We start from the raw sequence: 205,707 nt of genomic DNA, 5'->3' as shown, positions 1-205,707 counted from the left end.
TAAATGGAAGAAAGGTAAAGGAAGAGAAAAAGATACTGAAAAATATATATACACAAGGTCTTACGATATAGCCCAGACTGGCCTTGAACTTGTGGCAACCTCCTGGCTCAGCCTCCCGAGTGCTGGGATTGCAGGTGTGCGCCATCACACTGGGCTTCCAAAATGTTTTTTTCTAATTTTTTTTTTTTTTTACATTTTATTTAAGGAGAAAAAAGAAAAAAACAAAAGGGGTACAAGTTATACAGAATTTCAGAAAAAATAAACAGTAGGAAATCACTAGTTAATAGATTACATGTTGTCATCTTAGTTCTAATTGTTTTTAATGGAGGAGAATATAGGAAAGAAAAATGACAGCCAGGCATGGCGGTGCATACTTGTAATCCAACACTTAGGAGGCTGAGGCAGGAGGATTGCTGTGAGTTCAAGGTCAGCCTGAACAACATAGCAAGATCCCATTTCAAAAGAAAGAAAGAAAGAGGTAAACAGGAAAGACTGAAGGGTCAGTAAAAACCGCCAAGTGCCGGGATAAGCAAGAAGAAAGGAGATCGCATTGGAGAGGCATAAGCTCCATAAAATAGGTGACATCACCAACTGAGAGCAGAAAGGTCATCTGAAGGACGTAGGGGTGTGGAGACACAAGATGTCACCTACAAGAGAACAACATGTTCCACAAAGAAGGACAGAAAGCTGTGTGTGGGTGCCCCGAGGACCTCCGTGGTCAGATGGCCAGGGTCACCCAAGGGCACACTGTCCTGTGTGCTCCACAGCCAAGGAGAAGACGACGCAGGCAGGAGACCGCGGGATGTGGCTTGGGGTCCAAGGTCCCCCACACAGAGTACCCAGGAGGGAAGAGATGCTAAGCCGCCCATAGCTGAAGTCGTGCTTGTGGAACCTGCTAAAGGAAAACCAGAAGAAAGAAGAGAAGCAGCTGGAGCCCGTGACTTTGGGGGAGAGGTGGGTGCGGGTTGAGAGAAGACAGTTCAGAGCTGCACTGGAAGTGCCTGTCCTCCCACGCCACGCGACACAGGCTGAAGGCACAGCCTTTCCCGGGTGGCTGAAGTGGGCAGAGAATGGCTGCGAAGCCCTCGGAGCTGAGAAAGTTGAGGAGCAGAAGCCTAAACTGGGTGCATCTCCCAGCACCCTGCGGGGCCCGAGGCCTGAGTCGGTGCCAGGAAGAATGTGGCCAACACAAAGGCCGGGCTGGGGAGGAAGAGGCTGGCCATGGTGGGGGGACGGCGGAGAGCGACCACCTCACCCCTTGCCCCTTCTTCCTGCCTCATCATCGGGGGAAGCGGGGCGTGCGGTCCGAGCCAGCGAGGGGCTCTCAGAGTCGGGAGGACTGAGCCTGTGAGGTGCCCCAGGACACTCGCAGACAAAGACTGGAGGAGGCGTCTTGGGGCACACAGGATGAGCAGGAGGCTTTTTTTCCTGGGAATGGAGCTGTCTCTAAGGAAGCTGCCAGATGCAAACCCCAGGGTCTCTGCAGAAGCAGAGGCTGAGGCTCCCCCAGCTCCTGGCACCCCCTCTCCACACAGACAGCTGCAGGTCCCTCTCTCTGCTCTGATCTCACCCTCGGAATGCAGACTCAAAGATCCAGGGCCCGAGTGACAGCTTAAGACTCTGTCTAATGGGTTTGGACCTGATGCATCCACGATGGGGCGCTGGGTCCCCCTTCAGCTGGGAACCTGCCTCCCCGCTCCCCAGGTCCTCCCACCCTGCAGGCCTGTCAGCTCTGCCGAAGTGCATCCAAGTTTGTCTGCTCCCCCGAACCCCCTGTTCTCCTCAGCATGACTCTTGTCCTGCACAGAACTGAGCCGTCCCCTCCTCACATGCCCTGCACACTGCCCCTGCCCCTCTGCGCCCTCTCTCTTTCTGCTGGGGCCTCCTGAGCTTTCTATTTTTCCCTCCTGTCTGCTTTTGCCACTGCCGGTCCCTGTGCCTGAAATGCTTTGTTCCCCATCTCCTCCTCCCCTCCTTCCTGCCATCCAGGTCTTGACCCCAGTTCCCCTTGGTCTCTTGGAGACAACTAGACTGATTGCCATGCCATGTTGGACAGCAGTTCCCTGCCGCTCCCCGAATCACCCCATCTTATTTCCTCAAGCCGCTGCCTGCCGCCCTGCCGCCTGCCAGGAGCCCGGCACGTGGTGGGCCTCACTCGGTACTCATTACTCGGTACTCGGTACTCAGTACATTCGGAGTGGGAAGAGGGAGGGACAGCGAGGTGAAGCAGTGGGAAGGTCAACAGCAGGGTGTAACAGCTTACATTTCGGGTCTGATTCAAGTTTGGGGTTAGGAATGGGGTCAGTGGGTTTCCGGATTAACCCCACACAGGTGTCGAGTATATGCTGTGTTGGGGATTTGTGGATTGGCTGTGTTTAGATTTGAGATTGGGGTTCCCGTTGGGGTTGAATTTGAGCCGTGTTTGGGGTTGAGGTTACATCTGGATCTCATGTGGGCCTCGGTCGGGGCTGCAGGGATTTCACTGGTTTCTCCACGGAGACCTCCGCGGGGACCGCTGTCTCCCTGCGTTGGGGCACAAGACTCCAGCCAGCAGCCTCCCACCGGGAAAGCCCCTGCGGACTGCCAGCCTCCGAGAAAGAAACCGAACCTCACACAACCTCTGAAACTGAGATTGAAACCAAGATTGCTCATCACAGGGAGCCTCCTCCAGCGCCCTGCACACTCCCGTGACAGCAGCCCCAGCAGCCCCAGAGCCCAGCAGCTGTGCCCTTACTTCCGCTGGCATCCACCCATCTCCCCAGAGCTCTTGCCTTTCCCTTTTTGTCCCCCGATGTCCCAGGCTTCCTCTCTGACCTCAGCGCCAGCTCCCTGGTCTCTGTCTCAGCGTTGTTGCAACACTGTTTTACCCCGTAGAACGGCTTTGCTGGGGTCGGTCAGTCCACCTGCTGGCATGATCAGAGAGGAAGAAAGGAACAACAGAAATAAAGCCCCAGGGAAGAGGAGCACAGGGGTCAAAAGGGACATAGCCATAATGAGGATAGAAAGACTAACCAGCAGCGCACACCTGTGATCTGAGCACACGGGAGGCTGAGCAGGAAGATCCCCACGAGTTCAAGGCCAGCCTGAGCTACATGGCGAGACTCTGCCCCACCCCGTCCCACCCCACCTAGGAAAATATCCAAATGGAGTAATTTGAAAGAGGCCTTCTTGCATCACATCCGGACAGCCACAGAGACTCACAGACTTCGCCTAGAAACGCTCTGCTCTGTACGGCCTGCTGCCTCCGTGTGTGAGCCCTGTATGAGGCCCTGCGTCCCCCGGCTGGTCATTACAACCCCCTCCTGCCCGGTCTCCTGGCTGCGCTTCCCCCAGCTCCTACCTCATTTTCTAACAGCCCCACCTGAGTGGTTCCTCTCTCATGGAATTCATTTTCTTTTCCTTTTTTTCTCCCCACAGTGATGGAGGAGGAGGAACTCAGGGCCTCCCGCAAAGGACGCGCTGGGCCCAGGCCCTACATTCCAGCCCTCCCTCAGCTTTTGGCGGCTTTGCCATCATGTTTAAGTGAGATTCGCACTCTGTTCTTACCCCTCTGTTGCCCTCTCACTGTCCTCGGAGCCGGCCTCTGCTCCCACCCTATGGACCTGCTGCACACCGGTGCCCAGGTCCGCTCCTCCCCACCTCGGCCTGTGCAGTGCTCCTCCTTCCACCTGTGGCCACGCCAAGCCTCCCTGCCTCTGGGAAGGCCAGGCCAGCTTCAGTGGCTTCCCAGTAGGCGCCACCAGCCCATGGTCAAGCACCTGTCACATTCTGTTTTCCCTGAGCTGCCCGAGATCAGAGAACCATCTTGTGCATCTGCCTCCCTCAGCTCTGTGCACGGGGTGCTTGGTGTTGTTTGTGGAATTGAGAGAAAGCTTCGAGGCGGGATGAGACCTGCGGGGCCTCAGACAGCTCTCCGAGGAGCAGCCCCAGGGCACGCAGAACCTTGGACTAAAGGACCTTGGACTAAAGAACGTGGACCCGGGCCTGGAGGGTCACTGGATGCGCTCCATGTACCAGGGCGCCGTGTTCCTGCTCACGAAGGGAGACCAGCTGTCCACCCAAACAGCCCCTCGGGAGCCGCTTCCACACCAAGGTCTCTCTGAGCCTCTCCTGCCCGCCTCTCGCCCCTTTTTCTCTCCAAAACAAGCAATCGGAACTAGAATTCCTCTTCCCAAAGACACAGCATGCAAACTACAACAGAGCGACACTGAGTGTACCTCCCACCCTGCCATGTCACAGCTGGCCATGAAGAAACCCCCATCTGCCTAGTCTGAGTGGGTGGAAGAGCCTCTGTCCAGAGGCATCCCGCGCCACACCCAGACAGGAGAAATGCCCAGGAGAGGCGAGAAGAAGCTGAATTTTCCCTGCTAAGTCCACGTTGCAGACCCTTGCTGCCTGGTCACCTTGCTACACACCAGGTCATCGTTAGGCCCCGGGGTCTTTAGCCTGCTTTGTCTTGCTCGCTTGTTCTGAAACAGTCTCAATATCTAGCCTAGGCTGGCCTCAAACTTGTGGTCTTCCTGTCTTAGCCTCCCACGTGCTGGGATTTCAGACATGCACCACCAAGCCTGGCTTGGGTTTTCCTTTCTGAAATCCCCTCTGTTACATAAAAGCTTGATTAAATAAATCTGTATGCTTTTCTGTGGTTAACCTGCCCTTGTAGGACTGTGGGCATGCGACTCATGAGGGGTGAGGGGAACCATCCAGCCCTACAGCGTGAAAAGAGCTAATAGCTAAGAGTAGCAAAAGATGACAGGCAGACTTAGCAGAACTCAAATTAAGGAGAAAAGAGGATGAGGAGCCTGTGCACACGCGTCAGGGCCCCAAGGCCCGCAGGAACCTTGTGGCTGAGAACACAGCCCAGGGGGGAGGGCCAGACTTAGGTTCTGTCACCACCAGGCCCAGCCCCTCTACCGCCCTCCGTGAAACCGAGATAGCACAAGGGTATTATCTGAAGTAGCCGGCTGATAGTGTGGTATCTCCATCTTACAAAAAGTGAATAAAATCATGTTTACAAACTTTGCTTTTTTAAAACCTGTAACTTAAAAGTGAAAACCAATTTACGTACAAGACTGTTCATATCTCAAATATGGTGGCACACACTTGTGATCCCGGCACTCGGGAGGCTGAGGCAGGAGGATCACTTCAAACTCAGGGCCAGGCTGGGCTACGAAAGTGAATTCAAGGCCAGCCTGAATTCATAGTGAAAGTCTGTCTCAAAAAGACAAAAAGAAAGAAAGTTCATATCAATGTTTTTCATAAGCCAAATATTGAAAACCAAATGCCTATCATCAATACAAGAGAGCACCGAAGCATACTGATAGAAGAGAACATTATATTGCAATAAAAAGTTTCCCGACGCAGCCAACCATGGGGATGAATCACACAAATATGAGATTGATCAAAACAGTTAAACACAACCGAGTATATTCTGTCTGATTTCACTTAAATGAAACTGAAAAGCAGGAAGAGCTAACCCTTGTTGATAGAAGCTAGGCCATAGGTGGCTGCCGTGGAGGTGTGGACCGAGAGAGGCCCCCAGGAAACCCACTGGAGACCCGAAAGTGTGTGGAACTGGGTAACCACGCAGGGCCATGTAGAGATAACCATTTCCCCCAGCCACACACCCCGGCGGTGGGCACCTCAGTGACACTGTGTCGCACTGACTTTTCTCACTGCTGAGACAAAACACCTGACACCCAAAGTCAAGGGGAAAAGGTTTATTTAGCGCATTTTGCAGAGGTTTCGGCCCAGAATCATCTGGCTCCGAGGCAGGGAGGCGTGGCAGACAGGCACCTAAGGGGAGAAACGCTTCACCGCAGGCAGAGAAGGTGACAAAACAAGCAAGAGAGGAAGCTTGACTGTGTCCTTCTGCCCCTTCCATCCTGTCCCGGCTGCCCAGGGTGGGCCACCCACAGCCTCAGTCCCAGCGCCGGTGGGCCCAGCTCTGCACCGACTCAATCCCTGCATCACACACACTAGATCCAGCCGCCTCTGAAGAGGCCCCACCTATGACCGCATGAGGCTTCGGGGGACATCGAGACACAAGCCACAACACACATCAATAAAGGAGAAACATCTGGGGGCGCAGCTCAGTGGTGAGGTGTGCGCGTAACATGTGCAAGGCCCTGGCTCAATCCCCAGCAGCCGTGAGGTCGGAGGGGAGAGAAAGATGGTCCCGCGTGACTTTATTTTTATTTGTGTGATGTTGAGGACTGAACCCAGGGCCTCACACTTCCCAGGCAGGAGTGCAGCCGTGCAGCTTCCCCTCCAGCCCCTGGGGGAGTGTGTAGGCTCCGCAAAGGCAACTTCAAGGAGAGGCAGGGGCTGGCTGCTCCGCCCTGGGTCACTGCTCCAGCCCTCCTGTGTGGAATCCTGCAGCCTCCATCATGGGGAACTCTGGGGATGTGGGGTTCTGGCGGTCTGATCTGGTGGGTCATGGAGTGGACGCCATCCTTCAGGGATGGAATGAAACCTCTGTGTGCAGGAGTCACTCTGGAGAAGGGACACGCCACGCCAGGACAGCTTGCAGAGTCTGCAAGGACTGTGGCTGTGAAGCCCCGCCAGGGGCTATGAAGCGAGCTTCTTGATCTGAACACACCAGGATGAGCACAGCTTCAGCCATCTGGGACGGGCCGGGGATTGAGAGAAGGAACTGGGCAGACAGCAGCCTGCAACCCGCCAGGCGCGCAGAGGCGTTCTGCATGAGGGCTCTTCGGGGAACCGCACTCCCAGGCCGCGCAGTCCAGTGGCTGCCCCTGTGACTCCCAGAATTGCCTGTCCCTTCCCTGGAAGCCGCAGGCCTGACCTCACTCCCTGGCTGTCCTGGCCCACGGTTCCCCGACCCCACTCGCTTTCCCAGAACTCAGTTGCTGAGGCCCCGGCCTGCGGTTCTCTCCTAGGCCTCAGCCTTTCCTGCTTCGGCTGAACGGCAGCATCTTCTAAGCCCTGGGGGCTTCCCCAGGCCCCAGCCCGACCTAGAACCCGCCCGCCGCCTGCCACGCTGTCACTGCCGCTTCCTCTATAAAGGGACCTGAGCGTCCCTGTGGGCCCAGGGGCCCCGCACAGCAGGTGAGACTCTCCCGCCTGTCTCCCGGCGCTGGCACCTCTGTGCCACTCTGCGGCGTCCTGCCCCTCCGCCGGCCCGGCCGCCTGCCTCCGGCTGGGCCCAGGTGGGTTTGCTTTGGTTTGCTCCCGGCTGGACGGCCTCATCCGTCAGGCTGGGTCTCTCTGCCGCTGGCCACAGTCTGTGACCCTGCGCCATCCTCTCTGCTCCCTTCCTGGCTCTTCTCCTCCCGCCCACCCCTCACCTCGGTGTCGCTGCTGCTGTCTCGCTTGGCCCCTTCTCAGCTGTCGTGGCTGCACACCGCAGGCGGGTGGGAGGCCCGTCTTCCGCCGTGCGCCCCGCCCCGCTCACGTACTCTCCCTGCAGGCTCTCCCCATGTCATCACCTGGAGGCCTCTACCTCCCGAGGGTGCCTGGTGCCCCCCTCCTCTTCCTCCTGGGGCTGCTGCTGGCTCTGCAGTGGCCTGGGGCCCAGGTGAGGCAGCCGGACAGTGGGGGCTGCAGGGGTGGCCCAGCCGACCCGGCCCCTGGAGACTTCTCAACTCTCTCCTCCCCAGGGACTCCCCGGTGTCAGCCTGGCACCCTCAGCTGTCCAGACTGCCCGGAGACATTTGGGCTATGGCTCCCTCAAACCTGCTGCTCACCTCATCGGTAAATGTCCCAACTCTCCCCCTGTCCCCACCCGGGGACCCAAGTGTGCGCCCTTCCCAATGGCTCCTACCCCAGAGACAGGGACCGCCGCCTCCACCCTATTCTACCATCCCCTAGGAACTCAGCTGTCCAGGGCTGCTTCCTGGGAGTGGAGACCTCTGACCCTGACCCTTGACCCCACCCCACCTTCACCCTGTGGCTCTTCCTAGGAGACCCCAGATCGAAGAACTGGCTGCGCTGGAGAGCGAACTCGGACCAGGGCTTCCTCCTCAATGGCTTCTCTTTGAGCAACAATTCCCTCCTGGTCCCCGCCAGTGGCCTGTACTTTGTCTACTCGCAGGTGGTTTTCTCAGGGCACAGCTACTCGCCCAAACCGCTCTACCTGAGCCACGAGGTCCACGTCTTGACCTCCAGGTACTCCTTCCAACTGCCCCTGCTCAGCGCCCACAAGAACGTGGACCCGGGCCTGGAGGGTCACTGGATGCGCTCCATGTACCAGGGCGCCGTGTTCCTGCTCACGAAGGGAGACCAGCTGTCCACCCAAACAGAAGGCATCCCCTACCTCTTCGTCAGCCCCAGCAGCGTCTTCTTTGGGGCCTTTGCTCTGTAGAACTTGGAAAAATCCAAAAAGGGGAATCATTTTGGGTTTCAGGGCCCTCTCACCACTTTGCCCCATGCTGACCACTCCACACTGACCGCCTCTTCTTTGCCCACCTCAGCGGCCTCAAGTCTCCCCACCCAAGTCCCCTGGAGCTTTGACAGAGGAGCTCCAGCCCCACCCCTCAACACCTGGAGCCCTGAGCACCTCAGGCCTACAGGGCCTGGAGCTGCTGGGGAGCGGGGCAGGCCCCAGACACTGAGGCAGGCAGGAGGACTATTTATGAAGGGGACTTTAAGTTATTTATTTATGGAGCAGTGAGAGGGGCCTCAGAGACAGCACTTGAGAAGGCTGGCAGTGCCTAGAGAGCTGGGGTGGGTCTGGGCAGCTGAGGGGCTCTGGTGGCCTCCATCTCCCTGACACCCATGAGGAACCACCTACACCCTGGATGGAGCCCAATAAACCTTTCCTCTGAAATGCTGTCCACTTGTGTCTGTCTGGGGCGGGAGAGAATTTGCTGGATCTCTCGGGGAATAGGGCTGCAGGAAGACCAGGGGAGAAGGGGCCCGGCAGCCTGACTGCTGCAGGGGGACAGGGAGGCAAAGGGAAAATGGGGCTGGAACCCAGGCAGTGGGGGGCTGAGGCCTCTGGGAGGCTGTGAGTAGGGGGCTCCCGGGCAGTGCATCCCCATGGAGGAGCAGTATGAGGAGCCTCTGGAACCACTGGGTTTGGGACACAGAGGACAGCCGAGGATGTGTGGCCACGGAACAGGCCTCAACCCTTCATGAAAAAGCAGGCCCTCAGGGTTCCTTGGAAGCCAGACTGAAAGCAGCAGCTCGAGACCTGGGTCAGAATGAAAGGAGAAGGTGGCCCGTGGGGTCTGTGGATTCCCAGGGCTGATTTCACTCCCTCTGGGGCTGCCCCAGGCTTGTCCCCCACCCCTGGCCTTCTGGACTCCTGGTGTGTACAGCCAGTCTCAGCTGTCCCATGCCCAGCTCCTTCCCTAGGGACTCACCCTGTGGTATCCCCCTCAGAGACTCCACTTTCTGTTTTGTTTTTGGCTTTTTTGACACAGGGTTTCACTATGTAACCAAGAGTGGCTTGGAACACTCAAGGATCCTCCTGTCTCAGCCTCCCAAGTGTTTAGTGTCATGACTGGCTAAGACTCCCTTCCCATGCTACCTTTTGTCCTCCTGTGAATCCCTTGTGGAAATCAGAGGGAAACAGGTCTCCCAAACCAACAAACAACATGAGTGGCAGGAGGAACTGGGGTCCCACTGCTAGCACCCTACAATTACAGTGGCAACTGCCCAAGAAACTCCTCAGCATCCGGGCGAGGAGGTCAGGAGGATCCTGGATGCCTGGGTCTCCCCAACTTTCCAAACCCCCGCCCCCGTGTGGAGGAGAAACCGAGACAGAAGGTGCAGGACCCACGACCGCTTCCTGCTGATGAGCTCACGGGTTTCTCCACGGAGGAAGTTTTCCACTGGTTGAATGAGAGCTTCTCCCCGCCCTCCTCTGGCCGTGAGCTATAAAGGCAGCTGTCCCACAGCAGCCAGCAGAAGTTCCCTCCGAGAGGACACCAGGGACCAGCCGGGAGGGCAAGAAGCACCTCAGGGCCTGGAAATAAGCCCAGACAATCCAGACAGGCAGGTTTGGTCCCTCTCACACACACCACCCCAGACTCCAGAGGTCCCTCTGCAGAAGACGCCATGAGCACAGAAAGCATGATCCGGGACGTGGAGCTCGCAGAGGAGCAGCTCCCCAAGAAGGCAGGGGGCCCCCAGGGCTCCAGGCGGTGCTGGTGCCTCAGCCTCTTCTCCTTCCTGCTGGTGGCAGGGGCCACCACGCTCTTCTGCCTGCTGCACTTTGGGGTGATCGGCCCCCAGCGGGAAGAGGTGAGTCCCTGGCCCCCCGCGCTCTGACCTGGGGAGAAGGACAGTGAGGAGGGAGGGTCAGCCGAAGATGAGGAGACAGAAAGAGGTGTGGGGAGGTGGGGAAGAGAGAGGCAGGTGCGGTAGCCAACGCGCTGTCTGCATACCCAGTGAATGAATGGAGGAGTAAGAAGATAAACCCATCGAGAGATGCGGGAGAGATACAGCATGTGGCAGAGGGATGGGGAAGAAATAAACGATAAAGATGGCCAGACAGAGATGTGGGAGATAGAGATAAAGGGAGCTCAGGGGAACACAGATAAGAGAGGGCAAGAAAGGCTGCCGGCCCACTCAGAGCACTTCTGGGTTGTTAGTGAGAGAGACGCTGAATACACAGGTGCGCGGATGAATCAGTGGATGAATGGAGAGAGAACAGGGCCCGAGAGCTCAGGCGGGGAAAGCAGCTTCCATGATGCTAACAACTTTCTCCTTCTCCCCAGCAGTTCTCCAGTGGCCCCCCCTTCAGACCCCTGGCCCAGACGCTCACACTCAGTAAGTTTCTCCAGCATCTCTCTCCTGTTTCTGGGTGGGACTGGCATGGCTGGTTCTGGCATGGAAGCAGCGGGGGAAATTTAAAGAGTTTTGGGTTTCAGGGAAGAAGCCATGGAAGTCCAAGCAGACATTTTCTGGGATGTTCAAGGATCTCAACTTTTTCTCTCCTCTCTTCTCCACAGGATCAGCTTCTCAAAACGATAATGACAAGCCGGTGGCTCATGTTGTGGGTAAGTTGTCTGAGCAGGGGCTTTGGGACACAGAGGGAGAGGATGTGGGGCTGCTCTGGGCCGAGAGCTGATGGGCCTTGGAGATGGCGTGAGGGATGTGTGGGGAGGGGAGAGGAAAGGGGGTGCTTCAGGGCTGCAACTAAATGGGATGTGGGAAGACAGAAGAAACCGGAACTGGAAGTGGTGGGCAGGACTTGAGGGCCAGGATGTGGATAGGAACCAGCAGGGTCACACTGACTCACTTCTCCCTCCCCCAGCAAACCAGCAAGCAGAGGAGGAGCTGCAGTGGCTCAGCAAGCGTGCTAACGCCCTCCTGGCCAATGGCATGGGCCTGAGCGACAACCAGCTGGTGGTGCCTTCGGATGGGCTGTACCTCATCTACTCCCAGGTCCTCTTCAAGGGCCAAGGCTGCCCCTCCTACCTGCTTCTCACCCATACCGTCAGCCGCTTGGCCGTCTCCTACCCGGAAAAGGTCAACCTTCTCTCTGCCATCAAGAGTCCCTGCCAGAAGGAGACCCCAGAAGGGGCTGAGCGCAAGCCCTGGTATGAACCCATCTACCTGGGAGGCGTCTTCCAGCTGCAGAAGGGTGACCGGCTCAGCGCTGAGGTCAACCTGCCTCAGTACCTTGACTTTGCCGATTCCGGGCAGATCTACTTTGGGGTCATTGCCCTGTGAGAAGGACGGACGTCTCTCCATCCCTTCTCCTTCCCCCACCAGTTCCTTGTGCCACTCAGTCCTTCCGGTTGGGTCCCCTCACCTTCTCCTGGTTCAGAAAGGGAATTAGGGGTCAAGGCCAAAACCTGAGCTTAAAACTTGAAACAATACCATTGCTCAGGAACTCAGGGTGCAGGGATGCCTGGTGTAGACCGTGGGGTGCTCACTAACCACGTCAAGAACTAACTGGGCTTCCAGAACTCACTGGGGCTCACAGTTTGGATCCCTGAATTCAACTTGGTGCATCTGGAATGTGAGGATCAGGAAGGTTCTCAACACCCCCTGGGAAGACCTCACCTAGAACTTGACCAGTGAACCGCAGGCCTTCCTCTCTTCAAATGCTTCCAGAACCTTCCCTGAGCTATAGAGCCCAACCCTCCCTCCCCACAGGGCCAAGCCCCTCTATTTATGGTTGCATTTGTATTTATTATTTATTTATTATTTATTTATTTACTGATGATTGTATTTATTTGGAAGGTTAGAGTGTCCAGGGCCCATCAGAGGAACAGTCCGGGGTCAGACATGTTTTCTGTGAAAACAGAATGAAATGCAGACTGTTCCCACCTGGCCTCTCGGCCTCTGAACCTTCTTTTGCTTTTTAAAAAACATACTATTTATCTAATCCAGTATCTTAATAATCTGATTTGGTGACCAACTGTCGCTGCATCGCTGAAACTCTGCTCCCCAGGGGAGTTGTCTGTAATCGTCCTACTGGTCAGTGGCGAGAAATAAAGACTGCTTAGAAAAGAAACATGTTCTCTTGCATGGACTTCATCTGTACCTGCCTCTCCCTGGGGGTGGCCAGCCACACACTGAAGACCTCTGTGGGCTTTAGATCTCTGGCTTCCGGGTGATGCTCTGGCTAGGCAGGCCCTCATTCTGCTGGAGCCCAGGGGTCCCGTCTATCACAGTCCACCAGGAAACAGGAGCCAGACCTAATTACCTTTCCCTCAGGGCCTGGGAAGTTCCCACTCTGGGAATTCCAAATCCCTGCTGGGAAAGTACTGCTATTGTGCCTTGAGAGCGCCGGGAGGAACCACATTCTCAGGTGCCTGAATCAGAGCCAAGGAACTTCCAGAGACTCAGGTGTCTGGGCTCAGATCCCTGGATCCCAGCCCACCCCGCCCAGCCCCGTCGGAACTATGCAGCTGAACCAGTCAACCTCAACTGCCAAGGGAGGCAAGATGCCCACCACACAGGGGCCTGGGTGAAGAGGAGCCCAGGCTCCATCAGAGTCCAGCTTGGTGCCTGTTAGGTGCTCAGTGAATTCTGTCTACTTCCTTATCCTGCAGCCAGCTGGCTCTCTCCCATCCTCTCCGGGTAAACATCAAGAGACAAACAAAAATTTAAAAACACCAAGAATAGGAGTTGGGGGTTTAGCTCAGTGGAAGAGCATTTAACATACAGAACACCCTGGGTTCCATCCCGCAGCACTGCAAAAACAAAACCCAAAAAACCTCAAGGGGTAAGATGTGGGTGAATGACCCAGTTATTATCTTGATGTCTTGATTGTTTTAGAGTTGGATAAGGGGAGAGATATGAGCTAGGAGACTGGAAAGAGAAAAGCATCCTTGATAAAGAAAAAATTACTAAAAGGCAAATGCAAAGCCCTGGGGTTAATCCTCAGCAGCACGTACACACACACACACACACACACACACACACCCCACAGCCCCATGGTTCTGGGGTACTTGATAGAACATCATAAAGACTTTATTCCAGGTGATGCTCACTGGCACAGGGACAACGCAGTTGGGAACTGAGACTGGGCTCTTAGGGAACTGATAGTCAAGGAAGGGTGGGGGTCAGGTGATGGAAATGACTAAGAGGAGAGAAGAAACAGGGGTGAGGGGACCCTGGCTAAGACAGGGCGCTTGCTGAGACATCAGGGGTGATCAGCCGCCACCTGGTGCAGGGTGTAAGCTGAGGAAGTACACCTGACATTGGAGGTGATGGGATTTCAAGGGAGGGGTCTTTGTAGAATTGACTTCTCAGGCTTGTTTGCTAAAACTCGATTTTACAAGGAAGTGCACAGATAGAAACAGAAGACCCAGAAGCCCAGCTAAGGTTTGGTCAAGCAGAAATTCACTGCAACCCGCCTACCCCACGGGACAGATCCTCTGGACACAAAGTCAAAGAGGAGACCCTGGGCTGCTGGTGCACACCTGTCACCCCAGCAGTTAGGAGGACAAGAGGGTCACCAAGACAAAAGAAAGAAACAGGCAAGACAAACACGGAGCCAGAAAGGAGCCCCAAAGAAAGGAAGCCCCAGGCAGCATGGTGGCTCAGGCCTGTAATCCCAACACTAGGGAACTGGAGGCTGACGTGGGAGGATCATTGCAAGTACAAGACCAGCCTGGGCTACACAAAGTGAGCTCAAGGCCAGCCTGAACTGCATAGTGAGACCCTGTCTCAAAAGACAAAAAAAGGGGCTGGGGATTTAGCTCAGTGGCCTAAGCACCCGCCTTGCAAGCAGGGGATCGTGAGTTTGATCCCCGGTACAGATAAAAAGGAAAAAGAAAGAAAAAGAAGTCCTATGGGGCACAGAAGTCAAACTTCTCTGTGTGGTGGGTTGCCGGGCAGGGGAAAACCAACCGTGTGGTATGCTGCCAAGATGGGGTGACCCATTGCGGTGACCTAGATAGGGCCTCAGGTCCCCCTCTGCTTCCTCCAGCCTGGGCTGAAAGTGGGTCATAGTGTGGGGCAAGTCCTGCCACTCACAGTTGCCTGCTCTGTGGAAGGAGGCCGGTGAGCAGGAATGCAGGGTGAGGACTTTCCATCCCTCCACCCCTGCGGCCTGTTTCCCCCACCCTGCCTGTGTCTGCAGAGCCCACACGCTGCCATCTCCTCCAGTGCCCCTCTAAACCCTGCGAGGATTCCAAGAGAGCTGCCTGTGGTTAGGGGTACCACTCTCAGGCATCAGCCAGGGGACAGTTGCTGGACCAGCCAGCACCACACTGGAGGCTCCACTGTGCCAATCTGAGCTTCGACTTCCCTAGGATGACCCAGCTAGCTAGCGGCGGGACAGGACTGGGGGAGAGGGGAGGTGCAGATCTGGAGGTGGGGACTGTGGCCCCGAGGCGCCTCGGGCCAGATTTGCAAGGGAGGGCTGAGCCGGGCAACCACCACCTCTGGGAGCAGAGGCTTTTGAGGGTCACCAATGCCTTCGTGCACCAGGAACAAATAGGAGACCACCGAACTAGAGCCAAGCACGCCCCAGGAGGCCAGTCTTTATTCTCATGAGGCTCGGGAGCAACTTCCAGACTGCGCCCCGCGGCTCCCACTGCTCAGGCTCGCAGCGCCTCAGCCCAGCATCACGGCCCCGAAGAAGGTCTTGCCGCGCCGATAGTCCACCAGGTCCGGGTGGCTGATGTTCACGTACACCCTCTCGCCGCGCCGCAGCCGCACCAGCCCGCCGAAGCCCACGCTCGTGAACCAGAGCGGCGCGGCTGCGCGCCCCGCCGCCGGCCTCACGGTCTCGGCGCCCTCCAGCAGCGGTTCGGCCGCGCCAGGCCCGTAGGCGCCGCCCGCGCGCAGCAGCGCCGAGCGCAGCGTGAGCGGCAGCCCCGGGCCGGGCGGGCCGGCGGGGAGCGCGCGGCCGCGGAAGCCCACGTGGCAGTAGAGGAAGTAGAGCCCGTCCCGCGGCAGCGCCAGCCCGCGCGCGCCCGAGAACTGCGCGCCGCTGCGCAGGAACGCCTCCTCCTTGTGCGCCTCCCAGCCGAGCCCGCGCCCCTGCGTCCAGGCGCCTGCGGAGACAGCGGGAGGGGCTCAGGCGCGGCCGGGGCGCCCCCTGGGGGCGAGGGGCAGGGAGGGAGCGCTCGTCTAGGGCTGCGGCTGGGGGAGCCCTGGGTTTCGGGGTCTGGGGATCTCGCCGTGGGCTGCAGGCCCGGCCTCTGGCCTGCAAATGCGAATCCCGTCTGCCCAGGGTTATTACCTATGAGGTGGGCAGCCGGGAGCACGGGGCTGGAGTCTGCGTCCGGCGCCTCCTCCTGCCGCTCCTGGAACCCTGCAGCCCGAGAAGAGTTCGTGCGTGGGGGAGGGCAGCCACCCACGAGTGCGCCCTGCCCCTCCCGGGACGGAGTCCAGGATTGGGGAGCCTGGATTTCTGCAGGCGGAGGGTATGGGGTTGCAGCGGGAGCTGGGGTCGCTGGGAGGACGGAGAGCAGACGGGGCGACGTCGTTCTTACCCAGTCCTCTCTGGGCCTGTGCTCCTGGGCCAGGGGTCTCCGTTACCTGCTGGGAGGAGGGAGGGTCACTGCTCCCAGAGCTCAGCTTCAGCTGATGCCACTCCCGCCCCTCCCAGCGCGGACCTAAGCCCCGGGCTCGGCGGTGAGACACATCTCCCTGGAAGGGCGCGCAAACGAAGCAAGAGACAGAGGCTGGTGTCAGGGAAGAGCAGACAGCCAGCCGGGAAGCGGGTTGGAAGCACCGGGACACCGCGGGGAGACTGACGTTCCTTCCACCGGGTACAGCCCGCCAGCTGAGCCAGGGAGACTGAAGGCACAGGAATCAGGAGCGTTGCCGGGACCCGGCCCTCGGGGCCCGCTGCAGCCACTCACCGGTCCTCCCTGTTCCTGCGGCACCAAGGCCAGCACTGCCAGGACGGTGACGGGCACCGCCAGCAGCAGGGTCACCAGCGCTGTGGCTCCTGCTACCGCCAGCAGGAGGCAGCCCCTCCCCCGGGGCCTCCGGTCCCGGCCCTGCAGCCCCAGGTCCCCCATGCAGACTCTGAAGCAGGGCCAGGGTGAGGGGCTTTCATACCTCAGGGTTGGGGCCACCTCCTCCCCGTAGACCCACACACCTGGGTGGGACTTTCCGCACCCCCTTCCTGCACCCTTCACCCGGCTTCCTGTTTACCCAGAGCTAGGTTCGGGCAGCTGGATGCCTGGGTTCTCTGAACCGGGGAAGCAGTTGGGGTAGAGGCACATGTGCAGGGTAGGAGCTGGAGGGGCCTTACAGGCCCGCAGTCAGTGGGCAGTGAGACAGGCCAAGGCAGTTTGCAGACGGCTGGGCAGTGGGACTGGCTGTGTGTGTTTGTTCGTTTTTGTTTGTTGCCTTTTTGAGACAGAGTCTCAATGTACAGTTAGGGCTGGCTTTGGGCTTGCTTTTTAGCCCAGGCTGGTCTCAAACTTGCACCGACCCTCCTGCCTCTGCCTCAGCCTCCAGAGTGCTGGAAATACAGGAGTGGGCCACCACACCCGGCTTGAGGCTGGCTGTTTCCGATGATAGGGCTCCGATGTGGGCTTCTTCTGTGGTGACTAGGGGCGTGGTGACATAGCCCTGAGGTTAAGGGCCCATGTAGGAGGACTACAGCTGGGGTCTTGAGGGAGAGGCCCCGTGTCAGCACTCTTAGCAGCCTCTTCCCTTTTCCTAGCTCATCTCAGAGCCCTGAGGGAAAAGGCAGAGTAGCTGAGGAAGGAGGGAAGCGGGGAGCTCTTGCTGCAGAGCCTGGAGGCACAGCCCACCCTCAGAGAGCCTCAGCCTAGGAGCCCATCTATGGGTCAGTGTTTGCTGAGTGCCTAGGAGCAGCAGAACAAAGAATGACTAAGCAAAACAACACATCGAGCATCAAATGAACATTAGAGGTAGGCAGCGTGGGAGGACTGCGCTACGGGCCCAGGCACGTGCAGGTGGTCCCAGACCCCCCTTCCTGGCGACCACTCTGGGTAGTAATGATAATAACACAGCTAACAGGCAAATAGCACGGGACACGTGATGAGCACTGATCAATATACTTCCTCTGTAATAATCATCTTAATCCTGACAAAAGTCCTAGGAGGAAACTGAGGCACAGAGGCATAAAGAACTCTGGGGCTCAGGCTTGGTGTTCCGGAGGCTGAGGTGGGAACTCCCTGGAGCTCAGGCATCAGAGCCTGGGTGACAACATAGCCAGATTAGAAACAGAGCTGAAGAGAAGAAATCCTGGGTGGCGGGAGATAGGTTAGTGGTGCAGCCCAGTACACGTGCTGTTCTGGCTTGGATCCCCTAGAAACTTGAGTACTAACTTCAGATGTGTGCATTTTACACTATGTAAATTTTTGTCTTCCTTAGGCAAAAAAGGAGAAATGGAAAAGCAAATACTGAACTCCAGGCAATGATTAATGTGTTAAGGGTTTAGAGAGGGCTTGTCACAAATGTTTGCAGTTTTGAAAGATAAAACATGACAAGCTGGGTGTGGCGGCCCATGCCTGTAATCCCAGAACTCAGGAGTTGAGGTGAAAAGATGCCTCTAGTTTGAGGTCAGCCTGAACTACATAATGAGATCTTGTCTCAAAAAACGCCCATGGGCTGGAGATTTAGCTCAAATAGCATAAGCACCCGCCTTGCAAGCACATGGTTGTGAGTTCGATCCCCAGTACCAAAAAAAATTGGCCCCCCAAAATTAAAACTAATAAATACATATGATAAATCAAATATAGAAGAATATTAATTATAGAATCTAGATAGTAGGGGCCAGGGATATGGTTCATCAGCACGGCACCTGTCTGGCAAATGTTGAGGTCATGAATTCAATTCCTGGTACCAAAAGAATCTAGGTAGTAGGGATCCATTTGGTGTACAATTTCCAATTTTTCTCTAAGTTGGAGTGGAACTTTTTAATAATAAAATTAAAAATGATCACACATTTAAATATTGTTTGTGGGCGGAACACTGAAGATGGGGTGGGAAGTGGCAGAAAAATCTGGAATTCAGAAAACACACCCAGATGCCTGTGGACCAAGGTGAGGCTCCTCCTCACCCTTCATCCAGGTGAGCTGCTTGGCTCTGTCTTTCCCCCGACCCCACCCAGCACCCCGCTCCCTCTGCCACACAGGGCCACTGTGAGGCTCCCCCCCCATCTTTCCGCAGAGCCTTGGCTCTGTGATGTCCCCCTGGTCCCGAGCCCCCCACTGTGCCTCTCTGGCAGGATGACCTCTGGGAGTCCACAGCTCTGCTGCAAAGCCCACTCAGCATCACCGTGGTGTCTTTCATGTACCATCAGGGCCTGGGGTGGAGCTTCCTCCCCTGCTTATTAAGTGGCCAGCAGACCACCCACCGGGGGGACTCATAGCTCAGGGCCTCAAAGGGAAGCTGTTGGAACTCCAGCCTCTCGGGGTCCAGGAGGTAAGGACTGGAGAGGTGGCTGCACTGCTGTCCCAGGGGCTCTGGCCAGCTGAGTGTGCCCCACTGCAGGCTGCAGCTCTATGTTATGAGAGTGAGCAGGGCTGCTGGTGGGGAAACCTTAAAGAGGGGAGGCTCGCAGGAGGGAGGCACAGTGTGGGTAAGGGGCACTGGAGGAATCCCCTGTCCTGCCTGTAAGTTTCTGCTCCCCAAGAAATGAAAACACATCCATTTCTGGGTGGTCGTAGAAGTGCACACCTGTCATTGCAGCACTCTGGAGGCTGAGGCAGGAGGATCTGAGTCCAAGCCCGGCCCAGGCTCCATAGCCAGTTTAAGGCCAGCCTAGACTATAAAGGAAAAGAAAACCCCTTAATGTTAGCCATTGTTGATTTCCTATTATCTTGTTTGGAAGTTCTGTACCACTTTCACTGTTTTGTTTTTATTGTTTTATGGTTTTATTTTGTGAGGTTTTATTCTCTAAAATAAAAACTAAAAAAAAAAAGTAGGGAATCCACTCCTGTCCCCTCCGCCCCCGCGGCCTCTGTAGTTCTGCCCTCCAGCTTCTGCTTCCTCTCACGCCCCGGCGTCCCTCTCAACCCAGGAGTCTCTGTCTCAGGTTGCTGTCAGGGACCTAGTGCTGGGGGAGATCAGCGGCCCCCACTTTGCCCTCAAACAGGAACCCGTGGTTGGAGGCAGGAAATGCCTGAGAGGAAGTCCCCAGCCCCAGGCTCCCCACGCCCCACTTCTCCCCATCTGTCAAGTGGGGAGCCTATGCTCCCGGCCTGTAGCTGAGGAGCACTGGACACTGTCCTAGTACCCCCCCAGGTCCCCAGGCCCAGTCCCCAACTCCTCCTCCTGCTGTGACCCTCTCACTGTGGCGCCCAGAACTACCCAGGGCCGGAGAGGCCTCTCCTGACTGCCCAGCCGGCTGGGGGAAGCGTCTGGCCTTGAGCCCCAACCCTGCCACTTCCGGCTGGATATTCTCATGAAAGTCTGGCCTCCAGGCTTGACCCCCCTTCTGGGAAATGGGCCCCATGGTGTCCTACACCATCTGGGTTGGTGACGACAAGCGCCCAGCGCGGGGTTAGCACAGAGGTGAGGCCCCTCCGCTGGGCAGGACAGCCACAGAGGCCCCACAGACAAGGAACTTGTGCATGTGACTACCTCCGGCCACCAGGCTGAGCACAAGGGGCTGGGTGAGGAGAGGTGACCTCCAGGCTGGCTCAGTCCCACCTAAGGTCAGCTTGCGATGGGCAGTGAGTATTGTTTGCTGTGTAAGTACAGCCCAGCCTTCTGCACAGGGGCCACCGGGTGGCCAGGACCCCGGGGAGAGGTGGGGTGTGGTCAAGGGCAGGGCTCCCAGGAGCCCGGGGGAGGCCCGCGTGGACCGCTGTCCTGGAGAGGGGCCTGTGTGTGAGGGATGTGCGACTCTGGGCAGTGAGGTGCAAAGTGAGGACAAGAACTCCCTGAAGACTCTACTTTTCTGCCTCTGCCATCCCATTGTTGAGGAAGGGAACGAGATGCCCACAACCAACCTGGAGGATGGGGAGCCTGAAGGGGGGGCTAACACCCCCCCCACGAGATCCCCTCTAACACCATCTTTCCACAGCTTACTGCGAAGCTTTCTGTATAGGGGGCCTGGCACTGGGGGGGCTCCTGCTCCTGCTCCTCCTCATCCTGGCCATCTGCCTGTGCCGGCTGAAGCAGAGAGGTGAGCCATAGCCCGTCAACTGTCACCTGTCACCTGTCACCACAGCTTGCCAGCCACACCTGGCCAGCGCGGTCCGTAATCCCATGACGGGGACAGTGGGAGGTGGCCCCAGGCCCTGTCCCAACCGCTCAGGGGGGGAAGGGAGCACAAGTGGCCAGGCCTGGCTGTGGGCAGCTGGGGGCTGGTTGGCCAGCGTTGACCCAGGCACTGATCCAGCTGCTTCTTCCCTTGCAGTGAGGAAGCTGGAGAGCAGCGGGGTGAGTCTCAGCAAGTGTGGGTGCCCGGGGGCTGGGGACTCTGGGGCTGAGAGGAGGGGACAGAAGGTGGGGGCCCGGGCATCAGGGACAAAACGACAGGGAGAAGGAGAGGATAAGAGAATGAGGAGAAAGATGAGAGACAAGTCGTTGAAAAATGAGCGGAAATGAGACAGAAACAAAAGAAGAGTAAGACAGTAAGAGTGGGAGGGAATAAAAGATTGGAGTTCGGGCCAGCCTGAACTAAATAGCGAGCCCTTGTCGCAGAGACAAAAAAAAAAAAAAGTGGGAGGACAAAGTGAGAGGCGAGAGAGGAGCTTTAGAGGAAGAGAAGAGGCGCTGTGGCACTCATACCGGAAATCCTGGTACTCCTGGAGGCTGAGGCAGGAGGGTGGGAAGCCATAGTCAGATCCTGGCTCAGAATAAAAACTGGGGAAGTGGCCAAGGACCAAGTACGGAGCCCATTGTGCAGACCAAAGGAACAGCCTCCAGAACAAAGTGTGGGCCCTGGGGGGCTGGCAGCCCGGGCACCTGGGGCGGGCGGCACAGGGCCCTCCTGCCAGTGCCTCTGCTGACTCGCAGGAGCAGGAGCTGCACTATGCCTCCCTGAGGCACCTGTCGCAGGCGGCCTGCAGCGGGGGCGGCAGTCACAGGGACGCCGAGAAGGAGGACGCCAGCACCGACTATGCCTGCATTGCTGAGAAAAGGCCCACCTGAGCGCCGGGATGCCCCTCGACCCTGGGTGGTCAGGGTCGCCCCGGGCTCCCCAGTAAAGACCGAGATCTTGCCACCTCCCGCGTCTGTCAGGTCCCTGTCTATTCTAAGTGAACCCACAAAACCTGAGCGTCGCCGTGTCCCACCCGCACTGAGGCCGGGCAGGGACTTCCTGTGGGGAGAGGGGTGTTTGGGACCAGGCTCCCCATGTCCTTTGCTACCTTCGGGAGCAGGTAGGCGACAGGCAGAGCAATCAGAGCTGGTCATCTGCCTCTCAGCTGGCCTCCACCTCCTGGGTCTGGGGGAGCAGGGAGCGGCCGAGCTCCAGGGTGGTGGCCTGAGGGGCCGGCGCCTGATTGCCACCACTGCCTCCTGGGACCTCTGCAGCTCAGGCCCGGCAGAAGGGAGAGTTAAGAGCTGAGGGAAGCCGGGCGTGGTGGCACACATCTGTAATCCCACCATTTGGGAGGCTGAGGTAGACAGGAGGATCCTTGCAAGTTCAGCCTGGGCGACAAAGTGAGTGAGCTCGAGGTCTGCCTGAGCTGCATAGCGAGACCCTGTCTGAAAAAAAAGACCAAAAAAAAGAGCTAGGGGAAGCACACTTGTGATCCTAGCACTCAGGAGGCTGAGACAGGAGGCTCACAGCTGCCCAGTGAGCTCCAGACCAACCTGAACTCTACAGTAGTCCCTGTCTCAAAAAAACCCAACGAACTGAGCTGGGGAACTGGAGAGTAAACAACATTGGAGACTCGAGCAGGAGGTAGCGCTGGGGCAGGATTTACTGGGGTGTCTTGAAGAGGACAGAGTGGCGGGGGCTGGGGTCACTTTTCAAAGGTGGGAGCGGAGGCACGGCGGTGCAGCTGTGTCCCCGGGAGCCGCGGCGACAGCGGCAGCGGCCTGGAGGGAAGGACCACACAGGAGGCTCAGCGTGCCCGCTCTCTCCCCTCCCCTTCCCTCCCCTCCTCTCCCCTCCCCTCCCCTCCAGGGCGCCCCTCCCCTCCCCTCCAGGGCGCTCCCCCCTCCCCCCCTCCAGGGCGCCCCGCCCCTCCCCTTCCCTTCCCCTCCCCTTCCCTCCCCTTCCCTCCCCTCCCCTTCCCTCCAGGGCGCTCCGCCCCTCCCCTCCAGGGCGACCCGCCCCTCCCTCCCCTCCCCTCCCCTCCCCTCCCCTCCAGGGCGCTCCGCCCCTCCCCCCCTCCAGGGCGTCCCGCCCCTCTCTCTTCCCTCCCCTCCCCTCCAGGGCGCTCCGCCCCTCCCCTCCCCTCCAGGGCGCTCCGCCCCGCCCCGCCCCGCCGTCCTCACCTCCACTCGGGAAGCACAGGGCGCTGCCCGCGGCCACGGCCAGGAAGCAGCCGGCGAAGAGCGCGGCGCGCAGCAGGAGCGCGGGGGCCGGGGCGCGGGGCCCCGCAGGAACAGGGGTCCCGGGGTGGCGGTCACGGCCCCCCAGCACCTGGCCGCCGCCTACCCGCAGCCGGGTCCCGTTGCCCGTCCCCGCGCCCAGCCCCAGCACCTCCACCCTGCACACGTAGACGCCGGAGTCCGGGCGCCGGGCCTCGCGGATGCGCAGCTCGGCCTGGTGCTCGCCGAGGAAGCGCGCGGAGGCCAGGGGAGCCAGGCGGCCCTGGAACCCGGGGGTCCCGTTCTTCACCTCGTTTCCCGGGGCCACCGTGTCTCGGTACCACGTGACGAAGCCGATGGCCGGCCTGGTTTGGCTGGCGTTGAAGGAGCAGGGCAGGAGGGCAGGGGCGCCCTCGCGCGCGTGGACCTCGGCGACCTGGTACACCGGGAGGTCACAGGATGCTGTGGGCAGAGAGCAGAGCCTCGGGGACCTGCTGGCTACTCCTGGGAGAAAAGACCTCCGGGGCACAGAGGGACAGGCACTGTTGTTGTGTTTTGTTTCTTTTTGACACAGGGTCTGTGTCTTCCAGGCCCCCCTTGAGCTCGCTATGCAGCCCAGGCTGGCCTCAAACTCATGGCAGGAGGCAGTTCTCCTGCCTCAGCCTACCCAGTGCTGGGATTACAGGCCGGCACCACCACACTTGGCCAGGACGAGTACTTTGGGTGGCTCATTAAACCCTTTCCTCTACCGACTGAATTTCTTAACATTGCTAATTAAATCATTTTTCAAATTCCTTCCCACCCCGACTCCCACCCTCACCCTGTCCCACCCCTCCCCAGCTGCCTGCACTAGTGATGTCTCTGAGGTTTGTCCAACCCCTGGCCTTGAAGCGCACAAGCGGAGGTGGCTGCCTAGCTAACAGGTCCTGTTGTTAGATGGTTCTAGCTAATATTTCAGAACGACAGTCTGTTACCATCCTTGCTACTTAACTGTCTTCTCTTAGAACATCAACTGAATTCTCAGGTGAAGACATACCTGCGGCTGGTTGAGATCTGTTTAACGTATCCATATTGATGAATTAAAGCAATTATTAAATTTTCTACTGAGAGCCAGGCACAGTAGCACTTGTCTGTAGTCCCAGCACTTGGGAGGCTGAGTCAGGAGGATTATTGCAAGTTCGAAGCCAGCTTGAGCTATCAGTGAGTTTAAGGGCAACTTGAACTACATAGACCCTGTCTCCAAAATAAACAAACAATCTCTAATTAGGAATTTTACCAGTCATTCTATTTCTGTGATTTTTTTTTTTATTGGTACCAGGGATCGAACTCAACGACCGCCTGCTTCAAGGCAGGTGCTCATGCCGCTGAGCTAAATCCCCAGCCTATTTCTGCGATTTTCAAACTCAAGTACCTATGAGAATTACCCAGAATTACATGAAGTATCTGGCTTTTTGTTGGTTTTGTTCTTTTGAGCTGCAGGACTACATCTGTGCAGTGTGCAACAGGCCTGGATGGTCCCAGGGTGTGCTGGGGTTCTGGGAATCCCTCCAATCCCCCTTTCTGGTATTCCTGAAGCTGGGTCAGAAGCCCACAGTTTGAGAAGTCCTGCGTTTACAAATTCACCTAAGATCCCTCAATTAATTAAAATTGGCTTCACTAAAAAAAGTTATCTCGGGGCTGGAGGTTTAGCTCAGCGGCATAAGCACCTGCCTTGGAAGCAGGCAGTCGTGAGTTCGATCCCCGGTACCGATAAAAACGAAAAAGCCAAAAAAAAAAAAAAAAAAAAAAAAGTTATCTCAGACTTAGAGTTCCCAAATTGCTAATTATATATCTAGATTCTAGCTAATCAGCCTAGCTTTTTTTTTTTTTTTTTCTTTTGGCTGTACTGGGACAATCTAGGGCCTTCGCAGTAAGCAGTGTCTCAGTCCTTTACTTTTATTTTATAAGACAAGTAGCTAAATAGGGCTCAAATTTGGATCCTCCTGTCTCAGCCTTCCAGAGTAATAGGATTGCTGGGCATGGTGGTGCACACCTGTAACCCTAGCACTCAGGAGCCTGAGGCCGAAGGATCCATGCGACTTTGAGGCCAGCCTGGGCTACAAAGTGAGTTCAAGGCCAGGCTGGACTGTGTAGTAAGACCCTGTCTCAAAAAGAAAAGCCCCAAAAAGAGTGTTGGAGTTACAGCCGTGGACACCACACCCAGCAAGACCTCTTTTTTGAGGCAGGGTTTCACTGTGCAGTAAGCTGGCCTTGAACTCACATGGATCCTCCTGTCTCAGCCTCCTGAGTATCAAGACTTCTTAAACATCAAATTAATGCCCTTAAAAAAGATCTGCCAAAGACCTGGTCCCTTCTTTAAACTCCATCTTTCCTTGCAGCCCTTTTCCTAGTCCTTTCTGTTCTGTCTTACGGGTAAGGGCACTGGGGTGACCTGGCGGGACTGTGAACCGGAACCTTCCACCTTCCCCGGTGTTACGGGGGCGAGGAGCTCACCGCTGCCTGGCAGTGCTCAGCCCCCAGAGCCTGCTTCCTGGCGTTCCGTTCAGGGCCAGCCCTCCCTGCACCCCCTCCCCTCAGCACCCTGGGCAAACCCTGTCACCTGGATGGACCGAGATGAAGAGGAGCAGCTGCAGCCAGGCCATGTCGGAAGGTGCTGCCGAGGGGACCTGGGTGACGCTGGAGACAGGAAGCAGTGGCCTGGCAGGGGAGGGCTGTGGGGGGCCACCTTGTCTATTGGGCAGCATTATTGGCCAAAATGATATTGAAACCACGTCCCCATTCAGCTATGCTGGTGTGTAAACTGAAGGACGGTCTGAGCGACAGAAACTCCAGCTGCATGTGGTGAGGAGAGGAGGAGGGCTACTGTCCCCAGCAGGGGCGGGCAGCAGCTTCCCGGGAGAGCCCGGACCCTGTGTCCCTGGACAAGCACCTGGGTTGCCTGGGGCCTTGGGCATCGGGCTCCTCGCTCCCCAGGGAGAGAGGATGCTGCTGGTGGAGAGACCAGGGGCTCTGTGACCCGGGACAGCTGGGGTGTAGACCTTAGGGCAGTGGTGCCAGCCCGAGCAGGGGACGGGGAGAGCTGGTGGGCAGATACTACCAGGATGTGGTTCTGCCAGCTTCCGAGGTTCAAGAAGAGCAGTGCTTTGCCCAGAAGGAGCCGAGATGCAGGCCCAGCGCCTCCTCCCCTCCCCTGCTCGGCCCTGCCCAGGGCCCCTGCTCCCCAGCCTGAAGGGCAGTGGATGCTGGAAGTGTTTGCATTGAGACTCCAGTGGTTTAGCAGAGGGCTGAGCGAGGTGCTGGAGGAGTTTGGCCTTCCTTAAGATGCCGATCTCCATGATGGGAATTCACTCCTGGGAGCTCTGCTTTCTCCGGCCCTCCTGCACGGCTAACCCAGAAACCCACTCACTTAGTACCTTTTTTTCTTCTTTTTTTTTGAGACAGGGTCTCTCTATGCAGTTCTGACTGGTCTGGAGCTCACTTTGTAGCCCAGGCTGGTTTCAAACTTGTAAGGATCCTCCTGCCTCAACCTCCCGAGGGCTGGGATTACAGGCCTGCGCCACCACGCCCAGCCTTACTGGTACATTTTAGAGATACATAATGATTGCGTTCATCATGAAGAATCTGTACCTGTATATGATATAACTTGATTCTTTTTTCCCTTCAACCGCCCTCTTTCCCATATACAAAAGCTTTGTTTCCATGTTTTCCTTCTTTTCTCATTTTCTTAACTTTTCCTTTCTTTCTGGGCTCCCTCTGCCTCTCTTGTTCCTCTCCCCATTTGAATATTTTCTTCCTATTTCACAATACTTATTTACATTTTGGTCCTTATTTACACTTTTGGTTCCTCACACCACAGAAAGAGTTTGGTATTTACTCACAGGCACCCCATTTATTTCACTTAAGACTGTGATCTCAAGGTGCATCCATTACCTAGAAATACCCCAAGTTTATCCTTCTCTACAACACAGTAGTACTCCATTACTGTAGTTAGGGGTTTTAAGGAGAACAATTACATACAGGACACATAATTTATAGTATTATTTATAACGGTCACCCAAGAGGTCAAGAACAAAGAAAGAAGGAAATCTGTCCACACTCTACAGACCTAGAAAATCTAGCTGAGGGCCTGGATCCCATGGCAATAACCTGCACGAGTTCACCTGAAAACCTAGAGACCACGATAATGACCCACGCAAGTCCATTTCATGGATCTGTACTGGGATGGTCCAAAGGTCAGCCGCGGAAGCTAGAAAGTCTGTGACAGTGGAGTGAAGGATCTGTGCCAGCAGATTGAGGGTTCTACAGTGGAACCAAGAAGTGATGCTCAAATTAAGGACCAGGGATCCCCCAGAAAGCACCACAGCCATCCCCAGAGACAACAAGGTCCCGAGCTCCTCTGACAATGAGAACAGCCACGGTCATATCAAGAAGCCAGCATGACAAGCTACACATTTCCCCTCTGGAGCCAGGAAGTGATGCTCAATGTAAGGACCAGAACTCCCCCAAAGTGAGCTGCCCTTAGCGACAAGGTCCTGACCTTCTCTGATGATAACAGCTGAGTGCATATCGGGGAGCCAGCATGACCAGCTCCTCCAGGAGAACCAACAACTCCCAGGAGAGTCCACAGGAGAACCCGCGGTGCTGCTGCTTCCTCTCCAGGTCTCCTTCTTATGCTAGAAATGGTCCTCAGGTGGGCCCTCCACGCTCAGCGCCACGCTGGCTCAGTTCAGCTGGTATTAAATTGACCACCAGTTACCGTTACCGACCCACTACATCCACTGTATAAAAAAACACACACACCTTGGGACTGGGGATTTAGCTCAGCGGTATAAGCACCTGCCTTGCAAGCAGGCAGTCATGAGTTTGATCCCTGGTACCAGTAAAAAGGAAAAAGACAAAAAAAAAAAAAGCACACCTCCTCCTTATCCATTCACCAGTTATGAGGACCCGAGCTGTCCCCAAGAACTGGCTACTCTACCACACTGTGCTGCTGTAGACAGCGTGTGCCTGTATGCAGACCCGCTGCTTATCTTACGCACCCTTGAACAGCATCTATTGAGAACTGCAGAGCGCCCATCTGTATATTTTGCAGATGTAAAGCCATCACACTACCCATAACTCCAGGGTTGCACAGAGATAGTGCAAGAACACGCCGCACATCCACGTACGTATCACACAGCCCCTAGAAAAGCAGCAGGACCTGGGACAAGGGCTCACCCTCGCCACAAGCTTTCTGCTGGCTCCTTTCAAATCAGTGCAGATGTTTTTCTTTGCTCCTGTTTCCAGCTTTACGTGTTTTGCAATACGTGCACAGCCTGTCCACGTCCCACCACTGCTGTACTGGCTCTAAGCTTTCTTTTGGAGGAGCAGTGATCTCCGGGTGAAGAACACTGGCCTGGCCCGGTGGTGGGCATGCACTCAAGAGGCTGAGGCAGGATCACCTTGAGGGTCTGAGGCCAGCTGAGGATTTAGCTCAGTGGCATAAGGGCCTGCCTGGTAAGTGCAAGGTTGTGAATTCAATCCGCAGTACCAAAAAAGAAAACAAAAAAGAAAAGCAGCAAGCTGGCTTGGAGCCATGCCGGCTTCAAAGGCCAGGTCTCTCACAAAGTAATAATTTAACTTCCCTTGGTCACCCAGACACACTCAGGTCACCGGGCTAGGGAGAAGGGATTCCCTGCTTGTCTCCCAGCGGAGGGGGCGGAGCAGAGGAGCCAGGGTGGTGCGAGGCTGCCCTCTGCCGGTCACGGAGCGTGCGGGCACTCGGATTCGGAGATCCTCTGCTCCTGCGGGTTCTGGGCCAGGGTGGCCAGGCCTTGCGCTTGAACTCGCGCCCCCGCAGAGCTAGGGTCCCTCTCTCCCAGCCTCTCTTCGCCAGCCAAGGCTGCCCGGCACAGGAATGCGTGGGGTCTGAGGATGGTGCTTGGGCTGCTTCCTTTAGTCCATCTCGAATGAGTCCTAGAGCAAGTGTGGATTGAAGGAACCTCCCCATTCAGTACCTCTGAGACCTCCTGGGAGCTTTATCCTGCAGGACAGGGGCACCTGGGGGACCACCTCAATGGGCAAGAGGTGGGATTTTTAAAAGAAACTCTTCCCACATGCTCAAGAAGATAGGTGGCAAATAGAAATGTTCCTAGCCAGGCCTGGTGATGCACGCCTGTAACCCCAGAGCCCCAGGATGCTGAGGCAGGAGGGATGCAAGTTCTAGCCCAGCCTGGTCAATTTAGCAATTTAGCAAGACCCTGTCTCAAAACCAAAAAAGGGGGGGAGCTGGGGATTTAGCTCAGCAGCATAAGTGCTTGCCTTGTAAGCAGGCAGTCATGAATTCAATCCCCGGCACCGATAAAAAGGAAAAAGACAAAACAAACAAACAAAAAAAACAAAAACAAAAAAAGGGCCGAGGGCATAGTTGTGTGCAAGGAACTGGGGGAGAGAGACCGGGAAGTAGTCTCGCTCTGGGGCTGCAGAGTTTCTTGGGCAGCCAGCAGTGGGCCAGCTAGCAGTGGTCGGGGTGAGACATGGGTGGCTTCTCCTCTCCTCAGTTCATGATGCTTCTTCTCTGAGGTTTGAGGTTCACAGTTCCTGACCCCACCGCCGGCCTCAGGGCTAGCCTTGCTTCCTCACCCCGTCTGGTGAGGGGCGCCCCAGACCCAAGGTCTTCTTTAGTGTTGTATTTTGAGACATTCTGCTAATTGCTAAATTGCCCAGGTGAAGTTCAAACTTGTGACTCTCCCGTTACTCCCGAGTCACTGAGATTATGGGACATCCTAACCTACCTGGCTGACCTCAGTGACATTTTGAACACTGAGATGTAAGTGTGTGCAGTAGAAGGGCAGCCCACTCAGGTCCCCTTCTGTCTCTCTCAGACAGAAGCTTTCTTTTTCTCAATAAATATACTTGGATCTTAAAAAATAACTATATAGGGGCTGGGGATTTAGCTCAGCGGCATAAGTGCCTGCCTTGCAAGCAGGCGGTCGTGAGTTCGATCCCTGGTACCTATGAAAAACAAAAAAGACAAAAAAAAAAAAATAACTATATATAGTAAAATACACAGATCTTAAGCCTACTGTTGGATGACACTTGGTAAATACATATGCTCCCCAATACATGTTCCTATGTGATGATACTACACTTCCACACCCCAGAAAGTCCTACACGGTCATACTGGTCAATCCCTCCTCCCTAGGGCTGGAGAAACAGCTCAGTGCCTGCCTGGCAGGCATGAGGTCATGAGTTTAATTCCCAGTACAAAGAAAGAAAGAAAAGAAAAAAAGAAAGAAAGAAAAGAAATCGCTCTCTCCTACCAGAAGTGACCATTGATTTATATTTCTATAAGTGTTCAGCTCCAGGGCCAGGGATTTAGCTCAGTGGCATAAGCACATGCCTAGAAAGTGCAAGGTTGTGAGTTCAATCCCAGGTACAAAAACATTAAAAAAAAAAGAATTCCACTCGGCATGATGGTGCATGCCTGTAATTACAGCACCAGGAAGGCTGAGGCAGGCAGGTCACTGCAAGTTCAAGGTCAGCCTGAAAGACTGAAAGACCTTGTCTCAAAAAAAAGAAAAAATAAAATTCAAACTGGGCATGGTTCATGTCTGTAATCTCAGCATTCAGAAGACTGAGGCAAGAGGATCCCCCCAAATCAAGCCCAGCCTGGGCTACATAATGAGTTGGAGGTGCATTTAAGCAACACAGAAATCTGTCTCAAGAAATAAAAAAGAAGCCAGGCGTGGTGATGCACACCTGTAATCCCAGCACTCCAGAGGCTGAGGCAGGAGGATCCTTGTGAGATTGAGACTTGTCTGGGCTACACAGTGTGCACAGGGTCAGCGTGAGCTACACAGTGAGACCCTGCTTCAAAAAGACAGAAAAAAAAAGGAAGAAAAAGTGTAGTTTTGAACTTCGTATCAGTGGAATTATATAGTATATACTTTCTTTCTTTTTAAGGTACTAGGGGTCGGACCTCAGGAGTACTAAACTACATCCTTAATCCTTTTTATCTTGAGTTAAATTCCTCAGGATGGGCTTGGACTTGTGACCTTCCTGTCTCAGCCTCCTGGGTAACTGAGATTACAGGTATGTGCTACCACATTCCTCAGCATGGACTCGTATTTCTTTTTTTTTTTAAAGCCAGTCAAATTTAGCAGTGGGGCGGGGTGGTATACCAACTTTAGTGACACTAATGTTAATAAGTTCTGATAACCCACTGCCATCGGACCAGCCCATGGACTCATATTTCTGCCCTCTCATTTGGCTTAAAGCCTATGGAAGTTGTCCATGTTTTTACAGCTATCAGGGATTTGCTTCTCTTTATTGCTGACTGGTTCTTTATATAAATGTGATTTGCGGGGCTGCCCTAAGCCTGGCCCCTTCTGGCCCCAGCACAGCGTCCACAGATGCTGCAGGCCGGATGGGGAAAGTCGGTCCTCAGGGAGCCCAGCTCCCAGCCTCAAAGGCTTGGTGGCCTTAGCCACCTCTGTTCCCTCCAGGACCCAGGCTGGGCTCCCAGGAAAGGAGAGTCCTGAGAAGATTCCATCGATATACTGAGGACGAAGGTGCCCCCGTGATGAACGTGGGTGGTGATCGGTCCCTCCCCAGAGCCTGGCAGGGACCAGAACGAGCAGTGGGTGCCTGCACTGTGAGGGAAGCGGTCAACCCTTACAAGGATGCGCTCCAGGGGCTGTGTGCTCCAGGGCCAACCACAGGGGACACAGGAACAGCAGCCACGGTGAATAAGGAGATGGGCAGAGAATTTCTGAAGAACTTATAATGGTTGTTCAAGAAATGAAAAATTGCCTGCCAGTGGAGAGCCACAGCAACGCAAGTACCTCGGACGCTGTTGCCCTGCCCTTCCCTGTGGACAGGCAGACAGCGAACTTTTCTAGCTCTCGGTGGCAGTGCAGACCTCTGACACACGTGATGGACGGAGTTCACACGTGACCAAGGGGCCGCCAGACACTTCCTGCAGCACAGGGACCTTTCTGACGGTGTTTTCCTTTCTACCCAGGAAAGTCTGTGCATGTTTCCTGTTTATTTTTTATTTTTATTTTAAAGGGAATAAAATCAAGCAAAATGAAACAGAATAAAGCCAATCTAAACACAACAGTGAAAGAGATACAGGACTTCAAAACAAAATAATAAGAAATCAATAATGGCTACCATAATATATCCTGTTATCTTTGAAATAGCTGCTCATGCCATCAGATACAATAAAATTAAACACAACAAAACAGAATAAAACCCAACCAAACCAAACAATGAAGACAACACAGGACTTTAAACAAGATAGTAGAGAATTAACAAGGAGCTCCCCCATAGAAGCTCTATTGCACATTGTCATCCTCTACATAGATGCTCAGACTACCAGCTTTAAGCCAGCAAAGTCAATCAAACACTGACCACCACAAGCTTTAGGCTGTTTTTTTGTTTTCTTTTTAGTTCAGTGGCTGTCATCTCGGCCTGTGCTTCTCCGGGCCAGCCAGCTGCCTGGGGATGGAGGGCAGCTCTTCTCATCTCCCGGAAGGATGTCTTGGAGGCCTCTCTCTTTGCCTACCTGTGTGGCCCTCAAGATGGGAGGTGTTTGTTCCACACACACTGCCCAAGCTCAGCTTGCTTTCTGGAATGACTGGGCCCAGGGTGCATCCCAATGGAAACGTGAGTGAGGTCCCCTTTCTGCAGGATCCATGGAGGAGAGGCAGAACAGGGAAAACGTGACCCCCCCCCATCTTGGATCACCCCCTATTTGATTCATGCTCACAGCTCTGCCTACCCAGAACTGGATCTTCTAGCACTGGTTGAAAAGATTCATTCTGGTGGGGCTGGGGATTTAGCTCAGTGGCATAAGCGCCTGCCTTGCAAGCAGGCAGTCGTGAGTTTGATCCCCGGTACCCATAAAAAAGAAAAAAGACAAAAAGACAAAAAAAAAAAAAGATTCACTCTGGTTATGAAGCTCCTTGAATCCAGGGGTCAAAGAATTTTTACCACAACACAAACCCTGGGCTGTGTTTCTCTTCAAGCAGGTGAAAGAGCCTACTGGGTTACCTACCATGCCTGTTTTTACAGGTACGTTTTTACAGGTATCAGTGATTTGCTTCTCTTTATTGCTGACTGGTTCTTTATATAAATGTGATTTATATAAAGTAGGTGAAGGGCTCTGCGGGGTTACCTACCATGGGATCCAATCAGAATGTCAACCCTAACACTTGCAACCAGGAAGTCACCCTCTGACAGCTGCCATACACCAAGAGGTCTTGAAATACTCGGTATCTCCCCGCTGTGAACACTCACTGTTAGATGCTGTGCTCAGAATGGAGACCTCGGCTCACCAGTCTAGTTGGTCCAGCTTCATAAACCCCTATGAAGATGTTTTGTTACCAAAATAAAACGATTAACAATAATGACAAAGACATAATAGAATTACAAGAACAAATTCAGCTGGGCATGGTGGCTCACGCCTGTAATCTCAGCACTCTGGAGGCTGAGGCAGGAGGATCACTGTGAGTTCTGCAGCCTCTGGAAGCAGTGGTGGCCACTCAGCTGAGGCCCGCAATGATGGTCAGCAGTCTTGGGGTGGACAGCGGAAGGAGACCAGACTTAGCCCGGGGCTGGAGGATACCTGAGCGGATGCCTGAGTGAGTCCTGACAACTCACAGTGACCCAGGGGGCCAAAGACTGAGAGAGGCTGGAGAGCACGGGTAGCTGCATTGTTCTCAGTGGGTAGGAGGAGCTGGCCAAGGCGCAATCTCAGGTTCCAGACCAGAGAATCGCTGGAGAAACGCACATCTGAGAGGTGAGAGCGGGCAAGCCGACCTCAGAGGCCACCGGAAGCACATTCGGATTAGGAGCCGGGACCTGGGCCTCCACCATCCCCATGGGTGTCCTGCAGGAATCCGGCTGCGGTCACAGATGTCTCTCAGTAAATGAGCTGCACTCACTGGGCTGCACCCCACTTGGTGCCCCCCACAACATAAGAAAATGAGAATCGGTTTCCTCACCTGGGAAACGTGTTGTTCACCAGAAGTCCAGAAACGTAGTTTTCCAGGACGTTTGTTTTTGGGGGCTTTTTCTTGTGGTGTGTGTGGTACTGGGAATCAAACTCAGGACCTCATGTTTGCCTCCCAGGCTGGCACTGCCCTGCTGAGCTGTCTCCCGGCCCAAACCCTTTGTTCTTGTGGATGCTTTTCATTTTCACCTTTCATTGAAACCCCCCCACCCCCCAGCCAAAGTCGGTCCTTGAAAATCGGCCAACACAAAAGTCCCGTTCTTTGGAGAATTTCACCCCTGGCGGGGCACAGGAAAGCCACACCCATGTGGCTCACAGCAGGGAAACAGAAGCAAGCCAAGGTTACAGCAGCCTTGTAGTTTTCTTATGACTTGCAACAAACTAACCTATTTTTCCCTTTTTTTTTTGCTTTGTTTTAGGAAAATACTTCTCTTTTTAGTTTTGTTGTTGTTTTTTGAGACAGGTTCTTGCTGTGTATTTCAGGCTGACTTTGAACTCACTATGAATCCCAGGCTAGCCTCAAACGTTCAGAGATCCTCCTGCCTCAGCCCCCAGAGTGCTGGGATTACAGGTGTGCACCACCATACTTGGTTTTCCTTTGAAGTTTTATAGATTTTTAATAAGTAAATATATCAGAAAAAGCCGGATGTGGTGCTGCACTCCTGTAATCCCAGCACTCAGGAGGCTGAGGCAGGAGGATCATTTTCAAGTTCGAGACCAGCCTGGGCTACAAAGTGAGCCCAAGGCCAGCCTGAAATACACAGCAAGAACCTGTCTCAAAAAGTCAAAAGAAAAAAAATATATACATATATACATACATATATATGGCAGGCCTGAGATAGCTCAGTGGCACAAGTACTTGCCTGGCAAGTGCCTACCTGGCAAGCATAAGGTCCCAAGTTCAATTTACACTACCAAAAATAAATAAATAAATGAAATCTTCTAATTAGGAAAATAGAACTTACAATGACTGCTGGAGCCTGATTCTCCTGTCCTCTATCTCAAATCTCTTTCTAGTGTAATGGCTTTCTAGATTCTATCTTATGGGCTCCAAATTATTTTCAATTGCTGCCTTTGATCATTCCTGAAATTTTCTAATTTTAAGCAATTCCATGCAAACATTCCTATTGTATGAATAGAAACTCTCATATTCTTCTCCATTCTGAGAGCTTAGTAACTTTTCTTTTTTATTTATTTATTTTTGAGACCGTCTTGCTATGCAGTTCAGGCTGGACTTGAGTTCACTTTGTAGCCCATTCTGGTCTCAAACTTGTAACAATCCTTTCGAGTGCTGGGATTACAGGTCTGTGCCACCATACCTGGCTGAGCTCAATGATTTTTGAGGCCTTCTTTATCTGTTGGTCAAGTCCTATTATAGTTTTCCTCTGGTGAAAAATCAAAAGAAAATTAATCAGCCTGTGTATCTTCTTCCGATGATCTTGTATAATAGTAAGGTTTTTAGTTTCTTCCTTTTTTTTTTTTTGGTACTGGGGATCAAACTCACGACCTAGCGCACTTATGCTGCTGGCCTAAATCCCCGGCAGGTTTTTAGTTTCTGTAAACCGAAAATGACGTCTGGGCTATCAGGGTCATCTTGCATTCATGCATGTGTATTTCCAATATTACTTTCTTTAGTGATATAAAACCTTCTTTCCTGTTGTTTCTGAATATGTTTTATCTAAAATTGCTTGTTCCTTTGCCTTAGTACACATTTTATGGAGTGTATTTAATGCTAGGCTTGACTTGAAGTTGTGCTAGCTGTGAACAGATCTTTAAATCCACCTGAGGTCCCGTCTTTTGGAAGCAAGCGAGACACTGCACTGGAGGCCACTTAGGTTGCAGGGCGAAAGGGGGTCCACAGCGGCCTCCCCCGACCAAAACTTTTTGTATTACTGACCATAGAAATTAGAAATCAAAGTGTACAGCACAGGCCTCACTGTTTACATAAATGTCATCCCCCAAGCTTGATTTCCTTGGATCAGAGGTCAAGATTAACCAAAACTAAGATGCTGCACGATGGGGCAGCTTCCTTATAACTCCCAAGGTGAATTTAATCCAGAATGAAACTGTTCCAGTTGCATTTATGTCAATTTGGTTTTGATGGTTATTTTTATTGAGTTTTGTTTTTGGTGCTGGGGATTGAACTCATAACCTCATGCTTGCCAGGCGGGCACTTGTGCTACTGAGCTAAATCTCTAGCCCTGCATATCTTTTAAAAGTAAAAACAAACAAACAAAATGTACATGTAAACTTGAAACATTGTAATCATATTTGTTGCTGTTTATCCACTGACTTCATGTGAACACTGGGAAACTGCAGCCCACAGCAGCACCATCTCCCCCCTCACTGTCCTCCACACCAGTCTATCACCTTTACCTGTCTTGTATGTCTTTGTTTTTATTGTCTCTCTTCCCCAATTAGCCTTATCATGAAGACAAGGGTATTTACTTGTTTGTTTCATCAGGCCTAGCAGCATTCCTGGCATACAGTAAGTATTCAAGAAATGTTTGTGTCTGTTGGCCAGACATAGTGATGCATGCCTGTAATCCAAGCACTCTGAGAGGCTGAGGCAGGAGGATCCCAAGTTTGAATGCAGCTTGGGCAATGTAGCGATTTAGTGAGACCCTGGTAATCAATGAACAGTGAGGTTTCTGTGGCTGCAGCTCAGTGTGAAAACCCTGGGTTCAACCTCTAATACGGAGAGAGGGAGAGGGAGAGGGAGAAGGAGAGGGAAAGGGCGAGCGAGAGAAGATGAGAATTTGCTGCCCAAACAGGAGCACAGAGAAGTGGCTCCCCCAGGCCTTGAGCTGGGAGCCAGGTTGTTGCACCGTGCAGGGCAGGGCATCTGCTGTAAAAGGAAGTTGGGAAGTTAAGAGTCCACCCCAGTGTCCCCCACCATCTGGGTCAGGCAGAGGGGAGCAGAAGTGAAAGCTCTGAGCTGCAGACAGAGAAAGGGTCTGCGTGGGTTGGGGTGTCGCAGGCAGGAGCCCAGAAGGAGAATGGCACAGAGCCAGGGTGGCCACGGGGTTAAGGCAGTGCCTGGACAAGGCACTGGTCAGGCTGAACCCTTGCGGACCAGTGCACAGAGGGCACACTTGCACCACACACACACACACACACACACACACACACACACACACGCACACACACAGAGTCTGCCTCACTGCTGTCTCATCGCTGCCAATTCTTTCAAAGAATCTCCTTCAATTCTTTAGCTGGGCGTGGTGGTGCACACCTGTAATCCCAGTACTCAGGAGGCTGAGGCAGGAGGGTTGGAAGAGTTCCAGGCCTAGGTTACATAGTGAGTTCAAACCCAGCCTGTAGTACACATGGAGACCTTGTCTCAAAAAAAAAAAAAAAAAAAAAAAAAAAGAACTTCCTTAAACCCTCAAATTCCTGAGCTCTGCTGATTTTACTAAAGATTTCAGAGGAGATAAGATGAGAGGGTGACCTTGTCCTTCCTAAAGGAAACAAATTACAGTCCTGCTTTGGACATCTGCATAACCTGACCCTCAGGCACCAGGCAATGGGGCTTCCCTCCCTCTGCAGGCCCTGAACCTGGAGCTGCCACCCAGTGCAATCTTCTCCCATCTACAGGAAGCGGGAAGTTCAGCCAGCCCTGGCAGCTGCCTCCTGATCCTGGTAACCACACTCATGAAACCTGGTGGTGCGAAAGGCTTCGTTGTCACCAGAGCCTCAGGAGATGTTCACAGGCTGCTTCCTGATCCATTCAAATAAAGGCACAGACTCTCGCGGCCTGTCATTTCCCATGTACACGTGAGACTCATTAAGAGGAATTGCAAGGAGCCAGGTGCAGTGACACATGCCTACAGTACCATCTACTCCGGAGGCTGAGGCAGGAGGATCCCTGGAGCCTGGGCATCCGAGGCCAGCCTGGGAAACAGTGAGACCTCACCTCCTCCAGATCTCATGCCCCGCCCTCCCTCCTGGGGTGCTGGTGTCAGCATAAGCTGAGAGGAAGTGAGGCCTGAGGCAGAGGGCGGGAATGCAGGGAAGGGGAAGTTTGGAGGGAGGTCTCGGAGGAGCCGGGCTGGCTGGGGGAAGCAGCACAGCTGCAACACCTGAGACCTGGTCTCTTCCTATGCTCACCAGCGTGTCCTGAGCTATGAGCCAAACCAGGGATTTCCAGGGTAGGGAAATGAAGGAGATGAGGGCCTGGGGAGCCAGTGGGGCAGCTGAGGGTCCAGAGGGCAGGCGGGAGCCCAGGGCTGGGCGTGGGGCCGAGGTGAGGTGAGGGCTGACCGGACTCTGCCTCAGGAGGGAAAGCCTTTGGACTGCTGAAGGCCCAGCAGGAAGAGAGGCTGGAGGAGATCAACAAGGTAACAGGAGGGGTGCAGGTGCACAGCCTGGGCGCGGGGTGTCCAGCTGGGCAGCAGGGCCACCCTGGCTCGTACCTTTCCCAACAGCAATTCCTGGATGATCCCAAATATAGCACCGACGAGGATCTGCCCTCCAAACTGGAAGCCTACAAGAGTGAGGGGGAGTCCAGGGTGGAGGGGGGCTCGGGTGGGGACATGGACCTGGAGATGCAGATGGGTTTCTGTGCGCGGAGGGGAGCCAGGAGCTGCCTTTGCCTCCCCCTCCTGTCCCTGGCTGCCCCCCAGCAACCCCCACTCCCACTTCCCTCCACTTCAGTGGGGGCCCCAAACCCCAGCCCCACTTCCTCTGTGGCCCCTTCTTGTCTTCCTACAACTTCGCCCCGCTTGGCCACCTCTTCCTCTGTCCCCGTCCTCAGGGACGGCCCACCCTAACTCTGCTGCTCTCCCCTGGCTCAGAGAAATACATGGAGTTCGACCTGAATGGAAACGGAGACATCGGTGAGGATGAAGGGGTGATGGGGAGTATGTGGGCCTGGTCTCCCTGCTGCTCCAGAATGTGGGGGTGAGTCAGGATAGACAGGCTCTCCCTTTCTCCCCACTGTCTCCTGACTGCAGATATCATGTCCCTGAAGAGAATGCTGGAGAAGCTTGGGGTCCCCAAGACCCACCTAGAGCTAAAAAAATTAATTGGAGAGGTGTCCGGTGGCTCTGGGGAGACATTCAGCTACCCTGACTTTCTCAGAATGATGCTGGGCAAGAGATCTGCCATCCTAAAAATGTGAGCTCAGCCCCCAACTCCCCAACATTCATCTGGGGACCCGGGGTTCTGGGGACAGGCTCAGCCTCTGTGCACTGCTCAGAACCTGCACCTGCTTCCGTCACAGGACTCTCCCCAAATGCTGGCCTCCTCCTCATTCCCACCCGTGACTTGCTTCCCTCACAGCTAACACCCCCCCCCCCCCCCCCGTGCTTCCCTCTTGGGACTCTGCAGCCTAAGACGGGTCCCCTGGGGCTGTGTCTCTTCTAGGATCCTGATGTATGAGGAGAAAGCAAGAGAACAGGAGAAGCCAACGGGTCCCCCAGCCAAGAAAGCTATCTCTGAGTTGCCCTAATGGCAGCGTGGCGTGTGTGGGCACGTGCATGTGTGAGGGGGCAGACATGATGTGTGCATGGTGGGTCAAAGGGATTTTCATGACCCCCAACATAGAAAAAGACAAAATCATGAGCCAGAGTCAAACTAAATTAAATAAATTATCTTTCCCTTCCAAGTCATGTCAATGTGGTTTTATTTGAAGGATATTTTTCTTCTGGGTTGGGGACAAGGTAAAGCCAAAAAGATCTGCGATAATAAATCATGGATCCACAATTCCCTGTGTCTACTGCAGACAGTTTCATACGCTAAGGTGGATTCTACAACTATAACACAACACTGACCTCAAGAAATCAGCGTAGAATCTTTGAGTTTGTTTTTGGTGATACTAGGGATCGAACCTACGGTGTGTGTACCAAGCTTCATTCCTAGCCCTTTTTAGTTTTTTTTTTTTTTTTTTTTTTGTATCAAACTAATGACTGCACGCTTACAAGGCAGACCCTTATGCCTCTGAGCTAAATCCCCAGTCCTTTATTTTCTATTTTAAGATAGGGTCTTGCTAAATTCTTTTTTTTTTTCCTTTTTATTGGTACCAGGGATCGAACTCACGACTGCCTGCTTGCAAGGCAGGCACTTATGCCGCTGAGCTAAACCTCCAGCCCCATCCCCTGCTAAATTCTTATATCACAGAATTAGAGGATTATAGGTGGACACCACCAAACCCAGCTAGGTAAGAAATTTTTCTTTTATTAGCATATTACCCAGAGCTTTTTTTTTTTTTTTTTTTTTTTTTTTTTTTTTTTTTGAGATAGTTTTACTATGCAGTTCAGCTGGTCTTGAGCTCACTTTGGTACTGGGGATAGAACTCATGACATGCTTACCAGGTAGATGCTTGTGTAGCTGAGCTAAACCCCTGGCCCTTGAAGTCACTTTGTAGCCCAGGCTTCCTGAAACACAACTCCTCCTGTCTCAACCTCCCTCAGGCCTGGCCTCCCAGTAGCTTGTTAAGGAGTAAAGATTACTTTGAACCAACAGTCTTTACCACAAAGAGATTTGTGGTTTTAACAAATCACTCATTCTGAATCTTTTTTCTTTCTTCCTTTGTTTTTCTTGGTGCTAGAGATCCAACTTAGAATCCTGTGTATGTTAGGCAAGTACTCTACTACTAAGTTACACCCCTAGCCCTTCCCTGAAGCTTTTATCTAAAAAAAAAGTTCGACTGACTGGATCAAAGAACTGGAATCCACTAGAAGGCCTGGTAATTCAAGAATTAAAAAAAAGCTTGGTGGGGCTGGGGATTTAGCTCAGCAGCATAAGCGCCTGCCTTGCAAGCAGCAGTCATGAGTTCGATCCCCGGTACCAATAAAAAGGAAAAAGACCAAAAAAAAAAAAAAAGCTTGGTGTGGTGGCACATGCCTGTAATCCCAGCACTCAGGAAGCTGAGGCAGAAAGATTCCTGTGAGTTTGAAGCCAGCATGGGGTACATGGTAAGGCCAAGGTCAACCTAAAGTACAGAGCAAGACCTTGCCTCCCCCCATAAATAAATAAACCAAAAGATAACAAATGAGTAAAATAGTTGTTGAATGGTGTCAACAGGTAGTGGATCTCATATTACCAGATGGGCTCTGAGGAGGTTTCCAAAGGAGGGGATAGAAACTGATTCACTGCACCCACAGAACGTTTGATAAAATCTTGTCACAGAAAAAATGTTTTTTAGGTTGCACAGGCAGAGGGCACAGAAAAGATTTATTTATCGGAAAGATGGTTCAAAGGGGGTTGGGAGTGAAATGCATTCGGGCCAGAGGTGCACAGCCCAGTCTGCAAACTGGGACTTGGGGTATGCACGCCTGCTGTTGGTCAGGTCACTCATTTGGGGGCCACTGGAGTGCAAATCGTTTAGACAGGTGGGAAGCTGAAACCTGCTGCCCACTCCTCTGCAGCCTCTTTTGAGGCTGGTCTGTGGCAGGAAGAGATATTTACAGGTGCAAAGCACTTGCCCAGAGCCCAGTTTACAAGTGTTACAAGCGGTGCTGGGGATTGAGACCAAGGTTTTCACACTGAGCTCCATTTCATGGCTCTCTCTCCCCATGGTTTTGTGTGTGTGTGTGTGTGTGTGTGTGTGTGTGTGTGTGTGTCTGGTCTTGCTATGTAATTCAAGCTGGCCTCAAACTCTGCACTTCTGCCTCAGCCTTCTGCGTGCTGGGATTACAGGCGTTTGCCACTCTCCTCCCCATTTTCATATTTGAGGCACTTCTTGCTAACTCACTAAATTGCTCAGGTTGGACTCAAACTTGCAATCCTCCTGCCTTAACCTACCAGAGTGCAGGAGTTACAGGTTTCACCATTGTATCTGTTTGTTTTGCCCACCTTTCTTTCTTTCAATTAATTGTTTAGATTTTTGGGGGGACACGGTCTCATTATGTAGTTCAGACTGGCCTTGAACCCACTCATTGGACCTCCTCCCTCAGCCTCTCAAATGCTAGGAATACAGGTGTGGTGTGTCACCATACCCTGTATTTATTATGTCGTTAATACCTGTACCTAGATACAGATACACAAGACAGATTTTTGTGTGGAGTGTTTTCCCGGGAGGGTGACAGGCTTGACAAACTTATGCATCCTACAACTGCAGTTTTTCTTAAAAGTACAATTTTAGGGGCTGGGGATTTAGCTCAGCGGCATAAGCGCCTGCTTTGCAAGCAGGCAGTCGTGAGTTCGATCCCTGGTACCGATAAAAACGAAAAAGACAAAAAAAAAAAAAGTACAATTTTAAAATTATGAACTTGTCCCTTTCTATCCATCTTTCTTATAACTCATGTAGAGCAGAAGGTTTTACAGTCAAGTAGCAAAGAGACAAAGAGGAGAAAATAGTACTACTGCCCTCTGTAACACGAAATCCGTTGGTGAGAGAATACAAATTACCAATAACCGCAAATGTAAAAACCTACCCATAAAAATTACAGGTTATAAAATTAAATGTCCGTCTAGGCACTGGTTGCCGGTATGTTGATGAAGAGATCATTCCTAGCCTATCTATCTTTGTTCAAATGATTTGCATATATTATGCAAATAAGAGCTACCCAAAGAACGTCTGTGTTTCTCTAGACCCTCGGATTGGTCTCTCTATTCACTTCATTTGTATGACGCGATTTAATAAATGAAAGACCCCGCCTCTCCAGTGCCTTCACCTCTAGCGAAAGGACGCGTGAGCAAGGGATCTTCCTGAGTCTAGATAAACTCTACCCTCCGCCTGCTGAGGCCAGCCGTGGCCCCGGTCCCCTCTGTCCCTGCTGAAAGCACCGCGAACCTCGCGTCTTTCTCTTCCACTTTCGGCATTCCTACGTCTCTCCACTACCTTCTTCCCACGGACGCTCGACGCACGCCCCGCCTCTTTCTCCCACCATTCTCGTGTAAATTGTGCGCCCATCTGCTCGGCCAACCGGCGTCGCATTCCCTCCCTCATTACACGTTTCAACGGCCGACGCCAGGGGCTCTGCCTCTCAACCAATCAGCGTCTTATCATCTGTAACTCCTTCCTCTTTATGCAAATAACCTCTGAAAGCTCCGCACACTTTTTTTTTAAATAAGGACAGCCCTGGAGGTAAAGGGTAGGCTAGAGAGGGCCCCGCCCTTTATGTAAACCAGGGGGCGTGTCCAGCCGCAGAGGGAGGCGGGAGTGGGGGGGCACTCCCGGGGGCGGCAGTTGCCCGGATGGGCCGTTAGTCGGAGCCTAGCCGCGGAGTGAGCGAGGGAGACGGGAGGAGCCGAACCCGGCGCCATCCGCCGCCATCCGCCCCCGCCCCACCGCCATCCCGCCCCGGGGAGCCACTAAGCCCCGGTCCCGGACCCCCGCGCACCCGGCCAGGTGAGTCTGGGCGAACTGAGTGCTGACGCCCTTTTCCGGCGTTGGAGCGGCGGTGGCGGCGGTGACGGCAGTGACGACGGTGGCGGCGGCGGCGGCGGCGGCGGCGGCGGCGGCGGGCCGGGGGGAGGAGAAGCTGCCATTAGCCGCCGCCATTTTGTCCTCCTGCTGCCGGCCTGCCCGCCCCTCCCCCTCCGGTACCCCTGCTCCGGGCCCCGCACTTCCAGCCCCTCGCTCGGGCCCCGCACTTGTCGGGACCTCCCGCTTCCCGGGCCTCCGGGAGCGACCGCGCTTCTCGCTCTGTGACGCCCCAGCCCCGGCGGCGCCCCGGCCCAGGTGCCGCCTGCCGGCCCCTTCCCTGCGCCCCGGGGCGGCCGCGCCCGCCGGCCCTCCCTCCAGGCGCCTCTGCATCCGCCGGACCCGCGCCGCGGCCTCCCTCCCGGCCCCTCCGCGCCGGTCACTGCCGCGAACCTTGCTTTATCCCGCATCTTCGCCTCCACGTTCTTCCGGAGCTTCGCCGCCTTTCATCGTTCCTGTGCGCCCTGTGCCTTTCTCCCCCAGCCCCTCTTTTCTTCCTGGGTCTCGACGTTGCCTCCTTCCTTCCTTTCGTCTCGCATCGTTTTCCAACCATTCTTGTTTCCACACGTTTGTTTCCTGTCTGCTTTTGTGGTCTCATTTTAGTGGATTTATTCCACGGTGCTTTTCTCTTTTCCTTGGTGTATTTGTTTTCATAGATTGGTCTCCTTGAGCATCTACAAAGCAAGCCCCATCCCCTCATCGCGCGTCTGTCATAAAGTTCCGTCTCCCTGGTTTTGGCTTTCATCCTGGACCCGTCTGCTGCTTGCTTCTCCCCATGTCCCGTCCCTTTTTTTCCCACACTGTTTCCACCCACAAATGAATGCCTGGTCATTGTGGCGTGGACTGAGGATGGAGTTCGGCCTGCTTGGGGAGCAGGGCCTGTTAGGCAGAAGAGTGATTGCGGGTGGACGTGTCTAATGACCGAAAAATGGAAGTTGGTAGCTGGCCCGTGGTTACAGGCTGTCTCCAGGTACTCCTTAATGCTTTGTTTTCATAGTTCTGTGTAGGTAAACCGGAGCCCACTGTTTGGAGACAGGATTATTCTTAGGAGCCAAGATGGAGGCAAATTTAGGAAAAGATGGAGTACTCCAAAGACTCGGAGTTCTGTAGCTCTTGTTGTTTCTGGAGGCTTTCTGTGACACCAGCTCCCAGTGTGGCAGAGAAAGCTCATAAAATCCCTAAACTCCCAGCATACCTTCCTGCAAAACTCCCCAGATGGGACTTCAGGCTGCTGGGAAGGGAACCTGGGCCCATGGCGCAGGGCCCAGGGGCGTGATTAAGGAGCTGGTGTAATCAGTTGGTCTTGTGTGATGGAGTTGTGTGCCTCTCTGGTTTTCTCTGGGGCTTCTACTTGCTTGTCCAGTTTTATTGTAGGTCTCTCATTATTTTTGTGGAGGGAAGATTGTTACTTTCAGGAACAACGAAGAAGCTGTTACCCTTTCTACACTGGCACAGATGCCAGAGCATTTACACTGGGAGGAAAGCAGGTTTTTACTTGATTTTTCTTTATGAGAGGTGATGAGAGAAAGGGAAGATGGCACATGGGTGCTGATAGGATCACAATTGCTTACACAGGCTGGGGGAAGGACACCTAAGGGCCACACATGCAGGCCCTAGGAGAATGAAAGGGAGCGTGTAGGCTCCTGTCCTGGCGTGCAATGCCCGAGATGCCCGTTGTCTGCCCCACAGGCTCCGGCTCGTTTCGGGGGAGGTGCCTGCAGGACCCAACATACTCAATGAGCTTCCAGCGCAATGTCCGATCGCTCGGGGCCGACTGCCAAGGGGAAGGATGGAAAGAAGTATTCTTCACTCAACCTGTTTGATACGTATAAGGGCAAGTCCTTAGAGATCCAGAAACCCACTGGTGAGGCCCCTGCAAAGATGCTTCCAATAGTTGGTGTAGGCATAGCTGGGATGTACCCTTCAGAGTTCTTTGGAGAGGGACACAGCTATAATGGAAGTACCAAAAGACCAGAGAGGCACCTAGAGACCCCTCATGTTTACTTGTAGGATCCCCAGCAGCTGTTGGGGTCTGGGGCAACATCACTGACCCTCCTACAAAGATGTGTCTTTGATTCTTTGTCTTTACACACATAAGAGTTGGAGGCAGAAAAGTTGTGGATTTGGAGACATCTGGGGCCAGCTTGCTCCCCGCAGGCTCAAGATCAACCATCGCACATAAAAGCAGTGAACATAACACGTGTGCATGTCTATCTCAGCCTTTGCAGTAGGGGCTTCTAGAACTGTTCCTGAAGGGAAGGATGGCTCCTAAAAATTTGGAGTCATGGGTAATAGGACATGGCGGATGGGTAGTTGGGGCAGGGGTGAGAAGCACCTTTTGACCCTCTTCCACCTCTCTGCAGTTGCCCCTCGCCATGGCCTGCAGAGTCTCGGGAAAGTTGCCATTGCTCGGCGTATGCCACCCCCAGCCAACCTTCCAAGCCTGAAAGCCGAGAACAAAGGCAATGACCCCAACGTCTCACTAGTCCCAAAAGACGGAACAGGATGGGCAAGCAAACAGGAGCAGTCCGACCCCAAGAGGTAGACCAAGGCTGGGGAGCCCCAGCCATCCGAACTTTTACTGTGCACTGCAGGGTAAATGAAGGCTTGGTCTGGGCCAGGCCCTGAGCCTCAGTATCAAGGTAGAGATAAAGGAGGGGCGTGCTTTGTACTTCCTGCAGACTTCCTGTTAGATGACCAATAAATGGTACCTTTAACTTGCCTTGAAATGGAGGGAGAGTGCAAAGAAACGCAGTTGAAGTTTTGTCTTACATTAGTAGCGCTGTGGGCCTAGGGTCGGCCATTTGCGCTGCCAGCTGGAGCCCCAGGGCGGGGGGCAAAGGTGCTCTGGGGTGTAATGTTCCCTACTGCTGCTTCCTCAGTTCCGATGCCTCAGCTGCTCAGCCGCCGGAATCGCAGCCACTGCCGGCTTCACAGACGCCTGCCTCCAGCCAACCGAAACGCCCCCCGACAGCTCCCGAGGTACTGGGCGAGCTGGAGGGGCTGGGGCAGAGCAGCTTGGGCCTCTCCTGCCCGTGGCACCATTTGTTTTCTCTCCGCTTCCCTTTGGGCCTCTCCTGCCCGTGGCACCATTTGTTTTCTCTCCGCTTCCCCAGAACGCACCTTCGGTTCCAAGCGGGGTAAAGTCCTGGGCACAGGCCAGCGGCACGCATGGAGCACACGGAGATGGTGAGCAAGCACTGGCGGGGCCTCCTGAAGCCCTGGGGCTGCGTGGGCAGTGTCCCTGCACCACCCTTTTCCCACTTGGGCCCACCGCGGGCTGCAAGTCGGGGCAGGGCCTTCAGTCTGGCTGTGGTCTGATGGGTGTCCTCCTCTCAACAGGTGGAAGGGCATCAAACCTACTGTCGCGATTCTCTCGCGAGGAATTTCCGACCCTGCAGGCGGCTGGCGACCAGGACAAGGCTGCCAAGGAAAGGGAGTCTGCCGAGCAGTTGTCTGGGCCCGGACCAAGCCTCCGCCCCCAAAGTGAGCGGCCAGCTGCTTGGACACTGCGGTCCCTCCTCAGAGCCCCTGCCTGTTACTGTGCCCGAGTCCTTACTCTCTCTTCTCCTCTCTCCCTGTTCCAAACAGACTCTACAACCTGGAGGGATGGAGGCGGGCGTGGCCCTGATGAGCTGGAGGGCCAGGACTCCAAACTTCATCATGGTCACGATCCCCGGGGGGCGCTGCAGCCCTCGGGCCCGCCCCAGTTCCCTCCTTATCGCGGGATGATGCCGCCCTTCGTGAGTCGGGGTTGCCGGAAGCTGGCGTGGGCAGCAGACTTAGTGTCTGGGGGCACCTTTAGGAAGTAGGCAGCTGTGAAGCAGGCAGAGGGTGGGAGGGCGACATTGCCATAACGGGTGAGCGCTGGTGGGCTGTACGGCCACCTTGGTGAACAGCTTCTGTCGGGCCCTTTTGCAGATGTATCCCCCGTATCTCCCGTTCCCTCCACCCTACGGACCCCAGGGGCCTTACAGATACCCCACTCCAGATGGGCCCAGGTAAGCCATCCAGTTCTGGGCCTGTGCTCAGAGGCAGGAGAAGCCTGTTGGGGGAGGAAGCGGTCTTCCATCGAGGAGGCTGAGTTATGGATGTGGTGGAACAACTTGCTGTCTTCTTTCTCTTTGTCCCTTCTCCACACATAGCCGTTTCCCCCGTGTGGCAGGTCCTCGGGGTGCAGGGCCACCAGTGCGCCTTGTGGAGCCTGTGGGTCGGCCTTCCATTCTGAAAGAGGATAATCTCAAAGAGTTTGACCAGCTGGACCAGGAGAACGATGACGGCTGGGCAGGTGGGTGGGTGCTAGGGCTCAGGCGGTTGTGTCTTGAAAGTCAGAGTTGAGGAATGAAAGTAGGAAGACGTGGGAGACATGGGAGGAAACCAAGCCTTGCAGGACAGGACCAAGCCCAGGTGACAGGCACAGCGGACCTGGCCCCTGACCCGTGTGGGGCTGGGGGCGGCACTGGTAGAAGCAGGACTGCGGACAGTGGCATCTGAGGCCAGGCGTGGGAAGTGTGGCTGCAGCTCCTGTCTCCCGCTCAGGGGCCCACGAGGAGGTGGACTACACTGAGAAGCTCAAGTTCAGCGATGAGGAGGACGGGCGAGACTCCGAGGAGGAGGGCGCTGAGGGCCGGTGAGGGCTGGGGCAGCCAGCGCCCGCCTGGTGAGGGGCCGAGGGGCTCCGGGGGGCTGAATCAGTTTCTGTTACCCCACTGGCAGCAAGGACGCCCAGCCAGCCGCCGGTGAGGAGCAGCCCCCTGAGGCCGATGGCAGGAAGGGTGCTTCCCCGGGCAGCGAGCCGCCGCCGCCTCCCAAGGTGGCCTGGGCTGAGGCTTCGCGGTCGCCAGACGCCGACCCGGGGCCTCCTGCGCCCAAGCCTCCCCCGCCGCCTCCGCCACCGCCGCCGCACCGGGGCCCCGCCGGGAACTGGGGCCCACCTGGAGACTACCCAGTGAGTGTCCTCGAGGGGGAGCAGGGCCCAGTCGGGGGAGGAAGCTGGAGGGCCGGTATGTCCAGGGCGGGCTGCTCACATATGTGGAACACTTGGGAATGACCTTGGTATTTTGGGGAGCATGGGAGAAAAATCTGGGTGCTGATGAAGAATAAGAAGACCTGGGGTCCCAGAGGGGAGAGAGAATGGAGAAATAGATGAGGGGGATGACTATGCCTCCACCCAGAGACCGTCATCTCTGGGTCCTGTCCCTGTGGCCCATAGCTTGAGACAGGTCACGCTGTGCATGAGTGGTAGGAGGCACAGGGACTCATGCGCCTGGCCCGCCGGGTCTGCCCTTGACAGGATCGCGGGGGTCCGCCCTGCAAGCCTCCTGCCCCCGAGGACGAGGATGAGGCCTGGCGCCAGCGGCGGAAACAATCCTCCTCGGAGATCTCCCTGGCTGTGGAGCGCGCGCGGCGACGACGCGAGGAGGAGGAGCGGCGCATGCAGGAGGAGCGCCGGGCGGCCTGTGCTGAGAAGCTCAAGCGTTTGGATGAGAAGTTTGGGGCCCCCGACAAGCGACTCAAAGCAGAGCCAGTGGCCCCCCCTGCTGCTGTTGCTGCTGCTGCTGCTGCTACTGTCCCACCTGTGCTACCTGCGGTCCCCAAGGAGCTCCCTGCACCAGCCCCAGTACCAGCTGCAGCCCCAGAGAAAGAACTTGAGGAGCCAGCACAGGCGCCCCATGTCCAGTCCACTCCCAGTCCAGGGGCGGCTCCTTCTTCTGCTCTGGCAAGTGGTGGTGGCACTGCCAGTAGCACCAGCAGTGGCAGCTTTGAAGCCAGCCCAGGTAGGGGAGGATAGCACTGCTCGCTGTCAGAGTTCTGCGGGGTGTGCAGGTGCAGGGTGGCAAGGGTGAGGATAAATGCAGCCGAAGGGACTGTGTGTTTTGTTTGTTTGAGACAGGGTCTCCCTATGTAGTTCAAGTTGGCCTGGACTCATTTTATAGCCCAGGATGGCCTCAAATTATGATGAGGCTCCTGCCTCAGCCTCCCGAGTGCTGGGACTACAGGCGTGGCCCACCACGCCTGGCTGAAGGCACTTACTTGAGCTTGGTAGACTCTTGGTGGACTCTTGGGGGTAGAGAAAAGGATCCCATCATGTTATATGGGTTCTGAGAGAGAGAGGCAAGGTTCTGAAACTACTAAGTAGTCTGTGGTGGCGCAGGCCTGTAATCCCAGCATTCTGAGAGGCTGAGGCGGGGGAATCACTAGTTCAAGCCCAGCCTGGGCAATTTAGCAAGACCCTGTCTGAAAAATAAAAGGGGCAGAGGTGATAGCTGCTTGTGACGGCTCTGGGTTCCATCTCTAGTGTCTTGCGTTGGGGGAGACACTTCTGCAGCCTGAGAGTGGACCAAGAATAAGAAGGTTTTGCCTAGGGCTGGGGATTTAGCTCAGCGGCATAAGCGCCTGCCTTGCAAGCAGGCAGTCGTGAGTTCGATCCCTGGTACCAATAAAAACGAAAAAGACGCCCCCCCCCCAAAAAAAAAAGGTTTTGCTTTGGGAGTTTGCTGGTGACATGGTGCCAGCACCTGCAGTGCGCTCTCAAGGTTGTGGGGTGTGAATGTGGCTCTTAGGGGAGGTTAGTACAGCAGGAGCAGCTGGCGCCAGTCTCTGAGAATGAGTTTCAGGAGAGGGCTGAGTCTGGGGTGCTCCAGGCTGTTTTGGTAGACTGGGTTATTGCTTCTGAATGCAGTGGAACCCCAGCTGCCTTCAAAAGAAGGGCCCGAATCTCCCGAAGAGGTTCCTCCGCCTTCCACACCCCCGATCCCAAAAGTGGAACCCAAGAGTGATGGAGTGGGCGCTGCTCGGCCACCCCCCAGCCAGGGCTTGGGCTATCCCAAGTACCAGAAGTCACTGCCACCTCGCTTCCAGCGGCAGCAGCAGGTGAGAGTGGTGTGATTTCCTCACCCCTGCTGCACCCTGTCCCTAGACCGTCTCCTCTGCTTCGGGACTCCCACCCAGTGCAGGCAGGATGTGCAAGGGCAGCTGGGCTTGAGCTGCTCAAGCTCTCCGGGCCTGTGCAGGAGCAGCTCCTGAAGCAGCAGCAGCAGCAGTGGCAACAGCACCAGCAGGGCTCCACGCCGCCTGCTCCAGTGCCGCCGTCGCCACCACAGCCTGTGACCCTGGGGGCTGCGCCACCCCCTCCCAAGGCCCTGTACCCCGGGGCTCTGGGCCGGCCCCCACCCATGACACCGATGAACTTTGACCCCCGCTGGATGATGATTCCGCCTTACGTGGACCCCCGGCTGCTCCAGGGCCGGCCGCCTCTGGACTTCTACCCACCTGGTGTGCACCCCTCTGGTGAGTGGCTGTGCCGTGGCCCTGAAGGCGAGGGTCTTGAGTTGTGCTTGAGGCTGGACTTGGTGAGAAAGTATACGGTGTCCCTCAGTGGGCTCGGGCTCCCTCCCTCATCCTGGGAGAGCCAAGTGGGTGACCTGTTCCATAAGAGCAGATGAGGGCGAGACCTCTGGGGACCAAGGCCTGGGGGAGCCCCAGACTGGAAAGAGTACTGCTGTCGGGCTGCACACCGGGCCCAGGAAGGACTGTCCTCGCTGTTCTCCTCAGGCCTGGTTCCCCGAGAGCGCTCAGATAGTGGGGGCTCCAGCTCAGAGCCGTTTGAGCGCCACGCACCACCTCTCCTGCGGGAACGGGGAACGCCCCCCATGGATCCAAAGTTGGCGTGGGTGGGGGACGTGTTCGCCAACCCCTCTGCAGACCCGCGCCCGCTCACCTCGCCACTGCGCCAGGCGGCGGACGAAGATGACAAGGGGCTGCGGTGAGGCCGGCGGCGGGGTCCCCGGGTGGCGGGGCGGTGGCGAGGCTGCCACCTGGCCCTGTCATCCGGGCCGCTCACCCACATTCTATTTGTCTCTGTCTTCAGGAGCGAGACACCTCCTGTGCCTCCCCCACCGCCCTACCTGGCTGGTTACCCTGGCTTTCCGGAGAACGGAGCCCCCGGGCCTCCGCTGTCCCGATTCCCTCTGGAGGAGCCCACTCCCCCGGTGCCCCGGCCACTCCCCTGGCCTGCGGGCAGTGAAGAGGTTGCCAAGATACAAGCCCCGCCGCCTAAGAAGGAGCCCCCCAAGGAGGAGACTGTGCCCCTGCAGCCTCCAGTGGGGCCAGAAGCGGGCCGCAAGCCCACCCGGGCTGTGGGGGCCCAGGGCCCCCCACCGGTGCGCAGAGAGAGCCGCACTGAGACGCGCTGGGGCCCTCGGCCGGGCAGCAGTCGCCGCGGGATCCCCCCAGAGGAGCTGGGCGCCCCTCCCCGCCGGGCTGGGCCCATCAAGAAGCCGCCGCCACTGGCCACGAAAGTTGAAGAGCTGCCCGCTAAGCCGCCGGAGGGAGATGAGCCCCCCAAGGGCCCGAAGCCAGAGCTGCTCAAGACGACCAAGGGGAAGATGGGGCCCAAGGAGACTCCACCCGGAGGGCACCTGTCCCCTGCGCCACGGCTCCGCAGGGACTACTCCTACGAGAGAGTGGGGCCTCCCTCCTGCCGGGGCCGCGGCCGGGGGGAGTACTTCGCCCGAGGAAGGGGCTTCCGGGGGACCTACGGGGGCCGGGGGCGGGGGGCCCGCAGCCGAGAGTTCCGCAGCTACCGAGAGTTCCGCGGGGATGATGGGCGCGGAGGCGGGGCAGGGCCCCCGAGCCACCCCTCTGCCCCCCGCGGCCGCACTACCAGTGAGACCCGAAGTGAGGGCTCCGAGTACGAGGAGATCCCCAAGCGGCGGCGGCAGCGGGGCTCGGAGACGGGCAGTGAGACCCATGAGAGCGACCTGGCGCCCTCCGACAAGGAGGCGCCCCCCAGGGAGGGTGCAACGGCCCCAGCACTGCCCCTTGGCCCTGTGCTGGGCGTGCCCCCTTCACCGGCCCCGGCCCGCTTCCCTGCGGCCCGAGGCGGCCGGGTCTTCACCCCCAGAGGGGTGCCATCCCGCCGGGGCCGGGGTGGAGGGCGGCCACCTGCCGTGTGCCCAGGCTGGAGTCCTCCAGGCAAGTCGCTGGTCCCAAAGAAGCTGCCCACAGGCCCCTTGCCCCCGAGTAAGGAGCCCGGAAAGGAGAAGCTACTCTCAGGGCCACTGTCGCCTGGGGCACGCGGAGCCGGTGGCCTGGAGGATGGGGAGCGGCCTCGCCGGCGGCGGCACGGCCGGGCACAGCAGCAGGACAAGCCACCTCGCTTCCGCAGGTTGAAGCAGGAGCGCGAGAGCGCAGCCCGGGCACCTGAGGGCAAGACCCCTGTCCCATCTCTGCCACCACCCATGCCTGGGTCCGAGGAACCCTCGGCCACTGTCCCGGTGCCACCACCACCCCGCCGGGCAGCCGCCAAGTCCCCAGATCTGTCCAACCAGAACTCTGACCAAGCCAACGAGGAGTGGGAGACCGCGTCGGAGAGCAGCGACTTTGCTAGCGAGCGCCGGGGTGACAAGGAGGCGCCTCCGCCTACACTTCTGACCCCAAAGGCTCTAGGGCCCCCCACGGGTGGTGCAGGTACCCCTGGGGGTGGCCTGGCCACCACAGCCCGTGGAGACCTCAGCCAGCGAGCCAAGGACCTGAGCAAGCGCAGCTTCTCCAGTCAGAGGCCAGGCATGGATCGGCAGAACCGGCGCCCAGGCCCCGGGGGCAAGGCTGGCGGAGGAGGCGGCGGCGGTGGTCCTGGGGGAAGGACAGGGCCAGGCAGAGGGGACAAGAGGAGCTGGCCTTCGCCCAAGAACCGGAGGTGGGTAGGACCCGAGGTTGGCGCGGGCTCCCTGATTGGCTCTGGGGACTCGTGAAGGGAGGGGAGGGAAGCGATGCGGGGCAGCTCGGAAGAGTGGGACAGCCTTGTGTCCGCTCGCACCGACACCGTCCTGTGCCCCACAGCCGCCCTCCAGAGGAGCGCCCCCCAGGGCTGCCCCTGCCTGCCCCACCACCCAGCAGCTCTGCTGTCTTCCGCCTGGACCAGGTTATCCACAGCAACCCTGCTGGCATCCAGCAGGCTCTGGCCCAGCTGAGCACCCGCCAGGGGAGTGTGACGGCCCCTGGGGGCCATGCAAGGCCCAAGTCTGGGCCACCTCAGGCTCCACCAGGCTCGGTCCCCCGCCCCCCAACCCGATTCGAGCCCCCAAGGCCCAGTGTTGGTGGCTCCGGTCCAGGTGAGCCAGGGTGGCAGGGTTCTGCCTTGGGCTCACACTGCAGGGCAGAGGGGCTGCAGTCCCAGGAAAGGGGCAACTGATCACGCTCTTCCTCCCAGAGCCCCGCCTTGAAGAGCCAGCGCCAGGGCCCGTGGTGAGGGAGGCCAGCGGGGCTGCCCAGGACTGTGCTGGGACGAACATCTTTTCCCTCAAGCGGCGGGAGCGGGAGCCGACACAGGAGGTGAGGGCTGGGGCTGCCCACCCGGCGCGCGCTCCCTCGTGGCCTGAGGTCATGCTGCACCCTGGCTCCCCTTTTCATCCCCACTCCCTCACCTTTAGGAGCCTCTGCCTGCTGCTCACAGCACTGCGTTCTTGGGCTCCAAGTCGGAGGCCCCTGGCTCTCAGGGGGACTCAAGAGACACTAGCACTGAGGCCCTGACGCCCCACCTCTGGGACCGGTTACACACTGGTGAGTGCCCGAGGAGGCAGAGTGGGGGACCCCAGAGGCTGCAAGGGCCGGGTTTCAGCGTCCTTTCCTGTCCTGTCGGGGCTTCCAGCCACCAGCCGGAAGAGTTACCGACCTGGCTCAGTGGAGCCCTGGATGGAGCCTCTGGGTCCATTCGAGGACGTGGCCAGCACGGAGGTGAGGGGCAGGGTTGGGGCTGTGCTCTCTTGTCTGCCTGTGCATGCACGTGGCCATGACACTGGGGCGTGCTGTACCCCAGCCTAACCCGATCTCTTTCTCCTCAGATGAGTCAGTCTGACAGTGGGGTGGACCTGAGTGGGGATTCCCAGGTGTCATCAGGTCCCTGCAGCCAGAGAAGCTCCCCTGATGGAGGACTCAAGGGGCCAGCAGAGGGACCCCCCAAGCGGCCCGGAGGCCCCTCACCCCTGAGTGCGGTGCCTGGTGAGGGGCCGCCCGGCACTGAACCCCCAGAGCCGCCTAGGAGACAAGCAGCCACCCCTCGCGATGCGGATCGGAAGGTGAGATGCAGGGGCTGTCCCGGGGCGACTGTGCTGATGTCCTGGGCCGTTGTGTTCTGGGCTCCCTGACCCAGGAACTCTTCCCGTCCACTGTGCTACTCCCCAACTCAGGAGCCGCCCCGGGAGCAGCCTCTGCTGCCCGACCCCATAGGCACAGAGCGGTCGCAGCGAGCAGAGAGGGGCCCGGAGACGGGCTCCGTGCGGCCATCGCATCGCCCGGGTCCTCCAGTTGCGCTGGGCCCAGGGGACAAGGTCAGTGCGCCCAGGCCCGGGTGGGGGGGGGTGGAGGGGCTGTGGTGGCGCATTGAGGTGGCCTTAGCCCTGCCTGGCGTCACAGGACTCAGACCTGCGCCTGTCGGTGGGAGACGGCGGGAAAGCCGAGAAGGCGCTGGCGGCGGCCGTCACTGTCCCCATCCCCATCCCCGAGGTAGGCGCGGGCCGGAGGTGTGCCTGGCCCCCAGGCAGGGGCCCAGCAGACCCTGTCTGGAGCAGCCCTCTCCCACAGGCCGGGCCGCCGCCGGCGCCTCGGGACTGGGAGCTGCGCCCTGGCGGGCCCGCCTCTGCCGAGCCACAGGCCAGGAGCTTGGCGTCCGGGGGCCCAGAGCCCAGCGCCTCGGGCCAGCGCCTGCACCCCGAGGTCTTGTATGGCAGCCCCGGGCCACCCGGCCCTCAGGTGGGCCCCGCTCGCCGTCCCCAGCTGCCCGAGCCGTGCGGCCCGGCCACGTCCCCTCGTCCCAGTTGGGGTGGGTGGCGAGTTCCGGAGCGGAGCCCGGAGCTCTTCCCATCCCTCTGCAGGTGTCCGGGGGAGCCGCGGACTCCCAGGTACACCCTGGCAACGTGAGCTTCCGCCCCGGCACGCCCTCGCTGCACCCCTACAGGTGAGACCCCGGCCCGCCCGGGAGGGGAGGCGCAGACCGCGAGCGAGCGAGCCAGGACGAAGGCCAGCCGCTGAGCCCTGTGCCCCATGTCCCCTAGGTCCCAGCCCCTCTACCTGCCCCCAGGCCTGGCCCCACCCTCCGCGCTGCTCTCCGGGGTGGCACTCAAGGGCCAGTTCCTGGAGTTCTCAGCGCTGCAGGCCACGGAGCTGGGGAAGTTGCCGGCCGGCGTCCTCTACCCGCCGCCTTCCTTCCTCTACTCGCCCGCCTTCTGCCCCAGCCCCCTGCCGGACCCGCCCCTGCTGCAGGTGAGCGCCGGCCTGCTGGGGTGGGCCTGCCTCCAGGGGAGGTGGCCTATTTGCTCCGTCCCCCAACAGGTGCGCCAGGACCTGCCGTCCCCCTCGGATTTTTACTCTGCTCCATTGCAGCCTGGTGGACAGAGCGGCTTCCTTCCTCCAGGGCCCCCTGCCCAGCAGGTACCTGTGCCCTCCTGTCCCTGTTTCCAGCTCTCTGGCGCCCCCTCCCGCCCCAGCGCCGCTCTCCATCCCCTCGCAGATGCTGCTGCCCATGGTGGACTCGCAGCTGCCTGTGGTGAACTTCGGCTCCCTGCCGCCCGCGCCACCGCCCGCGCCGCCCCCACTCTCGCTGTTGCCCGTGGGCCCCGCTCTGCAGCCACCCAGCCTCGCCGTGCGGCCCCCGCCCACCCCCGCTGCTCGGGTGCTGCCTTCACCTGCCAGGCCCTTCCCCCCCAGCTTGGGACGTGCCGAGGTGAGGGTGAGCGTGAGCCTGGGCGGACTGGGGCGCCACGGGCAGGGGTGCCGGGCTCCATGAGTGCGGGGGGTGCTCAGAGCCTGTCTTCCTTCAGCTGCACCCGGTGGAACTAAAGCCGTTCCAGGACTACAGGAAGCTGGGCAGCGGCCTCGGATCCGGGGGGTCCGGGTCTTCTCGAACTCCAGCTGCTGCAAGGTGAGCTGCCTGGAGCCCAGGCTGCGCCGCCCCTCAGCAGCTGGCCGGCCTCAGCGGCCCTAAGCAGCTCTCTTCCCCAGGGCCTTCCCTAGCCTCAGCTCGCGCCTCAAGGCCCCACCTTCCACCTACAGCGGTGTCTTCCGCACCCAGCGCATCGACCTCTATCAGCAGGTGAGGGGACGCCCCGAGGGCCCCACCGAGTCGGAGCCGCTTCCCACCTCTGACCTCCCGCACACGTGCCCGCCCTGCAGGCTTCCCCACCAGATGCCCTGTGCTGGATGCCGAAGCCTTGGGAGCGCACGGGCCCGCCACCTCGCGAGGGCCCTTCCCGCAGGGCCGAGGAGCCTGGGTCCCGAGGGGACCAGGAGCCTGGGTTGCCCCCACCCCGCTGAGGGAGCTCCTCGGCCTGCCCCCGCCCCCGGGGCTTGTATATAGACTATAAATATATAAGGGGGAGAGGGGTGGGCGGGGAGGGCTTGTGAGGCTGGAGCCTCGCTTCCCCTCCCCCCCTTCCTGTCCCCTATCCCTGGGGCCGTTTGTTAAAAAAAGAGTAATAAAATAATTTAAAAAAACATTTCCACCATCAGTGTAATGTGTTGGAACGCAGTTTCAATGAGAATGAGACCGCCTGCTCCTCGACATGAACTTCCTCACCTCAAACCTTGGCCAGGTGTGTGGCATGCTCCTGTAAGCCTAGTACAGGAGGATCATTGTAAGTTCGAGACCAGCCTAGGTTACAAAGTGAGCCCAAAGCCAGCACTAGACCCTGTCCCAGCAAGAAAAAAAAAAGCCATCTGGGGCTTTAGGCTGCGACCTGGGCTGAACGGGCTACACAGACCTTCACTACAGAAGGCCCTGCAGCACGGCAGGGCGTGCGTGGCCTTCTGACACTGTGCGTGTTCAGGGGGTGAAGGAACAGCAGACACGAGGCAGTGTCAGGTCATGTTTTGGTGGTTAGCAGCTGTCCTCAAGGTCTGAGCACGTCCCTGGGGCTCGTCACTGCCTCCTAGCTGTAGCCCCAGCATTCCCCGGGGCTTTGTGGCCTGAGTGAACCAATGTAAGTGTGTGCTGCCAAGATAGCTGGTTTACAGCTGTCAGCTGGGTGGTGTTTCCTAGCACTCGGGAAGAACCCTCTATCGGAGCTGCGTGGAAATCAGCCACAGGAAAACAGGCTTGCGCTATGCCTTGCACTGGGCGACACTGAGTGGTCTTATCCTGCTGGCTCTGGCTGGCTCACTGGAGGGAGAATTTTAAAACAAGTTCCCCCACAAGCAAGGGCTCAAGACTAAGACAAGCTGGAGCCAAAAGGAGCCAGAAAAATCCGACTTTTATTTCTTAAATACTGTGAAGTGGGGGCGGTCCCCGTGAGGAAGGGCCACGGCACTAGGGGTCTTCCGCAAAGGCCCGGTGGGCATTGGGGAAGCGCTGGGGGCTGTAGTTGGGGTCTTCCTGCAGCCGTTTCTGGATGTCAGACCGGAGCTAGAGGAGGCAAGCAGGTGGGGGGCACCAGTCAGCGTGAGCCCATCCCTTGGGAGCCAGCGCTTCCCCACCAGGGACAGTGAGGCCACTGAGCAACAGCCCACTGCGCCTCCCTCCGAGGACGGGAGGGACCCTAGCCCAACCCCTCCCGCGGGACCATCCCTACTCTGCTTCCAGGTGGGGGCAGCACCTGCTGCCTGTAGCTCTCCTGAACCTCTGGTGCCTCCAGGTCCCGGCTCAGGCTCTCGGGGCTCGTCAGGGGCCGAGCTCCGGCTGCCTTAGCTGCCCGGCTCACGGCCTCTGAGAGAAGCAGCTGGGGGCCCTCACCCTGCATCGTCTGGGGGACAAGGGTTTGGGAGGGAAAAGAGGATAGACGTCAGATCCAGTGCCACCACCCAGCTCACCCTTTTCCACCAGTCAACCCCTGAGTCTACCCCAGTGGAAAGGACCCAGCACAAACGGCCTCCTAACCGGCTCCAGCGTCTTGCTCTTCCGGACAAGGAGGACCAAGTGGGCTGGGCTGGGCTGGGCTGCGCCGCGGTGGGCAGGGCCCATAACCCACAGGAGGAGCCCACCTTCGAGCGGGCCCTCACCACTTGGGATTAGGCAGCTGGTGAGGGACCAGGACAGGACTACAGCACACAGTAAGGCCAAGTGCAAGTCCAGGTCCCCAAGAGGCGTCCTCAGCGAGGGAATCCCTAGGCAGAGCTCCCCCGCTGCAGCTGACCCACAGCGCACCGGCGCTGGGCAGGCACGGCTCCTGCGGGCCGCGGCCAACGCACCTTGCGTCTCTTGGCAGGCATACCGCTGAGGTAGGCGTCACTCAGGGGCGGCTGCGGTTTCACCTTCCGCTGGCTCTGAATGTCCTGCTGGATAATAGGGACCCATTCCTGAAGAGGAAAAGATCACAAAGTAATTCCCACAGCCTGCAGACCCCTGGCTCCCCGGCCCACTGCCTGCCACATACTGGGGGAACTGCAGCCGCCCAAGGCTCTGTCTCCGCGGGTGCTGCATCCTGGTCATCACGGGAACCCCCCTCTGGAGCAGGGGGTGGCCCTCTGGACATGGCCTCTTCCGCTGTGGTTCCGGGGGCTGGGGACGCGTTCTCCCGCTGCAGGCCACAGGCAGTGAGAGGACTCAGATTCCAGACTGCCCAGCCTCCGGGCCTCCTTCCCCAGCCCTGCTCGCCACCTTATCTGGCCCTCGGTACCTGAGGCTCAGGGGCTGTGCGCTCTGCTCCCTGCACCTCCATGGGCTCCTCGGACAGTGGCTGTGAAATTGGATAAAGGACCAAACAGAAGCCCTCTTGGATCTCTTCAGCTCCCTGCAAGGCCCTCCCCCGGGCCATCAGAGGTCCATTACCTGGGGAGGGTCACCAACCCGGCGGACGTATCTGAGGATGGCATCAGGCCCCACAGGCATGTGCTCCAGGACCACCTGAAGCCGTAGTCCCATCATGGTGGTCAGCCAGCTCACCAAGGAGGGGTTCACCCCACGAGACATACGGCGCTGGGGGCGGGAAGCAGACTTGCAATCAAACTCTCGAGCAGCTTTTGCGCTCTACCAGCTCCCGCACAACAGGTCGGGTTTAAAAGGGAATGAAACCCGCAGGAGACGGAAGGACACAGGGTAAGGACCTGGGCGGGGGCAGCGCTTACAATTCGGCCGTTGATGACAGCCGCCAGCTCCATCTGCTGTCCCCCCAAGCAGTGCAGGTTCAGGGCCAGGCATTCAAACAAGCCCTGGTTGCACAACTCCAACAAGCGGGCTCCAAACCCACTGTCTGTGGGAGACAAAGGGGGAATGCTGGCGCCCAGCAGCACCCACACCCCCTGCCCACATGCCCTGCCGGCGCCCCTGACCTGTACAGTGCAGCACGTGCGCAGCGATGCTGTTAAACTGTTCCTGGAGAAATTCGAGGTTTGTTCGGATGATATCTACACCTGGCTGAACCTGTACCAAAGACTAGACAAGACAACGAAGATCGCCGAGTCAGGAGCCCAGAGAAGTGAGAGACAGAGGAAGATGAGCTGCCGGGGAACGAAGCCGCCCTGCTCAGCCCAGCAGCGGGGACCGGAGTTGTACTCACAAAGCTCTCCCGCACGTACTCTTCCAGCCCGGCAATCAGGGTGTGGGTTGCCATCTGCGGGGAAAGATCACTGGTCTATTTCCAAGCCTCAGCCCTCCAGGCTCCCCTTCTCCCCCAGGGACTCCAGGACTCGGGGGGCCGTCTGTAGGACAGCAGGTGGGATAGCAGAGCTCTGGGCCCCAGGCCTTCGCGTACCCGGATGTTACCAGGGGTGGGCTCCTGGCCACCCAGGTAGTGCTGGTGAAAGAAGGACCGAAGCTGGGGCTGGAGCCGCTGCAGCGGCTGGAAGTGCCCGTGGAGCAGCATCACCACATCCACCATGGAGAAATTCTGACACAGGAGAGAGAGCAGGGCCCCAAAGAACCCTGGTGATGGGGACAGACGTTAGTAACCGCCTTCTCCACCTGGCCTGCCCACCCGTACCCCAGTCCATTGGCCTCATCCCCCCGCGCCCACAGCCCGAGCAGAGGCTCCCTGGCTGCCCCCAGCACGCTCCTTTTGCTTACCAAGGGCTCCGTCAGCTCCAGGCTCGAAGATGTTGCTGGAGCCACTGAGGCGCTGGATGAAGGCAGCGATGCTCTCACTGCTGCCGGCCCGCGCGCCCAGGGAGCCCAGGAGGGAGCTCAGCACGCCCTGCACCACGGAGGTGAAGAACTCCGGCGGCAGGCTTTCGGGACCCAGGCCTCCAGGGCTCCCTGTGCCTCCGGAAGGGGACCCTGGGGGCGGCGCGGTCTGCTGCTCTGGGGCAGGCGGTGGTGGTGGCGGCGGCGGAGGGGGCGGAGGGGCTGTCTGTGTTGCCTGCCAGAAAGAGCAAGAGTAAACCACAGAAAGTAAAACAGGGACAAGGACATAAAAATGGCATTAGCAGGACACAAAGCAAGCACGGGGTCCAGGAAATGGAGTAAGTCCCACGCTGGCCTTTGCTCCTCAGGTGGGACACTTATGGACAGATGCCAGCACCAGAGAGACGGAGCGCAGTCAGGCAGAGCGCAGGGCCAGCTCCTCAGCCCTCTCTTCCAGCCTCGTCGGCCTCATCCCCCAGTCAGGGGCCCTCACTCAACACAGTGCTGGGAATGTCAGCCAGAGCGACAGACACAAAAAAGAAAGAAAAGGTGAAATGATAGGAAAGTAGTTAAATTATCATTATTTGCAGATGACATGATACTCCAAAAAAATAAAATACCTACGAAGTAACCTAACAAAGGATATAAAAGACTTCTATGTTGAAAAACCACAGTACTCTGAAGAGGAGCTTGAAGAGGATGTCAGAAAATGGAAAAATATCCCTTGTTCTTGGGTAGGAAGAGCCAACCTAGTGAAAACGGCCATACTCCCAAAACTGTTATACACATTTAATGCAACTTCAATCAAAACTCCAGTAGCATATCTCAAGAATTAGAGAAAAGTAACCAAAAAATTCACCCGGAACCACAAGAGAGCTAGAATAACAAAGATAATTCTGGGCAACAAAGACAAGACACAACTCCTGACATGAAATTATACTGTAAAGCTACTGTGATAAAAACAGCATGGTACCTAGGGGTGGGGGTGGGACAGACCCAAAGATCAGTGGAACAGATTGGAAGATGGAGAAACAACTTCAGACACTCTCAGGCACCTAATCTTTGAAAAACGTATCAAACTTTTTCACTGGAAGACAGATCTTTATAATAAACAGTGCTGGAAAACTCAACTTTGTACATATCAAAGATTACCTGTATCTTTCACCATGCACTAAACTAAATTCGAAATGGATTAAAGACCTAAATATTAAAACAGAAACATTAAAAACATCGGTAGAGGCAAAGACTTTATGAGTAAAACCTCAATTGCAGAGGAACCATCACAAAGAATCAAAAACTGGGATCTCATCTTACTAAAAAGTTTTTTCTACAGCAAGAGAAACCACCAGCAGAAAAAATGTTTCTGTGGGAAAAACACTGTGGGAAAAAATGTTTGCCAGCTGTCTGGCACCACTGTGGGGAAAAAATGTTTGCCAGCTGTCTCAGACAAAAGATTATTACTGATAATATATAAAAAACTAAAAAAAAAAAAAAAAATCAGACCTCCCAACTTTAAACACGCAACCCAAAAACTGGCATCTGAGATAAATACACACTTCTCAGACAAAAAAGTACGAACAGCAAATACATGAAAAAATGTTCAACATCACTGGTCACTTGAGAGATCCAAATTAAAACAACACTGAGATTCCATCTCATTTAGAAAGAATGGCGGTCACCAAGACATCAACCATTGTGGTAAAAAAGGATCCTTTGGGCCTGGGGATTTAGCTGAGCGGCATAAATGCCTGCCTTGCAAGTGCGGAGTCAAGAGTTTGATCCTGATAGCTCAGGGGACCCCAGGAATGGCTCCACTGCTTCGGCCAGTGCCGGCACCACGAACACGGCTACCACAGCTGGCCCTGCTCCTGGGGGTCCTGCCCAGCCTCCACCCCCGCAGCCCTCCACGGCTGATCTTCAGTTAAAAAAAAAAAAAAATGATAAAAAAAAAGGATCCTTCTCCACTGCTGGTGGGCGTGTAGACTGGTGCAACCACTGTGGAAATCCATGTGGTAATTCCTCCAAAAACTAGGATTAGAGGTCTCATTTGACCCAGCTATTCTCCTCCTGGGTATCTTCCCAGAAGAATTAAAAACAGCATATCACAGCAATAGATGTCATGTTTATAGCAGCATAATTTGTAATAGCTAAACCTTGGAAACCATCCAAATGCCTATCAACCAAGGAATGGATAAAGAAGATGTGTTCTTTTTCTACAACACAGTACTACTCAGCCATAAACAAGGACAAACTGGAGTCTTTTATAGGTAAATGAGTACAACTCAGGACCATACTCATAAATAAGCCAGACACACGTGTGTAAACATTGTACTGCTTCCCTCACGTAAGACACTGAAGGTGTAAATAAAATCCAAAATGTATAGAAGATACTGTAGAATTGGAAGAAGCTTCAAGAGGACAGACAAATTGGGATGGGGAGTGGAGAAAAGGAAGGGGAAAAAATACATAATTATATATATTTAAATAGATACTGAAAAGATAGCTAAGATAGTTTATGACACTATTTTTTCTTCATTGAAAGGAAACATTTGCACTAATACTGTTTGGATAATGAAATGCCCGTTTTGTGTTCTGGGTAATGAATTTAAAGATAACAATATACAATGCATTAACCTTTGTTACTCTTCTATTACCTTGTTTTGAAATTTTATCTTTTCTTCTCTTTAAGACAACAACAACAACAATAAAAAAACATAAGAGGGTTTCACAATCAATGAATTCCTTTCCCCTGACAATGTCCATCATGGCTACAGATGAAGTATCCCCGCTTGGCCGAGCTGGGGGCAGAACAGTAGGGTGACAGGCAAGCCAGCCACTGACCTGCAGGAAATCAGTCATGCCCTGAAGAAAGGCCGGGACACCAGGCATTGCCAGGGTGATGGTAGGAGAAGCCAGGCCAGGCCCGCCAGCCCCGCCAGCCCCTGAGCCTGCAGGCCCCAGCAGGTTCCCCAGGAGCTGGGAGAACTGAACATCAGCCGTGGAGGGCTGCGGGGGTGGAGGCTGGGCAGGACCCCCAGGAGCAGGGCCAGCTGTGGTAGCCGTGTTCGTGGTGCCGGCACTGGCCGAAGCAGTGGCAGGTGCTGGAGGTGGAGCCATTCCTGGGGTCCCCTGAGCTATCAGGAACAAGGGGAGAAAAGTGAAATTTTGAGGAAAACCAGACACTACAGCAGCCCCACTCCGACCGTTCTGGCTGAAAAGCATATCACTAGGGCAAACAGAACCAGGAAGGCCCAGGGAGCAGACTGGGAGGGAGCGTCAGGCCCGAGAGTCACGCAAGCCTCCCCATCAGAGACTCACCAACAAGGACTGGCTGCATAAGAAGCTGTCCCACAAGGCCGCTCACCATCTGGGCCAGCGAGGCATTAGAACCCAGCCCGGCACCCTGCTGCAGGGCAAGAGGGGAGGTTCAGTCCTGCCCCTGGCAGGCACCGCCTCGGGTTGTCTCTCAGGACCCTTTCCCGCCACATGCCTCCACCCTTCTCACCAGAGCCCCGGAGACTGCAGGGCCCCCGGGATGGGAAGGTCGAGCTTGTGGAGGGGTCGGCCGGGCAATCACCACCCGTGTTGGAGCTGTTGGGAAGCCTGGCACTTGCTGTCCTGTGGGAAGCAGATGACAGAGACCAGACAGGGCTGAGGGCTGGGCTCTTGCCAACCAGCCGACAGTACCCGCCACCATGGTCTATGCCCCACCTCCCCAGCTTCCCCTTTCGTGTTATTACCTGCGGCCGCGGAGGCAACAGCTGCCACCATGGCCTGATGAGTGATCTGGTGGGCGACGGCGTGCATGAACTCAGGGGGCAGGGAGGGCAGCTGGATGAGGGTGGAGCCTGGGGGGCGGGTCTGATGTAGCCTTGAACCTGGACCCCTGCATCCCGCCCCTCAGCCCTACCCCTTCTCTAGCCAGAGCGCAGCCTGCTCTGATGCCCTCACTCTTACCCAGGCTCTGGCCATGACCAGGGGGTCCTAGGGGGCCAGTGGGAGCACTCGGGACACCACCGGGCTGTGTGGCAGAATCTGGGCAGGGAAACACAGAGACGGTGACCCTGAGACCGAAGGCCAAGGCCGTCTGACAAGAGGAAGTGCGCATGCGCTCTCCAAGGACAAAGCAGCCCCTGCCCAGCCCAACACCCCACACCACATCCCTGGCCCGCAGCCACACTTCTGGCTGCTCACCTTGGATGTTCATGTGCATCATGACCACGGGCTCCACACTCTGGTGGGAAATCCGGATGACCCTCGGGTGGCTGGTGGCTGGTGGGGGAGTTGGCCCTGCAGGGGGCGCCCCCTCAGTTGAAGACTCAACAGTGGCAGAAGATGGAGCCAAGGAGGAGGCCTGGCCAGGACCAGGAGGAGGTGCCTCTGAACTGGGAGTTGGGGGGGGCCGGGTCCCGTTTCCCGTCATGGTCACAGTGGTCCCCACGTTGATCTGGAGGAGAAACACCGGCAGAAGTGAGAAGTCACAGAAGCCTAAAGCATGGCATCACACAACTCACTTCTGAAGTCTCCCCCATCCCTCGGTGCCACCCATTCTGAGTCTCAAAGCTGCTGCCCCCTTGAGCCCCTTAGAGCCCCCCCATCCCTTCCCCACAGACCGCCACAGCACCTGAATAGGAATGGCCGCCTGCTGGAGCACCATGGGGGTTGTGTAGTGCGACATGGGCCGGACCACATGCAAGTGGCGTGGGGGAGCACAGGCTAGGTTGCAGCGCAGGTCGGACAGTGCCACGAAGGTGTTGCCCAGCAGCCGAAGGCTCTCCCCCACCAAGTTGATCAGCCTCTGGTCCTCCTCCCGGCCCTCGTGCTGCAGGCCAGAGCACAGCTGAAGGCTCAGTGGGCGCACAGCCCACCCCAGCCTCGGTCCTCAGCTAAGGCTTCTGCACAGACTGGAGCCGGATAGGTGAATCTATGTCACTTGCAAGGACCCTTTCCTCGGGCCAGGGATTTAGCTCAGCGGCATAAGCACCCGTCTTGCAAGCATGAGGTCCTAAGTTCGATCCCAGGTACCAAAAAAAAAGTCTTTTCTCCCTAAAGCAGCGTGCTTGGCAACGCATACACTACAGTCCCCATTGAAGGCTTGTTAGGTCACCATCTAGGAATCTCTCCTAAAAACACCCACTTGGGATGCAGGGTACAAGGGCTGCAAGGACACTGGGTTCTGAAAGACTACCTTGCTTGGAAGGAGGAAAGGTCCCTCAGCCAAGGGGACTCTGTCGCAGCAGCATCTAAGGGAGCATCGAAGGGTTACCTAAACTTGCTTTATTCTTACAGTATTTGTTTGGTACCAGGAATCACACTCAGGACCCTGCCCTTGCCAGGCAGGTGCTTGTGCCCGTGAACTACATCCCTCTGGTGCTGTTCTGATAATGAGGGGGGAGGGCAGGGAAGGGGAGAGAAATGGCAGGCAGGGCTCACATTGTTGTTGTAGTCGGTAGTGGCGGCTGCGCCTAGAACCTCATAGTAGCGCTGCAGGAAGGGCTGGAGACGGCTCTCCAGCCGCTGCAGCTCCTGCAGGACCTCGACATACTCCGCAGGGGATGGATGGCTGTGGACAATCCCGGAAAGTGACCAGGCTGTCCCGAGCCCCGGCCTCACAGTCAGCAGGGCCCGTACCTGTCTCCCCCAGCCCAGCCCAACCCAACCCTTCCTAGGCTAGCATTTTCTGGCCTTTCTTCCTCACCATGGGGAGGCCAGGAAAAGAAATTAACCATCCCCACCTTCCTCGCCACAGACAGCGCCATGCCAGCGAGCGGCAGGACACTAACTGAAAGGAAATGGGGCCATGCGGGCTCTGACTGGGCTGGGAGGGGGCAGGCACTGCTGCCCGGCACAGGTCTCGCAGCTACTCCAGAGGCCTCTGAGCGCCACTGGCACAGCCTGCAGGGGCCCCGAGCAGCGCCTCTGCTCTCCTGGGACCGCTCCTAGTCTTCAGACTACTCAGCAACACCCAGGCCCAAAGGTTCCCGCCGAGGCTCACTTGGGTGCATTCGTCTCCGGAGCAGCTGCTGGCCCTGCTGGCGCTGGTGCTGGTGCTGGCCCCGAGGGTGCGAGCTCGGGGCCCTGGGCTGGAGCACGCTCCTCCACTTCCTCCGCCTCCATGGGCTCCCGGGGCGCTGCTTGGCTTTCAACTGCTTCTGAGGTTTGCGAGCTCAAGGCTCCCGGCTCTGGGGCCATGGCCGGTGCCTGAGGGGGCGGCTGACTGGGCTGTGCTTGGGGTGCCCCTCGACACTGAAGGTGGGGAGAGCCGGGACATCAGACAAACAGTGAGGGTGCTGTAAGGGGTTACTCGGGCCAATGGCACCCCTGCTACACTCCCTATGGCCAACCCCCTAGCCATCATACACAACCAGCTCAAGAAACACAATTAATGACCATGGTATCTGTAAAGAAATTAACAATGGAAAGTAGGGTCTGGGATTTCCTGACCGCCACAGAGAGGGAAAACCACAAGGCTGCAGCAGAACACAAACTAATGAAGTCAGGGCAGCCCAATGTCAAAATATCAGAGTCACAAAACTGACATCAGGGGACGCTTTGTTCACTGGAGGGACGGATGCCACGGGAGTTATCTGACAAGTCCAAAACAAACTCCCCAGAGCAGGAACCAAAAGGACTGGCAAGGACAACAGAGCTCACAAAGATACTTTTCCTGACCAAAGGAACAATTACAGATAAGAGGCCAGATCAGGAAGGCAGGCCTTGTGGGAGCAGCCCAACAGGCCCTCCCCGCAGGCTGCGGAGCGGGGGAGGAGCGGGGGAAGAGACGCACACTGCACTTGTCCACTCACCTCCATTCGGCACAACAAGGTCTGTATGTCCCTGATCATGTGCTGGGCCATCACCAGCCGAACCCGAGGCTCACTCTGCGGTAAGAGAGCAGTCATTAGGGCAGCAGTCAGATCAAACCATGAGCACCACCCGCCACTAAACCAGGTTCTGGGCGTCTCCTCAGCCGGGCCCACCCCGCCTCATGGCCTCCTTCTCCCAGATCCCCTTCCCTGACCTTCCCAGGCCCTGCAATACCTGAATCGGGGCCTGTTCCATGTTGATGTGAACATCCACAGCAGAGCCGTCACTCTGGGGAAAGGGTAAGGGAAGTTGCTCTGGGAGAAGTTGAAGACTAAGGCCTGCACACCTCCAACTCATTCTCTGGAGCCTAGCCTCGTTCCTCAACGTGTCAGGGCCAGACCAGAGGCCTCCACACCCAAGCAAAAAGCTGAGATATCTGTCTCCTGAATGCCTGCTCCTACCACAATGAAAACTAACCTTCCCCCAAAACCCTCCTGTGTGGAACACAAGCTTACAGGAAGATTGAAGGTTCCAACCATGACATAGCTGTTCGCATTCCGGTCATGAACAGAGGCCCCAGGTCCCCGAGTTCCAGGCAGGGGTCCCCCACCATGGGTGGTTGAGGCAGACCCTGTCCCAGAAGATGCTCCAGAAGGGAGCTGAGTTTGAGGAGGAGCCCGTTCCACCAGGTGGATCACCTTTCCCCCAACATCTGCAAAATAAAAGATACACACCAAAACATTGTGTCAGCAGGTAAACCCATGCCTCAGTTCGGCCCGAAGCCCTGAACTGCCTCCCCCACCCCTTACTGTATTCTTGGAGCTTCTTATCATCCTGCAGAACTCGCCCCTGATAGATAAGCCGTTGTTTCTCAGAGGGAATGCTGACAGAGGCAGCAATGTGCTCCTTAAACTCTTTGACATTCATCTGCAAGAATACACAGAAATCAGAGAAGAAAAAGGGAAGAACTTAAGGGAATAACTGACTTGAGGTGAACAGTAAAAACCACTAGAGTAGCCAGCCATGGTGGCATGCTCCTGTAATGCCACCACCTGGGAGGCTGAGACAGGAGGACTGCTGCAGTTCAGGCCAGCCTGGGCTACACAGTGAGTCCAAGGGCACTTGAACTCAAAAAACACACCAATAAAACCACATCACACATTCATTCCCAATTTGTTTTGACTGTGTGGCAATTAAGGTGCAAAGCCCTGAGCCAAGATCCCATGTCAAAATACAAACAATAAACTTAACAAAGCTCAGACTACAGACTCAGAAGAAAATAACAAGGATGAGAAGACAGCCAGTCAGGTACAGTGCTTTGTGCTTCTTTTTTCATCACTCTGAAAAACTCAAGCAGGAGGATCAAAAGTTCAAGCCCAGCCTAAGCAACTTAATGAGACTTTGGCTCAAAAAATAAAGGGCTTGGGATGCAGCTCAGTACCAAGAACCCGAGTTCAAAGCCTAGCACCCCATCATAAAAAAACAAAAAGCCAATTGACATTCCTTGTCTCCTCCTTTGCTTGGCTCCCAAAGGAATGTTTTTAAGAGATATCAGTGACTCCTTCCCAAACACAAAATACTAGTTTATCCCCTGTAATCTCAAAGATAAAAACAAAGGAAAGGACAGAGTGAGGAACCAAGTTAAGGAAGACTAAGAAGGTAAGAAGGGAGCAAAGGGCTGGAGACCTAGCTTAGTGGCAGAGCATTTGCCACGCAAGCACAAAGCTCTGGATTCCACCCCCAACAACATAAAAAAAGGAAGAAGAAAAAATTTTCCCTAGACAAATAATCCTTGAAGAGTATGAGTGATTTACAAAAATCTGTATGATTTTTTTTTTGGTTTGCTTGTATTTTGAGACAGGGTCTTGCTCTGTAGTTTAGGCTGGTTTTGAACCTAACTGTGCAATCCAGGCTGGCCTCGAACTCAGTAATCCACCTGCCACAGCCTCTTAAGTGCTGAGGCTACAGGTGTGTGCTACTACACGCAACAATTCTCTTAAATATGTTTAGGAAACTAAAGATCCATCAGCTCATGATTTGTCTCTAAGAACTACAAGGGAAAAAAACACAGATAACTGTGCTTACACCGTTAAACTCGAGATAATTATTAATTATTGTACCATGGGTACTAATAATCCTACTTGATAGTTTCCTAGCACTGCAATATAGGTTCTGACTTCTATATTTTATAAACAAACAATACAACTGTAATCAAGCTGTCTATAAAAGACATTTGAGATTCCTGAGTTGTTTCCCTTCCCAAAGGCTGGAGTCCATCCACAATAACAGGACACGGAATCCTACTTTCTCTGTACTTCCTTCTGCACTGAGTTCTATTAAGCTGAAGAAAGGCATAATAAAATCTGCCTTATTCATCAATAACTGTACCTTCTCACACAACGAATAACATCAGTGTATGTCCTATCTATAATGAGAACAAGGGAATCAATGAAAATAAAATCTGAAAATCAAGATCTTCTCTCAGTCTAAAGGAGGCAGAGGAAGAGCTAAGGTATCTTCAAAAATACTGGGGTCTCACCTGGGCCCCTACGATAAAGGTCCGAGTCTGAGAGTCCAGGGTCTTCACCAGTACCTCCAGGGTGTCAGGCTCCTCCATAGCGGCGCTAGGACTATCACTGGGCTCCATGGCCAACAGCTCCCTAAGGAAAAGCGAACCGTGGGAGACCTGATGTAACCCGTAACAGATTTTATACACCCGGAAGCCTCCCTGGCCTGAATCTCCGCCCAAATACCTAAAAAGTTTCTTCTACTCAAGCACACATACTCACACCCACCCCCATCTTCCTTCTGATTCCGGGGTACAGGGAGAGAAACACAAAGGGCAGGGGATCGACGACACAGGAGTTGAAGGACGGAAGGTGGGAGGGGCTCCACAATGCCAATCATAATAAGAGAGGACCAGTTGGGCTAGGAATCAGGAAAGAACGCACGAGACCACGACCAGTGTCATCACCGGTCGCCATAGGGCAAGGGCCCCAGAGATAGACAAATCCTGGGGCTACGCGACAGCCGGGGTCGGCGGAGAAAGTGGTTTCGCGCACGCGCGCCACGCCCATCGAACCCGCCTAAATCACTACACGCCCAAGACTCACGCGGGGCTGGAGCGGCTAGCGGACTGTCGCCCTCGTCAGCCTTCCTTCGGTGTTCCAGCAGAGCGGCACAACCAACACGCGGCCCAGCACACATTTACACACATACACACCCCACTGCCCTGCGGCTCCACCCCCGCTGACCCACCATACCGTCACTTCCGGTCTTCCCCAACCAGCTACCGATAGCCACTTCCGTTTCCCCGATCGTATTTGGAGCTCTCTAGGCGGTACTTCCGGCTCCCCCCAGGCTCCGAAGATTTACTTTCGAAGGACACGATGAGAAAGTCCGCGGCCCAAAACAGTGAATTCCTGGGGGAGAGACGGGCAGGGGCCGGCCTAGATGGGAGGGAGCCGAGCACCCTGATGAGGAGCCGCCGCCGCGTCGCCCGGCGGACCTTATTGCGCTTGCGTGAGTCTCAGGACGCATGCGTACACACTAAAGCACCGCCCCATGTCCCCATTGGCTCTGTGCACTCGCCTGTGCGGCGCGCAGGAGCGATAAGTGCAGGTGGCTACTCTAAATGCCTAAAGAAAATAAACCAATACCGTGAGAGACTACGCCTGCCTCCAGAGAGACCGCGGACGATCGTGTGAGCTTTGACCTTCAGACCGAGGCCTCTCCCTCGTTAATCTACGTTAACGGTTTGGCAGGCAGAGCCTTCCATGTGGCACTGTCCTGGCCACCTAAAGCCCTCGAGCGCCCCCCGGCGTCGCCGCGCGCAGCCCCACACTCCGGAAGTCAGCCGACCGCGGCCAGTTGGAGGAGGCTCGAGGGCTTCGTGAGCTAAATATGTCACGGCTTTTGAGGAATTTCAGCAAGCAGCGAGGCGGTTGCCGGCTAGGAGGCTGAGGCAGGAGGATCGCGAGTTCAAACCTAAGTTGAGCGACTTTGTTAAACTCTATTTGAAAAATTAGATCACGGCTGGGAGTGTAGCACATTTCAAAGGCTTGGTACGGAAAAAGGGGCTGAGGGGGAGAAGCCTCAGAATCTGCAGGAGAAGTCTGAAGACCTTGACACGAGACTTGAAGAACCCACCGAAGGGATTTCGGAGGGCTGGACGATTTCATCCTTTCTGCTCGCTCCCCTGCCTTATGTTTATACCAAGGTGTCAGTGTTAAGAGTTGCAGTAGACACCTGTGCAGTGAGCACTTACTTTGTACCAGGCCATTGAGTTTAAAGCCGGCGGGCCTTGGTGGCAAACACCTGTGATCTCAACACTTGGGAGACTGAGGCAGGAGGATTGCTGCAAGTTCCAGGTCAGCCTGAACTACAAGGTGAGACTATCTCAAGACACTAGTCATGGCCCGGCGTGGTGGCTCATGCCTGTAATCCCAGCACGTGGGAGGCTGAGGTGGGAGGATAGTTGCGAGTTCGAGACGAGCCTGGGTGAGCTCAAGGCCAGCCTGAACTGCATAGCGAGACCCTATCTCAAAAAACAAAAAAACACTAGTCATCATTATCGTCATCATCATAATCGTAATACACTGAGCCTTCCACCAACTAGACCTACAACCTTTGGATTAAACTCTTCTTCTTTACTACCCCAAAATTGTTGAACTTAATTATTGTTAAAAAAAAAAAAGTCAAGGGCTGGTGTGTTAGCTTAGTGGTAGTGATTACCTACCGTGGACAACGTCTGGGCTTCCATCCCCAGCACCAGAAATAAACAAATATTTGAACATTGCCCCCAAAATAAAATAGTATGCTGATATCATGACCCAGCCTTTGTTTTAATTAAATCACAAACTGATAGCAAGTCTTCTCTCTCAGGACAAATCTTTGTGTGTGGCAGCTGATGATTTATAAATAATCTATTAAGGGAGACTCATGGCATTAACTTTCCCATCCACTTGGCACTGCCTCTAGACAAGTCTTCCCATCATTAAGAATTTATTCCTCTCCCCAAACCGTAGTAAGTGCTTTGCAAACATTGCTATTAATTATGGCATTATGCCATTTGCAGCTTTATCCTGAGTGCATCCTCTGAGGTTGATGATTTGCCCATTTTACAGACAAGGAATGCAGAGATTGGTGAATTCTGCCTAACACCAGTCTGTCCTCTTTAATCATTAGATTATGTACCCTCTGTTGTTTATTTGACAGGGTCTCATCACGTAGTTTAGGCTGGCCTTGCACTTGCAGTGACCCTCCTGCCTCAGCCTACACAGTACTGAGACGCACTAAGCTCAGCTGTCCCTTTCTAAGTAATACATGGGCAAATGCGCTCACTGGTGTGTCATCAAGCTGCTCCCAGGTAGGTACATAGTTTCCCAATTATAGTAACACAAACTTTAGAAAAGTCCACCATGCCCCTAACTGGTTCATACCTGTTTTGAAACAGGTTATCAGGGCAGGCAAGGTGGCACATGCCTGTAATCCCAGCACTAGAAGGCTGGGGCAAAAGGACTGCCACAGATTCAAGGCCAGCCTGGGCTAACAGTGATACCATGTCTCACAAAAAAAGGCGGGGTATGGACTATATTACAGTGATTTGTGTACACACCTAGTTTCCCCTCTGCTGGCTTCTTCAAGGTCAGGTACTGTGTCTTAGTCGTTTTCCCATCTGCAGGGATTATCCATTTTCTGGCAAACAGCTGGGATCCAAAACAGTTTAAGTGAATGAATGAATCAAAGACCTAATTCAGCCACTTTTTCCAACACTACCCAACACAGCAGGTCTCAGCTCGGACCCGGGTTCAAAGATCCCAGACTTCACTCACAGGGTTCAGCTCTCTGTATAACTCCCCAGATACCGGGGGGTGGGGGTGGGGGGTGGGTACTGTGAAGGGGACCATCCAGAAGAGGGAGAAGAGGGCCCCAGCATGGCAGGTAATCCAGGCCTGAGCTAGAAAACAAGGCTGAAGTTACTCATTAGCAGGTGGAAGGGTCAAGGGTCGAGGCAAGGGGGCTGGAGGCACAGTGGACTGAGCGCGGCAGGAGAAGCAGCGGTACCATCAGAGCACCAGCTCTGCCAACCCCAAGATGTTCCACCAAATCTGGGCTGCTCTGCTGTACCTCTGCGGCATTCTCCTCAACTCTGTCTACCAGTGCCCTGAGCACCCTCCGATCACAGCTCTGGGGGTGGATGAGAAAGAGGTACAGGCTAAGGATCAGGGAGTGGGCACCCCAGACCCACCAGGAGCCGTGCTGGGAAAGGGAGGAGTGAGTGTGGATGCTGAATTGAAGGAAAAAGGCCCGTGCCGTGGTTATCAGGATGGGAATGTGGCCGAACTGGGGCAATGCGGTGTTATCCAAGTGGGCTTGGCATGGACGAGGGGAAAAGTCGGCTCAGGAGTCCTTGTCGTGGAACCGAGCCCGTGGGCTGGGAGGGCGCAGCTCCTCTGCTCCAGGTCTCGCCCGCTGCTGCAGTGCTGCCGTTGGCTGGAGCCTTTGGTGCACCCACCGAGGCCCTCTTCTGCTTCCTTCCTCAATCCAGTTCCCGGAGCCACACCTGGGCCAGTGGTACTTCATCGCAGGGGCAGCACCCACCAAAGAGGAGCTGGCCACCTTTGAGTCTGTGGACAACATCATCTTTAACATGGCTGCAGGCTCCGCCCCAACCCAGCTCCAGCTCAGCGCCACCATCCGCACGTGAGTGCTGGGGGCACCGGTGCCCAAAGCCCGGGCCCTCGTTCTCAGTCCACTGTGGTCAGTATCTCTGCCAGTTGCCCTGTCCCTTAGGAGCTGGGAACCAGGCATGCGCTGGGTGCAGGGAAGGACTACGATGAAGCGAGGTGGGAGCTGTGTCATTGTGGTGACACTCAGTCCTCTTTCCTGGCCCCTGCCACCGCAGGAAAAATGGGTTCTGTGTACCCCGGAAATGGATCTACCACTTGACCAAAGGGAGCACAGATCTCAGCACCGAAGGTTGGGTTCCAGCAGCTCTCACTCTTCCCAGCCCCCTCACCAACTCAACTCGCACCTCTGTCCTCACGGACCTTCCCCTACTCGGTGCACCCTGACAGGTCGCCCTGACATGAGGACCGAGCTGTTCGCCAGCTCATGCCCCCGTGGTATCATGCTGAAAGAGACAGGCCAGGGCTACCAGCGCTTCCTCCTCTACAGTGAGTAGATGCAGGGCAGGCAGTGCAGAGGACCAGTGTAGATGGGGCCATTTCTCTGGGCCCTCTGCTGTCCTCCATGAAGACCCCCAGGGTGTGGTGCTGAGAAATGGGCTCTGCCCAGCCTGGCTGCCCTTGCCCTTCCAGATCGTTCCCCATACCCTCCGGAGAAGTGTGTGGAGGAATTCCGGTCCCTGACCTCCTGCCTGGACTCCAGAGCCTTCTTACTGATTCCCAGGAATCAAGGTGAGGGGTTAAAGTTTCCCAGGAGACCCGGTCCCACCAGGCATTGGGCAGGTGCCGGATGGGAGGCTCATGTGATCCAACCAGAGCCAGCCCGAGTACATGGCCCAGGTGACATCATCAGAGCAGCCGAGGGGACGTTGCTACTTCTTGCAGGCCACGATGACATCAGAGGAACCCAGCTGAAAGCCGTGATATCACCCAACGGGACAAGGGCAGGCTATGGGCTCCTCAAAAGATAGGCTTCTGAGTCTGACCGGGACAGCACCCCCTTCCCACCAGCCTTGCCTTGGTCTTAGGCTGCTAGAGCCTCTTCTCTTTCCTTCCCCTCCCCTCACAGAGGCCTGTGAGCTGCCCAGCGACCGACCTGGAACCTGAGCTGTGGCTTGAAGGAGATACAGGGCAGCCGAGCTGCCCAGGGGAGGAAACCCAGAGCCCCCTCACAGATAATAAAGATGACCTCCCATCCTTGCCCTGCTTCCTGGTTTCATTTCACCACTCTGCCCAGCCCCTCCACCGTCTGACCTCTGCTGGACGGCATCAGGAAGGACACTGGTGGGACAATGCTCACATTGTAGTGGTGTATTTAGGGATTAGTGTGACACAGGTATTTATTGCTGGGTGAGCAAACCCCTGACCCCTCGTGGAGTCTCCAAGCTCCATCCCCCTGCCTGTCCGGCCCTCTGAGCTGCCCTCCACGGTACTGCCCACACCATCCCACTCATGACCCCAGTGAGCCCCAATCTTCCCTGCAGGCATCCTGCTCCGTGGGTCCAGTGCAGACTCTATCCCCCAGCCTCACACCCTGACTTCGAGCAAAGCCCCCACTCCTGCCTAGGTGGCCCAGGTTCTGGGACCCCCCACCCCCCAGGGACACCGCGGGCTCCCAGCTACTTTCTCCCTGCAGAGCTTTCGGTCCTGCTTCTCTCTGGAAAGGACCCTCTGTTCTCTATGCTCCACCATCACACTTTTTTTTTTTTGGCTTTTTAAAAAGAGGTGAAGGAAAAAACTATAGGTGGAAGAAATATAAAAGCAAAGGGTAACAACAGCTGGTGAATCCAGGGCGATGTCCCACCATCCACAGTCAGGGTGCTGACAGCTCTGTTCCCTCCTGTGGAGGAAGAGGCCCTGTGCGGTGCTCCTTGGGGCTGCTTCCCCGTCCCTGAGGTCCCTGTGCTCAAGACGCACCATTCCTCCTAAAGGCCACACTAGCTTCTTCCCTCCTTGCCCCCACTATGGCCCCAGCCCCTTCCCTGGCTCTCCTCTCTGCTCCTGGCCCTCACTCCGGAGCCCCTCGCCGTCCCAGTCAGTGGCAGCTTCACCCGCACCAGGCTCCCGGAGGCTGACAGCCAGCACCAGGGCCTGCAGGAGGCCGAAGAGGCAGGCGAAGTGCAGGGGGTGGGCGGTCAGTAGACTCAGCACGGCGTGGAGCCCGTGCAGGGCAGCCAGGAAGGACAGCAACCCGTGCAGCCAGAGGCCCAGAGGCCCCCGGAGCCCCAGTGCGTCCAAGGCCAGGCGCAGGGGCCGGGAACACACAGCCAGCAGGGCTGAGGCCAGCAACTCCAGCAGGTGCAGCGTCAGGTTGGTGGAGATCTGCAGACGCTCCTCGGGGTCCCCTGGGGGAGCCCCTGGTTCCCCTCGCAGCCAGCCCAGCAGCTTCTGGCGTCGGCCAGGTTTCTCCACTGAGGCCTCTGGCCCAAGGACACCCAGTCCCCCTTCAGGGGCAGCAGTGGGTCTCGTGGTGCCCCCTGAGTCCACAGGGTCCCGTCCAGGTGTTGGACTGGCTCCTCTGGCTTCCAGTAGCCCGGACTCTTGAGTGCCCCCCGGAGTATGGTCCCATTTGGGGGAATCCACTCTCCTGCTCCCGGACTGCTCAACTTGGGGCTCCCTGCTTGGCTGCGGAGCGGCCCTGGAGCTCCTCAGTGTCCCCGAGTCCTTAGTCTTGGGAGTTCCCACATCTCCCATGGATTCTGGGGCACTGTCCCAGTCGCTGCCCGAATTCTCAGGGGAGCTATCCACCCATCTGGGTTCGGGGGCAGGCGCGGCAGGCCGTGTTGCTTTCCGGCGGCCCCACGGGCGAGGGAGCCAGCCACCAAGCCGTCGCAGGAACATTGCTGGGGTGTGCGAGGAGCGCCCCCAGGTTCAGGACCACTTTTGGACCCTTCACGGGCCCCCTTTGGAAGGCAGACTCTGCTCAGGTTTACAACAGGTAATTGGTGATGCCGCCTACTCCGAATTCATAAAGGGCCCCCCATTTCCCCGGACGGTCATGCAGCGTCCAGCGTGGCTTAGCTTCTTTTCAGTTCGGGGTAAAAAAGAAACGCCACCCGCAGACTTCAGTCTCAGGGCCTCACCAGGCCTGGGTCACCCCCACAGAATCCTCTAATTCCGGATTTCTTTCCCAGCGGGCAGCACCCCAAGTTTCACTCACCAAGGCCACGCCCCAAGGTGCCCCAGAAACCGGTGCGGAGGAGGTGCTCCATCAAGGAGGTCGCTAGGCGGCCGGGGTCCTTCGCTCCTCCTGGAGCCAAGGAGCCCTACACCGCCGCCCCCGGCAGCTCACGGAACAGGAAGTCTCTGCGGAGACGGATGAAGGAGTCCAGCTCTCCCTAGCCTGTGGCGTACCTCTTTCGATTTAGGGGCAACGATTCCCACAACGTGGCCCACCCCCGCGGCCGTGAAGGCGCAGCAAATAAGCCGCGTCCTCAAGGTCAAGACGGAGATGTCCTTAGAGATCCCAGCCTCCGAGCGCAGCACGGGCCGACGCGCCCGGGCGTTCTGCTTCTCCGCTCCACCGCCACAGACCCAGCGCTGCGGCCCGGCCTCGCGGAGGCGCCCGGAGCCGCCGAGCCCGGAAGCAGCTGCATCGGCGGGAGGGGAGGGGCGGAGCCGCAGCTGGGGCGGGGCCTGCTGAGCGCCCGCCCCCTTCCGTGGAGCCTATGGGGTAGCGCCTGGGCCGAGTCTTCTGCATCTGTGTCCCACCCCCACCCCTCCCAGGGACCCCGCGGCCTCTCTAACCCCGCCTTCCCCTGTCCTGGGGTCTCTGCACATCCCCCTTCACTGCTCGCCTGTGACTTCAAGGCAGGCCTTATAGAAAGGAAAATGATGCTACAAGCCGGGGACCCAGCAGCGATGCTTTGCCCACCCGTCAGGGCCCGGGCTCTACGAGCTCCTCCTGGGCCCGGCACCCGGCTGAGCGCGGCCAGCAACGGGGCATAGGGTTGAGGCTTGTGGGCCTGCAGGATGTTTCCCTGCCCGCAGGCGCTTCAGTAGTGAAATGAAGAATTTGGACTTAGCCAGAGGAGGACTGAGTTCGAGGCCAACCTGAACTACACAGACCCTGTCTCAAAACGAAAAGTAAAGCTTGGACTGGAAGTATATGAGTTATGACCCAAACCTAAGCAGCACCTAGGATAGTTAACTTTAGGCCTTCTCGTGGTAGGGGCTTTCCTTGACTATCCCTAAGAGCATGCATCAAAATACTCGTTTTAATTTTTTTTAGTATATGTGCTCTGAAGCGAGCACTCTGTTTTGTATTTGTTTTGTTTTTGTTTTTTGAGATAGAGTCTCACTATGTGAGGCTGGCCTTTAATTTACTATACAACCCTGGCCAACCTCACAGTGATCCCCCTGCTTCAGCCTCCCAAAGGTCAGGATTACAGGCATGTGCCACCATACCAGGCTTGATTTCTTGAGAATAGCCATTCTTTCTGGAGTGAGATGGAACTTCAGCATTAATTTGCATTTCTTGATGCCCAGTGATGGTGAACATTTTTTCATGTGCTTATTTGCTGTTCCTACATCTGAAAAGTGTGTATCCATTTCAGATGGTCATTTTTGGACTGGGTCTTTAAATTTGGGAGGCTTTTTTTGTTTTGTTTTGTTTTGTTTTGTTTTTGTATTTTTGAAGCAGGGTCTCTCTATGCAGTTCAGGCTGGCCTTGGGCTCACTTTGTAGCCCCAGGCTGGTCTCCAACTTGCAACTTTCTCCTGCCTCAGCCTCCTGAGTGCTGGGATTACAGGTGTGAGCCACCACATGCGGGTATTTTTTTTGAATTGTTTTTTTAAGTGTTTCACATATTTAATGCAATTCCCACATGCTATTAACAGAACCTCACAGAAGGAGAGAAAACCTCCTCCTCCTTCTTCTTCTTTCTCTTCTCCTTCTTCTTTTTTGTACCGGAGATCAAACTCATGACCTTGCACTTGCCAGGCCAGTGCTTATGCCACTAAGCTAACTCTCCGGCTTGAATTCTTTATATATTCTAGATAGTTGTGCTTTGAGGAAGAGCTGGCAAAAAAATTTTCCCACTGTCTGGGTTATCTCTTCATTCTGCTGGCTTCTCTTGCTATGCAAAAGCTTTTTAATAAGATGAGATTCCAGCTCTGTGTTGAGTCTGATTTCCTGTGCAATCAGGGTTTTGTTCAGAAAGTCTCTCCCCACACCAGCGTCTTCACCAGTTTTACCTCATCGATCTTCCAGCAGATTTAATATTTCTGTCTTAATATTTAAATCTTTGATCCATTTCAATTTTAGTTTAGTGCATGGTAAAAGATACAGGTATACTTTTTTGTTGTTGTTGTTGTTTTGTTTTTCCTTTTTATCGGTCCCGGGGATCGAACTCACGACTGCCCGCTTGCAAGGCAGGAGTTTATGCCGCTGAGCTAAATCCCCAGCCCCCGATACAGGTATACTTTTAATCTTCAGCTGTAGAAAGCCATTTTCTTTCTTCCAGTGAAGTTGTTTGGCTCCTTTGTCAGGGATAAGGTGGCTGCCGGCCTTGGTGGTACATGTTTGTAATCCCACCAGTTGGAAAGCTGAGGCAGAACTGCTGTGAGTTCGAGACCAGCCTGGACTATGTAACAGGACCCTCTCAAAAAAAATAAAAATATGGGGTTAGGGATTTAGCTTAGTGGCATAAGCACCTGTGTGGCAAGCACGAGGTTGCAAGTTGGATCCCTAGTACAAAAAAATAAAAAATAAAAACAAACAAAAAAGATAAGGTGGCTGAGTGTGTTTGGAGGTGTTTCTGAATCTTCTGTTCCACTGATCCTCTGGTCCATTTTTTGGCAGCCAGACTAGCCTTACAAAAGATGCTAAGGGAATTTCTATATCCAGAACAAGAAAAGGGCTGGGGATTTAACTCAGTGGCATACGCACCTGCCTCGCAAGCATGAGGTTGTGAGTTTGATCCCTGGTACAAGAAGAAGAAGGAGAAGGCGAAGAAGAGGAGGAAAAGAGATAATTACTCTCATGAAATTATAAATGTGTTAGAAGAGTAGACACATGAAATAGAAAAGAATTAATATTACCAATACATGAAACATCAAATCATCAAGATGAACAAAAGAAAATAAAAAAGCAAAGAATATTCAAAATGTTCTGCCATGGGGCATGCCACCTTGGAGCCAGCTAATCATGGACTGAAAACTCTACAAACTGTGAGCTAAATAAACCATTCCTTCCTTAATTCTGGGCATTGGGTATTTTGTCTCAGCAACAGAAGTAACCAGCACAGTCACCATATTGATCAAAAGATCAGCTCAACAAGAAGATATAACAACTGCAAATCTATGTGCTTCTAATCTTGGAGAACCCAATTTTATTTAAAAGCCCACTATTAGACCTAAACGGAGAGACAGACTCCCCCAGTAATCATGGAGGATTTGAACATCCCTTTTGGTTTGCATAGATCATCCAAATAAAAAGTCAACCAAGAAACATCAAAGTCACGTGCAGTGACCTATGTCTATAGTCCTAGCACTTTTCAAAGCGGAGGCAGGAGGATAGAAAATTCAAAGCCAGCCTGGACAACTTAGTGAGACCCTGTCTGAAAATAAAAAATTAAAAAAGACTGGTGATGTAACTCAGTGCAAAGACCTTGGATTCATTCCCAGTACTACAAAATAAATAAATAAATTAAGAAGTTAAAACTTAACTGTAAAACAGGCATGATAGTGCATGCCTGTAATCCCAGAACTCGGGAAGCTAAGGCAGAGGAGGATCATTGCAAATTTGAGACCGTCCTGGGCAACACAGTAAGCTCAAGAGCAGCCTGAACTACATAGCGAGACCATGTCTCAAAAAAGACCATAAATAAATAAAGTTTAGCTGTAGTACACATCATATAGTTTTAAACAGACATTTACAGAATATTCCATCCAACAGCTGTGGAATATACATTTTTTACATTAACATGATTTCTCTAGAACAGATCAAATAGTAGGCCATAAAACAAGTCTCAACAAATATAAAAAATTGGAATCACATCCTCTATTTTCTTTTTTTAAACATGCCCTATTTTCTAATCACAGTATAATAAAGCTAGAAGTCAATAAAAATAAAAATTTCAATTACACAGATGAAACTCAGAGACCAAACAACTTTGAATGAAAATGGATTTTGAAGAAATCAGCAAAATTTTTAAACATGGTAACAGAACATACCAAAACTTAGGGATATAGATTTTTAGTACTAACCTGGAAGTTTATAGCAATAAGTATTTTTTTGCTTTTTTTTTTGGAGGGAGTACCAGGAATCAAACTCAGGTGCTTATGCCACTGAGCTATATCCCTGGCCCTTTTTGGTCTTTTTGAGACAGGGTCTCACTATGCAGTTCAGGTTAGCCTTAAGTTCATTTTGTAACCCAGGCTGGTCTTGAACCTGCAACTGTCCTCCTGCCTCAGCCTTCCAAGTACCTTCCCAAGGGCTAACAGGCGTGTGCCATCATGCCTGGCTCAGCATACCTGGCTTAGCAGTAAGTATTGTATTGGTTACTTTTCTCTCATTGCTGAGACAAAAATACCCAACACCCAAAGTCAAAGAGGAAAAGGTTTATTTAGTTTACAGTGTGTAGAAATTTCAGCCCATAGTTGGCTGGCTCCAAGGTTGGGTGAGACAGGCATCATAGAGGGGGAAACAGTTCACGGTGGGCAGAAGGTAGCAAAGTAAGTAGGGGACCTCAACAGTGTCTTTTTGCCCCTTTTATCTTATCTAGGCTACCTTGGGTGGGTGGCACTCTCCCCATTAATCCTACTGCCCTTGAGCCTAGCCCTGTACTATGAATCAGTCACACACTCTAGATCCGGCAACCTCTGAAAAAGTCCCACCTATGACCATACAAAGCCTTTGGCCAGACATTTAAACACAGGCCATGACAAGTACCCACATGAAAAAGTAACAAATGGAAACCTAAAGCAAATAAGTGAATAATCAAATAAACAACCTAATGATATAGTTCAGTGACTTAGAAAAGCAAGAGCAAACCAAAACCAAAATTAGCAGAAATTAGAGCGTATAAAGATTTAAATCCTAAATATCCCTCAAATTCTCATTTGCTCATTTGGAGGGCCTCTAGAAGTTGACTGGCTCATGTGGAACTATGCTCATCACATTAATACGTTGATGAGCTCACAGAACACGCTATTAAGAGGTGGAGGCCGGGTGGAAGTGGATCACTGGGAGCCTTTGCGTTTCTCACTCTCTGCTCTTTCTGTTCCTGGCCTCATCAAGAAGTAATGAGGGAGCCGCCTCCCTCTGCTGTGCCCTTTTGCCATATTTCTGTCTTGGAGACAGGTGGCCATGGATTGAAACTTCTGTTTTCTCTCTCTTTTTTTTTTTTTTGTCTTTTTTCCTTTTATCGGTACCAGGGATCGAACTCATGACTGCCTGCTTGCAAGGCAGGCGCTTATTCCGCTGAGCTAAATACCCAGCCCCAAGATTGAAACTTCTGAAACTGTGGTCCAAAATAAATTACAATAGAGATCATGTATATCTCTCATATACGACAATATCAGGTAGCACACACCTCTGTGAGACACGTTATCTCAGACTGACATCTTCAACATTATGGATCCACATTAGTCCTGTACTAAGCACCTGCTACATGTAATACTTTAAGAAGTTTATTTGTATTTCTCAGATCTGCTGTGTCCTCCAAAGGGCTCTCTGTGTGTGTGTGTGTGTGTGTGTCAGGGTCTCATTCAGGATGACCTTGAACTGTAGTACAGGCTGGCCTCAAATTCATGGGAATCCACCTACCTCAGCCTCAGCCTCCCAAGTGCTGAGATTATAGGTTCTTGTTCTGAATATAAGATATAAAAATTCTCACACCTGGGGAGAATTGAATTTCTGTATCTTCTGGGTTCAGCTTTGGTAATTCATATGTACCTAGGAGTCTGTCCGTTTCTTCTGTGTGTTTTCCTTATTATTAGAATACAGGTTCTTGAATTAGGTATTGATGATCTTCTGGATAGCTTCAGGATCTGATTTCATCCTTTTGTTTGTGCGAGCTTTTTGTTTTGTTTTTTTGTCTTTTTGAGACAGGGTTTTGCTATACAGTTCTGGCTGGATTTGAGCTCATTTTGTAGCCCAGGCTGGTCTCAAACTCCCAAGGATCCTCCTGCCTCAGCCTCCCAGGTGTTGTGATTACAGGCTTGTGCCACCATGCCCGGTTTGTTTTTTGTTTTTTTGAAGCAAGGTCTTGGTTTGAAGTTCAGGATGGATTTGAACTCACTTTGTAGGCCAGGCTGGCTTCAAACCTGCAGAGATTCTCTTGCCTCAGCCTCCTGAGAGCTGGGACTACAGGTGTGTGCTTCCCCTCCCCCCTACCTTTCATCTTTTTTTCTTACTTGCATGGATTTGAATTTCCTTTTACTGATAAGGTTGGCTAATGGTTTGTAATTTAGTATTATTTATTTATTTATTTTGGTACCACGGATTGAACTCACAACCTCACACTTGCCAGGCCAGCACTTATGCTGCTGGGCTAAACCCCCAGCCCTCTCTTTTGATATTTATAATTTCCTCCCTCATATAAGCTTTGGACTTCACTTGCTTTTCTCTTTCTGTAAGTTTGAGGTTCACCATTAGGTTGTTTGAGCTCACTCTGTTCTTTGATATGGGAATTCACTGCTATAAATTTCTCTCATAGGACTATTTTCATTTCATAAACCCCAGAATGTTACATTGGTGTTATCATTTAATTGTAGAAACTAATTTCTTAATTTCACCTGTTGTTCAGGAGGGTAGTTTAATTTCCCTGTGTTTATGAAGTTCTTGTTTCTTTTGCCATTTTTCCCAATTTTACTGCACTATGGTCTGACAATAATCATGGGATAATTTCAATTCCTCTGCATTTACTTAAGCATGTTCTATGACATAGTACGTGGCCTCTTTTAGAGAGTATAACATGTGCAGCTGAAAAGAACGTGTATCTTAATGTGGGGAAGAAAACTTAGTAGATATCTTCTATTTGTTCAAAAGCCTGGTTATTTGTTGACTTTTTGCCTAGTTGATCTATTTGACAGCAGGATATTAAGGTCTCCCATTACAATTGTACCAGTATTTGATTTTTCATATCCATTAATATTTACTTTATACAGTTGGATGTGGTGGCATTTCGTGCATATATAATTCTCTTCCTCTTAAATTATTCCCTTTACAAGGACGTAGCAACCTTCTTTGGTCTATGAATTTTTAATTAAATGTATTTCTTATCTGCAGCATATTATTGGATCTTGCTTCTTGAGCCATTTTTTTTTTCTTTTTCTTTTTTATCAGCACTGGGGATCGAACTCACCACCACACACTTGCAAGGCAGGCGCTTATGCTGCTGAGCTAAATCCCCAGTCCCCCCTTTTTTTTTTTTTTTTTTTTTTTTGTCTTTTTGAAACAGGGTCTCTCTATGCAGTTCAGGCTGGCCTTGAGCTCACTTTGTAGCCAGGCTGGTCTTGAACTCACAATGAGCCTCCTGCCTCAGCCTCCCGAGTGCTGGGATAACAGGCATGAGCCACCATGCCTGGCTCAAAGTAATGCTTCTATTCTGCCAGTCTGTTTCTTTTTTTCTTTTTTCTTTTTTTTGTCTTTTTCCTTTTTATAGGTACCAGGGATCCAACTTACGACCGCCTGCTTGCATGGCAGGCACTTATGCCGCTGAGCTAAATCCCCAGCCCCCAGTCTGTTTCTTTTGATTGGTGAATTGAGATCTTTGATGGCCATAGCCCATATGCGTTGATTTACTCTTGTCACATTGTTTACCTGTTGATGGGGCTGAGGGTTTAGCTCAGCGGCATAAGCGCCTGCCTTGCAAGCAGGCAGTCGTGAGTTCGATCCCTGGTACTGATAAAAAAGAAAAAGACAAAAAAAACAAAACAAAACATTGTTTACCTGTTGTTGATTCCCTTTCCCCCGTCCCCTTGTTTAATTGCTTCCCTTGCCTGTGGATTCATTCTGTTGGGTTTCATGGAGTTTTAGTCCTAGGTATTTTTCTATTTTTTTTTTTTTTTTCTTTTTTGTCTTTTTCCTTTTTATCGGTACCGGGGATCGAACTCACGACTGCCTGCTTGCAAGGCGGGCGCTTATGCCGCTGAGCTAAATCTCCAGCCCCTAGGTATTTTTCTAGAATGTTCACCACCATATTTCAGAGTGCTAGTTTGATGGTAATGAATTTCTTCAGGTGTTCTTTGTCATGGAAGTATCTTATTTCTCTGCCAATTTTGAAAGACAGTTTTGCGGGATACAACAATCTGGGTTGGAAGTTTTTCTTTGAAATGCTTAACTCCAAGCTTTTCTTGACTTGAGGATTTGCATTGAGAAGTTGACTGTGATTATGGCCTGACTTTCCTTTATAGATGATTTGTTTTTCTCTAACAGCTTTTCATATTTTTTTTTTTGTCTTTTTCGTTTTTATCAGTACCAGGGATCCAACTCATGACTGCCTGCTTGCAAGGCAGGTGCTTATGCCGCTGAGCTAAATCCCCAGCCCCTAACAGCGTTTCATATTTTGTTCTTGTGTTGAGTTTCGGAATCTTGACTATTATATTTCTTGGAATAATTTTTTTTAAAAAATCATGGCTAGAGTTCTATATGCTACACTTATCTGTATGTCAAATTCTCTTTTCACGCTTGGGAAGTTTTCTGCCATTAATTCTGTGAACAGCTTTTTTTTATGTCCTTGTTATATCTTGCTTTTTCATTTATGCTGATCAATCTTTTTTTTTTTTTTTAATTTTAGTACTGAGGATCCAACAAAATGACCTTGCACTTGCCAGGCAAGTGCTTATACCACTGAACTAAATCCCCAGCGCCCTACTCTGATCAATCTTGTTATTCTTCTTTGCATTATCTAGCAGCTCTTGGGTTGATTTTTCGTGATCCCTTGCTATTTTTAAGTAATCTTTCTTTTCTTTTCTTTTCTTTTTTTGGTACTGGGGATTGCCTCACAACCTTAGGCTTGCCAAGCAGGCGCTTAAGCTGCTGAGCTAAATCCCCAGCCCTAGTAATCTTTTTTTTCATGATCACTAACCATAACCCTGTCTCCTATACCTGATACTCTGTCCCTACATTGGTTGATTCTGCTACATATACTTTTGATGAAATTTTTAATCTCCTGGATATCTGTATGAATCTTTTTAATGGATTTCATTTCTTTGCTATGTTGGATGGTCATGGTTTCCATCATTTTCCTAAGCTCAATTTTTTTTTTATTTGCATCTTCTCTAGAGTCACTAGCCATGTCTTTCTTTTTTCTTTTATCGGTACTGGGGATTGAACTCACGACCTCCTGCTTGCAAGGCAGGTGCTTATGCCGCTGAGCTAAATCCCCAGCCTCTATGTCTTTCATTATAGTCACCATCTCTGTAGTTTCCTGACAAATTATTTGATTTGATTTTTCTCTAGAGTCTCATTCATCTGCCACATTACTTCTGCTATTACTTCAGAGAGCCCAGGTGGGAGTGGCTTTTGAATTGTTCTATCTCATTGCCCCCCTGGGTTTTCTGGTGAGCTGAAGTCTGGGTTGCATCTAGCTTAAGTGCCTTCTTGTTTTCTATGTTCTTTAGCTTAATTCCTGGATTGATGCTTGTAAATTGCTTATGGTGAGTAGCTTTACAGTTAGTATTGAGAACCCTAAGGAGATAACTATTTTCAGAGGTATCTTCTAGGTGTAGTTGGCTTTTGGGTTTTGATTCTGTTGCAAGATCCTACTTCCTCAATATACTGGGGATGAGAAACAGCTGCCAATTTGCCAGCTTGCCCCTGGTTCTCTGGCACTGGCCCATAGTATTATGACCCTTAAGCAATCTCAATCCTGACATGCCAGGAAAAACTGATCAGAACAACTGTAACACCTTGGCTAACGCAGTACAATCACTAATAACATCAGAATTAAACACAGCCTAGAAAATGACAAATCATGGTAACTATTAATTTTTCACCTTTAATTGTATAAACTATATTTACGGATATATAATGAGATTTAAAAACAAATCAGAAAATTATATACAATATATAAGCCTCAACATGGTAATTTTACCCTCAAAGGAGAAAATTTAAAAGGTGTTGACAGAAAAACAGAGAAATAGAAAAGGAAGATATGATGAGACTGGAGGGCAAAGTAAGATTATTCGAATTTTGGGAAGCTCGTCAAAAAGCCAGGAGGGAAAGAGAGAAAGAAAGAAAAAACTAGAAACAATGTTTACACTCCTATGAAAACAAGAACAAACAATTGAGAAAACAAGGAAAAGAACAAAAATAGGAGAAAAAGCCAGGGATTTAGCTCAGTGGTGTAAGTACCTGCCTGGCAAGCATTTGGTCATGAGTTCAATCCCTGGTACCAAAAAAAAAAAAATCCACTTCAGGTGATGTCTCCGCTGTTACTAGCAGGCAGTGCGGGCAAACAGAGCCTAGATGCATAATTAACCCCAGCAAGTCAGCCATAAATCTATGGCAGGGTAGTGCATAATCCCAGCAAGCCTCCATCCTTAGTCCCACTGAAGTTCAGGGTGGTTTCTGGCCATGAGGCTAGAACCTGTTTGCGCGCCAATTTGAATTCAGTTCTGCCTCATCCTGACACTGGGAGCTGCTAGATGGAGCCAGCCTGCAGCTGCTAAACTCTAAGCTCAGTTGGGCCTCTCCAGGTGGCTACCTGCCAGCCGTCCTTGGTAACTCACCAGCCCTGTGGTCTGCTGCTTCCAAGGCTCCATTCCACTGGCGTTTCTCGGGGAAGGCCTCTGGGTGGGTCTGCAGGTTCTAGCTGCCTTTCAGTGAGTCACTGGAGGTGCCACCTCCTTCTGAGAGGTCTCTCTTCTCTGTCCCTGTGGGCTCCAAGTCTTCCTTCAGAGCCTTGTTGTGTCCCAGGGGCCCCCTGCTTCCTCTTCTGCTTCTCATGCTGTATTCAGCATCTGGATGCTGCATTATAACATTTGGTATCATGACTCCCCCTAACTGTGTGCTCCTTCAGTGCTTTGTTATTTTAAATGCACGAGGGGTCAAATACAGCACTGAGCTAATATCCCAGCCATTTTGAGACAGGGTCTTGCTAAATTCCTCCGCTGGGCTCAAATTTGTAATCCTCCTACCTCAGCCTCCCAGAGTGCTGAGATTACAGGTATGTGCCACCACGCCCTGCTACCATTTCTGAAATCAGTGACAGGAGTGGTCAGAGGGCCCTCCTGGTAGAGGTGTAAATTCCTGGTGAAGGGATCTGAAAAAGGTGGGGCACTCCCAGAACAGTTCAGGACCGGCAGGAAGTTACCATGCCACTGCAGAGGATGCCTCTTCCAGCTCAAGTGAGATGCACATGCGTCCCCAGGCTTCTGTTAGGCTTTCTCACACCAGCTTCCAAAAAAGTAAATAAGCCATAAGGGAGGGAAAAGGTTGATTTATTTCTCAACTGTCAGCAGCTCTCTCCCAAGACCAGAAACCACTGATTAAAACCTGAAGGTTTGGCACCCAGGTAGATCCCAGGAAGTAGAAATCGAAGTGCTCATGTCAGAAGTCCAAGTTCAGACCCTAGTAGCAGACCAGAGTCAAACTGCACTGAGTCAGAACTCCAGGTTCATGTATATCCTGAGGTCCCGCTCCCAGGCCCGACCCTTTTCCTCCTGCCTTCTGTTCTGCTTTCGGCTCAGTGTGGCCACCCGAAGGGCTCTCTCCTTCCCAGACACAGCCCGGGGATCCCGGGCAGGGAAGTGTGTGACTCGAGGCTGGGGTGCCGGTCTGTAGCCCAGTCCTTCCTGGTCCCTCTTGAGGACAGTGGGGATAGGGCTGGCACGGCCTTCACCTCGAGGCCCCAGCCCCATTCCTGGCTCCCAGCCTCCCTTGAGCAGCAGCCTGAAACCGGGGCTGGATGTGGCTACCCCAAGGGGACCCCTGGGGGGCCGGGGACCCCTGGCTAGTGACAGCAGGTGGGCAGTAGATGTGCAGTGGTTGGAATCTTCAAAGCAGGCATTGCAGGTCTCACAGTACTGGGGGATGGAGGAGAGAGCCCTGCGGAGAACAAAGAAAAGCGCTGACGACAGAGAAGGGAAAGGGAGACCTGAGGCCTCAAAAGAGGCTGGCAGTGCGGACGCAGAAGATGCCAGCTTTTCTGCTGAAGAACCAACTGCCTTTCCCCACTCGGCACCACCATTTTGGGTTTTGTTTCGGTGCTGCTGATCTAACCCAAGGCCTCTTGCGTGCCAGGTAAGCCCTTTACTGCTGAGCTACACTCCCAGCCCTTTCTACTTAGCCATAAGGGGCTCAGAAGGAAATGGGGGAAAAAAAGAGTTGGTAACCAAACCTCACAAGCTCGTGGACAAGGGTGGAATAATGACTTCAGCTGTTCTAATACTTAAATATACTGACCAACCTCGATTGATGTGTTTTGAAATTTTTTTTTCCTTTTTGAAGTAAAATAGATTTGGGAAGAAAAAAAATAGAATACCTGACAAATGGCAATATTTTCATAAATATTAACATTGTTTAAAAAAATTAAGAAAGATACATATTTATCCATTAAATCCTAACTAGCCTGTAAGAAAGATGCCTATTGCTCCCATTTCTCAGAAAAGGAAACTGAGACATAGACATAGGTTTCCAAGTTAGTGCAATCAGGAGTTAAATTCTAGAAGCTCACATCCACAGCCACTCCACTCCACTACTTTAACATGGGAAATGAAGAGATCCCTACAGATGCTCTGGGGCTGTCTCTGGTGTGGGCAGCCAGGAAACCTAGAACATGGGTATGGACTAACGCTCTCCTTACCGGTTCCCTGGGTGCCTGGTCTCTCCATGGCTCTCCCTGATCATGCGGGCCACCTCAGGGAAGGCTGCTTCTTCAGCCAGCTGAGCAGCATCCTTGCCACCCAACTCGCAGACCCCCACCCAGGCAGCCCCTCGGTCCAGAAGATAGCGTACAGCAGCTTCCTGGCCCGCTCGGGCAGCACACATCAGGGGGGTCCACCAGAAAGCGTCCCGAGCATTGATATTCCCTCCAGCTCCCTCTGCCTCGCGGGGCTCCAGCAGCCTTCGAAGTTCTGTCATGTTCCCCTCCTGGGCTGCCTTCAGTATCCGCTGGGTGATCTTGTGCTCGTCTACGAAGGAGCTCCCCTGCCCACGTCTTCCCGATGCTCCTGCTTCTGGTGTTGCTTCCCTCACCACTCTTCTTTTCTTCCTCCTTCTCTCCTGGGCAGGCTTTGGCTGGGCTCTCTGGGGTTCAGCGGCAATGGTCTCATCTGCAATCAGGGCCTCATAGAAAGCCCGGGCTGCTGCCCCATCCAGGGTGGGCTCTGGCTCCTTAGGCTGCGGCTGTTGCTGCCCATCCTTCCAGAGGTCACTGGGGTCAGTAGCTGGGGTGAACGAGATGAGTGATGGCCTGGACATGGCTTTGGAGGAACTGGGAAAATGAAGACTAGGTAAGAGTAGGTAAGATAAGGATGAGACAAGTAATCCTAGCCACCCCTACCATGGCCTCTGTGATGACACTGCTACCTCTAGGGACCTCCTGGAACGAGGACAATTAGAATAAAATACATCCTCCTGCCCAAAACTGACCCCACAACTAAGACCTGTGGACCTTATGTAAAAATACATAACCTTTGAACAGACCCTGCCCCTTAGTAGAAGTTAATAAAGAAAATTCTGTGAAGAGCTAGGAATGTAGCTCTATGGTAGAATGCTTGCCTAGCATGTGAGGGTCCTAGATTCCACCTCCAGAACCACGAGAGAGGAAAAAAGGAAAAAAATAAAAATAAAAGAAAAACACTAACTCCACGAGACAGCTGTCTGTAAGTCCTGCTTTGCACCCCACTAACCCTTGACAACAAATGCCAGCCTCTCTCTCTGAACACAATTATGATACATACCATTAAGTAACATCAGTCCAGCCCTTTAGATCTTCCCTGATCCTACTTCGGAGGTCTCTTTCCAAACAAAAACAGACGTGACATTTCTCCGGAAGATTTCGGGAAAAGGCTCCTCCTATCTGCATCCTCTTGCGGCTTCCATCCCGCAAAATCGCACTACTCCAATCTAAAGAGTTGACACAATGCATCACGTGGCCCAAAGACACGTGGCAACAACAACAAAACCGCTCCCAAGGTTCGACTTCCCGCCCCTTTCCAAGTATGCAAGCAAAGCATCGCGAGCCCTGGCAGCGCGAGGCCCAGGGACGCATCGGTTGGGGTCCGGCTTTTACAGAACGCCCCACAATGCCCTTCGCTGCCCTCTATTTGGCACCCCCGCCCCACACTGGTTTTCTGAGGCTGAGAGACCATTCTCCGGGATAAGAAAGGCCTGAGGAGGCTGCGGGAAAGCTGGAGAATGCCAAAGAGCTGTGAAATGAAATAACGTCCCAGTGTCCCGCACCATTACGACCGGGGCTCGAAGAACACACTTAGAGCCCGCAGCAAAACACTCCAAGCCCTAAGAGGAAATGGAGAAATGCAAAGAGATGTTGAACAGCAGAATGGCTGGAGACCCTTCAGGTTAGCGCACTGGACCAGTCTTCCTACCACTCAGCTCTGCTAAGCCCAAGCGCATCCGATCCAAGTCCCTCAACACGGAGCCCAGCGCACCTCCCGTCTCAAGCCAGATGCTGGGTGGGACAGGGTACCAGTCGGAGGTTCTAAGCGAGGCTGACAGGCGAGTGGGTCGATCCGAAATGGGATCAGCCCCCTTGGGCGGCAGTGCTGCACCACGTCTGCACCTAAAGGGAACCGTGTGAGAGGAACATCTGGGAGGGGTTCCGCCGGCTCGCTCCCCACTCCCACCCTCACTCTGCCCCTAAATCTTATAAATTCGCGAATATATTTCCCAGATTCCCTGGCCCAAATCCCCCTTTGACTTCCGCTTCCGGTGGTACCTTGCTGCATCCCGCCCCCAGGGGCGGGGTCTTCCTCAGGGTCCTTGCGACGCCAGAGTCGTGCGCGATTTCTGCTGGGATTCGTAGTTCACGTTTCCCTTGTCTTGCTAGTCTCGCATCCTACTCGGGACCTCACCTCCCGGCGTCCACCGAGGCGTCCGGATGCCGGCGCCTGCGCACTGCTCTCTTCCCCCCGCCCTCCCCAATTTCCATCCCCCCCCCTCTTCGCCTGCCGCCGTCGGGTCCGCGGCCTGCGCTTGAGCGGTCCGCGGCGTTCCTTAGGAGCAGCAGCTCCCCTCCCCCACCCCGCCCCGGTTCCCGTCCCGCAGGTGAGTCTGAGGTCGTAGCTGTGCGGAGTTCCCTGTCTCTAGGTGCGGCACATGGGGATCTCCGCGCCTCGATGTGAGGGCGAAGAAGGAAGTGACCCGGTCTGGCACCTAGGGAAGAAGGGTAGCTGAGGGGCGGAGGCGGGATGTGGAGTCTCGGGTGAAGGGGACCTGACGGCCGCGCCGAGCCAGTGAGAAACGAAGGGCCCGGCTCTTGCTCGGAGGGATAAACTTCGGGACCCCGGGGAAGGGCGCCGGGGCCAGGCAGTCGGTCACCCGCGGAGGTAGGAGGCAGACGGCCCTGCTGGGGCTGCCGCCGAGGGGACCGCGGCCCGGCTCGCACGAGCGCCGGGCGGTGTGAGAGCCAGCGGGTCGCTACCAGGCGGCTTCTCGCCGGTGCTAGAAGTTCAGAGAACTTCCCAGCTCGCAGGAGACGGGCCGAGGGGAGTAAGGGAGGTTGCAGAGGGGTGCCCCAGAGCCTGCGATTCTGTAAGAATGGGCGGCCCCAAATTCTTTCGTGCTAGGAAGCAAGGTGTGGGAGGAGGGAGGATCCCGAAGACAGGGAGAGCCTAGGCTTTACTTGCGCTCTTGTTTTTCCAGCCGAGGTGAAGATGAGTAGCTCCGAAGAGGTGTCCTGGATTTCCTGGTTCTGTGGACTCCGTGGCAATGAATTCTTCTGTGAGGTGAGTTGTCTTAGTCCTCCCTACAGGGCTTCTCCAGATATTCCCTGGGCTAACGTCCCCCGAGGTGTTCAGCTCCCGCACACTTGTCTTACATGTAGGGGCACCCCTTCCTGTGCAGGAAAGATCCTATCAGTAACTCCCCAGTAACCTGCGGTAATGAGGTGAGACTGGGGCCCAGGTGTCCCAGCTCTGCCACCTTGCAGCAGTATGACATTGGACTGGCCAACCTGTACCTTTTCTGTTGCTAGAGTAATATTGGTAGAGCGATTTCCAGTAGGTACTAGGAGAATTGAAACGCTGTTAAAGTGTTTACTAAGGTGCGAAGCTGTGTGTTAACGTAAGGGATTCTACTGCCTGCAGAGACCAAGCTGTTCAGCCCGTTGTCCTCAGAAAGCCAGCTGTCCCTAAGGAGAGGGTAAAACTGGTTCCTAGATACAAGGTGCAGAAGCAGAGAGGGTGATTTTGAAAGGGATGTGTTGTAACTGCCTATTGTTAGAAGAGAAAGACTGAAGGTTTTATGGGAGAGAGTGTGTGTGAGCTTGGAGGAGAGATTCAAATACTTCTGTAGAGTTGAGAATGGGAAACCGGAATAGTTGAAGTTTGTTAAGGACGAGACATCAGAGCACGGTGCCTCGCCAAAGTGGGGATCCTTGTATGTATTAACCTCTTGAATTCTGTGTCCTGGCAGGTGGATGAAGACTACATCCAAGATAAATTTAATCTTACGGGGCTTAATGAGCAGGTGCCTCACTACCGGCAAGCTCTAGACATGATCTTGGACCTGGAGCCTGGTGAGGCATCTTTGGGGTTCAGTATATGGTGGTGCACGTATTTTTCCTCTCTTCCAATTCCCTGTTCATATGCTTACCGATTTTATTTTTATTTTTTGTATTGGAGATTGAACCCATAGCCATTGCAGTATATACCACCACACCCAGGATTTGAATTTTTAAATTTACTTTTGATTTTCCAGCTCCCATCACCCAGGATCCCCTGCTTTATTTTGATCCTCTGCTTGACTCTTGCCCAGTAAACCTGCAACTCAGTTCTGTTCATAATACCACTTCCCTCAAGGGCCCTGTTTACCACCCCTTTCTCTGGCCTTGCAATTTCCAGTCTAGATGTCTAGGTGTTGACGTCTTTGCGCCTCTGTGTTGAAGGAGGGATTGGGAGGCAGAGGAGAGAGCAGAGGCTGAGGGGTGTGGAGAGAAGACAGAGCTGCATTGAGTTGGTAGAAGGGCCAGTCCCAGATTTCTGGGTCAGATACCCCAGCAATGAATAGGGTGAAGTTCCGAGGTGGGTACTTAGCAAACTTAACCAGCGAGTTGCCCTGGGCCATGGGTGGGGTGCCTAGGAAAGCTGAAAAACAAGAGGTTGCATTTGGCCGGCCTGTGTTTCAGATGAAGAGCTGGAAGACAACCCTAACCAGAGCGACCTGATCGAGCAGGCAGCTGAAATGCTTTATGGATTGATCCACGCTCGCTACATCCTCACTAACCGTGGCATCGCCCAGATGGTGAGGCCTCTGCTCCCACTTGATTCCTTCTGGGGCAGTCAGGGAAGCGGAGTTTCCTGCAGTGAGAAGTTGTGCTTCGTTCCTGTCCAGGAGTCTAGCTGAGAAGAGGGGAAGAAGCTCAGGGCTGGGGCCTGGCAACTGCATCCTCGCTGGGGTCGTGCTGAGCGGGTGTTTTCAGGGAGGAGATGAGATCGGGAAGAGTGGTTGTGGAAACACAAGGCTGGCTCTGGTGTTGTGTAGCCCACTGAACAGAAAGCGAGGCAGTGGAGGGGTTTGAGGGCTTGTGTGGGCCAGAGTCAGAGATGGCAGCCACAGCCTTGTGGGCTGGGCTGGGCTGAGCTGAGGAGAGGAGCTGCTTTCTCCCACCCACCGCCCACCCCTTGCACTGTGTTCACCTCAGTTGGAAAAGTACCAGCAGGGAGACTTCGGCTACTGTCCCCGTGTGTACTGTGAGAACCAGCCAATGCTTCCCATCGGTGAGTGATGAAGACAGAGGTGGGCACTGCGCAGCAGTCCTCTGAGGAGCGGGGTCTCCACAAGGCAGTGCCTGAGTCCCAGGGGTGGTTGGGCAGAGCTAGAGGAACGCGTCCTACAGGTTCTGCTGTCTCCCAGGCCTTTCGGACATCCCAGGCGAGGCCATGGTGAAGCTCTACTGCCCCAAGTGCATGGATGTGTACACACCCAAGTCATCAAGGCACCACCACACAGATGGCGCCTACTTTGGCACCGGTTTCCCCCACATGCTCTTCATGGTGCATCCCGAGTACCGGCCCAAGCGACCTGCCAACCAGTTTGTGCCCAGGTGGGGAGCAGTAACAGAATCTCCAGAAGTTGGAGGAAAGGCCCAGGCAGGATTCCCAGGAGGGAGAGGACAGGAGAGGACAGCTCCTCCCAGGGTCAGGCCTTTGCTGGGGATGCACTCAGCAACAAAGGCGCCTGCCTGGCAAGCACAGGGTCCCGAGTTTGATTCCTGCTACCAAAAAAAAAAAAAAAAAAAAAGGCAGCTCTTCCTGTTGAGCAACTGTGGGAAGTTGTTTAATTGACTGTGCCTCAGTTTCTGTGCCCATAAAGCAGGTGGTGCTGGTACACACCTGCAGTGTCTTTATCAGCTTGCCTTGTTTAGAATCACGTGAAATAGCATTTACTCCTACTGTCACAGGTGATCAGCCTTTGCCAGATCCCAGGGCCTGGTTAAACATGGTTTCTCTTCCTGGCATGTTATTTTTATTCTGTACTAGTGAACGAAGGTTCTGCTTTATCCTGAAACAAGTAGTGATGAGTATCTCCTAGAATTTCAGTCCTGTTGTTTTCTTCTTTTGTTTTGTTTTGTCTTTTTTGTTTTTATTGGTACCAGGGATCGAATTCACGACTGCCTGCTTGCAAGGCAGGCGCTTATGCCGCTGAGCTAAATCCCCAGCCCCTTTTATTTGTTTTTGTGTGTGTTTATTGCTGGCCATTGAACCCATGGCCTCGTGCTATGTCCTTAGCTCCCTGTCTTCCTTTCTGTGGTTTGTTTTGTTTGGGGACAGGGTCTCACTGTTACGCAGGCTAAGCTCAGAGTCTTGGGCTCCAGGAAGTCTCCTGCCTCAGCTTCCCTGATAACTGGGGCTAGAGGTGCACACCACCACACCTAGCCTGGAATTTAAGCTTTTTGGGTTTTTTTGTTTTTGTTTTTGTTTGGGGGGGGTTGGTACTGAGGATCTAACTCATGACCTCGTGCTTGCCAGATAGGCGCTTATGCCACTGAGCTAAATCCCTGGTTGGAGTTTGAGTTTTAACGGATGCATAAGATACATTTCCAAATACGAGCAGATGAATTTGAAGTCCACTTTCCATAATAAGCATTGAGGCTGAGGATTTAGCTCAGCAGCATAAGTGCCTGCCTTACAAGTGTGTGGTCATGAGTTTGATCCCTGGTACCGATAAAAAAAAAAGACAAAAATAAAACTACATTTATACCATAATAAGCATTGGGGAAGGCCCGGGTGGAGCTGGGGGGCTAGCAGCAGGGCCAGGACGGGATTCACCCTGCTCTCTGTCCGACCTCTGTCCTGGCCCAGGCTCTACGGTTTCAAGATCCATCCGATGGCTTACCAGCTGCAGCTGCAGGCTGCCAGCAACTTCAAGAGCCCAGTCAAGACGATTCGCTGAGTCCTGCCCTCACTCTGATGCCACTGTTCCTTTGCTGCCACCCTTTGGGGACCCCTCTCTGGTTTTTAGTTTAAATTAAAGGAGTCATTATTGTGGTAGGAGTATGAAATAAAATGGAAGAAAAGGCCACGAGCTAGTCGGCTGGTGCTTGTGGTTGGGGAGGGAAGGTGGTGGTGTGCCGACCTCAGGGCCCTGCCCACCCTTCCTGGGCTGGAAGCCAGCGCAGGTGGGTGCTGTGGATCTGGGTGATGTCTGCAGTGCAGAGCAGAATTCCTACTGGATGTAGGAAGGTCAAGAGGAAAGAAGGTTGGAGACTACAGAACTGTGGCTGTCTATTGCAGCAGGCTTCATCAGTGACACTTACAGTTTTTTTTTTTAGATCTTCCTGTAGTGCAGGCTGGCCTTGAACTCACAGTGATCCTCTTGCCTCAACCTGGCTTTCAATTTAGATTTTAAAAGGAATGCCGGGCATGGTGGTGCATGCCCCTAATCCCAGCACTGGGGAAGCTGAGGCAGGAGGGTCACTGAGTTCAAGGCCGCCTACACTACATGAGGAGGCAGTGTCTCCAAAAAAAAAAAAAAAAAAATGTGTGTGTACAGATGAATGGAGTCCTGGAATAAAGAGCTGCGAGGGTGCAGGGAGGCTAGCGGTGCCTGTGCAACCCCCACTGGGAAAGCAGTGCTCACCTCTAAGGAGGGGACCCGTCCCTGGCCAAGCACAATGGGAACTGCAATTGTGGGGGGAGGGCAGCAGGTGGTGCTAGAGACAACCAGCCCCTGCCCTGAAAGAGAAAGGGGTTCAGGGGGCCTGCAGGAGGGGTAGACACGTGGGTCCCCCTGTCTGGGCCACTGCTCCCACGCTCAGGAACCAGCCCTTGTGGGCGAGCACACCATGTCCCTCCTGCCAGCATAATGACTTCCTCCTCCGGCCAGGGTGCTACCCCAGGCAGAATATAGCCCGCTCCTCCAGCAGCTGCTGTGAGACCACCTGCCGCTCGGGCTCAGGAGCCGTTCCAGAAGGCAGGGCTCCCTGAACCCCGTGATGGAGGGCTCCATGCTGGTCGACCTGCTGGTCCTGGTGGGCTTCGCACTGGGAAAGGGTAAGTGGGCCCCGGGCTGGGAAGGTGAGGTTGTGGCTGGGGCCCTGGGTGCTTGGGCTTCCCACGGCATCTGGGACTGGAGTGAGCCTCTGCTGCCATCCCTCCTCTCCTGTGTGCCCCAGTTCCTGATCCGGAAGTCCGGACCTGCCACTTCTGCCTCTTGGAAGACCCTTTGGTGGGGTGCATTTCTGGCTCGGAGAAGTGCACCATCAGCAGCCCGGCCCCGTGCATGGTGATCTCCATCTTTCATGGTGCGTCGGGCCTGAGGGGACAGGGCTGCTGGGAGCCTGGGTGACAGGAAGAGGACAGCAGAACCTTGAAGGTGGGGTGGGAGTGGAGGCCCTGAGCACATTTTCCCAGCCCCCTCTGAAGATGCCTAGAAGTGGGATCTAGGTAAGGGCTGGGGAGTCTCAGCACAGAAGATCTGGGTTTGGGGACCCTGGTGACCGTCACTAGGGCTCTTGCTGCCCTTTTTGCTCTAGATGTCAAGGTCCGCTTCAACATCCGAGGCTGTGGACAGGTCAACTCCTACCGCTGCCAAGAAAAACGCAACACCTACTTCTCACACTACTGGTACCAGGCCCAGTGTTGTCAGTACGATTACTGCAACTCCTGGGCCAGCCCCCAGCTGCAGAGCGCCCTGCCCGAGCCCTCTGCGAGGCCTCCCGCGCTGCCCCTGTCCCGCACCCAGGCCCGCCGCTTCTACCAGGCCCTAAACCTCTCCTTGCCCCTGCCCAGCCTCAGTGCTGGGAAGAAGTCCAGAAAACCGGCCACCCCGGGCCCCCTGCCCCTGGCGCTGGGCTTGTCTGTTGCCAACCTGCGCCGCCTGTACTTGTTCTTCAACAGCTCCGGAGTTCTGATTCTTCCCAGGGCCAGGACCTGAAGCCTTCCTGTCCCACTTGCACACACAGCGTCCTGCAGGACTCCACTCTGTGCTCCCGTGCACTCTGGGCATCCCTTTGGCACTTCAGCGCCCTGTGGCGTAGGTCTCACCCCTGTCCTGTGCTGCTCTTTCTGCCTCCTAGAAAAACTCAAGTGTGGCTTCGGCCCAGGCCCACGGAGAAAGGCACAGTGGTTCCCATCATCTGAGGGCCCTGCACCCCCACACCAACCACCTGCTCTGACCACTCCGGCCTGGCACTGCCCTCTTATGCCTGTCTCTAAGACTCAGTACCACACTGCCTTTCAGCAGGGAGGATGGCTCGGCCTCCACTGACCCCTCTGCCATCCCGGTCTCCTGCTCTGGCCTCTTGTCACAGTCTTTGGCCTCGGTGGCCTCTTGCACCTCACTAAGCCCTTCTGCACCTGCCAAAAGGGAATAGAGGGGCTGTCGGGGTTTGTTGTGTCCCCAGTGCCCTCCACAATAAACCAGGACCAGGGTACCTCCATGTCGCATCCTTTGTGGGTCGGGTTCCGAGTGGCAGACGTGACAGGTTGAAGAGTTAACTGAATGTGGGAGCCAAGCAGGATTGCAGGGCAGTGCCCACTCTCCCTGGCATTAGGGCTCCCTCACATCCTTGCACACCTCTGCTCAGCCGAAGATCAAAGCACAGGGTTTCAACTCCAGCCACGAAAGGCCTGCAAAACCTAGAGTGTTAAACCCAGTTGATGCCAGGGCTTTTCACTGGAAGAGAAAATTTCCCTCCAGGTAGATTTGAGCCCAGTGCCGAGGGACCTGGGCTTCAGCTGGTCCGTGGTGGTTTCTGAGGATCCTGATAGCCAGGAACTCCTTTGTGGATGTCCAGATGAGAGGGCACTGGAGGGACTGCAGCAGCCAGATCTTCACTTGAATATTTTTGAACAGTTACCAGCATAGAGGAAGCAGTGATGGATTCAGGTCAACCTCTTGTATGCACTCAACAAACGACATAATGCTCTGAGCCAGGCCTTGTGTTAAGCCCCAGGACTCCCAGGTGAGATCTGCCTTTCCAGTACTGCAGCCGAGTGCCAGGACTGGAATCTTCTGAAGGACAGTGCCAGTGTGGCCCAGACCCAGCTTTCCTGACACTTGGGTTAGTCTGTCACTTTGGTCACCTACCCCCGAAGGATGTCACCCCTTAGAATTGAGGGAATGTAATTATCCATGCACATGAGCTTTAGTTAGGCGCACTGGTGCATGCCTGTAGTCCAGGGTATTGGCTTACTGGTCACTGGGACACTACCTGACAGTTAACACTAACAGGGGATTCAGTGGGATTCGTGGCCCGTGGGAGGTAGAGCCAGGAAACAGCACCAGCCAGGAAGTGGCCAGGGGCCATGTGCAGTAGACAGGGTCACACCTCTACCAGCTGCCCAGAAGTGTCCAAAACTGCTCCACCAGCCCTCCGACACTACCCTAACTGTTACAGCCACTACTCGGGAGGTAGAGGCAGGAGGATCACAATTGAGGCCAGCCTGGGCAACACAGACTTAACAAGATGCTGTCTCAAGAAAGAGCTGAGGGAGCCGGGCGGGTGGCGCTCACCTGTCATCCCAGCGCTCAGGAGGCTGAGGCAGGAGGATTGTGGCGAGTTCAAGACCAGCCTGGCAAAGTGAGCTCAAGGCCAGCCTGAACTGCATAGAAAGAACCTGTCTCAAAAGACAAAAATAAAAAAGCTAGCTGAGAGGCTGGGGATTTAGTGCAGCAGCTCAAACTATGTGCCTGGTAAATGCAAGGTCATGAGTTTGATCCCTGGTACCAAAAAAAAGGGCGGGGGGACTGAGAATGGAATTCAGCGGTAAAGCACTTATCTAGCATGCAGTGTGGATGAGGCCCTGGCTTCAGTCATCGGTAGTGCCAGGTGTGTGTGAGCGTGCTTGTGTGTTTGTACACCTTGGAGATAAATGTACCCAGGCGTGACACACACTTAACCGATAATGGTTTGCAGATTACCACATCTACCTCTCAACAAGCTGTGTGGGGCAAAGACACCAATGTTAATTTGTAGATCATGAGCTTTAGGAGGTTGGAAATGGGACAAAATGAAGAACAAACTCTGCCCCCCACCGTCTGGACCCATCTTTCTCTATGACCTCTGTTTTCAGTACAACACAGAAAAAAACAGGTGCAGGGACATACACCTCTAGCCAGTGCTCTGCAGGCCGAGGTGGAGATCACGAGCTCAGTAGTTCATGACCGGCCTGAGCAGCAAAGCAAAAAAAAAAAAAAAGGAAAAGAGAGCACTGTGCAGTAGTCCACACCTGTGAGCCCATCAGTCTGGGAGGCTGAGACAGGAGCATTCCAAGTCTGAGCCCAGCCGGGTGACTTGGTGACTTAGTAAGACCCTGTCTCAAAGGCAGGGGCAGAAAGAAGAGAGCCATGTCGGGCTCCCACAGGTGTGGCAGTGCAGCTGGCAGAGAGCCTTAGGCTGAGGGGTGCCCTCCAGTCACCACCCACGCGGTCTGGCTCAGGGTGGCTCAGGGTGCCTCTCACCTCTGAACCCTTCCAGTTCCTCCTCTTTTTGCACTAGTGCTGAAGCAGAGGCAGGGACCTGGGGCAGAAGCAGAGCTGGCAGCCCCCTCCTGTCCCTGTGGTCAGCAGGTGGCGGGCACTCTCACCTCCTGCAGCCTCCACCTGCCAGAAAAGAGACGAACTGGACGCTTAGCAGATGGGTTTATTTCAGAGGAGACCTGGGGACTTGAGCAAGAGGGGTAGCCTGGGGCAGCATGGGTGTAGGGGTCCAGGCACTTGCAGGTGCCATCAGGAGTGCGGCAGGGAGCGTGGTGTGCACCCCAGAGCCCCTAATGAAGGTAGGTCTCTCGGTTGTGGGGGTCGTTGCAGAAATTCACGAAGCAGCACTGAGAAAACACCCAGAAGCCGGCCACAGGGGCAGGCCGTGTGTGCGTGCAGTCCTGCATCCGCTCCCGGCCACGGCAGTCACTCAGCATGATGTCAGAGCCGCTGGCTGGGGGCACAGCACAATGACAGAAGGTCCCCTACAAGGTCCCTGGGAGTCACCCCTCCCTCCACAGAGATGTACCCCTGCAAGCCGCACCTGCCCCTGCCCAGAGCCACAGAACAGACTGGGAATCGGGTGGCAGTGGGGAGTCCAGTGCACCCTGATGAGGGACTCAGAATTTTCCCAGAAGCAGGAGGGAAAGAGCCATGGAGAACTCGTCCACACCTGGGGGCTGCGTTGGGGGTACATAAGCACTTGGGGGTGAGGAGGAGAGAACCAGGTAGCAAAAAGCTGAGGCAGTGCAGGAGAGGCGAACTGCATACGGCAAGTGGCTGTCACTGGTTTTCTAGACCCTGCTGGTCTGTGGTTACAGTCAGGGCAGACCCTGGCGCCCTGTCCCAAGCAGTCACACGTAAGGCTGTTCCCTGCTGCCTGGCTCCAGGTGGCTAAATACTAGGACCTGACCAGGGGGGCTGGTGGCGGGGTGGCTCAGTGGGCTCAGTCAAGGCTGGCCTCAGAGCAAGGAAGCTGCTTACAAACACACAGAGAAGGGGACTCTCTCTCTCCTCGGGGACCAAGGGTGCCACTGTCTAGGAGGACAGGTGAAAAAGAGTACACACTGTGTATGTTTTGCTAACTTAACAGAGATGAGGAAGGAGAGAATGGGTCCCTCTCCCATGAGGAGAGCAGCCCAGCCTGGCATGGAGACCTAGGAGAAGGCAGAAAAACCCTCAGGGCAGAGGGTGTTGGGCAAGAGGAGGCTGGGGCCAAAGTCAGTGAACAAGGCCATTAAGGTTCAGGGAGAACAAGGCAGGACTCGGAAAGGTGATACTGAAGTATCAGAAGGGTGACACCAGCGGTGCCACAACTCTGCTGATGCTGAGGAGCTGGCACCTGAGGGAGGGCCAGGCTGTGGGAGTCCCCAGGACCCCGGAGGGTGGAAGCCGGGCAGCTGTGGGCCAGCAGGGAAGCGGGGACAGGAAGTGGCTCTGCAGGAGAGACGGGAAGCCTCTCCGGGCCGTGGGCCTGGGACATGGGTGCACCTGAGGCAGTTAAGAGCGGCTGCCTAGGCTCTCTCTGGCCAGGGCTGGGGCGGCAGCAGGCTATGCAGGTAGCATTTTTCCATTTGTTCCCCAGGACTCCGCACTCGCTGGGCACTTGCTGGGCAAGCGCTGCACCAGAGCCCCCAGCTTACCATTCCGTATGTGCACAGTGATGCAGCTGCTGCCCTCCGGCACAAGGCAGATGTCAGACCCTAGCAGGCAGCCCAGCTCCTTGGTCTCAAAGAGACAGCGATAGCAGCGCAGGTATTTGGGGAGTGGAGGTGGCTGAGGGTTGGGGACAACGAGCTTGCCTAGAACACAAAGAGGCAAACACCCTAAGCCCTGCCTGATTCCCACCTATCACTCCCTCCCTGCCTCCAAAAATCCAGACCAGGACCCCAAGCCGGGCTTAATGCATCAGAAGCTTCAGTCCTCACTGAAAGCTCCCAGAGATGAGAAACATTAATTCACCCCTCTGTCTTCAGTGAGTGCTGCAAGAGCTAACAGCACCCTGCACTCGCCCACTCTGAATTCACAGGGAAGGCTGAAGTAGCCGCTCCTCTGTGACTTGGTTTCTGAGTCCTGCACCTTGGATGCTCTTGTGGGCATTCCTGCTTGGGCTCTTGCTTCTTTGTTACTTTGGGCCAGCCGGACCCATTAGTAGCCCAGCCTGTCCTTATGCCATCCTCCTGCCTCAGCTTCCAGACAGCTGGGATTTCTGGCCTGCACCACCGTGCCCAGCTCGGCCCTGTGTTCTTAATCCACAATGCTCCAAAGTGAGAGCAAGAGTGATCACAGGTCAGAGACCATCTCTGTGTCCCTGCAGACTGGAGAACTCAAGCAGACCATACCACTGCTTTTATCTTGATGATGCCTTCACCACCCAGGGGCCCAGCCCACAATAAAGTTTGCCCACCAAAGCGCCCATTCTCTGCTTCTTTCCCCAGTTATATGGGTATCCACCCCATCTACATATCAATGAGTCCCAGACCCAGCAGAGCAGAGCTAACCCTAAAAGGAAACACTTGGGCCCTGGATTTGCTCAGCAGCTCAAACATTTGCCTGTTAAGTGCAAGGTTGCGAGTTCCATCTCAGATACCAAAAATAAATAAAAAAGAAAACCCTTGGAATCTTGTTTCTCTGTAGAAGGTGAGGTTATCAGGCTGGGCTCAGCCTCATTCTACTCTGGAGGCTCTGTTCTGTCACCCTGAGTGTCGCCCCCCCCCCCCAGCTTTCTGTGTTGTCTTCAGCTCTAGAGAGAATCCCTTGGGTGTCTCAATGCAAGTCACAGCTGTGGAACAGGACAGCTCTGGAGTGTCACTAGAACTCTTCCCCAGGGTGACACTTAATCCTGAGTGGTCCTCAAGTCCTCCGGACAAATGGGCCCATCCCGTGGTTCCTGCTGAGCTGAGCCCTTGGTAGGCAGGTTTCTCCAAGCAGCAGGCCGGAAACCCCCCAGGGCTCTGTAGCTACTCACCAACCATGAGATTCACCATCACCAGTACAGTCAAGAGCATCTTGTACAGGGCTTGAGAGGCACTGCGCGGCCCAGAAGCCCTGGACAGAGGCTCACTGCTCATCCTGCCTTGATGTCCGTCGTAGTCCGTAGCCTCCAACCCGAGTTTATATTAGTGGTGAGAGGCTGGCCAAGAGGAAGAAGACTGGCAACATGTTTGGGTGGAAATCAGTGCCAGAACCACTGCAAGGTCAGCACATCCCCACCCACAGCCAGGGCCCTCACTTCCTGGCTCTGGGCAGAGACCCAGCAACAGGAATAGGAGGAGGAAATTTCTTTCATATCCATTCAGCAAAGATTACTGAGTCACTGCATCAGGTGTCGGAGGTCCCACTATACAAAGCCCCTCATCTCACAGGGCACAGTTAGCAAACAAGGTCAATAGGCAAGGTGTGGGGCAGAGTGCATCTGGGAACACAGGCCCAGAGGATTTTTTTTTTTTTTTTTTTGAGACAGGGTCTTGTACAGTTCAAGTTCACTGTGTAGCCCAGACTGGCCTCAAACTCCAGGGATCCTCCTGTCGCAGCCTCCTGAGTCCTGGGATTACAGGCATGTGCCACCACATCCTGCTAGGAATTTCAATAGAGTAATAAGATCTGGCTTTTGAAAAAGACTGGCATTGTTGAACATTGGAGAATAAAACGTTTAACAGTACAGGCCATAAACTAGGAGTGGTGCTGTTGCTGCACCTGTAATCTCAGCATTCTGGGATGCTGAAGCAGACTTGAGCTCAGCCTGTGCAATTTAGTGACACAGGGGAGGGCCTATATTTTAAAAAAGAGAGAGAGAGAAAAAACAAACAAACAAACAAACAAACAAACAAACAGAAAAGCGGACTGGTAATATAGCTCAGGGCCCCAGTCCAGTCCTTCGAGGAGGTGGGAGTGGGCAGCGTGCTGTTCCTGAATCCGGGCGCAGGATGGCGGCCAGGGCTCCCAGCAGAGGCGGGGACTCCAGGCGGTGAAAAAAGCCGAGCTAGTTTAGAAAACCACAGACCAATGAGGCCAGACTGCACGTGGGTCAGGGGAGGCGCGGTCCTGGACAGGGAGGGCCCAGTGGTGGTCGTTCTCCGACAGGGGAAGCTCGGACCTGGATCTGGGCGGCCTCGGGGCCCGATCTCCTGTAAGAGCTCCGCCTTCTGCGCTCCGCTGAGCGCGCCTAGGAGCTGGGGCGGCCGCGCGTGGGAACCCGGGCCCCGGCACCCCGCTCATCCCGGGGTCTCTGCCTCGCGCCCGCGGGGTCCCCATCTCGCTGGCTCCGACACGGGACGTGAGTCTCAGGGCTTTGCTTCAGGTACGTGGGCCTCGGCATCCCGCTCCAGTTCCCCGTGAAAGCTGTACGATCTCGGGGTGTCGATCCTGGCACAACACTGGGGAGGAGAACAGGGCCTAGAAACTCGTGCCGTCTTGGAACCTCAAAGGAGACGCAGGGGGACTGGGGATTTAGCTCAGCGGCATAAGCGCCTGCCTTGCAAGCAGGCAGTCGTGAGTTGGATCCCCGGTACTGATAAAAACGGGGGGGGAGGGCCGAGGGAGGCGGGACGAGAAGGAGGCGGGGCAAGAGAGTGGAGGGAGGGCGGGGCTAACAGGAGGACGATGTGAATCAAGGGGGCAAGGATATAGGCGGGGCTAAAAGGAGGCGGTGTGGAGGAGGGTGGGCGGAGCAAATGGAGGGGCTGGTAGAGCGGGGAGATGGTGGAGAAGTGGGGCGAGGGCAGGCAGGATAAGAGAGAGGGGAGGGAGAGCGGGGCTAAGAGGAGGCGGAGAGAGGGGAGGTGAATCGAGGGGAGGCGGAGAGAGGCGGAGCAAATAGGGGCATGGCCACCGGGGGCGGGGCTATGATGGGGAGGCGGAGCGAGGGAAGGCGGGGCAAGAGCGGCGATGGAGGGCGGGGCTAAGAGGCAGGGCGTGACAAGGAAGGAGAGGCGGAGCCGAACAGGGGTGGGGCTAGAGGAGGCGGGGCGAGGGACCGGGGGTCTGCAGACTCAACGCACCAGTGCGGGCAAAATGTTAGGAGTCTGAGGCTGCACCCTCGCGCACCCTCGGGAGCCCTCCCTCGAATCTGAGAGCTGAGGACCAGGGCCGGGCTGAGGCTGGGCTCCCGCGGGGGTTGCCCTGACAGGTGCTGCGGGACTCGCCTTCGGTTACTGCGCCTGGAGCCAGAACCTGGCTGGAGGGAAGACCTTGGGGGACTGGAGTTGGCCTTCGCGGAGGGCGTGGCCTCTCGTCATTAACCCCGCCCTTTTAAGGTCCCCGCAGTCCGCCGGTAGAGCGAGGCCTGTGCGCGCTAGCGCGTATCCCTGGATATAGTTTCCGTGAAGGCTTTCCTGCGATTAGGCCGGTGCCATAGTCGCCATAGTGACATTGGCAGTGGACTGCATCAGCACCGAGTGCCCCCTCTCTGACAAAGGCTGCCTGGAATAAACATCCCTATGAAACTAAGGAGACAGAGCCTGCTGTCCGAAGACCACATCTGTGGGACTAGGCTGAGGGAAACTGAGGGGCGCGACCCGAGTTATGTTGGGTACAATCTGGAGAGGGACTGAGCAGAGGGTCTTCAGTCTGAATGTGATGAATGACTGGGTTCCCCATCGTGGCACACACCTGTAATCCCAGCGCTCTGGGAGGCTGAGACAGGAAGATTGCAAATGCAAGCCCATCCTGAGCAACTGAGCAATTTAGTGAGACCCTATTAAAAACAAAAAAACCCACGAAGGTTGGGACTGTAGCTTAGCTCTGTCCCCAAGACCTAGGCCATCTCCTCCTGAGCCCTTACTGGTGACAGCTGTACGGGACGCCTCTGGGCCTCTGGGCTTGCACCTCACCCTGGAAGCCTGGGTCCCTGAGACAAGGCGGGATGAGGTGTGATTCTGGCCAGGTTTCCTGCCAGGCTCTAAACTCCTTTCTCCACGCTTTTTCCCTTGCCCTGGTGGGCCCAGCTGCTCAGGTACCCGGGCTTCCCACAGTGGTGGGGTGTCCCCTTCAAGGGACGTCCAGGAAAGCTGGACTCTGCCATGCAGGGCAAGAGAGCGTGCTGCCCCCTGCTGGATCTTCAGGCAAAGGCTGCAGCCGTGAGCTGCCCAGAGAGAAATTGGAAGCAGCAGAGGCCTGCATCAGGCCACCCCTGTCCTACCGGGGTGTCCCAGGGGGAAATGGCAGTAGGGGAAGTCTGTGGAGTCCCTAGGAACTGTGTCAAGAAATGGGGAGCCCTTATCTTTTGGGAGCACACTCTGTATTTGCACTTGAGGTTCCTTTAGCTGAACAAAGTGGTTCCCAGATGAACTGTCACGTGGGACTGGGTGGCCAAGGACCACAGCCGTCCAGCTGACCCCACAGCTGTGCAAGCCCCACTCCCCATTCTGTCGACTCTGTGGGACAGGACATGCGGTGTCAGTGACAGCTTTCCAAGTGTTGGTAATGGGGGAGCATTCCAGAGCTGGGGTAGCTCCTCCTGACCCCAGATTTTAGTGTTCACATCAGCTGGTGAGTCTGTCCCCTTCCTGAGGGATTCTCTATACCAGTGGCAGCAAACCTGTGGCACACGTTTTTCTTCTAAGACAAAATGTTCACGTATGAATTGTTTTTTCTAGACTAAAATCTTAGTACTTAGGTTTAATTATAGTCAAACCTTGTAATAAATAAAGGAGCTTGGGGTTGCAGTTTGGGCACTTGACTCTAAAAGGCTCAGCCTGTGCTTCCCCTTAAGGAGGTGCTGAGAAATGAGGTGGAACTTAGACAGGTCCTGCACTGACTCAGGAACCAGCCAGGCTCTAAGTCCTCATGACATTGCCATCCCTGTTAAGCATCTTTTTAAAATTGTTTTTGAAATAGGGCCTTGCTGTATAGATCAGGCTGGTCTAGAACTCAAAGCAATCCTCCTCCCTCAGCCTCAAATGCTGGGATTACAGGCGTGTGCCTCAGTGCTCAGCATCCCTGTCCAGCATCTTGTGCAGAGCACCTCGACCCTTGGGAGGTAAACTTGGGACTATCTCACCTGGAAAAAGTTTCCCTGGAAGACAGTCCAGCCACAAACGGAGGGGTGGGATGCAGACATGTTTTGACCCACAAGGTGCGAGGGTTAGAAATAGAAGTTATAGAAGCAGCTTCCTCAGCCTAGGAATTTTCCACCCGCAGAGCTGTTGGAAAGGCACAGCAAGGCCCTAAGAGGACAAGAGTCTCTGGGCCACCCCAGCCCTTGCCCCTCCCCATGGCAGGCCCTGTGTTTGTTAAATGCTGAAAGGATGCGAGATTTGGTGGCTGTGCTGCACAAGATGCAGGGAGTGGGCATCTCATCTCCAGGGGCATAGCAAGCGCTGAGCATGGAAATCAGGGAACACTGTGAGGGGTGCTGTAGGTTGGCCTCAGAAACCAGCAGAGGAGGTGAGGAGGTGAATGGGATCCTGAGAAGCACTTTATAAACAAAGCTAAAGAGTTGTAAAAAAAAAACAAAAAAAAAACAAACAAAAAAAAAAAACGAGTTGTGAGCAAGACAGGGCACCTGGGCTGGGGTGGCACAGGAAGAGCTGTGGAGGGGACCAGGCCGAGTGCCAGCCCCAGGCATCGGGGTCCAGGGCCAGGGCACAGAGGCGAGAGGGCAAAGCCACCACCTGCAGTTGGTTTCCCAAAGCCAGGTCCTCTGGGGACCCCCACTGTCCTCACTACCAGCCCCTCGGTCCCTGGGCCCTCAGGGGGGTCATGCGACTAGACAGACAGTAGAAAAAATACCTTTTTATTAATTATTAGGAAGAATGCATTCACTTAATGCAGGGTGTGTGGTGAGGGAGCACGTGCACAGGGAGCAGTGGCGGGGATGTGGCCCCCACTGTCACACACAATCAATGTGAGCAGCGACACACACATCACAAACCGAGGCCCTTCGAGGCCCCTCCCGTCCTCCTTCCAGACAGGTCCGTTGTGGACCCTAGAGGCGCCAGGGCATCTGGAAGTGCTGCGCTGGAAGTGGAGTGCAGTGTGTGGCCTCAAAGTTGTGCAGATGCTTCCGGGCCTGAGAAGAGAGTGGAGCCGGCGGGCACACGCTTGGTGGGGAGCAGGGGTCCTGGACCCCTCCTCACCTCCACCCTGGGAGCCCCATGTGTAAGGATTCCTGTCTCATCCTGTTCGTCCACAGTAACCCGCTCACCAGAAACAAAGCCAACTGCTGGCGTCCCTCAGCCTTCATGTCTTCCCCTGCGGACAAAGAGGACGCTGAGCTGAGCCCGGTGGCGCACCCTGCTGGCTCCCTGCCCACCCGGGCCTGGCCCCTTACCCACACTCCAGGGGAAGTCGGGTCCATGCTCTGCCTGGTAGGAGCGCAGCACGGACACACACCAGTCCTCCTCCACCTCCCAGCGGCTGTAGATGGAGGCTGCGAGGGGACAGAGACACCAGTGTCAACGACAGGGAGAGCTGGCCTTGCTGGGCCGAGCCTCCAGGAGCCCTCACCTTCCTCCAGCTGGGAGGAGGCCTCCAGCCACTGCCGAACCACACGGAGGCCCTCCTCGGCCATCACTCTGGGGTACCTGCAGGAGCCAGACGGCTGCAGATCAGGTTGGATTCGGGCCACCCCAGGAGGGAAGGCCCCCAAGTTCCTCCCTCCCAGCTGGCTCCACACTGTGCTCTTTCTGCATCTGATACTCACCGGAACTGCAGGAGCTTCAGCAGGAGGTCGTTGCCTCGGTTGGACATGATGTCTTCGGGGACCCTGAGGAGACAGGATTGTTCTGTAGTGGCAGTGGCTGGGGGCAGTGGTGGCTGGGACAGCTTCCCAGACATTGCTGGGCTGCAGGGGGCCAAGGACCCACTCACGTGGTGGTGATGATCTCATCCTTGGTTCTCCGGATCAGCAGCACTGGGCCCTGGTACCTTAAGGACAGTGGGAAGAGCTCCGCGGGAGCAGGTGGCAGGTGACAAGTAGCTGGCCCCATCCCACCATAGCATCCTTACCCCCAGCTCCCCAGAGGAATGCCCCACCTCTGGCTGAAGGTCGGGCCCTGAGGGGAACCGGGGCTCCCAGGCCTGGAAGGGGCCAAGCAGGGTCACTAGGGGAACGTGGGCAGGGGCCGGGGGCTGGTTTTCCTTGCACAGCTGTGTGGATGAGGTGGGTGCAGAGCTGAGGTGCTGGACTCCTCAAGCCTCACCTGCACAGCTGCTCTGCGTTGTTTAGATTCAGATGCTGCCTCACTGTCCTGGTCACCAGGGCCCCTAGAGGGAGACAGAGATGAAGGCGTGGCACCGGAAAGTGCCTGCTCCCATCCCCAGGGAGACCCCTGCCCCGATGCACTCACTCCAGCTGTCAGGCATGACCTTCAAGGCCAAGGGGACCAGGTCATCGAAGGAAGCATCCAGGACCACCGCACTGATGTCCGGGTAGCACATGGCTGCCCATGTGGCTGGTACCAGGACAAGAGGACGAGGACTGAGGGGCCCGGCCACCCCATCGTCCCTGCATCTCCTCAGCCCTGCTTCTCAGCCAGGCTAGAGACATCAGGAGTGCAGGGGAGACTAAGGCAGAGACATCCCCTTTCCCATCTCCCCACCCAAGCATGGCTCTACTTCTGATGACCAGGCTGCAGGGACAGAGCTCCCTCCACCCCCCCACCCCCCCGCCACTTCCCCAGTCTCTGCCTGACTTCCGACCCCAGGGTGGTCCCCACCTCTCCTGGAGAGGGGCACAAATGTCTGCAGTGGAGGGGGGGGCAGGTGGTACCCGTGAAGCCGCCGATGGACCAGGCGTAGACGATAATGTCCTGAGGCTGGAAGCCCAGGCGGTGGATGGCGAACTGGACCACCACGTCCATGGCATTGGCCTCGTTCTGTGGGAAGGGCACACCCTGCAGGAGGAAGGGCGAAGCTGGCTCATTTGCCACCTATGGTCTCCGACCATCCCTGGCCACCACCTGCAGCACGTGGACGGGCCGAGGTGTTCACAGAGCCCAGCCTCTCCCCACCACACCTGCTCCTTTAGATCCCTCAGCACCTGGGCCCCGGGCTGGCCTTGGAAAGATGCACCCCATTTCCTCCATCCAGTGGCTGACCGGAGTGAGACAGAAAAAGAAAAGGGACACCAGACAGGCTCTCACCGTGCTTCCTGCGAAGCCTGGATGGTTCCAGCCCAGGACTGAGTAGCCAGCTGTCACATAGGAGAAAAAGGGACTGAGACCCGGTGGCCCGAGTCTCCCTCTGTCCCTGGGGGAAAGGATGGCAGAAAAGCCCTCCAGTGCAGGCGTCCCGGATCAGGGAGACAGCAGAGACAGGTGTGTGACTGTGTGGGGGCAGGACAGGACAAGCATGTGGTGAGCCAAGGAACAAGGCAGGGGAGGGGTGTCAGGGTGGACTTTCCCCAGGGAGCAGAGACCCAGCCTCACCCAGAGGGAGAGGTCAGGCCCCAGGTCACCATAGCCTGGAAGCAGAATTCTGTCCCAGGGCTGGACCATGGGCCTACCTTCCAGGGGCGTGGAGACGCAGCCCACCTCGTAGAAGCCTGCGTTCCCCTCACAGCAGATCACCTGTGGAGGAGGCGGGAGAGGGCTGGGGGGCAGTCGCCCAGGTTGGGGGGCAGCCCGAGAAGAGTGGAGCAGGGCAGAGGAAAGGGCAGATCTGTTCCCTCTGAGGGACAGCAATATCCCACAGGATCCACGGACAAAAGGGAAGACTGCAAGTGCCTGGCACACTGGGCGCCCTTGGAGGAGGACGCCCAAGATGAGCTGCTTCAGTGCCTGGCGCAGCGGCCACGTCTCCCCGGAAGCCTCCAGGTGGAGACTCACAGGGGCCGTAGAGCTTCCAATTTTGGTGCTGGGGCCGCATGCAGGGCTCGTGCTGGCTGAGCTGTGCTCTGGCCCTTGCTTGTGTTGACAGCGTGGAGTCTGTTGTGTTTCTGCTGTGCGCCATGCTGACTGCTCCCCCTCCCTCGCTGGGCTCTAATCTATGGTGATGCAGACTCCAGTTCTCTGGTGCCCCAGTAAAAACTGCCCCGGCAGTAAGCAGAGCTGACCCTGGGACCCAGGCCTAGATTCCTGGCCCTGTGCTCTTTTCAGGGCCACTTCATGGAGGGGAGACTCCCTATGTGCCTCAGCTCCATCTTCTGTACGGTGGGCTGGCAGGCCAGTCAGACCTGCTCAGGGATTTTGAGTACGCATCTCAGTCGTGCATCCGAGCAGGCGCTATTAGGGTTGTTATGTTTCGGTTCCTGAATGGCAGCTCCTGCTTCATCTATTTGCCTGTCTTCCTACAGAAACAATGCGGGGTGGAGCTGGGGGGTGAGATTACTCCTTGCCAAGGTGCCACTGAAAAACTGTTGGCAGACTGGGGCCCCAGAACCCCACGAGCCTTCCCATACTCTGTGGGTCCCTTGGATCCTCTTACCAGTTTCTGTCCCTGGGGCTCAGCTGTCCCCCGCCGGTCCACAAACATAGTGTCAATCTCGTTGCCATCACAGGCCAGCAGCTTTGCCCGGCGCCCATTACACTGAGTGGGGAGATGGAGAGCAGCGGGCTGTGAGGGGCCAAGTTCCTTCTGGAGTCAGAGGCCAGCGGGGTGGGCACGGGGCAGCGCTTACCTCCTCCACCAGCCGGGCCTGGCCCTGCAGCAGCACTGGCATGAGGGCCTTCTGGAGTAGGTACACGGAGCCAGGGTACAGCATCCGGCGCCCCAGCGTGTGTGCCACCAAGTAGCTGGGGGGAACACAGGGCAGTGAGCACCCAGCCCTGGGGTAGCCCAGGGCCCATTTGCACCCTAGGCCAACAGTCTGGGGCTTGCATCACCCTTATCTTTCTAGCTTCCCTGCCCTCTTCTAAGACTTAATGAAATAATATATTACCAGGCTAATGAAGATACAAATTTTGTGTTGTGGCCCCGAAACACACAAATAGATGTCCTTCAGCTTACAATGGGGTTAGATCCCCATACGACCACTGAAAGCTGAAAATATGGAACGCTGAAAATGTACATAATGGGCCGAGAAAATAGCTCCATGGCACAAGTGCCTGCCTGGTGAGTACAATGTCCTGAGTTCAAGTCCAGTACCAAGAAAAGAAAATGCATTTACCGCACGTAACACAACATGCACCATAGCTCAGCCACCCAGGACGCTGGGGTACTGTTTACCCCCGACCACGTGGCTGCAGGGCAGCTACGGTTCCCTTCTGCCCAGCCTCTCTGAGAGCATTGTGGTTTATGTCCTCTGGGAACCAAGACTTCAAACTGAAGCCTGGTATAGTGGCACACAATTGTGACCCCAGTACTTAGGGAGACTATGGCAGGAAGGTCACAAAAAGCAGAGTCCCACCTAAGCAACTTAGCAAGACCTGGTCTCAAAATTAAAGAAGAGGAAAAAACCCCAGAACTTAAAAAACTAAATGGATGGGGCTGGGGATTTAGCTCAGGGGCATAAGCACCTACCTGGCAAGTGTGAGGTCATGAGTTCGATCCCTAATACCGATTAAAAAAAAAAAAACCTAAATGGACTAGTGATACGGCTCAGTGATAGATCACCCTTAGATTGTTCTCCAGTATTGGCCCTAAAAAAACCCAAAATATAAGTGTGGCTGGGCATGGGAGAGGCCTCTAGTCTGCTACCTCACAGGCTGAGGAAGGAGGGTCCCTGAAGCCCAGGGTTTGGGGACAGCCTAGGCCACACAGCCATACCTCATCTCAAAAGGACAAAAACTAAAACAACACATTGTGCTAACACCCCGTCACCAATGTGATGATATTTGAGAATGGGGGGTGTCCTCTGGGAGGCAATGAGCTTTAATATCCTTATAACAGAGGCTTCATGGGTGTGGTGGCGCATGATATAACCCCAGCACGTGAAGGGCTGAGGCAGGAGGACCGCTGCAAGTCAGAGGCCAGTGAGTTCAACAGCAGCCCGAACTACACAGCAAGACCCTCCTGTCTCAATAAATAGTAAAGTAAGATAAAATGAAATAAGCTCCAGAGAGCCCTGAGGATACAGCAAGAAGATGCCTCCTAGGAACCAGGAAATGGGACCTTGTCACATACGCCGGTGCTCATGGACTCTGCAGCCACCAGAACCCGGAAATACAATTTCTGTTGTTTGTAAGTTAAAAAGCAAAACAAAGCCACCCAAGGCAAAATAAAACAGAACCCCCTCTAGGTGGGGCAGCACGCCAATAATCAATCCCAGGACTCAGGAGGCTGAGGCAGGGAGATCATGAATTTGACATCAGCCACAGATACATAATGAGTGCAAGGCCAGCTGGGCTACACAGTGAGACCCTGTGTCAAAAAGATCAAACAAAACCCCCCCAAAATTCGGGGCTGGGGATTTAGCTCAGCGGTATAAGCGCTTGCCTTGCAAGCCAGGCAGTCTTGAGTTCGATCCCCAGTACTGATAAAAAGGAAAAAGACAGAAAAAAAAAAAAAAACCCAAAATTCAAAGCATGCCACCAAGGTAAGCTGCGGACCGTACATACGTGATTCTGAGATTCTCACAAAATAATACATCTTATGCACAATAAGTAAAAGCAAAGTCATCACCAAACATGATTCTGTTTACACAGAAACACAACTTTCTAAAAGCCCCATGCAGGACAAGGTGGGTAGCTCAACAGCAAAGCTCCTGCCAAGAGTGTGTGAGATCTTGGATTCAACCCTCAGCAATGCCTACAAAGTCTCCAAATAAGTAACATTTTTAAAAATAATCCTTTTAATATACAGGTAATTGCAAGATTCCCTAGTGGGCCAAGACCCATAGTTTGAAACAAACTGTGGCAAGCTCTGTGGGGGCAGGAACCTCGCTGCACGGCTCTGCCCACTGGACGCCTCAGGGCGGGGCACAGGGCAGGGCTTAGGAGCCACCCAGGTGAGGGCAGTGAACTGCAGGTGTCATCCTGTGAGACCATTCGACACTGCCATCAACCTCGGAGGAGGACCTGTCCCCCAAACACCACCTGGCCCTGCCTGGTACCCCTGCCGCACCCCCCAATCTGGCTTTCCTCTCAGACTCAAAAGCACTGTCCACACCGCCGGGCTATCCCGGAGGCTGCTATCCCGGACAGCTCCAGGGTCTGTTCACTCAGGATGGGAGCTCACTGTCCCCACTTCCAACACCCCCCCTCAGAACTCAGGTTCACCTGACTCCGCCGTGCCCTTGGGCACTCGGGGCAGCTGGAAACCCTTCAGAAATGCCCCCCAGAAGGCAGGCTGCTGGCAGAGACAGGGAAGCAGGGAGCAGCGGGCCAGAGGGGGTCAGAGCTCCGGCAGGCTCCCTTGTCCCCTCCCCACCCCGCAGGCCCCCCCTCTCGGGCAGCCCTGCCTTAGCATCTGGGCTTCTCATTCACTGCCTGTCTGGTGAGCCCAGGCCTCCAAGCCTCCTCCTCACACATCGGCGTGGGCAGGGTGACACACAGTAGCCCAGGACTCGGCTGAGAGTGACGGCTGTCTCAGGATGGAGCCCCCAGTCCGGGCCTTCGCCATCCCCTGCACCCGCCATTGTGATTTCCCACCTGGTGATCTGGCAGGGCAGCTTCTTCACCCGGCTGAGGAAGGTGTCCGCTGTTCCCCGGTGCAGGGGCTCGGGGCGAAGCAGGGCCACACCGCGGCGGGAGGGGCCGCCCCGGGACTCCTTCCTGAGGACAGCAGGAGGACCGGGCCGGGTCAGGAGGACAGGACAGGCTGGCGGCCGGGGAGGAGGGGACGGGGCAGCAGGGCCAGGGCCTCACCGGCTGCTGGGCTCCTCCCAGTGGAAGTCCACCGGCCAGCTCCTGAAGTCGAAGTTGTAGTTGGCCAGCTGCCTCTGTGGTCAGGACAAGGAAGAGAGATCTCAGGGAGGTCTGGGGGCCCCCGATGCGCCAGGGGTCTTGGCTGAGCACTCTGAGGTGACCACAGCCATCAGCCCCAGCCCCTCTCCCACAGGAAACCGGAAGATGGAGCCATGTAGGAGGGCGGCCACGCCGGCTGCTCATGCTCCTCGCCGACCTGATGCTTTCCTGGTTCCCAGAGCAAAGTAAAGTCCCATGGCTGCAAGACAGGGAAGGTGGTCGAAGCCACAGGGCACCCTGTACTTGGGGCTCCTGCCGAGGGAAGCCCTGATGGCCCCATCCTCGCAACCCCTCCTGCCCTCGGCATCACCTGGCTGGCCTTATCTGCACTTCCAGTCACTGCGGCTTGGTCCACACAGCCCAGCCTCACACCCTGCCACCTCCTCCCCCAGCCCCAGAACTCCCAGCTCGCCATTTGGAGGGTTGCTTTGTTTCTTTCTGGCACAGAAATTTTTTTAACATTTTCAAAAATAACTTGACTAAAAGAGAGCAAGAAGAAAATTATACAAATATGGAAATGACAAATCCAAATGAAGAAGAAAAGCCAGTTTCAGCTGGGCTTCATTTGGACCTGCTCTTGCCTCTAGACCAGGCCACTTCTAGGCTCTGGGGTGGTGCATGGGTCACTTGACCTCTTTTTGCCTATATCCTCAGATGCACAAGTGGGAGTAATTATGCCACCTCGCACGCTGGCAGCGAGGGCTAGAAAGGGTACATGTGACACACACACACCTCTGACAGCGGCGCAGCACTGGCAGCATTAAATTACACAGCTCCATAATGGTGGTGTGGAGCAACACTTAATGTGAGGATGGTGGCCACGGCTGTTGGAAGCCAGAAACCCTCTCATGACAGGAGGAAGCTCTATGGGGCACCACAGCCCTTTCTCAACGATAATCATACTCCAGCATCCCCTGCGGGGCTGGCCCCACTGCAAGGACAGCGTGCCCTGGCTTTGCATGGCGCCACGCTGCGTGCCCTCACAGAAATGGGCTGTGCTAGCTAGTGACATGTTTGGTGCACACAGTCAAAATAAACAGAACCGAGCTGCTGTGACAAAAGAAGACCTGTCTAACAGACACGTTCAAATAGTGCCTGTAGATGGAAGCTGGAGGCAGGGAAGGCTGCACTAGCAGAATATCCCACTGGAAGTGGCAAGGAGGACAGGCCATCGATGGAGGGGCAAAGGGGGACAGCAGCAGGCAGCCAGAGACCCGGAGTGGCAGGTGGCAAAGCCGAGCTTCCTCCTGCAGAGGCCAGGGCCCGGCGCTCGGGGCAGCTGAGGAAGCTGCTGGGGGCTCGGTCTGGCGCCTTTCCTGGAACCCCTCACCTTGTTTTCTGCAGACTGGTTCCGATGTGTGGCTTCCAAGATGCTGATGAACTGTCGGTACTGGGGGTTGGTCCAGCGGCCAATGCCTGGCAGAGAGAGGACAGGAAGCAGCATCAGGGACCCTGGCAAGCAGGGTGTTTCAGGGAAACAGCGAGATGGGCAGGAATGCTGTGGAGGAGGAACAGGACAAAAGCGCCCGGGGCCTGTGCTGTGGAAACGGATTTTCCCTGCCCTCCGCAACTGATGACCGGCTGCAGGTTCTTCTCCTTAGTTTCTCCAATCTGTTTCTCCCTAGACTAGCAAGCTCCCACCTCCCAGATGGCTCACCCCGCGTGTTAACACGCGGCCACGCCGCCCGCTGCTACCTCGGGCTCCGTGCTCTCCCCGCCAGGCTTCTGCGGCGCTTCTGTCTGGAGGCTCTCACCCTGCCCTCTGGCTTCGCAGCTCCTGCCCTCACTGGCTAGCTTTGCCACTGCAGCCAAGCACCCTCTATCCTCCTCCCCGTCAACTACTCAGCAGGGTGCCGGCCCCTCAAAGGTCTGTCTGCCTCTGCTTCCTGGGCGCATTATTGTTTCTTTGTTAGTTTGTTTGTGTGTTTACTGAGACAAGGTCTTGCCATGTAGTCTAGGCTGGCCTCAAACTCCCGGCGATCTTCCTCCCGCAGCCTTCCAAGTGCTGGGATGATAGGTATGCACCACCGCACTTGGCCTTGGGGCCATTCTTACTCTCGTCCAATTCCTAAACTTCCTCTCCTGCCTTTATCCTTCCCTCTCTGAAATGCAGACATTCTCTGCATTGCCTGCTCTCTCTGCATCCACTTTCCTTCCCTGCAGAGAAGCCTCCGACCCTAACCTCTCTCCGCCCGGACCTGGCAGGCATGTGCCGGCCGGCAGGCCAGTCCTACCCAAGAGAGACAGGAAATGAGGGCCAGCCCTGCCTCAGGGAGCTGGCCTTCCGCCAGGTGTGAGAGGGACTGAGGAAAGAAAGAAACCAAGGAAACATCAGACAGAAGTCTTGCAGCAAAGACAGTGAAGCCAGGACAAACCAGAACTCTCAGAACCATCAAGGGCAGCACCCCCCAACAGGACGGTAACAAGCCAGTAAAGCACACTGCAGGATGCCCTGTGCGGACCAGTGCCACTTATGCCGAAAATGTAAAATGCACACATAACACTACTAATTTCTAAGTTTTGTGTGTGTGTGTGTGTGTGTGTGTGTGTGTGTGTGTGTGTGTGGTACCATGCATTGAACCCAAGGGCTTCACACTGAACTACTTCTGTAGCCCTTTTTCTTTTGAGACAGTCTTGTTAAATTGCCAAGGCTGAGCTTGGACTCACTGTAATCCTCCTGTCTCAGCCTCCCAAGTCCTGGGATTACAGGCCTGGCAAGAAATATGGACCTCAATAAAACCTCTCCATATGACAACAGTTATTTCTGGTGAAAGACAAGGAGCAGGGGGACTCCAATGGTGTTGCTGACTCAAAATGCTTTAGTAATTCTACAGACAAATGTCACCTGAAGTAGGACCACAGGGGTTTAGCTCAGTGGCACAAGTGCCTGCCTGAAGCAGTACCACAAAATATGAGCAGTTCAGTTCTTTTTGATTGACTTCTTTTTTTTTTTTTTTGTACTGGGGATCAAACTCATGACCTCATACTTGCCAGGCAGGTACTTGTGCCCCTGAGCTAAATCCCCAGCCCTTGTTTACTTTTTGAGACAAAGTCTCGCTCTATAATTCAGGCTCATCTTAAACTCATTCTGTAGCCCAGTGTGACCTCAGACTCAAGATAATCTCCTGCCTCAGCCTCCCCAGTGCAGCAATTATAGACACACACACACACACACACCACTATGACTGACCTAAGCTATTTTTTTTTAATTGTGAGACAGAACATATGCATATAAAACACACATTATGATTTGTTTTAAAATGCAAAGCAGGGCTGGGAATTTAGCTCAGCGGCATAAGCACCTGCCTTGCAAGCGTGTGGTCATGAGTTTGATCCCTGGTTCCGATAAAAAAAAAAAAATGCAAAGCAAGGTGGAAGTGTGGTGCATACCTGCAATCCCAGTACTCTGGGAGGCTAAGACAGGAGGATCGCAAATTCCAGCCTAGCTTGGGCTACTCAGTGACTTGATAAGACTCTGTTTCAAAATCAATAAAAAGGGCTGGGGATGTAGCTCAGTACAAAGGTCCTGGGCTCAATCTCCAGTACCACAAAGGGGAAAGAAAGCAACAGTAACACTTGTGTGACTGTGAGCCAGGTCAAGACAGAAAACAAAGTCAACTCCTGAGCTGCACTTGTCTACCATGCATGTGGTCACTCGCCTGGCTTTCCTGATCACCGTGCTGTGGCTCTCTTTCAGGTCTTAGCCTACGTCCCTTCTGAACTGGATGGAAGGGCAAACTCACTGCATACCTCATTTGTGGCCAGCTTCCTCCACCCAACATTACCTGTGTGGGACTCATTTGCACTAAGGGTAGTTACAGTTTCCTCATTAGCATTACTGTACACTGTTCTGTCTGTAGCTATTAAAAGTCTTCCTGGTTTAGGATTACTACAAACAATGTGGTATGTAATATGCTTCTACATATATATCATTTATTCATGCACAGAAATTTCTGCCCTGTGTGTATGTAGAAGGGAATGGGTGTGTGTATGGTACAGGGTATATTCATCTTTTCTAGAAAACAGCAAACTCCCAATTCCTCACAGTGAATGTAATATTATGTACTAATAAATAGGAAATTTAAAAAAGAAAATAGCAAACTTTTCTGTTAACTGTTTTTTCACACTTACGTCCTAAGCCCCTTACGGACCATCATGCCTTAGACCATTCTCAATTATTCCCCCTCGTGGCTTAGCCTCCAGCTATATTTGTAGAAAGTACTGGACATCTACCCAGGGACAGGTGGATCCAAACTGGCTTCCTTTCACCTACCTCGGAGGCAGGCAACGCCTGCCAGCAGCAGCAGCAATGTCCCCGCATAGTGAGAAAATGGCACCACCTTGGACAAACTCAAGTAACCTGGGAGAGAGAGGGCTGGTGTGAGACGCCCTCCGCAGCCATCCACTCTTCTCCCGACTTCAGCCCAGCCTCCACCCTACCCGGCTCCTCAGCAAAGCGATATCTTCAGCGGGAAAAGGAAGCCAAGCCATCCTCAGGGGCGGGCCTCCTCTTCTCTTCAGGGGTCCACTCATCTGCCAACAACCTGCCCACTCCCTGCCCCACCTCCTTCCAAACCACACTGACCTTTCCTGTACAGGTAGAAGAAGGCGAAGGGAGAGGAGTAATAAGAGATGGACCAGAAGACTGAAGCCTGCAGCAGAGACACAGGGATAGGCAATCAATACACACACACGTGCACACATGCACGCACTCACACACGTGCACACATATGTGTACAAACACATACACATGCACGCACACAAGCCCAGGTCTGCCCCCACAGGCCTATTCTCTGCACAGGGAGAATGACCCAAAGAATAGCAAATCAAGCCCCTATTCTGTGTGTGCCACCGTGCACACAGTGGGCACTCAGTATTTGTTGAAATGTGTTGTGTCAGAGCATAATGGAGGCCAGAAGAACTACATACGGGTTCTGTTGTATTCCTCCAATCGCCCCTAGACATAATTTCATCACATTTTCAAGGCCAGCTTCTCTGTCTACTCAAGTTAATCAAGCCTTTTCAATTGACCCTGCTCAGGACAGCCCCGTCCTGGTCCCCAAGAGATGCGCAAACGTCACCATAGGAACCCTGCCAGAGAGAGCAGCTGTCTCTGCAGCCAAAGAGGTTAGTTGCCAGGGAGGACAGGTCACTGGGGACTGCAGGCCTGAGCACCTGCAGATGGCCCCAGGGTAAACATGTTTTCCTTGGGGCTCAGACTGCCCCAGAGAAAGCCAAGCTACATACCAATGGGGAGCACCAAGGGTGCACACTTGGGAGTGTGTCAGTGTGTACTGTGTCAGATAAGTCTGTACAGAGCCCTGAGCATGCCCACTCCCAGGGACTCTATCTTGTCCCTGGTTCAAGAGGGCAGCTGGGGCTGAAAAGATGCAGAGAGTCGCAGATGCCAGGGCAGACGTACCAGTGCCAGGATGCTGTCTGCATGTTTCTCCAGGGCACGGGGCTGATAATACGTATCCTGCAAAAAATAGATGGTCCCGTTAAGGACCCTACCTGATGACAGGTCCCTCCCTTTCCCTTCGGGAAGCTCTGATATGGGTCCCCTGGTTGGCACCTACCTCCTTGGCTATTTTTCCACCCCTGGCCTTCACACCCTGAGCCTATTTCCCACCCCTGACCAGAAGAACAAACACAAGGGCTGAACTCGGAAGCAAAAATTAGGCGACTTTTGCTCCTTTTCCAGTGAGTATGTACAGAAGGGCAGCGGGGTGGCAGGTGACACTTCTAAGAGACAAGAGCAACCGAAGTAAAAGCAGGTTGATTAAGAAAGAGAATGCGGCCAGGGGTGGGTGGTTGAGAGATCAGGAAACATATTAGAGATTACCAATACAAAGGGAGGAAATATTCAGGGGAACAGCCTGCCACAAGCAGCAGCGTCAGTCAGACGCAAGGGCTCTGGGATCTCCCTCCAGGCTGGGTTTGAGGGTCAGGAAAAGACGATACATGATAGGTAGAAGTCATTTTGAAATTCAAGGCCAGTTACAGGGAAGTTAAGCAGGGCCAGGGAAGGCCCCGAGAGCTACAGAGGAAGAAGACCCTGGGCGCCAGGACGGCGAGGCCCGTCAGCTCCCGCGCCGCGCAGGGTCCCCGCGGGGCTTCGGACTCCACTGAGACCGGCGCGAACCACGACAGCCGGGGTGGGGGTCGGGGGAGCAGTCATGGACTGGCAGTCGGAATGAGAAAGCGGGGATCCAACAGGGCTAAAGAGAGGAGGCAACCGGCCCACGGGCATGACTTGAACCCACGAAGCACAAACGGCGCAGAGTTTTTGGACAACTAGCTTGACAAGCAGACGCCCCCGATTTCCTATAATGGGCACTTCTGGCGAGCAAAGGCCGGCAGACGTCTGGACCGTACCATGTACTCGACCGGGGGGGGAACTTGACTCACCCAGGAGCTGGAAGGGGGATTACTGACTGAAGTTGGAGTCCCGGGGACGCTGGACGGGGCCCTTTCTGAGTCCCTCTCCCGGTAGATTTTGTAGAGCCGGGGACCTAGGACACAGCTCAGCAGCTTCGCCATGGCCCCGGCTCGGGCCGCTGCTCTCCTAGCAGCAGGTCCCCCCGCTGGCCCCGCCTTTGCCTGCCTCTGAGGAGCTGCGTGCCCTTAACGTCAGCACGTACGGGTTCCGCCTCGCGCGGCGTGGAGACATCTTTAGCGCTCCTTGCGAAAGTCTTGGCTCGGTGGGACCTACGAGTACAGCAATGGCCAGAAATTATTTGGAGACGTTTGATGCGGGAAGTTAGGCTGTTGTCAGGGCTATTTTTAAAAAAGTTTCCCTATCCTTTACTTTCGAGCGATAGTAGAAAGATTAGGAGTACTTAACAAGAGCTAGAGAAAATGCAAGATACCGAGAAATAAATGTAATAAAAGAAATGCGTCACAGGGCGTGGTGGCATATGCATTAATCTCAGCACTGGAGAGGCTGAGGCAGAAGGATCGCTGCAAGTTCAAGACCAGCCTGGGGTACAAAGTGAGCTCAAGGCCAGCCTGAACTGCATAGGGAGGCCCTGTCTCAAAGGACAAAAAACAAACAACTCCAGCTTTTTAATGAAGAAAACTATTAAAAGATACTATTAAAGATTATTGGAATAGGTAAATGAAAGCTTGAATAAATGGAGAGCTACATCATGGGGAACAGCGTAGGAAAAGAGCATTGCTAAGATGTATAGAACACTTGTTAAAAGAAAATGACAGGCCAGGCCAGGCAACACTGATACAGAAGAAATGTCACTTCTAACCTACTAGGTGTCAGATGTACCCCGTTTGCGCCCCCACCCCCATTATCAAGGAATCAGTTCCAAAGGACAAAGGAGGTTAAGGGTAGGAAAGTTTCGTTAAGAGAGACAGGAGGGCCCCCCAAAGTGAGCTGACATAGAAGCCACTTTCCAAGTAAGTTTTATAGAGCAGAATCATGAGGTGAGGACAGCATGAGTCAAACTATAATCAACCTATAAGATTATAACTACTGCTCTTAGCCAATGCTGATCCAGTAAGGACGGGAGGCACACAGCAAAGTACATGATGAACGTCGTTAACCGTCGCCTGTCTGTAATTTCTAGCACAGAACAAACACAGTTTTGGAAGGGATGGGTCCAGGTATCCTGGTCACCCACCTGGATGTCTGATGCCTGTCTGGACCTACCGGACCAAGTGTGGTAGTTACAGGATAATTCTCAGGCTTCCGTCTGTCCCTTTGGGAGGCCTGCAGACCTGGCCATTGCACCTTCATCTCAACGCATCTCATCTTCAGGGCGCCTTCAGCGAGTTTCAATGTGTTCTTCTCACCTTCCGCACTGACTCTCTCAAAGGGCCATCCTTGGCGGACTCTCATTAATTTCCATCTAACTTAGCTATCCACAGTAACATGTACCAGCAATTCCAGCTTGGAAGGCTGAGGCAAGAGAATTTCTTTAAGTTCAAGGCCAGCCTGGGCTACATCACGAGCTGACTTCAGGGCTAGCCAGAACTATGTACCAAGACCCTGTTAGTTACACCACTGATTTCTCTGGGTTCACCGAAGAGAATGATTTGTACTGGTATTGTTCAGACAATGAAGGCAGATGCCTTATGCTCTAGGTGAATGATTTGGGGATGACAATGCGCAACATACTTACCCTTGGGATTACCCTTGTTGCCCCTGATTGATGTGCTTTGAAACTTTGTTCTCCTTCTCCTTCTCTGTCTCCTTCTCCTTCTCCTTCTCCTTCTCCTTCTCCTTCTTCTCCTTCTTCTTCTTCTTGTCCTTCTCCTCCTCCTCCTTCTTTTCTTTCTTCTTTCTTTTTATCCTTGAATAAAATGGATTTGAAAAAAAACCCTGTTGTAACACACACACATGCACACGCTGTGCCTATGGCGCAGAGGTTTTGTGACTGAAACGTTTGTAGGAAGAGAATATTGGGGACTGAATCTAGGGACACTGCCGCTGCTCCCCTCGCCCTTTCTATTTCATAAATCGAGCCAAGGTCTTCCTTGTTACTAAGGCTGGCTTGGAACCTGGGACCCTTTTGCCTCCTCATCCCAAGTAGCTGAAATCAAGTAGCTGTGCCTAAAAACCCGCACCACCATGGCCAGCAGGTACTATTCTATGCCTTTTTAAAATTCTGCAAGGCTCAACTCTGTATAATTGTTTTGTTTTGCTTTGTTTTTGTCCTTTTGAAACAGGATGGCACTATGCAGTTCACCCTGGCCTTGAGCTCACTTCGTAGCCAAACTGGGCTCAAACTCCCAATGATCCTCCTGCCTCAGCCTCCTGAGTGCTGGGATTACAGGTGTGAGCCACCATGCCCAGTTTAATATTCTTTTTTTTTTTTTTTTTTTTGTGGTACCGGGGATTGAATCATGACCTTGTGCTTGCCAGGCAGGCGTTTATGGCACTGAGCTAAATCCCTAGCCCTTAATATTCTATTTCTTAGCAATACACAGGTTTGTTTTATTTTTCTTTGTTCCTTATGCCTACATAACACATAAACTCAAGTTTTTCATTGAAGTAAACACGTACCTAAGAAAGTGCACCAAACAAATATATCCGGTCACTGGTACCCAGATCAGAACAAACCATGATAATGTCCAGAGGCCCCCCTGGATTTCTGCCAGTTGCTGTCATCTCCAGGGTTAGCCACTGCCTGAACTGCTCATCCCACAGATTAATTTTAGCTGGTAATTTTTATACTTATAGAAAGAATCACACACTGCTTATCCTTTGTGTCTGGCTTCTCTACCTGGCTGCAAGGCACCATGATTGCTTCATTCTCTTTGTTTTCCAGTGTTCCGTGGTATGAATAGATCCATCATCCACGTGTGCCTCAGATAGCCTTTGGCCAAAAATAAAAGTTTGGGAATGTGTACCTCAGTGGTACAGCACTTGCCTTGCATGTGTGATGCCCTGGATTCAACTGCTATTACTGCAAAAATAACTTTTTAAGAAGTAAATAACAGATTAAACACCATTAGATCTAGACTTGAATTCTCCTAGAGAAGAGGGATGATTCTGTGAATAACCCAGGCCTCTAGGCCAATAATTCACCTTGAGTAACAGCTTAATACACTCCTCAGGATCTGAAGAGGTCTAGAGTGTGCCAGGCAATCCTGTCACTCCAGACCATTTTTGGGCCACTGACTGTGTGTACGGTATTGTGCATGAAGATGCAGCTCCTGGGCTCATGCCGACCTCTCCTAGGGGTGGAAGCAACCAGAGAACGTCTTCCAGACCCATGGGAGGTGCAGGGGTCTCTTCCACGCAGGAGCAGCCAGGACCTGGTCCTTTCCCAGCCCCTGGAGCAGAAAGGTGGATACTTCCCCTCAAGCGACATGCAAGTGGGTGTTATCTTCCCCAGGATTCTCAAGCCGCCCCAGCCCTGGCAGTGTGGGCCTTTATCTGGGCTCTGTTTCCTCCCTGAGAACACCAGGTCTTGGAGCAAGAGAATGCGACGAATGCGACGAGCTCTCCCCATGGCCGTCTTGTTCAGCTTCCTTCTGTTTCTGTGTGGCCACTGCCGGGCTGCTGTAGGTAAGGAGCGGGAGGTGGGAGAATCTTCAGCCACCTGCAAGGTTGGGGAGGGAGCCTGGTCTTCTTCTTTAGGGGCCTAGAGCAAGGATCCGATTCAAGGGGACAGACTTAACCCATCTGACCTCTCCGTGCCTCTAGTAATGGGGAAGACCCAGAGGCACTTAGGATCAGGATTGTGTACAGTTTCCTGTAGAAAATAAAAACAAGGGGGGGGGCTGGGGATTTAGCTCAGCGGCATAAGCACCTGCCTTGCAAGCAGGCAGTCATGAGTTCGATCCCTGGTACCGATAAAAAGGAAAAAGAAAAAAGAAAAGAAAAGAAAAGAAAAACAAGGGAGTAAATACATAGACACTGGGGCCTTCGACCACTATGTCAGCCTTTACCCTGGTGCACTTAGATCCTCTCACTGGCTGGAGAAGAGGGAAGGAAAATGTTTACACACTCCTTTCCTCTTTCTTTTGTAGCTGTCACTTGAAAAATGTGCTCACTAGCCAAGCCCGAGCCCCAGCTGGGGGACCCCAGAGGAGTAGGAAGCCGGAGTTAGAGGTCAAGTAGGGGTTTTCAATGCGATGGGGGTCTCTGGCCTCATACTGCCATCTCCTTACAGACAACATCCAAGCCATCTACGTGGCCTTAGGGGAAGCCATGGAGCTGCCGTGTCCCTTACCACACATCCTACATGGGGACGAATTCCTGTCTTGGTTCCACAGCTCTGCAGCGGGCACCTCCACTACCCGAGTCCAAGTAACCAACATCCCACACTTTGGGCAAACCAGAAGGGAATCCAGACTCAAACTCCTGGGAAACTATTCTTTGTGGCTGCAAGAGTCCAAGGATGGAGACGCCGGCCGGTACTGGTGCACGGTGCAGGGTCAGCACGTCGAGTACCAGAACTGGAGGGTGTACGATGTCTCTGTGTTCAAAGGTGAGTGGGGTGGAAGTCAGGGACTGTGGGGCTGGGGAAGCCCAGGCATAGCTCCAAAGGGTTCCTTTGTCCCGCAGGATCCCAGTTCTCCGCAAGAGCTCTGGATGGGTCTTCCTGCTCTGTCCTCCTGTGCTCCGTGGTCCCTGCCACGCGTCTGGACTCTGTGGCCTGGCTGGAGGGGAAGGGGCCTGTGAGAGGGCACGCTCAGCCCTTCTGGAGTGATGGGGCCGCGCTGCTCTTGGTCTGTCCTGGGGAGGGGCACCCTGAGCCCAGAGGCCGTAGACCACGAGTCATCCGCTGCCTCTTGCCTCAAGACAAAAGCCTCAGCTTCAGCCTGCCAGGTAAACTGAGGAAGGAGACAAGGAGGAAAGGAGGCGAGAGAATATAAACCAAGCGAGCCTGGGAGTAATTCCTGGAGGAGCAGACTGCTGCGTATGCTGACTGAGTCTGTAGCAAAACGGGGTTGGTTAAGCCAGTTTTCAGATGAAACAGACCAGCAGTCAAGAATACTTTAGTGAAATACATCATTGTTCATAAACAGGGCAATCTGTGATTTTTGTGGAATATCTCATAGCAGAGAGGAAGAACATAAAAATGGTTGCTGAAGGAGTTGTTTGAACCAAGGATATATACACTGGTGTTACTTGGGCCCGTGGAGTGTGAAGGCAGAAGGAAATGTATGGATAGAATTGTTCTGCAGGGCTTTTTTTGTTTGTTTTGTTTTGTTTTTTAGACACAGCCTTGCTATGCTGGTCTTGAACTCACTTTGTAGCCCAGGCTGGTCTCAAATTTGCAAGGATCCTTCTGCCTCAGCCTCCCAAATGCTGAGATTACAGGTGTGTGCACCACCACATCTGACTTGTTCCGAAGTTTAAAGGAAAAAGAAAAAACCATGATAGTACCAGAATGGAGGGGCATGTCTGTATCCCAGCACTTAGGAGGCTGAGGCAAAAAGATCACAAATTTGAGCCTGGCATAGGTAATTTAGCAAGACTTTGTCTCAAAATAAAAAATAAAATGGCTGAGGATGAAGCTAAGTGTGAAGGCCCTGGGTTCAATCTCCAGTAGGAAAAAAAGCTGTACACCAGAAGACATGCTTATGGGGCCCACACTAACCCTCCTACAGACAGTGCAGAGGACCAAACTCAGGCCAGAGGAAGGGCAGGCGGGGTATTGCCCTCTACATCCTCCCCACTGAAGTGCCTGGCACCTGAGAGACCAAGCAGCGCTTAGAGCAGGAGTGAATGGAGGAATAAACATGTGGGAACCACTTTATTTTTTCTGCAAAAGCGAATTACAGCCGTGGCCGAGCAGCTGTGGCCGAGCTGTGCTCTGGAGTTAGCTGTCCTTCTGCGGCAGGACCGCACCACCCTTCTCTCCTGATGTTGGTGTAGGAGGTTGGGGGGTGGGGGGATCCTGGAAAGCATCAAAGGCGGGTAGTAGATATTGGGGGGCAGGGAAGCACATGAAGTCTTCTGCAGCAAGGGCCTCCTAGACTGGTGAAGCTTCTCTCTGGGGTACAGGGTCAGCCCCCTTCTGCCTCCTTGGTGCCCCTGTCTTGCTCTTATTACAGCCCCCACAGATCCACCTCCCACCCTCTGTGCCCCTCCTGCCCGCTGGGATGTGCCCCGGATCCTGATGCTGCTGCTCACGGTGGGCCAGGGATTCACCATCCTGACCCTCAGCATCGTGCTCTGGAGGCGGAGGGCCCAGGGGGGCCAGGGCCCAGGTGAGCCCCTCTCACCGCTTGCCCCTGCCTTGTCCTCCCTGAGGGAGGGGTGGTGAGGAGCCCAGCTCTGCCTCCTCTGCTAACTTCTCTTCTCCCCAGACACCTCAGTCCCTCCATTCAAACCCGAAATCCAGGTCTATGAGAACATCCACTTGGCCTGCCTCTGGTAAGGAACAAAAGAGACAGAGGCTTAAATCCCAGAGGGCCCGGGGATGGGAGAGCAGATGCTGGTGCTGGATAGTGGGTGGGGGCCTGGTTCCCGAGAAGGCGGGGGAGCTTTCCTTAATCTGATTCTCTGTTTTGCAAACCCACAGCCCACCTGCCCACAAGACCAGATGATCTTGGCGACATCTGCTGCTGGGAAGTGTGACCTGCTGGTTCCCGGCCATCTGGCACATAGAGGACTCAGGAGGGGAGGGGCTTTCTGTCCAGCTGGCCTTGCCAGCCACCAAGCTGTATGGGGGATGGGAGGGGAGCTAAAGGAAAGGAGTTGCATTGTTCCATGTTGTCACAAAAAAGTGTGGTCTCCTGTCTTGAAGTGGCCAGTGGAGGGCTGAGCATGAAGAACTGTGAAATTGAGGGGAACCTGGGCTAGTTGTTGGAGTAAGAAAGGATGGGGTGGGCAGCAAAGAGACAAATAAACCCAGATATTTGGTTTATTTTGTTTTGTTTTGTTTTGTTTTTTGTGTTTTGGGTACCGGGAATTGAACTCAGGACCTTGTACTTGCCAGGCAGACCTTATGCCACTGAACTGTATCCCTGGCCCTAATCCAGATATTTGGACAATAGAAAGTAACAATCACACGGAGACCTAAGGACACATGGGGGAAACTGAGGAACAAGCAAGGGAAGAAGCTGAAGTCAGAGGAAGGAGATGGACAGAGACTGAGAACAACAGAAGCACGCTCCAGAAAACTGCAGGACAGAGAAAATGAGAGGCGAGCAGGCCGCCTCCACACTAAGTCAGAGCTTCCTCTGCTGAAGGGGAGAAGCCTGGAGGAACCAGCAGTCTAATCAGCCCCCAGACTTCCTCAGACGGAGGCAGAGGGACCCAAGTCAGAATGCGGGCACTTGTACTGCCCCCACCCTGACACCTTCCTTATCCGGGGCACACATGCTTCCCTGCAGTGTTCCCTCGTGGTATCCAGGGCATGAGCAGCCTATGGTCCCCAAGTCCTGGGGCACCCCCACCCCGTGCCCAGAGGTCACGCTGTTCTCTGTGTCCACAGAGGCTGCCCCATTGTGCTCTCTGGTGAGCTGTGTGGAGCCCCAGCCAAGTCCAGGCCAGTGGGGTGGAGAAGGACCTCGGTGTTCCCAATGCGGCCACCTCCACTCTCAGGGAGAAGTGAGCTGGGCTCCGGTCACAGCCTTATCGCAGGCAGCTCTGCCAGGCAGCCATCAGAGTCTTGGCTCTAGCTTGGGCCTCGCTGAAGAAGAGCTTTCTCGGAAATCTCGCCTGAAGCTTATGCAGTGGCATAAGCTAAGACATTGGCATGAATGATACAGCTGGAAAAATGAGGGGGTACACGCTTCTGGTGCCAGTGGTTCAGCCCAACCCACCAAGCAACTGTAGCTCATTCTCAGAGAGCACATTTGCACATACATGTGCACACTCACATACACATGAACACACATATATATACTACGGTGTCACCAGGCTCCCAGATGGCCCTTTTATTAAATCTACTTTTTATAGCTCCCAAGCTGAGTCCCTCCTTCCTGAGTTCCCAGTTTACCAAGTTACATCTTTCCCAGCCAGAATCTCCTCGTCACAATTCCTAGTGCCCCTTCTACCCTCTTGCCAGTGACCCACACCCTCATCAAAGTGGCTACCTTGCCAGGGACCCAGGACTGAGATAGGACACCAGTACCAGGCAACTAGAAAAGACAGAGAGAGGGTTCCTTTGGGGGCTGGTTCTGGGCAGATACCCGCTGAGGCCTGAGCAGTGCCCACAGGACTCTGCAGGGCTGTTGGGCCCAGGAGTCTGAAGTCTTCATACAAAATCAGGTTCTTGGGAAAATCTCATGTGTCTGTGCCGGGGTCGCAGGCCCTGCCTCGAGGGCTGCAGAGACACGTGAGGCTAGCGGAGGAGGCGGCCACCCCAGGTGAAGCTGGTCACCAGGAGGACCAGGGTGGCAAGCAGAAGGCTGGGGAGCTGCTGGGTTGCGGTGGCCATGTTGCACAAGTCCTGTTCACAGCACTGATGGCGCAGCATGTAGGAGTGAGACCAGTAGGTGGCATTGCCGGGCAGAGGGCACTGGACCCTTGGGAGGCAGCCTTTCCGCTCGATGACCTCATTCTGGTCTGTGGGACAAAGGAGGAATGTGAGGCAGCACGCAGAGATGGACAGACATGGGGCCAGCTGGAGAGTGGCCATCGGGTCAGTGTCCTACCTGAGGTGCCGATGCTGATGCCACAAGCCTCGTCACCCTGACACTCCACGGGAACAGGGTTGCAGGGCTTGGCAAAGCTGCAGGTGTAACAGCGGAGCCGAGCGGGGGCAGGTGGGATGGTGAGGCCTGTGGGACAACAGGAATCACGGCAAGAGGAGGGGAGAGGCGCAGGCCACATGGACAGAGACTAGGGAAGCCGAGAAACAGAGGCAGAGGGAGTCGGAACCAGGCAGGGGACGTCAAAGAAACAGGCAGAGGCGAGAGCCAAACAGGGCGTGAGAGCAGCAGACAGACAGGAGCAGAAGCCAAAAGAACCTGAGACAAGCAGTGAGAGACAGAAACAGCGACCAGGGAGGGGAGGGGAGGGAAGGGAAGGGAAGGGAGGGAAGGGAGGGAAGGGAGGGAAGGGAGGGAAGGGAGAAGGTGATGGTGCCAGATGCAGATGACAAAACAGGCATTGACTTTGAGGGGCCCAGCGCAGAAGGCAGAAGCTCTAGGGGAGATAAGAGGAAGATGGGGGGGGGGGGGCTCAAAGACACAGAGACAGTGGATCTCCGGTGGAGCTAGCCAGTCCTCAGAGTCCCCACTCTCCACCTGGCCTGGCCACCTGGCTCCCGGGCCCGTCCAGCCCTATAGCTCCTCTGGCCAGGCCCATTCCCCATCCGCCCTTACCCAGGGCCCCACAGAAGAACAGCAGGCACAGGACGGCGGCACTGCAGGCACCCATGGCAGGATGGCTACTGCCGGGAGCCTGGGGAATTTGAGCTGCACCCTGAGCCCAGCCCAGCCAGATCCTCTGAGCGCATCTGAGCATGACAGGAGAGAACGGCACACAAACACACCTAGGGAGAGAATCTGGGGGTGGATCAATGCCAGAACTCATCTCACTCTCCAGTGTGACTCACAGGGCCGGCCTTCTGCTCCTGCACCCCTCTTTTCCCGTCTCTCACACCCTCCCTGCCCTTCCCTGCAGGGTCTTTTCCCTGTCCAACTCAGCGCTCTGCAGCTCCTGAGCTGCATCTGTTGCCCTGGCTCCTACTCTGCTCCCACTGCCTCCCTCTGGTCTCCAGCTGCTTCCCGCTCTTTGTTTTGTTTTCTCTGACACCCCCCCCCCCCATCGCTCCCAAACAGCGCTGGCCTAAATCTCAAGTCTGGGAGTGTGGCCTTTGAGTGGGGAACCAGCCATCCCAGCAAGCCACCCCCTGGCCCCACCCACAAGGCCCAGCTGTGGAGGGGCCGCCCCCACCCAGCTTCACATCCCTTTGATCCCCCCAAGCCTCAACATTCCTACCCCATAATTATCCTCAGGCTTTACTACCTTGGAGGCCTGGCCGATGGATGTGTTTGCTCTGAGGAAGACTCAGGTAGTAAGGAAGGAGTGGATAGCATTGGGGGCAGGGGGCGTGCAAGGCACAGACTGCAAGACTGGCATTTCAGAGATTGGGGACAAGGCTGGGGATAGCAATGGAGCGCTTGCCTAGCATTGCTGAGGCCCTGGGACCCATTCACAGAATCTCACACACAGAAAGTGCCTGACTTGGAGGAGTCAGACTAGAAAGAGACAGGTGTTCACCTAGCAGCAGATTCTTGTTGTTCGTTTTTTGTTTTGTTGTTGTTGTCTTTTTGAGACAGGGTTTGCTGTGCAGTTCAGGTGGGCCTTGAGCTCATTTTGTAGCCCAGGCTGGTCTCAAACTTGAAATGATCCTCCTGCTTCAGCCTCCCAAGTGCTGGGATTACAGGAGTGTACCAGCAGGTCGGGCTATAACAGCAGTTTTCAAAAGTTCCATCTCAAAGGGCTGGGGATTTAGTTCAGCGGCATAAGCACCTGCCTTGCAAGCAGGCGGTCGTGAGTTCAATCCCTGGTACCAATAAAAAGATTTTAAAAAAACAAAAAAATTTCATCTCAGAATATTCTTTCTTTCTTTCTTTTTTTCCTGCCTTTCTTTTATGTCTTTCTTTTTCTCTCCCTCTCCCTTCAGAAGTGAAGATTGAATCTAGGATGTCACACAAATTAGGCAAGGGCCCAAACATTGAGCTAGACCCTAGTCTTTTTAAATATTTCGTTTTTATTTTATTTATTTATTTATTTATTTATTTATTTATTTACTGGTATCAGGAGTCAAAGTCAGCACCTCATGCTTGCCAGGCAGGTGCTGCACCATTGAGCTAAATCCCCAGCTTTTCATTTTGATTTTGAGGCAAGGTCTTGCTGGACTCTGCAGGCTGGCCTCAGACTCCAGATCCTCTTCGCTCAGCTTCCTGGGTAGCTGAGATGACAGGCCTGCTCCATCACGCCCAGCTCTCTTACCCTCAAAAATTACGGAAGACGATAAAAGGTTTGATAAGTATTTACTATATTAGAAACAAGACCAGGACATTTTAGAAAGGCATTGGTTGATTCCCTTCATAAAAACCATAAACCTATTATATTTCAGTGAAATAGTTCTGTGGAAAATAACTCAGTTCCCAACGACTCAGTGAGAAGAGTGGGCATCGCTTTTCATTTTTGCTAAACTATTTAATTTTAGAGTTAGCGGAAGATGTGGGTTTTCACAGCCACTTCAGTGTGGAGGGACCCATCCTTCTGGCTGAAGTACATAAAGAAAATACAGCTTTCCGCAGATGTGGGCTCGGCAGGAGACACCTCGAGGAGCCTGGCTGAGGTCCCAGGAGCCGGCGGGAGCTCCGGGAGGGTCTGAATCCCCGCGGAGGATGGAGGTGCTGGGCTTCAGGGATGCCAGAGCACCCGGGGGCCCCACCCCGTCCTCACTGGGGCCCCCGCGCCGGCCGGGGGTGAGGGACTCTTTCCAGTCTTTTTATGGGCCCCATAAAGCCCAGGGCTAGGGGGATATAAGGCTGGCCGCGCGGGGCGGCAGGGGGGTGGGCGGGAGGGACAGGCGCAGAGCACCCAGGCGGACGCGATGAGCCCCCGAGGTGGACGCGTGGGCATCTTGCTTTGCGCCCTATTGGGCACTGCCCTGGGTAAGCCGGAGGCCCGTCCCGACCGGAGGCTGATCCACGGCCTCTGAGCACCGGGTCCAGCGAACCCTTTCTCCGCAGGGATCCGCATGCGGTGCTACGACTGCGGAGGCGCAGGCCCGAGTGGCGGCTGCGCGCACAGCGTGATCACCTGCGGCGAGGGCGAGCGCTGCGGCTTCCTGGAGCGCGCCCCGCAGGCCGGCCTGGCGCAGAGCAAGCTGAACCGTGAGTGCGCCCCCTCCCCGTCCGGCCTCCGCGCGCTCCGCGGGCTCCCGGAGCCTGCCAGGCTCGGTCTGGTGCCAGGCAGATGGGCCTCTGTGGCCTTGGCGCAGTTTGTACGCATCAGACCGGGCCAGCGCCCCTGAGCAGCCCGGGCTCCTCCTCTGCGTTCCAAGGGGATCCTGGGGGCTTGGTGGCTCACAGAGAAAAATCAAACCCCAGCTTTCAGGCATTGGCCAAGGATCGGAAAGAATAGGTGTGCGTGAGTGCACGCGTACGTGCGTGCGTGTATTTTGAAATCATATTGGGTTGGCAGAAAAGTTGCAAAAGTAGGACAGAGAATATGAACTTCACCCAGCTTCGCTGAATGCTAATGTCTCGCACACCTGTAGAGCAATTGTGAAAAGCAGAAAATAGCACGGACAGTGTTACCCAGGAATCCTGACTTTTGGGCTGAACCAGTTGTTCCACTCCTGGCCGGCTTCCGGCTCCAGACAGAAACCAGGATGCCACCTACCTTTTAGCTTTCCTGGCTCGTTAGCCTGTCCCACGCTGTTCGAGTGCTCTGTGTTTTGTGACCTTGACACATTTATTATTTATTTTTGACAGCACTGGGAATTGCACGCAAGCCTTTGCACTCTGTCCTTTTTTATCTTTTGAGATAAGATCTCTCTAAATTGCTAAATTGCCCACATTGGGTTCAAACTTGAAATCCCCTGCCTTTGCCTCCCAGAAGGCTCTGATTAGAGCTCAGCATCTCCATGCCCAGCTAACCTGGACGCTTTTGAAGAATCCTGGTAGATTATTTCATATGTTATTTTTATTTTTTTGTTTTTTGAGACAGGGTTTCGCTATGTAGTTCAGGCTGGCCTTGAGCTCACTGTGTAGCCTTGGCTGGCCTCGAGTTTGAGGTCATCCTCCTGCCTCAGCCTCCTGAGTGCTGGGATTACAGGCATGTGCCACCACACCCAGCTATTTCATCGTTTATTTTTCACCCTAACTCTATGTATCAATCTGTCCCACAGAGAGAAGAGTGCCAAAATAGGCTAGACTTACTTTCTTGCTGTAGCAAATGTACCAGATTATTTTGATAATGAATATTTTAATACAATTAAATTTCCCTTTATGTTAGGTTATTTTGTAGACTGCTCCTTGGTTTAGATTCATCTACCATTTTCCTATGATGAGCCTGATGCTGAGTATGTTAGGCAGGAACACCACCCAAGCCCCTCATTCTCTCTCTCTCTCTCTCTCTCTCTCTCTCTCTCTCTCCCCCTCAGTGACCTTGAGACTGCACCAGCCAGCCTGCGTGGCCATCCATCGCTGCAATCAGGTGGAAACAGAGTCGGTGGGAGACGTGACTTACACAACCCACAGGGACTGCTGCGTGGGGGACCTGTGCAACAGCGCCGTGCCGAGCACCCTGGCCCCCGCGGGCATCCTGGCGGCAGCAGTCACCACCCTGACGTGGCTTTTGGCAGGACTGTGGAGCGGGTAGCAGGCTCAGGGCCGGGGGCAGGGGCAGGAGCAAGGGCAGAGGCGTGCTCTGAGCATCTACAAGAAGCAGATGAGCACTCCTCTGTGAGCCATTAAAATCCATCAACTCTTCCTCGGCTGGCTGGAAAAACTCCATCGCTCTCTTGTGGATGGGATTGCTAATGGAGTAACATGAGGGTTTCTGGCTTCTAGTTTGGGGGTTCCCAGTCCGTCAGTGGACACAGGTACAAGGGCTCACTCAAACAAGACCTCCCAAGGATGAGGATGGGTCTGCCTACAGTGACCCCAGGAATGCATCGCTAGGGAGACTCCTGCAAGGAGGGCAGGTCCAGCCTGGATGGGGCACCAGGAGCCCAGGAGCCTGGTTGGCTGCGTTTGCCCCTTTTTACCCCCTTTGCAACCTGGCTCTTGGTCGGACTGTTGTGAACGGAGAAAGGAAATGTCAGCCCCGAGATAGGCAGGCTGCCTGGGCACCCTGGTTAGTAACCAGGCCCAGGATGGCCTCCGACTCTTACTTGAGGCACTAGGGAAGGCAGGTCCCAGGCCCTGCCCCGTCTACACTTTCTGGAGAGCCTCAAGCCAGGTTGTACCTCCTTCTTGGCAGAATACCAGGGGCGTGCCTTGGTTTAGGAAAGACTTGTTGCTCCAAACAGTGGGGCCAGTGTGCCATCCCCAGACATTGGGAGGGAGAAGGGAGGCCTGAAAAACCTGTTCCTGCTTTTCCCAGCCCAGTCTCCCAGAGAAATACCCCTGAGGACTGCTGGGGAAGGAAGCGGAAGGCAGGGCACCGAAAGTGTTGTTCAGAGAAGGGGCTGGCATTGAGGTCTCCTCACAGTCAGTGCACCACGTGTGAGACACAGGCATTTATTACTGGAAACGAGAAGTGAGAGGCTGGGAGTCAGCCCTCGGGGCTGTGAGGGTGTCAGGTCCTTTGCTCGGAACTCGTGTGGGGGCCTGGATGGAAGCCCAACTCCAGGCCTGGATCCCAGTTCCTCCCCAGGGAGGGCACGGTACCATGCGGGAGACAAAGTGGGGAGCCGTCAGAGCCCGTGGGGATCCAAAGTGGCCTAGAGAGAAACAGGAGAGGACTCAGGCACACAGGGCAGAGAGAAGCCACTCTGAGCACCGTCCCACTAGAGAGGGGACTCAGGACACGCTCTTCTCAGGAAGGGGAGACAGGGAGAGACTGCCCTGGGAATCCAGGGGTGGGAGACGCAGGATGAGCTCAGACAAGGTGATGGGAGAAGGGGGAGCCACAGACCTCAGTGCAGCAGCCAGAGGCCGAGGCCAGCCAAGGAGGTGAGGAACACCAGGGCCAGGGCCGGCGTGGGCCTCGGGGCGGGGCTGTTGCAGTAGTCCTTCTCGCAGCAGGTGGTGTTGTAGTTCAGGCCCAACTTGTGATCGATTTTATCAAACTCCTCGTAACAGGGCTCCTCCGATGTGCCACAGCGGAGCTTGGAGTACAGCCACATCTTCCCTGGGGACGGGATTCGGGGGTCAGCTCCCCGCCCAGGCGCCTCCTTCCCTCTCACTCCACTGGCCCAGCTTCTTGGCCTCATAGTCTGCTGACAGCTCCTTATCCTGAACCCAGTCCTGGTTCTAACACCTGCTGGCCCAGAGGCATCAGGCCGGTTACAGTTGCAGCCCTCGCCTTGTCTCTTCTCCCTTTCCTTCATCCCGCTCTCCTCCCTCCTCTCTTTCTTCCCCTTCCTTTCCCTCCTCTTTCTCCTCCCGTAGTGGAGAAGGAACCCAGGGCTCTGGGCATGCCAGATGAGCTCTGAGCTATCCCTAGCCCTGTACTCTCTGAGGGTATTTCCTCAATGTAATGTTAGCCCTTGGATTGGTTATTGTGAGTGGTGGAACAGTGCCTCTGTGAGCTGAGCACGATGCCTCATGCTCATGACCCGAGCACCTGGAAGGCAAGAGGATCAAAAGTTTGAGGCCAGCCTGAGCTTCACTGTAAGACTGTGGCTCAAAAATCCAAAACCAACCCCAACCAAACCAAAGACAGTGCCTCTAAAGATATGGGTCCGTGATTGACCAATGATCATCCTTGCCCAAGAGTTAGTTGTCCCTGCTGTGGGTCTCTTCCCTTTCAATCTCAGCCCTGGCTGGACCTCAGGCCCACACCTGCCCCCCCACCCCATACCCTCCCAGCTAAGAAGGGACGGTACCAAGGTACACATTGGTTGTCAGGCATCGGTGTCCTGGCCTCAGTTGACAGGACTGCCGATTCACACAGCCCAGCACAGGGATCTTGTTGCAGGAGTGACAGTGAATGTCAGCTGGGGAGACACAAGTTGGGGTGACAGGGTGAGATGACTGGCTATCTGAGCCACCCGGGGTGAGCTGGTGGGGAGTGGGGGGTGGAGAAGGACCCCCCAGTGGCTCTGGGCCTGTTGGCTCCATCACTGATATCCAGGTGAGTCTGTGAGAATGGTGAGTGGGTGGAGACGAGGGTGGGGTTGTTGCTTGTGCAAGGCCCACACCCCAAACACCTTGTCCCACTGCGAGCATCAGGGATGATGAGTCAGAAGGGACACAGTCAGCAACACAAACCCAGCCACGGAGACGGGGGTGGAAAGAAACCACGGGAGAGAGGAATGGGAGGAAAGTGGAGGAGAGAGCAGAGACTTAGAAATGCAAGAAGCATGAGAAATAAGAATCACTGGCTGGGGGCTGGGGATTTAGCTCAGTGGCATAAGTGCCTGCCTTATAAGCAGGCAGTCTTAAGTTTGGTTCCCAGTACTGATAAAAAGCAAAAAGACAAAAACAAACAACCAAAAAAAGAATCACTGGCTACCACACTGCTTTCACCGCTGGAAATGGTGTGGGGCCACGGTGGCAGGCAGCCCCCCCGCCCCGCCCTGCTGTGACCAGTATTAGTGATGTAATTGCCCCTCGCTGGGCTGCCAAGAGCATGGGGACAGGCACCAGTCCTGAGCAGAGGCCTCCCTACCACAACTCTGGGTATAAGGAACAGCGCTTGGGAGCAATGGCCGTCTCAGCACCTCCCCAAAGTCAGTGGGTGCAGAAGGTGGCACCCTAGGGCTCCTGCTTCAGCCAAGTCAAGAGCAGAGGGCCTGGTGAGTGTGCCTCAATGAAACTCAGCTGCAGGCGAGGGGCCTTGCACCCCACTCCCTCCCTTGAAAGCTCAAGGAAGCCCCCTGGCTCCCTTGGAGTGTGGCGAATCCCAGCAGTGGTCACTGGAACCATACAGAAAGCTCACACCCCGGATAGGGGTGAGGTATGCAGCCCAGGAAGGAGAAGGGGTGAGGTAGGAAGGGCCACTGCCCAGTACTGAGTCCCTTGTGGCATCCACAGGGAGGTGGAGGTCCAAAAGGAGCATAGTTCTGGAGGCCCAGGTCTGAGGAGTCCTGCTGAGGGTAGGAGGGAAGAGGAGAACGCCACCGAATGTCCTATGGGGCTGGCCTGGGATCTAGACCTCAGCTGCCGAGAAGAGGGCAGGGCATCCTGGGGTGGGGATGAGGACTTAGAGCCCGGCTTGGTGAGAAGAGCCAGTCTGTCTGGGGCTGAGGAGGACAGTGAGGATGGAGCCTGGGTCCTGGGGAAATGGGAGGAGGAGGCTGCTGTGGCCTGTCTGATCCAGGGAGCACAGGACCAGGACCGATGGGCCAGGAGGGGTGAGGAGTGTTTGGGACCCTGAATGGTGTGCAAGGTAGGGCAGAGGAGCAGGGGGTGGGGGGCAGTGTTCCGATGACCCGGGCCCTGGGCCCAGGGGCTCACCTGTGACCCAGCAGAATAGAGCAGACAGGGAGAGCAGCAGCAGGCCTCTCGTGGCGCCCATCCTGACGTGGTAGTGCCCACAACAGCTGACAGAGTAGACTTCAGGGATCTGGCTCTGCGAGGTGAGCACCTTTTGGGAATTTATAATGCCAAAGGCTCCTCCCCACTCAGCTGCTTAGGACACCTCCCTCCGCGTTCACAGCTTTCACACTCGCAGTCCAGAGGCAGACCAGGTGTGGGGAGGGGCTGGCTGCCCGGCTTGGAATGGAGGGCGGGAGTGTTGCCCATAGCCAACTCCATTGTGGTTCTCGGTTCCAGGGCCCAACCAAAAGCCGCCACCGCCCGGTTCTCCCAAGGAGCATCAGGAGAGGGCCTCCAAAATTTAAGGTGTGAGAGCTTCCACTAGCATCCAGGAATGGGATAATGGGTTATGGCCAAAGTTGGCAGCCAACTCTAGGTGTGTGGGGACCACTGGCACGAGCACATGGACGGGAATGGGGGATGGAAGGGTTGGAATTCATCCCAATTCACTTGGGTCTCCCCAGCTTCTGCTCAGCCACAGGATGAAAGGGTTGTAATGTCATACAGAGTCTCTGTGACATCATGGGGGGTCAAGACTAGAGCTGTGAATCCAGGTAGGCCAGGCACACTGGTCGGGAAATGCCCTCTCAGCCTCCAGAGGGCTCTTGGGTGGGACCTCATCCTGATCCACTTGGCTGGGCATTGCTGGCAGGGAAGGGCAGCGTGGCACACAGAGGTGGGGTAGGAGCTAAATGAAGAAGTAACCCTAATGCCAAGTGCCCGAATGGTGTTCCTGTCTGCCAGCCACTGTTTGCGGGGCTGTGTATTATATTTCATTCTCACAATGTGTGGAGATGAAGTGTTTTTGTCTCCACTTTTTGGGTATGTGACAGGCAGAAGCTGAGCATAGCTGGTAAACGGCAAAGTCGGGGTTCCTGATACTCCGGGCCCCTGCCATGCTGGAGGAGTTAGGCAGGCAAATGCGCTGGCGCCGCCGAGGACCAGAGTGCAAGTGTTATGTGAGTACTGTTTGAGGGCGGTGAGTTTGCCACAGTTTCCCAGAGGGACGGAGCAGCTGGGGCCCCGTACCGGCTCTTATCAGAGCCCCCAGTGCTGCGGTAGCCCCGTGCCCCCTTCCCTCCGGTCTCCTCTGCTGATTCACTCTGGGCTCTCCCTACCACATCCCAGTCATGGCCCTGGTCCTGCAACTGCTGTCTCTGCTGCTCACCAGGGCCCACGGGGACGCGGGGGGTAAGCGGCCCCTGGGAAATTGACTGAAGCAGAGGAAGGGGCACCTGAAAGTGGGGTGTATGGGAAGATCCAGTGGCTGGGAGGAAAGAGGTGTGGGGGGTCATCTCACCACGTGGTCTTGCTCTAACTGCCCACCACCGCACCCTGTGTGCCTCCCTAGCTGCTTTGGTCAGTCGGCCTGGGGACCGGGTGAATCTCTCCTGTGTAGGGGTCTCGCACCCCATCCGCTGGGCCTGGGCGCCCAGTTTCCCCGCCTGCCAAGGCTTGTCCAAAGGACGCCGCCCGATCCTGTGGGCCTCAGCCAGCGGAATCCCCACCGTGCCTCCCCTCCTGCCCTTTGCTGGTCGCCTGCGTTCCCTGGACCCTGCTGTCCGCAGACTGGAGCTGCTCGTGGGTGTAGGGGACTCGGGCACCTTTATCTGCAAGGGCCACCAAGAAGAAGAGAGCCGCACCCTTTTGCACGTGCTGGGGGACACGGCAGATTGCAGGCCCCCGGGACCCACCCACGGTAAGCGGAGGCCAGCAGCCATGGGGTCTACAGTCGGGTGCAAAGCCTGGGGAGGCAGGGGACCCCGTGGAACCGCCCCTGACTTCGACATCCATCCCCTACGCTTTCCCCAGGGTCGGTGTATCCCCAGGTCTTCATTCCTCTGCTGGGCGCGGGGCTGGCGCTGGGCCTGGGAGCACTGGGTGTGACCTGGTGGCTACGCAGGTGAGCGGGGGCGGGGCCTGGTGGCTGCACACGCGAGTGGGCGGGGCCTGTCCTGATGGGGGGTGGTCAGGAGGCGAAAGTGCGGGACCCGAAACTTCTCCGGGCGTGGGGGAGGGGGGCGCGGTCGGAGAACCAGAGGTCCACTCCGGTGAGCAAGGTGCTGTGTCGCCGGGGGCTCTGTGCGCTCCTGGCGGAAGGAACGGGCCCAGAGTGCCCCAGGATGCGAGCGTGGCCCGCTGAACGCGGGAAGGAGCCGTCAGCGTGGGTCAGAGCCTGCAGCGCGGCGAGCCTGGCGCCTCTCAGAGCCTCCTTGCTCCTTCGCAGGCGCGCGCTCCCGCCCCCGCTCCCGCCGCTGCCCGCATTCGGTAAGAGGACCGCGCTCCGGTTCTTCCACTGCACCTGCCCGCCCTGCAGCCCCGCGTCTGGGCCCTTGACGGGAGCAGACACATTGGTCACCTTTTCTCCATCCGTCAGCTCTGTCCCCCCCATATAGCTCCATTTGCGAAAGCGGCGGCCCAGACTCCGGCAGAGGAGGGGGAGGACCCAGAGATTCCAGGGGACCGGGACCCAGACCCGGAGGAGCCGGTAAGGCCCGAGGATAGGAAAGGGGCTGGACAAAACCCCTGAGCATGTGGACCAAGAAAGAGGTCTGGATCCGGAAAGTCAGACCCCTGAGTCTGCCTTCCTCTCTGGCCTCTAGAGCCTGCTGTACGCAGACCTGGACCACACGGCCCTCAGGAGGCCCCGCCGGCTGTCTTCCATGGTCCCTGCTGACACGTCCACAGTCTACGCAGTTGTAGTTTGAAGGGAAGCTTTTGTCCAGCCCTCCTGGGGGGGGGGTGTGCTCCCTGCCTGCTCTAATCTTGACCTCCCCCTAGAAGAGGAAGTCCAGGGGGGCCTGGGTTCCAGGCTCTCTCTGCCACAGAGCTTGCTCCTTCGGTCATTCCCAGTCTTCCTTCAATTCCCACGATTCCTTCTCCATCTGTGTCTTCTCCAAGCCTCGCTAAGCCCTGTCTCCTTGTCATAAGACATCTGAATTCCCCCATGTTAGCCCAATGTCTTCAGAATCGTTTTTTGATCGGCAGTATAGGCCTCTCCCTGCTGCTCTCCTGCTGAAATTGCTTACTCTCTACAAGGGTGCCAGTGATGTCCTGGGCGCCATCCTCCAGCATTCATCTGGCTTGGCTTGGATCGTCCCCTTTAAGCTGTTTTACTTGCCGCTGGTGTCTTCTGAATTCCCCTCCCTAATTCACCAGCCCCAACATTCTAGGTTTGCCCCTTTTTTCCCTTCAGCCCTCTTCAGGGAAGCTTCTATCCACAGCCCTTCTTCAGCCCCGCTCTTTACAAATGGCACCAGAATTCTCTTCTGTCTAGATCTAGTGCCTTGTATCCAGCAGCCCCAGGCATTTTGCAAATGTCAAACCCAGCTCACTGTCTTCTCCCAAATCACTTGAGGAATCCTTGAGATAGTAAACCAGCCATCCCTGAAACTCACTGCAGCCCAGGCTGGCCTTGAACTCAAAGTGATCATCTTACCTTAGCCTCCCTAGTGCTAGGATTACAGGCTTGTGCCACCATGCCTGGCCCCTCCTCTAGACTCTCTTCTGAGGGCCAGGGATTTAGCTCAGTGGTGTAAGAGCTTGCTTGACAAGCACAAAGTTGTGAGTTTGAACCCCAGTACCAGAAAATAAACAAACATAAATAAATTCTCTTCTGAACAACCCAGTTGCCCAAGCCAGAAACTGGGAGTCATGCAAGACCACGTGGTGAGATGACCCCCCACACCTCTTTCCTTTGTCACTCCCACACCGTGAGCCATAGAGCTTTATCCTTCTACCAGATGTCACTGTCAGATCTACACCTGTCTCCATGCCCATCACTGACATCACATTGTACTTTCCTAACTTCTCTGCTGGGCCATCCAGTGTCCCAACTCACCCTCTTGCCCTCTGGGAAGCCAGGTAGACCTTCCTCAAGTACTAAACCACTCCCAACAGTCTTCTTTCCAAACTTGGGCATTTATCTCTGTACCCTTCAGCTCTGGGCCTGGGGTTTTGATACAAGGTGACCCAGTGTTTTTTTTTTTTGTCACTCTACATGCATACAACATGCCAACCCAGCCCCCAAATATACCTTTGCCCTTTTTCCCCGTTAGAGGACTTGATCCAGGTATATCCTTTGGTGGAAAGTTGTTCCTGACCCTTCTTCCCTATTCCTGCATATACTTTGATGCCCTAGGGAGTCTCCGTATTTTTTTCAGAGAACAGCCTCCAGAGAATTATTCCATCACAACCTGTATTTCCATCTGTAAGAAACTTTCACATATTGTAAATTTCCTGACACTGACTTTGTTGATATAACTGTTGAGCCTCTCAATAAATGACTGAATGAAAATGCCCCTGGTAATTACATTTTTTTCTTTTCTATAAAATAAAAGGTGAACTAGTAATCTACCAGTGTCTGAATCATCTGGCATTTAGATAAACTCGTATAGGGATCAACCCACATACTCCTTTTTCGACTCTGACATGCTGTCCGTATGACAAGGCTGGGCAATGAAGTACCTAATAAGAGCTTTTTAACCAAAGAGGCTTCCTCAGACACTCCCAGTTTCAGCCCTGTCTCATCCCTTTGCCCTGGTAAACACATCAGCCACAGCCCAATCTAAAAGGCCAATTCTGTTTTATTGGTTTTGAGAGACAGAGAGAACTCACCCAGTCACCCCTGTCCCTTTCCCCGTGCTATGCCCTCTATCTTGGGGACCTCTCTCCCCACTCCTCACCATCCTCCATCTAACCCTCCTTCCCGGTCTACTCCCTATGCTGCCACCCCTGGGCAAACAGAACCCCAAGGCCAGGTCCTTAGCTGTGGGGGCGCGTGCTGAGCATCAGGCAGAGGGAGCTGAGCCCGGCGCCAGCTTTCTCCAGTTCTGAGCAGGACACAGGGACCAGAGTGACATCAGAAAGCTTCTGCAATGCCTACAGGGAGGATGTGGAGAGGGGAGTAGGACCTGGAAGCCAGAGCCACACCCTCTTTTGGCCAGCTCATAGCAACCCCACCCACAGACTTCTATAGAAGTACCCCTCCTTCCTCCCACTAGGAAAAGAGGAGACACCTGGTTTTGGTTGGTAACAATGGGACTCTTGCCCTCCCTCACCTCCTGGCTGTTGGGCAGGTCCCCACCTCCTCGGTGCAGAAGGAAAGATGGTCCACCAGGCAACCCAGGACGCAGAAAGAGACAGTCAGCAGCTGCGTCATCCGGGAGGGTCAGGGAAGCATAAGGGTGATCTGTCAGCGCTGCCATCGTCTGGGACACAAGAAAGAGGAAGTGTTTGGCCTCAGAACGTCTCCACAATTGCTCAAGTTTTACTGAGGATCCACGATAGATTAGATTTGTCAAGTAGTAACACTAGCAAGCAGGCAGTGCTTGCTTTGTTTTGGAGGCCACTCAAAGTGCTGTCACTACCCCAGTCCAGTTCTGAGCCCTTTAGTTACTTTTGCTAACTTCCCAGTCACATGTAGTTCTTTTCACCTACAGCCCACTTCTCCCCTCCCACCTGCCTGTCCTACACCTCCCACAGGTCACAGCTTCTTCGATGCCACCATTAGGTGTTTCTCAAAACTCTAGAAGAGCAAATGCATCGCCCCCTCTTCCCCAGTCTCCCAGCTTCCTGTCCCACTATTGAGCTTTTTGCTTCCTTGTGTGTACACAGCTCAGTGAGGACAACTGTGTTTTTGTTTGTCATTTCGAAACAGGGTCTTGCTATGCAGCTCAGGTTAGCCTTGATCTCACTTTGTAGCCCAGGCTAGTTTCGAACTCACAATGATCATCCTGCCTCAGCCTCCAGGGATTACAGAAGTGCGCCACCATACCCAGCCCTAGAGTGTTGAAGCCCTGTCCAAGCCTCCTAGCTCCCTGCCTCCCCAGGCCGGAGCCACGCCCACCCCTGGCCCCGCCCCTCCTCACCCGAACCGCCTTCTGGGCAGCCTCACTGCTGCCCGCCACTACGGTGCGGGGTCCCCCCATGCCGCAGAGGCCGCGCAGGTGGGAAGGACCTGACACTGGTACGGTGGAGACCGCAAAGTCCTAGAGGGCAAGGGGAGGCGTTTAGGGGCGCAGGAGGTCTGAGGCGTGCCTCCGGCCAGACACGCCTCAACCTCTTCCTTGGGAGGAGGGGGGGTCCCTAGGCCACCCCCTCTCCAGGAGGAGCCGCGCTCACCCGGAACGTGTCCGCTACGATCTCTGCTCCTCGGTGGTTGGTCCACTTGGAGAGGCCTACGAAAAACTCCCGGCCTGCGCCCAGAGCGATAGGGAGATGGAAACAGGGCCGGAGCCCGCCCAGTCTCCTAAACTTCCCGTGATAAAATCTAGGAGTGCCGGACACCGCCACCAGCCTCACCGGTGAAGAGGACGTCGGTGCCGTCCAGCGTCGCGCTCTGGTCCCCCATCTCCACGATTCGGAGTCCCAAGTCCTGGAGGGCTTTGCGGACTCCATCCACCTAGGGGCGGGAGCCGTGAGCGCGAGGCTGAGACCGCCGAGCTCCCAGCTCCTCCCCTCCCCCACCGCACCGTGCCCTGGCCCCCACCTCGGGTCTTCGTGCCGGGCTCCAGGGCCGCGTGATGAGGGCTGTGTCCCCCTGGATCACGGCCGTGTCGCCGAGCAGTGGTCCCAGAGGCAGTGATTCTTCAGGAGGCAGTTCTAGCAGCTGTAGTCCCAGTCGCTGCCTCAGTTTACCCCCCAACACCCCATGCTCCCTTTGAGCTTTGGCTAGGTCCAGAGCCGGAAGGCCAGCCACGGCAGCCTCCCCGGATCCCAGGCTCTCGGGGACACCCCGGATCAGGGCATGGGAGCAGCGGCCCAGCCCCTCCCCCGGCGGCCCCATCCCATCCACACAGACGCCCCTCTTGGTTGCTGATTTCCGAGTTCTCTTTTTCCTTCACGTGTCTGGAAGAGACAGAAAGCTGGGAGAGAAGAAAAAGATAAGCAGAGCAGGGCGTGGGGTGGGTGAGGGCGCCTGGTTTCCACCCGCTATCTCCGGGCGCCCCTCCCACCGCCCCACCCCCTCCAGGCCTCGCTTTCCAGTGGAACCCGCGCAGTCCCGCACCCCCTGCGTTGTTGCTCCTTTAAGAGGAGCCCAAGGAGCAGACTGGGATCCCTAATCTCCAAAACACCTGTTGTCCCCGCTCGGGGGCTTTGTGAGGTCCCAGCCAAGCGCTCCTCTTGGCAACCACTAGGATGCGCTCACACCCCAAAAATGCGGCGGCCCCGCCCCCTTAACCCTCAGCTGCTCGCAGCCTGAGTGACCTGAAGTCCGGCCAGGTCCCGCGGGGGTTAAGGGACAAGAGGAGAAAGTGAGGGGCGAGTCAGGCTAGGGGGCTGCCAGGCGCGGACGCCCCAAGGAGAAAGGGGAAGAGGGCGGGAAGAGAGGACTTAGGGCCTAAGGAGTTAAGCATCCTCTCTCCACCCCGGCCGGCTGCGCTGCCCCCGTCGCGACCCGGTATAAACCAGACCGAGTCCCGGAGGACTGGGAGAGGTCGAAAGCGAAATGCAAGGGGCGGGGAACCGGGGCGTGTTCGGGGGCGCGACCGCCGCTCCCTGCTCCAAGACCCTGCGCCCCTGCCCATGTTCCACGAAGTCCTCCCTTCCGGGCTCCGCACCCGAACGCCGGTTCCCCGCTCATCCTGGCCAGCGAGAACACAAGGCTCAGCACGCCTCAACTCCAGCCCCCCCGCGCTCCAGGGGAGCCCCTTTCCCAGACTCACCTCCTGCGGTCGCCCCTACTCCAGCGGCACCGCAATCTGGGCCAGGGCGCCACCCCCGGAAGGCAGAGTTGGAATGTAAGTCCTAGTCTTAGAGAAAGGAAGCCTGCAAACCCAGGGCCTTTAGGGGTCCTTGGGCGGAGGAGCTCACATATTGCAGTGGGGCGGGGGCGCGACAGTCTGGCGGCTCCGGGGCATTGTCTAAGCGGGACGGGGCGGGGCCTCCCAGGCCACGCCCACTCCGCCCTGCTAGGCCTCACCCACTCCCCCTGAACTCCGCACCGCCCTGAGTGCAGCCCAGGCCCACCCGGATCTGCTGGGTCTGGCAGCGGGTCTGCAAACGCGGCATGGACCACTGGGCAGTGAAGGGCAGCGATGAGGTGGACGGCCATCAAGAAGGGCATCTCCACCCTAAACAGCCTACTGCTTCACTGTTGGCCTCTGCCCTGCACTGGAGATCATTGACCCACCCCTCGTTCCATGCCAGCCACATTTCAAGCCTTCTTTGTGTAAAAACAACACCAGAGTCTCATTCTGTATTTTATTACTGAAATACTTGTCCTACCCGCCCACCCCACAAAAAAATCTTACCCGTAAGCCCCCTACTTCCCTTCCCTTTTCCCCAGCCAGCCACCCACCCACACCTGCACAAGTGCCCACCAGCCCTTTGGATATGTCCATTGGGAGCAGTGTGGAAACCAGCCAGGGGCTCCAGGGCGAGCTTGCAGGAAAGTGAGTGAGGGAGCCCCGCCACAGCCTTATTTGAGGGCCTTGGCCACCTGCTCATAGGCCAGCTCGATCTCCTCATCATCTGGACAGGTGGAGGCAAATTCTTCCCGACTGTAAGCGTTCCTCAAGTACCGATGCACTCCCTGAAAGGCCTCAGGAATGGTGAAGCCCCTGTACTTCTTACAGACCACCTGGGGGTGGAAGAGGTCAGACCAGGTTAGGCCAGAGACAGACCCCATGCTGGCATCCTTCCTATTAAGAAATGCATGATAGCCGGGCGTGGTGGCTCACGCCTGTAATCCCAGCATTCGGGAAGCTGAGGCAGGAAGACCGTTTTGAGTTCCAGACCAGTCTAGGCTACAAAGTGAGCTCAAGGCCGGCCTGAATTGCACAGCGAGACCCTGTCTCAAAAAGACACACACACGATAAAAAAATCACACTTTTTTGTCCAGGCATTCAAGATCCTCCACTTTCTGGCTATGTTTTACATGAAATTTTCCAAATTAGCTTTCTTGACTCCTCTGTTGCAATGTCTTCATTCTTTTCACTTACTGAAATTCTGGCCATTATTAGCCAGACCCCTAGGGTGTGAGGGGTGAACACTTGTAATCCTAGCACTTGGGAGCTGAGGCAGGAGGACTGCCATGAGTCTCAGGCCAGCCTGGGCTACACAGTGAGTCCAAAGCCAGCCCTATGCTACAAAATGAGACTTTGTCTCAAAAACACAACAAACAAACAAAAACCCAGACCCCTCCTAGACCACCCCATTCCATGGTGCAACTCTTCTCCTCTTCATATTTATTTTGCAGGACTGGGAATTGAACTCAGGGCCCTTGCACAGAAGTAAGTCCCCCAGACCTTCTTTAAATTTTGAGACAGGGTCTGAATCACTCAGTGTGGGCTTGCACATGCCATTTTCCTGCCTCAGCATCCCACAGTGTTGAGACTACAAGTGTGCACTGCCACAGCTGGCTGGTTTTTGTTTTTGTTTTTGAGACAAGGTCGAGCTATGCCGTTCAGGCTGGTCTCAAATTTAGCAATCCTCCTGCCTCAGCCTCCTGAGGTGGGATTATGAGTGTACCACCATGTCTGGGTCCTCACTCAGGTTTTTAAACAAAATTTGATATAGGATGGAAGTGTAGCCCAGTGGTAGAATACAGGCTTACCATGTGGGAAAGGTGAATTTGATCTCCAGCACCAAAATAAAACAAAAAGATGTAATTTGTACAGAGACTTTTTTTTTTTTTGGTACTGGGGTTCAAACCACAACCTCCTGCTTGCCAGGCAGGCACTTCTGGCACTGAGCTAAATCCTGGGCCCAAGATATAATTTATACACTATTAAATTCTCCTGAGGTGGGGCTGGGGATTTAGCTCAGCAGCATAAGCACCTCCCTTGCAAGCAGGCAGTCGTGAGTTCGATTCCCAGTACCGATAAAAAAGAAAAGACCAAAAAAAAAATTCTCCTGAGGTTCTACAGTGGCTTTCTTGTTGCATCATTTGATTTTTAGTCTCTCTTTGCTGTGCTGGGCAAGGAACTCAGAGCCTTATGTGCTAGGTGAGCATTGAACCACTGAGCTACAACCCCAGCCCAGTCACTTATTACTATTATTATTATTATTATTGTCTTTTTCTTTCTGTCTTTTTTTTTTTTTTTTTTTTTTTTTTTTGAGACAGGGTCTCTCTATGCAGTTCAGACTGGCCTTGAGCTCACTTTGTAGCCTAGGCTGATCTTGAACTCACAACAATCCTCAGCCTCAGCCTCCTGAGTGCTGGGATAACAGGTGTGAGCCACCGTCCCGGGCTTATTATTGTTTTTTTTGAGATAGGTATGCAGTTCAGGCTCGTCCTGAATTCACTTTGTATAGCAGGTCTAGAACTTGCAGTGATCATCCTGCCTCAGCCTTCCAAGTGCTGGGATTACAGGGGTGTACCGCCACACCTGGCCTTGGTCACATTTTATTCATTAATTTTCTCATGTGAATGTTTTATATATTATTGGTTCTTTTTGAAAAAAGAACCAAAAATCAAACAGTATTTGTCTTTCAGTGCCCACCACAGGGTATCGATTACTCAGCTGCATGGCAAACTGACATTGGGCTCCTGTTTCCTAAACTGAACCATTGATTTGAGCTTACAGCACCACAACAAAAACACGGGAAGCAGCAGTTTTCATCTTCCTTAAGAGGAAGTGGAGACGGAAGTTAGAGTTACAGCGTTGATTGAGGGAAAGTCTACTCTTTATCTGGGCATATGTCCACCCCAGCCCAGTCCTGAGGACTGAAACTAGAACCTTTGAACTGAGCTATATCACAAGTCGTTTTTCCAATTTTGGGACAGTCTTGCTAAGCTGCCCAGGCTGAATTTTTTTAAAATTTGTGACGCTCCTGCCTCAGCTTCCCAGACAGCTAGGATTAAAGGCACCTGCCACCACGCCCAGCTCAATCTGAGGATGCCATAGTGATATAAAGGCAGGAAGAGTCTCCTGGAAGTTAATATTAGAATGTGTTCCTCTCAGTCAGGCTGTGAGCACTCAGACTGTAGCATGGAATGGAATCCTCCTAATTCAGCAACAGCTGCTGAGGGCTGGGGCTTGCCACTGACGGCAATGCATGCAGACTATTCCAGGAAAGAAGCTGACTCCGGAGCAGCTGCTCCAGGAAGGCTGTGGGGAGCCCCTCTGCACCCCAGCAGCCATGCCCTCCCATAGACACTGCCCACCTGTACTATGTGCAGCTTTGGCAACAGGTTGCAGTCAGCTAGGGTGAGCTCGTTGCCATCTAGAAACTTCCTCCGAGAGATGCCCTCATCTTCCGCACTGGTCTCATCCACTTCTTCTGGGAGTGGAGATATCAAGTAATTGTCTAAAATCTTCAGGGCTTTCAGGAGCCCCTTCTCCAGATCTGTGTAAGAGACAGCAGTGATGAAACCATCCGAAGACCAACTCGGAAGACTGAGTGATCTGGGGATATATCTGCTCCGGCCCAGTCCTGGGGGTTGAACGCAGCACCTCTGAACTGATATATCACAAGCCCTTTCTTCTGATGTCCAAAGACACATGGGTGTTCTAGCCCAAAACACCCATGGGTACAATGGTGGAGCTGGTCAAAATAACAGTAAGCACTAATGTAGGTGGCTTGCTTATTCTAAGCACTGTTTTTTCTTCTAGTGGAGCTGAAGATTCAACGCAGGGCCTTGCATATGCTAGGCAGGCTCTCTACCACTCCCTTATTCAAAGAGCTTTAGAAACAAAACTTTCCTTTAATTCTCACACCAACCTAGGAAATAGGAATTACTGTCCTCATTTTAGAAATCCATGATGGATTTACCAGGAGGTTAAATGAATTGCTCAGTTAGATTCGTACACAGGTAGTCTGAATGGTTCTTTAAACACAACCTCATTCTGCCGGAAAAAGGCCAGCAGCCAACTAAGGTCTCAAGGGGGGCACAAGAGGCTGGGGAACAAATAGAGAGGCTTGAAACTCTCAGCAATGAGAAGGTGGAGAGACAAGGGATGAAGCAGAAACACAGGACTGAGAAGGTTTGCTAACATCTGCTCCATCTCTCTGACATCTGATCTTTCAGTTGCTTCAAATGCCTCAGGCCCGGGTCCACTCCCCAGCTCCAACACGGAGGCCTCTGACTGGCATACTCACTATCATTGAGAGCCGGGTTTGAATTCTTGATGTAGGCAGAAAATTTGGCAAATACGTCCAGCCCTGCTGTGTTAGACTCAGGGTTCAGAGCCGCCAGCTTGGGGTACCTGAAAGTCATTGGGAGAAACAAGGTAAGACATATTCCAAGGGGAGCCTCAGTGAGCTCCCCCGCCGCTGCCCCACCAAAATCTCCATTTTCCCAGCATCCTTATACCTGGGAGGACACAGCATGGCCTCCAGAAACTCCTCGATCTTGTTGGTGTCTGTGTGTACTTCTGTGCCATACAGCAGGAATGGGAGCTGCCCTCCTGGACACAACTTCTGCACTGTCTCAGTCCGCCTGAGGAAGAGGCCAGGTATCAGGACAGGTGAGAGGCATGCATGCACCAGTGGAAACCAGACTGGAGACAGAGGCAAGTGGGGAGAGAGATGGGCTCCAGATGGAGGGGAAAGGGAGGACCCAAGGAAGGACTCAGTGGGCGGGTACACGGGTTTACACATAGGAGTGGAAGAGGAACAGAAGTGAGCCCACCTCTTGGTGTCAACAGTGGTGACGTTGAAGGTGACTCCCTTGAGCCAGAGCACCATGAACAGTCTCTGGGAGAAGGGGCAGTTCCCGATCTTGGCCCCATCACTGCCAGCCTGAAATGCAACCCCCACCTAGAGTTAGGCCTGGTGCAGCTAAACGCTCCCGCTCCCGCTCCCACTCCCAGGCCACTCAGCAGCTCCTACAGTCCCAAACCAGCTTTGTTCTGCCCAGAAAAGACAAGTATGCTGTCCTCCCCCTAAAATTCACCTAGGGCAGATCCACAAGAAAATTTTCAGCGCAAGTAAAAGCGGGTTTCTGGTTTCCTGAAGATTAAGACAGGAGGGAGGAGGTGGAAGGAAAACTAGGAGGATCTGGTGCTGGGGATTTAGCTCAGTGGCAAGTCGTGAGTTCGATCCCCGGTACCGATTTAAAAAAAAAAAAAAAAAAAAAAAAACCAAAAAAAAAAACCTAGGAGGATCTGACTCCCAGAGAGGAAGGGGTTGGGGGGCTGGAGCCCTGGCTTCCCGGGATACTGAGTGGCCCAGAGTCTAAGACCAGGAGAGGTAGGGCGAGTTTTTAGAAGCCAGAGTTCTGGTTCACCACACCTTCCACTACCCAGACTACACTGCCTCAGCCTTTTCCAGGCTGCAGGCTCAAGGGGTCTGCGGCTTGGCGTGGAAAAGGGGGCTGCCCTCCAATTGGCAAGCGGTGACCTCATCCCCTAGGGACGCCTCCCGCTCGGCCGAGTGTGATTCATCTCTGTGTCTTGGTCTCTGCGCTTCCTTCCTGTCGAGGAGGTGGGGGCAGGGCCCAGGCAGCTAAGGCTAAGGCCGCGCTCCAGCGCCCCTTTCCGATCACTAGGTTCCCCGCACGCACGCGTCCTCGGGTCCCCCATCACTCACTCCACGTAAGGCACGGTCTGGAATCTGCAACGCAGCCTCACCCAGGAGTAAAAATAGGCCCGATGGCTAGCAAGGGAGTGAGGTGGGGAACCACACCTAAGGGGGCGGACCCAGCCCGAGCTGACTTCCAAGGCCCGGGGAGAGGGAATGGCTGCCCGAGAAACCGGGCCTAAGGGAGGATAAACGTTTGCACGGGAACACACACAAAGCCGAGATGAACAAAACAGAAATGTGGAGAAAGAGCCTGGACAATGTGCAGAGACGCAGATCAGTGGTCAGCGGAAGGGAGGGGCGGTTCAGTCGCATTGGTCCGCTCCCTGTGGTTCTGATGCCCAGCTGCCACGGAACCAGCTCGGTCCGACTACACCCGCAGAGAGCTGCGCCCAGTTTCCCCCCGGTCCACGACTCTGTCCAAGCCCAGCTGGGCTCTACTCCGCCCGTCCCAGCGTGGCTACCGCTAAACGCTCATCTCCTCTCCGCTTCTCTTTCTCTGGTTTCTGAGTCCACTCGGGGTGTTAGGCTCACCCCACCAGCTCTCAGCCCAGTTCCCTAACTCCACTCCCACTCTCCCCTCTTCCGCCCTTGCCAATTCACCTCCTTCCACTCCCTGGGTGTCTGCAACACACTCTGCTGGAATTCTCCCCTGCCACACTCACGCACGCACACACACGCAACCCCCCCATCTTTCTGGCTTCCTGGGGTCGCGCTCGGGGCAGACGTTTCCTTCGGTCCTGCCCAGGTCCTGATTTGCCCCCGCTCCCCGTCCTTTGCACCCCACGCACCCCAATCTCCTCACTCCTGCAAACTCCTTTTCCCCACTTTTCTCTCCGCTGGAAACTTGCTCTACTAACTTTCTGGGGTCTAGTCCAGAACTCTGAGTCCCCCGCGAGCTCCCCCGGCTCTCACCCCTCCACGCTCGCGAGCCCGCACGTGGGCCCGGTGGGGGCCGGGGCGACGCGCCGGGCCGCAGGAGAGGCCAGCATGGGCTCCAGGAGGCCGGCGGCGGCCGGGCAGCGCACCGCACCCTTACCTTCACGAACAGCTCGACCTGGGGCTGCTCTTCGGCCATGGCTGCCTGCCGCGGGGACCAGGAAGCGGCGGCGGCGCGGGGGACAGGGAGGGGCCGGCGGGAGGGCGGGTCTCGGGTCGGGGCTGCCCAGCCAGCGCCCACCGCACGAGTCCGCTGAGACCGGCGCGCGCGGAACGCAGCTCCGCACCTGCCCGGGGCACCCTACGCCCAGCGCCGCAGCTGCGGCCCCTCCCGGGCTGGGTCGGGGAGTCGCTGACTCACCGGCCGGCCCCGCCCAAGCCTGGGGAGGGGACCGGAGGCGGGCGGGACTCACCCGGCTAGGCAGTGGGTCCGGAGGATCGGGCGTCCTGGCCCCCCAGAGGATCGGGGACGGGGGCCTTAAGATTAGCTGGGTACCTCGTCCCTCTGACCTCTCTTGGCCAAAACGCTTTCTCCTGCCTCAGTTTCCCTGCTTCATTAAGCGAAAGGGTGGTTCACCCTCCTGGAGAAATTTGACACTAAGGGCTGGGGCCTTGAAGATGCAGAACGCAGCGGTTCTGCATTCCTTCTAGACTCCAGTCTCCATTCTGGGGCGCTCCCCAGGAGGCTGAGGTATGAGAGTTCAAAGTTCAGGGACAGCTAAGCAAGACTCGGTCTCCAAAGGAAATCAAAAGTGTTGAGGATGTAGCCCAGCTTGTGAGGCCCTGGGGTCAATTCCCAGCACACTCGCACCCCACCCCCCACCCCCAAATAGTGAGGGGTTGTTGGAACTCTGATTTCTGAGAACTGGAAACCAAAGCTGTTGTCGAGGTGGCGAAGAAAAGTAGCTCAGGGATAAGAAGGGAGAGTGGGAGGCCAGGTGCTGGGGAAACCGGAAGCCGAGCTGCGGGGCTTCCTGGCAGGGCCTCCTCTGCTGGTGGGCTGGCCAGCGGTAATGCTTCCACTGCTGCTGCCTCCACCCGCCCTCGCCTCTTGGGCCCCTTCCTGTGCCTCTTGCCCTGTTGTGACTGGTCGGTTGCCTAGGAGACAGGTGCTGGGGTAGAGTTATCGCTGCACTACAATACAGCTGCACTGATCTTGGAGGTTGGGGGTGACAGCTGTCTTTATCACCCTGATAAAGCAAAGGTCTGACAGAAAAGTGTGAGTGGGGCCCCGAGGGATACCTGTGTAGGTAAACAGGAAAGACAGGAGCAACCAACGTAGCTCTCTCCCTTTCCCAGTAACTTTGATTTGGGAGGGGCTACCAAACTGTGATCTACTGGAAAACCTCCAAAATATGTTCCCCAGACAGCACACATTCCAGTCTCCACATGAGTTGTCTCCTGTCCAACCATCCCTTCTCTTTCCTCCTTGCCACCCTCTGTCCTACAAAAGGCCTACAGTTCCAGAAAAATACGCTGGGCTGCAAGCAAAACAGGGCTTCAAACTTAATGAAAAGGAGAGCCTGGGGGAAGCGTGGGGTGGAGCAACCATATGCCTGCTAGAAACCAGCAGTTAGTGGTTTCCTCCCATGCTTCCTCTTTTGTGGGGTGTCTTGGTTGGGGGGAAGGCGTGTTTCTCTTCTCCCCCAGAAGACGGTATATTTGAGGTTCCCTCCCTTCAATTCCAACATTCCGTAAGGATGTAGAATGTTTCTGTGTGTGTGTGTGTGTGTGTGTGTGTGTGTGTGTGTGTGTGTGCGCGTATGAATCCCCACCTTAGTGAGCCCCCAAGTCTGCACACAGGACTTCTTGCTACCACCTAGGGGCAGCCAAAGCAGCCCTACTTCCCAGAGTCCTCTCCCATTCCATGGGAAGTGTCCATCTGAGGCTCTGAATGATGAAGGTCTCTGGAAGAAGTTCGGAGGAAATGGGTCCAACATTAAGCTGGAACAGGTTTGGCAGCCTCTGCCCTGCCTCTTTTCCTTACGCTTTATAGATACAGCTGCCTTGATCACCAGTATTGACTTTGGCTGGCCTGCATGGCCCACAAAGTGTCCTGCCTTAACTCCCCAGGCAAGAGGCAGTGCTGTCCTCTCTGGAGCCATTCCTGGGTGCCCCATAGATTTGAGGCCACAGGCGGCACCCCTGAATCCTGCACTGGACAAGTTTCCCTCTCATTTCATTCTTGGCCTTTGCTTTTCTCCTATCTCACTATCTTTTCCTTCTGTAGGCTTCTCTTTCACTCTCTGCCCCTCCTTGCTGGGTAAACCAGTCCCTAATCGCTTCACACCCCGCACTGAAAGGAGTGTTTCTCCCTGCCACACCCCAGAGCTGTCATCAGAGTCATCCAGGTTTCCATAGCATTGTTGCTCAACATCGTGCCACAGGTAACCATTAACTCAGCTCTTAACCCTGCTCCTTACCTTACTTTTTTCATTCTTTTTTTTTTTTTTAATCGGTACCGGGGATTGAACTCATGACCGCCTGTTTGCAAGGCAAGTGCTTATGCCACTGAGCTAACTCCCCAGCCCCCTTGCTCCTTACCTTTCTCAGGTCAGCATGACCAGGTGGTCATCTCTCTCTGGTTTCCCAACCTCTTAGGCAGGACCTCCTCATCTTCCCATCTCAGGGTACCAAGAGCAAAGCCGAGGAGGAAGATGTATTTAAGAGAGGGGGGGGGCTGGAGATAGAACCCAGCACCTTTACACTGAGCTACCTCCCAGCCTTTGGGTTGTTTGTTTTAATTTTCAGACAGGATCTTATTAAATTATCGAGACCATGCTTGAACTTGCAATCTTCCAGCCTCAGCCTCTGGAGTAGCTGAGATTAAAAGTGTGAACCACCACACATGGCTAGTCAAGGAACTTTTTAAACTATATATGTGTCTGTGCCTTGCAACCTCCTGCCTTCCCTCACTCCCCTAAATACACTAAAAGACAAGCTTCAGGGAGCAGTGAAGCTTCAGGAAGCCCACCACTTAGAATCCATAGACTGTTCCGGGGTAGGCACTAAGTAGATGCTGAAAGAAGGAAGACATCGGGGCTGGGGATTTAGCTCAGCGGCATAAGTACCTGCCTTCAAGCAGGCAGTTGTGAGTTTGATCCCCGGTACCGATAAAAATGAAAAAAAGACCAAAAAAAAAAAAAAAAGATGAAGACATCCTCTGTCCTTAGAGAGAGAGAGAGAGAGAGAGTGTGTGTGTGTGGGTAGGGTACCCAGCATAGCACAATACTGGTGTAAGTGTTCTTACTAGGGCTATATCTTTTGACATATGGTGTCATTCAAATTTTCCACCACTTGAGGCGCTGAAATAATAAATTAGGTCCCATGGTGCCCTCTCTTGTGGATGTGGTCATATCCTGCACCCAGGAAATAGGGAAAGTAGGGCTGAGATAGGAGTCTTGCTTCTTATTTCTACATATTTATTTATTTACTTTTATTTTTTATTTTTTGTGTTTTTGACACAGGGTCTCGCTATGCTATGCAGCTCAGGCTGGCCTTGAGCTCACTTGTAGCCCAGGCTGGTCTCGAACTTGCAACGATCCTCCTGCCTCAGCCTCCCGAATGCTGGGATTACAGGCGTGAGCCACCACACCCAGCTTACATATTTATTTAAAACACTTGCATAAAAAAAAATAAATAAAACACTTGCATAGTTCTTACTTTGTTCGCCAGGCAGTTCTAAATTCTTTATAAATATTAACTCGAAGGTTACAAATATTAACCTAGAGTTGTTGGCACAGGTTAAAGTAAAATTGCGTCTCTCCATTCTCCAGAAAGTAAACAGGGACCTCTGGCCCTTTAAGGTCGGCCTTCTTCCAGAGTCCCCTAGACCCCTTTCCCGGACTTGGACTCAGGCCCAGCTTCCGACCTTCTCTCAGGCTCCGCCCTACGTCAATCAAAGCCCAGAAACGCCTGGAGCTCAAGGCCAGGCTGCTAAGCAACGGCAGAAGGCGGGAAGTTTGAACGTTATGGCACCGCCCCAAGAACGAATAGACCAATCATAGCCAATACTCTTCTTTGCCTGCGGTCCCCGCCTCCTTCTCGCCCTGTTACATCCCAAGGCGGGATTCCGGACCCTCCGACCGCTGTGGCTCGGGGGGCGGGGCCATGCGCGCGCAGCACCCCACGCCCTTTTCCTCCTACTGTCAGCCTGTCAGTCTTTGGGGCAGTGTCTTGGTGGTTGTGACCTAGGTGACGAAAAAGGCGGGAAAACGCCGGGAGTTGGCAGCGGTGTCGGCGGGAGGGACAGAAGGGTGAGACTGTGAGGAGAAGTGTGGTGGGCAGAGGCGAAGGGGTCGTTTGCGTCTGCCTCGCCCCGCCCCGCCAGGCCCTCAGACCTGCGCGTGACGGGAATTAGGGTGTTGCGCGTGGGGCTTCCCAGGGCTGAGAAGTCGTCCACTCTGCACTCGCTTGTCCCTGCAGCGCCGCACGCCCTCTCAGCGGCCCGTGGAAGTCCCCCGCGGGTTTGCCCCGTGGACGACCGTCTCGTCCGAGCCCCTTGGAGTTGTGCACCCACAGGGCCAGCGAACGCATGGCCTCCCACGCAGCGACACCGACCGCGGCGCCGCAGGGCCCGGGACCCAGGGCAACCCCAGCCGGCTTCCCCAGCCCGCACCCCGAGTGGGGCCCGCAGGAAGCCGAGGACGAGGATGCTGAGGAACCGGGCGAGGTCGCCCAGAGCTGGGGAGTGGATAGGAATAAAAAGGGGTGGGAGGGGGCTGTCCCCCACCGTCTGCCTCGGCTTAGTAGGAAATGACAGCTAAGCCGCAGCCATTCGCGCCGCCCTCAGGAGTGGTGCAAACTGCAGTGTTCTCCTTGGGCAGATCCATCTGTGCGCGCTGTGGAATGGAGGACACCTGGGCATTGCATACTATGACACCAGCGACTCCACCATCTACTTCATGCCAGATGCCCCCGACCATGAGAGCCTCATGCTTCTCCAGAGAGGTGTGGACAGGACCAGGAGGAATCCCTAGGTTCTCGGGATTAGAAGTGTATTTCACCTATATGACCTCACCTGATTTAATCTACTTTATGATTGACTACCAGACTCCCTGGGTTGATTTTTAGAATTATTTTATTACTCAATACATATTTATTAGGTGTTTTCGGTGTATTAAGGGCAGCAGATAGAGTCCTTGGCAAATCACTCCAGGGATTTATAGTCTAGTGACAATGTTTAGAGCATCCCTCTTTCCCCCCACCATTCTGACAATCTTAATACTTTTTTAAAAAATCTCATTCCTGGCTGGGGGTTTAGCTCAGCGGCATAAGCACCTGCCTTGCAAGCAGGCGGTCGTGAGTTTGATCCCCAGTACCGATAAAAATGAAAAACACACACACAAAAAAACTCATTCCTCATTTTCAATGTGCAATCCTACACTGTTCCTGGAGGAAATGAATTCTTGAGAAGGAGAGAGGGTAACAAGGAAAATGCTGTGGGTTCCTTCTTAGTCCAGTGATGAAGATCCTTAAACTCATTGGGTGTGGTGGTGCACACCTGTAATCCCAACACTCACAGTACTCAAGCAGGAGGATCTCTAAATTTGAGGGCAGTTTGGAGTATACAGTAAATTCAAGGCCAGTGTGAACTACGCAGTGAGACCCTATCTAAAACACATACACACGATAATCTGTAAACTCATTCTCTTTTCTTTTTCCAAGTTCTGGATGAAATCAATCCCCAGTCTATTGTTACAACTGCCAAACAGGATGAGAGTATGACTCATTTTCTAGGGAAGCTTGGTAAGAACTGCGTCAGAAAGAAAAAAAATGGAAAAGGACTAATATATGGAATGTTCTAGAAGGCTAGAGTTGAGTGGGAGGAAGTGTGGGACAGAGGTGGAAGGACTGAGAGGTACAGACTGATGGGCTTTTTATTTTTATTTTTTAACTTCCCACACAGCCTCTCAGGAACACAGAGCATCAAAGAAACCTGAAATCATATTACTGCCAAGTGTGGATTTTGGTATCTCCTTCATTTTACTTTATAATGTCCTATCCCAGTGTCCCCAACCTTTCTCCTTCACCCCATTATCAGAGATCTCCCCTCATTCTGAATGTGTCTCCATGCTCCATGACTGATCTCCCCAAGACTTCTGCTTTAGCCCTCTGATAATCAGCAAATTGTTGTGAAGCCTTTGGTTAAAACTGTCTAGTGGTGGCTGGGGATTTAGCTCAGCGGTGTAAGCGCCTGCCTTGCAAGCAGGCAGTCCTGAGTTCGATCCCCGGTACTGATAAAAAGGAAAGAGCCCCCCCCCACCCCCAAAAAAGCTGTCTAGTGGTGAGAGCTACCCTTGAAAGGAGGAAGTGACAGCTTGATTGTTGAACTTTTCCCCTTTAAGCCACAGTTATTTATTGCTTAAAAAACAAAAAGGGTACTACCTCAGTGACACTGATGGTCCATAAGACACTTCCCTAACTTCCAGGCTTGCAAAGGGGGTACAGGATGTTAGATGTTAGACCATGAATGTTACTAGCTTCTGTATTAATACAATCTTTTTGACCCCAAATCCCTAATTTCAGATAGGTATCTCTTTCTCTCCTGAGTCATTAGTCTTTCTCAGGTTGTACCCCTCAACCAAAAATATTTAAATTATATACAGAATAAAAGAAGTATTGAACTAAGTCACTGAAATTTTTAGTTCTTGCGTCAGCTTTCCACTTACTGCCTGTGTAAGCTCAAGCAAGTGTCTATCTGTCTGTCTGTCTCTCTCTCTCAATTTCTCTCTCTCTCTTCCTCCTATTGCCTTGTTCCTAACTGTAGTGACAAAATTGCACAAGACCTTTTCTATCCCTTCCTCCCCAAAACAGGTCTGGAGATAAGCAAACAGCGCCTCCTTTCTGGAAACTACTCCTTCATCCCAGAGTCTATGACAGCTACTGAGAAAATCCTCTTTCTCTCCTCCATTATTCCCTTTGACTGCCTCCTCACAGTGAGCTGGGTCCTAGGGCTGACGTGTTGGGGTGCAAGCCTTGAGGAAGGCACAAGCACCCCAAATCTAGGGTTGGGTTCTGGAAGGTACTGGTCTGGTCCTGGGAAATAATAGTTTTCCTTGGTGGTGTTATCCAACCCCCAGGACATTAATATTTACCCCAGCTGCACTGCTGATTCCCCCCAGATTCGGGCTCTTGGAGGACTGTTCAAGTTCCTGGGTCGAAGAAGAATTGGGGTTGAACTGGAAGATTATAACATCAGTGTCCCTATCCTGGGCTTTAAGAAATTTGTGTTGTAGGTGATTCATCCTAACTTCAACCAAAGCAGAGTGGGATTGGGGATCTAAAAAGTAAACCAGGCGTGGGTGGGGGACAGTGATCCAGTGGGAAACATTCTCTAGGACACTGGAGAATTGGAGGGGTTATGGAGCCCTGGGGAGAAGACTGAGCTGGTATTCTAAAGGGAAGCCAAAGGGGTGGAGCTTTACAATGAACCCAGATCCCTCACACCAAGCCCCCTTTCTTGTTTTCTGTCCTCAGGACCCATCTTGTGAGCATAGATCAAGACACATACAGGTGAGGAGGTGGATATAGGCTGCTGTCGCTGGCAAGAGCGAAGGATTAAGTTTAATGCTCTAATTATCCTAACGAGGCTCTGGTTTCCCTAATCCTAGGGTTATTAAGGGCTCTCTCCATGAAGGAAAGGGGGGTGAGGGGTAAGGAAGGAAAGTGTAAATGTATCACCTGTCTTCCCTTCCTTCTTCTTTTCCTTTTTCTCTCCTGCAATGCTGGAGATAGAAACCAGGCCCTGGTGTGTGTTAGGCAAAGGTTCTACCACTGAGCTGCATCCCTAGCTTGTGACCTTCCTTTTTTAAAGGGAGAAACTGAGGCATAGAAAAAGTGAGCGATGAACCTTATATTTACCAAGACGATCTTGGGGATGTCCCCAGCCCTCATTCTGCTGTCTCAGTCAATTCCTATTCCTTTAAAAAATCCAAGTTAAGGGCTGGGGATTTAGCTCAGTGGCATAAGCGCCTGCCTTGCAAGCAGGCTGTCATGAGTTCGATCCCTGGTACCGATAAAAACGAAAAAGACAAAAAAAAAAAAAAAAAATCCAAGTTACCCCACACTTCTCCATATCTCCTTGACAGCGTCCTACAGATTTTTAAGAGCGAGTCTCATCCCTCAGTGTACAAAGTGGCCAGCGGACTGAAGGAGGGGCTCAGCCTCTTCGGTAGGTGTGCGCAGTCCCTCACCCCACACTATAAGACCCTGCCAGAAAATTAGTTGTCTCCAAATATGTATCCCAGCCCATCTTCACACTTTTCCCCGATGCAGGTCTTTTCCTTGCGTCCAGCTTTCATGCTGTCTTTGCCCCAGCTTTGACCTTGATCTTCTCCACACATATTGCACAGCACTGTCTGTAGGTTGTGGCTTGATGGGTTCTGTGTTCATTCCCTGAGTCTGTGTGGACGTTTCTGCCAGTTGGGCCCTACTTAAGTATGTGCAGCAGAGAGCTATGTAACTGCTTAACTCCCTGTTTGATCCCTACAGAAACTTAATTGGCTGTCTCTGGCTTTAGGAAATAGTAGAGCTATAACCCCAAGTATCTGCATTATCTCAGGGAGTTGGGTCTCATTTTTACCTCCCTGGAGTTGGGCTGTCTGTGAGACTTAGCTGGACCTGCTTTGTGTATTTTTCTGAGTGTTTCTGTGCATGTTCATCCTTTCCCCCTTCTCCATGTACACTCATTCTGGCCAAAATTAGTGGCCAAATACCAGTGCTGGCTGCCTGTGCCCTGGATCTGGGCCCTCAGGCCAGCCTGCCTCACAAGAGCTCACCTCTTGTCCACGCCCCCACAGGAATCCTCAACAGATGCCGCTGTAAGTGGGGAGAGAAGCTGCTTAGGTGAGTGGCTCTTAGACACACGTTGCACACTCGTGCGTCAGTTGCATGGACATGTGACACTCCACTACTTACTGACAGCTATCTGCAGACTCACACACATGCAGCAGGAGCAGTAAAACAATTTCCCTTTACTGAGTCATGGCCAAATGCACGCAATCCTTCCAACAACCCATGTAGTCACTGATCCTATCCACATTTTATGTTGTCAGCACAGACATACATATACCCATTGCTGACAGACTTGTATACAAAAAAGCAGCAGAGCCAGGTGCAATGGCGCATGCCTGTGACCCCATTACTCAGGAAACTGAGATAGGACTGCTGTGAGTTTGCTGTTAATCTGAACTACAGAGTGAGACCCTGTCTCAAGAAACAAAACAAAACAAAAACCTCTACAAAACACTAGTGTAGCACAGAGCCATGTCTTTAATTATAAAAAGACACTTTAGTCAGGTGTAGTGTTGCATACCCATGATCTCAGCACTGAGAGGCTGAGGCAGGAGGATCAAACATCTGAACTCAGCCTGGACAACACAGCAACTTAGTAAGATCTTGTCTCGAAGCTTAAAAAAAGGGCCGAGGATTTAGCTCAGTGGCAAAGTGCCTGACTGGCAAGCACAAGGTCCTGAGTTGGATCCTGGGTGCCCCCAAAAAACTAAAACAAAAAGTTTTAAAAAATAATAATAAAGGGCTTGGGATGTAGCTCAGTGTGAAAACCCTGAGTTCCATTCCTAGTAGTGCAAAAAAAAAAAAAGCAAAAACACTACACATGCAGGCCAGGGGCTGGGGTGGCAGCTTAGTGGCAGATGCCTTACCTGGCATGCGTGAAGCCCTGGGCTGCATCCCTGACCCCAAACTCAAATTTGAGCTGTTCTCTGATAATGCCCAAATTTGCTTGCCTAGTTCTAAACCACATGTGTGGCCCGCTAACTGCAGATCCTTGCCGTCGAAACTTCCAGGGGCGCCTGAAACTCCGCATGGGGCTGCTGCCCACCGACCTGCTCCTCTTCCCACAGCCTCTCTTTCTCCTGGCTAATGGCATTCTTGGCACCCGCGCTTTCAAACCACCAGCCTGATGCTTCCAACCCTGTGTATTTAATTATTCAGTACAGAGCCTGCTAGCATTCTGAAATGTCTCAGCCTTCCCCTTTTCCCTCTTTCCACTGCTCTGTCATTGTCTCTCTCTCATCCTCACTCTAGCTCTCTCCGTCTCTGTCTATTTGATACAGGGTGTCATAGTGTAGCCCAGACTAGCCTTGAGCTCAACAATCCTCCTGCCTCAACCTCCTGAACATTGGGATTATAGGAATATGCCATCATGTCCAGAAAAACCACTTCTTCCCTGTCCTTCCCCGCCCCCATACTGGGGCTCAACCCCAGGGCCTCACATGCTAGGCAAGTGTTCTACCCCAGAGCTAGCTAGCATCACTTTTAACCCGGAGCACTGCTTTTGCCTCCTAATCGGTCTGTCTCTAGTCCCCCATCCCCCTTGCTGGGAATTGAACCCAGGGCCATCATGCTGAACGACGTCCCTAACCCTATTTTATTTTGAGGCAGGGTCTCACTGTGTTGCTAAGTTGTCCAGGCTGGGCTTGAACTTGCGATCCTTTTGCCTCAGCCTCCCAGAGCACTGGGATCATGGGCATGTAGCTACACACATGACTTCCTTTTTCCAATTAATCTGTCACTCTAAAATGCTGTCATTCCAGCACAGAGATCTGAGCATGCCATAGCATTTTTTAGAAACCTTAAGCAGAAACAATAGCAGGAAGCTTCCTGTTACTGCTGGGTGAAGACCGGCAGCTTTGGTAGTGTGATGTTGCAGGGTAACAGTCAGTGTGGCCACTGAACAAACTGAGTTTTAATTCTTTTCCTGAGCTCCTCTTAAGTCCTCTCCTGCTGGATCCTTCCTGCATGCTCATCGTTCAGGGCCGGTTTCCCCTTATGCCAACCCGCTGTCACCTTTTTGACAGTTTTCACAGATTCCTGTCTGGAGATTGATGTGGAACTTCTTTGTGCTGTTTTTCACTTCACTGTCACACCAGATTAGAAGCAGCACTTTCTGAGTTTGCGTGCTTTTGTAGCTCTGTGCTGGGCACATGGCCTTGTATGTCGTAGTGGCGCTGAATGAACACAGTACCTAGATGCAAGCATGCCGTCACATCACTCCAGCAGTCTTTGCCAGCCTACAGGTGCACAGGCCTTTCCCTCCTCAGACTCTGCAATAATGAGTCTTGTAGGGGTTAATTTAGGATAATCTCTGAGGCCATCTCCAGGCAACTTCTGGGATAATTTAATTACCCGCATGTTCTCCAGTGCTTTAGGTGTAGATCTCTAATCTCAACCAGGGATAAAAGGAAGGAGATTCTCAGTGGAGAACTGGGTTAATGATGGGGGAGGAGTGTGGATTTCCAAATGGGATTCACATAGGATCATAACCTGAATGATGAGCTTGGGACCCCACTGGCCTCAAGCTGGACACAATCCTGAGGTGGCTAAACATCACAGATCTTGTCCTGGAACTTTGAAGACCTGAGTTTCTTATTAGCAGTGCAACTCTTGGCAGGCTTCTTATTTGCTAAGGGACTTGTTTCCTCAACCATGAAATTAGGGACTTGGGCTTGACCTAGGGCTCCCAAGGTACTAGTAGAACATGAGTCAGAGAGGCCTGGGTGTCGTTCGAAAAAGTCTGTTAGCGAGGTATAGCAAATACCTGAAGTGGGTACACACAGTCTGTGGGCAGACACAGTCCGTGGCCTACACTGCCTCGTTGAAGCTCTCTGTGACCAAGGGGTGGAATGGAAGTACCTAAAACCCACATTGAAATCCATCTAAGTCTCCAATTTTATTCGTTTTTAAAAAATGAACTTGGAACATTTATTTTTCATTTTTAAGAATAGAAAGAATTTATTAAAAAGAAGAAAACTTCTGTAGAAGTGCTCACTTTGGCAGCACATATACTAAAATTTGAATAGTACTGAGATTGAAATGGTCCCTGCAGAAGGACGACATGCAAATTCGTGAAATGTTTCATACTTATTTTTTTTCTGGTACCAGGGATCAAACTCAGGATCTTGCACTTGCCAAGCAGGTGCTTATGCTGCTGAGCTAAACCCCCAGCCCTTAGGTGTTTAACATTTAAAAATAATAACAATAATAAATAATAAAAGCGTTAGGAAACATCAAGGATATAGCTCAGTGGGACTAGAGCCTGCTTGGCAAGTGCATGGTCCTGAGTTCAATTCCTGGTACGAAAAAAAAAAAAAAAAGAAGGGCCAGGGATTTAGTTCAGCCGCACAAGTGCCTGCCTTGGAAGCGTGCAGTTGTAAATTGCATCCCTGGTACAAAAAAAGAAAGAGAGAGAGAGAGAGAGAGAGAGAGAGAGAGAGAGAGAGAGAGAAAAGGGGATCCAGAAAGTGGGTTACCCTCCTGTTTCATTCTAATTTGAGGTTTTCTGACCCAAGACAGACAGCAATAGACTACAATGTAAAATATACATCCTCAGGATCCGGTTGCACTGGTTGGCTCTCAGATAAAATGCTTTTAAAAGTGCTTAGTGGCTGAGCGTGGTGGAGCATGCCTGTGCTCCCAGCACTTGGGAGGCTAAGCAAGAAGTCACAATGAGTTCAAGGCCAGCCTGAGCTATATATAGAGACCTTGTCTTAAAAAATTAGTTAATTAAAATAAATTTAAAAATAAAAATGCTTAGTGGCTTGCTCAAATGTAAAAAATCTATGGATTTAAATTATTAGGGTTTTTTTGGGGTTTGGGCTTGTGTGTGTGTGTGTGTGTGTGTGTGTGTGTGTTTTTTCTGTCTTTTTGAGATGGTCTCACTATGCAGCTCAGGCTGGCCTTGAGTTCACTATGTAACCCAAGCTGGAATGAAACTCAATGATCTCCTGCTTCAGCCTCTTGAGTGCTGGGACTACAGGCATGTACCACCACACCCATCTAAATTCTTAGTTTTATATTCTTCATAATCGTAGGGTTACAGGGACATCTGCAATTAGACAAACATAGATGAGATTTATTTCTGTATAATTTTTAGCTTATTAGGAAATAACTTTGCCATTCAAAATGAAAATAATAATAACAATAGCAACCTCTCACCAGTTTAAGACATTGCTGGGAACTGCTGACTTAGTGTAGAGTGCTTGCTTAGTGTGTGTTAGGCCTCAATTCTATCTATAGTACTGGGGGGAAAAGTTCTTTAATTCAGCTTCTGGAGGCTGAGTCAGAAAGATCGCAAGGTTTTTCATCTTTTTTTTTTTTTAAACAAGGTCTCCCAAAGTAGTTAAGTCTGGTTTTGATTCACTATGCAGCCCAGGCTGGCCTCCGAACTCACAATGACCTTTCTGCCTCCCAGAGTGCCAGGATTGCAGGTGTGTACCACCACACCCAGCAAGACTGCAAATTCACCGGGGATTTAGCTCAGTGGCATAAATGCCTGCCTTGCAAGCTTGCGGTCCCTGGTACCAAAAAATTAAAAATAATAAGATTGCAAGTTTGAGGCCAGCCTGGGCAATGTGGTGAGACCTTGTCTCAAAATAAGAAATGGATTGGGAATGTTGGCTCAGTGTGCAGGCCTTGGGCTCTAGTACCAAGGCAGGGAAAAAGGGTCTAGAATAAGACACCCTTGTTGAAGTCCCTTAGATGTCCCTGCTGACACTTTCTTCTTTGCAGAGATCAGTGCTTCTCTGCAGCATATTCCGTGAGGGACCGCTACTGCCTTATAGAAGAACTCAGAAAAACAAATGGCTGCTACCCAGAGATTCCTTCAGAGCTAAATCAGACACGCAGACTCACTGATTCACCCACTCCTGCTCTGCCCCAGAGGACGCTACCATGTTGGCACACAAATACCCCAACACGCTGCTCTCCTTCTCAAACACTGACACGGCCAGGTGGGGCGACACATGGTTTTATCCCTCAAAACCAGCACGCACGGCACTCACACTTACATCCAGCAGTTTTCTGTAGAGACACAAACACACCCACACTCCCAGGACCTTGCTCTATAGCATGTCAAAGGTACGGATTGCCACAACCTCCAGGGGCTGCCAAATATTTTGGCAACGTGAAATCAAGGCAAGAGTGAGAAGAGATGTGATTTCCAGTCCCCCGCCCCACCCTCACTTCCAGGCTGTGGTTCACTCGTCCAACTCGGGACCTGGAGGAGCTCAATTCCCGGCTGGATGTCATTCAGTTTTTCCTGCTGCCCCAGAATCTGGACATAGCTCAGACGCTGCATCGGCTTATGAGTCACATCAAGAACGTGCCCGTAAGCCCAGCGTGGAGGGACAGGTTTTGGAGGGGTCCCAGGTGGAAGAGGGGAGGCAGTGACTGTGCCCTCTCCTCACTGCAGATGATTCTGAAACGCATGAAGCTGTCCCACACCAAGGTCAGCGACTGGCATATTCTCTATAAGGTAAGCCCTCCCCTCTCACATCCCGGAAGTCTAAGTCCCTTAGAGTTTGACACTTTCTTTCCTTTGGTCACTCTGTCCAGCCTTAACCCATCACTTCAAAAACATCGTACAGTGGAAAATGTGAAAAGTATTTAAAGAACAATATGCCTAGCCTCCTTGTACCCACCATGCGGCCTTAATACTTAGACTCATACTAACCTTGTTGCATCTATATCTCCTCTCACTTTCCCTTCTTGCATTATTTTGAAATAAGTCCCAGCCACTATATCAGTTTATCCAGAAATATTTCACAAGGTTACGACTTTAAAAATTATTTTTAAAATAACAATGAGGCTGGAGGTAGGCTCAATGGTGGAATGCCCGCCTAGTGTGTTCTTCTTTGGTTAGGTTAATTCCTTAATGTTTAATTTTTCGTGGTGCTATTGTGAATGGTATTTTCCTATTTCTTTTCAGTGACTTCATTACTAGTACACACAAATGCTATTGATTTTTGGGGATTGATTTTGTATCTCGCTATACTACTGAATTTGTTTACTAATTCTAAGAGTCTTTCGGTGAAATTTTTTGGATCTTTTATGTCAAAGAGCATATCATCTGCAAATGATGATAATTAGACTTCTCTCTTTCCTATACACATCCTTTTATTTCTTTCTCTTGCCTGATTGCTCTAATTTTTGTTTTTGGTGCTGAGACTTGAACTTACAACCTCGCTAGTGCCATTCGGGCGCTTGTGCCACCAGGCTAAATTCTCTGCCCCTGGCTAATGTTACAAGTACTATACTAAACAGGAATGATGATAGTGGACAACCTCCCTATGTTATAGATTTTAGTTATTTTATTTTGTTTTGTTTTATTTTTGTCTGTTTGAAACAGAGTTTTACTATGCAGTTCAGGCTGGCCTTAAATTCACTTTGTAGTCCAGGCTGGCCTCGAACTCCAAGTGATCCTCCTGCCTCAGCCTCCCAACTACTTGGATTAGAGGTGTGTGACACTATGCCTAGCTGTAACTGATATTATTATTATTATTATTATTATATTATTATTATTATTTTTGGAACTGAGGATCAAACTCATAATCTGATGCTTGCCAGGCAGGTGCTTGTGCTGCTAAGCCAAATCCCTGGCCCCTGGTTTTATATTTATTTATTTATTTATTTATTTATTTATTTATTTATACTGAGAATTGAACTCATGACCTTGTGCCTGTCAGGCAGGTGTTGTGCCAAGGAGCTATATGCCCAGCCGTGTAACCGGTTTTAGAGAGAATAATTTCACTTTTTCCCCCACTTAATATGATGTTGACAGTAGGTTGTCATAAATGAGTTTAATCAGCTTGAGATTGGGCCCTTATATATATATTTTATTTAGTTTTTTTTTTTTTAATCATGAATGGGTGTTGGATTTCGTCAAAGGATTTTTCTCCATCTATTAAGTGATTGTGTCATTTTTGTCCAAACTTTTGTTTATGAGCTGCATTACATTCATGGATTTGTGTGTGTTGAACTATCCTTGCATCCCTGGGATGACACCTGCTTGGTCATGATATGTGATTTTTTTTGTTGTTGTTGATCTGATGCCTTCTCTTTGGCAATATGTTGTTGAGGGTTTTCTTTTATCTATGTTTAGTATAGAGATCAGCCTGTGGTTCTTTTTGGTTGGATCCTTGCCTGGTTTTAGAATTGGAGTAATGGTAGCTACCAGGAATGACTTCAGGCGTACTCTTCCCTTTCAAATTCATTAAACAGTTTACCCAAGTGAATCCCAATCTCCAAAAAAAAAAAAAAAAAAAAAGAAAATAAATAAATTAAAAAAATACAAATTATAGCTCAGTGGCACAGCATCTGCCTGGCAAGCATGAGGTCCTGAGTTCAATTCCTGGTATCAAATAAATGAATTTTTAAAAAATAGTTTCAGAGGTATTAGTGTTTGATTTTTCTCTGAAGTTCTTATAGAATTCATCAGGTCCTGGACTTAGTAAGCCTTTCACTACCACCTGAATTTCATTGCCTGTTATTGAATTATTTGGAGTTTTTATATCTTCCTGGCTCAGTTTTAGTAATTTATATCTAGGAATATGTCCAGTTTTTCTGAATTCTCTAGTTTATTTAAGTATAGATTTTTGTAACACTTACTAATAATTGTCTGGATTTTGGTGCTGTTTATTGTAATTTAATCTTTTTCTTTTTTTGGTGGTCACATTTTTTTTAAACTTTAAAGATAATAAAATCCAACAAAACAGAACAAATCCAATCAAAACAAAGCAGTGGAATTGGCATAGAACTTTGAAGCAGATACTAGGAAAACAACAATGGCTACCACAGTGTATCTCCTTATGTTCACAGTAGTTCTCCATTCCGTCAGGTGTAGCAAAATCCAACCAAAACCAATCAAAACAGAACATTGAATAGAGCAAAACAATTAATTGGTAAAAAAGACAAGACAGAGGGAAATCCTCATATTTGCCATATTGCATCCTGTTATCTCCCACAGGTGCTCAGACCTCCGACCCCAGGCCTGCAAAACCATCCAAATAGCACAAGCACTGATTTGCTTTTTGCACCTCAGTTGCTATCAACTCCACATGTCTGCTGAACCTGCCGGTTGCTTCTGTGTGTGTGTGTGTGTGTGTGTGTGTGTGTGTGTGTGTGTGGTGCATGGTATTGATTTTCAGCCTGCACTCAGACAGGCTCAGGGGAGGCTAGGCGCTCACTTTTGTCTTCCTGGGCCCTGCATGGCTTGTGTGGCTCACCAAAAAGCCTGGCTACTTGGCTTTTTGGTGGGCTTCTTCCAGTCCCAGTATGGCCAGTTATTGGGAGGCGCTGACTTCTCTGCATGTTTTTCATTTCTAATTGCATTAATTTGGATCCTTTCTCTCTCTCTTTTTTTTGGGGGGCGGGAGTACGGGTGATGGAACTCAGGACAACGTGCTTGCAAGGCAGGTGATTATGCGGGAGGCAATTTAGCGGAGCTAAAGCCCAGGCTTTTTTTTTTTTTTTTTAATCTTTTTGAGACAGGGGCTCACTATGCAGTTCAGGCTGGCCTTCAACTTGCTTCCTAGCTCAGGCTGGTTTTGAACTCGAAGTGATCCTCCTGCCTCAACCTCCAGAGAATGCCGGGATTATAGGCATGTGCTACCACACCTGGCTTTTTTTTTTTTTTAATTAGAAAAGTTTTATTGATAAAAGGAGGAGACTAGTCCGGGGATTTCCAGGAAGGGTCCCAAATAGGGTGGCCCTTATTTGGTAAGATTGGCTAAGGTTTTTCTATTTTGTTTATTATTTTTTAGGATTTTTTTTTTTTTTTGTCTCTTTCCTTTTTATCGGTACCGGGGATCAAACTCACGACTGCCTGCTTGCAAGGCAGGCGCTTATGCCACTGAGCTTAAACCTCCAGCCCCTGTTTATTCTCTTTTGATTTTTTGTTTGTTTGTTTCTTTTGGTACTAGGAATTGAACTCATGACCTTGTGCTTGCCAGGTAGGTGCTGTACCACTGAGCCATATCCTAGGACCTCTATTCTGTTTAAAGAACCAGCACTTTAGGGGCTGGGGATTTAGCTCAGTGGCGTAAGTACCTGCCTTGCAAGCAGGCAGTCATGAGTTCGATCCCTGGTACCAATAAAAATGAAAAAAAGACAAAAAGAATCAGCACTTTAGGGACCAGGGATTTAGCTCAGTGGCACAAATGTCTGCCTGGCAAATGTGAGAGGTTGTTTGCTCTCTAGTACCAAGAAAGAAAGAAAGAAAGAAAGAAAGAAGGAAAGAAGGAAAAAGAAAGAAAGAGCTCTTCTTTGATTCTTTGTAATATTTGGGGATAGGTACTGGGGATTGAACTCACAAGCTCACGCTTGCCAGGCAGACGTTACGTTTATGCCACTGAGCTAAATCCTCAGCCCTCTTTGTAATACTTTAGCTTTGATGGCATTCATTTCTGCTCTCATCTTTATCACTTTCTTGCACTAGCTTTGGATCTGATGGTTATTGTTTTCCTAGGACCTTTAGGTGACTTAGGTTATCCAAGACTTGAATGCTAGCTGTGGTTATCGCTGCCTGCCTATCTGACTGCTAGGCCTTCACCACGGACACTGACAGGAAACGCCTGTGTGGGTACCAACACAGGCAGGCACATCTGTGTCCCTGTATCTCTGTGTCAAAGACCTGCGAGTTCATAGTGACATCTCTGACCAAGTCCAGTGCCACAGAGTGCACTGTAGACTCTTTCTTCCTTAGTAACCTCTCTCTCACAGGAATGAATCTGATTCTCATTATCTGCGATATCTTATTACATAAGGTGGCTTAAATTTTTGAATAAATGTGAGCAAGTGCATCTGATTGCATCTCCTGTCCCACTGCTTCTTCACATTCAGCCGTTTCAGCCGGTCAGGCTCTGCCCGGCGGTGCTCTGGGAAACTGCTGTGCTCCTGCTCAGGACAACAGGTGAAGAGCTCCCTGAGTCTTAGCTCTCATTTCTTTGCCCTGAGACCCGGAAGATTATGCTGCCTCTTTGTGCCTCAGGCTGTTTATCTGTGGAGTGGATACTGTGCTGCTGCCCATGGCCACCTCACGGGATTGGGTGGAATGAATGAGCTTCCGTCTGTGAAGGGCCAGACGTTACCTGGCACGGAGCTGCCAGCCTTCCTCCTCTGCCCATGCTGAGCTGTCGCTCAGAGCGCCTCCCTTCCTTTCGAATCCTTATTCAAGACTCATCATTTTTACTTTTAATTTTTCCTCAGTGCTGTGGTTCAAACGCAGAGCCTCACAGGTGTCATGCGAGCCCTCCACCACTGAGCTGTGTCTCTAACCCGCTCATTTTCTCTTGAAGAGACTTCCCAAAGTATGCTGCGCCATAGTGCTCTTCCTCTCTGACCTGCTTAGTAATTTAGTAATTTCTACAACTTGACTGACCTTCTGCGTGGGGCTGGTCAGTTTTTGCCGCCTGTGTGTGTCCATCACAGCTAGATTACAAACTTTTTGATTTACAAACTTGCCTGTCCCCTGCAGTAGAGCAAAGCTCTGCAGGTGGGTGAGGGCTTGCGCCCGTCTACACCCTGATCTGGGGTCAGACCACCCCTCAAGTCACTGACCCTCACCTGGGGGTTCCCTCTTCCTGCTCTCTGCGCTGCCCTGCCACTTCTCATTTCCCTCTTCCTGACTTTCATCCTGTCTGTCTTTCCTCTCCTCTTACAGGAGTCTGACCTTTCTTCCTTCTTTCCATTCTCCCCCCACCACTCCCTTTTCCTCCTTTATGTTTTGCAGTACTGGGATGCAATCCAGGACCTCATGCATGCGAGGCAAAGCTTCACCACTGACCCACTACATTCCAGTCCTCTTACAGGAATTTGTAACAGAACTATCAAGGGGCCAACAACATGGTTGCACACACATATTCCAACACACTGGAGGCTGAGGCAGGAGGATTGCAAGTTCAGTTTCAGCCTGGGCAACTTAGCACGACCCTGTCTGAAAACAATAAAATAGGAGAGCTGAGGATGACCCTGGGTTCATTCCCCAGTTTTTTTAAAAAAATCTTTTTAAATCTTCTGCATGTGCTTCTGTCCTTACTAGACTGAGAGCTCGTCTAGGACAGGGACCTTATTGTCACTGTGTTTGTGGCCTGAGTGTTTAGCACAGCACCTGGAAGAGCTCTACAGCTGCAGCTTACTCCACGGTGTTTCTTTTGGCCTTTGAGATCTTCTCTGTCTTTGTGGCTGTCTTCCCTGTTGGTCTTTGCTCTTGTCAGGCTGTCACTGCCACCGCCCCCTCCTTGGCCCTTTCCCTGCAGACTGTGTACAGCGCCCTGGGCCTGAGGGACGCCTGCCGCTCCTTGCCGCAGTCCATCCAGCTCTTCCGGGACATTGCCCAGGAGTTCTCCGACGACCTGCACCACATCGCCAGCCTCATTGGGAAGGTGGTGAGTGGCAGGAAGGACACCGCACCCGGCAGGGCAGGCAGGGAGGTCTGAGCGTGGAGAGTGGAGAGGGAAGGCCCAGGGGTGCAGAGGCGGGAAGCTGGGGAGACACAAGAGCGGATGAGAAGAGGCAGCAGGGCGCGGGAGCTCGCTGAAAGGCTAAGGTGAAGGCAGAGCTGCAGGAAGAGCCAGGGCCTGAGGAGGGCCGAGGAGCAGGCCGGCGGCCGAAGGGCTGGGCTAGCCGTCTGTCTCCAGGTGGACTTTGAGGGCAGCCTTGCTGAGAATCGCTTCACCGTCCTCCCCAACATTGACCCTGAAATTGATGAGAGTGAGTATCAGGTGTGGGGATGAGGCTGTGAGCCCTGAACACAAACTGGCCTGCCATGGGGTACCATTTCCAGCTGGGCATCACCCTCGCTGCCATGTGCCCATGTGCCTTCTACCCTCCTAGAAAAGCGAAGACTGATGGGTCTCCCCAGTTTCCTCACTGAAGTCGCTCGGACGGAGCTGGAGAATCTGGACTCACGAATCCCTTCGTGCAGTGTCATCTACATCCCTCTGGTGCGGGTGGGAGGGAAGTCTGTTGTTTCCTTTTTGAGATAGCATCCTGCTGTGCAGTTCAGGCTGGCCTTGAACTCACGGTATAGCCCAGGCTGGCCTTGCACTCGCAGCAATCCTCCTGCCTCAGCCTCCTGAGTGCTAGGATTACAGGCATGTACCACCATACTCTGCTGGGAGGTCTTTATAGCTTTATTTTTTCTGTCTTTTTCTTTTTTATCGGTACCAGGGATTGAACTCACGATCGCACACTTGCAAGGCAGGTGCTTATGCCGCTGAGCTAAATCCCCAGTCCCTATAGTTTTATTTTTTAAAGATTTTTGAGACAGCCAGATGTGGTGGCACACTTCTGCAATCCCAGCACTCGGGAGGCTGAGGCAGGAGGATCACTGCAAGTTTGAGACCAGCCTAGTTTACAAAGTAAGCTCAAGTCCAGCCTGAACCACATAGTGAGACCCTGTCTCAAAAAAAAAAAAAAAAAAAAAGATTTTTGAGACTGAATCTCACTGTATAGTCCAGGCTGGTCTTGAATTCACTGAGAGTCCAGACTAGCCTCGAACTTGCTGCCATCCTCCAGCCTCAGCCTCCTAAGTGCTGGAAATGCAGGCATGTGTCATCAGGCCCGGCCACCGGGGCTCTTAGTGAGGACAGAACACTTTGAGGGACCAGTATGCGTGCAGGGGTCTCTGGGAGGTCCTGTGTTGGGGCAAGATGGCGCCCCATGGGTCACTCTCTACTGTATCACCCCATTACTCCCCTAGATTGGCTTCCTTCTTTCCATTCCCCGCCTGCCTTTTATGGTGGAGGCCAATGACTTTGAGATCGAGGGACTGGACTTCATGGTAAGACCCTTGGGCTCTGCAGGGGTGGTAAAGAAAATGAGCCCCTGGGGAAGGTGCTGAGCCATCGCACCCAGTGTGGCAGCGCTCTCTGCAGACAGCTTTCCCAGCCCGCAAAGGGGGAGAAAAGGCCGGTGTGACTGGAGGGGCTCTACAGGCTCCAGGGGATAGGAGGGGGACCGCACGTTGCAGAGCCCACAGCTCTGGACCCTTGTCCCCAGTTCCTCTCAGAGGAGAAGCTGCACTATCGCAGCACTCGGACCAAGGAGCTGGACGCGCTGCTGGGGGACCTGCACTGTGAGATCCGAGGTGAGAGGAGCCAGGGCCTCGGGGAGCAGCAGGGCGGCGGCACAGCTACTTCCAGGTCTCTGAGGCCTCTGATCGGCCTCACTTCCCCTCTCAGACCAGGAGACCCTGCTGATGCACCAGCTGCAGTGCCAGGTGCTGGCGCGGGCCGCCGTCCTGACCCGAGTGCTGGACCTGGCCTCCCGGCTGGACGTGCTGCTGGCTCTCGCCTCTGCTGCCCGGGACTATGGCTACTCAAGGCCCCATTACTGCCCGGGACTCCATGGGGTGCGAATCCGGAATGGCAGGTGAGAAGACACAGGGACACGGGTCCCCATGTGGACCTAGGGGCCACATGAGCCTCCTCTGTACCCCCGCAGACATCCGCTGATGGAGCTGTGTGCCCGAACCTTTGTGCCCAACTCCGCAGAGTGCGGCGGGGATAAGGGCAAGGTCAAGGTCATCACGGGTCCCAACTCCTCCGGGAAGAGCATATTCCTCAAGCAGGTGAGCAGCAGACCTGGCTGGCCTCAGCTCCTCCTTGGCCTCACACGCTCACTGCTCTCCCTTCTGCACCCCGACTCCCCCGCCACCTGAGTGGGCAGATGCTGCGTTCCCAGGGCTGCCTCCACGCACTCCGCCCCCTTACAGACTCGAAGTCAAGACCCGCAAAGGAAAGGACAAAGGAAAGGAAAGGAAAGCGCCTGTGCGGCCCATGCCTCTTCTTCAGTGGCTCTTTGATCGGTTATTTCCAAGCTCTGTCCTCCGTGCCCTCACTGCGCCTCCCTCTTATGGCAGCCCACACCACCAGACTGTCTGTCTCCCTTACCCAGGTGGGCCTGATCGCCTTCATGGCCCTGGTGGGCAGCTTCGTGCCAGCAGAAGAGGCCGACATCGGAGTGATAGATGCCATCTTCACCCGAATCCACAGCTGCGATTCCATCTCTCTGGGTCTCTCCACCTTCATGATTGATCTCAACCAGGTCAGAGGCAACGGCAGGAGATGGCCCAGGAGGCGGGGGGAGCCACTAAGCACTTGGGGGCGCTCAGCCACGGCCTGCCCTTCGCGCTGGGTGTGGGATGCAGCAGTCAGAGGTGAGAGGAAGCGGGGCCTGCTATGTTTCTGGGGTTCTGGCTTTGTGCGAGGCACTGCTGGCAGCAAACGGTGAGCATGCCGGGCACCTGGTGATAGAGAATCCAAAGCAGCAGCAGCAGCAGCGCCACAGGGCTGACGTGCGGACAGGCCACGTCCCAGCTCTGTTCGCAGGCGGTGCTGGTGATACGCCTCCTGTCCAGCAGATGGCGAAGGCAGTGAACAACGCCACCGAGCAGTCTCTGGTCCTCATTGATGAATTCGGAAAAGGAACCAACTCGGTGAGGGCAGGAACGCGCTGAGGGGGGGGTGTGGAGGAGCACGGGGGCAGGGGATAGACGGACGGACAGATGGACGCGCTGGCTAGAAAGCAACAGAGGCAGCGAGACGGGGGTGCCCGGTTCTGCACCCTCACCCCTCCCTGCTGCAGGTGGACGGACTCGCCCTCCTGGCTGCTGTCATCCGCCACTGGCTGGCACTCGGACCTGTGTGCCCACACATCTTCGTGGCCACCAACTTCCTAAGTCTTGTGCAGCTCCAGCTGCTGCCACAGGGACCCCTGGTGCAGTACCTGGTGAGGAAGCCCAGGCGGCTGTACCCCCAGGGGCACATTTCCCAGAGGGGGGACCTGGGTCCCCACAGGGACTGGCCAAGGACCGCAGGGCAGGACGTTGGGGGCTGACACACCACTCCCTTCTGTTCTCTTTCAAGACCATGGAGACCTTCGAGGACGGGGACGACCTTGTCTTCTTCTACCAGGTGTGCGAAGGGGTTGCCAGTGCCAGCCACGCCTCCCACACAGCCGCCCAGGCGGGGCTCCCTGACAGCCTCATCGCTCGAGCCAAAGAGGTGACACGATCCTCCACCTAGCACCCCAGCGCCGCTTGCTGGGCCACGCGATCTTTGACTCCTTCTCCCACCTCTGCCCGCCCCTTCCCTCTTCCGTCCGGCTCCCAGGTTTCGGATTTAATCCACAGCGGGAAGCCCATTAAGCCTGTTGAGGAGCTGTGGAGGGAGAACCGAATGGCGAAGTAAGCGTGTGGCTCCCTCCCGCGCTCCTGCGTCCCCCTCCCTTTGCTTCCTGCAGCCTTCGCCCCCTGCCTGTCCGGCACCCGAGGCTGCCCTTCCTGCACCCCGACTCTGCGCGCAAGGCCCTGCTCGTTCTCCGCCCTGCACATGTCTCACCACTGCCCCACTGCAGCTGTCAGGCACTGGTGGAGAAGTTTCTGAAGCTGGATTTGGAAGATCCCAGCCTGGACCTGGACACTTTCATGAGTCAGGAGGTGCTGCCCGCAGCCCCCGGTGTCCTCTGAATGATCCCTCTGCCCTCCAGGGGCTCCTGCCCACTCCCAGCCCTGCAGACTCCAGTCTGGTGGCCTGGAAAGTTGGGTTTATTGTTGGGAATAAAGTCTATTTTGGGTAAAGTTAATGTTTCCTTAGGTCACTCAAAACAAGGAAGACCGGGATTTACCTCAGCAGCATAAGCGCCTGCTTTGTAAGCGTGAGGTCATGAGTTTGGTGCCTGGTACCAAAACAAAACAAAACAAAACAAGACAAAAAAACCAAGAGACCAGGGAAGCTCTGAAATACTAAGAAGTCCGGGGCATGGGCACGGGGCGGCTTGGACACAGTGCTTGCCTGGCCCGGGTACAGCTCTGGGTTTGATCCCCAAAACTGAAACAAACAGAAACAGGGGCACCACTGAGGGAAACCTTGCATCCTACCCCTGGGGACATCGCAAGCACGAATCACCCCAGAGAGGCCCTAGAGGCCAGATGCAAGGGATGCCAGAGGGGCTGCCAGCTCCCACGCTGTAGGCAGGGGCCAGTGGGCCGGAGGCCAAGCCGGGCTGGGGCGGGGCAAGCCCTGCCCGCCAGAGGCGCCCCACCTGCCACTGGGAGCCATGGGCAGCCGGGGGCCTGGCCTGGTGCAGCCTCCCTACACCGTTCTGCTGCTGCCACTGGGGACGAGCCGCCATGACCCGGGCGCCCGGAGCTTCTTCCTCTGGGTGAGCATCAGTCCGAAAGGCCTGGGGAGCCCCTTTCGTGCTTCTGCTCAGCCCAGGGGGTCTCCCCTGCTCCCCCTGCCCCAGGGCGCGGTGGGGCCAGCGGCCTGGGCCCTGCCAGCTGGAGCCAGTCACCCGTCTCGCCCCTGACCCAGCTGCAAAGGATGCAGGCTCTGGAGAGGCGGCAGGACGCCCTGTGGCAGGGGCTGGAGCTACTGCAGCAAGGCCAGGCCTGGTTCCGGGAGCACCTGAGGGCGGCACAGGGACAGCAGCTGCGCCTGGGGGCCCTCGGAGAGGTAGGGGCGGCCGTGGGGCTGGGGCCGGGCACTCCGGGCAGGGCAGAGTTAATGACTGGATGACAGGAAGCCACCAGGCATTAGGCCGGGTCACTGGGTCGCTGTTCAGCAGGGAGGCTGGTCTGCATCCCATTCAGAGGCCCCGGAGGGATCACTCCACAGGGAGCAGGAGGGGCCTGGCGTACCCCACTCCCAGGGATGGACACGGGCCAGGGGGCAGAAAGGCCAGGCGGGTCCAGGACCGCTGAGGGCCAGGGCGCTGCAGAGGGAGGCCTGGAAGGGGCCGGAGCCAGGGCTGTGGCAGGGGAGGACCGGCCTGCGAGACAGGAACCGCAGGGGGATCTCAGGCCTGTCACCCTTGACTCCTCCTCCAGGACTTCCGGGCAGATTCACACTGGGAGCCCTTCGGCCCCCCGCTGGCCCAGATTCAAAGGGTGAACATCTGCCTGCGGGGGCTGATTCAAGACGAGGTGCGTTTATTGTCTTTAGTCCGTGCTTTTAGGGAAGGGGGGGGGAACTGCTGGGGGTGAAGAGGTGCTGGGGTCAGCACCAGCTTCACTGGAAGCCTCGGGACTCCGGTGCTCCATCTCCCACTGTGGCTGCAGCCCAGGCTGCTTCCCGGCAGCCAGGGAGGGAAGGAAAGGCCTCAGCACAGCGTGGGGTGCAGCGGGTCAGCAGGGAGTAGGGCGAATGCAGATGCTCGTTTGTCTCCGTCCTCTCTTCCAGGAGATGTTGAGGCGGCACAACGGAGCCCCACAGCGCGAGGGGGGTAAGGCTCCGCGGGGCCGCACTACCCTTGTGTGAATCCTCGGTCCCTCAGGAGGCTGAGGCAGGCAGAGCTCCCTGCCTTAACCCAGCAGCCCCATCTTGGCCTCAGGTCAGGGTCCCTGGTGGCCAGACCCCTTCTAAGTGTAAAGCTCCCCTCCGGCTCTCTCTCCCCTGCACCCTCCTGACCAGGCCAGCCGGAGAGGCAGTACCCGGGAGGCGGATAGCTCCGCGCCTTGTCAAGCAACTGTTCCAAAATCAAAACGTTTTTTAAAAGCGCTGGGGATCGGGGCTGGGGATTTAGCTCAGCGGCATAAGCACCTGCCTTGCAAGCAGGCGGTCGTGAGTTCGATCCCTGGTACCGATAAAAATGAAAAAGACCAAAAAAAAAAAAAAAAAGCGCTGGGGATGTGCTCAGAGCAGAGGCCCTGGGTCAACGCCCAGTCCTGAGAATGAATAAATAAGTAAATAGGTACGGACACCAGTGTGGAGAAGAGGCTCATGGGAACCTCCTGGCTTCCAACACAAAGCTAAGATAGCAGCTGCTTCGGGATTTGCTCTAAGGACCCAGTCATTCAGGACCGCTGGGACCCGCCCACCCCGCCACCCCACCACCCCGGGCCTGGGCGCGCATGCGCTGGCTGGGATAATGCTGCTGCCCAGACCGAAGGCGACCTCTGCGGAAACCCTGGAGGCTCTGGCTCGGTTTCCATAAAGGCTACAGGAAGCGCCCCTCTTCTCGGCTGCGGGTTTTTGTTTGTTTTCCGGTGCTAGAGACGGAGCCTGGGCAGGTGCTCTCCGCCCCTCCTGGGGTACAGCAGGGCGGGGGGTCGAGTTTGGTGGGACCCATCCCTGGCCGAGATGTCAGCAGACGACCAGGCCGAGCAGGAGAAGCATGGCCCTGAGGTCCCAGCTGGGCCGGCCCCCTCGCCGCCCCGCAGCCCCGGCCGCAGCCTGCCAAGCAGGGGCGCGAGAGGCGACAGCGATCCCCGGAGCAGCAAGGGGGGAGGAAGCGGTGGGGTCAGAAGTGGCTGCAGGGTCGGAGTAGGCGGCGGGGTCGGAGGTGGCGGCGGGGTGGGAGTTGGGGTTCGCGGCGGGATCCGAGTCGGTGGGGAAGTTGAGCTGGGCCTGCAGGCAGAGGGGTGGGGAAACCGGCCTGAGCCTGAACTCGCCCGGCCTGATCCCTGGACCGGCGGGCCGCAGGGTCCTGGGCTCCCCGGGGCCGGGCGGGCGGGGCAGCGCCTCACCTGGGAGGCCGGGTCCAGCACCACCAGCCGCAGGTAGGCGTGGGCCGAGGGCGCAGTGCCGGCTTCACCCACCGCGGCCACAGTCACCAGCACCACGGAGTCCGGGGCTGCGGCCTCCGGGACTTCCAGCCACAGACGCCCCCAGGTAGCCTCGTTGGGCCCCACGTGGACCCTGCCGAGCGGATTCGGATTAGAATACAAGTTGCTGAAACAGTGCTGAGGGGTGGAGCCAGGGAGGGGCGGGAGACAGCATGGCTGGCCAATAGGAAGGGTTCGAGGCGGGGCTTGGAGGGAAGCGCCACACCCCATACCCCACTTGAACCTGAAGGAGGGTTGGAAACTAGGCCTCACCTGGAGAGGTTGGAGATGAGCGGAAAGCTAGGGCGCACAGACGTCCTGAGCTCCACATCTTGGAAGCCGGAGAAGCTGGCGACACGGAGGCTGAGCGCGACCTTGCTGCCCGGGGTCAAGGAACCCGGGGGGCCGCTGAGCTGCGGGCACCGGCCGGTCAGGGTCAGGGGAGGGGCCGTCCAGACCCCTCCTGCCACGGTTCAGCCACAGCTCAGTCTGCCCCCCCCCCCGCACCGCACCCCCCTCCCTCGCCGCCGCCCCTCTCACCTCCAGAAGGACTGGAGCTACGGAGCAAGGCTGGGGCGCAGCCCTGTGCAGGCTCTGGCCGCCTCCGTCCTGGCCCACCAGCTCCAGGGCAAAGGCGCCGGGCGCAGACAGCAGTGCGGGCGGCAGTGAGGCCGAGAGGAGGCCTCGCTCTGCCGGTCCCTTGGGCGCCAGGGGTACCTGCCCCAGCTTAGTGCCCTCCGGGAGCCTTCGAAGGACGGCGTGGGAGAAGTGCGGTGGATCCTCCTCAGGACTGCCTCTGGAGCCCAGCCCAATCACCTCCACCAGCAGCTGGGTCGGAAGCCCTGTGCTCCAGGGGATGGAGAAAGGCGGGGCTGCGTGAGTTTCAGAGGCACTGGGAAGGAAGAGTGAATGACCTGTCCTGAAGGGGGCCTATGAAATCCGTCAAACCATGCACTCAGGTTTAGGGCCCTTTGCTCAATAAACGGGTACAACTAGCAATGTGCACGTGTATGCATTTGCATAATGTACTGGGATGGTGCAGGGGAATGAACATACCTGCGACTGGCTGAGCCAAGGAGTAGAGGCCAGGGTGGGGTCCGTCCTCCATGGGGACCCCAAAGTGGAACAGGAAGTCCAGGGAGGTCTGAGCTGGGGGAGGGGGAGGGCAGAGACTGAGAGGAATGTGACAGGACTGCTGCTCCCGTCCCAGGGACACCACCCTCCTTACCTTGCACTCTCACTCGAGGGGTGTCCTCAGCTGTGACCTGGATCTCCCAAATCCCTGTCTCGGGGGGGTCTGCCATGGTCACCAGCCAGAACTGGCCAAAGCGGCGTGTGTGACCTAGAGCGCCCATACCTTCCTCGTGGTCCTGAGACACCCCTGGGGTGGGAACAACGTGTCACATGGAGCGGCTTCCTCTCCTGAGCACACCCTCTTCCTGTGCAGCTCCCCAGTTTCCAGTTATTTCTGCTGGGACGACGGCAGGGCTACCTGCAGGGCTCCTGATCCGGAAGCCGCAGACCTTCCCATGCACCCGGACAGTGAGCTTGCGGAGCAGCCCGTCTACGCTGAACACAGATGGCCTCCCAGGGACCAGGGTGGGAGGGTCCAGGGGAAGGGTCACCTGGGAGAGAGCGGGACGGGAAAATGGGGGAGACAGTACTGCACGGGATGGGGTACAAACAGGTGGAGACGGGCACCAAGCCAACAAGTCCAGTGGGGTCATCGACCAGGATGGCCAGCTGTGATCAGTGACAGCTAGAGGCAAGGATTCAGAATGAAGCAATGACTCTTGTCCTTTAAAAGGTGACAGGTCTTCCTGTCACTGCCCTGAGGACAGAGCTCCAGAGGCCACGGTGGAGGAGAGGTTAACTGATTTGAAGGGTAGGGAGAGAACTTCCTTTCTACTCTTCTGACCAAAACGAAGCACAGCACCCTTTCTCCTTGAGGAGGACTCAGCATCGCACCCCCACCCCCGAGCCCAGGCACCCACCCCATATGCAGTGTGATCTGGAAATATGGCGAACAGTTAAGCTCTGAAAATATCACAGAGCACCTGGGAGAGAGCTCAGTGGTAGAAGCACCTGCCTGGCAAGTGCAAGGTCCTGAGTTCAATTCCTGATATCCAAAAAAATGAATAAAAATAAATAAAAAATATTACAGAAAAACACACATTGCCATTGATCTTCCAAATATGCCCCTAACTGTGAACACATTTATCTCCTCGTGTTCACCACTTTCTAAAGCAGTTCTGAAGCCCTCCCTGGGGGCGCCCTTAGCCATGCTGCTGCAGTTACCTCCCTGTCCAGAATCGATTCTAAAGGTTTATCCTGCTCTGTCTCTAACGGGCCGGATCCAGTGAGCAGGCACAGAATGCACCGTCAGGCTTTCAGGTGTCTGCATGGTCACTGGACAGCACTGAACAGCAGCGTTAGCTGCAGTTTTGATTGCGCCTCATGGAGACACCCGAGAGAGGATTCCATAATGACTTAGAACATGGCAAGCGCAATGCAGCAGGAGCTTTCAAACCAAGGGATAGTATATTTGAAAGGGATCCACAGCAATTAATCTCATACTGTAATAAAAAAAAAATTTTTTTTTTTGGTACCTGGGATTGAACACACAACCTTGTGCTTCCTAGGCAGGTGCCTGTGCTGCTGAGCTAAACCTTTGGCGAATTTTTTTCTTTCTTTCTTTCTTTCTTTTTCTTTTTTCTACTTTTTTGTCTTTTTGAGACAGGGTCTCACTACGCAGTTCAGGCTGGCCTTGGGTTCACTTTGTAGCCCAGGCTGGTCTCAAACTTGCAAAGAATTTTCCTGCCTCAGTCTCCCGAGTGCTGGGACTGCAGGAGTGCACTACCACACCAGGCCTGGTTAAAAATTTTTAAATGGGGGCTGGGGATTTCGCTCAGCAGCATAAGCACCTGCCTTGCAAGTGTGTGGTCGTGAGTTCGATCCCCAGTACCAATCAAAAAGAAAAAGACAAAAACATTTTTAAATGTAAATATCAGCCATGTATCTTGGTCCCCTCTCATTCTCACCAGGGCACTCATGCTGTCTCCAACAATGGCCGCCACATCCTGAATGTGCTGGTCTTTGGTGAAGATCACTTCTCCTCCAGACGCCAGTGCCACTGCTTCATATGGCTCAAAACGCAGCGGCGACAAGACTTCACGCCGGGTTCGTCCCTGGACCCTGGACGGATCCTCAGTCACCAGGAAAGTCACCTGTGGTCAGAAGGCACCCTCTGCTCAGACTTCCTGCAGGGCTGGATCAGAGACAGTGGTTCCCTCAAAGCCAGGAGTTAGCCGCAGCCCCTGTCAGGGAATGCCTCTTTTTTTTTGGCGGGGGTGGGGGGGGTGGGGGGGGTGAATGCCTCTTGCAGTGTGTCTGGGCAGGTTCCCTGTGAACACAGCACCCTGGGGGCAGGACTACTGCTCTTGAGTCCAGCTGAAGTGACCACTGGGCAGCACACACCCATCATCCCAGCTACTGTACTTGGGAGGCTGAGGCAGGCAGACCACAACTTCAGACCAGCCCAGGTGACTTAAGAGCCTATCTCAAAACAGCCTGCACAAGGCCTTGGTTTTGATCCCCAGCATGGGGCTGGGGGTGCAGTCAGGGCTGGATCAACCACTGTGAAGTGAATGACTGTTAGAGCATCACAGAGTCCCACCACCCAGGCATGGCTACCGCGGCTTCTCTGTCCCCCGGCGCTCACCCTGCAGCGCCGCTCCTGGGCCAGGGATTCGATCCTATTGGTGAGAAAGGCATCCTTGGGGGAGGCATCGGTGAAGACAAAGATGTCGGAGAGCGGCGGCGTATGCAGCAGGGCCAGCTGGCAGGAAGGAAGGGGCCGGCGTTAACCGTGCGATCAAGCGGGCATGGGTACTGCAGGGAGGACCGCGGACAGGGGGTGCGTGCCAGACCCAGGCCTGATTCGGGGGAGCAGGCCTGGAGGAGAGGGGGCGCGGTCCGTCTCTGGCTCCCCCTGGTGGTGGGGCCTGGACAGGTCAGGACATCGGGAAAGACGGGGGAAGGGCAAACCTCCAGGGCAGACAGGCACATCTCTGGCTCGTCGCCACCCCCCAAGGCCTGGATCTCATTCAGTCGCTGCCAGAAGGTGTGAGGATCACTGGTGGTGAAGACTGGGCCGAACCCTAGGCAGGTGGAGGAGGCTGAGATGTGTGATGCAAATCTCCTTTCTGCCCACGTGGAGGTGCTCACTGCATCCCAGACTCGGGAGGCCAGGCCGGCCTGAGCCACACAGGGAGACGAGTCTCAAGAAACCAAAAAAGAACTACTACGACTACTTCTACCACCGAGTCAATTCTATAAATCTTAAAATAAAATCTGTTTTTTCTGTGAGACAGGGTCTTGGTATGCAGTTTAGGCTGGCCTCGAACTCACTATGTAGCTCTGGCTCACTTGGGACTGGCAATCCTCCTGCCTCAGCCTCTCAAGTGCTGGGATTATAGGGGTGTGCCACCATGTCCAGCTAGAATAAAATCTTAATTACTCCTTTATTCATACCTTCATCAAGCATGTAATATGTCCCTATTAAATACCATGCCTGGAATGTGCAAGATCCTGCATTCGATTCCCAATACCAAAACAGCAAAAAATCCTATAACCAGCCACAGACGGATGTGGTGGTGCATGCCTGTAACCTCAGCACCCAGGACACTAAGGCAGGGTCACTATGAGTTTGAGGCCAGCCTGAACTATAGAGTGAGACACTATCTCAAACAAAAACCAAGAAATAAATAAGTAAACCAGCCACGATGAGACTGACAAGACAAATCAGACTCAGACTGTCCCTTTAGGGCGTTCTCAGACCGGGAAACTTCCACTGAACTATTTAGTGGGTGATGGACATGAGACCACGAGTGTTAACTGCCCAGCGTGAGGGCACTGTGGGAGGGTGAGCCAGGCCAGACCGCAACCGCCCCAATACTTCCTGGATGAACAGACCCCTATCTGCATCGCAATCTCGCTACAGGAAGTAGAGAGTCCCAAATAGCTCATTGTATTAGAAGCCTAGGAAAGCAGAGGTCTGAGCCAGTGTGAGGTGCAGGCCTGCGACCCTAGCACTCCAAGAGGCTGAGGCAGGAGGACTGCAAGTTATTGCCCTGTCTCAAAATAAAACATAAACAGTGCAAAGGCCTTGGGTACATTCCCTAGAGAAAAGGAAGTTTAAAATATATAAAAGGAGCGGGAAGAAAGCAGAGGCTGGGCACCCAAGTATGGCTGGCACACCAGACTGGCAGAAGAAGTGCTCCTCCTTGGTCCTTTTGCCCTTTAGGCCCTGGCTGTCTGTGCACACAGGTGCCCCACAGGCTCAGGACGAGCCTCGGAAGACTGCTCTGTCAGCAGGGGCGCCTGAGGCCTCTCTCCCTGCCCCCTGGCCCCGGGGTACCTGGGTCGTGGAAAGGCACCAGCACGTAACTGGCAGGCTCCATGGGGCCGCCACGCCGCTGCTCCATGATGCGGCGAGCCTGGATTTTGGCGGCATTGATCTCCTCGCCCATGCTACCCGTGGTGTCCAGGACGAAGCTCAGGCTGGAGGCCGTGGTCAGGTCCAACAGCCTGAGGAGCAGCGAGAGACTCAGTGAAGCGTCTGCGTGCCGCCTTCCCCCCAGCCCTGGTTTCCCTGGAAGCCACTCACCTGGAAAAGCCCTTGTCACCCAGGCGGCCTCGCAGGAGGTTGAGGGCCTGGATGGAGGCCAGCAGGGCCAGCTGCGCAGCCTGTGGGTGCAGCGCATGGTGCGGGGAGAAGCCGGGGGCCGTGCTGTCCTTGTTGATGCCTCCCCGGGGTGGCTGGGCACTGCTCAGGTCGAAACGGCCCCCATGGCTACACTTCCCTGGGTTGGGGAATGAGATCTGGGGGTGGAAGTCAAAAAGCCACTGCCTACTGAGAAAATGGGTCCCTTTCTGACCGGGTGTGGCCCTCTCATCCCTCAGCAAAGGGTCATCGGGACATGACCACAGCTTGAGGCAGAAAATCCAGGGTAAATCTGGAGGGGTCCGTCAGCACAGGACATGGTGGCCCCAAAAGCTGCCCACAGGTAACAGAAATCCCGTGAGGAAAGTAAGCAGCTGCTCCCCACACAGCAACCCCAGCCACTCAGCAGGTCCCCATCTACCCACCCTGCACCCAGCAGCCCCCTCTCCTAGGAAGGGAGGCCATGCAAATGGAACAAGGGCAGGCTGGACTGAGAGCCCGGGTGAGAGATTAAAGACAGTGACAGGATTTTCCTGCCGTACCTGGGGGTTTGGGAGGGTGAGTTCCAAAGTAGCCAGAAGTAAGGAGGCTGGAGCTCAGCAAATTGCCAGGGCAGCTCGGTTCCTCACAGTCGGAGCAGGTAGGGTCGTCCACTGGGGAGAGAGTGGCGGGCTAGAGCACACACTCAGGGACCTCAGGCCCGTCCGCCCTTGTCTGCTCCGGTCTGCACCCCTTCCTCCTGGTCATAGCAAGGTGACAGCCCATGGTGTCCCTGGTGAGGCTTTCTGAGCCAAATCCTGGCGTTCTGGTGCTGGCAGTGGGAGTGGCTGTTTGGCCTAGGACCACACTAGAAAGCCCAGAGATGTTCTGATTCAGCCTATGAAATGCTGCCCCCTGAGCTGCAGACAGGAAGTGCGCTTTGGTGCACAGGAGGCAGCTTCCCAGTCCTAGCTGAATTGGGAACATGAGGGGACCATGAGAGCCGGAGCCTGTGGGGCGCGGGCTCTGACTGTGTGACCCAGCCTAGAGCTGGCCTGGGAGCTCAGGTCCTCTCAGAAAGGAAGAAACACCACCTCTGAGGGACCAAGAGCAGAAGGCTGTATGTGTGGGCTCTCCTTCCTGGGATGACGGCTGCACCTTGTGCCAGGGTCCAGAGCTCCCGCCTCCGGGGCCAGAGGAGGTGAGGGTGTGGCTGCTGTTTCCCCAGCTCCACCCAGTTGCTGTGGCTGTAGAAATCCTGGGCCAGGGGAGAAAAGAGGGCAAGGGGGAGCTGCTCAGCTCACCCAATCACCATCTCCAGCCCTGACCCTTCTCTGCCTTGCGCTCCCACCCAGGAGGCCACTTAGCACTTGCACTGCCGGAGCCCCAGGGCCTCCTGCTGCCCAGCACAGAACCCTGTGTGCCCGAAGTGTCCAGGCATCTTCCCAGCCCCAGGACCTGGCCACTTTCCTCTCCTCTCCCTTCTCCAGCCGCCACCACCGTGGCTCCCCCCACTGTTTGGAGTTGGGGGATTAGAGCAGCAGGCCCTGTCCCCCTGGAGCACACAGGCCTGACCAAGAAGCCCTGCTGGGTTGGTGGGGCTCTCCATCACCCGTCCTCTCCTCACCTGTAGGGCGTGCAGTGCAGCCCCCAGGCGCTGGCGGGCCAGCGTGTGGTCCTGGGCTCCAGCAGCCACCAGGGTCTCCCGCAGAGCCCCTGCCAGTCGTTCACGTGCCTGGTCCAGCCGCTCAGCATCAAAGTGCAGGTCAGGGTCGTTCTTGGAAGTTGCCAGGAAGTCCTGGGCTGCATTGGCACGGGACACCTCTCCTAGGGCTGCTCGGAACCGCCGGGAAGGAGCCCCAGGTCCAAAGTAGGCAGCAAAGAGGTCGTCAGCAAGCAGGGTGTGGCCCTGGCAAGAGTGGTGAGGACAGAAGCCCCTGGGATCACAGTGTGGCCCGTGCTACCTTGTGGCTCCCAAGGCTAGGGACAGATGGCACCCACAGTGCTGGCCCCATGAGAAAGCAGCAGAAAGGGAGCAGCCCCAGCTGAGGGAGACCGAGAGGGCGCAGCCAGAGGGAGTGGGTAGGAGGCAGGTGTCACCTCCTCACAGCCAGGGCCCTGGGGAAGGGACTGGGGTGCTCACCAGGAAGTCCTGGAGACAAAGTGGGGGCCGCCCCGGGGGCGGTTGCTCCAGGAAGAGCTGCAAGGTGACGTTCAGTGCCGCCTCTTCGGTCAGGTCCTGGTGGGTGACGGAGCCAGGGGCGGCCAGAAGGCTCCAGATATTGGGGAAGAAGGCAGATGTGGGAGACAGGAGCAGCTGCAGCAGCACCAGCACTGAGGGGCCTGGGCAGGCCAGGGGCACCCCCACAGGGAGCATGGCTGAGACATGGGCCCAGGGCACAGCAGGCTCACGGCAGCAGCTCCTGGCCAGCCGGGCTCTTCTGCAGGGCACCTCCTCTGGCCACCTCCTTAAATGTATTCGCTCCAGCCTGGCTCCTCCTCCCATTGCTGACAACCTGGAGACCTCATCATGCCAGAAGGGACAGCCACCTGCCAGGACAGGGGTCCAATACTCCTCGGCTGGCCCTCCCAGCCCTGTCCCAGGGCCCACCCCCACCACACGGAGCCTTCTACTCCCCTACCTGGCTGCTGGGTCAGTCTCCCGTGCAAGGCCAGCCCTAGCCACTGGGCCAGCGTCACAGGGCACTGAGGTCAGAGTTATAATTAACTAGGCCCCAGCAAGGAAGGCAGGTGGCCCCTGGCCCTCAACCCCGGCCCTGGCACAGGAACCACGATGAGCGCAGTGCAGAGGTGAGAAGCGCTGGGAGGACTCAGCAGCAGAGTGACTCAGGCCTGGCATAGAGCCAGGCCACACCCAGTTCCTAGGAGCTGCACCCCCACCCATCTGCTCAGGGCCTGAGGCTGCTCACATGCAGCCCACACAGCCAGAGACACAGGAACCCCGGTCCCCGCCCCTCCCACCCCCACTGTGGCACAGACACATGGGTTTGTGGCAAAATATTTTATTGCAGCTGTCCCCAAGGTGGACCCCAGGGGCCCTGAGGGCTGAAACGGGTGTCACAGCATCTTCTGGAATAGGGCGATGGCCTCGTCCACTTTCTTGAGCTCTGCCTCCGTCTGTCTGAGCTGGGGTAGAACACAGGGTGCATGGTAAGGACCAGTTCCAGGGGGACCCCAACTCCAGGCCGGCGGGAAAGCCCTGAGACAATGAGGGTCCGGCAGGCCAGGTGCTCCTGTCAGCTCCATCAGCCTGGCTCCTGCCACGCCCGCTGTGGGCTCTCCAGGAATCAAAGGGACCCTTCACAGGGCAGGCAAGTGCAGGCTACCAGCTGGTCATGAAGCTGGGGAACAGAAGCACTAACAGGTCTGCACAGAGGGCGTGGGCAGCCAGCTCCGGGCCAGCTCTCAGCTTCCGGTCCCCACAGGGACTCCACACCAGGAGGTACACCCTGCACCAGCCTGGGAGCCACAAAAGCAGGAGGGGGCATGGGCCCCGGGGTCGGGCTGGCAGGCAGGTGCCAGGGCCAGGTCTGCCTGTCTCTACCTGACTGTGACACCACTGCATCTGTGTGTGGGGAGGGGCTGCGTGGTTGCTGCTTGGGGTAGCTCTGGGCTCCCCTGGGGCTGGCATCTGAGCTGGAAGGGCACTGACATGTGGGAGAGCCCAGCTCCGCCATGCACCTTGGCTTCATCCGCCTCCTGCACTTCCAGGGGCACCTTGACGGCGTAGCCCGAGGCAGAGCGGCGCTCCTGCAGACGCTGAGCCTGGCGCTGTGCCTCTGCCTGCTTGGCCTGCAGCTTGCTCAGCTCCCGGGCAGGATCCACCAGGCCCTGCAGCTGCAGGTGGATGGAGCAGCGGTCAGATGCCAGAGCCACGGCGCAGCCCTGGGGTGCAGGTGCCCCAAGGGCCAAGACAGCGACCACTCCTGCGCTGGCCAGTGCCTGCACATAGCCGGATACTGCCGATGCCACGGCGCCTGTGGCCTCATCGGCCACTTCCAGGAAACCTGCAGAGAAGAGGAGTGAGACTGGGCTGACACAGGTTCCCAGAGTAGGACGTGGGGCATGGGCACGCTTACAGTCAGGCCGGGTTCGAGTGAGGCCGTAGTCTGCTCGCAGTGAGCGCACAGCCCGAGAGATGCTCAGTGCCAGCTCCAGAGCGGCTTCGGCTTCAGGGTCCTTCCAGGAGCACTGTGGGGTGCAGGAGGCCATGAGGGTCCTGGGGGGGCCAGGGCACCCCACGGAGCCCACAACGGGCAGCCCCTACCTCCGCAGGCTCTGGATAGGGGGTGACACAGAGGCTGGCGGGGGCCTGCGGGCTCCTCCGGGGCAGCCTCTGGAACAGTTCCTCGGTCACAAAGGGCATGAAGGGGGACAGCAGTCGCAGGCCAACATCCAAGCAGGTGTAGAGTGTCTGGCGGGCACACTCGGCTACCTCCTGGTCCGAGCCGCTCAGGACAGGCTTCAGGCACTCCTGGGGGTGGAGGGCACAGCTCAGCCCTGGCCACCGGGAGGCCCAGGAGGACCTTGGGGGAGGGCCAGGCCAGGCTTCTCCTCACCAGGTAGACATCACAGAGCTCATACAGCCAGAAGCTATACTGTGCTGTGGTGACGGCCGGGAAATCGTAGGCCTGGAAGCCCTCACTGCTGAGCCGCACGGCCTCCGCCAGCCTGCTGAGGATCCATCGGTCCACCAGGCTCCCTCGGCCTGCAGGCTGGGAGGAGGCAGATGAGTCTCAAGGCCACGGGGGCCCTGGGGACAGCCAAAAGCCTGACAGAGTCCAACATGTGGGAGCAACGACGGGTAGCTGGCCACCTTGGTGAAGGAGGCTGGCACCCATAGCTGCAGGAGGCCCCTGGACAGGGAAGGAGCTCCTGACCCCACAGACCCGCCGTGCATGCAGGGCCTTACCGTGGAGGTAGGTGAGGGCACAAAACCCTGCCCGAGGCCTCGGAGGGCAAACTTGGTGGCATTCCAGAGCTTATTGCAGAAGTGCCGGTAGCCCAGTATGCGGTTCACATCCAGGTTGATGTCCCGGCCTAGGAGAAGGTGACATGGGAATCTTTGCCTGCTCTGTCACAAGGAGCACACAGGGGTCTCAGGGGAAGAGGAAGCAGATGACTGAAAGGGAGGTTTTGGGGACCTACCCTGGGATGTATAGGCACAGAGGCCAAAGCGGAGGGCATCGGTGCCACACTCAGGAATCCCTGCAGGGAAGTCAGCCTTCTGCAGAGGGGAAGGAGTCAGGAGAGCCCATCAGCCCCGCCCCAACCATGCAGGCCCCTCCCTCTGCCCCCCCCCCACCCCAGCCCCACACCTCAAAGGCCAGCCCCTCAGACCTGTCCTTCTTTGGCCTTCTCCACCTCGCTGGGATCCAGGTTGCTGTTCAGTAACTGGTCATGGAGGCCCTGAGGGGGAGACGGGGCCGTCAGGTAGCCATGGTCACCTCCACAGCCAGTCCTGGCTGGCCCAATACCCGCCCTACCTGCAGGGAGACACCATGAATGACGTCTAGGGGGTCGATGACATTTCCCAGAGACTTGCTCATCTTCCGGCCATGTGCATCCCTCACGATGGCGTGGAGGTAGACCTGTGGGCGGGGAGTGATCTGAGCCCCAGCATTGCTCCCCCCATGGTGTCCCCTGCGAGGCAGCTGCCTAAGTCCAGGCCCACCCTCTCCCTGCACCCCACACCTCTCGGAAGGGCAGCTTGCCAGTGAGCTTGAGGCCGAGCATGACCATCCGGGCCACCCAGAAGAACAGGATGTCGTGGCCTGTCTCCAGCAGCGTCCCCGGGTAGAACACACTCAGGTCTTCTGACTGGGCATAGAGTGGGGTGTTAGGAGGAGCCCTGCATGCCTTAAAGTAGCTCCACACCCCAGCCCGGCCCCAGGCACACACCTGGCTGGGCCAGCCCAGGATAGAGAAGGGGAAGAGGCCGGAGGAGAACCAGGTGTCCAGCACGTCCTCATCTGAGGAGCAAGGTCAGAGGTGACAGGTGGCCAGTGGGTAACTCCTGACCCTGCCGCCTCCTGCCGGGCTGGCCTGTCTTGCCTTGCTTGAGGCTGATCTTATCAGGCGACACCCCAAACTCTGCAGCTGCCTTCTCCAGGGCTTCCGCCTCACTGCGGCCGCTCACCCAATAGCGGCTGTCCGGGTCCTGCCACAGGGGCTCTGAGTACCTGCAGGGTACCCCACCTCCAAGAAACCCAGCAAACCCCCAGGACCTGGGCTGGCCTGCCTCACCTCCCCGGGGGGCACCGCTGAGTCATTGATGGTGATGAAATAGGCCGGGATTCGATGGCCCCACCACAGCTGCCGGGAGATGCACCAGTCCCTACGGGTGCCACAGTGGGGGTCAGGGGGCTCCTCATCCTTCGCCCCATCACCCCACACAGGAGTAACCACACACCGGATGTTGTCCATCCAGGAATGCCACGTGCGCTGATGGGCCTCGGGCAGGATTCGGAGGTCACCCCGGGTCACGGCTGCACTGGCTGCCTGGGCCATCTCCCCACAGCGCACGTACCACTGCGGCCGCAGCAAAGGCTCTACCACGTCCTTGGACCGGCTACAGGACAAACGGGCAAGAGTCAGCGGTCAGACCCTGGGAGCCCCCACCCGCTCTCCTCTGGAGCCCCTGGCCTCACTTGCAAAGCGGCACCACCATGGGGTTGTCCCGGACACCCCGGAAGAGTCCCCGCTCTTTCAGGGCTGCCAGCACGGCCTTCCTGGCCTCAAACCTGGGCAGGCCCTGGGTGGGAGAGAGTCATCGTCACAGGGACGCCTAGGTGGCCACTCCCAGCTCCCACAGCTGGCAGCCTCACCAGGAAAGGTGGGGGCACATTGACCAGGGCCCCATGGACGTCCATGATGCTAATGGCCTCCAGCCCATGCCGCTGCCCCACCTCGTAGTCATTCTGGTCGTGCGCAGGGGTGATCTTCACAGCACCTGGGGTATAGGGCAATGCCAGGGTCCCCAGGGTCGCCAGGGACTCGGTGGCACCCTGCCCCAGCCTCTGTCAACTAAGCCCCACCTCCCCAGCACTCTTTGAGCACCGAGCATGGTTCAGGTCTCGGCCTAGGTGCAGGCCGTCCAGCTGCAGCGCACTTCCTTCCTCTCGGGCTTTGCGCTTCTGGTCTCCTCCCCTGTGAGACCAGCGTCCTGCTCACCTGTGCCGAACTCCATGTCCACGAAGTGGTCAAAGACTATGGGCAGGCTCCGGGACACGAACGGGTGGGTCACACGCTTTCCCTTCAGGTGCTAGTGATAGAGGACACGAGGGAAATGCCGCTAGGACCCTGACCAGCCAACACCCAGCTCCCTAACAGCCTGGCAGCTGTATTCCCAGCAGAGGATGCCACCCTGACAGCCTCCTGCATCAGATGGGCAGTCTCTTCCCGCTGCCACCAGCCAGAGGTGCAAGCGCCCTACACACCTGGTATCTGGGGTCCTCCGGGTGCACAGCCACGGCCACATCACCCAGCATGGTCTCGATCCGAGTCGTGGCCACCACCACCTCTTCATCACTGTCTGTTAACAGAAGGCCTCACAGCTCAGCCCTAGCCATTCCCCCACCCACCCACTGGCCAGCACCCTGGACCTGGACACCTACCTGAGTCCTGGACCTTATAGGCGAAGGACACGAGGACGCCAAACTCCACCTTCTCTTTGTAGCCAGGCACAGAGAGCAGGGTGCGACCCGTCAGCTCCTTCTTATCCACCTGTAAGACAAGTCCTCAGAGTAGTGCCCAGGCGCAGGCACTGGTGCCGGACTGCAGGTGTGTGTGGGGGCATACCTCAATGTCAGAGATGGCCGAGTTGAGGGCACAAGACCAGTTGACCAGGCGCGTGCTACGGTAGATGACTCCTTCCTCATGAAGCCGCACAAACGCCTCTGTCACAGCGGCCGACAGTTTCTAGGGTACAGTGGGAGGAAGTCATAGCTGGGCCAGGTGCCTGGAGGCCGAGGTGCCCAGCAAGGTATCAGGGGCTGCACCAGGGTGTCTGGTCAAGTCCCCCCCAGATGACACACAAGGACTGCTTTGGGGGAGAAATGCCTCCTTGTGGGAGGGCGGGGAAAAGTCTGGTGAAGCTGGATGCTAAGGGAACCCCCCCAGCTGGAGACAGGGGCTGGCACAAGGTATCCTGGGAGTTCAGGAGCCCTGGGAGTAGGAGGCTGGTCCTGACCGGGCAATTGCAGAGGAAGGGGAGCTCTGAGTGAAGGACCAGGACAGGGGTGGCATCTGCGGCTGAGCCATCAGGGTGTCCTAGGAGGGGGTTCAAAGACCCCGAGGGAAGTCCGCTGGGGGTGTTGCATTCCCACCCCCACCCTGAGACCCCGTCCCACGCACAGGGTCCATGGTGAAGCAGGCTCGATCCCAGTCCAGGGAGCTGCCGAGCTTCTTCAGCTGGTGGTAAATCCGGTCGCCTTTCCTGGAAGGACAGACAGGCCGGGGATGGAAGGACATCAGGTCCCTGATGGGGCAGCGTGGGGGCTGAGGTATCTCCTGACAGGGCAGGTAGGGCAGCCACTGTGTCCCAGGGGGGCTGCATACTCACTCCTCTTTCCACTTCCAGACCTCCTGCAGGAAGGCCTCTCGCCCCAGCTGGTGCCGGCTCAGCCCCCGCTCCCGCCACAGTTTCTTTTCCACCACCACCTGGGTGGCGATGCCCGCGTGGTCGCAGCCCGGGTTCCACAAGGTGGTCTCACCGCGCATGCGGTGCCTGGGGAGGGTCAGGGGTGAGGGTGAGGCAGGCCACCGCACCCAGCCCTGGGAGCAGAGGCTGCCGGGGCAGACAGCCAGGGTGCTCATCGAGGAGGATGGAGCCGGAAACCTCCTGACCAAAAGCCATCGGGGAGAGGAGATATCTGGGAAAGGAGCAGAACAGACCGTCCCCAGCCAGACAGTGAGGGGTGAGAGAAAGCAGGGAAACAAAAGATCCCAAGGACACAGGAACAGACCAAGGGGCAAAACAGAGGCAGGGAAGAGATGCAGGCAAAGTGCATTTGTGAAAGGTTATAACGAGCCAGCTGGGACAAGGAACACTCTGGAGAGAGACCCTCCCTCCTTCCCAGCATCCACACACGCAGTTCCTCATGGCCGCCCTAAGAAAGGAAGCCAGGTCACAGGCTGGAGCCCGGGACAGAGGGCCTAACACGCTAGGCCCTGGGTTGGAGCACTGCCAACACACGCACGCACAACCAGCAACAACCATGGGAGGATTGCACCACAACAGGTAAGCAACTGCATCCACAACACAAGGTTAAAACACCTCCAGTAACTGACTGAAAAAGAGAACAGCCACGTGAGGTGCTACATACCCATAACCGCACACACTGGGAGCTGAAACAGGCTTGAGCCCAGCTTGGGGCACTCACAACTTAACCAGACCCTGCATCCAAACTATACATAGGGCTACTGCTCCATGGCAAGGCCCTGGGTTCAATCCCCCACCATAAAATAAGTAGCAGACAGACACAAGTAATTCACAAATGGGAAAAACCTGGCTGGCCAAGATACACAGCCTCACAGCAGCTGGTGACATAACAGCTGCATGAGACTGACAAAGACTGATGAAGGCCAGGGCTGACACGGGTAGGGAAATAAACACCCCGCACAGGACTCGAAGAGCGACCCTAGCAGCTCCCTGGAGTCTCACATGGGCAAATCCGGCAGCCCAGCAGGGTTACTTCCTGGCAGCTGCATGGGAGAAACCCTAAGTAAGCATATATAGGACACACAGTACCCCAAGGTTCCCATCAGAGGAAAATCAGGAATGACTATTAATTAAAAAAGGATTTAAATATGCTGTATCCACACTGTGGAATACTATGGAGCAATCAAAAAGAACTAAAATCATATAATGGGTAAGAACCAGAAAAGATCTCCAGGAAAATCAGCTAGGGGGGAAAATGCTATTGAGGGACATGTGAGACGCGTGCTCTTTCTATGAAAAGGTGGAAGAGAAAAGCTCACCTATGGAAAAATTACCCCCTGGGTATCTGGTACCTAGCACAGAGGTTTTAAAAAAAAAAGAGCTAGGTGTGGTAGTGCACATGTGTGATCTCAGTCCCCAAGAACCTGAGGCAGGGAGATTCCTGTAGTTTGGGCCAGCGTGAGCTACATAGTAAGACCCTGTCTCAAAAAAAATAAAAAAGAAAGAAAGAAAAACTAAAAGGCTTTTTTTTTTTTTTTTTAAAGAAGAGAAGAGAAGCAGAGCCCCTGAGTGGGGTGCATAATGGAACCACCAACTAGGTAAGGCTGCTGGAAGAGCCCATGAGACGCAGCACCACCGGGGGCAGAACAGGGAGCCCGGGCGGGCAGAGGGGGCAGCCAGGGCAGGACAGCTCACCATCGGGTCAGTGAGTCCTGAATGGCGTTGGTGAGCGCGTGGCCCAGGTGCAGGGAGCCTGTCACGTTGGGGGGTGGGATGCACATCATGAAGATGCCCCGGGGGTTTGGCGTGGACACGCTGGGGCGCTGATGGCAGAGAAGGATGGCACACGCTGAGGCCTGGCGCCACCTCGCTGGGCCTGGCCTGGCTTCTGCCTCCCTCTCCAGCTGGGGCTGCGCCTTCACCTGCACTCACCCCGTATTCAGGCTTGAAGAAGCCCTGCTGCTCCCACCAGGGGTACCAGGCAGCCTCCACGTACTGCGGGCTATAGGAGTCAGGCATGGGGCCGCTGACATCTGTGGGTGGGCGGAACGGAGCTCAGTATGGCGGGACAGAAGGACAGAAGGACGGGTTTCTGCCATCCCCGTGCAGGCCAGGTACAGGGAGCAGGCAGGCAGAAAGGGGTGGCCCCTCCCCATAGTACCTTTCTTCTCCCCAGGGGGGGTCGGCAGGTCATAGGTAATGACCCCAAGATCCCGCTTCTCCTTCTTCTCTGCTTTTGGTCTCTTCTGCTCGGAGGAGACAAAGATCCAGGTGTCAGGCCCTGCCTTGCCCAGCCCAGCACCCCCTATCCCTGCAGTGCCCTCACCTCCCCTGCCGGGGGCTGCTGCTGTTGGAGCCTCTGCTTCTGCTGGAATTTCTCTAGCTTCTCCCGCTTCTTTGCTTCTTTCTTGAGCTGGGCGGCTGTCTTTGGAGGTGCAGGACTCTCGGGACCTGCAGAGGGGATGGAGACTCAGCAGGCCTGCTGGGGCTCTGCACAGGGCTCGCTTGCTCAGAGGGGGCTCTGTTCTGTGTTGAAGGCTGATGCCCCCGCCCACCCTACCCTGCCCACCTGACTGCTGACAGGGGGACCTGGTCCCTGAGCACAGAACCACCTCTCCTAACACGGCCCGGAACTCTGGCTGCTGGACACAGGCACTGAACCAGCGGGTCACACTACCCCAGATCTGGCGGGCGGAGGGGTCCAGGACCTGGGTGGGCAGAGAGCAGCCTTGGTCACAGGCAGCTCTCAGCAGTGAGGGCAGTGCGGCTACTCCTCCCCAGCCCAGGAACTCACATATCGGAAAGGCAGCAGCAAGGCTGTCACCGCAGCTAGGTCAGCCAGGGAGGGCGCATTCCCTGCCAGGTAGGTGTGCAGCCTCAGCCACTCCTCCAGGGGCTGCAGGGCCTTGCCCAGAGCCCCCAGTGCAGCCTGGCCAGAAGGAGAAGGGTGTGAGACGAGACCTGGCCACTGCAGCCCACGGCTGCCCATCAGGCCTCGCCCACTCCTTCAGATCACCGCCTCTGAGGCCAGTTCCTGCTCCTTCGGGCTGAGAGGGCTGGCCCAGTGCTGGGGCCCATGCACTAACACGTGTGGGAACGCACACATATGCGCTCCAGTGTGTGTCTGAGTGCATAACACACACACACACACACACACACACACACACACACACCTGGTTCCAACAGCTCCTGACCCCATGTTATGTTGCAGATGAAATACATCAGGCACGAAAGTTAAAAGTAAATATTAGACGAGGCAGCATAAAAACTACCAAGTCCAGGGGGCTGGGGATTTAGCTCAGTGGCATAAGCGCCTGCCTTGCAAGCAGGCAGTGGTGAGTTCGATCCCTGGTACCGATAAAAACAAAAAAGACCAAAAAAAAAAGAACTACCAAGTCCAGAGCAACAACAATTAGATTTTGTGGTGGGAACAAGCAAGAAACAAATAGATAATATTGCTCTATTTTTTATTTATTTTTTTGTACCAGGGATCAAACTCACAACCTCACACTTGTCAGGCAGGCGCTTATGCTACTGAGCAAAATCCCCAATCCCTTGTAGCTCTATTAGAAATATATATATATATAAAAAAAAACCTCTTAAGAAGAAAAATAAACAGCTTGGCTAACAGGATCTCTAAGAAAGAGGGGACAAAAAAAAAAAAAAAAAGAAAGAGGGTACTATTTTGGATTGGATTAGGTGAGTAGATGTGAGAGGCACATGCTTGTTCATTTGCCCACTGAAGAAAAACTAAGTACACACATGTGCTCAGTACTCTGCAGGAGAGGGGCTGTGAGCACCGCACGGCAGCCCCACTCTGGAAGGACCCAGGGACAGTCCTGCACTTCCCTTCCTCCTCCTTTCACTTCTTTATCTGCTCCCAGCATCAGTAATTGCTCCCTCACCCAATCTTCACCTCCCTTCAAAATAACCTCCACAGCTAGGTAAGGTGGCACATTCCTATAATCCCAGTACTCTGGAAGCTGAGGCAGGAGAATTACTTTGAGTTAAAAACCTACCAGGGCTACACAGGGATGTCTTGTCTTAAAGAACCCTCAAAGTAACCTCTATCCTCATCAACAGCATACTTGTCAAACTTTTACTCAGAGACTAATCGGGCTGTCACCCGATTACGTACCAGTGAGGCAGCTATTTCATCAGCTTTCATTTTCAATCATAGGAAAACCAAAGCACAGAGAATTTTTAAAAAAAAAAGTGCCCAAAGTTACCACACCAGTAGCAATCTGGGATGTGAGGTCTCTCCGCGTATCTGACAGACTCCGCGGCCTCAGAATCCACGCACCTCTCTGCTTCTTTTCCCGCACCCCCGTTCCAATTACCCCGCACTCACCTGGGGGTCCTGGGCCGGGCTTCGCACCCCCAGGGCCGGCAGCGTCGCCCCGCAGGCGGCCGGAATCAGCTCGGTGTCAGCGTAGCTGACCCACTGCTGCACTAGCACAGCCTCCTGGCTGCCCCCGGGGCCCCCCAAGCCCGCTGGCCACAGCAGCTGCGCCACGGCCGCGGCGCCCCACACCCAGAGCCCCCCGGGTCCCTGCTCTAGGGCCGGCAGGCGGGGCGGCGGAAAAGGGGCCCGGCTGGCGGGCGGTGGCTGCAGGCAGATGCGGGGGTGCGCACCGCCCCAGCCAGGCCCGGCCCCGGCCTCCCCGTAGCGGGCGGCGATGAGGGCGCGGAGGCTGGGGAAGGCATCTGGGTGCGGGGAGACGTACAGAATGGACATGGCTGCGCCGGCCGCGCAGCCGGCAGCAAGGAGCAGGGCGCAGCCGGGACCCTCGGGAGCCGGGGACGGCGGCAGCGGCTCTCGACCTTGGCTCTTGCGACCGTGCCCCGGCAGCGGCGCTCACGTGCTGCCCCTTTGTGACAGCGCGCGGTTCCGGGTCCGCGGGTCCTGGCAGAGGCGGCCGAGCCCCGCCTGCGTGCGCTGCCCGCGCCCCTGCCCGCCGCCCGCACCAGGACCCGCGCGGCTGTAGCACAGGGACACTAGACAGCGCTGGCTCAGGCGCTGCCGTGGGCACCCCATGGGGGTCCTCGGGCCGGGCCCGGCGCGGAAGCGGAGGGGGCGGGGCGAAGAGGGATTGTGGTTCCAAGCGACCGCTAGGTGGCGCCCAAGGCCTCCGGTTGGGGCTCCAGTGAACGCGTACCTCGGCGCCGCTCCTCAGAGGTTAGGGTGAGTCACCGTGCGAGTGGTGGGCCCCAGCTCAAACTCCCCAACACACTTTCACTCTGCGTCTGTATTTATCTTGCACTCTAAGAAATGTGATATGGAAAATGGTGAGAAGCCCAGCATGCCCAAGCCCGTGTGCAGGCGAACGCATGTAACCCCAGCACTGCAGAGGCCGAGGCAGGAGGATCGCTGAGAGTTCAAGGCCAGCCTGGGCTTCATTGTGAGATCTTGTGTCAGAAAAAGGCATTTCTGCATCTCCTAACAGTTTCATTAACAGAATGCCTCAGTGATGGAAAGGCGGCAAGTTCCTCAGCAGCAGGGACAGTACTACCTAGGGACAGAGGAAATGAGGGCAGCAGAGCGCTGGGGACTGAGTCCAGCTGCTGCAGACACTGTGGGGGTACAGCGCCCTGGGAAGCTGGGCTGGAGCGCTTGGGTGAACTGAGCCCTCTGCCCTCCCACACAGACCACACCTCCAGGACTCAAATTTGCATAAATTTTATTCCCGATGCGGGACAGATTCCTTCCACCCCTGAAATGAGTAACAGGCTGCTCTGGGAAGCCTGGGCCACTCCGGCCACTCAGGGAGGGAGCGAAGAGGCAGCTGGGGCGGAAGGCTGTGTGGTTCCCACCTGCTTCTTCTCAAGACAGAGGATGCTGTCCCTTACTCCTCTCAGACACCGGATACCTTGCAGAAAGAAAAAGAAGAAAAAACCCTCCAGCACCGAGTGGGCCCCGAGGGGAAAAAGGGACGGCAGCTCAGGGCCCCAGGTGAAGGCGTGGAGGGCCAGGGTCACTGCTTCTGCTGCAGTGCTTCCTTTCTGGCGGCGTCCTGCAGCAGCTGTGTGTCCACCTCATCTGCCGGCAGCTGCACGTAGCGGACCACGGAGCCTCGGATGAAGCAGTTCTTCACGGACAGCTAGACGGACAGACAAATGTGCAAGCCCTCTTTATGCTGTCCTCTGAGCAGGCGGGGGCCTCATTTCCCTGTGTTCCCTCCTCCCACCCAGCTCACCATGTGAGGGTATTTCTCAGGGTCCGTGACACTGATGTCAGTCAGCTTGATGTTGAGATACTACGAAAAGCGGGCAACACCATCACTGACCTGGGAGAGGATGCAGGCAGCCAACCCCCATCTCTCCTCTCTCCTCCCCTGAGAACAAGTTATAGCCCTGTAGGGTCTTACCTGGTCCACAGAATGGAGGGTTCCACAGATGCTGTCAAGGAGGAGAGGAGGGAAGAAGGGATTAGCTGACACTAGGTCAACACGAAGGGGACTTCCAGGCTAGGGTGGGCACATGGCAGGGGATGAGGCCCTCGGAAGCTGCACCCCTACACCATGGTGAGGAAAGACAGCAGCCAGGGTATTTGTTAAACTCCGCATCTCCCTTCTCTAGACCAATGCTATTTGGTTTTGCTCATAGACAGGGTCTTGCTATGTAGTCTAGGCTGGCCTTGAACTCAAGATCCTCCTGCCTCAGCTTCCTGAGAACTCTATTCTTTTTATTTTCCAGTGGTAGGGATGGAACCCAGGGCCTTTGCACTAAGCAACATCCCCAGATTTTGCTCCCCTCACACCCAACTATTGTTTAGACAGGGTCTCCTAAATAACTAAAGCTAAACTTGACCTTGTGACCCTCCTGCCTGCCTCCCAGAGTGCTGGGATCACAGGTGTGGGTCACCACCTGGCTAATGTTTGTGATCTTTACAGCCATCTCTCCAAAATGGCTATCGCCATGCAGAGGCTTCCAAAGTGGTACAACTTACCCCCTTGTATAGGCATCAGTCCAGGCCTCCCTCCAAGAACCCTCAGCTACCTGGAAACATTTATCACTTTGGAACCAGAGCCCCATGTGGAGATAAGGCCGTTGGCATCATTCTTGGCAGTGCAGGCACAAGCCACAGCCTCTCCAACAACAGGACTGAGAATGTGACACAGACGCCAACACTGCTACACACACTGTCTCTTAGTGCCATTCCAGTTGTCAAGGGCTCAGACAATTTAAATCTGATGCCTTCGAATTTGCTGAGTTTTACTTCTTTCCTCTCCAGGTTCCGGGAATTCCCCCTTATCTGCTGAGGTGAACACTTCTGTAATTCCTTTTCCAGCCTGACTGTCACACGAAAAGGCATTATTACTCTTCAGCTCAACTCAGGCCAGCTAGCCACTGGCCCCATAACTGTCCTGCAGGTTATGACCAAATAGGAAAAAAAAGAAGCTTTAGAGGGCTAGTAATGGAGCTTAGTGGGACAGCATTTGCTTAACAATAAGTACTAGGCCCTGAGTTCATTCCTCAATACTAATAAAAAACAAAACAAAAACCACCTTTAAATGATCACACTGGGGGATCTAGCTTAGCAGCAAAAGCACATGCCTGGCAAGTGCAAGGTCCTGATCCCCGGAACCAAACAAAACAAAAAACAAAACAAAACAACAACAACAAAAAACCACGCACTTGCAAGGCAAGGGCTTATGCTGCTGTGCTAAATTTCCGGCCCTTGAATGGTAGTTTTAAAAATGCTTTATCTTGCCAAAAGTAAGTCATTAGATCTCTGATGGGCCTTTTCTTTTTCTTTCTTCTTTTATACAGGGAATAAACACTAAGGGCCTCACACATGCTATGGCACAGTGCTACCACAGATCTACAGCCTTGGGTTCCAATTTTTTTCCTTTTTTTTTTTTTTTTTTTGGTACTAATTGAACTCAGGACTTAGCGCTTGGGCTTGCCAGGCAGGCACTGTGCCACTGAAGTACACCCCTGGCCCCAATGTTTCAATTTTTGTGAAGCTTGAAGTCTTTGAAGTCTGGTATCTGCCTCAGACCTACTGTCTTGAGTGTTCTTACCCCATCTGTGGCTGCTAAAAAAACCTCTGACAGCACCCTACCACCTGCAGCAGTGAAATAACTTTCAGGAACTGCATACAGTAGTGTCATTTTATTCAGTCCCCTAACGAGGATAAACTTGGCACCAAAACCTCCATTCTACAATGTATAGGCAAGTCAAGTAGCTCTCCTCCTCATCCTCTGCATGTCCATGCTTCCTTAGCAATACATGACCTCATACAGAAACGTGGAAGGTACAACCGGGGAGAAAATACATTGACACAATCATTCTACAAGACAATCAGAAAGAAAAAAAAATAATCAAGCAACAAATAAAGGTATTTTAAATGTACATTTCAGCCAGGCATGGTGGTGCATGCCTGTGATCCCATTACTCAGGAGGCTGAGGCAGAAGGATTGCTCAGAGTTCAAGGCCAACCTGAACTACATATCAAGACCTTATCTCAAAAAGAAAAAGACACAAAGGGGTCTGGGGATTTAGCTCAGTGGCATGACCGCCTGGTGACAAGTTCGAGGTCGTTTGATTCCTGGCACAAAAAACAACAAAAAACCTCAGAAAAGTACATTTCATTTAAAGATATTTCTTTCCAAAAAAAAAAAAAAATAGGTATATATACGGATGTATGGATGTGACTATGCAGGTCCTCAAGGTTTTCACACTGGGCTACATCCTTCCCTCACCCCCTTTTTTTAAAGACAGCGTTTTGCTAAATCGTCTAAGCTGGGCTTGAACTTGTGATCCTCTGCCTGTCTCATAAAGTGCTGGGCACAAAGGCACACGCTTTGTATACTGCTTAGTACTTTTTTTTTTTTTTTTTTTTTTGTCTTTCTGAGACAAGGTCTCACTATACAGTTCAGGCTGGCCTTGAGCCCACTTTGTAGCCCAGGCTGGTCTCGAACTCGCAATGATCCTCCCGCCTCAGCTTCCTGAGTGCAGGGATGATAGGTGAGCGCCACCACGCTATGCTTGCTTTGTATTTTACAATACAGCATACAACCCCTCAGCTAATCTTAAAATTTAAGGGACAAGGCATTCATTTCTCTCTTCAGACGGCCAATGAGTAAGTTTATCCAGTTCTCTGCCCCTGGTCACACAACCCTCTGCAGACTCCCTGACCAGCTACCTACCTCAGGTCATTCTTCAGTTCCACGACCACATCCTTGCCCACAAGGGACTTGAAAAAGGAGTAGAAGAGCTATTGGGCAAGAGAGGGAAAACCATCACACGGGAAAGGAGAGGGCCGCGGCAGGGAGGAGCGGCCCTACCGTCCCGCCGGCCGCCCGCGCCCCCGCCGGCGCGCCCTTGTGACGTCACGGTACCCACCATGGTGAGGGCGCCGCGCGCTACAGGCGGAGCGGGAAGAAAAGGGCCCGGTGGCGCCACGGGCCGCAGGCCGGGCTGAAACCGGAGCGCGAGCCCGCACGTGAGGTGGGACAGGCTCACGCAGGCGCGGGGGAAGCGCCGCGGAAAGCTCCCAAGCGCGGATAGAAAGAACGCGGCGGACGCGTGGACCGCGGAGAGTCAGTGGGGGAGACCGGAGGGGGGCCCTCTGAAGCCGGAAGAGGGGCGTGGCCTCTCCCGACTTCCGTTCCGGGCGGGCGTCTTCCACTGCGCACGCGCCAGGCGAGCAGCTAGCTAGGGTTTAACCCCGCAGGTTTTCCCACTTTTTAGCCAAAAGGTTAAAAACCTATAATGTAAGGTTTTAGTTACTTTTTATGTCTGGGTCACGTGTGCTGTTTTGCTTACACCCTATACGTATTTCCCGTTGAGAACTGTTAGGCACTACCTACGTGAAAATTCTATGTACACTCTGATAAAATGAGTTCTCCGAGATCAGGGAGAGTCTGAGTACAAATCTTAGCTTTTATCCAAAGACCCCGTTGAATATGTTTCTCCCAAACTTAGGCTCCATTTTGTTTTCTTTTGGTGCTAGGATGAATCCAGGGCCTCAAGCACACTACATGTGTACTCTACCACTAGTGTGTCTCCATATTAAATTGTTTTCCCAAAGACTGTCCTGTAAAGACTCCCTTAAACAATAACTTACTATAAAAATGCCCCATTCCCCCTCCCTCAACTACTGGGGATTGAACACAGTCTCCACACTACATCCCCATCTGCTTTTTTATTCCTACTTTTTTTACTTATTTTTGTCTTTGAGACAGGGTTTTGCTATGCAGTTCAGGCTGGCCTTGAACTCACTTCATAGTCCAGGCTGGCCTCAAACTCATGATGGTCTTCCCACCTCAAACTCCTGAGTTCTGGGATTACAGGTGTATGCCACTACACCCCACTAGAAAGGATTCTAGTATTTCTCTTCCAAATAATATCCTCTTAAAATACAGAGGGACATATATGGTTATCTACATGTCCATATT

The 205,707-nt window shown here is 54.5% G+C and overlaps 27 protein-coding genes and 2 non-coding genes across 96 annotated transcripts; 15 read left to right on the top strand and 14 right to left on the bottom strand.

Moving 5' to 3' along the window:
* Positions 1–5,681: 5,681 nt before the first annotated feature.
* Lta (lymphotoxin alpha) lies at positions 5,682–8,791 on the top strand. 2 transcript variants are annotated; one of them, XM_063239239.1, is made up of 4 exons: positions 5,682–7,071; positions 7,433–7,540; positions 7,623–7,716; positions 7,926–8,791. In XM_063239239.1, the coding sequence occupies exons 2-4, from the start codon at positions 7,442–7,444 to the stop codon at positions 8,324–8,326; spliced, it is 594 nt and encodes a 197-aa protein (XP_063095309.1). In that variant the 5' UTR covers positions 5,682–7,071; positions 7,433–7,441; the 3' UTR covers positions 8,327–8,791. The 2 variants fall into 2 exon arrangements, with proteins under 2 accessions (XP_063095309.1, XP_003474031.1); XM_003473983.4 differs by having other exon boundaries at positions 5,682–7,172.
* A 1,090-nt stretch (positions 8,792–9,881) lies between these two features.
* Positions 9,882–12,436, top strand: Tnf (tumor necrosis factor). Of its 2 annotated transcripts, none has more exons than XM_013156532.2 (4): positions 9,882–10,212; positions 10,692–10,740; positions 10,923–10,970; positions 11,228–12,436. In XM_013156532.2, exons 1-4 carry the CDS (start codon positions 10,027–10,029, stop codon positions 11,644–11,646), a joined length of 702 nt encoding a protein of 233 aa, XP_013011986.1. In that variant the 5' UTR covers positions 9,882–10,026; the 3' UTR covers positions 11,647–12,436.
* A 2,449-nt stretch (positions 12,437–14,885) lies between these two features.
* Ltb (lymphotoxin beta) lies at positions 14,886–16,440 on the bottom strand. 4 transcript variants are annotated; one of them, XM_063239237.1, is made up of 4 exons: positions 16,245–16,440; positions 15,873–16,029; positions 15,620–15,691; positions 14,886–15,431 (listed from the first exon to the last, which is right to left on the bottom strand). In XM_063239237.1, exons 1-4 carry the CDS (start codon positions 16,404–16,406, stop codon positions 14,989–14,991), a joined length of 834 nt encoding a protein of 277 aa, XP_063095307.1. In that variant the 5' UTR covers positions 16,407–16,440; the 3' UTR covers positions 14,886–14,988. The 4 variants fall into 4 exon arrangements, with proteins under 4 accessions (XP_063095307.1, XP_005005545.1, XP_003474030.1 ...); XM_005005488.3 differs by having other exon boundaries at positions 15,873–15,921; XM_003473982.4 differs by having other exon boundaries at positions 15,873–15,918.
* A 3,420-nt stretch (positions 16,441–19,860) lies between these two features.
* Lst1 (leukocyte specific transcript 1) lies at positions 19,861–21,541 on the top strand. 2 transcript variants are annotated; one of them, XM_005005487.4, is made up of 4 exons: positions 19,861–20,042; positions 20,396–20,497; positions 20,732–20,754; positions 21,334–21,541. In XM_005005487.4, the coding sequence occupies exons 1-4, from the start codon at positions 20,036–20,038 to the stop codon at positions 21,466–21,468; spliced, it is 267 nt and encodes an 88-aa protein (XP_005005544.1). In that variant the 5' UTR covers positions 19,861–20,035; the 3' UTR covers positions 21,469–21,541. The 2 variants fall into 2 exon arrangements, with proteins under 2 accessions (XP_005005544.1, XP_005005543.1); XM_005005486.4 differs by having other exon boundaries at positions 19,919–20,060.
* A 685-nt stretch (positions 21,542–22,226) lies between these two features.
* Ncr3 (natural cytotoxicity triggering receptor 3) lies at positions 22,227–44,001 on the bottom strand. 3 transcript variants are annotated; one of them, XM_063239218.1, is made up of 4 exons: positions 25,400–25,782; positions 23,837–24,033; positions 22,765–23,262; positions 22,227–22,362 (listed from the first exon to the last, which is right to left on the bottom strand). In XM_063239218.1, exons 2-4 carry the CDS (start codon positions 23,868–23,870, stop codon positions 22,244–22,246), a joined length of 651 nt encoding a protein of 216 aa, XP_063095288.1. In that variant the 5' UTR covers positions 23,871–24,033; positions 25,400–25,782; the 3' UTR covers positions 22,227–22,243. The 3 variants fall into 3 exon arrangements, with proteins under 3 accessions (XP_063095288.1, XP_063095286.1, XP_063095287.1); XM_063239216.1 differs by lacking the exons at positions 23,837–24,033; positions 25,400–25,782 and adding an exon at positions 43,563–44,001; XM_063239217.1 differs by lacking the exon at positions 23,837–24,033 and having other exon boundaries at positions 25,400–25,769.
* On the top strand, positions 37,787–39,407 carry Aif1 (allograft inflammatory factor 1). 2 transcript variants are annotated; one of them, XM_003473981.5, is made up of 6 exons: positions 37,787–37,950; positions 38,078–38,139; positions 38,227–38,293; positions 38,596–38,637; positions 38,755–38,917; positions 39,167–39,407. In XM_003473981.5, the coding sequence occupies exons 1-6, from the start codon at positions 37,926–37,928 to the stop codon at positions 39,249–39,251; spliced, it is 444 nt and encodes a 147-aa protein (XP_003474029.1). In that variant the 5' UTR covers positions 37,787–37,925; the 3' UTR covers positions 39,252–39,407. The 2 variants fall into 2 exon arrangements, with proteins under 2 accessions (XP_003474029.1, XP_023422518.1); XM_023566750.2 differs by having other exon boundaries at positions 37,811–37,950; positions 38,556–38,637.
* Positions 42,927–56,662, top strand: Prrc2a (proline rich coiled-coil 2A). Of its 15 annotated transcripts, none has more exons than XR_010044180.1 (31): positions 42,927–43,094; positions 44,859–45,033; positions 45,533–45,710; positions 46,052–46,151; positions 46,286–46,358; positions 46,512–46,655; positions 46,761–46,912; positions 47,091–47,170; positions 47,315–47,457; positions 47,709–47,799; positions 47,886–48,117; positions 48,463–48,946; positions 49,852–50,042; positions 50,183–50,459; positions 50,724–50,934; positions 51,040–52,869; positions 53,013–53,284; positions 53,383–53,504; positions 53,603–53,732; positions 53,821–53,906; positions 54,014–54,247; positions 54,359–54,499; positions 54,585–54,674; positions 54,753–54,920; positions 55,043–55,125; positions 55,223–55,430; positions 55,500–55,598; positions 55,678–55,890; positions 55,971–56,088; positions 56,220–56,259; positions 56,340–56,482. XR_010044180.1 is itself a non-coding variant. In XM_063239181.1 (31 exons), the coding sequence occupies exons 2-31, from the start codon at positions 44,922–44,924 to the stop codon at positions 56,478–56,480; spliced, it is 6,447 nt and encodes a 2,148-aa protein (XP_063095251.1). In that variant the 5' UTR covers positions 42,927–43,094; positions 44,859–44,921; the 3' UTR covers positions 56,481–56,662. The 15 variants fall into 15 exon arrangements, 12 of the variants coding, with proteins under 12 accessions (XP_063095251.1, XP_063095252.1, XP_063095253.1 ...); XR_010044179.1 differs by having other exon boundaries at positions 56,169–56,259; positions 56,340–56,435; XM_063239181.1 differs by having other exon boundaries at positions 44,859–45,003; positions 55,988–56,088; positions 56,169–56,259; positions 56,340–56,662.
* LOC111757985 (small nucleolar RNA SNORA38) lies at positions 45,220–45,351 on the top strand. Its single transcript, XR_002792237.1, has one exon. It is a non-coding gene; the product is annotated as a small nucleolar RNA SNORA38 (small nucleolar RNA).
* A 734-nt stretch (positions 56,663–57,396) lies between the features above and the next one.
* Positions 57,397–70,516, bottom strand: Bag6 (BAG cochaperone 6). Of its 16 annotated transcripts, none has more exons than XM_063239191.1 (26): positions 70,290–70,516; positions 69,566–69,686; positions 67,836–67,953; positions 67,542–67,738; positions 67,261–67,314; positions 67,026–67,100; positions 66,215–66,465; positions 65,653–65,782; positions 64,844–65,041; positions 64,414–64,666; positions 64,177–64,254; positions 63,960–64,067; positions 63,725–63,837; positions 63,538–63,625; positions 63,061–63,353; positions 60,163–60,454; positions 59,852–60,021; positions 59,657–59,710; positions 59,430–59,532; positions 59,226–59,350; positions 58,930–59,076; positions 58,778–58,837; positions 58,535–58,678; positions 58,350–58,436; positions 57,734–57,904; positions 57,397–57,567 (listed from the first exon to the last, which is right to left on the bottom strand). In XM_063239191.1, exons 2-26 carry the CDS (start codon positions 69,671–69,673, stop codon positions 57,472–57,474), a joined length of 3,513 nt encoding a protein of 1,170 aa, XP_063095261.1. In that variant the 5' UTR covers positions 69,674–69,686; positions 70,290–70,516; the 3' UTR covers positions 57,397–57,471. The 16 variants fall into 16 exon arrangements, with proteins under 16 accessions (XP_063095261.1, XP_005005537.1, XP_063095262.1 ...); XM_005005480.4 differs by having other exon boundaries at positions 58,350–58,457; positions 70,290–70,513; XM_063239192.1 differs by having other exon boundaries at positions 57,758–57,904; positions 70,290–70,513.
* Positions 70,517–70,694: 178 nt separating this feature from the next.
* Positions 70,695–75,465, top strand: Apom (apolipoprotein M). 12 transcript variants are annotated; one of them, XM_063239224.1, is made up of 7 exons: positions 70,695–71,414; positions 72,244–72,394; positions 73,577–73,731; positions 73,934–74,007; positions 74,106–74,204; positions 74,349–74,659; positions 74,785–75,465. In XM_063239224.1, the coding sequence occupies exons 3-7, from the start codon at positions 73,679–73,681 to the stop codon at positions 75,067–75,069; spliced, it is 822 nt and encodes a 273-aa protein (XP_063095294.1). In that variant the 5' UTR covers positions 70,695–71,414; positions 72,244–72,394; positions 73,577–73,678; the 3' UTR covers positions 75,070–75,465. The 12 variants fall into 12 exon arrangements, with proteins under 12 accessions (XP_063095294.1, XP_063095293.1, XP_063095299.1 ...); XM_063239220.1 differs by lacking the exons at positions 70,695–71,414; positions 72,244–72,394 and adding an exon at positions 72,466–73,236 and having other exon boundaries at positions 74,349–74,447; positions 74,532–74,659; XM_063239221.1 differs by lacking the exons at positions 70,695–71,414; positions 72,244–72,394 and adding an exon at positions 72,469–73,236 and having other exon boundaries at positions 74,349–74,447; positions 74,601–74,659.
* CUNH6orf47 (chromosome unknown C6orf47 homolog) lies at positions 75,012–77,319 on the bottom strand. The gene has a single exon (XM_005005477.4). The coding sequence runs from the start codon at positions 76,554–76,556 to the stop codon at positions 75,678–75,680; it is 879 nt and encodes a 292-aa protein (XP_005005534.1). The 5' UTR covers positions 76,557–77,319; the 3' UTR covers positions 75,012–75,677.
* Positions 77,320–86,641: 9,322 nt separating this feature from the next.
* Gpank1 (G-patch domain and ankyrin repeats 1) lies at positions 86,642–91,567 on the bottom strand. Of its 2 annotated transcripts, XM_005005476.4 has the most exons (4): positions 91,280–91,567; positions 90,569–90,734; positions 89,470–90,099; positions 86,642–88,712 (listed from the first exon to the last, which is right to left on the bottom strand). In XM_005005476.4, exons 3-4 carry the CDS (start codon positions 90,084–90,086, stop codon positions 88,268–88,270), a joined length of 1,062 nt encoding a protein of 353 aa, XP_005005533.2. In that variant the 5' UTR covers positions 90,087–90,099; positions 90,569–90,734; positions 91,280–91,567; the 3' UTR covers positions 86,642–88,267. The 2 variants fall into 2 exon arrangements, with proteins under 2 accessions (XP_005005533.2, XP_013012345.2); XM_013156891.3 differs by having other exon boundaries at positions 90,569–91,567.
* Positions 91,568–91,745: 178 nt separating this feature from the next.
* Positions 91,746–96,374, top strand: Csnk2b (casein kinase 2 beta). 2 transcript variants are annotated; one of them, XM_003473978.5, is made up of 7 exons: positions 91,746–91,895; positions 92,493–92,575; positions 93,264–93,366; positions 93,976–94,091; positions 94,492–94,567; positions 94,704–94,893; positions 96,152–96,374. In XM_003473978.5, the coding sequence occupies exons 2-7, from the start codon at positions 92,504–92,506 to the stop codon at positions 96,240–96,242; spliced, it is 648 nt and encodes a 215-aa protein (XP_003474026.1). In that variant the 5' UTR covers positions 91,746–91,895; positions 92,493–92,503; the 3' UTR covers positions 96,243–96,374. The 2 variants fall into 2 exon arrangements, with proteins under 2 accessions (XP_003474026.1, XP_063095308.1); XM_063239238.1 differs by lacking the exon at positions 91,746–91,895 and adding an exon at positions 92,156–92,176.
* Positions 96,375–96,581: 207 nt separating this feature from the next.
* On the top strand, positions 96,582–98,724 carry Ly6g5b (lymphocyte antigen 6 family member G5B). The gene is made up of 3 exons (XM_003473756.5): positions 96,582–97,342; positions 97,465–97,593; positions 97,825–98,724. The coding sequence occupies exons 1-3, from the start codon at positions 97,285–97,287 to the stop codon at positions 98,223–98,225; spliced, it is 588 nt and encodes a 195-aa protein (XP_003473804.1). The 5' UTR covers positions 96,582–97,284; the 3' UTR covers positions 98,226–98,724.
* A 2,193-nt stretch (positions 98,725–100,917) lies between these two features.
* Ly6g5c (lymphocyte antigen 6 family member G5C) lies at positions 100,918–105,290 on the bottom strand. The gene is made up of 3 exons (XM_003473755.4): positions 103,741–105,290; positions 102,416–102,574; positions 100,918–101,226 (listed from the first exon to the last, which is right to left on the bottom strand). The coding sequence occupies exons 1-3, from the start codon at positions 103,841–103,843 to the stop codon at positions 101,063–101,065; spliced, it is 426 nt and encodes a 141-aa protein (XP_003473803.2). The 5' UTR covers positions 103,844–105,290; the 3' UTR covers positions 100,918–101,062.
* A 3,196-nt stretch (positions 105,291–108,486) lies between these two features.
* Abhd16a (abhydrolase domain containing 16A, phospholipase) lies at positions 108,487–122,176 on the bottom strand. 5 transcript variants are annotated; one of them, XM_063239179.1, is made up of 20 exons: positions 121,970–122,176; positions 120,981–121,037; positions 120,144–120,210; positions 119,832–119,918; positions 116,889–116,974; positions 115,460–115,533; positions 115,244–115,366; positions 112,333–112,447; positions 112,140–112,241; positions 111,220–111,283; positions 110,858–110,907; positions 110,485–110,608; positions 110,063–110,167; positions 109,916–109,979; positions 109,584–109,640; positions 109,417–109,479; positions 109,221–109,297; positions 109,045–109,143; positions 108,911–108,965; positions 108,487–108,783 (listed from the first exon to the last, which is right to left on the bottom strand). In XM_063239179.1, exons 1-20 carry the CDS (start codon positions 122,099–122,101, stop codon positions 108,537–108,539), a joined length of 1,848 nt encoding a protein of 615 aa, XP_063095249.1. In that variant the 5' UTR covers positions 122,102–122,176; the 3' UTR covers positions 108,487–108,536. The 5 variants fall into 5 exon arrangements, with proteins under 5 accessions (XP_063095249.1, XP_003473802.1, XP_013012288.1 ...); XM_003473754.5 differs by having other exon boundaries at positions 108,919–108,965; XM_013156835.3 differs by having other exon boundaries at positions 108,492–108,783; positions 108,919–108,965; positions 109,049–109,143.
* Positions 122,177–124,723: 2,547 nt separating this feature from the next.
* Positions 124,724–128,884, top strand: Ly6g6f (lymphocyte antigen 6 family member G6F). Its single transcript, XM_023566730.2, has 6 exons — positions 124,724–125,588; positions 126,196–126,513; positions 126,591–126,854; positions 128,087–128,242; positions 128,342–128,408; positions 128,557–128,884. The coding sequence occupies exons 1-6, from the start codon at positions 125,219–125,221 to the stop codon at positions 128,579–128,581; spliced, it is 1,200 nt and encodes a 399-aa protein (XP_023422498.2). The 5' UTR covers positions 124,724–125,218; the 3' UTR covers positions 128,582–128,884.
* A 1,001-nt stretch (positions 128,885–129,885) lies between these two features.
* On the bottom strand, positions 129,886–131,626 carry LOC100731118 (lymphocyte antigen 6G6e-like). Its single transcript, XM_003473752.5, has 3 exons — positions 131,309–131,626; positions 130,637–130,762; positions 129,886–130,547 (listed from the first exon to the last, which is right to left on the bottom strand). Exons 1-3 carry the CDS (start codon positions 131,517–131,519, stop codon positions 130,324–130,326), a joined length of 561 nt encoding a protein of 186 aa, XP_003473800.2. The 5' UTR covers positions 131,520–131,626; the 3' UTR covers positions 129,886–130,323.
* Positions 131,627–133,210: 1,584 nt separating this feature from the next.
* Ly6g6d (lymphocyte antigen 6 family member G6D) lies at positions 133,211–135,442 on the top strand. 2 transcript variants are annotated; one of them, XM_063239177.1, is made up of 3 exons: positions 133,211–133,429; positions 133,697–133,840; positions 135,115–135,442. In XM_063239177.1, exons 2-3 carry the CDS (start codon positions 133,705–133,707, stop codon positions 135,330–135,332), a joined length of 354 nt encoding a protein of 117 aa, XP_063095247.1. In that variant the 5' UTR covers positions 133,211–133,429; positions 133,697–133,704; the 3' UTR covers positions 135,333–135,442. The 2 variants fall into 2 exon arrangements, with proteins under 2 accessions (XP_063095247.1, XP_005005530.1); XM_005005473.4 differs by lacking the exon at positions 133,211–133,429 and adding an exon at positions 133,501–133,618.
* Positions 135,443–136,179: 737 nt separating this feature from the next.
* Positions 136,180–139,282, bottom strand: Ly6g6c (lymphocyte antigen 6 family member G6C). Its single transcript, XM_013157033.3, has 4 exons — positions 139,079–139,282; positions 137,506–137,616; positions 136,593–136,808; positions 136,180–136,398 (listed from the first exon to the last, which is right to left on the bottom strand). The coding sequence occupies exons 1-3, from the start codon at positions 139,137–139,139 to the stop codon at positions 136,594–136,596; spliced, it is 387 nt and encodes a 128-aa protein (XP_013012487.1). The 5' UTR covers positions 139,140–139,282; the 3' UTR covers positions 136,180–136,398; position 136,593.
* A 928-nt stretch (positions 139,283–140,210) lies between these two features.
* Positions 140,211–143,456, top strand: Mpig6b (megakaryocyte and platelet inhibitory receptor G6b). Of its 4 annotated transcripts, none has more exons than XM_005005474.4 (6): positions 140,211–140,350; positions 140,511–140,858; positions 141,220–141,224; positions 141,274–141,290; positions 141,503–141,647; positions 141,763–143,456. In XM_005005474.4, the coding sequence occupies exons 1-6, from the start codon at positions 140,290–140,292 to the stop codon at positions 141,865–141,867; spliced, it is 681 nt and encodes a 226-aa protein (XP_005005531.1). In that variant the 5' UTR covers positions 140,211–140,289; the 3' UTR covers positions 141,868–143,456. The 4 variants fall into 4 exon arrangements, with proteins under 4 accessions (XP_005005531.1, XP_003474024.1, XP_063095245.1 ...); XM_003473976.5 differs by lacking the exons at positions 141,220–141,224; positions 141,274–141,290 and adding exons at positions 140,972–141,062; positions 141,387–141,427 and having other exon boundaries at positions 141,556–141,647; XM_063239175.1 differs by lacking the exons at positions 141,220–141,224; positions 141,274–141,290 and adding exons at positions 140,972–141,062; positions 141,387–141,427 and having other exon boundaries at positions 141,537–141,647.
* A 271-nt stretch (positions 143,457–143,727) lies between these two features.
* Ddah2 (DDAH family member 2, ADMA-independent) lies at positions 143,728–147,037 on the bottom strand. Of its 3 annotated transcripts, none has more exons than XM_005005472.4 (7): positions 146,827–147,037; positions 145,650–146,025; positions 145,463–145,562; positions 145,283–145,356; positions 145,030–145,149; positions 144,246–144,369; positions 143,728–144,040 (listed from the first exon to the last, which is right to left on the bottom strand). In XM_005005472.4, the coding sequence occupies exons 2-7, from the start codon at positions 145,944–145,946 to the stop codon at positions 144,021–144,023; spliced, it is 735 nt and encodes a 244-aa protein (XP_005005529.1). In that variant the 5' UTR covers positions 145,947–146,025; positions 146,827–147,037; the 3' UTR covers positions 143,728–144,020. The 3 variants fall into 3 exon arrangements, with proteins under 3 accessions (XP_005005529.1, XP_013012483.1, XP_023422439.1); XM_013157029.3 differs by having other exon boundaries at positions 144,220–144,369; positions 146,827–147,036; XM_023566671.2 differs by lacking the exon at positions 146,827–147,037 and adding an exon at positions 146,236–146,677 and having other exon boundaries at positions 144,220–144,369.
* A 313-nt stretch (positions 147,038–147,350) lies between these two features.
* Positions 147,351–153,894, bottom strand: Clic1 (chloride intracellular channel 1). Its single transcript, XM_003473974.5, has 6 exons — positions 153,669–153,894; positions 151,740–151,849; positions 151,422–151,547; positions 151,208–151,314; positions 150,273–150,454; positions 147,351–147,743 (listed from the first exon to the last, which is right to left on the bottom strand). Exons 1-6 carry the CDS (start codon positions 153,705–153,707, stop codon positions 147,582–147,584), a joined length of 726 nt encoding a protein of 241 aa, XP_003474022.1. The 5' UTR covers positions 153,708–153,894; the 3' UTR covers positions 147,351–147,581.
* Positions 153,895–157,694: 3,800 nt separating this feature from the next.
* Positions 157,695–177,947, top strand: Msh5 (mutS homolog 5). Of its 2 annotated transcripts, XM_063239173.1 has the most exons (25): positions 157,695–157,824; positions 157,994–158,240; positions 158,395–158,518; positions 159,236–159,316; positions 159,477–159,539; positions 160,385–160,506; positions 160,693–160,802; positions 161,048–161,083; positions 161,659–161,741; positions 162,370–162,415; positions 167,558–167,696; positions 167,781–167,843; positions 173,623–173,751; positions 174,004–174,076; positions 174,200–174,309; positions 175,068–175,148; positions 175,367–175,454; positions 175,549–175,738; positions 175,811–175,937; positions 176,264–176,413; positions 176,730–176,804; positions 176,954–177,097; positions 177,235–177,372; positions 177,481–177,554; positions 177,725–177,947. In XM_063239173.1, the coding sequence occupies exons 2-25, from the start codon at positions 158,103–158,105 to the stop codon at positions 177,834–177,836; spliced, it is 2,496 nt and encodes an 831-aa protein (XP_063095243.1). In that variant the 5' UTR covers positions 157,695–157,824; positions 157,994–158,102; the 3' UTR covers positions 177,837–177,947. The 2 variants fall into 2 exon arrangements, with proteins under 2 accessions (XP_063095243.1, XP_063095244.1); XM_063239174.1 differs by having other exon boundaries at positions 157,770–158,258; positions 160,385–160,515; positions 160,651–160,802.
* On the top strand, positions 165,352–165,455 carry LOC111758024 (U6 spliceosomal RNA). The gene has a single exon (XR_002792266.1). It is a non-coding gene; the product is annotated as a U6 spliceosomal RNA (small nuclear RNA).
* Positions 177,948–178,119: 172 nt separating the features above from the next.
* On the top strand, positions 178,120–180,326 carry Sapcd1 (suppressor APC domain containing 1). The gene is made up of 4 exons (XM_023566637.2): positions 178,120–178,531; positions 178,684–178,824; positions 179,199–179,294; positions 179,551–180,326. Exons 1-4 carry the CDS (start codon positions 178,427–178,429, stop codon positions 179,626–179,628), a joined length of 420 nt encoding a protein of 139 aa, XP_023422405.1. The 5' UTR covers positions 178,120–178,426; the 3' UTR covers positions 179,629–180,326.
* Vwa7 (von Willebrand factor A domain containing 7) lies at positions 179,284–189,438 on the bottom strand. 5 transcript variants are annotated; one of them, XM_063239170.1, is made up of 17 exons: positions 189,261–189,438; positions 188,762–189,168; positions 188,246–188,527; positions 187,777–187,876; positions 187,182–187,292; positions 186,583–186,778; positions 186,334–186,503; positions 184,962–185,194; positions 184,636–184,752; positions 183,956–184,141; positions 182,407–182,539; positions 182,143–182,295; positions 181,971–182,063; positions 181,455–181,756; positions 181,188–181,327; positions 180,837–181,008; positions 179,284–180,717 (listed from the first exon to the last, which is right to left on the bottom strand). In XM_063239170.1, exons 2-17 carry the CDS (start codon positions 189,122–189,124, stop codon positions 180,454–180,456), a joined length of 3,015 nt encoding a protein of 1,004 aa, XP_063095240.1. In that variant the 5' UTR covers positions 189,125–189,168; positions 189,261–189,438; the 3' UTR covers positions 179,284–180,453. The 5 variants fall into 5 exon arrangements, with proteins under 5 accessions (XP_063095240.1, XP_063095241.1, XP_063095239.1 ...); XM_063239171.1 differs by having other exon boundaries at positions 179,284–180,366; positions 180,410–180,717; positions 188,762–189,437; XM_063239169.1 differs by having other exon boundaries at positions 188,762–189,436.
* Positions 189,439–189,625: 187 nt separating this feature from the next.
* Positions 189,626–200,231, bottom strand: Vars1 (valyl-tRNA synthetase 1). Of its 2 annotated transcripts, none has more exons than XM_013156814.3 (29): positions 200,029–200,231; positions 198,096–198,230; positions 197,871–198,009; positions 197,628–197,752; positions 197,463–197,547; positions 197,234–197,334; positions 196,997–197,124; positions 195,203–195,367; positions 194,995–195,076; positions 194,440–194,559; positions 194,256–194,364; positions 194,079–194,173; positions 193,813–193,903; positions 193,467–193,591; positions 193,290–193,393; positions 193,052–193,210; positions 192,886–192,976; positions 192,694–192,799; positions 192,541–192,611; positions 192,334–192,459; positions 192,126–192,230; positions 191,980–192,048; positions 191,788–191,866; positions 191,552–191,679; positions 191,199–191,354; positions 190,907–191,113; positions 190,719–190,830; positions 190,321–190,646; positions 189,626–189,765 (listed from the first exon to the last, which is right to left on the bottom strand). In XM_013156814.3, exons 6-29 carry the CDS (start codon positions 197,318–197,320, stop codon positions 189,697–189,699), a joined length of 2,910 nt encoding a protein of 969 aa, XP_013012268.2. In that variant the 5' UTR covers positions 197,321–197,334; positions 197,463–197,547; positions 197,628–197,752; positions 197,871–198,009; positions 198,096–198,230; positions 200,029–200,231; the 3' UTR covers positions 189,626–189,696. The 2 variants fall into 2 exon arrangements, with proteins under 2 accessions (XP_013012268.2, XP_003474021.2); XM_003473973.5 differs by having other exon boundaries at positions 199,653–200,183.
* A 734-nt stretch (positions 200,232–200,965) lies between these two features.
* Lsm2 (LSM2 homolog, U6 small nuclear RNA and mRNA degradation associated) lies at positions 200,966–204,892 on the bottom strand. Its single transcript, XM_003473961.4, has 5 exons — positions 204,653–204,892; positions 204,457–204,524; positions 201,670–201,700; positions 201,499–201,558; positions 200,966–201,402 (listed from the first exon to the last, which is right to left on the bottom strand). The coding sequence occupies exons 1-5, from the start codon at positions 204,653–204,655 to the stop codon at positions 201,277–201,279; spliced, it is 288 nt and encodes a 95-aa protein (XP_003474009.1). The 5' UTR covers positions 204,656–204,892; the 3' UTR covers positions 200,966–201,276.
* Between the last annotated feature and the right edge of the window lie 815 nt (positions 204,893–205,707).

Source organism: Cavia porcellus, unplaced genomic scaffold (genome assembly GCF_034190915.1).
Source record: "Cavia porcellus strain 051 isolate PalLab524CR breed Dunkin Hartley unplaced genomic scaffold, mCavPor4.1 scaffold_28, whole genome shotgun sequence".
Classification (NCBI taxonomy): Eukaryota; Metazoa; Chordata; class Mammalia; order Rodentia; family Caviidae; genus Cavia; species Cavia porcellus.
Note: the sequence above shows the minus strand (reverse complement) of the source record. Positions and strands in the feature narration are given on the sequence as shown.

Coding starts and splice junctions, on each gene's coding strand:
- Ncr3 (XM_063239216.1), bottom strand. CDS start 44,001: ATGACCAGGCATTCATTTGTGGGTGGAAACAGTGTGGGAAAAAAAGGG. Junction 23,263..43,562: donor AAGATGCGGGATAAAGCAAG/GTTCGCGGCAGT, acceptor CTCTGCCCACAG/CATCCTGTGACCTCCCGGTG. Junction 22,363..22,764: donor CCTGTGCTTCCCGAGTGGAG/GTGAGGACGGCG, acceptor CCTTCCCTCCAG/GCCGCTGCCGCTGTCGCCGC.
- Ltb (XM_063239237.1), bottom strand. CDS start 16,406: ATGGGGGACCTGGGGCTGCAGGGCCGGGACCGGAGGCCCCGGGGGAGG. Junction 15,692..15,872: donor ACAGGCCCAGAGAGGACTGG/GTAAGAACGACG, acceptor CTCGGGCTGCAG/GGTTCCAGGAGCGGCAGGAG. Junction 15,432..15,619: donor CCCGGCTGCCCACCTCATAG/GTAATAACCCTG, acceptor CTGTCTCCGCAG/GCGCCTGGACGCAGGGGCGC.
- Clic1 (XM_003473974.5), bottom strand. CDS start 153,707: ATGGCCGAAGAGCAGCCCCAGGTCGAGCTGTTCGTGAAG. Junction 151,850..153,668: donor AGGTCGAGCTGTTCGTGAAG/GTAAGGGTGCGG, acceptor GTTGCATTTCAG/GCTGGCAGTGATGGGGCCAA. Junction 151,315..151,421: donor GCCATGCTGTGTCCTCCCAG/GTATAAGGATGC, acceptor AATGACTTTCAG/GTACCCCAAGCTGGCGGCTC.
- Sapcd1 (XM_023566637.2), top strand. CDS start 178,427: ATGGGCAGCCGGGGGCCTGGCCTGGTGCAGCCTCCCTACACCGTTCTG. Junction 178,532..178,683: donor CCCGGAGCTTCTTCCTCTGG/GTGAGCATCAGT, acceptor CCCCTGACCCAG/CTGCAAAGGATGCAGGCTCT. Junction 178,825..179,198: donor GCCTGGGGGCCCTCGGAGAG/GTAGGGGCGGCC, acceptor CTCCTCCTCCAG/GACTTCCGGGCAGATTCACA.
- Ly6g5c (XM_003473755.4), bottom strand. CDS start 103,843: ATGAGCAGTGAGCCTCTGTCCAGGGCTTCTGGGCCGCGCAGTGCCTCT. Junction 102,575..103,740: donor GATGGTGAATCTCATGGTTG/GTGAGTAGCTAC, acceptor TTTGTGTTCTAG/GCAAGCTCGTTGTCCCCAAC. Junction 101,227..102,415: donor CACTGTGCACATACGGAATG/GTAAGCTGGGGG, acceptor CTGTGCCCCCAG/CCAGCGGCTCTGACATCATG.
- Ly6g6f (XM_023566730.2), top strand. CDS start 125,219: ATGAAGATGCAGCTCCTGGGCTCATGCCGACCTCTCCTAGGGGTGGAA. Junction 128,243..128,341: donor CCAGGGGGGCCAGGGCCCAG/GTGAGCCCCTCT, acceptor TCTTCTCCCCAG/ACACCTCAGTCCCTCCATTC. Junction 128,409..128,556: donor ATCCACTTGGCCTGCCTCTG/GTAAGGAACAAA, acceptor GCAAACCCACAG/CCCACCTGCCCACAAGACCA.
- Ly6g6c (XM_013157033.3), bottom strand. CDS start 139,139: ATGGGCGCCACGAGAGGCCTGCTGCTGCTCTCCCTGTCTGCTCTATTC. Junction 137,617..139,078: donor TCTATTCTGCTGGGTCACAG/GTGAGCCCCTGG, acceptor GTGTCTCCCCAG/CTGACATTCACTGTCACTCC. Junction 136,809..137,505: donor GACAACCAATGTGTACCTTG/GTACCGTCCCTT, acceptor TCCCGTCCCCAG/GGAAGATGTGGCTGTACTCC.
- Lta (XM_063239239.1), top strand. CDS start 7,442: ATGTCATCACCTGGAGGCCTCTACCTCCCGAGGGTGCCTGGTGCCCCC. Junction 7,541..7,622: donor TGCAGTGGCCTGGGGCCCAG/GTGAGGCAGCCG, acceptor TCTCCTCCCCAG/GGACTCCCCGGTGTCAGCCT. Junction 7,717..7,925: donor ACCTGCTGCTCACCTCATCG/GTAAATGTCCCA, acceptor GGCTCTTCCTAG/GAGACCCCAGATCGAAGAAC.
- Ly6g6d (XM_005005473.4), top strand. CDS start 133,558: ATGAGCCCCCGAGGTGGACGCGTGGGCATCTTGCTTTGCGCCCTATTG. Junction 133,619..133,696: donor CCTATTGGGCACTGCCCTGG/GTAAGCCGGAGG, acceptor CTTTCTCCGCAG/GGATCCGCATGCGGTGCTAC. Junction 133,841..135,114: donor GGCGCAGAGCAAGCTGAACC/GTGAGTGCGCCC, acceptor TCTCCCCCTCAG/TGACCTTGAGACTGCACCAG.
- Abhd16a (XM_063239179.1), bottom strand. CDS start 122,101: ATGGCGAAGCTGCTGAGCTGTGTCCTAGGTCCCCGGCTCTACAAAATC. Junction 115,534..116,888: donor ACCAGTCTGCAGAAAACAAG/GTGAGGGGTTCC, acceptor TCCTGACCACAG/AGGCAGCTGGCCAACTACAA. Junction 112,448..115,243: donor CTGCCCTGCCAGATCACCAG/GTGGGAAATCAC, acceptor TGTTCCCCCCAG/CTACTTGGTGGCACACACGC.
- Msh5 (XM_063239174.1), top strand. CDS start 158,103: ATGGCCTCCCACGCAGCGACACCGACCGCGGCGCCGCAGGGCCCGGGA. Junction 161,084..161,658: donor ATAGATCAAGACACATACAG/GTGAGGAGGTGG, acceptor TCTCCTTGACAG/CGTCCTACAGATTTTTAAGA. Junction 174,077..174,199: donor TGACCCTGAAATTGATGAGA/GTGAGTATCAGG, acceptor CTACCCTCCTAG/AAAAGCGAAGACTGATGGGT.
- Apom (XM_063239219.1), top strand. CDS start 73,123: ATGTTCCACCAAATCTGGGCTGCTCTGCTGTACCTCTGCGGCATTCTC. Junction 73,237..73,576: donor TGGGGGTGGATGAGAAAGAG/GTACAGGCTAAG, acceptor TCCTCAATCCAG/TTCCCGGAGCCACACCTGGG. Junction 74,660..74,784: donor TATCACCCAACGGGACAAGG/GCAGGCTATGGG, acceptor CTCCCCTCACAG/AGGCCTGTGAGCTGCCCAGC.
- Prrc2a (XM_063239180.1), top strand. CDS start 44,922: ATGTCCGATCGCTCGGGGCCGACTGCCAAGGGGAAGGATGGAAAGAAG. Junction 47,458..47,708: donor GAACGATGACGGCTGGGCAG/GTGGGTGGGTGC, acceptor TCTCCCGCTCAG/GGGCCCACGAGGAGGTGGAC. Junction 54,248..54,358: donor CTCGCGATGCGGATCGGAAG/GTGAGATGCAGG, acceptor TCCCCAACTCAG/GAGCCGCCCCGGGAGCAGCC.
- Vars1 (XM_003473973.5), bottom strand. CDS start 200,039: ATGTCCATTCTGTACGTCTCCCCGCACCCAGATGCCTTCCCCAGCCTC. Junction 197,753..197,870: donor GTCCCCCTGTCAGCAGTCAG/GTGGGCAGGGTA, acceptor TCCCCTCTGCAG/GTCCCGAGAGTCCTGCACCT. Junction 193,394..193,466: donor ATGTGCCCCCACCTTTCCTG/GTGAGGCTGCCA, acceptor TCTCCCACCCAG/GGCCTGCCCAGGTTTGAGGC.
- LOC100731118 (XM_003473752.5), bottom strand. CDS start 131,519: ATGAGTTCTGGCATTGATCCACCCCCAGATTCTCTCCCTAGGTGTGTT. Junction 130,763..131,308: donor GTTCTTCTGTGGGGCCCTGG/GTAAGGGCGGAT, acceptor GTTGTCCCACAG/GCCTCACCATCCCACCTGCC. Junction 130,548..130,636: donor CATCAGCATCGGCACCTCAG/GTAGGACACTGA, acceptor TTTGTCCCACAG/ACCAGAATGAGGTCATCGAG.
- Lsm2 (XM_003473961.4), bottom strand. Junction 201,701..204,456: donor GAACTGAAGAATGACCTGAG/GTAGGTAGCTGG, acceptor CCTCCTTGACAG/CATCTGTGGAACCCTCCATT. Junction 201,403..201,498: donor CTGAGAAATACCCTCACATG/GTGAGCTGGGTG, acceptor CTGTCCGTCTAG/CTGTCCGTGAAGAACTGCTT.
- Bag6 (XM_005005480.4), bottom strand. CDS start 69,673: ATGGAGCCCAGTGATAGTCCTAGCGCCGCTATGGAGGAGCCTGACACC. Junction 64,255..64,413: donor GATGCACATGAACATCCAAG/GTGAGCAGCCAG, acceptor TTCCCTGCCCAG/ATTCTGCCACACAGCCCGGT. Junction 59,711..59,851: donor CCACCCCTGGTAACATCCGG/GTACGCGAAGGC, acceptor CTTTCCCCGCAG/ATGGCAACCCACACCCTGAT.
- Ddah2 (XM_013157029.3), bottom strand. CDS start 145,946: ATGGGGCCGCCGGGGGAGGGGCTGGGCCGCTGCTCCCATGCCCTGATC. Junction 145,357..145,462: donor CACCGACGTCCTCTTCACCG/GTGAGGCTGGTG, acceptor CTCTGGGCGCAG/GCCGGGAGTTTTTCGTAGGC. Junction 144,370..145,029: donor CTGCCCAGAAGGCGGTTCGG/GTGAGGAGGGGC, acceptor CTTGTGTCCCAG/ACGATGGCAGCGCTGACAGA.
- Csnk2b (XM_003473978.5), top strand. CDS start 92,504: ATGAGTAGCTCCGAAGAGGTGTCCTGGATTTCCTGGTTCTGTGGACTC. Junction 92,576..93,263: donor GCAATGAATTCTTCTGTGAG/GTGAGTTGTCTT, acceptor GTGTCCTGGCAG/GTGGATGAAGACTACATCCA. Junction 94,092..94,491: donor ACCGTGGCATCGCCCAGATG/GTGAGGCCTCTG, acceptor TGTTCACCTCAG/TTGGAAAAGTACCAGCAGGG.
- CUNH6orf47 (XM_005005477.4), bottom strand. CDS start 76,556: ATGTTCCTGCGACGGCTTGGTGGCTGGCTCCCTCGCCCGTGGGGCCGC.
- Lst1 (XM_005005486.4), top strand. CDS start 20,036: ATGGGCAGTGAGTATTGTTTGCTGT. Junction 20,061..20,395: donor CAGTGAGTATTGTTTGCTGT/GTAAGTACAGCC, acceptor ATCTTTCCACAG/CTTACTGCGAAGCTTTCTGT. Junction 20,498..20,731: donor GTGCCGGCTGAAGCAGAGAG/GTGAGCCATAGC, acceptor CTTCCCTTGCAG/TGAGGAAGCTGGAGAGCAGC.
- Tnf (XM_013156532.2), top strand. CDS start 10,027: ATGAGCACAGAAAGCATGATCCGGGACGTGGAGCTCGCAGAGGAGCAG. Junction 10,213..10,691: donor TCGGCCCCCAGCGGGAAGAG/GTGAGTCCCTGG, acceptor TCTCCCCAGCAG/TTCTCCAGTGGCCCCCCCTT. Junction 10,741..10,922: donor GGCCCAGACGCTCACACTCA/GTAAGTTTCTCC, acceptor TCTTCTCCACAG/GATCAGCTTCTCAAAACGAT.
- Gpank1 (XM_013156891.3), bottom strand. CDS start 90,086: ATGTCCAGGCCATCACTCATCTCGTTCACCCCAGCTACTGACCCCAGT. Junction 88,713..89,469: donor ACCAGGCACCCAGGGAACCG/GTAAGGAGAGCG, acceptor TGTTCTCCGCAG/GGCTCTCTCCTCCATCCCCC.
- Aif1 (XM_003473981.5), top strand. CDS start 37,926: ATGAGCCAAACCAGGGATTTCCAGG. Junction 38,294..38,595: donor CAAACTGGAAGCCTACAAGA/GTGAGGGGGAGT, acceptor CCCCTGGCTCAG/AGAAATACATGGAGTTCGAC. Junction 38,918..39,166: donor AGATCTGCCATCCTAAAAAT/GTGAGCTCAGCC, acceptor TGTCTCTTCTAG/GATCCTGATGTATGAGGAGA.
- Mpig6b (XM_003473976.5), top strand. CDS start 140,290: ATGGCCCTGGTCCTGCAACTGCTGTCTCTGCTGCTCACCAGGGCCCAC. Junction 141,428..141,555: donor CCCGCCGCTGCCCGCATTCG/GTAAGAGGACCG, acceptor CCCCCCATATAG/CTCCATTTGCGAAAGCGGCG. Junction 141,648..141,762: donor ACCCAGACCCGGAGGAGCCG/GTAAGGCCCGAG, acceptor TCTGGCCTCTAG/AGCCTGCTGTACGCAGACCT.
- Ly6g5b (XM_003473756.5), top strand. CDS start 97,285: ATGGAGGGCTCCATGCTGGTCGACCTGCTGGTCCTGGTGGGCTTCGCA. Junction 97,343..97,464: donor GGGCTTCGCACTGGGAAAGG/GTAAGTGGGCCC, acceptor TGTGTGCCCCAG/TTCCTGATCCGGAAGTCCGG. Junction 97,594..97,824: donor GGTGATCTCCATCTTTCATG/GTGCGTCGGGCC, acceptor TTTTTGCTCTAG/ATGTCAAGGTCCGCTTCAAC.
- Vwa7 (XM_063239170.1), bottom strand. CDS start 189,124: ATGGGAGGAGGAGCCAGGCTGGAGCGAATACATTTAAGGAGGTGGCCA. Junction 188,528..188,761: donor TTTGTCTCCAGGACTTCCTG/GTGAGCACCCCA, acceptor CACTCTTGCCAG/GGCCACACCCTGCTTGCTGA. Junction 187,293..187,776: donor GCTCTGGACCCTGGCACAAG/GTGCAGCCGTCA, acceptor CTCTCTCCCCAG/TGGACGACCCTACCTGCTCC.